We start from the raw sequence: 272,957 nt of genomic DNA, 5'->3' as shown, positions 1-272,957 counted from the left end.
TCTCAGGAGGAGGCAGGGAAGCGTGTAGCCTTCGGCTTCTACTCATGGTCAAGGCCCCATTGGCGTGAACTCCCCCGGTTTCTGGATTGCGTGTGCCTGATGCGGAGCAGTTTCCAAGGGGCCCCACGCCTCATCAGAGAAGTCCCGGGCCAGCAGGTAGGAGGTGTGGCGGGCCTTGTCAGACCCCACCGCCCAGTGTGGCGGGTCAGAGCCTCGGGACCTGGGTGTCACCGCAGTGTCTGGAGCAAGAGGTGGACCAGATGGCGTGGAGCGGGCAAAAGTCGTCCAGCGTGGCACCACCTGGTCTGATACTTAAGGACGGGACTAAGTGTGGAAGCATGAGGCTATCACTTCACATAACCCCGTGCTGCTTAATGGGTCAGTGAAGGGGCTTTAAAGATGGGATGCCTTTGCCTGTACAGAATAAATCTCAACTAGTCGGTGGGTGGGGGGGTCTAGTTCAGTTTTTTACAGAATCTGCGGTGTCAAGAGTGGCGTTTCATTCCTGACCTTCCAGCCACTGGGATAAACCCTCATGTGTGAAAACAAGTCCAGGACCAAGACGGGTGAGTGGCGATTCTTCATCGTGGGGCGGAGGGAGACATGTGCCCGCTCCTAGTAACTAGAATGGCAGGTGTGTTTTCAGGGCCTGGACCAAAAGCGCTGTCTGTCACCTCAGCCCTTGGCCGAGTCCATCGCTGGTGAGTTATTGATGACTCATAGGTGATCGCATAAGACTGGCTGACTACATACCCTCCCTTCTGTTTTTTTTAATAGAAGAAAATTAGCTTCCAATGATTAGGGAACAGACTCTCCCCCCTCCCCACCCCCATTGTCTCCTCTCACCTTTGCAGTCTACTAGTGTTCATGCACCAGTATCTACATTTCTTAAAAACAGCCGAAACCGGTTTGGCTCAGTGGATAGAGCGTCGGTCTGCGGACTGAAAGGTCCCAGGTTCGATTCCGGTCAAGGGCATGTACCTTGGTTGCGGGCACGTTCCCAGTGGGGGATGTGCAGGAGGCAGCTGGTCGATGTTTCTCTCTCATCGATGTTTCTAGCTTTCTATCCCTCCCCCTTCCTCTCTGTAAAAAATCAATAAAATATATTTAAAAAAATAAAGTAAAATAAAATAAAAACACAACCAAGGGGAGCAAAAGCACTGATTGGATATTTATTGCGCCGTCTGAGCAGCAGGAAGTGTGGCGCCGCACCTGCCTGCCTCCTGCAGGGGCGCTCCCGGGTGAGCGGAGGGACCAGGCCCTCTCCCCGGCCTCTGCTCAGAGGACGACCGCGAGGCGGCTCAGGCCCCCGGCGCCCGGGAGCAGGTGTGCCTGTCATTTTCTCTGGGGCTCTATCTGGGGCCAGGTTGTGGCCTGGCCCCCACGGGACCAAGTGACCTCCCCAGAAATCTCCTGGTTCGCAGGTGTGCGGTGGGGGGCAGGGCCTCCTCGCTGTTCTCCTCGGAGCTGGAGCCCAGGGAGGACGCCGAAAGCGCTCCCTGCCCGCCGTCCTCGCAGGGGCGCGGGGGGCCCTGGCACTCTGGGCTGCCCGACGACTTGAGGCTCTGGTTAAAGAAGGCCGACGCCATGCACTCGGCCGCCGTCTGCTCACAGGCACAGAGCAGCTTCTCGCACAGGCTCTGGCCCACACCTGCGAGGCGAGAACAGGAGCAGCCTGAGCCACGGCGCCACGGAGCAGGAGCCCCCAGTGGCCTCCGCCCCCTCTTGAGCCTCTAGCGTCCAGCACGCACTGATGCCGCCCCTGGACTTGCTCTCGCTTTCTCCTGATGGACTCCCACTTGGTCACGAGTCCCCTTGGCATCGCTGTTCCAGAAGTTCCCTGGAGCCCCTAGGGCAGCGATGGGCAACCTTTTGAGCTTGGTGTGTCAAACTTCACCAAAAAAACTGAGCATAACTCGGGTAGTGTGTCACTTTGAGGAAAAAACTAATTCCAAGACTCTAGTCGCAAATGTTTCATCCTCAGGAGCAGCAAATGTTTCATCCTCGGCATGCGGCCGCGTGTCATCAGAAATGGCTATGCGTGTCAGTGGTGACACGCATGTCATAGGTTCGCCATCACTGCCCTAGGGAAAGGCCGCATCTTCCCTGCAGTGGCTCCCACCTGTGGCTCTAGCACAACAGAACTTCTCTCTCTGCTAGTATGTTCGTTGGCCTGGCCTGGCCACCCTACCGCATAGCTTGCTGTGGGCTTGGGCGTGGGCGGACAGCACCCATGAGACTCAGGAAGACACGTTTCCGGGTGCTTAGCCACAGGCCTCCTGCACAGACTCCCCTGGTACCCGCAGCTTCAAAGATGTGTCTGGCCCGTTGCATTTGTTCATCTCATCCTGCCATGAAGGACCCACCACCAGATCCACCGGCTTTTCTCATCACACCAACCCTCCAAGTCTCAGACACTGGCCTTCCCATCAGCCCGGGCACACGTGTCATTTCGGCAGCAGGGGGAGAAGAGGAGCAGAGTGGACACATGCAAGCCTGCTTCCTGGAGCCCTCGGCCCTTCCGCCCAATCCCAGTGTCTGGGCGGCACAGGGCAGGCTCCGGGTGCCCTCCCATCGCCTGCCCCTGCACCAGGTGTGGGCACGGAGCTCAGAGCTCACAGGGTTGGGACTGGATCCCTCAAGCTCTGTGGGAGTTCGAGCTGCATAGGCAGTGCTCCTGGATTCTGAGAGCCTTCAGCTGGGCACGGGAGACCTCACGGTGTGGTTGCATATCACGACAATAGTTCTCTGATCTGTCACCCATGGGCTCTAACCCACCTCGGCCCCTGGTCCGCCTTAGGACAGAATGTCAGTGTTTCGGTCTGCGTTCCTGATCTGGTACCTGTTATCTCCCAGCCTCACCTTCCCCCTCAGCAGTCTCCTCACCCTCTCTCTGCTGGCCAGACAGAACCATATGCTGACCCTGCGCTGCCATGAGTCCCCAAAATGCCTCGGTTTTCCTTTCCCTTTTCTTGGAACATCCACACCAAGCAAGGCCTTTGGAAACCTGAGCTCTCACCTCCCTGCTCTGACTTCTCCCATCCTCACTGCAGACTCCGCAGGCCCCACCTCATGTTAGCAGTGTGACATGAGATGAGGGAGTCACTGCCTTGTCTCTCTCCCCTCCAGGCTCTGAGGGACTTGAGGCAGGGATCCTGCATGCTCACTGTGTCCCAGCTCCCGAGGAAGGGTTGCTGGTAAGTAGAAAATTGAAGGGAGGGAGGGAGCTCCCGGGAAGTGAGAGGCACGCATGATCCTACAAGGAGGTGCATGCAGAGGGAGGAGGGGGAGGGGACTGACAGCCCCCAGAGGCTTCCCCAGGAAAATGCAGACGAGAACCAGCTCTCGCCCAGCTCTGTGAAATGCAAGAGGAGCAGTTCCTTTTCAGCTGCAGAGCACCTGGGAAATGCATCCAGTCATGTGGGTGAGGAAATGGAGCCAGAGAATGCGACAGGCCAGTGCTGACGCCTCGCTCTGCTGTAAGAGTGATGCGGGGGGAGGGGGCGTGTCAGTTTCCAGCCATCCCACCTGAGGCCCTGACCGCCACAGAGGAGCCCCCAGCCTCCAGGAGAGAGGAGCTGCAGCCTACCTGGCCCTTCAGCCAGGGACACCATCCTGACGGGGCCCCTCGGAAGATGTCACCGGGAAAGGGCTCTGCTGCTTAGGGAAGAGCCCGCTGGCCTGGTGGAGACGCGGCTCGAGGTCCGAGGCAGTGGGGTCCTACGTCCCAACCAGCCCAGCCCTGATGCCTGTGTGACCTTGGACCTCGGCCCCGCCTCTGTGACCTGGGAGCCAGCCTCCTGGTGCTCTGGCCTGGACGGTTGTGAGGATGAACTCGCTCACAGCAGGAGCTTGGAGCAGACGGCACGCGGTGAGCACGCAGTGCCACGGGCTTTGTAACGTGCCAGCCCTGTGCCCTAGGCGCCGACGTCGCCTCTTAACTGGAGTCCCCTCCGTGGACTAGGGCAGTGGTCGGCAAACTCATTCGTCAACAGAGCCAAATATCAACAGTACAACGATTGAAATTTCTTTTGAGAGCCAAATTTTTTAAACTTAAACTACTTCTAACGCCACTTCTTCCAAATAGACTCGCCCAGGCCGTGGTATTTTGTGGAAGAGCCACACTCAAGGGGCCAAAGAGCCGCATGTGGCTCATGCGCCGCAGTTTGCCGACCACTGGACTAGGGGGTCTAACATGTGCCTCACAGGGAAGACGTGTTAGGTCCGTGATGGATGAAGAAATGCTGGGAGAGCGTCTGCACCCGAGTGTGGTCATGCTGCTGCGCTGGGGGAAAGGATGACCCACTGGGAGGCCCACACACTCACACTTGGGGGTACCATCCGCGCACACCACCGGCGGCCGAGGGAGCCTCCCGCGCCGGCAGCCCAGCCTCGCCACCTGCTGCAGGCAGCAGTGGTGGGACCAGCAGCACCTACGACCAAGGAGAAGCCGTCACTGCCCGGCTCCCAGCTGCCCGGGAACCCCCAGGGCCTGCTCCTCCCGCACCCCTACCCAGTGCGAGGAGCCCGGGCCTCCCTCCGTGTGCACGGCTGGTTCCTGCACGCCAAGCGCACATGTGCTGGCTCAGGCTGCGCGCTGCACAAGAAGCTAAAGTGAAAATCACTCCAGTTCCCAGAATGCAAACGTTGAGGAGCTACTTTCAGCGTGGCCTCTGGCCCAGCACATCAGTGAGACCCCCACCCTCTGTCGCTCATCACAGATGTCTTTGCAGCGTGACCCCCCTCAGGTGGCTGGTCTGGCGGGCTCTGCCCCTTCGTGGGTGGATGACCTCCGATGAGGCTGAGCCTCAGCTGCTCACCCGGAAAATGGGCCCGTGACGTAACGAGCCACCCGAGTGAGGTAAGGCAGGCAGCAAGCTCTCTGTGGACCTCGAGTGACGCCCAGGTGAGGAGGGCTCTCGCCTCCCCCTGCAGGCAGCACCGGCGCCACCGCCGGCCACCCTCGCGCACCTACCTGTCCAGCGCGTCCCTGGGTTCCCCTCGTCCTTCTTGCCCACAGTAGCAGCCGTAAGATTCAAACTCCTCGGGGCACCGGGCGGTCAGGCAGAAGAGCATCTGCCCCAGCTGCGGCATCACCCGTGTGTCCTCCCCCGCTCCCGGGTGCGGGACGGCGGGCCTGTCACAGGCTGGGGAGACGGGAGGACTCGGCGGGCAGCCGGGAGTGCCAGCGCCGCCTTCCCAGGAGGGCTCCACGTGGCCGCAGCTGTGCCAGGAGCCTGCGTCCTCCGCCCCCTCCCCACTCCGGGACACTGTCCTGTGCCCAGGCCCCGTCTGCGATGGTCGTCTTTCAGAGAGGTCTTTCTCACCGGCTCTGCTCGCCCAGGCTCCTTGCTACACCCCCCCCCCCCCCCGCCCGCACCTCGGTGCGGGGGCTCGTCAGGGCTGCACATGCTCTTTGGGCCACATTTACTACTGAGCAGGACCCAGCACCCGGGCCCCTGGCTGTCCTCTGAGGCTGTCTGGCTTCGCAGGTCAGCACACCTGTGGGGCTTGTCTTTCACACCTCGGTTTTCTGTCTCTATTTCTGCATCTCTCTCTCCCCACCCTACTCCCCCTCCTGTAACTGTGCAAAACCCCACCTTCATAGTCTGGGTGGGAAGGACTCAGAAGGCCCATCTCCCCCTCCCCCACATGCAGCTGCTTGCACAGCCCTGCATGGCGCACTGAAAGGCAGTACCAACCCCTCCTCTGGGTCCTGCTGCCTGTGGCTCACGCGGGTGCAGGGCCTTCGGAATGCACCCGAGAGAGGAGAGCCAAGGCGGAGGGCTACCAAGACCCAAGTGTTTCGTTCTTTCCAGGAAACGGTGGCATGGACGCTGCTGGTGAGCACTGGGCCAGGGCCTGCCGTTTCCGGGCCCTGCCCCCAGCCCCGGGTGCCTGCCGGCCAGCGCACCCTCTCCCAGTCTCGTCTGCACCTTCCCGTCACAGCGACGTGCCAAGGTCAGTGTGACACAGTGGCCTTGTTAACCGCCTAACCAAAGGCGCTCAAGGCTGGGAGGGGACAGGCTCCTGTCTGCCTGCTGCTCACCTTTCCCAGTCGTCTCCTCAGGACCACTTTTGACGGATGGCACGGCCAGCCCCAAAGATGTCAAGCCGCCGGGGACCACGGTCACGCCTCCGGCTGTGGCAGCCATCTCTGCGGACCCTGAAAATGCACAACTTGACAGTCGGTGTCCAAGAGGGATCCGAGGAGGGATTTGCGGACAGGCACCAGGTCAGGGCCAAAGGCAGACAGATATTGGGAACGAAGCACCAGACTAGGCTTGCAGACGTCAGAGCTGCGTCTCGGGGATCCGGAATGCTGCGTGGATCCCCAGAGTCCTGTGATAACCTTGAACCTGACAGGGTCCTGGCTAGAACCTCTGGATGACATCCGGTGGGTGAGAACCGCCACCCTCAGGCCTACCTTTGTGTCGTATCCACGCTCATGCGCCGGCCCAGTGAAGTCCCATCACAGTGTCAACAAGTGAAGGGACAAGAATGACGGGGAAATTAACCCAGCGCATGGGCCACAATCATGTAGGCAAGCAACACTGTTCACACCCTTAGCACGCTGCCACAGCTTCTGGCCACACTCGGAAGTAAGTGTGCATCTGCACCGGGCCGGCAAGGCCTGCTCCCTCACACAGGCTCCCTGGCACCGTCTGGGTCCCCTGGCTCTCAGGGTCAGTCAGCCCCACCTGCTCTCTCAGCTGGAGGCAGCCGGGTCTCCATCCCACAGGCCACGCCTCCAGCCCAGTCTGGTCCCCACCGTCTGCTGCCCAGCTCCGTGCCCGGCACCGGGTGAGGCCTGGGCATTGCTGTAGATAGGCTTGGGGAGACTGGAAGACAGTATCTTCAGATATTAAAGTGCTCCCTTTGTAATGTGAGGTTGCAGCTGATGTGAATGGAAAATGAGAGAGAGCTTTCTCTATTTTTTGCAAGGCATCTCCTTAGCAGGTAAGTTTCCCTTTCTTCCTGTGAATGGATCAGCCTCTTAGTTTCATTTGTCTACTCCTTGGGGCTCTACAGGTAAACTGGCTCCCTGACTTCTCCCACTTGGAGTTTGGTGTCCTTTCTCGGGCTCTTTGGGGCACACCTGATCTAATATGGGGGCAGCAACTGGTCAAGGGCGGGAGCAGCTGAGCGTGCTTACCTGGAGGGGTTGTGGTCCTCGCGGCTTCCGTGCCTTCCTGGTCTTGGAGTGGTTCTGCTCCCAAGAGAGAGACAGGTAAGTGTCAGCCCCAGCCTGCCCCACCTGCTCCCGGAGGCAGTTCCCCCCACACCCCACCACCGGGCACCGGAGGCCGTGTGGTCTTGGCTCTGCCCCTGGCCACCTCCCGGGACAGCTGGTGTTGGTGGGGTCACTGCTGAGCCAAAAAGAGACCCCAGCTTCACCACCCTCTCCCCCTCACACACACACACACAGGCTTGCTGGGAAACTCAACTACAGGTGAGTCTGTTGAAACTTTTTTTTAAACAGAGAAAAATGTGGCAGAAGAATTGAGTCCCTTTGCTTGCCGTGTGGCCCCAGGAAGGCTGCTGAGCCTGCTTCTCTGCGAAATGAGTTTGTTGCTTTAACAGTAGTTAAGCTCGCACTACGCTGCAGACCGAGTGATCGCGTTCCCCCGGGTTCCAGGTTGGCACCCGAGCCCCCAATGTGGTGGTGGTAACAGGTGGGGCCTTTGGGGGTGACTAGGTCATGAGGGTGGGGTCCTCGTGAATAGGATGAGAGCCCTGTGAAGGCACAGCAGGAAGATGGCCTCACCAGACACCGATCTGCTGGTGCCTCCACCTCGGACTTGCAGCCTCCAGAACTATGGAAATACACCTCTTGCTTCTAAGCCACCAGTCCATGGCATTTTGTTACAGCAGCCTGAGTAGGCTTACTGTACACCAGGTTCAGCACTAAGTGCTTTGCTCAGATTAACTTCCTAACAACCCCATGAGTTAGTACAATGCCCACCCTCCTGCAGTGATGAGAAAGGTCACTTGCTCAAGTTCACAGGGCTAGAAAGTGGCAGAATGCAAACCCAGTCACGTGCTAACGGTGACCCTGTGAACCACTTTGCTAGGCTACGGTTTCACTGCTGGCTGAACCACAAAGAACCAGAGGTGGTCGCTCCTCCCAAAACGCTCTGGAAAGGAAGGAGCTGCCTGAAACTCTGTCCGAGGTCAGGGTTATGAAGGTGTGATGAGACCATCAGGCTTGGACGTGCACTGATGGGGACTCGGAGGAGTTCTGCACTGGGGCAGGTGGTTCCCTTCGAAGGCCAGGTGCCCAGACTCACAGGGAAAGGGATCCACACTGTACCCCGGGCAGACGACTCCACCTCTTGGAGCTTTTCCTTTACCTGGAAAAATGGGGGTGAAAATGGGCCTCCCAGAACCTCAACTATGTCTCCACCCTTTAACCATTCTCAGTAACGAGTAAATAGTCATTATCAGTGATTTATACTTAGTAATAAAGTGTCCATGGTCATTAATCACAAGCCAAGTAAATGTTAGGACAGCTTCCTCCATCTTAGTATTTCTTGGCTTAGTATTTTAGGTAAGGGGCTGTTCTCCGTGAGTCACTGTCAGGGAATGGGAAGAAAACAAGTCTTAGCCTCAAGTCGGGGGTTAGAGACCAGAACAAATCACTTGCTGGGTGACTTGGAACTTTCAACCCCCAGAGCCTCCGTTTCCTGTATGATCTGCAAAGGGTTATCATTTCCTCTGGGCTCTATCCAAAAGTGGCCACCGGCCTGAGCACGAGTATTTATTTGGGTGGCATTTCTCCAGGTGATTCTATGCTGGCCTCTGAAGGCCCCTCTGCTTACTTGTCCTGGAGAGAGTGGTCAGCTGACTCGTCCTGGGGAGCGTGGTCAGCTGGTCAGCTCTGGAATCAGCAGACACTGTGAAGAGAAACCAACCAATTATCAGTCAGCTTATTGGTGCTCCATTCTGTTCCCATTCAGTGGGTGAGGGGCCAGATGGGAGTCAGTCCTGTGTTCAGGCAAAGAAAGCAGCAAATGGAGGAAGAGCCAGTCTTGGCCCTGATGGATCAAGTCCTGGAGGAAAGGCAGCCTGAGAGGGAGTTGATTCCAGAAGTTAGGAAGGACCCACCGGAGGCCTCGAATCCCAGCCCCACCACTCAGCTCTGTGTCCTGGACACCTGCCTTCTCCATCGCAACATGAAGGTTATAGCAGTGACTTCATCAAGTTGTGCGAGCACTAAGGGTATTAGACATTTCAAGCAAGCTGTCTAGTGTCCTGCATGCGATTTGATGGTGTGTGCAGATTTTTAAAGTTCCACTAGAATTTCTAGAAGAAGATGCCAGCCCAGAATCTTCCCACCCTCTCTGTCATGCAATCCTCTGCCATCCTGAAGTCAGGTATAATCATCCCTTTCCAGGGGTTGGCAAACTAGGGGCTGGCCCTTGACCTGTTTTTGTAAATAAAGTTTTATTGGCATACAGCCACAGCCGTGCAGTGATGGACTGTCTACGGCTGCTTTCCTGCTACAGTGGCAGAGTTGAGTCGCTGTAGCAGAGGTCCTGTATCGAAAACGTTTACTATCTGGCTCTTTACCCAAAGTTTGCCGAACCCTGCTCTATGCAAAGGTGCCGAGGTGCACCACGCTCCCCCCAAAGTCAGCTGAAAGCGGGAGAGGCAGGATTCGATCCCACATCTGCCCAACTCAACACATCATCGCTTCATCGCGTGATGGTGACCACACTTCCTCACCCGCTGCCCCACCTGCTCCCATTCTGAGGGGCGGACATTGCAGCAAGTAGTCCAGTACTGCAGTGGAAATGGGGGCATTGGGGCGCAGCCTGGCCCTCTGACTCACCTTCTCCTGAGAGGGCCACCAGGCTGGCGTCTGTGGGCTCCACAGGTTCCGCTGGAAAAGAGCCCCAGCGGCAGTGAGTGACGGACACAGTGTCCACACCACCTCCCAGGGTCTCGGCCCAGAACGGGCTGGGTGGGACTGCGGGGCCCAGAGAGGAGGGCCTGTGCGGGGTGCTGCCGGAGAAGGGCTGCTCCCCCGCCTGAGGGTCCCCCGCCTCCTACACTTCCCAGAACGCAGGGTGCCAGCCAGGCCCCAGCTCAGAGGGACTCCAGAGGCTCTGGGTTCTGGAGAGGATGACACTGGAGCACAGACTGTGACAATGAAAGGGCTGCCGAGCCTGAAGGCCTGGCTGTGGAGTGTGGTGTCCTGACCCGAGAAGACCGTTCTAAGTGGAGGCAGGTGCAGAGAAAAAAGACCGCTGGGCTTGGGAGACCTGGAGATGCAACACCCCCCACACACATGCCCCTGCCTGCACACATGCACACACCATATCACACGTGTACACCCAGAAATCCACCACCCACACCCACACCAGCTCCCTCTTAACCAAGCCCTGCAGGACTGTTTCTGAGAGACCCCAGCTCAGGAAACGAGGGACGCTCTGTGGGGGTGCACCCTGAACTTCCCACCCCCGGGCACCCATGCTGTTGGGGCTGGGAGAGCGTGGGAACTTTGGTGAACATGTAACAGGTGCCTCCGTCGGCTCCATCAGTCGTCTGGCCCCTCAAGTCCGAGGAGCAGCCGCCTCCCTCGGAGGCCTGACCTGGGCAGGAGGCTCGTCAGCTCCTGCCTGCGGGTGGTCTCTGCAGAGGAACCCTTCGGAGCAGCGGGTGGGGAATGTGAGGTGCTGGGCTTGGCACCTGAAGACATGGCTCCCACGCCGGCTCCTGGCCCACCGCCAGCCCACCACGGACGCAGGGCCAGGCGCTGCCTACCCGCAGGCGGCGCCAGGCAGAAGGCGGTGTCCAGCAGGTTCAGGGAGGAGTTGATGGTGGACTGGGCCAGGCACTCGATGGCCGCCTTGTCGCAGGTGCACAGCAGGTGCTCGCAAGGGTCCCTGGACTCTGCACAGACCAAGGGCGGAGCCCCTTGGAGTCCCAAGAGGCAATGCAGACGCCAAGGCTGAGCTCCCGACCTGCCCGCCCAAACCCCGCGCCCCCTGCAGGTGTCCTCCGTCTCCTCGGGGTGTGGGTCCAGTCTGGGCCCACGCGCCCTCCTTCACTCACACCCCAGCCATCGGGCCATCTGATGGGCTCTGCTTTCCATGAAACTCTTTAGAGTCGGCCCACGTCTCCCCATCTCCGCCTCACTATCCTGGGCCACCCCTCGCCTCTTCCATGGGTTACATGGGTGGCCTGCTGACCCCTCTCCCTGCCTCTGCCCGGCTGTGTGGCTATTCTCACAGGAGCCAAGACAATTCTTTGAAAACTCAGGTCACACCATCACCACGTCTGTGCTTGTGTTCAGACCCTCCCAACTCAAAGTCAAAGCCACGGATCCCGCTCCCTCTCCGACCTCCTCTCCTGCCTCACCCCAGTTCTGACTCACTGGCCTCCATTCCTCAAGCGCCAGGCCCCTCGAGCCTCAGGGTCCAGGTGCTGTTACGTCTGTCCGCACGGCTCTGTCTTTGTTCAACTGTCACCTTCTCTCCACCTTCCTGCTTCAATAGGTGACCCCACCCCAGCCTCCCATGCCTTTCCCTGACTCCGTATCCTCCACGTCTCTTGTCACTGTGTAATGGTGATATCATTTGCTTTCGGTATTTTCAGAGCCTGAAAACCATGATAAAAGTCCAGAATGTGAGGATGTCCCCAATACCTAGAGGATGTCCCCAATACCTAGACACTTGTCTTGGACTTGGGTAGGTGCTTAGCTCCTATCTCTTGAATGAATAAATGAGTGATGAATGAATGAGTGAATGATGAATGAATGAATGAGTGAGTGAATGAGTGCTTTCAGTGCTCACTGTGTGCCTCTCTCCCATCCTGGACGCTCCTTACTCCAGCTCGCCCACGCCGTCACCTGGACTGTGGAGCCAGCCTCGCCTGGACCCAAACCCTGGCTCTGCCACTTGGCACTGATGTGACTCTAACAAGTCACTCCATTTCTCTGCGCTCCCCTCCGGTCTGAGAGCTGGGGACAGCGACCCCGTGTGACAGGTTCTTTAGAAGATGGGGTTGCTGTGAACGCAGCGTGTGGCACCAGGGAGGCTCTCGGAAAGAGCGGCTCCGAGATGCACCGACAACGCGCCTGCCCCTCTGCCCTCCGTGCCTGGGCCTGCGCTGCTGCTGCTGCCCAGAGACTGAAGTAAAGTGCCGGCTGCCCCAGCGAGCAGGGGGGCAGCTGATGCAGCACCACCCCGGCCTCTCACCCGGCCGTTCCTCCCTCCATGCCCACCGCTGCGTCCTTACCGTCCAGCAGGCACCCGCTAACTGCTCTGGGAGCGTTCGTCCCCATAACTCTCCGAGGCAGAGTGTCTCCTCCCTCATCACCCCACTGATGCTCAGGCAGCAGACTGCCCTTCCCAGGTTCCCTGGGTTGCACCACGTGACAATGGTAAATCAAAGAACCTGCTGACTAGCTGTGTGTCAACTCAGAAGGCACGCACTGCACACCTACTGTGCAAGGTACAGATGCCACAGAGCCTGGCCTGGTCCAGACGGGGGCCTCCGAACGGCCCTCTCCACCCTGCCCCCGGCACCCGGAGATGCTCACCACACGTGATCTTCTTGCTGACGCAGTTGACATCTGTGCTGACCTTGGTGGCGTCTTGGATACAGTCCATCTCAGCAGCCTCCTCGTGGCACCTGCGGTGCTGGAAGCAGCAGCTGGGGGTGGGGGAGGGTCAGGAGGGAGTGAGGGGGAGGGTCAGGAGGGAGGCAGGCAGCCTGCCATCACCCCGTGCCTCCCGATGGTTCCAGCAGGGTCTGTCTCAGACACTCTGCACTCACACACACGCTCTCACACACACACACACACACACACGTACACTCACACACACACACGTACACTCACACACACGTACACTCACACACACACGTACACTCACACACGTACACTCACACACACACGTACACTCACACACACACACACAATACTGGAAGTATGTTGCCTGTGCAGCAGGTGCTGCTCTCATCAGGAGCCTTTATGTTTGTGGGGACTGAGACGTGGGCTCTGTAACTTGCCAAGGTCAAGGCTGACCACCGCCTGGCTGAGACTCAGTGTGGTCGGGTGGCACCGGCACACAACATAAGGATTTGGGGGATTCGAGAAACATCCATAGGGATCCCACCATGCGTCAGGCCCTCAGTAAGCGGTAGCAGTCATTTCTGCAACCTGCCCGACATGCAAGTTCAAGGTGGCAGTAGCCCGCCCTCCAGGAGCCCGGAACCCCGTCCCCGTCAGCTGACTGTGTAAGTAATTGGAGCTGAGCGTGACCCAGAATCCTGCCGGTCTCTCGCCCTCGTGCTCTGATCATCCTTTCTGGGCCGGAGACAGTGATGAATTACTGCTTCGCTTCTTTGACTTCTAGGTTTGCGGGGTGTTAATCATTAAAGGAAACGCCAAGGGAGGCCCCGAAAGGAACGTGTTCCCAGAAATGGCCCTGGCACCGTGCCGGGCAGAACCAGCCTCCCGCTCCTGAAAGTCGGGGGGCAGCTCCCGGGGTCGGCCCGCTCCTGGTCCCGCAACGGGAAACTGCCTTTTGGGCCAGGGTGACCTACACCCTCTCGGAGATTTGAAGATGGGACAGGTCTGTGTTTTAATTCCAAAGCCATTAGTCCTTGTCGATCAAGGACATGTCGCTTTCTAATCAGTTCATTTCTCATCTCTGAAAAGCAATGGGAAGTTGACCACCTCGTCATCGGTCGATTTACTGAGCTCCACGTGCCAGGGGCTGCGGGCACAAGTAAACGTGCCTGAGCAGACCCTCCCCCTCGCGGGCACTTCTACTCCCTCCCTATTCCCGCGAGGCCTTCACCTCACCGAGGCGGGGGGGGGGGGGGGGGGGGGGGGTCTGCTTATGTTAAGCACAGAGGTCACGTATGGGTGGTGTTCGCTACATGTCTGAAACTGCACAGAAGCCTTCATCGTCCCTCCCCCCTGTGGCCAGGACTCTCCTGAATGAAAAGGATTCTCACGTTCTATGTGGAAGAGCCCCTGGGCGGCTGGTTAAACCCAGGCTCCCGGTTCCAGCTCGGGGTGCCCCGTCGGCAGGGCGGGTGGGCCGCTGGCCTCTGCCTGTGAGCAAGCAGCCAGGTGGCTCTGGAGCAGGGGACCCACACGGTGAGAAACGAAAGGAAAGGTTTGCCTATCGGGCCGGACACAGGCTCTTGATAACGCCCTCGGACGCGAGCGGATCACAGATGAACTGCAACGTGAAGATGAGGAAGGCAGTCTCCCCGCGGTGAGTCCCAGAACCGAGACACCGCCTGACCCCCGTCCAGGGAGCTGTCTGTGTGTGCGCTCGGCCACGTCCCAGCCGGGCCGCCCGGCTCCCGCTCACCTGTCAGACTCGTCCACGGGCAGCCCTTCCATCTCGAACCGGCAGGCGCAGCCGTAGTCTTCCAGGTCCCGGGGGCAGAGGCCAGCCACGCAGCGCAGGCCGCTCACGAACTGCAGCAGCGCCGGGAAGTTGGTGAAGACGGCCTGCAGCCAGGTGAAGTGGGAGCCCAGGCAGTCTGCGGGGGGAGCAGGGCGGCGCTGGAGCGGCGTCCAGGGGGAGCCGCCCGGACCGCCGCCTGCAGCTTGCACCCACAGTGTCTCCTCAACCTACGAGCACCTGTGCGGACCCAGCACTGTGGTAGGCTTTGAAGCCAAGCAGGCGGATAAGCCAGGGCCCTGTTGGTGCCCACCTCGCAGCCACTATCCCTTCTTCCTCGCCAGCAGAACAGCCTTCTCCCCAGGTCCCTGCAAGGTCACATGATCACTCTCAGCTGGCCGTGGGCGTCCCGGGCTTCCAAGGTGGGCTAGGGCTGAGCATGGAGCCCCGATCTGGCCCAAACAACGTCAGGGAAGTCTGTTAGAGGCTTGGGTTGTGGGCTCCATCCCAAGTGGGGGGCGTGCAGGAGGCAGCTGATCAATGACTCTCTCTCATCATTGATGTGATGGATGTTTCTATCTCTCCCTCTCCCTCTCGGAAATCAATAAAAATAATTATTTTTTTAAATGCTTTTGCAAACAAAACTGGCAAGAAAACGGTGTCCAGTGTTCTGGCTCTAAACCTCATGCCCACCCCCTCTCCACTCTGGCATTCTGACCGCAGGACCGTTAAGGGCTAAGCGGGGTGATCCCACCGCACTGAAGTGCAGGAGTCGCACCAGGGAGCTGCGGGGGGAGAGGGAGTGGCGGGCATCTAGAGTTGCCCATAAGGACCAGTTCCACCCCACTGTTCCAGCTGCCTCCTACCTCACTGAGTCGCCCTCCCCGTGTTTCATTTCCACACGCCCTCATCATAGACATGAAGAAATATAACACCCTCAACAATGAAGATACATTGAAAGAAGCATGAAGAAATGATTCTATGCTGATGGAAAAGCCACTCTAAGATTGTGTGGCCCGGAGGTGTGGCTCAGTGGTTGAGCATCGACCCAGGAACCAGGACGTCCATCACAGGTTCGATTCCCAATCAGGGCACGTGCCTAGGTTTCGGGCTTGATACCCAGTAGGGGGCATGCAGGAAGCAGCCAATCAACGATTCTCTCTCATCATTGATGTTTCTCTCTCTCCCTCACCCTTTTTCTCTAAAAATAAATAAAAGCATGAAAAAAGAAAAAAGATGGGCGTGTGTTCACGTAAACTTATTTAACAGTGTACAGGGCGCCTGCGCTCAGTCACATGCACCGGCAGGCGCAGCCTCATGCCCAGCGCTAACCCAGCCGCACTCAGCATCTCCGCTCGTGTCCACCACGGTGTCATCTGAAGTTTTAGTAATTTTGGTGATCAGTGATCGGAACCACTGCGATGATTGACAGCTACTTGATAGCTGTGTTGCGGATAAATGGAATATTCTAGACGCCCTTTGCACTCCTCAGGCCTCATGTCCTTTTGGTTGGGGAGAGAAGATGAGAGGACTTGGGAGGAGGGGACTCAGCTCGGGACCGAGGAGGACGCCCAGCCGTGTGGCCTTGGACAAGTCACTGAACTTCCTTAGACTCAGTTTCCTCTCCTGTAAAACGGGCCCACCTTCGCCTCCTGGCCAGGCTGGGTCAGGACTGCCCTCTGAAGCTCCTCTGAGGCGCCCGCAGGACAGGGGCCGCCTCCCTGCTCCGCACCTGGTCCCACCGCGTGGAGCTGCTGGGGAGCCGTGGGAGCCCCAAGGGCGGAGGCCAAGGTCATTTCCTTAGATTTCCACACACACGTGTGCTCTGACACCTGGGGCGGGGCGGGGAGGGGTGAAAAGCCACTTCAGATGGGACTTACCGAAAATTTCGGTCGCACTCTCCACATTTTTGAACATCCCATCGAAGAATGTGGCATCTGAGTGGAAGGAAGAGAAAAATGAGGATGGAGCCGTGGTTTCTCCCGGTCCCTGTCCGGGCCCTGGGTGAAGAAGAGCTAAAACCCTTTCTTTCTCTCAAGATTTGACCTTGGGCTAACTTCTAGTAACACGGGTTGTCATGGAGACCTGATGAGATGAAAGGGGACCTCTGTTACTAGGCAACATGGCTCAATGATTTAACAACAACAACAAAAGGCCCCTGGATGGTAGGATGGACCTGGACTGGCGGGAAGGAGGGATGGACTGACTCCGGCACCAGGCATGTCCCTCTGGGCAGCCAGAAGTGGGAGCCAGGCAGCCGTCAGGGGAGGCACGGACTCCTGTGGAGAGTGAAGCTCCTAGGCGGAGGGTCCCGGGCTGCTCCACCTGCGCCCAGGCCCCGCCCCGAGCCGCCCCCGGGCTCCTGGACGTGCTGTCACTGCCGGGCCTGCTGGCTCACCGCTTCCCGGCCGCGACCCTCCTGAGGGCCAGTGTGGCCTGGGCGTGTGATGGTCTGCCTCACCCCTTCGGTGGGCATGGCGCTGCCCACGGGGACCATGCCGTGAGGAGGGAGGCCGTGGTCATGGGCTCTGGGTGGGACTCATCACTTCGATTGAGGGGATCGCACACACACAACCCGGGGGCTCCCCCCCCCCGCCCCCCCTGCAAGGTGGGAGTGAGCCTCCTGTTCAGCTAGCATCAGCCAGCTCTCTGCACTCCTCCCCAGCGAGGGCCACGGGAGCACCCCCTGAGAAGTCGTCACCCAGGAAACGGACACATGTGGGTCCTCCCCCGGGAACGTATGGACCCTCCGGTCCCCAGGAGATGAGGTCCCTGTGAGGATCATCTCCCGATGGTTCTGCCCCAGGGAGACCCGAGCTCAATTGGAGGCTAAAACAGTTACCCTCTAACCCTCTGGCCAGACCACGACTTCTTTCTCTGGTTTGCCCTCGGCAGACACTTGTCTTCCCATGGGAACTTGCTTCGAGCTTTGTCTCAAAGGGGAGACCGATGGTGGGTCAGACCCCAGGGCTGCTGCTGAGGGGGAGGCTTTCGCATCTCACTGACTCCCTTCGCCTGCCATCGTCCCAGCAGCAGGTGGCCTCAGGCGTGCTCATCAGGGTCATGTTCTCTGCCAAGACCCCCGGCAACTTCCTACACAGTCAGGCTCCCAGGGGCAGTTCAAGGAATACTTACTGAGGTTTTTGGAGAGTCCTGGGGGCAGCTCGTGCGGACGGTGGGGGGTGTCCAGAGGGTGGCTCCCTGGTGAGGAGGAGAGGGGGGTGGTATGATCGTGCCCCAGCCCGCTGGCTGGCGAAGGTCGGAGTGGCAGCCAGGATGCACGCAAACCCAATCCGGTGCGTATTTCCCTAGCGCCTGCCGGGGGCTGGGGGTCTGCGGTGGCGCTTGAAGGAAATAACGCAGGTTTCCCAGCAGGAGGGGCTGGGACTTCAGTTCCATGTGAGACCCTATCCCAGAGCCCCACTGCCTCAGAAACCATTAGAGAGCATGAGCCGCCAACAGCAGGAATACTCCACAGCAATTGTGAAATGCTGCCGGCTCGCCCACGTGGCTCAGTGATTGAGCCTCGACCTATGAGCCAGGAGGTCACCGGTTTGATTCCCAGTCAGGGCACATGCCCAGGTTGCCGGCTCGATCCCCAGTAGAGGGCGTGCAGGCGGCAATCAATTAATGATTCCCATCATCGAGGTGTGTTTTTTTTTCTCTTTCTCTCTCTCCCTTCCTCTCTAAAATCAATAAAAATATTTTTTAAAAAAATATTGCTGGCTCCTTGACAATTGCTTCGCTGGCATTCCTTTGTGCAGCTGGCCATGAGGACCCTGTTCCGGAGGGTGGGGGGGACCCCGTTACTGACATGTGCTAACAGGGGATGCTGGCCCCCTGCACGCATGCTCCTCCCTGCGTTCAGGATATCGGCGCCCACACATCTTCATTAGCAGCCTGGAAAGTCACCCTGGATTTCAAACTGCTTATCTCCGGGACTGGACTGGCGCACGCACTCAGTGCAGATCCGCCTGCCTCACTCTCACTACCTGAGGGAGGAAGGCCACGGGAACATGAGGAAGTTCACCAGAATGATGCTCCCTATTCAGTAAAAGGTGGCCCTGAGCGACGGTGACTCGCATTCGGACCGTTCCTGCTTCCTTCCGCACACATCACCCCAGCCGCCCTCTGCCCATGCTGTGAGGCAGGTATTATCATTAGCATTTTATAGACAACTAGAGGCCCCGTACATGAATTCTGTGCAGGGGTGGGGGTGTCTCTCAACCCGGCCTGCGCCCTCTTGAAATCCGGGACCCCTCGGGTAGGGTCCCTAGGCCTGGTCGGTGATCAGGGCCTATCAGGGCTTTCCTTCCCCCAGCTGCCGGCAGCTGGCCCCACCCCCGCCGCTGCCACTGCTTGCCATCTGTGCGGCGCTGTCCTCCCCTCCCCTCCACCGGTCACCCCCCTCTGTGAGCGACAGGCGTGGGGTGCGATCGCTTGGCTGGCCTGGGCCTCCCTCTGTGGGGAGATTGCTGGCCAGCCCCGCACACCCGCTACAGCATCGCTGGCCAGTGGCCTGGGCCTCCCTCTGTGGGGCGATCATGGGGCGATGGTCAGGCTCCCCCGACCCATCACATCACACCCGCCTTGGCTGGCCTGGCGCCAGTGCGTGTCATAGCATGCTCATCCGGAAGGTCATCCGGAAGGTCATCCGGATGGTCCTTCTGCTGGTCGGTCGTTCGGTCGACTTGCATATTACGCTTTTATTATAGATGAGACGGAGACCCGTTGACCACTGGCTGTCCTCGATCTGGCCCCTGCTTCGCTCCGCCCAACCATCTCCTACTTGAACCCGCACCTTCTCTTGGCGGTTGGTCCTCTCCGCCCGAGAAAGAAGGTCTGGGGTGGAGTCCGGGAGGGTGTGGACCTGAGGGCAGACTTTGAGGCTTATGTAGAGGTTATGCTGTAGTTCCAACTGACAAGCTGCTGGGTAGGAAGCAAACCTCTTGTACCGTCCGCTAACCTGGGTCGTGGCCAAGAGAAAGGATCAGTGATGTCTGTGGGTCCCCCTGCCTCACTCTCACTGCCTTAGAGGGGCGGGTGTGTTGGTCCCGAGTTTTCCTGAAGGTGAGCACGGCCAGAGAAGAAGGCCCAGATAAAGACCGACCTCAGTGACGGCAGTGCCCGCCCCGCCGTGGAGGGAAGAGTGGGCTGGGGTGCTGAGAGCTGCACAAACGTGCGGACGAGAAAGAACATTAGACGGCACCGAAGACGCAGAGTCAAAACCAAGACTCCAGGTGGAGCTGCTGTTACCCCAGCTGCCAAGAAGTGTACTTCGATGACCAGGTTTGGTGGCATGGGACCCAAGTTTAGAACGGGGGGGATGGGGAGTGTGCAAGTTTCCACCCTTTACACTGGCCATACCTACAAAAGTGGGGAGGACGGGGTGCAAGGCCGCTCCAAGGACGGCAGCAAAACGGGACAGCGGGCCTTGAGCACCGGGGCGAGGGGGAGGGGTGCTGCCGGTGGAGAGAAGATCGCCCACCGGCCCCCTTGCCTGTGCTGCCCGGGCTCCCACCTCATCTCCGTGCCGCAGGCAGCCAGCTCCAGATGAGCTGCATCAACCCGACAGCTTCTCATTCATGTTCGCTCGCCATCGCTCGTTAGGCGAGGGGGTGACGCGGGCAGCAGATCAGAGGCAGTTTGAGGATCCGTCCCAGTGACCAGGTGAAGTAATCACACTCTAGGCAGGAAGGCGGCATAAGACACCAACACTCACCCGCACCCGGGGCCATCAGCAAGCCGAGGAGGAGAAGCGCGGCCATCGTGGGAGCCCCGGACGGACTGAGGCAGGACAGGAGCAGCCTCCTGGGAGAGAGGGCAGCGGGGTATGAGAGTCTGCTTCCAGAAACCCCCGGAATAAGAGCCCACGGGAGCCCTGTCCCACGAGGCAGTGAGGGCAAAGGAGAAAGCCTCAAAGGCGTCTGGTCCCATGAAGCTTTGCCCCTAACACACACTCTGCCACCAAAGAGACTCAGGCTACCCATCTGTAAAATGGGTGCTCCTTGAGGAAACATCTCGTTCATTCGTTCGTTCATTCCGCGGTCGCTCGTTGTGTGTCAGGCAGGGGGCAGGGACCTGGCACGCAGGGTGAGGACAACACGCCTCACCTGTGCCGTGTTTACAGGCCGCTGGCCAGGGAGGCAGCCGAGCAGGGCTCCGCTCTGACGGGGGCCCATTGAATGGTACGTGACCCGCACGTGACGATGCGCAGCCTTCCTCTGCGGTACCTGTTCCGCAGCCTGAGCCTTCCTCCAGCGTCCCCTGACAGGCAGAAATTTGGCCGTGGCCTGACGGCGCTGCCTGCCAGCAAATTATGCCCCCTCTTGCTTCCTTGCCTTGGTTGTGAGTGATTTGAACGCTTGGTTGCTGTCCCAGGGGTCAGAGAGCTGTGCCTCAGGGCTTCCATGGGGGGCAAGGTGGGCAGGGTCCAGGACCCCCCCCCCCCATGTCGATCGCAGCTGCCCTGTGCTCAGGTCAGCAGTTAACCCCGTAGGCACTGCCTGCGCTCAAGCAGGACAGCCAGGCGTTTCCCAGGGAGGAAACCCTGACCAGGGGGGCGTTACTCCTTAAAGAATGCCAGATGGGGGGCGCGTGAGCATGGCTATTCTGCGTTAGAGCGTGCTTTTAGGACCAAGTGTGATGATAAGACAGAGTGATCATGTGATCATGCTGCCCCGTGGCACACGCGGGCTGCTGGGGACGGCCGTGCATGTGGCGCACTGGGCCCAAGTGATGCTCCGAGCCAGCAGGTAGGGGCGGAAACGCGGCCTGTGCTCCGCTCTCAGCCCGCCCCCTGCAGGGCTGCACACCCGGGCGGGGGGCACTGCCTCCTGTTTGTCCTCCCGGAGGCAAAGGCTGCCCCTGTCCCCAAGGCCCTGCATAGGTGCCCGGGGCTGAGGTGGGCCACTCTACCTGGTGGGCGGGCTTGGTACTGAGGAAGGTGTGTCAGAGGAGAAGGCATTTGTGGGCTGTGGGATCACTGCTCTGGGAGCCTCCCCCAGGGCCCAGCACGGCTGGCTGTTAAATAAATGTGGGCTGAATGAATGCAAAAGGGTAAGGTGTCCCTGGCCAGTGTGGCTCAGTGGTTGAGCGTTGACCTATGGACCAGGAGGTTGTGGTTCAATTCCCAGTCAGGGCATATGCCCGGGTTGCAGGCTCCATCTCCAGTGTGGGGCATGCAGGAGGCAGCCAATCAATGATTCTCATCATTGATGTTTCTATCTCTCTCTCCCTTCCTCTCGGAAATCAATAAATATATACATATTTTTTAAAAGGGTAAGATGTGCCAAAACCGGTTTGGCTCAGGGGATAGAGTGTCGGCCTATGGACTGAAAGGTCCCAGGTTTGATTCCGGTCAAGGGCATGTACCTTGGTTGCGGGCAGCTGATCAATGTTTCTCTCTCATTGATGTTTCTAACTCTCTATCCCTCTCCCTTCCTCTCTGTAAAAAATCAATAAAATATATTTTTTAAAAAATAAAAAAGGGTAAGATGTGAGTTCTTTGGGATCCCTGCTCAGTTCAAGCATTCTCAGCTCACGCATAATGCTCTCATAACCCGTGTAGCCACACAAATCCTTAGAGCAGGTTAACCTGGAGGTTAGGCAGGCTCTCTGCTCTGAGAGTCAGCTCTGAGTGACTCCTTCTCACAGCCCTGAGCCCAGACTGAAAATTAAGGGCGGGCCTGGGGCGTCTCCAGATGGAAAGCGACGCCCTGGAAAGCCCGTGGGCGAGCGGCTTGGTGGCATTCCACAGGACCCCACTGAAGCCACAGCCACCCGACTGGGCTGATGTCACACCCGGACCTTGCTAAGTCGGGTTTTTATCGTCCACAGTGAGAGCAGCCAGAATGTCCGAGCTGGAAAGGGCCTTGGAATCGTCTAGTCCAGTGGTCGGCAAACCGTGGCTCGCGAGCCACATGCGGCTCTTTGGCCCCTTGAGTGTGGCTCTTCCACAAAGTACCACGGCCTGGGCGAGTCTATTTTGAAGAAGTGGCATTAGAAGAAGTTTAAGTTTAAAAAATGTGGCTCTCCAAAGAAATTTCAATCGTTGTACTGTTGATATTTGGCTCCGTTGACTAATGAGTTTGCCGACCACTGGGCTAGTCCAAACCCTCATTTCACAGACGGGATCACCGGGTTCAGGGACGGGCAGTGGATGGTAGAAATGTCCCACGCCCCAGGCCCACTGCTCATTCTGATGATGGCACCTGCCTATCAGCTTGTTGTGAGGCCATTCACAACGGAGCCTGGGGGAGAGAAACGGCTGAACGCATGGCAACACACAACAACCGCTGTGTCGGCCACGGTCAAGGCCCAGTGAACAGCGGCTCTTACAGAAAGGGCCCGGTTCCCGTGTGAGTCCAAGCCCGTTCGCTGAGGGGGGGCCGTTTAGGGGGTGGATGTCGGAGCTTTTCTCACGTGAGCTCATTTCAGGGCACGTTCCCGGGGTGGTCCTGATGCCCAGGGGAGACAGGCGGGGTGATGGCCACTGGGATGGCACAAACTTGACTGGAGTTTCTGCGTTTACTTATCAGAACGCAGGTGAGCGAAGGGGCCTCGTCGCGGGCATCACCGGCCCAGCTCTAGGGCGTCCTTTCTAACGGGGCCCAGGAGGGCGAGTGGGAGCTGGAGCTCCAGCGCAGGTGAGCGCCGGAGGGTGAGGATGCTCTGGGGGCGGAGGGCCATGGGCACGCCACGGTGTGGGTGCACGAATGCCGCTGAGCTGCACCCTCAGGCGGACACGGCCCAGGTGATGTTCAGTCCACTTTCCCACAATCAGGAACAAGGTAGCTTTGGGGCCTATTTCTGTGAACAGCCCCTTTCTCTCACGGGGTTCTTCTTCCTGTGGGTGCCCCACCCAGCAGTCCCCAGGTGCCAGCTGGGGACTCTGACACGGGCCTCACTTCCTAGGCGGGGACCGAGGCTCCCCTGCGGGGCCCACGGTGCCCCAGACGCAGGATGCACACTGAGGCCAGCCCGTGCACGTGACTCCCCCAAACGGCCCCGCCGGACCCCAAATCCAAAGTAAACAGCCGGGTCCTTCGGCACTGTACAAGTCACCATTTGTGACACCTGCTTGGCAGGCCCGCAGCACAACCCCAGCTGAGCTAAGGAAAGGGGCAGCCCAGCAGTGGTGAGGGAGCCCTGATCAGGGACAGGCACACTAGGATCTGAGGGGACACAATCCAGGGCTTCCCCCTCCTGGGCACCCAGCACCCCCTGGAGGCCTGTGCCCACCTGGAGGGAAGATGCCTTTCCTATTTGCACAGGAAGCCACTGCGCTGCCCGTGGCCCTGGCGGGGGGGGGGGGGGGGGGGGGGAGGTGCGGGGGGGAGTGCTGTCCAGGGGACTGAGGGGCCCAGGCCTCAGCTTGGTCGGCACACCCCGGAGCCCCGGCTCCCACGCCGTCTCCCAGGACCGAGGCCGCAGTGTGGGGAGGCCCAGAGCGGGGCTGTCCACTGGGCACCCCCGGGTGCGGCTCAGGCTCTGCCTTCACTGGGCGCCCTGAGCCGGGGTGGAAGCTGCCCGCAGCTCATTCGATGGCGGTGAAATGCCCACCTGTCGGTTCCTCATGGGCATTGGGAGGGTTAAGGGTAAGGTGACCAGATCGTCCCGCTTTTGGCGGAACAGTCCCGATTTTTAACAATTTGTCCCGCGTCCCACGGCGTTTAATAAAAAAGTCCCTATTTTTGGAAAGAGAAAGATTCTTTCCAAAAATAGGGACTTTTTTTTAAAACGCCATGGGATGCGGGACAAATTGTTAAAAATCGGGACTGTCCTGCCAAAAGTGGGATGATCTGGTCACCTTAGGTAAGGGCTAATCCTTGTACATGCGGGCGCAGTGAGAGCGGGGGAGGCAGCACGATTACCTTCCCCCACCAGGTGCCGGGGGAGGGATTACAGGGCCCTCACTGATGGATTCCCCAGTGGATTCACCTGAATCCATCGGCCCTGTCTGAGCCTCAGTCCCCGCCTAGGAAGTGAGGCCTGTGTTAAGAGGCCCCAGCTGGCACCTGGGGCATTGCAGCTCCTCGGACAAGGGCTGGGGCACCCTGGGTTGCTGGCTACACCCTGGAGCAGTGTCGGGTCTCAGACACCCCTGGGAGCAGCCACTCCCCTTCCGCCCACCCACCTTGTCCCCGCCCCCCCCCCATCTTTATCTATTCCTCCACTTCCCTCCCTCTCTCCTTCCCTCTCACTTTTCCTCTCTCCCGACTCCCTTTTCTTCTTTCACCCAGTTCTACCTTTATTCTCCCTCCCCCACCCTCCCTGCCTCCCTCCTTGGCCCCCGCCCCATCAGGAGAAGGGGTGCCTACCCTGCAGGTCCCCTGGGATGAAGTTGGATGAACGATCCTTGCAGCTTTGAACAAGCTGGGGACGAGCCCTTTATACGCCCAGGAAAGACCTGGGTCATGTGACCCTCCCCTCTCATCAAGAGGCCAGCCTCCATGAGTGGCAGGTGGGCTGCCTCGGAGCCCCTCCGGCAGGTGCAGGCTCTGGGAGAGGCCTGTCCTGAGCCTCAGGGAGACCCAGGCTCGAATTAGAGAACAAAGGCTCCCTGTTCTGCACCCCCACACCTCAAAGGCTGGAAGGCCGGGACTGTGCCTCGGGGTCGGCAGGGGACTCTGGGGGATGAAAGATGGGTGACCTGGGGGATGAAAGATGGGTGACCTGGGGGGTGAGAGATGGCTGAAAGTCCTGGCTCTCCTGTGAGGAAGAGGCCGGCTTTGTTGGTCTAGCTAATCCTTCAGCAAGATCTCGATGATTCTTCTCATTCGTTCCTGGCCTCGGGCTGGGAATTTGATGCCTCGTTCCTTTAGGGATTTTCTCCTAAGCTATGGAGCAGGGCAGGATGGGGCTGTGTCCCCCGGCTTCCCCGGGCCGCAGCCGGGCTTGGTCTCGGATTACCTGTGGGCCATGGAGCGTCCCTGCTCAATCTCGGCTCCTGGTCCATCCTATGGGGACAGTCCCACTAGGATGGAGAGTGAGGTGAGCCAGGCACAGTGTGGGGCAGCAGTGGGCTCGTTCCCTCAGTCCCTCCTCTCCTCTCCTCTCCTCTCCTCTCCTCTCCTCTCCTCTCCTCTCCTCTCCTCTCCACAGCCCGCAGGAATGCGTCCTCCCCGGAGTTTAACGAGGAGAGCACCCATGTAGTGAGTGCATCCCATCCCACAATCAGGTGTGCTCGCCGGAGTCTGGCCCTGCACCCCCACAGCAGGGGCAGCCTTAGCTCCATCTCACAGACAGGACAACGGTGCCCTCCCGGCTGAGGCTGCGAACCTGAGCTGTTCAGTCGGTCTGCCGGCCCCCTGGGGACCCAGGGCTCCCCCAGCAGCGACACTGGGGAGGGTCGAGCCTTTTGAGCCCCCTGAATGGTTTCTTTGAAGAATTCCCTGTCCCTCACCCTCACCACTCCCCACACTTCGGGTCAAAGGGGTTTTGCTGTGGGGCTTCGGCCTTTCCCTTCTGTGTTGGTGGAACAGGTGAGAGTAAAGGTGCCACAAGGACTCAGACAGAGGGAAGGGCTGCCGCTGAGAGTTCCAATGGCAGATGGCACCAGGATAGCGCCCGCCTTCTCACGCACAGGAAGCCACAGCGCAGCGCACCTGTGCAGACACAGGCAGGCACGTGCACACACCCAGAACTCACACAGGGACTGAGGAACACACCTCCCTCCCGCCCCCCCCCCAACACCCCCATCTCCTGCTCCCTCTTCCCCACCCCTCCTCCCTCCCTCTCCTCTCTAGCTCATTTGGCTCTTCTTTGGGGCAGGAATGAAACGGACAGAAAAGCACCTGCGCCTTTGTCCCCAGGAAGAACCCCGTTTAATGATGTCACACGTGTACCTGCCAAGTCTCCTTCCACAGGGACCATGACCGCCCCGTGTCCTTTACCTCATCAGCAGCGCGCTGGTGGCCACATACACACAGCACCCCGAGACCGCATTGCTCTAGCATCCCCCAATCAGAACGCATTCAGCTCAGGGCGGGGCAGCTCCCCCTTAAACTCTGGGAGACCGGGGGCTCCAGGCTCGGAATGAATTGCTGCAAAGCATCATGGAAGGTTCCGGAGCAGAGTGACCAGGTTTCTGTGACCTGGGGCAGCAGGCGGGCTGGTGGGACTGCATTCACCTTGAGGCTCCTGACGGGCCCTCCCCCTTCCATATTTTCCGTGGAATCGCGGGAGAGAAAGCAATGCTACTTCCAAAAAGAACGGCTTCCAATGAGCTGATGATCTATCAGGGGCGGGGGACGCCCGGCCCCAGGACTCTGTAAGCCCACAGAATCATTGGGTCTGGCCCTGCCGAGGCATCAGGGGTGAGCTAATTAAATGCTTGACCAGTACAGCGGGCTAATTTTTAAGTTGATGATTTTGTATGGCCCTCCAACGATGCTATACACATCCAAGCGGCCCTGGGCAGGAAAAAGGTTCCCCACCCCTGGTCTAGCTGAGGCCGGGGTGAATCCTGCCAATGCAGCCCACTTGGGCCAGGGGCCAGGGGCCAGGGGCCAGGGGTCAGGGGTCAGGGGCCAGGGGCCAGGGCTGGGTTAGGGTTAGGTCCCATTGTTCTCTCAAGGCCTCACACAGACTTGCAGATGTTCTCCAGGCATCTTTGTTTTAAGGCTGAAAAAGAAAAGAAGAAGAGGGAACTCAAGAGCTGAGAAGGAGATGCCACAAAGACATCGGTTCTGATGGCACCGGCTCTCCCAGGGGGCAGTGTGTGCCAGGGACTGGCAGGGAGCTGCCCAGACTCCCTCCCTTCCCCTGCACAATTAGAAGGAACTGGGCAAGACCCCCGGCTCATTAGCAGCAAAGTTGAGTCAAAAGTGGCTCTCTGTTCAGTGATGTTTTTCTAATGCCCGGTTGTACCTACACATCTCCCCATTTTGCATAAAACGAATCAACTCATTCCTGTGCTGTCCCGTAAATGTAATGTTGTTTGTGTACCGCTTTTAATGTGACGAGGACAAAAGAAGAGCTATCTATATATATAAAAGGCTAAGTGTCCATCCGCCCAACCGGTAGCTATGACGCACACTGACCACCAGGGGCAGGAGCTGCCATGACACGCACTGGACATTTAAAAATAAATGGCACCACGGACCTGGCGCTGACAAACCAACACTTGTCTTCCCCCAAGTGGGACACAGGCCCCGCCACACCCCGGAGCAATAGACCACCAAATCGCAGCCAACGCTGCCAAGACCCCATGGCGCAAAATGCGGCCCACAGCCCAGCCCAGCCCGGAAACGGTGGCTATGGGCACCGGCTAATGATGTCACATAGCAACGCCTGGCTTCCTCTCCCTAGCAACTAGCCTTCTTGGAGTTTCTTCAGCCCAGAAACCTGACTTACTTTATAGCAAGATGCAAACATTTTACAGTTTCACCAAATGTTTGTGAAGCATTTTCACGTGCCTCATCTCATTTGATCCTCACAGAAGTCCTGGAGTAGGTAGATAGGAGACTCGGTAGAATCCTATTTTCTTTTCATTAGCAAGACAGGAATAGTGATATTAAAATACTTCTTCTAATTAATTTCCTTTCAGTGTGCCCGAATCCGTGCACCGGGACACTAGTTCAATTATAAGTAGTTGGCAAGATTTCCCAGTTCTACCTGCGCCAGGGAAAGGGATTTCTCCTTTGACTATTGAGCCCCCACGCGCCACTCCCAAGGCTTGGGTTTTGTCCTGCAGAAAAAAGGTGATGATGGAAAGAGAAGACCCCTGGCTGTGTTGCTCAGTGGTTAGAGTGTCAGCCCACACACTGAAGGGTTGAGGGTTCAATCCTCAGCCCTGGTCAGGGTGCATGAGGGAGGCAACCAATCGATATGTCTCTCTCACATCGATGTTTCTCTCTCTTTCCCTCCACCTCCCTCCCTCCTTTCCACTCTCTAAAAAATCAAAGGGAAAAATATCCTCAGGTGAGGATTAACAAGGGGGGAGAGAGAGAGAGAGAGAGAGAGAGAGAGAGAGAGAGAGAGAGAGAGAGAGAGAGAGAGAGGGAGGAAGTGGGGAGATGGATTTGCAGAAGAAATAAGGGGATGTGTTGAGAAGGAAGAATGTATTGAGGCAAAAGGAAATGAAAATAAACAGAGGAGGCACCGGACACAAAGGGGAGCCAGGAAGCTTGGTTGTAGGGGAGCTGCTGAGTGGTAGGTGGACAGTAAAGCTTGGATGAGGCTTTGAGATGGTAGCTGATAGGAAGTGAGAGAAAACAGCGGGGTGGTGGGGACAAACGAATAAGAACAGTGTCTAAGAAGTGTTGTCATGGTGTTCATTTGACGTTCCTTAAGAGCCACAAGGAAGGACTGGGCGGCTAAATGGTTTTTGTTTTCAATGTAAAACATGGCCAAGACGGGGCCACGTGAGCGCCTGGCTCACACTGCGTTCCATTAGGAAGGCGTTTTTCACAGAGCTCCATAGAGTTCCGTGGTTTTGGAAAACCAGAGTCCCCTGACCAGACGGTGCTGCTACAGGGCACAATGGAACGGCCAGGCACTGGCGGGAGCACCAGGCAGGCGAGATCGGCGCTTCTGTAGGCAGGAGACGAGACAAAGCTGACGCCTGGCACCCTGAGAGCAAACGGGGCTTCGTTGCCATCGGGAGGAGGGGAGAGGGACCAACACCCCACTTCCAGCCACTTGGGGTGCCTCTTTTGCTAGAATTACTTGTGTCCATTTGCTCTGGTCGGGAATGTGGGTGTTTCTGCGGGGGTGGTCTTCTGTCTGACATTTTCCTTTGCCTGTAGTTTTAGCTTCTTGGGACTCGGGAAGAATAAACTCACACACAGAAAGCAGCCGCGCTCGATCTGCCTGACTCCTGCTTTTTTGCTTTTTTAACACCTATTGCAAATACCAAACTGTTAGGTGCAGACGAATCAGTAACATCCTAGACCAAGCATGTCAGACTCGCGGCCCGCGGGCCGCATGCCTCGTTTATTTGGCCCATGTTAGCGTCTGAGTGTGACATGCTTGCCCGAGACTCTTTGTCTAGAATAGCAATGACTAGGTGAGTCCCCGGGCCCCTGCTGAGGCAGGAAACGCACTCAGAGCGCCAGACCCTGTCCCCGATGCCTTTGTCCCGTTACAGCACGGCCCAGCTGTGTACTCACTGTGCGAGTGGGACACCCTCTTCGCCTTCTGGCAGATGGGGGTTGCATTCTTCAGAAACCAGGAATAGTACTCAAGACAGTACCTGGAAGTTTAAATCAGAGCTGAGAGCAGTCACTACCTTTTGTGGCTGTTAGGAGACAACCAGGATTTTTAAAAAGTCGTAGCGGCCCAGGCCAGTGTGCTCAGTGGTTAGAGCGTTGGCCTGCACCAAAGGGTCGTGGGTTCCATTTCCAGTCAAGGGCATGTAACTGGGTTGCAGGTTCGATCCCCAGCCCTGGTCAGAGCACATGCAGGAAGCAACCAGTCAATGTCTCTCTCTCTCACATGGGTATTTCTCTCTCTCTCTCTTTCCCCCGCCCTCCCTCCCTTCTGCTCTCTCTAAAAATATCAATGGAAAAAATAGCCTTGGGTGAGGATTATAAAAAAAAAAGTCATAATGGACAATTATCCAAAGCAAGGAAGCCCCTCTCCATCTCTATAGGGTGTGGGAGGAGAGGTACAGAATGAGGAGGAGAGGTACAGAGTGAGGAGGAGAGGTACAGAGTGAGGAGGAGAGGTACAGAATGAGGAGGAGAGGTACAGAATGAGGAGGAGAGCACTTATACGTTGGCATCGGAAAGACTTATTTTCAGTCCTAGCATCACTACCTAGTAGGATGTGTGACTTCAGGCTGATTCCTTAATCCTCTGGGCCTTAGCTTTTTCATCTATAAATGAAAGGCAGTAACAGAACCTGCACTTGTGGGGATTTGCCAAGTTCCTGAATAGGGCCAGGCTGTCATAGGTGCTCAGTAAACGGTGAGCATTGATCCATTCTGTGTGTGTGATGGAGCAGTGCTGTTACAGTCAACAACACGGGAATGCCCTGCTCTTGGCTGGTGTCTGCACCATCGCTTCAGTGGGCGGAGGGGAAACAGCACTGATGGCCCTATAGGAAGAAGGGGTGCAGGAAGAAGGGGTGCAGGAAGAAGGGGTGTATGACTCGCTCACTGCAGGACTCTGGGAATCCACTTCCCTTTCAACCCTCAGCTGACGTATGAGGAGGGTGGGCTCAGCATTCCCTAATTTCTCTTCCATCTCCATCATCCTGTGACACTAGCACACACTGGGGAGCAACTACTCAAGAAAGTTAGCCATAAAGACGTCCCAGGTCCTATCACCCTCAATTTAAAACGGAGGAAACCGAGGCCCAGAGATAAATGGATTTGCCCAAGGACACACTGCTTTCAAGTGGTAGAGCTGGACTTGAACTCACAGCACCCACTCCATGCCGGAACACACTGCCTTTCTACTGGGCAAGAAGAACGGGAGAGCCAGGCCCAGCTAGGAGGACACAGAACCCAGCGGTTGCAGAGGGAATCAATGCTGGGAATCTGACAAAGGACTTAGAAGAAACCAACAGGGAAATCTTGTGTAAAGTAGAAATAAAGGGGAGAAAACTCTTGGCTTCTCCATTCTACTGTCCACCAATCTCCTGCCAGTATCTTCCATCGAATGAACTTGCAGGAGACGGCTGGAAAGGCATTCTGGGAAATGGGAAATGTACCAGCCGGCCTCCCCGGCCTGTCCTCCTGCCCCCAACACACGGCAGAGAAAGAGCAGAGAGGATCTGCGGATGGCGTGGGATGATGACCACCACCAGGGGTACTTTGCAGTGAGCGTGTGACCTCAGACTCTCAAGGTGACATCGCCAAACCTCTGTCAACAACCTTGACGTGTCAAGCTTGGTCCCCAGCTGGCATGGCCACTAGGTACTTGGTTGCCACAGCTTACAATGTATCAAGGAGGCGAGAGCTGAGGCTCCAACTTGGCATGAGAGTGGATGAGGGAACGAGGCACCGCCAACCACAAGTGTGTCTCCTCAGCCAGCAGCCACCGAGTCAGCTGCCCGGGCCTGTGCAGGAGCATTCCACGTCCTCTTCCGTTTCAGCTCCACTCGCTCTCACCACGGCCTAGCAGTACAGGCAAAAACGCTGCTGCCCTTCGCCATGGATGGAATGCCTCCACCGTGCGGGCTGACACCCGCGGGCCTGTGCTTCTTGCTTATTGCCCTCTCTGGGTGCAGGGAACAGCCACACTCATGAAGGGATCCAAGACCAGGGCCAGAAAGGGGTGATGGGAAAAGGCTGCAACCCTGACCTTGAGGCTCAGAGCCGGTGGGTCACGGAGCCTGGAAGAGCTGAAGGATAGAACGAGTAGACTTTGAAAGTCGCATTAAAGATCTGGGAGACTGACCTCAGACCGGGAGAACTAGTTATCTCCATTGTTTGGCTCCGGGTTTCCAGCCAAGAATAAATTCCAGAGGACAGAACAGTATATCAGCATCCCAGGGAAGGAAAGTGGCCACGCCTAGACCGTCTTAATAGAAAACGGAGTCTGCCTTCTAATTTTATGGTTCAACCTTCTCATTTGGCCTGCAAATGACAACTAGGGGTTTATGGAAGACCTGTAACTTAGATGGACACGTCCTCTGATTATTACCTTCTAGCAAATTTCACCAGGCGGAGGCACTTGGATTTAAGGACCACTCAAAGTCCTCTGTGACCATTCCACCGGGTAGGACACAGTTCAATTCAACTCGACTCCCCTCGATTGCACTTATTATGTCAGGCTCTGCACCTGGCTCTGAGGACCAGAAATGGATAAGGTCCCATCCTGGCTCTTGAGAAGGTGACAAACTAGCAAAGAACTCACTGGGGAGTCCATTCCTTGAGGCGCCCCTGTCGCCTGTCTGTAGTCCATGCCTGCAGAAAAGTCGTGCAGAATAGGACGCACATAAGTGCCGGACCAGCAGCCTCTGGCCCAGGTTACCTCATGGCCTCCGTCCTGGGGTCCCTCCTTGGGCTCGCGCAGAGGCACTGCTGGAAAAACCGGCACAGCTCCATCAGGCAGGGGGTGAGCTTGTGGGCGGCCCCGGGGAGGGATCCAGCTGTCACGGGCCCGTCTCTGAGGAGCTGCTGAGGACACCCTAGAAGACACAATCCCAGATCAGTCGAGTCAACAAAAATGTACGCAGGGGCTCCCTTCGTTAGATTCTGAGCTCAGTGGCTGTGGTCCTGCCCTGAGCTCCGGCGGTTCTGAGACAGACAGGGAAGCCTGGCGTCCTTCACCGTTGCCCCGTAAAGCTGCTGTGACAGGTCTGAGAGGTCGGAGGATTGGAGGAGGACAGGGGGATCCAGTTCCTGGAGGGAGCCAGACATGGTTCTACTGAGGAGTAAATGTTCCACCAGAATCTCAGACATTGGACGGGCTGGGGAATGAGCTAGATCTGGGCTCAACACAGAGTCACCCTTTACTAGGAAGGACTCACTAAAAGTGGTTAATGAAGATAACATGACCTACCCTGCAGAGTCACTGCAGAGAGAGAGAATAGGCATAATCCAGGGCCTGGCACATAGGAGGAGCTCAATAATACTTATCCAGTGGAAGAATGAGTGGATGTCAAAAAGTTGGTGGCATACTTTGTGAATTGGCAGAATCATATACTGGAACATGCCAGAACCCTGTTATTTTATACTTAGACTAGAGGCCCGGTGCACAAAATTCATGCACGGGTAGGTTCCCTAGGCCTGGCCTGCGATCAGGGCCAATCAGGTTCCCTGCCTCCCAGCCTCCCCGCCTCCTCCTTCCCTTGCTCCCTCAGCACCCCGCTGCTGCTGGTCACCCATCATGTTCCGTGCTGCCCCCTGGTGGTCAGCACATGTCATAGTGAGCGATCGAACTCCTGGTCTCCCAGTCGAACTCCCGAGGGGACAATTTACATATTACCCTTTTATTATATAGGATTTCTCATTAGATGGGTGGATGGATGGATAGATGATAGAGCTCTATAAGTAACTCTGGGTATGTAGGTATCCTATCTAATAATAGAGTAACATGTAAATTACCATCACTCCGCTACGCCCATGATTGGGCGGCGGGAGGCTGGGGGGCGGGAGGGTGGCCTATCCGGCCATTGAGAGGCTCGGATCCGTTGCCACTGAGGGGGGCTACCCTGCTGTTGAGAGGCGCAGGGGGCAGGACTCCCGCCCCCTGTGCCTCTCAACGGCCAGATCCGTGGCCGCTGAGGGGGCCTGCCGCGGACACCCAGCTGCGCCTCTCAACAGCAGGGTAGCCAGGTGTCCGTGGCAGCCCCCCCTCAGCGGCCGTTGAGAGGCGCAGGGGGCGGGACGTGTCTCTCAACAGCAGGGTAGCCCCCCTCAGCGGCCACGGACCATCAAAAGTGGGGGAGCTGGGTGCCTGTCTGCTCCGGCACCAGGCCTTTCAGAAGCCTCCACCGAGTCGGAGGCTTCTGAAAGGCCTGGTCCACCAGCGGACAGGCACCCAGCTCCACTGTGAAAAGTGAAAGCGTGTAGGGGACCCTACACGTGCATGATTCAATCATGCACTGGGCCTCCAGTAGATCAAATAAAGCAATAGCAATAGATATAGGTAGACCTAGAAGGCAGGGTTATTTGCAAAAGGTGATGGTGCTTGGAAAATCGAAGGCAGCAGGAAAAGAGGAAGACGAACTAGGAGCTGGACTGACTCCATGAGAGAGGCCACGGGCAGGAGTCTGCAGGAGCTGAGCATGCTGGGAGGACAGGACATGCAGCCGTCACTCATTCACAGGGTCTCCGGGAGTCGGAGCCGACTCCACGGCAGGTAACAGCGAGGATCCAGACACAGCCAGCTTGTTTTCTCGAAGCCGCCTGCCCACCGCCCCCACCGGCACCGCGGCCGAGTTCCTGTGGACACGGGAGGAGGGAGGGCTGCCATTTCCTGTGGCAGCACAATCCCGCCTTTGTGTGTGAAGGCCCGTCCACGGCAGGCGGAGAGCGGGGTTCAGGCAGATCGGGGTGATATGAAAGCGGAGACTGTGCAGGCGCCAGCGTTTAATAAAGCCGCGCTGACACGATGGGGACATCGGGACACCAGTCTGGGCAGGCCTCTGGGATGGGAGGGGCCCGAGGCTCAGTCCGCTCTGAGGGACTCACTTCGGATCCATTCCTCCCTCATGGAAACCGGCTCAAAAGAAAGGAGGAGGGTTCCCCCAAAGCGGGGGGCCTGCAGCACAAACCCCAGAAACCGGGGCCGAGCCTCTGACCAGACCCCGCCCGGGAGGCCGTCCTCGCCTGGAATTTCATGAGAAGGAAGTGTGCAGGGCTGGGGAGGGCAGGGTGTCCTTGAAAACAGAGAAAGGTCAAGTGCAGCCAGAACATGGGGTTGAATTTCGGAGTCATCCTGCCCTCCTTCCCCTCTAACATCACGCCCGTTAGGACAAGGCCCACTCGCCACGTGCCCGGCGCTCTCACGGGCGCTCGCTCAGTACCAGCGGCTGAGTAACCCCCCGGAGCCCCAAGTGCAGAGCCACTGCCACACACGTCATCGCGCTTCAGACAGAGCCTGTGGGGAACAGACGGCTCCGTGCCCAGAGCGATGGTTATTATTCTCGCCATGTGGCCTCGGCACGGGGTTCTGGAAGCCGAGCGCTGGGCCCGCCTCACCGGTAAACGGTGGAGCTAGGATGTGGGTCCCGGAGTCTGACTCTAAGTGGCTCACACACACCTCTTCTTATGGGGCTAAACAACCTCCCCCCACAACCAACAAGAGCGATGAGGGAGACAAGTGCTGGGACGTACGTGAGACGTGAACGCGGTGGGGTCCAGGGACCGGGGCTGGCTCCTCTCCAGGGGGGAATGGCCGCGGAAGATCATCTGCAAGGAGCAAAGAGGGCCTCAACATCCCAAACACAACGGCCTTGGGCTAACCTCACAGCCAGAGCATCACAGCGCCTGGAGGATGCAGAGATCTCGGGACCCATGGGGAAACTGGGACCAAGAAGGAGGAGGTGATTAACCCAGGCTCCCGGGCAAGGTAGCTCACAGCAAGGCTGAGCGCTCCCGCCTGTTTCTCCTGCGGGACCGATAAGTCCAACAGCCAGCTCTGCCTGCCCCCCCCCCCGCCCCCCGACACCCGGCCCATGGGCCTGCCCGAAGCTCTTCCTTCCTGTGGTTTGGGGCTCTTACCTGTGTGTGGGTACCGGGGGGCCGGGGCCTTGGTTGGACTGGCAGTCTGTGTGCCGGGGGTGGGTGTTCCTGGGAGAGATGGGAGACAGGTGAGCCTGCACTGCCCGGGATGCCTGGCTGGGAGCAGGGGCCCCGGGGCCACCCGTCCTGCCCTGGGCATCCGATGTTGGTTACCCAGCCAGGTGCCAGGCAGGGCATTGAGGACGCAGCGATGAGTAAAAAATAGCCCAGCTGGCGTGGCTCAGTGGTTGAGCGTCGACCTAGGAACCAGGAGGTTATGGTTCGATTCCCGGTCAGGGCACAGGCCCCGGTTGCCGGCTCGATCCCCAGTGCGGGGCGTGCAGGAGGCAGCCGATCCATGACTCTCTCTCATGGTTGATGTTTCTGTCTCTCTCCCTCTCCCTTCCTCTCTGAAATCTATAAAAAACATACATATTTTTTTTAAAAGCAGGGGAGCTGGGGGAGAACACCCTCTCTTACCTGAGGCCGGGCTGGTCCGGGAAGGGCTGCCGTGTGTCCGGGCAGGAGGCTCCGAAAGGCTCCCCGTGGTCCCCGTGTCCTTGGCCTCTGCGGGCGAGGTCGCTGCGGAGGAAAGCGCTTCCCAGGGCGGCCCTCCGGGTGTTTCCTCGCCGGTGGTCGGAGCCCCGGGCACGGGCCGTGTGGACGCCCAGGCCGGCCTGCCGTCTGTCACCCATGGAGTTCCGGCCGCCCTCCTGGTCGCTGCGCAAGTGACAGTCACAGGCCATTTCTATGCTTGAGCACTTCGATTTGGATATAAAATTGCTAAGACACCGACATGTCATCGCAGGGTAAATGCACAGTGCCTGCGTAATCTAGATACTCTAGGGCAGGGGTCCCCAAACTTTTTAAACAGGGGGCCAGTTCACTGTCCCTCAGACCGTTGGAGGGCCGGACTATAGTTTAAAAAAAAACTATGAACAAATTCCTATGCACACTGCACATATCTTATTTTGAAGTAAAAAAACACAACGGCAAAAACACCCACATGTGGCCCGCGGGCCGTAGTTTGAGGACGCCTGCTCTAAGGCAGTGGTCGGCAAACTCATTCGTCCACAGATCCAAATATCAACAGTACAACGATTGAAATTTCTTTGGAGAGCCAAATTTTTTAAACTTAAACTTCTTCTAACGCCACTTCTTTCAAAATAGACTCGCCCAGGCCGAAAACCGACTTCTGCGCGTGGGCCACGAAGTTTCAGTCGCACTGTATGTGCGCGCCCGCACGTGGCATTTTGTGGGAGAGCCACACTCCAGGGGCCAAAGAGCCGCATGTGGCTCGCAAGCCGCAGTTTGCCGACCACGGCTCTAGGGACTTAAACACGACCAGGAACTGGAATAAATGGACCAAACTAAATGTTAATTTCCCAAATACCCGTATAAAAACACCCCCAAGCCCTTGGGACGCCCCAGCACTCTCGACATTATTCCCAACCGTGCGTCACAGTGGAAAGGGGATGGGGCTGAGGTGAGGGCACCCAGGGCATGAGCTCTGCTCCTGCTGTAAAATTTGGGGCAAGTTACTGGATGGTCTTCAGTTTTGTCATTGAAATGGAGATCATAAAGACACCCGATAGTGTCAGAGGATGGTGATGAAGACAAACCTTCCCTGGTGGGTCTTGGGAGTAACTGCTAGCGATTCGCACTTGTTCATTCCCACGGTGGGAATTAAAATCCACCTTTTTCTCAGGTTTTACAAAACGATTCCCCTGGGAGGATTTTAAACCTCTAAGCTGAGAACAGTTGCCATCTTCAAAATACTCAGATTTCTTATCCAGAAAAGGGTATGGTGCTTCGTTGATTTAAAGTTGCTTTTTAAAAAACACGTCCATGAAAGCTGTGTAGCTTTGTGTACATGAAGCCAGCACCTCTGTGAGGAACCCGGCGAGGAATGTTATCGTTTCTCTGGCCTCTAGCAATCACGCTGTAAAGCTTCCCAGTTTTGTGTCTCATGATGCCGGCTATTGTACTAAGGACCTTTCCAGTTAATAAGTCGATTCCTTTTCCCCATCCTTGTTTTCCTGCTGCCCGACTCCCCCCCTCCCCCCCTTTGCCATTTGAGACCCTATTGGATTTGCCACCTTATTAGTCCGGCCCCTGTAGCCACCTCTCTCGACAGTAGCTGCCTCTAGCGATACCGTCTTCCTCCCAATGACGTTTTCCTCTCGCAGATTGTCTGGACTAGTGATTGCCTTCAGTTACTGTCCAACCCCATGGCTGCATGCCACGAGATTTAGGGGAATCTAAGGGAATATGGTGTTTTTTTAAACTGAATTTATTGGGGTGACATTGGTTAATAAAATGATATAGGTTTCAGGTGTACAATCCTATAAGACATCATCTGCGTATTGTATTGTGTGTTCACCACCCCAAGTCACGTCTCTTTCCATCACCCTTTATCCCCCGCTTTGCCCTCGCCTCTCTCCCTCAACCCCCTTGCCCTCTGGTAATCACCACGGCGTTGTCTGTCTATGAGGTGGTTGTTTTTCCTTAATCCCTTCACCTTTTTCACCTAACCCTCCCCCCAACCCCTCCCCGCTGACAGCTGTGAGTCTGTTTCTATTTTGTTAGTTTATTCTCTTCATTCGATTCCACATGTAAGTGATATCGCATGGCACCTGTCCCCGCTCTGACCGGCCCACTGCCGGCAGCACCAAGCTCTCCAGGTGCATCCACTTCCGCCAAAGGCAGGAGTTCCTTCCCCTCCACAGCCCAGCAGCATGCCATGTGACCAGCGAATGCACCGCTGCTCTCTATCCACCATCTGCTGCCGGGCACTGGGCTGCCTCCCATCTTAGCGAAGGTAAATAACGCTGCAACGGATATAGGGGTGCATATATTTTTTTTTAATTAGTGTTTTGGGTTTCTTAGGATACATTCCCAGAAGTGGGATCCTGGGTCGAACAGCAGTTCCATTTTTAATTTTTCGAGGAAACTCCATACTGCTTCCCACAGTGGCTGCACCAGCCTGCATGCCCACCAGCAGTGCACGAGGGCTCCTTCTCGCCACAGCCTCACCAGCACCTGTGGTTTGTAGACTGATTGATTTTAATCTGCATTTCTCTGCTGATGGGTGACATGGGGCATTTTTTCATGTATCTATTGGCCATTTGTATGTCCTCTTTAGAGAAATGTCTATTCAGGTCCCTTGGCCATTTTAAAATTGGATTCTTTGGGGGGTTTTTTGGTGTTGTGTTTTATAAGTTATTTATCAATTTTGGACATTAACCCCTTATCAGATGTTATTGGCGAATATGTTCTCCCATTCAGTGGGTTGTCTTTTCATTTTGCTGATGGCTTCCTTTGCTGTGCAAAACGTTTTCGTTTGATGTAGCCCGATTTGTTCATTTGTTCTTTTGTTTCCTTTGCCCTAGGTCCGTGGTCGGCAAACCGCGGCTCGCGAGCCACATGCGGCTCTTTGGCCCGTTGAGTGTGGCTCTTCCACAAAATACCACGGCCTGGGCGAGTCTACTTTGAAGAAGTGGCGTTAGAAGAAGTTTAAGTTTAAAAAATTCGGCTCTCAAAAGAAATTTCAGTCGTTGTACTGTTGATATTGGGCTCTGTTGACGAATGAGTTTGCCGACCACTGCCCTAGGTGATGTATCAGAAAAAAATACTGCTCTAAGGAATGTCCGAGATTTTGCTGCCCATGTGTTCTCCCCGGCCTGCTGCCCGACTTATCGATTCTTAGCGCCGTGGGGAAGCCCTCGCTGGCTCTCCGGGACAAGAACTCTGGAGTCTGGACCGCGGCTAGCAGTTCACTTGACTGTGTCTCTATCCCTGGTTTGTGAGCTCAGGAAGAAAGGAAACATCGACAGAGCTGTGCTGTTAGCAGCTAGCCTGGTATCTGGTATAAACCACATCTGTTGGATGGATGGATGGATGGATGGATGGATGGATGGATGGATGGGTAAGTGACTGGTCCATGCTGGAACTCATTGACTGAAAGAGTCATCTCAGTGTATCTTATTTCCAAATAGGATAAGCATGCCTTTTGCATCTTCAGTGCAAATGCCACGGATGGTGTCCACAGAGATGGTGGGGAAGGAGGACGCTCTTGGCCCACCATCAGCGGCAGCTTTTCACGCTGGCATCGTCATTAACATATTCTTGGCATCATTATCCAGCCAGCTGCGCGTTAACCTACCCCTGCCATACGATGCTGAGTGCTTTTCACCATTTTGTGTGAATCCCAGGAGAGATGTTGCTAAATGCTCTGCTGAAATAAAAATGCCTTTTTGCTCAATATTGTTCAAGTCTGTAAGGGATTCCCATTGCGGGATGCTGGGTGCAGGGTCCTAGGGAACTCTCTGTACTGTATTCACTGGAGGGTGGAACAGGGCAGGAGAAAGGGTGAGAAATCTTACCGGAGCCTGGGAGGGCGGGAGAGACGCTGCCCGGCGTGGCCGTGACCGTGGCCTTGGCGAGGAGCTCAGGAAGCCCGACTGTGCTCACCGCCTGCTCTCGCTCCGAAGGATCAGGCACCTCGGCCCAGGGAGAGGCTCTCAGAGCAGACACGCTGGTGCTCCGGGCTGTGCGTGGAGGGCTTGTCCTTGGCAGTGTCTGCTGGCTTGTGGGTGTGAGCTTTGACGCCGCAGCTGTCCCCCTGGCGGCTGTAATATTTGTGTCACTTTGGACGTAAAGAACTGTTGCATGACTGAAAGGTCATCATCACACAGCACATATTTAGAACACAGAGACTCAAACCTTACTCGGACCAGCACCACCTGTCACCAAAACTCGGTTTCTCTGTGAATGACAAATTAATCTAAAACATCAGCCTCTGCGAAGCAGCACCGTGAACAGAAGGCAAAGCTGTCAGAAACCCAGCGCGAGGCAGTAGGGAGCAGAGCGGACTGTGGCACACAGGAGGAAGGTGGCTCTCCGACGGGGGGATGAGGGCGGCAGCTACTCAACACCAGTTGCTTGTTGCACGAGTGAGGGGGAGGATCCAGGGTTGCCAGATCTTTTGCAAAAATTAAAATGGCAACATCCTCCTTTCCAACCCAGGATAGCTAAATGAAACCCTGCGGGCAGCGTGCCGTCTTCCGTTTGCCAGGAGGGAGCCTGGTCTGGAGACTCCGGAGCCGGCGTCCGGGCGGTTTCCACTCACCGGGAGCAGCGGCCAGGCTGCTGGTGAAGGTGTAATTGATGACTGGAGACTTCTCCGCCAACTCCCAGAAGTCAGAAAGGTTCCGTCCTGCAAAGACCCCACCGACAGGTTCCGTCTGGGCCCGCCTGCTGGGGGCGGCGTCTACGTCTCAGCTCAGAGAGCTCGTCCAAGGCCGGCGGGGGCTCACCTGCCTTCCCTGTCATCACGCAGATGAAGATGCAGTCGGAGGCATTCGTCTGACTCACTGTAAGACAACCGACAGCACCTGCCACTGAGCAGCGGCTCTGGGGCTGCCGCGCCTTCAGTCAAAACGCAACGAAGCTGGAAATGCCCGGCGCCGGGGCTGTGGGAAATGGGGCTGTGTCTTGGCTCTGAAGGCGGCCCTGCTTTTCGGGGGTGGGGGGTGGGGCTTTGGGGGTGGGCTGCAGGATAATGAAATGGCTAAGGGCACAGCCTCTGGGGTCAGCTCCCCGGTTACAACATCAGCCCTGCCACTTATTAGCTACCTGAACCAGGGGGGACTGCTTGACCTCTCCAGGACTCAGTTTACCCACCTTTAAAACGGTGAACATTCTCATCCCACAGTCCCTTATTTGGAATTTGCAAATCCCCAAATCTCTGTACGATGGGAGGTTTTGTGTCATTTTGGTACCAAACTCATTTGGTGGCCAAACCTGACTTGGCAGATGTGAGGTTCTTTGTTGTCTCTATCTCTCACACGTGGTGGGCAGGGTCACCCTCTGCTGATCGAATAGGGCGTCTTTGATGACAGGAGGCTGCCCTGATGCTGCTGGAGGTTGCGTCATGGACGATGCAGACACCCTATTAGACCCTCACACGTCCGAGAGCTTCTGGATTCCTGACATACTTGTCCCTTCAGGGACTGTGGGCATGTGGTTGCATGGCTCTCGTCAGGTGGTTTTGATGACACCATGAGAGGTGCATGAAGCTCTAAGTATGATGCCTGACAGATAGAAAAGCTCAATAAAGAGTTGTAATACTTACTAGAGGCCCGGTGCATGAAATTTGAGCACTGGGGGGTGGTGGGGGGTCCCCGAGCCTGGCCTGCACCTCTCATAGTCCAGGAACCCTTAGGGGATGTCCGACTGATGGCTTAGGCCCGCTCCCTCTGTGGGGAGCGGGCCTAAGCTGTCAGTCGGACATCCTTAGCGCTGCCAGAGGTGGGAGAGGCTCCCGTCACCACCGCTGCGTTTGCCAGCTGTGAGCCCTGCCTTGGCTGAGCGCACTGACCGCCAAGGGGCAGCTCCTGTGTTGAGCGTCTGCCCCCTGGTGGTCAGTGTGCGTCAGCGACTGGTCATTCCACTGTTTGGTCAATTTGCATATTAGCCTTTTATTATATAGGATTATTAATATGACACTATCATCATATGAATTAGCATAGTGACCAAGGGCAGGAATGCCAGACCTCAATCACCTGGGTCTAGAATTCTATCCTGCAGAATGGTCTTGGGCAGGTCCCTTAACCTCTCTGTGCCACAGTGTGCTCACTTGTAAAGTGGCGATAAATATAGTGCTATATGGGGTGCAGCCCTCATTAAATGAGGGAATACACGGTAAGCCTTTAGAAGACTCCCTGGTATATGTACCTAATGACACCTATTATTATCTCTTTCTGCCTGTCTCCTTTCTTCTAAAACAGTAGTTTCTCCAGAGTGTAGCAAACCATCCTCCCGAGGAGCCCAAGTGTTGGGCTGCTAGCTAAATCTGTGCTTTGCGAAGTGGGTCCCCAGGGGAATTGCCTGAGGTATATGACGCCACCTTATAAATGAGGCATGTCTTTCTCAGCTCTAGGTAGACATGGGCTTTGGCTCCATATAGATCTCAATCTGAATTCTGAATAACCTTGAGCAAAATATTCAACCTCTCTGAACCTCAGTTTTCTCATCTTTAAAATGGGAGCATAGCTGTCCAACAGAAGCTGTTTCCTTGAATCTGCCTAGACTTCCCCCAACTTTGAGCCTTGGATTCGTCCTCCAATGTTCTGAACCAGGAATAGCTCTGGCGGGAAGATGGAACCTTCAGGTGCTGGTGGTTGAAATGGGACACACTGGTTGCCTAAATTAAACTTACGCTAACGTGCCTGGCAGCCTGGCCTATGGCAGGGGCTGGGGCAGGGATTGGGGTGGTCCACTGGGTTTGATTACACTCCATGGCAGATGCCAAATCTCAAATTTGCCAAGCATTTTCAAGATAAACATACCTGAGAGGATAGAGGTCGACTTAAAAATCTCTGTGAGGTAGCTGGTGGAATTTCCAATGATGTCCACCAGTAGGGCTGTGAAATCTGCAAGACAGATTGAGGAGGTTTACGTTTCTGAGACTTGAAGGGGAAAGTACATTATATTTGGATATTTCAGAGTCAATTTTACAAGTTTGATTCAGTTCAGTGACTTGAGGAATACTAACAATCATACAAATGCCACTCGTTTTAAAAAGTCTTAATTTCAGGCAGGCGGAAAACTTTTTGGACCCACCATTACAAATCCTCTTTGTCCTCCATTGCCCTCTTCCCCCACATCCTTGTCTGCCAACCCCAAGAGCTGTGCAAGGCCACATTATTGAGTAGTGGTTTTTCTGATTTGTTTTCCCCGTTATCCTATAAACTTCTACATGATCTGCAACACCCTTCCTGTCTCACCCCACAATCTCCCACCTGATAGGTCATTGGTCCGATTATTTCAGCAGTAGCTAGTCCCGCCCACCTGACAGGTCATTGGTCTGATTATTTAAGCAGTAGGTAGTCCTGCCCACCTGATAGGTCATTGGTCCGATTATTTCAGCAGTAGCTAGTCCCGCCCACCTGACAGGTCATTGGTCCGATTGCTTAAGCATTAGCTAGTCCCGCCCACCTGACAGGTCATTGGTCCGATTGGTTAAGCAGTAGCTAGTCCCGCCCACCTGACAGGTCATTGGTCCGATTGCTTAAGCAGTAGCAGTACCGCGTGGGGAACTTGGCCTGGTCCACCGTCTTCAGGTTAGAAACTGTGAAGAGAAAGTCCACAGAGCGGCCCTGACACCGCCTGGCCCTGCGGGGGCCCCGCTCACCATTATCGCCCCACGAGGCACTCACTGTTGTAAACGGCCACGGAGAGCTTGTGGAAGGCGAAGGAGCTGTAGGACGTGATGCTGAGCAAGGAGAAGAACTTCCTGCTGTCTGCCAACGACATGGGAACACAGAAACAGACACACGCTGCTGACCAAAATAAACAACACCAGACATTCGCAAACCGGCAACAGAAATTAATAATGCAGCGAACACATGATAAAGTAACTTAAAAAATAAAAGCAAATTAAAAATGCAAAAATACACGTCACTTGGCTGTATTTTCGGTGCTCAGTAAAGATTTGTTGAATGAATGGTCCTGGATCTAGGACACTTCTCCCTCGAGGCAGTCATGACCGGAAACTCGGCACCTATGGCGTGTGGGACAGGCCCGCTCTGAAGTGCTGGCAACCCTCCCTCACTGGGGTGTTTCCGAGTTAGCCAGGACAGCACAGCCTCACTCAGCAAGGGGAGCTGGCACACGCGTGTGCCCCAGGTCACAGAGTCCAGCGGCGAAGCTGGTCCAAGGCCGAGGTGGGCCTGGATGGTGCTTTTAAGCAAAGCTTACCTTTGTTGTTGTTGTTGTTGTTAATTATATTTTTATTGATTTCAGAGAGGAAGGGAGAGGGAGATGGAAACATCAGTGATGAGAGAGAATCATTGATCAGCTGCCTCCTGCACGCTCCACACTGGGGATCGAGCCCACAACCCGGGCATGTGCCCTGACCGGGAATCGAACCATCACCTCCTGGTTCATAGGTCGAAGCTCAAACACCGCGCCCCGCCGGCCGGGCCAGAAAAGCTTACCTTTTAAAGCTCTGCTCAGCATGTCGTTCACCAGCTCCGTCAGGTTCAGGGCGGACAGGTCCACCGCCCTCGCAGGCAGCTCTGGAAGAGAAGCGCTTCCTCACTGCTCACCTTCAGGTGCCTCCTCCCTGGGGAAACGGGAGCCCCCAACCCAGCCCCCCGCTGCTGGAGGGGCCCGGAGGCCTGCACTTCGCCGCCCTCCTGAAGGGCTGGTGACCGTGACAATCCCTGGGGACCACGTGGAAAGGCCGATTCCCAGTCGCTGCTGGAGACCCTGGCCTCCTGGGGCCACAGGGGCCTTGCCATGCACCTTTCAAAGAACAGGCAGGCGATTCCGAAACAGATGCCGGGGACTCATCTGCCCGCCCTCTACTCAGGTAGGAGACGAGGCTCAGAGAGGGGGAGAAACTGGCCTACATTTGCACAGCTGAGCCCCGGGAAGGAAGGGGTCAGGACCTACTTCCTCGAGCGGAGAGCCCGGGGCCTTCACAATATTAGGCCACTCGCCCACACGGCAGTTTGTGGCGTCCAAGAAGAACAGGTCAAGGGAAGTTCTGAAAAGCCAAGGCGTTCAGTCACTCTTGGATCATTCAGCAAATACGCCCCGGTGTGGGGTTAAAGGGTAAGGAAAAGGAGCGGGTCTCCAGCTCCCTCTCTGTGGCTCGGGTGGGAGGAGGGAGAGTCACGTGCATGGCACGTGAGGAGCATCAAACAGGGACCGATGCGGCCGTGAGCGCCTCCATCAGAGCACCCAGCCTGGTCTAGAGCAGTGGTCGGCAAACTCATTAGGCAACAGAGCCAAATAGCAACAGTACAATGACTGAAATTTCTTTTGAGAGCCGAGTTTTTTAAACTTTAACTTTTTCTAACGCCACTTCTTCAACATAGACTCGCCCAGGCCGTGGTATTTTGTGGAAGAGCCACACTCAGGGGGCCAAAGAGCCGCATGTGGCTCGTGAGCTGCAGTTTGCCGACCACGGGTAAAGGGGGACGGAGAAGGCCCCCGAGCGTGGAAGTGAGTCAAGCCAAGATGCGAACGGCCAGCCGAAACCGGTTTGGCTCAGTGGATGGAGCGTTGGCCTGCGGACTCAAGGATCCCAGGTTTGATTCCGGTCAAGGGCATGTACCTTGGTTGCGGGCACATCCTCAGTAGGGGGTGTGCAAGAGGCAGCTGATCGATGTTTCTCTCTCATCGATGTTTCTAACTCTCTATTCCTCTCTCTATTCCTCTCTGTAAAAAATCAATAAAATATATTAAAAAAAAAAAAAGATGCGAACGGCCATGGCTTGGGCTGAGATGCCATTCACTCATTCAGCATTTGCTCCTCTTCTAGTTGCAATGCTGACTTTCCACGGGGCCTTCCGGTGGAGAAGGTGCCTGTGCCCATTCCAGAGCTGGAAAGGTCAAGGCCCGGAGAAGCTGAGGCCAGACCAATGACCTATCAGGTGGGCGGGACTAGCTACTGCTTATCAGACCAATGACCTGTCAGGTGGGAAATTGTGGGGTGAGACAGGAAAGGTGTTGCAGATCATGTAGAAGTTTATAGGATAACGGGGGGGGGGGGGGGGGGGGGGGGGAGAGAACAAATCAGTGTGTCCCCAAGTCACAGTGTCACAGCCGGGACTCCAGGCCTCCTTACCTGTCGCACCCAGGAAAGCCCCAGCTCTTTCCTTCTCGGCTCCTTCATTTCCGGCCCCTGCAATGCAAGTTTTCAGGACTCAGAGGGCCTCGCGGGAGCACAGCCTCACACAGTTTGTAACACCCCACGAGCATCTTGTCCAGCACTCCCTGGAAGGGGGAGGGCACTGAGGCTCGTGAAAAAGGGCAGCGATGTTTCCAATGCCCACGCCTGGCTGGTGGCCCTGCTTCCCCTCCCCCAGCCCCAGCCCCTGGCGATCACCTTCCTCCTCCCTGCTTCTGTGCGGTTGACTGTTTTAGACTCCTATGGAGGCGACAGCACAGTGCTTGTCCTTCTGACGCCGACTTGTGTCCCTCGGCACCAAGCCCTCCAGGCCCACCCACGCGCTGCCTCTGCCAGGATGGCCTCCCTCTTTCGGGCTGAACAATACTCCACGGTGTGCCAACCCCACGCTTTCCTGGTCCACTCCTCTGGGAGTGGGCACTCAGGTTGCCCCCTGCTTTCCAAGTGCCCTGTTGAAAGTAGGTCCAGCGATGATCAGGCTTTTGGGTTCAATAGCAGAGCTTTGGGGTGAGAGGTAGGGGTGGGGGTGGTGGCTATGGCTCCCCTTTTTTATAATATGGCTGTGTGTGGGGAGGGAAGGGCTGGTTACGTTACAACAAAAGGAAGCCTGAGACGCTCACTCACCATCCAGCAGGCCGTGCTCGGGGTGGAGAGCTCAGCTCCCCCTCTGAGCAGCAGGCCGCCCGAGAGCCCCCCTAAAGCAGCCGCTCTGCGGCCTTCGGCGGCACTGACCACTGGGCCTGTCACCGGCCAGGAAGCAGAGGCCTCCACACAGGCCAGGGGTGAGGGCCGCTGGGTTAGGATCTCCAGGCCGTAGGGATGCTGCAGGCTGCTGGGCTCGCGGGATCCCTGCACCTGAATCACGGGCCCTGAGCCATCCTCCCAACCAAGAACTTTTCCTTCTCTCTCTCTCTTTCTTTCTTTTCTCCTCTCCTCTCCTTCCTTCCTTCCTTCCTTCCTTCCTTCCTTCCTTCCTTCCTTCCTTCCTTCCTTCCTTCCATTCTTTTCATTTATTTATAAAATTTTTATTGGTTTCAGAGAGGAAGGGAGAGGGAGAGAGAGATAGAAGCATCAATGATGAGAGAGCATCACTGATCAGCTGCCTCCTGCACGCCCCACATTGGGGAATTGAGCCCACAGCCTGGGCATGTGCCCTGACGGGGAATTGAACCGGGACCTCTGGTTCATAGGTTGATACTCAACCACTGAGCCACACTGGCTGGGACCAAGAACTTGACTCAAACACCACTGCTTTCCCAGAAAAAAAATTATTTCCACCACTCCCTCTTTATATTGACAAGCCCGTGGGTGGGTTTTGATAACAATATTTGAAGTGTGACTTGAACTCCCTAAAGCAGGGGTTTCTGAATAGGATGCTACACCACAGCCTTTTCCAAATACATTTCTTAGACCATCGACAACCAGTGCTCTCTCTTTACATCAAAAGGCCGCCATTCTAGTGACTTTAAAATAGAAGGCATTGGCACTTTCCATACTTATTCACGCTTAGTATTTTTACTGCATTATATCCTTTTATTAATTGGACAGCAGAATTGTTGTTACCATTTAAAGAGGAGGAAACTGGAGGCTCAAACAGGGGACAGGTTTATTGGAAATTACTCTGCTTAGCTGTAAAAAAGAAGGATTTCTTACCCTCTGGGGCAGCATGGAGGCTACTATCATGCTAAGCGAAATAAGCCAGTCAGAGTACGACAAGTATCACATGATCTCACTTATAAGTGTCATCTAAAGAACAAAATAAACCGAGGAACAAAATCTATCCAGAGGTATGGATGCATGAAACAGTAACAAATCTCAGTGGCAGGAAGGGGGGGGGGGGGTCAGGGGGAGAGGGGACAGGAAGAGATTAACCGAAGAACATCTATAATAATAAAAGGATAATATGCTAATTAGACCAGATGTCCTTCTGGACGAAGCCGGGGCTGGAGCAAAGCTGCCAGGGTCCCAGGGGCCAGCCAGTGGCCGGAGGGAAGCCGCCCGGGTCCCGGTGCTGGAGGGAAGCCGGTGCCGGCAGCCGGGGGAAGGAAGGCCTACTCTTGCATGAATTTTTGTGCATTGGGCCTCTAGTTTATATATATACTAGAGGCCTGGTGCATGAAATTCATGCACTGGGGGAGGGGAGGTCCCTCAGTCCGGCCTGCACCCTCTAGCAGTCCGGGAGCCCCCCAGGGATGTCCGACTGATGGCTTAGGCCCACTCCCCACAGTCGGACATCCTTAGCGCTGCTGCGGAAGCGAGAGAGGCTCCCGCCACTGCCATTGTGCTAGCCAGCCGTGAGCCCAGCTTCTAGCTGAGCGGCGCTCCCCCTGTGGGAGCACACTGACCACCAGGGGGCAGCTCCTGCATTGAGCGTCTGCCCTCTGGTGGTCAGTACATGTCATACTAACCAGTTATTCCGCCATTTGGTCAATTTGCATATTAGCCTTTTATTATATAGGATGTATAACCCCTGGACACAGACAATATCACGGAGAAGGCCTGGGGTGGGGCAGGGCTGGGTGGAGGGGGGCAAAAAGGGAGAAAATGGGAGACATCTGTAATACTGTCAACAATAAACACTTTAAAAAAAAAAAGAAAAGAAAATGACTCTGCTTAGACACAAGCAATCGATATAATTGGTGTCCTCTGGTGGGCTGGGAGAGCATTTCAACTTTATATACTTTGTACCATTCACATTTTGACCCATAGGAATGTGCTAATTAAAAATAAGTGAAATTTTAAAAAGAAAGAGTAATCTCCACCTCACTCCCCGAAAGCAAAAGCATACAAAAAATTTATCCCGTGCATTTAGCAAAAGGTGAGAACCAGAAACCCAGCCGCTGACTCAGAAATGTCCTTAGTGTTGGAATGCGTTCACCATCCTGCCCAGACACCAAAAAAGAAAAAAAAAAAAAAGGCAAAGAAAGATGGATTTATTTCAAAGGCGATGACAGCGGCGTATTACAATACCTCCCATTATGAAATCTTCCTTCGCTCACAGAACATCAGGGTCTTTGTGGGTTTAATGAGATCACGAGAATCCAGGAGTTCCCTGAGCCACAAAGCAATGAGCAACTCATAGAAACTGCACCTATGACTGTTAGAGCTTGAGACATAGACACAACCCCCATTTTACAGATGGAGAAACTGAGGCCCAGAGAAGCCAAGGAATTTGCCCCAGACAGAGTGCGCTGGGAGAAGCACCTGCCGTTTACCTGTTGTTAGAGGGAAGGCTGTGACCGTTTCCTTCTTGGCTTCTCCTTTAATAGCAGCCACTAAAATAAAAAGAGTTTTCATCAGAAAAGTTATCACCCAGACATGACCTCAGAGGGAATGAGCCCAAAATACTCCTGTGAAAGACGAGAACATTCTGATCTGGAACGGGGAAGCAGCTTGCTGAAAATCCCACACGTAGTTTGTTCCTTCAGTCACTCAGTCATCAAATATTTATCCAATCGCTAGACTAGTGCTAAGGATTGATAATGTTATTCAGCACCTGGGCTGGCGTAGGCATTGTGCGTGTTCGGTGCCAAGGTAGTCTGATGATAAATGGATACAGACTCGATCCCTATGGATCTTAAATTCCAGGTGGGAAGGCAGACCTCAGACTCAGGATATTACTGTGAACAATGAGGGCTTACAATGGAGCCGGATGCAATCTCAGTGACTGAACGCATTCCCTGGGAGGCGGCATCCGGCTGAGACCTGGGCGGAAGCGTATGCCAGTAGGTTAACTGGCGGAGGGGCTGTTCAGTGTCCAGCTATCAGGTGCCCAGCGTCTGAGATGGACAGGAGTGTGACTTTAAAGAAGTGAAAGAGGCCAACAGTGATGGGACTCAGGGAATGAGGAAGGAGGTGGGGGGTTGCAGGAAGTGGCCAAGGCGCGGAGCCGGGGGGGGGGGGGGGCGCGGGAAAGGGGGGCAGAGTCATGCCCATCAGGTAAAGGACGTGAGATACCATCCAAGAAGAAGTGGGCGGTCATTGGATAACTACTTGGAGGGGACAGAAATGAAGGAGGAGCTTGGAAGGTGACACAATGAGATTTGTGAGGAGATCAGTCAGGCAGGTGAGTGCAGAATGGCTCGTGGAGAGACGCGAGGAGAAGCAGGGAGCTGGTTTCGAGGCCCAGGAAGGAGAAGTCGATGTTTGGACAGGAGCGGGAACAGTGGCGGGGAAGATAATTCTGTTGCGTAAATGGCACTCGCTTGCAAAAAGTCAGGGAACAAAACCAGAAATGGGGACGTTGTTATTGCCATTTCGGCCAAACGCATTGAGGATTCGGGCCTGAAATGCTGGCGGCTGCCAGTCTGTAAAGCACAACGAACACCCACGCTCAGCACACAGACCAGACACTTCCCGAGCCCCGACCAGACGCACCTGTGTTCCAAAGGCACAGGACGCAGGCGAGGCCCACGCGCAGCCTCCCCGCGGCGCCGCGCACCAGGAAGCCCGGCATGCTGGGGTGCTCTGGACCACCTGGGGATGAGCAAGCGGGTGGGGGAAACCAGCTGGCTTACCGTCCACGTGGGTTCCGACCGGCCTTGAGAACACTGCCTGGGAGCCACTAGAAATACATTCTGAAAAGGCTCCTTATAGTTAGGATAGGGGAGGTTATGCCGAGGTAACAAATTCACTCCACAGTCTCACTGGCTGCATTCAATAACCGAAGTTGATTTCCTATTTGTAGTCCATCGTCGCTGCATACTGGGGAGTGACTGCTCCACTCTGTCTCTCAGGGACCCTGGCTGCTGGAGGCTCCATGGTCTTGTAATTCTCCATCTGGTCCTTGCGGCCGCCGTAGCCATTGATTTATTGTGCAGAGGAAAGGAGGGAGCCGGAAGACTGTGTACCCTCTCTCTCTCTCTGCTTTTAAAAAAATATTTTTAAATTGATTTCAGAGAAGAAGGGAGAGGGAGAGAGAGATAGAAACATCAACGATGAGAGAGAATCATTGCTTGGCTGCCTCCTACATGCCCCCAACTGGGGATCGAGCCCACAACCTGGGCATGTGCCCTTGACCAGAATGGAACGCGGGACCCTTCAGTCCGCAGGTCGACGCTCTGTCCACTGAGCCCCGCCGACCGGGCCTGTGCACCAACTCATAAATGCTCTGGCGGGCAGCGACACACACTCACTTCTATTTCCAGCCCACGCCAGAGTCGCTCATGCGGCCCCGGCTAACCGAAGGAGGTCTGGGCACAGAAGGGGGAATTGGTGTCTGGCCCATGGTTTTTCTGGCTGTTTAGATGGGACTACCCTCCACATGCAGCACCATAGCTGCTTAGGAAACATTGAACGCACACGCGTATGTGAGTGCTCAGGCTTTCTTGTCTTCGCTGCAGCACCGTGTCCCCGCGGTCCTCCTGGGACTTGCTGTGCAGAATCAGCATGACAGTGAACGCTGCAGAGCTGAGCCTAATACGAGTAATGGTGACAATTTGCTGAGTGCTGTCTGGGTGCCAGACACCACACAGAATGCTGTCTGACGCACATCATCGCTTAACAACCACAGGATCTCTGCGTGTGTCAGTATTCGTGTAGTTCCCATTTAGCACCCAGCCTGCTCAGACGTGATTTGAAAAGAGCAGGCGCCTGCCATTGGTGGAGAATGAAACAGATCCGGAAGGCGAATTGGGGGGAGCGGGGAGGAGAGTGCAGAGGAAGTGGGGTTGAGGAAAGCGACTTAGGAATTGAGCATCTTCATGGCAGATTAAGAACATCTTTGAAGAAGTTCTGCTGTCCATCTGGATGGACCCACCTTGGGAATTTTGTTGGAAGATCCTAATAAACATTTAGGTTGCTTTTTAATGATTGGTAGATAAGGACTGGTGTCTCGTCTGGATGCCACGCTGGACAAGAGCTTTAAGTGGTTTTTGTGCTGTAACCCTGTCTTTTGCCAGTTGAATTTGCAGGGCCCCAGTCCCCGAACCTAAGAGTGTGGAGGAAACTCTCCAACAATATATTTCTTCTCCCCTTTATCCCCTTTCATCTCTGTCATTTTACCTTTTCAATCATCCTCTGAGAGAGACATGAGATTCCGATTACATCAGAGACCAGACGTAAAGCCCCCTGGTTACAGGGCTCCTACGTGGGACACGTGGTATTTGGACTGAGGTCCCTCAGATGCTAAAGTCTCTGTCCTTTCCCCCCACATTTCCCTCTATCCCCCGCCCATCGAAACGCCACCTTGGATGGCCAGGAATGGGTCTGATGTCGAGGAAAACATAACTATTATTGCAAAGCCTTTTGGTGGCTGGACCGAGCTGGGAATTCAGTCACACTCCCCGAAGAAGGGCTGCGAAGTGCTGTTGTGACGGAGGAGCCAGAATCGGCCCCAAATTCTGATGAAATGAATTCACAGTAGGTCCCTGTTTTTTTTGGGCAACAGCCTGGAGCTTCACATGCGTTACTTCCCGTTCACAAGGGTGGCCGTCAGCCACGGTTCCTTTAGCCGCCGAGGACCCCGCCCTCCTCCCCGCACTGTGCAGCCGAGGGAAGGTGCCCGTCAGATGGACTCCTCGCAAGGCCCAGTGGAGAGGGGACTCACACCCAAGTCCCATCTCATTTGGGCCGCCACGGGGAGAGCTACTGCTCTCAGTTCATGACCCTGGTCGGTTCATGCAGCCGCCTTTAGCCTAAGTATCAGCTCCCTCTTCCTGTGGGGGACCCAGGGGACTCGGGGTGCCAGGCCACTGGCCCAGGGTCTTTCCACAGGCGAGTGGCAGCCCAGACTGCACACTCAGGCATGGTAGACAACACTGAAGGGTGAGGTGCTGAGGCAGCATAGGAAGAAATTCCTGGCTATGTGGATCGGGGAAACTGAGGCAGGTGGCTGAACAGACTGGCCGAGCAATTTACAGCCAGACCCGGGCGGTCACCTCCCTGGAGCTAACACCGAGGCCTCAGCTGTATTTCAGCCCCAGGCCCAGAAAAGTAGCCAATCCAGAGGGCGAGGCCAGGCCCAGCTGCAATGACTAATGACCGCCCCGGCGCTGACCAACCAGCGGAGGACACGACCCTGAAAGGGCACACCTGGAATATTCTGCCGCCATCCCCGCCCTTAAAAGCCCAGGACAGAGGACCCAGCACCATCCCTCTCCCCCTCCCCTGCCCCACAGGCTGCATCTCCTAAGCTCTACGGGACCCCAGGACACTTGCAACCAGGAGAGCAATGGGCAGCGGCCGCTCGCCCAGGGCTCACCCCCTGAACCTGCCTCCAAGGCCCCCTTGTCTCTGACGGCCAGGGAGCCAGAGCAGCCGGCCTGGGCTCTCCTGTCGCTTCTTCTATCCTGGCCCTTCCCTGTCTCACCGTCCCCAGCTTTCATAAACAGACTTCCCAAACCACCTGGATTCCTGCTGTGCGGAGATCTTTCCTGCCCCAGGCAGACCCGGGCCGGGCCAGCCCCCTTTCCAGCAATAGTTCTGCCTTCTCAAAAACAGATGATGCAGAAAACGGGTGAAGAGTCTAATATTTGTTGGCCATCTGATGTGCCAGGAACTTTCCACGTGGCCTCCCACTGGTCCTCGAGGCAACCCTACTTGGTTGTGATTATCCTTATTTTATTTTTAAAAATATTTTTATTGACTTTAGAGAGAAAAGGAGAGAGAGAGAGAGAGAGAGAGAGAGAGAGAGAGAGAGAGAACATCAATGATGAGAGAGAATCATGGATCGGCTGCCTCCTGCATGCCCCACACTGGGGATCGAGCCCACAACTCGGGCAGGTGCCCTGCCTGAGAATCGAACTGTGACCTCCTGGGTCATAGGTCGACCCTCAACCACTGAGCCTCACCAGCCTGGCTGATTACCCTTATTTTCTAGTTTGAGGAAACTAAGGCTCAGACAAGTGCCACGTGGATACTGGGTGACAGAAACGCCCAGATCTCCCGCTCATCTCTCAGCGTCCAGGAGCCCAGAGTTGGGGTCGATGGCAGATGCATTCTTCTCTGGCTCCACGCTTCGGGGAGGAGAGGAAGCTGGAGGGCTTTAGAGTATCGACCGTGTACGACTTACCTGTCTCCTGAGCAGGATCAGCGGCTTCAAAGGGTTTCAGCAGCCAGAGAGATTAGCAGCTCAGGCAGAGCTGTGGGTTTATATGAGTTCTTAGTGAAAGATACAGGAGGCGGGGGTGGGGAAAGCCTTGATAACTTTGCTTTAAGTCCTGGGGGTGAGGGTAGGGGTGGGGGGATGCAATAATAGTCCTACCAAGAACTCAGGGAGGTGAAACAGGATCAACTTCATTGGAGAAAAATGCGGTGCTGGGGGCTGAATAGAATCGTGAGCAGAATGACAAAGCAGCGATTCAGCGTGGGCTGGGAACGCGCTCCTGCCGGTAATTATGCGAATTGGAGGAGCAGGCAGGGTCTCTGAGCGCTGATTTCCCCTTCCTGTCGGACAGGTCTGGGAGCCAAGCGGCCCCTGGCGTGCGGGTAAAGGTAAAAGGCGAGCCTGGCCCCCGCTGCCTGTGTTCATGGCTCAAACGGGTTTAGGTCGAAAAAATAAAAAGAACAGCCCTAACCGGTTTGGCTCAGTGGATAGAGCTTTAGCCTGCGGATTGAAGGGTCCCAGGTTCGATTCCGGTCAAGGTCATGTACCTTGGTTGCGGGCACATCCCCGGTGGGAGGTGTGCATGAGGCAACTGATCAATGTTTCTACCTCTCTATCCCTCTCCCTTCCTCTCTGTAAAAAAATCAATAAAATATATTTAAAAAAAAAGAAAAAATAAAAAGAACAGTATTTTGTGACACGTAAAAAATGATCTGAAATTCCAATTCCAATGCTTACAAATAAAGCTTTATTGGCACACTGCCGGCCCATTCTTTTGTGTTCTCCGAGGCTGTTGGTGCTACCACAGCCCAGTTGAGTAGTGGGGACAGAGACCCCATGGCCCGCAAAGCCTGAGATACTGACTCTGGCCCTTTACAGAAAACGTTTGCCAGCCCTGGGCCTAGAAGAACCTGCACAGTCAGATTCCTTCTGCTTGTACCACCCAAGTTCAAGGTTGGTCTTTCTTGTCTGGGCTTCTGAAATTCTTGCTAACTTGTCACCTGCTACCACTCTTAGTGCCTTATATCAGCCATAGAGATTTTTTTTAAAAAATATGTATAGTTTTATTGATTTCAGAGAGGAAGGAAGAGGGAGAGAGAGATAGAAACATCAATGATGAGACAGCTGCCTCCTACACGCCCCCCTCTGGGGATTGAGGCCGCAACCCGAGTATGTGCTCTGACCGGGAATCGAACCGTGACCTCCTGGTTCATAGGCCCACACTCAACCACTGAGCCACGCTGGCCGGGTGAGATCTTCTCTTAAACCACTGTGTTGAGGTTTAATTTATATCCTATTAACCTCTCTCACTGTAATTCAATGACTTTTTAAAGTTGACAAGTTGGACGACCATCACCACAGTCTAGTTTGAGAATATTTTTGCCACCCGGTGGGATCTCTGTGCCCATTTACATTTAGTCCTTCCCCACCTCCCCACCCCCCCTCGACCCCCGACTCCCAGCCCCAGGCAACCATCTGCTTTTCACCTGCATGGGTTTGTCAGTGACAACACCACTCCTGACAACCTCCCTGCTTCTGTCCTCCCCTCCTTCAGGATCTCAACACAAAAGCCAGAGAACCCTGTTAGCAAAGATCAGATCTTCTCATCCCTCTGCTCAAGGCCTTGCGGTGACTTCCTGTCTGACTCAGAGTCAAAGCAAATGTCCTTGTAATGGCCCACAAGGCCTTTCGGGACCTGTCCTGGCCCTCCTCTCATTGTGTCTCTTCCTCCTCTCCTCTCTGCTGACTCCCCTGGCCTGAGGCTGACCTGCCCAGGGCCAGGAGGTACACTGCTGGGCGCATTTCCATATCCGAGGTGGAGGCAGGGCACAAGGACAATGGGGTCGTTCCTCAGGGGAGACACCTTACACGTCTTCCGGGGAAGCCACTGGGACCCAGGTCACCTGGATGCTCAGGCTCATTGTTGGAATGGACATTACTGGGAACAATAACTGCCCCAGGGGTATCTGGGACTGAAGGCCATGAATGGGCCGCTCCATCTGTGCAGACAGGAAGGGATTTTCTCAGGGATATAACTTGTGGGCTCTTTCTCTGCCTGTCATACGGAGGAGCCTGGGGGCGGGGGCATTGGGTTGGGGGAGGAATAATGGTTGGGGAGGGGATGCTCTGCTGAGTCATTGCAAAGTCAGCCGCGGGCTTAGTGATGACAGATGTGGGCCCTGGAGCTGGATCGTGACCTTGTACCAGAAGAGCATCATCTGCTCGGGTTCCTAGAGGCTGAAGCACTGTTTTCACCATGAGCCATGCCCTCGGGCATCATGGCTCGGCTGCCCAGTGCTGGCTTTGACTTAGAGCGGGAATTGGGGCCACCGGCCGGTTTTGTTTACCTTTGTGAATGCAGGGATTTCAAGTGGGCTCAGGTGCCAGATGCTGATGATACCCGACCCCGAATGCCCTCCCCGACCTGAGTTCACCTGCAGTTGTGCTAGGTCAGTGGGCGGCAAACTGCGGCTCACGAGCCACAAACGGCTCTTTGGCCCCTTGAGTGTGGCTCTTCCACAAAATACCACGGCCTGGGCGAGTCTATTTTGAAGAAGTGGCGTTAGAAGTTTAAGTTTAAAAAATTCGGCTCTCAAAAGAAATTTCAATCGTTGTGCTGTTGATATTTGGCTCTGCTGACTAATGAGGTTGCCGACCACTGCGCTAGGAGAACTGACAGCCGCCATCGCCACTGGCCGTGCCTTCCTGCTCCTTAGAGCTGGCTTGACTGTGCACAAGGAAACCTGTCAGAGTAAGGCATTTAAAGCGCCAGGGGCCACCCTCGACCCAAGAAGAGCAGGGGTGAGCGGATGAGTGGCCCAGACTCCTGCCCCAAGGTGGAACAATTCCGAAGTGCTTTTATGTGGGTCCTTAGAGGGCTCCTGGTGGATTGAGCCCACTCTTTAATGGCCTTTCCCCCATACTCCTTACTATCTCAATTTCGTTTCCTGAGATCATTTCCCAAATAAACTCTGCACACAGCACCTCTCTCCCTTCCTGTGGAGCCCTGGCCTGAGGGCACAGGGTAAGGCCGGAAGCTGTTACTCACTGAGCACGTGCTGTGTGCTGGATCCCAAGTTCTCTACTCACATTGACCCAGATAACGACCGTTCAAGGTAGACAGTACTCTCCCCACTTTACAGGTGATAAAGTAAGGCACAACCATGCTAAGGAACTCCCTGAGGTTCCCACCCTAACTCAGCCTCTCATGAGAAAACATACCCTCCTGTTACACTGACCAAGGAGAGGCCATCTGATAGGACCTGCTAATGTCCTCCCTGTGACTCCGCCTCTGAGTCACCCTGCCTTCCTCCTCTGTGGCTTGGGGGGTGGGAGAAGGGATTCTCCAAAGGAAGTCACATGCGGCTCAGGGGCAGGAGGGCCTGGGTCTCTTTGTGACTCTTCCACTTATTAGTGTCTGGCGTTGGGCATGTGCTTTGATGTTTCTGGGCCTCGATTTCCTCATCTGTAAAGTGGGGGTAGTCACGTCTTAAAACTGTAATGATTGGATATGCGCACAGCCTGCACAGTGGCTGTTTCCAAGGAAATGAGCAATCCGCACAGCGCGCTCTCCATGGCTAGGAGCATTCAACCGTCTTCTTCCTCTGGGTCTTCACTCCATCAATGTTTCCTTCCTGTTTATTCTCTCCCTCTCAACTGCTGCTTTCCTCACGTCTTACAAATATACTCAAGTCTCCCTCATTGCCCCCATCTGCAACCAATAACAAATTGCCTTTTCTTATCACTCCTTGTCATCATCGAAGCAAATAACATTCCGCCACATAATCATTGAAATGTCTATTTATTAATAAGTGGTGCAGTATTTACTTGTTTTAAGAGAGAACATAAAAAATCAGGTAAGAATTATTTGCATAATATATGGAAATCAACCTATTAAAGTTGTTCAAATATTGGACGGAGCCAGAATATAAAGTACACGTACAGTTTAAAAATCATAGGAAATGATATTATAAAGAGCACTAAAGGCCACTTGTGGAATGTTCCCGTGTAAGCCAGAGGTGAAGAAAGCGTACTCATAGCATGGAGACAATTTCAGGGAGCAAGGCACCAGATTTCTATGCCGTAAAAGGGGGTTAAAGAAAATACAATCCCAAATCAAACGCAGTGGGTCTCTGTTTCCCTCACTGCTGCATTAGAAAGAGAAAACAGGAACAGCCATGTCACGTCGGAAGCAACAGAGAGAGCATTTTTCTCATTAGAATGGAATGGTGGACAAATCTGATGTGTTGGCCCATCTTTCCCCGGGGATTTTCAAGATGGAGCCTGCCTCTTGTCTCCAGCAGCAAAACCTCTGACACCCGATAAAATGACCCCACCAGTCTTGGAACCTGGCCTCCCACCCGGACACCAGCCTCGCGTGTGCAGGGTGGGCTGCTCTCCCCGCCCTGGAGAAGTACGCAGAGGGGAAAGAAGGCCCCACTCCCAGACCAGGCTGGCTTCTACTGGGAACCTTCATCTTTTCCCATCAAGAAAGAGAAGCGCTGTTTCTGAAGATTCACCTGTTTCTGCAGGTTTTCAAAGACCTGACATAAAGGTACAGTCTAGACACAGAAGAGCTGAGTCAGGAGGGACAGTTGACCTTGTTTGGTTAAAACAGTGACAGGAGATCCTTGGGGACGGAGAACAAGGGGTGCTCAGGGGATTACCTGCAGCCACCCCAAACTCTAAGAGCGGATGGATTCCAACGCGAACCAGAGGAATGATTTATGTGGCATTATTTTCTGCCACTGACAGCTCAAAGGAACAGGCAGGACCCGCTGAATACCCAAGTGGAGCAACCAACACAGGAACCTCTCTTTTCTCCAGGGAAGCAATGGGTCTGTGGTCATTTTACTAGAAAGCTGACCGGGCAGAGGAAGGCGAGGTGTGGAGAACCACAGGGCGAGATCTGGCTGGGGGAGAATGAGCTTTGGAGGTACATGGGTTTTGATTACGGTCCCAGATCTACTCTTATAATGAGTGACATCTGGCAAGGTATTTCCCCGTCTACTTCAGTTTCCTCATCTATAGGACGGAGACCACACACCTGCCCCATGGGCTGCAACGAGGATTGCATGAAGTCAAGAGAGAAAATTATTACATCGATGGCAACTCATAAAAAGAGCTTAGGGTCAGCTTCCCCTTCCCTGGCCTCCGTCTTGCGGGCAGAGGAGAATGGAACATTGAAAAAGAACATGCTCACTTTTCCTTACTCTTCGGCATCAAACTTTTGTTCGTTTGACAAGTCCAAGAGGAGACAAATATATTCCTAAGCACTGGGCTAAGCTTTTGACTGCTTCATGATAAGTCACACTCAGGTCATTTGTATCTAGAGCTCATTTTAACTTATTTTCCCCTGAAGCTTACGTGTTACGTGGAGGCTAAGAGGACTTGGTTCTAGATGCCTCGGAAGCATATTCATGGAAAACAAAGACCAGCCACGTGGTATCTTCTTGGGGAAACCTGGCGTGTGCTTGGCAGCACTTTCCCAAGTGCAGTCCGCTGCTCGGCGCTCTGGATAAACTTCTTCTCTTGCCCCTGAAGAATCTGATCAGCAGACCCCACAGGTAGTCCTACCTTTCTCTTGTAACGGATGCTGTGTCTTGGGCCTGTACCATATGCTTCTCTTGGTCAACACAATTAAATTAAAGTAGCTGAGTGACTTGCCAGAACTCAATCCTCGTAGGGATTGAGAGAGGAGAAACCTGTACCCCCTACAGCCCGCCAAGGTACTCTAGAACCTTCTTCATGTATGCTTATCTGGAACTGTAAAGTCCAAAGCATTGAACCCAAACTCCAAGTCCCCAATCCATTCAGCCTTCTCTGGGTTGATGGGGTCATTACTGTTTTGATGCAGAATTTTTGCTCTCAGTTTCTTCCATGTTCACTCTCCCAGTGACTCCAAGCTAGGAAACATTCCTGTCTGTATAGAGTGGTCATCAGGGACGAAGTCAGAGACTTGCCATTGGTGGTACACATACTTTGAAGGGACTTCCAATATTTGAGGCCACCAAGTTCCTAGCTTGTTGATGGCAGGAACTGTGGTTTTCGTAGTTTTGAATTTCAAGTGCATTGCCTAGAGCCCAGCAGACAGCTTAATAAATCTTGTAAATTAATAAATGTTTTTATTACAGTCATTACAGTGGCATCAAATTATGAGAATGGTCTTGGCAAATTGAGTAGATCCTGTTATGTTAGGATTTCCTACAAGTAATTATTCTTCCAATTTACAGTGTCCAGGAACTGCCTGGCACAAAATAGGCAAGGCATAATGCACCACTGTCAATTAATTAGCAAATTTTGAACTATAGTATACCTTGGGGTTTTCTAGATAGTTTTCTTTTTTTATGAAAACCAGAGTTTCATAATATCAATGTCATGTCTAATAAATCTAAGCTCAGTTCCCAGAAAAAGCAGTTAGTGAATAGAACCTTTTCAATTCGGTGTGGGTTTTGTTGTTTCTTTCTCTCACAATTAACAAAAAATATTTTTGTGTTTCCTCGTGTGCTGGTATTTGATAGTCAGAACTCACACTTGGTATCAAGTACTTTCTTCTCAGCCCAATGACATCCCCTTTCACCTGATGCTGAGAAAGTAGATTCCTCTCATTCATTTTGATCCTGCTAAAGCATTACCTCTTAACATTCTCATGTGTCATATTGTGAAACACAGAGATGGAATATGTAAATGAGGTCATAGTTTCACTTGGGAAAATCATTCCTACTTTTCATAATGGAATTAATTGGTCACTATTTCATGGGATTCTGCCCAAACTGCAATTTCCTGGGCGAGCTTCAGAACCACGGGAGTACCTGAAATAGCATAACCTTCATATTAGCAACCAATGCTGCCGATTATCCCATCATCCTGTTCTTTGACACAACGATCATTGTGGAAGCACACGCTTTCTCCCTGTAACTTATGCTCAATTCTAGACCTTGAATTTCTGCTTCATCAACGCCAGCCATGTTGGTGATATTGCCTAGGGGCAGCCAACTTGAGCAGGTTTGGTTTGCTTTTCAGAGGATAGCAAAGCAAAATATTCCAGATAATTTTTCTTTTTTTTTTTTTTTTTTTTTAGATGGGAAAGAATAGCTCTTAAGAGTCTTTCCTTTATTCATTCATGAAAAATGTATTTGGTCTTTATCTGCACTGATAATGGCAACATACCCATGTAGGAGACCCGGTGGTGAGGAGCACAAACCCAGTCCCTGCCACCCTGGCCTTAGGAGCCGGCAGGGGAGCTGGCCTGGCCGCCAGCGGTTTGGGAACTAATACAAGCTCCACCCGCTGTAAGCTATTAAAAGACCCGAAGGCCGTCCTCTAACCTTGGGCCCATGGCAATTTTTTGTTAGCTTGAGGATGAGAAGTCCCACTCTTCCAGCTGAGAACTCAGAGTTCCTGGAAAATGGATCTATTTGTAAGATACTAAGCTTAGCAGGTTCTTCAAGAATATTAATAAGTTAGGGAAAACAATTGGTGCCTAGATAGGTTGTTCGATTCATTCTCCATTTTTGTTTTGTTTGTTTCAAATAACTCATACATAAAAAAAGAACACAGTAACATGTTAGATGGTAAGTGGCTCCATCGTTTCTGGTGAGAGATCCCAGGAGGTCGGAATCAAGAACCAAGCCCTAAGGAAGGGGCTTAGGGTTTCCTGCGTCAACTCCAATGGCACTGCCAGGCATGTTGAGGGGAGCCGAGAAGAGGACCCAATGATCCATGCCCTTTGCCCTTCAGATTGCTGCAAGGTCAAAGGCAAACCATCTGGGAAGGGGTTTCATATCCGATGTGTGTGATCATTCTTGTGTATTTCCCACCTCAGACTTCAAGGTCAACACCCACCCATTCAGAGCACTCTTCATGTAAAACGCCCTTTCTACCTGTCACCATGCCTGCCCTTGGCCAGGGACTCCAGGCTTTGGTTGTAAATTCCTCAAGTCAGGCAACAGCCCTGCATTATCACAGAAACCAAACTGGGAGGAGATAGCTCCTCTCTCCCGCAGGATGTAAGACCGCTGCGTTGGGTAACGATGACAGCGTCAACCAGATGTCTGCCATGGCTCTGATGGCTCTTGACAAGACTGTGAGGGAGGACATCAGTGGCACTCACATGCAGACATTTGTTTACGCCATTTCAATCATCTTGATGGTCTCCATGGTGACCATCCTCAACCAGTGCTGAGATGTGCGAAAAGGGTGAGGCAGTAATACTGCAGAACCGTCATTTAGCTACTTCAGCCCAAACCTCACAGAAACCTTTTCCATCACAGTGTTTCAGAGAGCAGCGGCATCCCATAAGAGGCCACAGCCTCGTAAGCTTATTAGGCCTGTGATTAATGGTGAGACGCATACAGGGGAGCAGCGCTCTGCAGGCGGGGGGCTGACAACCTCCGCTGTCTCCTGGGTGGGAGTGGTTTGAAAAATCTGCAGGAGTGAAAAGGGGTGGTTCTGGAAATACTGCCCATCTGCATATTACCATTACAAGTAGCTTGCTTGTACTATTTTTTTTTTTTTTCTGGATCCCAATACAACGCATCAGGAAGCATATTTGGCAAATCAGAGCAGAGCAGACAACCCCCTCCTCCTGGTAAACTGTGTGGTAAGTGCTCTGCACACGACACAGAGTACAGGTGTCTTGGCACAATTCTGGGTCCCGCTGCATGAAGGGCAGAGGGGTACGGCCAGAGGAGCCCAGGGAACAGAGCGAGTCAGCGGACGGGGCTCTGGGTCCAGCTCTCCAGGGACAACCGAGTGGCCCCGGGCATGTCACTGGACCTGAGCCAAAGGTTTCGCAGTTTTACAAAGAGATGTGGGCCAGACAGTCCGTGTGCCCTTTGACTCCGGTTTCCACTGGAGATGAGTGTTCTCTTGGGGAGAGTGAGTGGGAACCTCATTTTGAAGGCACTGAACTTAGCTGCTGTGCAGAGGGGCACCCCACTTCTGATCAACGTCACCATCTTTGGCTACAGGAATTGGGAACTTTTCAAATGTGTGCTTTCTCCCCGCCAACTCCTAACTCATCCGAAACGCTACCCTGGGACAACCACCACATTTTACAGAGGAGATCGAGGCGTGACACCAGACAATGGCAGACCAAGCGAGGTCCCGTGGGGGGCTGTTAGAAGGCTCGGCCTTACTAAAATAATTTGGAAGCTTCTTGGCTTTGTAGATGTGGAAATATCTCGCTCCTTTCCTGACATCTGACCTCAGGAGGCAACCTCGTTGGCACGTGAGAACCCTATCGGCTGGCTCTGTAACACAGCCGAAAGCCCACGGGCGTGTTTTACAGAAAGGGGTGCTGACCAGAGAAAAGAACTTAAACGACCTCCCTGCTTACCAAACCCAAACTCAAACCCAAACCAGCCATCCAGACAGACAGATGAAGAGCAGAGCTCGTGGGCGACCTCTCCCGGCACTGGTACTGGTCCGATGGCCAGCAAAAAGGAGAAGAGCCGGTGAGCGTGCGTCCACGAGGAGGGTAGTGGGACCACTGCGCTAGTGCAAGGACATGCAGACCATGCTGAAAGGAAGCGGCTTCACGGTGGTGGCATGGAGGACAGGCCATGGCCGGCCCCTGCGGGGGGCCATCACGCACATGCAGGCATTGGATGCGGCCACTGGTGACCGCACTGGTGAGTGTCAGGCGTGAGAGCAAGTGAGCTATACAGAGTCTGTGGACGTTACAAGGAGTCAGCCAGGACCCCTTTACACGGGCTTGGTGGATGGGGTCCATATGGAATCCGAGATCCCGTCCCCCGTGGAGGACAGAGGCATGGAGCTGCTGGGCGTGAAGGGGTCCGTGTCCGTGTCTGTCTCGCCCTCGGCCAGGTACCGCTTCTCCCGCATCCAGCTCGAGCCCCCGCCCGGGCCAAACACATCGTCTCTGTCTTGGGAGATGCTGAAGCCACTGGGAGACCGTTCCAGCTCCTCGTGGTCCACCGACATCAGGGACAGGGGGGTGTCGCTGTCCCGCGTGAAACTGCGTCTCTGCCGGGGGGAGACCCGGTCCGCGCGGGGGCCGTGCGGGTCGGTGGGGGACGGGAAAAGCGTCAAGATGGGCAGGACAGTGGGCCTCTCCATATACTCCGCGGTGGAGGAGGAAAGGGTCGCGGGAACCCTGCCAGATCTGGGTCCCCCGCGGGGCAGGCTCACTGGGTCGTGGGCAAAGAACCGATAGGGGCCGACTTTGTTGATGGGCACCTGCTGGAAGCTGAAGGAGGGGTCCGGGGGCCCCATCTCGGAATAGTTGCAAAGGATGGTTTTCATTTCCGAATCCCGGGGGTCCCCTCTCTCCTCCGCCTGGGCCGGGTCATAGTCGGGGACGTGCGCCTGCAGCCGCTCCATGTGCTGCATGTGCATGTCCACCAGGAAGTCCAGTTTCCTCCCCATGTCCTGCACCTGGAACACAAGGAGCGGGGTCACTGCGTTCCCGGGCCTGTCACCTGTCAGAGAAGCTATGGCCGCACTTACTTATCGGAAAGGAAGAGGGACCCTGCCAGTCCTGACGCTGACGGCCTCCTCATTTCCAGCCCCCGCACGCAGTGGGGCAAGTCTAGACAGACCCTAGGCAGCCTGAGCAAAGGCTGGAGGCGGAGATGCGAGGACAGGCGCTCCAGGCCTTCCCTGTCCCCTGGGGGGAGAAGGGGCCGGGCTGCCGGCCGTGTGGGTTGAGGAGCGGGAGTCCTTGATTTGCAAACGTTCCCTTAGACCAGTGGTCGGCAAACTCATTAGTCAACAGAGCGGCAAACTGTGGCTCTCGAACCAAAGTTTGCCGACCACTGCCTTAGACGGAAGCATGTGGATCGTTAGTGTTTGCTGCTCCTACGAGGTGAGGTAAGCCCCACAGATGCGGGCGGTGATGAGCAAGGATTGAGCTTCATAGAACTGGAGGTCCTGCCTGGGGGCCTTGGGCCCAGTGGGAGCTACAGAGATAAGCTGGGTCTGCTCCTACCTACCGAATTGGGATTTATTTAATCTCTGTGAGTGCATATGCAGGTGTGCGTGCGGCACGTGTGCATGCCTGCCTGTGTGCACATGTGCATGTATATATGCGTGAGTGTATGTGCATGTGAGTGTGTGCATGTGAATATGTGTGTTTGCATGCATGTGAGTGTGCATATATGTGTGCACACGTGTGTGTGTGTGCATGTATGTGTGTGTGAGACCTTCTCTCCCTGACAAGTCATACTCACCAAGCAAGCACTGTGGGCAGGTATACCATCCCCTCCATCCGATGAGGATGCAAAGCACAGCACTGGGTAATGGCTGAGATGGCATCCAAGCGTCGCAGTCACTAACACTCACATGGCAGTTACTATCTGACTCTGCTTATTGCACTTTCAAGATGCGACCTCATTTAATTTTCACAGCCCTAGGAAGTAGCGCTCTTATTCTGCAGGCCAGGACACAGAGGCACTAGCAGATGAAGTAACTTGTCAAAAGTCACAGAGCTGGTAAGTGGACGGGCTGCGATTTTTTTAAAGTATAAATTAAAATTTAGAAATGAAAAATGATATTCTTTTTAGGCCAAAAAAGAAGAATCGCTGAGCTTTTCTCTCGCCTCTCCTGCACCGATCCAAGTTTGAATTATGAATAAAATAAAAGGAGGGACAGAAATCCTAATAGCAACTGACAGTGCCATTTATCCAGGGTGACCTTAAGGATCTAGGGGCTGGGGGCAGGGAAACGAACATTTCTTAAGGGAACACTGAAGCACTGGCAATGATAGCTCCCACTGGCTAAGTGCTTTCTGTACACGCACTCCGGCTCCAGGTAATTCACATGCATCAATTCATTTCGTTTTCACAGCAAGCTTAGGAAGGATTAGGATCCCCCTTTTGCGATGAGGCCACTGAGGCTCAGGACAATTCATTAATGTGCACGTGATCACCCAGCCAGCAACCGTGGAATCCGGGATTGCATTTCCACGTCCTTTTTGGAATGGTAGATACTCACGAAAGTGACATTTGAACTCAACTGTATACGCTGCATTTTTGGTTCAGAAAAGGAAAGACCTACCTGTCTTTCGACTTTCACAAACTTCCCCATCATGCTTTGGTCTTCCATTTCTGAGGTGGACGCTCGGGCCACGTAGGGTTCGTTCCTAGGAAAGAGCCAACGGGCCTGTCAGACTGTCAGCCCTGGTTTTGCTTTGCAAGTCGCTTCAGCTCGGCGGGCCATGGTCCCGGGAGCCGTGACTCCCACGCGCACCCTGTGCAGCCGGAAAAGGCCACTCAATCCCGGAGGCGCATGTGGGCCAGGGAAGGGGTTCCAGCTCCTGACTGTGCCCAGTGTTTGCTTCCCTGAAATGACCGTCCTTGGGCTTCCGTCTCAGGCTGCTGGTTGGGAGCTCCCCCGAGTGTGCATGGTGGGGCGCGGGGAGGGGGTCTAACCTCTGAAATTCTATACCGTGAGGTCAGCATTTCACCCGTTCCATCTTATTAAGAATGGAAAACATGCTAAATCTAGAAAATGGCATCAAAGATGACGCGGGTGGGGGTGGGAGTGAATGGGTGCCGCGTTCTGCTACTATGAAGCATTCTACTGGCTCCAATAAAACCTCTTATTTCATAAAAGAAACCATGCTTTTCACTTTCAACAGCCATAAAACAATGTGTCACCCACGTGGTCTGCATAGAGAGGGGAGGTCAGGGTTTCGCACAGAAACCTTTCAAATGGCCACAAATCAGTATAGCCCTCAAACTCTCCATTTTTTTCGGGGGACTGGCAACCTCACCCGACCAGAAAGCCACCACTGAGACTCGGGGGCGGGGACACCCCACGGGCAGTGGCGCCCACAGCCTGTCCGTCACTGTGCACAGACCCCACCTGGGAGACTGCTGGGACGGGTAGGTGAACGCTGCCCCTTTCTGAGACTTCTTATGCTTGGGAGTCGATGGCGGTCCGGGGGTGAAGATCAAATCTATTCTGGAAGAGAACACACCGTGAGGGGATTAAGTGACAAGGCTACATGGGCAGAGAGGAAGGCAACTCATTCTAATCCCTCCTGTCAGGTGTGGGAGTGGAATATAGAATTAAAGGGAAAAGAGAGAGGGGGAGGGAGAGAGAGAGAGAAAGGAAGGCAGAGAGAAAGAAAAAGAGAGAATGTATCATCTCAATAGATTATCTTTTTTTGGTCCATTGGTGTCGAGGGCACCTTCCCCATCCCAGGGGAGAGAGAGGCAGCCAACCCACGGAGACAAGGTGAGGGTGGCGTCTCCTGAATTCTCAGCGGAAATGCCGTGTGCCCCGCAGGCCTAGCTGGCCTTCAGCTCATCCGGGTAGGCGGCCTTTCCTGCCACAGCCCAGGCTCTGTGCTTGGCTCTCTGGGTCTCTGCTGCTGGGAGGCATCTCTGGCCATCAGAGGATAAAGTCATATGTCTAAATATAACCACATGCATATTCATACATGTGTACATGTGTAAGTGTGCATGTCTAGGTCTGAGTGCATTAGTAATCATATTATGGCTATTAGTATATTCAAAGGCCATATAATTTTTTCACCGCGTGATGTATATCCTGCAAATGCCATTTGATGGCTACATAACTCGAATGAGAGCAGGTACTCTTCTTTCCTTTTTTTTTAAGTATACATATTTTTATTAATTTCAGAGAGGAAGGGAGGTGAGAGAGAGAGAGAAACATCAATGATGGCAGAATCATTGATCCACTGCCTCCTGCAGGCCCCACACTGGGGATCAAGCCCGCAATCCAGGCATGTGCCCTGACCTGGAATCAAACTGTGACCTCCCAGTTCTTAGGTTGGTGCTCAACCACTGAGCCACGAAGGCCGGGCTACATTCTTTTCTTGGTCGTTATGTTGTGACTGAGGAGGTGCGGCTGTTAGACTAGGAGCTGGTAACCAGTCACCCCTGGACTGAGCTCTCCAGCTTTGCCACCTCCTGGCTGGGTAAGTTTGGGCAGGTCCTTTGCCCTCTGGTTTGCTCACTGGTGAAATGGCGTCTTTAATGCTCTACAGGGTGATAGGGAATTAGACACATAAAGGCAGAGCACCCAGGTGGTCAACAAAAATGGTGGCAATTAGTTGGGCATCGTTGCTGCTTCCATATTTTTGCTATTAGAATTGACATCTGATGCACATTTTTTCAACACGGTGAAAAATTTATATTTAGAATTAGCCAGCTGGACTGGGTTTCGACGATTCCAATTTGGTTGGCAACATCCAAAGCATCCCAGTCGGAGGCCAGTCGGACATATGCTTTCTTGCCATGAGGCCCCATCAGGGGGTTGACCTTGGCCTTGTCAATGTCACAGAGCTTCCTCCCAGCCTGCTTGACCTGGAGCTGGTTGGCTCTGACATCCACAATGCTTGATGGACGTATTTGTTCCTAAAGTTTCTCTCCGCACTTTGGATTCTTTCTGAAGGCCTTGCACCCTCCGCTCTGAGGTGCACCTGGCTTTGGCTCCTTAGTGGTCAGGAGAGCACCGTCCTCCCACGTGCGACTGTCTTACCTGGTCTGAAGGTACTTGATCCTGGAGAGCATGTCGAGGTGCCCTGCGGAATACTGCTCAATCACATCCTTCACGTCATAAGGCCTCAGAGTCTCCTTGAATTTCTTTTTATAGAGACGGAATTGTAAAATTCTGTAAGGAGAAGTAGAGACGTGTGTGCGTCATTGGTAGAGAAACTGTAACTCGAGACGAGCAAACTCGGGGGCAGTGGAGGAGAACAGAACCAAAGAGAAAAGGACTTGATGGGGAGACGTTCCGATTCGGGTCCCGGATCCAGCCTTTCGAGCCACACAGACTAGGCTGGTAGAACCCCGCCGCCTTGGCGCCTCCCTTCAATCATTTGCATACTAAGAACATCAGAGTGACACTGCGAGCGGACATTTCCCGAGTCTTCGTCACAGGCACTGAGCTAAGTGTTTCATGAACAATCTGCTGATGGACCACTTTCTGGAAGGTGAGACCGTGGCCGAGAGCTCGGGCACTTTCCCGGGGCCACCGCTAACAGCCTCGGAGCTTTCCTCAGACCAGCTGTGGATGCTGACAAGGCCCGTGTCACACAGCTGACACCTCTTCCTGAGTCGCCTTTTTAACCCTTTGGCTTGTAAGCTCCTCCAAAAGAGAAACTAGCTTCTGTTCCCCAAGTTTTCTCAGGCTCTTAGTAAAGGGGGACATCTAGGACTCATAGATGCCAAGCCCTCACCTCCATCTTCCCGGAAACCAGGATGACGTGCTGATGTACAATCATTAGTCATTGGGAAGCATCCCCTGTAGAGTATGGACATCATCTGCATCTGCCTCCGGGGTTACTCCGGGGCCTACCCCCCACCTCCCCAAAGCCCTGTCCTGGGATAGAGCTGGGGCCTGGGGAGGCCACGGGCAGGGAGGTGGGGCCTCACCTGACGGCTCGGATGACGGCCTTCAGGGTGGGGATCATGTCTTCGATGAGGAAGTCGTTCCCGTAGTCCCTGTCTTCGGCCATGGGATCGCCTGTACCGGCATCTGGGAGGGAGACACGTATGTCAACGGCGGCCAGCACCTGGAGAGGCTCCTTCCGCCACAGCCTTCCAAGCTCAGCCTCCAGGGTCTTTGTTCCCACTTCCGGGAACCCCGCAGGGTCCTCCAGTTGTGAGGTCACGCAGCCTTTCTGAGCATCCCCGCCTATTACCCAGAAGTCTGAGCCACGGGTGCCTGCAGTTCAGGATGTGAGTTCGAGTTCCCAGGGTGGCAGCAAAGGGCGCACAGGTGGGCATTCGTTCACATTCCTGCTCTTTCAAGTCCTCGGCCTGTGGCCTTGGGGGAGGTCCCTCTCTGAGCCCTACTTCTCCTCTTTCCTAAGTGAAAGAGAACACCGAGATGTTGTTCCTACACCCTTGAGGGGTGCTCCCTGACACCTCTTCCCACCCTGGGGGTGCTGAGGCCTCCAGGGCTGCGGATCGCTCTGCACCCGGCCCCTCTTCATCTTTCGGGTCGGCTCCATGGCAATGCACTCATCATTGCCACCCAAGGGACCATGGTGACGGGTCCCCAAGCTCCCAGCCGCGTCTGCGCCGGTGAGTGTGGTGATTATGGCCCAGGAACAGCCACCTGGGTGCCCCTGCCCTGCGAGCTGTGGGGATGAGTCATAGATGCCTCCAGCCCAGGGACGTAAAGAGGGGGCAGTGAGCAGTGGGTTGAGGGAGGCAGGGAACGGGCTACTTTGTGACTGGAGAGTCCTTCAAGGTGGGGGAGAGGTGGAGGGAGGGAAGGAGGGAGGGAGAGAGGGAGGGGGGGAGAGAGAGGGAGGGATGGAGGTAGGAAGGGAGGGAAGAAGGGAGGGAGGGAGGAAGGGTCTCGGGCAGGGTGAGGACAGGCCTTACCTTCGGAGCTCTGCCAGAAAGCGTAGGCTTTCATGCGGAAGGCGGTGCGGAAACGCTCTTTATTGTTTAAGCCAACAGGCTTTGGCTCTTTAGAAGGACTTTCTTCTATGGCATCTACATTCAGAGGGGTAAATAGCTTTCCTTTAGTATTGCTACCGCGAGGATTAGAAAGGCGAACCCGATCCAAGAGACCCAGCTTTTGGCTACAAAATAAGCAAAAGTGAACAATTTTCCTCCTTGAGTGCAGGCTTTTCGTACTTCCCGACCCTCTCCATAAAGACTCGCACATTCTCCTCCGCGCCTGAATGGGACGGGCGCGCTCAGGGCTAAAGCGGAAGGAGGTGCTGGGCCTGGGCAGGGCTGGGTGCAGATCCCAGCTCCGCAGTGGACTAGCTACACCTTGGGCATGCGCCTGAGCTCCTCCGAACTTCAGTGTCCTCCTATGCTTACATATAAATGTAAAACACTAGCCGGGTCGGTGTGGCTCAGTGGTTGAGCATCAACCTGTGAACTAAGATGTCACGGTGTGATTCCCAGTCAGGGCACATGCCCAGGTTGTGTGCTCGATCCCTGTAGGAGGTGTGCAGGAGGCAGCCGATCAATGATTCTCTCTCATCATTGATGTTTCTCTCTCTTTCTCTCCCTCTCCCTTCCTTTCTGCAATCAATAAAAATATATATTAAAAATAAAGTAAAATGCTAGCTCGCAGTCATATGCAGCAAAACTTCCTTCCCTCACCCTTTCTCCACCCCCATCTCCTGGGCATCAGGAACTTCCTTTGTACCACTCCGTGGTGGCCATTCAGCGACTTACATATGAAAAGGCTGGTCAAATGTTCATTGAGCAGAAGCAAGTAACATAAATTGCATAAAGCAGGCACCCTCCCATGTATGGAATTTAGGGGGCGCCCATGATCATGAATGGGGAAGGCACTGCTCCTTAACTGTCTATCATGTAACTGAAATGTAGCATGTCCTTCTATTACAACAGTAGGTAATGAGCCCCAGTAATATCCTGAATGCCCCAGTCACATGTGTGACTTCTCACATCAGAAATCACGATCGTTTTGTATCTGTCATCTCCAGGGACTGCTGTGCTTACCACAGCTTCAAAGTTATGGGTATGTCCAACCGGCCACCAGATCTCACCATCAGATTTGTCAGAGAGAAGCACAAACATGACCACATCTCAAATGTTTCAATATTTTGGTGATTGTGTTTCAATATAGTGTTGACCCTTGAATATCTGGGTTTCACTGCAGGTTCACTTAGAGTGGATTTTTAAGAAAAGAACTAGAGGCCCGATGCATGAAATTCATGCAAGAGTAGGCCTTCCTTCCCCTGGCTGCCAGCACCGGCTTCCCTCCGGGACCAGGGACCCAGGCTTCCCTTGTGGCCCCGGCTTCCGGACATATGGTCTAATTAGCATATTATGCTTTTATTATAGGTAACACAGCCCAGCTGGCGTGGCTCAGTGGCTGAGCTTCAACCTATGAACTAGGAGGTTATAGTTCTATTCCCGGTCAGGGCACAGGCCCGGGTTGCAGGCTCAATCCCCAGTAGCGGGTGCGCAGGAGGCAGCCAATCAATGATTCTCTCTCATCCTTGATGTTTCTCTCTCTCTCTCTCTCTCTCCCTTTCCCTTCCTCTCTAAAATCCATAAAAATGTAAAAAAAAAAAAGAAAAGAATATACAGGTTGGCCCTCTGTGTCCCCCAGTTTCACATCCTCGGAGTCACCCAACTGAGGATTAAAACAGTTTTGATCTGCATGTGGGAATCCACAGACATGATGGGCCAACTGTAGGCACTGATCTTTGCCATTTATATAAGGGACTTGGCCATGCATGGATTTTGGTAACCGTGGGAACCCTGGAACCAATCCCCGTGGATACCAGGGACAACTGTGGTTACATTTCTGAGGAGTCAAAAGGTATAGGTGGATTTTTGACTGTGGGGGTCAGCACTGATATTATTCAAGGGTTCACTGTAATCAGTTTCTTTTATAATTGCATGCATTTTACTTGTGGATTAAACACTGTTATTCTGAGAAAGGGACCCTGGGCTTCCTCCTAGGCCCAGAGTGTTGTTGGCACACACACAAAACAAAACACCAGTAAACGTAAAGCTGCCCTGGTGCACACCCAGCTGCACCTTGACTTGAAGTCCAGCTCTACCCTTCACCATCCGGATGACCTTGGGCACTTCTGTGACCTTGGGCCCATCTGTGAGCTCAGTTACCACATCTTTAAAGTAGAGAGAAGCATTCCCACTTCACCTGATTGCTATGAGATGATGTGGGTCAAGGATCTGGCATAGAGCCTGGCACATAGTAGGTGCTCTAGACATTATTTGGTTCCTTCTATTTCTTTTTTTTTTCCTTTTGTGCCTTCTATTTCTGATCCTGCAGCTCTAGCCCTAGTGGGCATGTGGAATGAAGTCCTTTCTGTGTGGTACACAGCAGAGAGAAGCCACACTGCATGTTTTCACACACCAATACACTCAGCTCAGTGCTTCCTCTCCCTCTCCCACATAGGGCTTGACACATAGTAGGTGCACTGGTGGAATAAATGCGTGAGCAAATGAATCAGCTCTGCATGGGACTGAGATAATTAGCATTTCTAAAGAGTGTGTCTGGTTATGACAGCCATGTGCTTGGTGCCAGCTGCTGACATCTTTGTGGTGGGCGTGGCAAGGAGGTCATGGGTGCTGGGGCTGCAGAGGAGGCTGGATCACCCCTATCTCCCCCAACGGAGCAGGTGCCCTATGCTCTCTGCGCACCAAGTCCTCGCGGGCTAAGGGAGTCTAACAACACCTGCTTCGCAGGCGTCTGGGGAGCATCACAGAGAATAACATCTGCCAGGTTTCTTGCCTTCCGCCTGGCCCGGAGATCACACAAATACACGAGGGAACGGATGGCGGAAGCTCTGCTACCCCACTCCCTCCGGCCCGCTCTCTCACCAGCACTGCCCCCCGATGCCCTGCCCGGGCTGGTTCAGAGAAATGCAGTTTCCCTGACCTGGAGTTCCAGCTTCCGAACCTGCTTTCCTCGCCGGAACTGGACGAATGGCCAACAGGACAGAGAATGACCTGTCAAGGCAGGAAACGGGCTGCATCCACGTGGAACACTTCCCTACTTATGAGTGTGGGAAAGGGGGGCTGTGGCCCCGTCACTTCTCAGGCCCTCTTCTTCTCGGCCCCTGCGCATGTGTCTTGAGGGTCTGTCCTTCTATGTCCGTCAAGCCCCTCGCCTGTCCCGTCTCCTCCTGCACAGCTGGCCACATTCAGGTCCACAGCTTGTCGTGCCCTTTCTTGCCTTCTCAGCTGCCCTCATCCTCATCCCCTTTAAGACTGCCTGAGCGTCCCCCCTGGAAATTACGCCCCCGCCTCTGCCGCACAGACACGCTGTTTCCCTCTGTCACAGTCTGACATACCGCGTGGAGATGGCGCGTTCCCACAGCTGCCCGCCCGCTGAACTGTGTGGTCCCAGCAAAGCAGAGACGCTGCCTTGTTATCTCCGAACCCGGCACCTGGGCCTGCTCAGCACACCCCGATGGGCAGGGCAGCAGCGAAAACCACGGGCTTTGGGGCAACAGCAGCCCGGGTGGCCCTGTCCTGGAAGGGTGTGCCCTAGGACACTGGACTCATTCTCTCGGGTCCCCGCTTCCTCTCACGCGCAGTGGCGACACTCAGCCCTCGCTGCACACGGCTGACTAAGGGTTAAGTGAGCAAGGCGTGCTGAGCGCCCAGCCACTGTCTGGGATGCCAGCGCCTTCCAGAAACGCTGGCTGTCACCGTTATCTCCGATAACAATCCTCTTCCCACATCAGCCTAGGAAGGTTAATGATGTGTGAAAAGGATGGGTACCATTTCCTGGGCCACAAAAATAGTTGTGTGCGCCCTTGTTTTTTAATGAACTGAAATGAGTTCTTGGGAGTTCTCTATCATTTTTACAGCCCTCCTTTTAATTGTTTATTTCTCTATTACAATTGGTATTCAATATTCTATTATTTTACAGTACTTCTTCACACTAGACTCAAATACTCCCCATCGTCACTGAACTTGACCTCGGCAGGAGGTAAGTCTATGCAGACTTAATTCCAATTAAACTAAGCAAAACAAAAGCATCGGCAGCCACTCTGTCCTGCCAGGAAACCCCTCGGAAGTGCTGACTATCGGAAAGCTAATGAGAGGCCTCTCTGGGCTCTATCTGCTGAGTTTAGGATTCGCTGGTTTGGCATTTACACGGTTCATTGCAACCTCTAACAGTCTGAACGGCTGCGGCTACGATCACTTAATGCCCCGTTGTTCAGAGAGGATGGCTGAGAAGATGTGATTTCATCAGCATTAGGAACCCGGAGGCTGCGGGCACAAGTCGAAACTCACGCCATTACATCTAAGAGGCTTACGGAATTCTCCCTCCAGCAAAAGTGGGCGATCAGCTTACTTCTAAATTGTGTTGCCTGAAATCTGAGATGCCCAAAGGATCGTCACGTGCAAGGCAAAGTGCACCCCTGAAACTCAAAACCCATCTCTGCCTTTCTCCACTCAGAATTCCAGTGCAGGACTCAGGCTGTGGGCTCTGAGGTGCTGCGGGTGTGGCAAGAAAAGCCCTCCCTGGTACTGACGTCACATTTCCTTGGAAAGCCCGTGCCTGACTGGGTAAGTGCAGACAGACAATTCTGAAAAGTGAACTGGGAAAACTGCAACTCAATGGACTGGGGACGGAAAGGTAAATGTTGGAAGCTACCCATTGTCTTCACTATCAGAGAAGTGTAAAGAAGGAGCCAGGAAGGCTGGTGAACCTTGAGCCCTGGCAAGGGCCAGAGCTATGCTCCGATTGTTTAGTTGAGACAATGGTGGCTCAAGCAGTTTCCTGACCAAATAGTCTCAGAGTAAATCTTTACTAATATTTACTGACCTTTAAGATAGTCTGTCTGTTACCGGAATTGCCTGCCTAAGGGCTATATGTGTATCCAAAATTGAATAAAAGGTTGGCAAGGCCTGGGCACCAGTAAAGTCCTTCCCCTTGAGTTGGACTTTCGCCTGGCCCCCAATATTTCCAAATTATTATTTCTTGTCTCGTCTCTGTCATTTGCGCGCGGCCCTTCTCCAGATCCCGAACCCTGAATCACGCGGGACATGGCTCACACAGGTAAACTCAAGATTGTTCTGCCCTGGGGGAGGCGGCCCCTGCCCTGGGCCCCTGACTCAGCTCTCAGCCCCAGGGAAGTCGGGCCCCAACCCTGGGCAGTTCCCTGACCGCACACCTCTGGGCCTGTGCACATGCTGTGACCTGTTCCCGGGAAACTTTCAACCCTTCTTTCATCTAAAAGACTTTTTATCTGAAACATGGCCAGACATAGTGGGGAGCGTTAGGAAGCTCACTGTCACCCCCATAGCCAATGGGCTTCAGCCAGCACACGTAGCCGGTACTTTGATTCTGCTCAGAAACGCCTGTCTATTTTTCAACTGGTTCATAATTCAGAGGGAATGGGGTGCTGTAAATGGGCACTCCCCCATGTTCCAAAAGGAGAAGTGAGACCGAGCCCTTAGGATGTGCAGGGAATCCCTCGGAGGTTAAAATTGGCCCAGGTCTCATCTCTGCCTCTCAGTTACTTGCAGCCTGGCCCCCATGTTGCAGGGTCTGGATGGCAGAAAATACTAACAGCGGTCGAAATTGGGTCCAAGGTTCTTATTTTGCTCCGGGTAATAATTTTCTCATCAGTAAAATGAGGGGCTTGGCTTAATTGAGATTTGGATTCCTGCACACCTTTAACAGTCATTGATTCCGGGGCACGGAAGGGGATTTATTGCCAACATCCTCCATCACCCCGGGAGATGAATTTCATGTGGCTGATGTCACAGGAAGAAAGCAAAGCCTGAATTATAGCGTCTGACCAATGCTCCTTCCCTCGGTAGTATATCCTGGCTCCGAGCCTTTCCCTGCCTCCACAGCCCCCTCTCATGGCAGGGACTCCAGCTACGTGAGCCAAGAAAAGGCGGAAGAAAACAAAACGGATTAGGTTAACTGTTCCCAACTCTCAGTGGCTGAGGCCACGAACTACAAAGATAGGCCAAGTCCTGCTCTCGCAGCTTTCTTAGCTATATAACCTTGTGCAAGTCACTTGCCTCTTTGAACCTCAGTTTTCTCATCTGTAAAATGGGGGTTAAAAATAGCTTCTGCTCAAGGGCTCACTGTGAGGGCTAGATGTGCTTAGAACTATACCTGACAAGCCGTGTGCATTCTTTATAAACAACTGTTACGATGCTTGAATTCTCTGATCCAAAGAATGATCGTCTACTAAATCTGACAGCTGTGTTGGGAAGGACATAATACAAGACAGGAGATAAAGAAGCTGCCTGGAACACACTGCTTCCCTCTCCAAAGACGAATGCAGAGAACAGCCCAAAGGCTGCTGTTCAGACTGAATTGCTCGGAAATACAAAGTGAACGACTGGGCTCCAGTAAACAGCATTGTCAACAGGTTCCTGTTTTGAACATTCGAAAATGCTAGTTTCTATCAGACAAATACCCCTGATCATCAGCGTGCTGCCTGTCTAATGAACAGTCATAACTGATGCTTCAAATGATGTCCCAGCCCTAGCTGGTGTGGCTCAGTGGACAGAGCGTTGGCCTGCGAACAGAGGGGTCCTGGGTTCCTGGCACATGGAAATTTTTGCACTGGGGTCAAGGGCACATTGCCCGAGTTGCAGGCTCGATCCCCAGTAAGGGGTGTGCAGGAGGCAGCCAATCAATGATTTTCTTTCATCATTGATGTTTCTGTCTCTCTCTCCCCCCTCCCTTCCTTTCTGAAATTAATGATAAAAACAAACACACACACACAAAAGAACACACAATGTCTCGCACACAACACACCTGTCTTTCTTGGTGCGCTCTGTGGAATAAGTGAGGCTGGGGTGGGGAGTGGGGGGGTTATTGTTGATGGTGTGTAATGCAATATTATTTTAGGGGTTTGAGAATTATGGGTAGAGCTGATGCACATCAGGGGCAACTGTGATTTTTGTCTGCTCTATGTTTCATCCCTGTTTTTTAGGGAAAAGGACCGTATTCTGTTGGGGAACTGATTGCTCCAACTTCAACCAAGTGACTCTAACGCGAGCTGCCAATCATAGCATCGTGACCTCACACCCAGTCACTCTAACAGTGGACGCTGGCCTAGGGCTGGGCTGGCAGTGGCCTCTCCCTCTCTGAGCCAGAGAGTCTGTCCAAAGTGTGCATGTGGGACACTAACTGGGCCAACCCAAGGGCTTCCCTTGGGAATTTCTGCACTGGAGCTGCGTGCAGACAAAGGAAAGTGTAGGATCCTGGGGCTGCCTGCATCCACACTTTATCAGGATGGCGAAGGTCAGCCGAAAGAGTGAGACCACAAAGAGAAGCAGAGGCGAGAGAAGGGAGAATCCCAGAAGGTCCCATTCCTTGTTTGCCACGGGTTCCCACCATGTCTGATGGGTGACCATTGAGCCATGACATTTTCCTCCCAGTCCAAGGTCATTTAAGTTGGGTTTCTGACACTCGTAGAATAAAGAGTTTGTCCATCCATCATCCATCCATCCATCACCCATCATCCATCCATCCATCATCCATCATCCATCATCCATCCATCCATCATCCATCATCCATCATCCATCATCCATCATCCATCCATCCATCATCCATCATCCATCATCCATCCATCCATCACCCATCACCCATCATCCATCTACTTTTTCTGTAAGCCTGAAAATGCACTCTCCGGCCTTCATTAACCCAGTGCACAGTGACTTTGGCATGGATGTTCCAGTTTGGCTGAATCTGTTCATGCCGGTACAGAAAAGGCTCCAAAAGTAGACTGAGTAATTGGCAGTATCAACACTTGCATGATCTAAAACCCTGTTGGTCCTGAGAGAAGGAGGGGAAAGAGCACTCCGCTGGGAGTCCTGAGACCTGGACTGTGTCACCCCTGGGCTCTGTAACTTGGGGCGAGCCTGCCCTCGTGGGGGGCTAGGCTTCTGTAAAAGTACCTGCAAGAAGACCTCTGAGGTGTGCCTCTGCAGTTCCCTAGCAGATGTCCCCTGAGCCTCCTCAGCAGTATCCCCCAGCGCCCCCTACAGCCCAAACTGGGTGCAAGAAAGAAACGCTCATCCTTTGAAAACAGGCACAAAGAAGGGGCAAGGCGGTATTGTGTTTTTGCTCAGAGCTCAGAGCGCTGTCTTAAAGGGTCTCTTTAAGGTGGGGTGACGGAGGGGAGAGGGCACCATGGACCCCATTCGGAAGGACTGGACCCAGTTTCCCACAGACCACTGTCCCTGAGTGGTTCCCCTACACGTTGATCCAGGGCCCTGCCACCCCTTCTGCCCCACTCCTGGCAGCTGCAGAAGGACGCCGTTGAGCTGACCGTCTAGGACAGGGGTCGGCAAACTCATTAGTCAACAGAGCCAAATATCAACAGTACAACGATTGAAGTTTCTTTGGAGAGCCAAATTTTTTAAACTTAAACTTCTTCTAACGCCACTTCTTCAAAATAGACTCGCCCAGGCCGTGGTATTTTGTGGAAGAGCCACACTCAAGGGGCCAAAGAGCCGCATGTGGCTCGCGAGCCGCGGTTTGCTGACCACTGGTCTAGGAGACTGCAAGGTCCCTAAGCAGTTTGTCCACATAACAGATCAAACACATATTTAAGCTGACGTTGGCAGGGGCGGTCCTGCTTCACAGCCTCGAGCAGGTCCAGGCTCCCTGCTTCGCAGCATCTTCCCGAGAGGGAGCGAGAGGGAGGGACAGAGAAGGCCCACAGCCTCACTGGGAAGCGCCCACAGCTGTGGGGCCACGAACTCCAGTCCTGACTCCCTTTTCAAAGAGCCACCCGGGGGCCCAGGGAGCAGAGGAAGCGATACGTAATGAAGTATCGTGGTCTTCACGTTCAGACCTGAGTCTGAATTTTGGTCCTGTCACTCAGCTAGCTGGGTGACCCAGAGGGAGTGACATGACACAGTCCCTCTGAGCCCCAATCTCCTCAATCAAACGTGAGGATAGGAGGATGCACTGTGGCTGGGAGGACCCACTGAGATAGCGTGTGTGGGACTCCTGGCACTGAAACCACCTCGAGGAGAAACTCAGCAAGGAGCCGTGGCTTGAAACTGCGACAAGGAAGAGTGGTCCCCAAATCCTACCCGTGACCAGCATGGCCGCCCAGGGGCCCTACACCACACAGAACTGGACCCTCTGTCCCGACACAGTGGTGGGAGAAAAGAAATTCACAATCAGAAACGTACCTGGCTGCTGCCTCCAGCTGTTCTTTCCTATAAGGCGACGAGGGAGAGAGAGAAATAAAGCATGAATTGTACGGAACCCTCGCCCCAAACAGTGCCCCCCCAGCTTCCCTTTGATGGAGGCAGAGGGAGAGAGGGGAACTCCAGGGCGAGGCGGTGAGTCTTGAGGGACCCGCTGAACGAGATGGGCGTCTCCAGCTAGACCCCAGGCCCCTGCTGCTCTGCCCGCTCAAGGCTCTTCTCAGCCATTCACTCATCCATCCATTCGCTCGTCTAGAAAATGGTTGCTGATCACCTTCTCTGCCCCAGGCCCTGTGCTGGGCTCAGGGCATTTGTCTAGCGATGGGGACAGACCAGGGAACCAGGAATATCGTCATTTAGCAGCTCCACACCCATCACTCTGTCACCACCATCACCACCATAGTCGACATCATCATGGCAAATATTATTGAGCAGTAATTAATAGGCAGAGACCATTATAAGTGCTTTTTATGGATCAATGTGTATCAACCCTATGGAGTATTATTATCATGCCCATTTTCCTGATGAGGAAACTGAGGCACAGAGAGGTTAAGGGAATTGCTCGAGGTCTCACAGTTAGGAAGCAGCAGAGTCAGGACTCAAACCCAGGCCACGTGGCTCGGTGCCCATACCACTCCCCACGAGGCCGCGTGTGCTCTGCACACATTTGTGACTCTGAGCCTTCACTCAGGCTCTGCCGGGAATTCCCTGCCTCTTTCCCCTGCCTGGATAGTCACGCTCATCCTTAGCGTTCCAGCAGAAAGGGCCCCCCTTTTTTTGGGGTGTTTCTTATCCAACTCCCCAGGGTCTACACTGAGATGATCTCACAAGTGGGATTGTACTCAGATCGCATGATGTTAGAGTTACGTGGTAGCCCATGAACTGCGTGGGGCCAGAGCCTCTGTATTTTTAGCTCCAAAATCTGAGCACCCCATACCCTGGCCCACGGTGCGTGCACAATAAACACTGAGTGAATAACTGGCCTATCGCTGGGATGGGGGAGGGGAGAAATGGGGAGAGAAGAGGCATCGTGGTAGCGGAGTACAGGGACAGCTGGAGAGTTAGGAATCTCTAGTTCATGGTCAGCTCAACATCTGGTTCCAGTCTGGCCTTGGGCTGGCCACACAGCCTCTGGCCCATTTTCCCTCCTGACACACGAGGACAGAGGGAAAGGGTGAGGGCGTAGGCTGAGGGGAGACAGAAGGAGGAGGACTGGGGAGCAGTGTTAAAGAATGAGGGGCATCCCTTCCCATCCTTTCTCCTTCTCCAAGACCATGAGCTCAGGCCTTCTCCATCATCTGCCTGGCCATTCTCCGCGTCCGGAGTGGCAGCAGGTGCAGGCCATGTGGGGTGGGGGAAGCATGCCTTGCCAGGGGGGCCCCTCGCACTGGCTCCCCACTTCCTCAGCCACTGATCCCGTTCAAACATTGATAGGACCTTCCCTTATCAGCCACTCAACATCGGCACCCTGAGTCATGTGAGGTTTCTTTAAAAATATGCCCGCCCAGCCGGCATGGCTCAGTGGTTGAGCATCATCAACCTATGAACCAGGGGATCACGATTTGATTCCCAGTCAGGGCACATGCCTGGGTTGTGGGTTCCATCCCTAGTGTGGGGTGTATAGGAGGCAGCCGATTAATGATTCTCTCTCATCACTGATGTTTCTATCTCTCTCTCCCTCTCCCTTCATCTCTGAAATCAATAAAAATATATTTAAAAAGTATTGATGTGTGAGTCCCCTCCTGGGGGAGTGTGATTAATCACCCTGGGCCCTGGGAGTTTTTAAGTTCCCTGGTGATTCTAATGTGTGCCCACGGGCACCAGTGCAGACCCACGGGAGGGGCAGTTGGCCACGCCCTGAGCGGTCCAGACGGGTCACCCACCACTTGCCTGAAGAACGGAAAAGAGACGACTGACTCATAGAACCTCCATGTGGCCACCAGGTCGATCCTGTTGGGGTTGGTAGCGTAGTACCGCCAGGCAGCCTGCGGGGAGAAGAGACCGGCCTGGTGTGACCCGACGGCTCCCACGGCCCCATAGCCTGAGAGCGCAGCTCATGCCCTTGGAGAGAGAGAGGAGTCTGGGCACCACATCCCCGTGACTCTCACATCCGTAGGAAGACACATACTGTCTTTGGTGCCACTTCTGGGTGCAAGAGACAGCGGAGATGGGGTTCGAGTCTAACGTGCTAGAATTACTGGATACTGGGTGGTTTGGGGTTGGGGTTATGGGGCGCACTCTTGGAGACTGGGGCTGGCCTGGAAACGACAGTGCGTAGGGTAGCATCTAGGACTATCCCGTACCAGCCCCACAGAGACACTCACTACCCAGGACACAAGTCATGAGTGGGTGGCCATTCAGTCCCATGCAGCCGCAGCCAGGACTCTACACTTTCCTATTCCTGTGCTCCCCACCGCCAGGAAGCAGTAAGTCCCTCTGACATGATGGGAGCACTCCTGCCTTTGCCACCACCTCTCACCATCATCCCAGCCCCCAGCCCAGGGCGGGCGTGCGGGCCATGGAGAGCCGGCAGGCAGCCAGCAGCGCTGCCGCAGGACTGCGTGACAGCGGCACACAGCGTGAGTTCCAGTTCCCCGTGTGAGGCACCTCTTCCTCTCTGGCTATGGACGCCCGAGCCCTGGCAGAGGGGAGGCCACACCTCCTTTTGGCGACTGGCTCAGCTCCTGGACACCAGGCTGACTTCCTGGTGGGTCCCCCGGTTAAGACTGAGGTGGGGAGTAGAAAGACCCAAACTCTCCACTGCAGCTTAGTTAGCAAAACAGCAGATGGCCCCGGCCGGTGTGGCTCAGTGGTTGAGTATTGACCCAGGCACCAAGAGGTCACCAGTTGGATTCCCAGTTAGAGCCATGCCCAGGTTTCAGGCTCAATACCCAGTGGGAGGCGTGCAGGAGGCAGCCGATCGATGTCTCTCTCTTGGATGTTTCTCTCTCTCTCTCCCTCTCTCTCTCTCTCCCTCTCTAAAATCCATAAAAACATATTTAAAAAAACACAGCAGATGGGTTGGTCTGAGTCCTGAGACCGACTATTCCTGATTGGCGTAGAACCCGGAAGGGAGAGGGATAGGACTGTCACTAAGTACCCACCGAGCCCGGCCTTACAGCCAACCACAGAAACACCACAGCCACCCACGTGGAAGCCGGTCCTGGGTCAGGTCCCAGACCAGGACATGCCCACTCCTGTATAAACACACACAGACACACACATGCCCACATACATGCACATGCCCCCACATGTGTACCACATACATGCACACCCACCCGCGTGTGTGCACACTTGCACCAGGCATGCACACACACAGATTTACTCCCTCCAGCTCCTCCGCAGCAGACAGACCTGAATGAGCTCAGCAGCCGGCTTCCTCCTTTTCTCAAAGTGCTTCTGCCGGTGCTGCTCCTGCACCTTGAGCGCCAGCCCGGAGCCCAGGATGCCCTGGAGGGAAGAGTCAGGCTCTGAGTCCGCCCCCCAGACGCTCCTGGGAGCCCACCCCACTCCCAGGCCCGCAGTGACTACACCGAGTGATGGGAGGAGGGGGTAGGCTGCTGGGTGAAATGGAGCCTTGAAGTCTGGGAGGCCTGCCTCTGCCAGCTCAGTGGCACTTAGCCCACCACTTCTGCCACTCCACCATCTCCTTTCAGCCCTGAGACCCTGAGCAAGTCTATTATCTGCGTGGCTCAGTGTTTTCCGCAGACATGGAGCGTGCAATCCCAGGACAGGCTCAGAGATGCCCTTCCAGGGGTATGCCCAGAGGAGGGAGCGACTGAGCAGTCTAAAGAAGGCAGCGCTGACACTGGGTCTTGGAGGAGGACTCACTCCCGGCAAAGGGACCAGCACAGCGCGTGGCAGAGCGCAGACACCACGCTGCAGGGATGGCTAGTGAGCGGACAGAGCTGGAGTTCATGGTGTGAAAGGATGGAAGACGAGGCTGCAGGCAGAGCAGGGCCGGCGGGGAGGGTCCTGTGTGTGCCCAGGAGGTACTCACGGCCGGCAGGGCAAAGAAGGAGACGCCGATGAGGGAGAAGGTGGCTGCGATCAGACGGCCTTCCCACGTCTTGGGGGTCTTGTCTCCATAGCCAATGGTGGCCAGTGTGATCTGAAGGGAGAGGGGCTCAGACGTGGGGCCCCCAGGGAGAGGGAAACCAGGGGTGTGTCCCTGAGCTCCCCCCATCACATCAGCCTCTGTACTGACCGGGGGAGGGGGGGGGCTGTGACCATTTAGAATGAGATCTCGTGGGAGAAAAGCTACCAAGTATCAAGGAACTTATATGGGGCCCTCGAGGGCACACCTGTCCGAGTTAAGGATTTCCTTCCTATAGTCAACGACTCAGCAAATGTTTCACTAATTGCAAACGTGCTTGTGCATGTACCTACGTGTATCTGTGTGATTTTGTGTATAGCCACGTTACCGAGTATGTGTGCTTGTGAGTGTATTTACATGTATTGTGTACACACGTGTGCGTGTCCAATGTCTGCTATGTGCTGTGCACTCCTGTGTGTGATCACATGTATTCATGTGAACACATGTACTTGTGAACCCAGGAGGCAGGAGAGCAAAGCCGGTAAGAGCATGGCCTCTGCAGCCCACAGCTGGAGTTCAAATCCCAGGTCAAACACTAACGGGCTCAGGGTCTGCCTTGAATCAGTAATTAACGGCTTCATGCCTCAGTTTCCCCATTTTAAAAAGGGCCCAATAATAGTTGTTTGAGTTTAACCTGTGTTAATAAAGGTGAAGTGCCTAAAGCAACGCCCTGGAGCAAAGTACGCCTTCAGCAGGTGCCACCTTGTGCCACGTGTCCCTGTGGGTGTGGGGCTGAGTCGCCAGCTGTGTCCGAAGGCCTGTGTCACCGTGTGTGTTCGCACATGCATGGCTTGGTTGGTAATAGCCTACAGATAATGAGCTAAGGGCCCTAGTGACCCTGGGACCAGACTGCTGCGAAGCCTGACTTCTTATAAACACGATGGGAAGCCTGCTTGTTCAAGGGTGCAGCCTGTGGGATCGCCCACGGGCAGGATGGGAAATGGAGGCAATCTCGCTCTCACTGTGACTGCAGAGGGCAGCTGCCCCTCTCTCTGTGGATAACAGGCCATCCCCATGGGGGGGGGTGGATCTGCCAGGGGTGACTCACCAGGCCCCACCAAAGGGCGTCTGCATAGGTCTCAAACTCCTCTTTCATCTCTTCTCCCTGCGCATCCACCTCCGGCACGTCTTTCTCCACCAGGTAGACCAGAAACGAAGACAGGATGAGGGTCAGGAACCCGATGTACCAGGCGGTGATGAGCTCCTGGGGAGAGCAGAGGACAAGGGAAGAGGTCCCTGGGGGCCGTGGGGTGGGTGTTGGAGGTGGATTGCAGCTCTGCCGGCTCTGTGACCCTGGGCAAGTTACTCACCGTCTCTGGGCCTCACCTCCCATCCCTGTAAAATGGGGCCCGTGACGTGGTCATTATTTCCAGCATTAACACAATGAGTGCTTGGGTGGCGGGGAAGAATTCCACCCCTGGGGGCGGGGACCCCGATATCACAGCTCTGAGGCTTCGGGGGCACGCGAGACTGCTGCCTCTGAGACAAGGCTTGGAACTCAGGAGACTGAAACCACGCAGGACTGGGCAGACTAAAGCTCCGTTCCACTGGAAACCGACACTGGGGGGGCTAGTGTGCACAGTGCACAGAGCTGTGGACAGGCCCCGCCTGCCACCAAGTGCCTGTGTGACCCTGGGCACAGGACCCCTCCTCCCAGCCTCAGTTCCCCGATTTTTAAAATGAAAGACTGGACCACAGAGTTCCAGGAAGTGCCATGTGCATTACTGGCGGAATGCAGAGGCAGTTTTCATGTGAGTCACCTACTGATTGAAACCGTATTAAAAATGAGCATAAATGACACCTAAAACCTATATGTCATGCATGCTACCACATGACAGACTAGGACACATGAGTAAGTAAACCAGAGAAAGCTACTGCAAAAAAAAAAAAAGTTAAGGAAGAGTAAGGCTGGTGCGGAGATATGGCAAACATGGGCGTCACTGGAGTTGAAACACCCGACCGCGACAATCCCTAAGGCTCGCTCTCCCTCATTCCATTCCAACTTCAAGGTGCAGCTCGGTAGCCTGGGTGGGGAGAAAGTCAAGGTTATGGGCGCACACGATCTGGAGGTTAGGCCTGTCATCCCCGCAGAGTCGTCAGAGAACAAAGTTCTTCGTATCGATATCCGTCCGTCACCTGTCTGCCCGCAGGCGGCCGGTCAGCAGGCCTGCGGGTCGCTGGGCTCTCACTGACAGCTCGCTTCCTGCCTCCCTCGGGCCTTTGCCGACACTGGTCTCGCTGCCTGAACGGCCCTTCTCCACGGGACCAGCCAGAGCTTCGTGGCGCCAGCTGCAGACTCACGTCACCTCCACTGTGAACTCTCCCCGGATGTCTGCTCCCCGAACTAGAGATCAGGTTTATCTCTAGTTCCTTTAGGTCTTGGCTATTTTCTTTCTTTCTTTCTTTTCTTTTTTTGTTAATCCTCACCCTGAGATATTTTTCCATTGATTTTTAGGGAGAGAGGGAAAGACAGAGAGAAACATCGATGTGAGAGAAACCCATCGATTGGTTGCCTCCAGCACGAACCCTGACCAGGGCCCGGGCCGGGGAGGAGCCTGCAACCCAGGTACGTGCCCTTGACCAGAATTGAAAATGAGACCCTTTGGTCTGCAGGCTGACACTCCATCCACTGAGCCACACCGGCTAGGGCTGCCTTTGCTATTTTCCAAGCAGACTTGTCTGAATGTCTAACTCTTCATTATGCACAGTGCACACGTGTGAGCTCACTCCACAGAGCGAGCGGTTCGTAGATGGTGCGTGGGATCCAGCCAGCCACTCCTCTCCAGGGTCTGCCCTGCAGGGGGCTCAGGTGGGGCAGCCGGAACAGGACCTCCCGCCCTGGGCTCCTGTGTGAGCACCAGCCTCCGGCCTCGCTGCGTGCGGGTCTAGCGTTCCTGTGTTTTCATTCGCTCTGCCCCCAGATGTGAGTCAGAAGTTTCATCAGATGCTTAACCAAAGACACATCCTATGCCCAGAAAAACTAGCTGTGGGTTATTAAGAGGCGGTATAATGGTCATGGGTGAGGAGCAAAAATGTCTCCCAGTCCTGTGCTTTGCGGCCATTTAAAAGGCTATTCAGGGTAATCCAGCCTGGATGCGGTTTTCACCAGCAGCTCTGAGGCAGAGCCTGTGGCTGCTCCTGGCGCCCGTGGGCTCCGGCACCTGCCCCGTGGGCTCCTGCACCTGCCCAAGCCCCTGCGGTTGGTGGCGGCTGAGGGGTGGGGTCTAGCCAATGTGGGGAGTGATGGGCGGAGGTCCATTCTGCAGGGCGCTCCAGGCTCATTTTTAAGACCGATGGGGGCCCTTCAGGCCACTTCAGAGGCTGTGCGTGCGGGACGGTGTCAACATTTTTTGCGCCAGGTCACGGACACTCGGGGCTCCTTGGTTCTGGGAGCAGAGCCTGGCCTCTCCTGGCCCTAAAAAGTCTAACTCTGGGGAACGGGGGCCTGGAGCAGTCGTCACCTGGTTCCCCTGGACAACTCCCTCCACGGGGGCCTGGCCCTGCTTTCTCCTGCCCGGGCCTCCGAAGGGCTTCCCTCCTGAGCCGAGGCACACGGTTCTCCTTCACTCTCCAGGGAGCAGCTAAGGTTTGGACTAATGGAGCCCCTCGGCTCAGGCACAGGACTCTGCCTGCCGCAGGTCCCACACCTGCTCCAGTACAGGGGACTCTGGGAGGGGATCAGACTAAGCCCCGTGGTCCTAGCTGCCGGTCTCCCTCGGAGAGGTGAGCTCCACCACGCCCAGCAGCAAACCATTGAACTTGGGCTGGAGCCAGGCTGCCCGGTGTGCGTCCCAGGGCATGACCTTGGGCAGGCTACTTCCTCCTTCCGCGTGTGCCTCCCTGTCAGTGTGATGGGAAACAATCGTGCCCAACCCCTGGCTGAGCGATGGGCTCGGCACCGACCAACAGCAGCTGAGCCACTCCACATGCTGGGCGTGTGCCGAGTGCTTCTCGCCGAGGTGACAAGCAGTGCCAATCTGCGTGACTCTGGAGCCTCCTCCTCCCGCCCCACGCCACCTTGCATTAGCTCCGGTCACCCTCTCACAGCCCAGAGGCAGAGGCCTTAGGAGCCCTGCCTGAGGAATGAGGAAACTGCGCGTCAAACAGGGTTGAATGACAGGTCATGTTTCTGGTGGAGCTGAGCCCTGAGCCCAGGTCTACCTGCTTCAGTTCCCCATAGCCCACCTCCTTCTGCCCCCCCCGCCCCCCCCCCCCCCGCGCTCCTTCTCCTTGTCATCACCAGTGGTGGCAGAATACCCCCCTCTGGGGACACCCTACTGGAGGGCATGCCCTGGAAGGCCTCGGGCGTGAGAGTCCACGTGGCCTGTCTGTGGCACCTACTTTGCTGTGGGCGCAGATGGCCGAGCCCAGGAGCTTCCAGGTGCCGCCCCTGCGGTCCATCCGCAGCATGCGCAGGATCTGCAGGAAGCGCAGGCTCCGCAGCGACGTGGCCAGGACATTGCCCTGGTTGCCCACGGCGACCACGGGCACAGAGGCAATCAGCACGAAGATGTCTGGGAGAGAGCACAGACAAAGGGCCGGTGACCAGAGCTGTCCGGGCTGCAACGGAGCCGCCACAGAGAGAGTGCCCAGCACTGCCGTGGGCAATCGTGAATCGACCACACGTGGGAAGTGGAGTCAGTCTCCTGGGACAGAACATGGGACCCGCTAGTAAGGTGTGGTTGAAGCCACATTTTCCTGACAAGGAGAATCTACTAGAATGGAGAGGGGGAACAGAATGGCTGAACTCAAAATATCTGGTCAGAGGAGTTAAGGTGAATAAACTCCTTGATAGGGAGTGAGCACCCCATGACTGGAAGTATGCAAGCAGTCTGCGTGACCAGCTGGAGGCCGCTGCGAAGGGGACTGGGACATCAGACAGGAGGGCATGTTGGACCAAAGGCTTTGGCTGGCCTTCGGCCCCGACGTTCTATATTCTGACACTTGAACCACCCCTGGGATTCCGTGTTCTATGTTCACTGTGGGCAGACTTGGTCTTGTCCCGCTATGACTTTAGCAGGATGTTCAGACGGAACTTATGGGCCTGTGCTGCACCAGCGGGGAGAGTGACAGCTCTCACCGTCTCTGCTATCAGAATGCCCGCACCCGAATGAAGGGCCCACGGACACCTCCTCAGAGCCACTCTTGGCTCAAGACAGAGCAACATGGGGGAAGGGGGGCGCACGTAGGTGCTAGGTTCATCCAGACCTGGGTGTTAGGATGGAATATGCCAGTGATGGGCAACCTTTTGAGCTTGGTGTGTCAAACTTCGCCAAAAAACTGAGCATAATTCAGGTAGTGTGTCACTTTGAGGAAAAAACATTATTTCGCAAATGTTTCATCCTCAGGAGCAGCAAATGTTTCATCCTCGGCATGCGGCCGCCTCAGCGGTCGCGTGTCATCAGAAATGGCTACGCGTGTCAGTGCTGGCACGCGTGTCATAGGTTCGCCATCACTGGAATATGCTGTGTGACTGGAACATGACTCAGCTCCGTGAGCCTCAGTCCCCACCTCTGGAAAATGGGCACAACGGGGTCCGATAGAGGCAATTCTCAGCCTGCAGTGGCGTCTCTCCTCCCACCCCACCCCATCAGTCCAGATATGCAGGAATGACTGGGTGCTACGCTCTAGGGACTGGGATGCTCAACAGCCTGCAAGGGGCTGGCTCCTTCCAAGTCCAAATGCCAAGAGTGCCCCCTCGCCCAGGAACAATCACTGCTTTGTGGAATCATGAGGAGGAGGAGGCACAGAGGGGCATTCAGCAGCCGGGGGAGCTCGTGGAGATGTGGGGGGGGGGGGGGGGGGGGGCAGGCGGGGCTGGCCTCAGCAGAGCCCAGGCGTCCCCAGGAGAAGAGTGTGGAAAGGGGACTTAGCCGGGTGGCTCAGGGGTGGGCTTACCCAACATGCACAGGGGCTTCCTGGCAAACTTCAGCCGCCCCCGCCAGCCTTTGTAGCGGCAGCAACAGCCAGCGGCCCAGATCCTCAGAGCAAACTCGGCTCCAAAGACGAAAATCGCGAACGTTTCCTGTGTTGAAGAAATAAGCGGAGACACGGATTGACCAGGGCCCAGGCCTCGGGAACCCGCAGTGGCTGCAGCGGTCGCTGCTTGCGGTGGAGGGGAGAGAACGGGTCCCTACTGGGGATTGAGCCTGCAACCCGGGCATACGCCCTGACTGGAAATCGAACCAGCGACCTCTTGGTTCATGGGTCGAAGCTCAACCTCTTGGTTCATGGGTCGAAGCTCAACCTCTTGGTTCATGGGTCGAAGCTCAACCACTGAGCCATGCTGCCGGGCCTTTTTTCTATATTTCTGCTCCAAAGGATTATTTTTAAAAACAAACAAACAAACAACCTCTAATGTATTCAGTGCCCCTAATAAGTGCAGCTGTGTAGAAAAGAGGTGTCAATGAACCCGTCTGCGAATCACACCCAGTGCCAGGTCCCTGGTTGCTAACTGTGCCAGTGTCCCTGGGCCCGGCTCCTGGGCCAGGCACCAGCCAGACAGTGTTCCGTAATATCATCTTCATTTTACGCTTTGAAAAGCCACGGCAAGGAACAGGGAGGCGAGTTTCTCAAGGCTACGCGGTGGCAAAGCAGCAGCCCAGGCTAGGAACCTGGCTCGGAGCCCACGTCGTAAGCCCCAAGCCACCTCCGGGGTCACTGGGTGGGGCCCGTTCCCCCCTGCACCTCCCTTTGATCAGATAGGACAGCTCTGCCTCCCTCTCTCTTTGGTGGTCTCTGGGGGCCCTGGGGAGCGGCTGCTCCACGGTGACCCCAGAAACCTAGTCCCTGGAAGGAGACAGTCGCTCAGGGTCCACCCGCTCAGGTCTCAGCTCAGCTCCGGTGCGTGGATCGGAAACACCTGTTCTCAGAAGGAATCTGCTGGCTTCGGAGCCAAGGATGGCAAGTGAGCACCAGGCAGAGCTTCTGCTCCTTTGTGAACCCTAATGGGGGGCTGGCACCCGCTCCCTGAAGAGGTGGGCTGAGCCCGCATCCAGCAAGGTGTGGTCACTCCAAGGAGCAGGGCCCTCTTGGGGCCTCTGCCCGGAGCAGAGGAGGCTGCTCCCAGCCCGTCGGCATGGCTGCCCACCTGCTATTTGAACATATTTCAGGCCAGGACGTGAGGAATCGGAGTCAGGGACATTAGGCAACTTGCCGAAGAACGCTAGGCCCCTCTCTCTCTCCCACACCCTGACGGGCAACCGAAAGGAAAACAGGCAGGGGCCGTGGGGGGAGGTAAGCTTATGTGGGAACGGGGTTTAGTACTTGGCCTTGAGCAGGGTTAGAGACCCTCAGGTTTAGGAAGGAAAGCAGAGGCAGGGTGGATTGTTTTATTCGGAATGGAATATGCCTCTGTGCTAACTTTCAGGGGACAGGGAGCTGTAGCTTAGAATTTAATGGTGCGTTGGTTATATCTGATCTAGAATAGCAAATGGCACTCCCCACCCCGCCCGTGCCCCTGGCAGCCCTGACCACGTGATCCAGGCACTGCTCTCTCGTGGGCCTGGGCTTGGCCAGAGACCCCAGGAAGCCCAAACCAACTGGGCACAATTGCACCCAAGGGCAGCCTCCTGGCCTTGGCCGTGAAAGTCCAACCAGAAACGCAGCGCTGTGGCGGGTCCGCGATCTCACCAGCAGCAGAAGCCAGTCCCCCGAGACCGTCTCGTACTCCTTGAACGTGGTCAGCACGGCCAGGATCAAGCACCCCAGGACGATCAGGAACCTGGGAGGGAAAGAGACGGAGTCTAAGGCAGCGCCGAGTCCCGGCTTGCTCCGAGGCTGGGCGGGGCAAGGGGACAGACAGTGGGATGACGCCACAACCTCCATTGGGCATGAGCATGTGTCGTGTTAGTCCACTTAACCTCGGAACAAACTGAAAGGCGGGTAGGGTTAATATTCCAGTTAAAGAAGGCAAGCCTGTGCAGACTTCTGCTTTACCAGCTCGTTAGTGGCATCGGTTGGTTAGTTAGTTAGCTGGAACTCACACTAGATCACCTGGTCCCAACCCCGGGGGCTGCAGACCCCCCGAAGACCAAAGGTCTTCACACGCTTTAGTAAACCACCAGGAATGTGAATACATGAATGACATGTCCTGCTCGTACAGGACTGTGGCGTTAAAATATATGAAAAAGTTCTCAGGGTAAGGAAAACGCAAACTCCTTCCAGAACGTGATCCACCCCGCGACGGCCTCCATCACCACGTCTCAGTACAGTTTCCTTTCTGTTTGTTTTGCTTTTTCAGCCAGTAGGCGCTCAAGGAAGTAACCTCTTTCCATTGGGGATCTTCAGAATGGTTTGTGGATTGCCGAGCGTTCTCCTTGCTAGTCCAGTGGTCGGCAAACTCGTTAGTCAACAGAGCCAAATATCAACAGTACAACGATCGAAATTTCTTTTGAGCGCCAAATTTTTTAAACTTAAACTTCTTCTAACGCCACTTCTTCAAAACAGACCCGCCCAGGCCGTGGTATTTTGTGGAAGAGCCACACTCAAGGGGCCAAAGAGCCGCATGTGGCTCTCGAGCCGCGGTTTGCTGACCACTGGGCTGGACGAACAGGAGCCGCCACACTGAGTGAGGCAGGACGCCATCCCAACACCTGGCACCAGAGTCCCTTGCAGGGCGGGACCCCTGTTGTCTAGTGAAACCGTGTACGGAGCCAGATGAGGTGGAAGTTGCAACCCTAACGACACGAGACTGCTAACCTCCTCAGCCACACAAACGAAGAAACCGGAGAGGGCCCTGGCCGGGTGGCTCAGTCGGTTAGTGTTGTCCCGATACGCCAAGGTTGCAGGTTCGATACCTGGTCAGGGCACGTACAAGGAGCAACCAATGAATGTATTAGTAAGTGGAACATCAAATCAATGTTTCTCTCTCTCTCAAATCAATAAAATTTGCTTAAAAAAAAAAAAGAAATTGGAGTGGGAGTTGGTCTTCAGGGCTGGGAATGATGAGAGAGGCCATGCCTCACTACGTGTTGGAGGGTTTTTAAGAACAAGAACAGCTAAAATGTTAGGTTTGTGGTCCTGCAACGCAGCCCGTCAACCACAGCCTGCGGGAGTGGCTTTGTCTTGAGTCGGCATTGAACACGGAGCTGAAGCCCGTGGCTGGGGAGAGAGAAGCACTCCGAGTCCCACAGCTGACCTCATTCAGGGAGATTCTACCTCCGCTCCGCATCCAGAGTGTATGTAACCCTCGGGGAGATCCCACGAGGCGCGTGCGGTGGGCCTGCCCCAAGGCTGCTCCCAGTGAGTCATGCCCTGGCACACTCCCCCTCCGTGGGTGCAGGCGGCACTTCTGACTTGCTTCTAACAGAACAGTGCAAAAAGGATTGGCGGTCACTCCCTCAATTAGGCTTCGTTATGCAGCAAAGGCAATGAGACAGACGCGCCTGTGTCGATGTTCCTTTAGGTAAGACTCCATCTGAGCAGGATGGAGCGAGCGCGTTTCCTGCTGGCCTTGGAGTGAGCTGCTATGCTGCGAAGGGGCTGGAGAGCGGCAAGGCAAGAAACGGTGGTGGCTTCTAGGACCCGAGAGAAGCCCCCAGCTGACAGCCAGCATGTAAGTGAGACCCACGACCGACCGACCGGGTGAGCTTGGAGGAGAACGCCCAAGCTGTAGAAAGGAACCTCACCCAGCCCCAAGCTGAGCACTCGGTGAAGCTGTGCCCAGACTCCCAACCTATGGAAACCGCGAGACAGTAAACAAACGTGTGTTGCTGATAAGCCACTAACTGTTGCGCAGCCATGGAAAACTAACAGCGTGGAACGGGACTCCGTGCCAAGTGCATCCAGTGTTTGCAGAGCACGGTAACCCCCACCCAGTCATCAGATCGTGTCTGGGCTGCACTTGTGTGTTCGGTCTCTGAGACTCCACTCCCTGAGGGCGGACACTGTCTGGTTTCTCTCTGAACCCCAGCGACTGTCTCAAAGTCTGGCACTTACTAAGAACCATGTTTAGAGAATGGAGAGAAATGACTTCTGAGATGAGCCATTGCCCTGCTGTTGGAATCACAGGCAAAGGATGTAAGGTGGTTCTGGAGAGACAAGGCAGAGGGGATGGGAAGGGCTCTGTAGGCCGAGGGAAGGGTTTGGGCTTTATTCAGTAGAAGATCTTTAAATATACATAGCTCCCTGTCCATGCCCATATCATCTGCCTCTGTACCTTTCCCTTACATCGCTGTCGGTATCATCGGGAACGTCGGACCTGCGGGCCGTGTAAGGCCCGAGAAATCATTTGGTCTGGGAAGGCATCAGGGGTGAGCTCATTAAATGTTTGACCAAATACAGCAGGCTAATTTTTTAAAAACATATTTTTATTCATTTCAGAGAGGAAGGGAGAGGGCGAGGGAGATAGAAATATCAATGATGAGAGAGAACCATTGATTGGCTGCCTCCTGCACGCCCCACACTGGGGATTGAGCCCGCAACCCGGGCATGTGCCCTGACCGGGAATCAAACCGTTCATAGGTGGACGCTCAACCACTGAGCCACGCGGGCTGGGCCAGCAGGCTAATTTTTAAGTTGGTAATTTTGTATGGCCGGGAAATGATGTTGTAAATATCCAAATGGCCTTGGGCAGAAAAAAGATTCCCCACTCCTGATCTATATCCACAAGGTCTGCCCCATGCCAGGACAGCTTCGGGAAGCTGTTGACACGGGTGGATGAGAGGGTGAGGGCTGACTGGCGAGATGACAAGGGTCCCATGAGAGTGAACGAGGGTCCAGGAGGTCTTGGCAGGATCTGTGACGAATGGCGCGCAGAGGCTGAGCAAGAGGAGCAGCTGTAAGGTCTTGGGGGGTGGGTGACAGGGTGGACACGTGCTGGTCCCGACATCAGGAGCATGTGCACAGAGCCAGCAGGACTGAAAGATGTACCACACCACGGACCTGCGAGTTTGAGGCCAAGTGGAAAGAGCCAGTAGGCTGACCGAAGTTCAAGTCTAAAGCTTAGGGCAGTGGTCGGGCCTGGGGACCTCAATCCCTTTCCGAGCTAATAGTCTGGGACCAGAGAGCCAGCAGAGGCAACAATTGAGCCTTATTAACCAATCGCCAAAGCGCAGGTTCAGCCGGTTCCCATCGGAGGGAGGGAGCAGAGCCGGGCTTTGGCCAGCGGGGGGCAGCAAACGCCAGGCCCCTGGCCGAGCTTCGCATTTCCTTGCCCATCAAGAAGGCAAAGCACCAGCCACCTCAGGGAGCCGCTTTCTGAGATTTGAGAACCATCATTTATTTATAAAGCCAAACGCATCCAGGAAGTTCCTGCACCTGAGAAGAGGAAACGCTTTGGGGCCTCTTGCATATTTCAATTTACTCTTTAACTTGAACTTGATGCCAGGGGGGGAAGCCAGGTTTGTGTGGCTGGGCAGTCCTCCCTTCGCCTGTCCTGACTCTCCAGCTCTCCATGTCTCCCTCATGCTTTTCTTCCTCTGACATGGCGGTTTCCTTCTCAGTGGTTCACCCCACTTTTCTGTCACTGTGCCCTCCCCTAACTTCTTTTCTGCTCCTCTGCCCCCTTCTTCTCTCTTCTCTCCCCCTTCCTCTGCTCCTTGCCCAGCCCTCTCCACCCGCCACCCCTCTTCCCCCCCAGGACCTGCAGGAGTAAGCCAGGGCTTATGGGTGGAGTCCTGGGCTGAGCCAACAGCTGCGTTCTGTCTGCAGGGATCTCTGTCTGGCAAATGAGCCAGTCAGGGTCAGGGGTCTCAGACATGCCCTTACAGCAGACACCTTCAGTCTCCTACATGCTTCCAGCCTCCCTTCCTCTGCCCTCTTCCGCCCAGGCCGAGGGCAGAGGGCGGGAGGAAATGGACACAGGAAGCCCCTCTGTCGCTGCTCTTGGTGTCTCAAGTGGAAGGTCCAGGGGCCGGGACAAGAAGCAGAGCTGTCAAACCTCTGTTTGAACGTGGATGTGTGCAATCTCTCCCTAGCCAGGCGAAGGCAGACGGAAGCCCCTAACAGAGCAGGTGTTGCTGACGTCATCCTTAGCCCACTGTCCTGATCCTCAGGCACCACCGCTGGTCTCTGGTCTCAAGCAGGAGACGAAGGCTACGGCTCCCCATCCAAAATGCCCCAGGGGTAAAGCACCCACTGTGTGCCGGCGATCTCCTTATTCCCCGAGTCAGCCCGAGGGCTTCTGGGAATCACAGCGCACAGCCCAAGGGACTGGCTGAAGAAGCTCACAGCTCACATCTACCTCTTCCCAGGCCTCAGTGTCTGTCTGTGACAGGAGGGGACTGAGTCACATGACCCAAAGGCCATCGGGGCAGTTCCTGTGGCTTCCAGGGCTGGTGAGAAGGCCCGGAAGAGCTTTCTAAGACAAACAGGCTGGAGTTCCCTTCTCGGCTGTCACTCACCACCCGGGGCCTGTTTCCTCATCTGTAAAGGGAAATGACAGTGGCTCCCAATTCAGGGCTGTTGTGAGAAGTTAAAGAGACAGACAATGCTCACAGACTCTGTACCACGGGCCTGGTGCCGCTCACAGGCCAGTATCTGCTAGCGATGACCTGCTAGCCACCGCAGGAGTGAACTTCAGCTCCAGTGGGTCAGGCCGATGACTGAGTCCCACGTGGTTGAAGGAACGTGTTGCCATTCCATCAGACATGGGTTCCTTATTCAGAATGGGCAGATCAACTAAAAATGGGATGAGGCCCTAGCTGGATGCTGAGTCCCATGATGCACTGCACCAGCTATACCAGTCTGAGTCCCATGTGGCTGCTTCTGCAGGGCTGCTTCTCACTGTCCTCGGACCCATGCAGCCTCCAGAAGGCCACCGTTACGTTTGGGTGGCGTGGGAAAGGTGAAGGCCTCTGCCAGGGTTACCAGCCTCTCCGGACCCACTCCTCTGTTCCGTGCCTCTGACCGCCTCCACACTAGCAAGAGCCTCAGCTGAAATACACAACAGTCCCATTAACACTGCAGCCACCCCCACCCCGTCCCTGAGCCCCAGCACCCGTCTTCATCAGACACTTCCAGATAGAGGTGAGGCTATTGCAGCTCTGGCAGGTCACATTCTCTTCTCCCTGAGGGCTAGAGACAGACGCCAGTAGGTCCATCTTCCTACTCCAGCAGGACACCAGGGCCAGGCTGAGTGGCAGACACACTGGGATCTGGGCCAAACACATGGAGAGAAATAGGCCATCTCTGGATGTTTCGTTTTTCCTCTGGAACAAGCCATATCTCTGACACATCCTGAGATGTTGAGGTCAGTCTGGTCCCCAACCCCCTCTCCCTGAGAATGGCATCCAACTCATCCTGGGCAGCGTGCTTCCATCCTGGGGACCGCCCTTTCTGCAAAGCTGGTTACCAACATAGCATTTTTGTTCAACATGTAAAAACTGCTTCCTAAGAGAGCAGGTGCTATAAAGTGATGGGAGGTTGTGTTTTGAGCATCTTCTTCGTGTTGCAAGCATCTGCCGTGTTCTTCTCATAACAGTACCACAAAGAAAAAGAGGAAAGGTTTGGGGATCTAATTGTAGCAAGGCTTTAAGATGGTCTCCAGGGACCCCTCCCACAATTCACACGTGTAGTTAATTACCCCTGAGGAAAGGTGGCTGGGACCTGTGATGAGTTTCTAACCAATAGAAAGAAGTAAAATAGGGATATTACTTCTGCGATTAGGTAACAAAAGACTGACTGCCATCTTGCTGGTGGACTCTCTCTTGCTGGCTTTGATGAAGCAAGCTGCCACGTTAGAGAGGCCCACATGGTATGGGACTTTCAGCCAACAGCCAGCAAGGAATGAAGACTCTCAGTCCCACAGCCCTAAGGAACCAAATTCTCCCCGCAACCATAAAAGGGGGTTTGGAAGAGAATCCTTCCCCAGTCGGGCCTTCAGATGAGCCCCCAGCCCTGGCTGACACCTTCATAGTAGCCTCTGTGAGCTACCTGAGCATGAGGCCCAGATAAGCCATGCCGGGATTCCTGATGCCCAGAAACTGAGATAACGAATGTGTGCTGTGTTAAGCCACTAAGTTTTGTGGTAGTTTGTGTGCAGTAACAGATAACTAACACTAGTTAGCCAGGATCCGAATCGGGGCTCACCACCCAGAAACCAGATGGCCTCGGGCAGGTTTATTTTTCTGAACCCCCGTTTCTCATTGATAACACAGGAGTGACAAATCAAAGGACTTTCGTTCTCTTAGTCGTTACCCCCGTCTTTGTTGCTAAGAGATTGCACAGCACAGCACAAGTCCTTATAACCAGAAATCACTCCTCTGAAGAGGTCTCCGTGCAAACATCCTTGACGATTTCACAGCAGCCTCTGTCCTCCCTGTGCCTGGTTTTGCAGGCCAGTCTCTGCCTTCCCCATCGGGTACAGCACCTAACAGTACAATGTGAACCATTTCCAAAGTTGAAAGGCAGAGTTACAATAGATTCAGGGTTTCATAAAGTTGATGGGTATGAGGATGGAGAGCTGTGCTAAACACACCAAAGCCATTAACAAGGGACAATACTCCTGGAACAACTAAAGACAAATCGATTGATGCTCCAAAGGATTAAAAGTATCAGACAATCCTCCTCCTGAATGTTGAGAAAATGAAATGTGAGGTCCTGTTGCGTTATCATGTAATTTCGGCATAGAAAATATATCCCCAAATTAGCCCTTGATTCAGTCTTTGTTCCTGCTAACAAGCAGAGCATTGTTGCAATTAAAACCTACATTTTGCTGCCTATGAGATACAATAAACATTTGAATAACATTTTTTTTTTGGTGTGTGTGTGATAAAGTACTCATACTTTTCTCCACTGTTGGTATGAAGTTTTGGTTCCCATTTTCAGCAGATTCTCTTTAAGTAGATAGTCACTGATTCCCCCTACCTGTGGAATAAAGGGATCCTCTAAATCTACCTCATGGGACTCTTATCTGCGTAGTTGGGGGATTCCCCGTCCCCACTGAGTGCTGGGGGGTAAGTCCTTATAATATCTCGAGAAAAGGAATTTTCTGAGACTCTCACGGGAAGGTGAGTGATTTTTATTTGCATGGAATTACATCCCTTGGATTCCACAGTCCCATTTCCCTTAGTCCAGTCATTGAAGAAGTATAACTGGGGCTTCAGTAGAGCTGGAGCAAAGCCAGGGTCCAGCGTTTCCACTCCATGTTGTAGCCAGGTCCAGTTCAGCGTTGGGCTAATTGCAGTCCCTGAGTCCACTGTGTGTGTGGGGTCCACATGGCCATGAACCATGTGGGCGAATGCAGGAGAGCAGGAGCGTGGGAGCGCCACAAGCCAGGCGTCAACCAAGAGCATAAGAGAGAGAGTGGACTCCTTTGTTTACGAGACAAAATATCCCAAATTTCATGCCCTTGCAGTGGCCACACCCATTCTGGACAATGACCTGCTCCCAGGTATGAATGACAGACAAATACCTTCCAGGAGTCACCCCAACTTTACTGTGAGTGAGTCTATTCTCCTCCCTCTCTGGTACCTTCCCCGAGTGATCGGGGAATGGACCAGTGGCTCCCTGGGGAGTGTAAAGCTGTAGCTTCCAGGCAAAGCTGCCCCATGACATGCCTATAATATCTGGCCTTCCCTTTGCTCCTTTCCTGCTATTAATAACCAGTTAATTACAACTGTACCAGGATGACCATGTGGATTCAAAGAGAACCAAGTGTGTGAACTGCCTAGGGTTCTGGAGAAAAGCAGGTGTTCATCAGATGTGAGTTTCTTACCCCTTTCCTTCCCATCTTATGCTCACTGAGGAGTGTAAAAAAATTTGCCTTTAATAGTATAGTTTCCCTCTGGATCTCGGGTTCCCCATCCACAAATCCAACCAACCAAGAACTGAAAATATCGGAGGAGAAAAAAAAGTTAGGTTGCTGCTGACGGGCCCTGTGTAGTTAGGCCTACAATGGCTGTGTCTGTAATGAACATGTACACACTTTTTCTTGGCTTTATTCCCTAAACAATATACTACTACAACTATCTATATATATAAAAGCCTAATATGCAAATTGGCCCCATGGGAGTGTGACCGGTAGACCGATCGCTCGTTATAACATGCGCTGACCACCAGGGGGTGGTGCAGAATGAAGGAAGGCCCCAGCCGGCAGCTGGCAGCCGGGGAAGGGAGGCCCCGGTCAGCAGCCAGAAGGCCCCTATCAGCTTTCATCGCTGTGCATGGTGAATTTTGTGCACCGGGCTTCTAGTTTACATAATATTTACACTGTATTAGGTATAGTAAGTACTCTAGAGATGGTTTAAAGTACACAGGAGGTTGTGTGTAGGTTATATGCAGATACCACACCATGTTAAATAAGGGATCCTGGGTTTTGGGATCCACAGGGTCCCTAAGACAACCTCCCACAGATACTGACAGACAACTATGTAGAGCAGGGTGGGGAATAGCCAGCCCTCGGGCCCCATAAGGCCCTTGAAATCATGTGGTCTGGGGTGAGTTAAATGTTTGACCAAATATAGCAGGCTAATTTTTAAGTTGATAACTTTGTATGGCCCAGGAATGATGTTATAAATATCCAAGTGACCCTAAGCAAAAAAAAAAAAAAAAAAAAAAAAAGGTACCCCACCCCTGGTATAGAGCAAAAATCAAATTTCTTTAAAAAAATCCACGTTCTTGCCAAAACCGGTTTGGCTCTGTGGATAGAGCATCGGTCTGTGGACTGAAGGGTCCCGGGTTCGATTCCGGTCAAGGGCATATACATTGGTTGCGGGCACATCCCCTGTAGGGGGCGTGCAGGAGGCAGCTGGTTGATGTTTCTCTCTCATCGATGTTTCTAGCTTTCTATCCCTCTCCCTTCCTCTCTGTAAAAAAAAAAAAAAATCCACGTTCTTGAAATGAGGTAAGAGAACGGTACTCATCAATAAGCACACGGAAACCTCTACCTGTATCTTGATCTCTACCCATCGCTCTCGGATCCACACACCAACCTACAGAGCCACAGGTGTGCAATAGAGGTGCAGGTTTGACTATTTAAACTAGAGATTTTTAACCCTTTTCATCTCACGGCACTCATAAAGGAATGGCTAAATCCTGCGGCAATCGTTATTATGATTAATATGACTGTTGTTTTGTATTAGTCCATCAAACCCAGTGCCTGGGAATTTGTACATTCTCAATAACTGGAAGCAGCTGTCATTATTCCAATACATTCGGAATCCATCAAACATAAATCATCTTTGGGTAACTCTACCAAGAAATCCTATAACATTTCATTATCTCTCTGACACAATTAATTGTAAGACTCATCACTGTATAAACTACTAAGGAAGTGAAACTGCCAATTAAATTATTACAGTCACTGATTGTACGTCACATCCTCATTTCAGAGATGTTACAATGGGGCCACATAAGCATTTAGCGCGGATGAAACAGGTAGATAAAACTGCCTTACAGCCGAGTCCTTTAGGACAAAGCCTTTAACAGACAAGGTGTGAGGACATGACTCCGCGTGTGTTGGAGGGGCGGGGCGGAGCCTATGTCCCCAGCACCAGCAGGGCCCCAGCACTGAACTATGGGTCCATGCTTCCTTTTTAGCCTAAGCCCTTCCATTCCTACTGAAGCTGTTAGAGCCCCGAGTTTGTCTGAATCTCTACACCTGCATGCCTCATTTATTTGGCCCGTGTTAGCCTTTGAGTTTGACAGGCTTGCTCTACACATTTCCCATCTTTCATTTCCCAGGAACAAAAGTCCTGTGTTTTCATGGATCTGAGCTTCCGGGGCTCCCCTGGGCGAGCCGCGTGATGAGAGCCAGGCGCTGGGATTCGGGAACCCGCTCCCCTTTGTGCCTGACTCACCCAGACAGGCGCCCCTATTTACGACGACCTGGCTTGGAATCCCGATTCTCTTTCTTGTGAGCTGGATGGCTTCCCGCAAGATACTCCATCTGTTTCTAAAATATATTTTATTGATTCAGAGAGGAAAGGAAAGGGAGAGAGAGAAACGTCAGTGGTGAGAGAGAATCATTGAGTGGCTGCCTCATGCAAGCACCACACTAGGGGTCGAGTCCGAAACCGGGGCATGTGCCCCTGACCAGATTTGAACCCAGGACCCTTTAGTGCACAGGCCGACACTCTATCCACTGAGCCAAACCAGCTAGGACAAGATACTCCATCTTTTAACAGGAAATACAGCCATGTACCAAAGGGCTAAGGTCCTGCTTTCTGGACCGCTGGTTGGGGACAGAGGCTCTGGGAGAAAGAGGAGCAAGTCTGAAACCATCCCAAGTAGACACTCACCTCCCTCACCCACATAGTGCCCCGTCGTTTTAGTGAGTTCAGGCTGCAGATCGTGGGAAAAATGCCAGCGTGTAACTGGCGGGTTACTTACTTTTCTTCCCATGCCCTGGAGACATTTCACATTCAGACAGAAAAAGTGGTCCTCTCAGACCCAAACCCTAAGGTGTAACACCTTCTATTTTCTGATCCCATGAGCACTTTCCTACCAGTGGCTCCAGGGTTTCTTTGGAGAGCCAAAGGCAGACCAGACGCAACATAATATCTGGGTCTCACACTGTTCTCCTCCCCCATCCCCCCCCCCGCCCCCCAGATTTTTTTCTCTCTCCTTTTGGAAATCTCACTAGAATGGAAACATTTAGTGGCTTCACGTTTCCAAAATGAGAGTGATTAAAGAGAAAGAGTGAGCTCTCATCAAGGCTGGCACCAGCTGCAGTGAACACACAATGGCCATCATGGCTGATTGTTCTTAGCAATTTCCTGGTCTCCCTGAGATCCATGCTCATATCTCAAGGCTCCTGGATGTTCCATGCACGCACTCCATCCTTCACTCAATTCATGTTCCCTGAGCAGTTCCTCTGGACCGAGCCCGGTGCCAGGTACAGAGTGGACTCCAGATTCAGTTCTGCCCTCGTGGTGGCCCAGGATGGTTAAGAGCATTTTACTTCATTAACGCTCAGGCTAGCACCTCTCAGCTACAATCCCTAAAATGCACAGCTCCCTGGGCATCGAGACCCCTCCCTGTCACCTATTTCTTTCTTTTTTTTAAATTACATAGATTTTTATTGATTTCGGAGAGGAAGGGAGAGGAAGAGAGAGAGATGGAAACATCAATGATGAGAGAGAATCATTGATTGGCTACCTCCTGCATGCCTCCTACTGGGGCTCGAGCCCTTAACCTGGGCCTGTGCCCTGACCAGGAATCGAACTGTGACCTCCTGTTTCACAGGTTGACGCTCAAGCACTGAGCCACGCCGGCTGGGTGGAACATGTCATTCTCGATGATTGCAGCACCTGGAGACAGTGGCTGGGCCCGGCCAGCGCTCTGGGAACAGTCGTTTTATGAATGGCAGGGGACTTGCTGACCCTCCTCATCAGTCCCTGAATGGGCTGGGGCTCCAAGTCCTTTCGACCTCTGCGTTTTGGGAACATACGATCGGTTCCAAATACGACCTTGCAAATCTGGGTGGCCGGTTGAGGATGGCTGGCTATCCTCTACCTCCCACACACAACGGCAACACAATATCCAGGGGCTGTGATATCATTCCCAGCAGAGGGAAATAAATCACCCTCTTTGTCAAGATGATTAAGGAAAAAGAGAGAAAGGTTTTCAAAAGCCTTGGGCAGTTCTGTTTTGCTCTGAAAAAACTGTAGCAGACGCTGCCCATGCTCTAGCCAAGGCTCTTTAACAGTTCCCCGGGCTGCTGCCTCCAGTGAGCTTGACCTGCTATTCTCTGGAGGAAGCAGCCCAGGAGAAAGGCTTTATCTGTGGGGGCGGGGCTTAGCCAATGACTGATGGGTGGGGTGAGGAGGGTGAAGGCCAGCTTCCCAGGCTCACATTCCAGAGCTCCCTGTGGGATCGGCTTGAAGCTACCCACCGTGGGTCTTTACTAAAATTGTCCCTTGTATTATATGCTGTACCTTAGTTGGATTTGGGGGACCCTGATGTAAGACAAAGGGGAGACTTGGGAATGAGGGTCCGTAGTTATCAGTAAACAGGATGATTCTGAGAATATGCCAAAAAGCGCAAAGAGGGACATGTCTCTGTATGACAAACTCATGATCTAGGGAGAGGAGCCGCATTTCGTGGGAGAGTTGCAGGCTTGGAGGACGAAGAAAGGGAAGATGGGAAGCTTTATACAGAAACGAGGGCTGAACCACATGGGAATATAAAACAATGACAACGAAGACAGCAATAACAATAGCCCTGAGGCTCAGGAAGGTCTGCTCCATTCCCAACTGTCGTGTGTGTGTGTGTGTGTGTGTGTGTGTGTGTGTGTGTGTGTGTGACATTCTAAAGGACGTGAGGGGAGAAAGGGCTGCGTTCCAGGTCTGGGATGTCACGGGCATCAGTGGGGAAGCACTGACCCTTTCACAGGATGAAGTCTGAGCCGGACTTCTCAGCCAGAGGACCCCAGGCAAACTTGACCACACTCCAGCTGACAGGCAGAAGTAGAATATTGGGGTCCAGCTATAATTGTAGGAAATACTAATCATGCTCTGCTAACTGTGATTGTTTTATTCTGATTAAAGAAGGCACATTCTAACCTGGCTGGGAGTGGCAGTGGGACCTGGGAGCTCACCTGGAAATGTAGCCCACCCTCCCCATCAGGGAGCTGCCTATTACCATGGACAGATTAACAGCCACCAGCCCTTTGCATACCGCCAGCCCTTTGAAGACCCCCAGCCTTTGCAAATCTGCAGACCTGTTAACTGCCCACTTGGCATACACTTTTGCCTGCTTCCCATGTAATCTTCTTCCTTCTACCCAATATAAGTAGCTGGCTTACGGGGCTGCAGAGCGGAATTTTGTGGATGACCTGCTGCTCTCATGCTGCCGGCAGGACTGGAATAAACACTCATATATGATTCCACCCTGTCTCTGCTCAATTGGCTGAAGTAGTGACAGGCAGCTCGGACCCACCGATTGTCCCTGAAAAGGGAGCCGGCTCCCAGCAGCGGTGCCACAGGGCCACAGCCAGTTCCACTTGGATCTCCCAGGACAGGGAACGTCAGCTGACATCTGGGTTTCAGAATTTTGTTTGCAAAGACCCCAGCGAAAGGGACAAATACACAAACCGCTCTTAATACACATCCAAGAAAGTGAAAATTCCACTCACGGGGTGCGAGCAGAGTGATCGCGGAGCCTCTGGCAGGGAGAGAGCACAGCCCGTCATGCGGTTATTTGCATCGTAGGAAGCCCTTATTCGCCACTGTCCTTCCCCGCAGCACAGAGAGGGCAGCACAGAGTGTGAGGCTGGTGTTAAACAGCGGTGAGCCGGGGCCAAGCACAGGACTCCTGGCAGCCACTGCTAAACCCTCAGGCATTTTCAGGCCGCAGTTACACACAGCTGGCGTCAAAGCTAAAGTATACTAACTTACAATACAATAAACTGCATTAAAAACAAAGGTGACAAAGGCTCAGAACTCATCACTATCTAATTATTTTACATCTCACTCTTCTCTATGCCCTTGAGGTTACTTATGGCTTTGGCTGTCAGAGTGTAGAAATACAATGGTGCGTATTTCTTCCCTGTGTTCAGTGATGTCATGCTGGTAGTTTGAAATCGGCTATGGTGGGATCATTTATATGATAGAAATCAGGAAAGGCGGCAAACTGGGGCTCTGCCCTGACCCCGCTCAGAATCGGCTGTTAGACATTTACCAGCGCACCGCGGGAGAAGAGTCCCAGGAGAGTGGCCAGACAGTGTGCAGAGGAAATAAGTAAAACGGCTTCACTCATTCATCCACTGCTGATAACCTACATGCGGTCCAAGTCTGGTCTGTTTCACTTCAAAGTCCATGTCCTCCCCATGTACCATGGAATGGTGAAATCTTCCTGGAAATACTCAATTTAAAAATAAAATGCTTCCTTGCCCCCCAGAAAATAGGAAGCATCCCTCACTGGAGAAGACAGAATATTAAAAACCCGTGCCAGAAGCGCAATGGGGGCCCAGCAGCCTCTGCTCACTTCCTTTCCTCTTTCCTTGACCACAGAGGAATGGTGTGTGTGTGTGTGTGTGTGTGTGTGTGTGTGTGTGTGTGTGTGTGTGTGATATTGTTGAGCTTTCTTTTCTTGACATTGGCCTTTACTTGAGAGTAACCTTGGTGCTGACCTGTGTGTGTGTGTGTGTGTGTGTGTGTGTGTGTGATATTGTTGAGCTTTCTTTTCTTGACATTGGCCTTTACTTGAGAGTAACCTTGGTGCTGACCTGTGTGTGTGTGTGTGTGTGTGTGATTGTTGAGCTTTCTTTTCTTGAACATTGGCCTTTGCTTAACCTTGGTGCTGACCTGTGTGTGTGTGTGTGATTGTTGAGCTTTCTTTTCTTGAACATTGGCCTTTGCTTGAGAGTAACCTTGGTGCTGACCTCTACCTGAGGCACCTCCACCCCATACAACTCTCTGTGAGGTATTGTGGCCTCCACCCGTGGGTGAGAAAATCCAGAGGAGGAATGTGATTTGGCCAAGGTCAAGGCCAGCAAATGGGACAACTGGGAATGGAACGCAGACTCATCTTTCTGGAAGCGTGTTTCCTTTCTGGAGTTTTCTGGAACTCCACCGTGCACAGCAGTCACGGGACCTTACAAAGTACAGACTCCATTCAGTGGGTCTGGGGGGAGGCCTGGCACGCTGCCAGAGGCTGCCAAGGTCTCGGGTCACGTTGGGTGAGCAGCTCTGTGCACGCTCTGCCCTGTGCATGCCCAGGGCAACAGTGAGTGCATTTCCCAGAGCTCATCCCACGGTGAGGGTCAGTTCTCAGTTCATCCTCTTGTCTTGGGGACCTAACTGGACCAGGTGGGCAGCTGTCTGTCCGCACTGGGGTCTGGCTGGCTGCCTCCCACCTCCTCTCTGTGTCTAGGCCATAGCGCTGTTTTCCCTGGAGCCTCACAACTTCCCTGCTCTCCTCTCAGCCCACGCACAGCAACTGCCTCTGAATAAATGGTCTCCGAGCCTGCAGTCCAGGCCTCACATCCAGTTTTCATAAACAGCCACTGTGAGCTGTTTATGTGCAAGTCTGATGATGTCACCCTGGTTCAAGAAACAGGAAGGCAGTGAGCCCCTTGCCCCACATCCTCATTAACCAGAGCGCGGAGTTTTTATTTGCTGTGGATATTGTGGCTCAACCCAAGATTTAATTAAAAAGAAAATAAAAGCCCAGCCAGCGTGGCCCAGTGGTTGAGCCTGGACCTATGAACCAGGAGGTCACGGTTTCGATTCCCGGTCAAGGGCACACACCCAGGTTGCAGGCTTGATCCCCAGTGTGGGACGTGCAAGAGGCAGCAGATCAAAGATTCTCTCTCATCATTGATGTTTCTATCTCTCTCCCCCTTCCGCTCTGAAATAAATAAAAATATATTTAAAAAAAGAAAAAAAAAGATTTTGTTGCAAAAAAGAAAAAAAGTAAGAACACCTCTAACCAGTCCAATCTGTTTCCTCGGTTTTACAGGTGAGGAGAGGACGCCCAGTGATGGTTATTGGTTGTCTTGTCCAAGGACATACTGTGTGTGAAAGTGCTTTGCTAATTCTGTCTGTCCGTTCACAATGTGGGGACTCACACATCCAACAAAACAGGTTACTGAGAAACTGTAGACAATAATGACTGACGGACTTCTCACAGAAGGAAGGAAGGAGGGAGGGAACGGGGAAGGGAGGGGCGGGAGGGAAGAAAGGAAGGATTTTTAAGAACCTACTAAGCACCAATTTGGAGCCTGTGGATTCAGAGCGCAATGAGTCACACCGTTTTGCTAGAGTAACATTTGAGTTTAGACATATTGAGCTTAGTACTTCTTGTCAGACAGGACTATCATGTGTATTAATTGCAACAATGGTGTTTAAGGAATTATAGTGCAGGATTCCCAAAGTACTGTGATCCCTGAGAAAGCCGAAATGCCGCCTAGCACAATCGTGTTTTCTGCGCTGAATGACATCAGCCTTCAGTGCTCATGAGAATGCCCCGGAGGAGAACTTATTCTAAACGCACATTTTGAGACTCTCCCTTGTAGACACTGGCACTGTATGCCTGGGGTGTGGCTGGGTTCATCTGAACTGTTGATAAGCCTGAGGGATTCCGGCAAAGTGCGGCAGATTCACACTTTGAGAGACTAAGCTCCTGGGGGCAGGGACCTTACTTCGACACCTTGGTGTGGAGCCAGCCCAACAGGCTGGCATAAGGCAGGTGTGGAATAAATGTTGGTAAACACCAAAAAGGAATAAATTATTAAAATCTGATAACAAATCTCAGCTCCAGAATATTTTGTTTCCAAATGGATTTAACGTATTGATTTAAAATTTACTCTAGCATTCTTCCAGAAAGTGATAGATAGCTCATAATTAAAATTCACACACACACAAAGATAAATAGGATGAGTTTTTTTTTTTAAAGTTAACTTTATGGATTGACTAGCCCAGGCCCAAGCTGATGGCAGTGGAGACTCTAAGCATCTACGTGCCCTTGAACTTGAGGCAATGCTCTTCTGAAGAACATTCCTCCTCGCTCCCCCGAGTCTGAACTGGCTCCCTACGTTTGGTCTCAGTTACGTGGAGTTTGACACACCAACCCGTCAGTCACAGGAACATGCTGCTCCCTGGAGAACCAAACCCAAGGCGTGCTCTCTCATCCTGCCCCCCCCCCCCTCTCTCTCTCTGAAAAGTGTAAGAATTAGATTTAGGGTGGCTACTTGCCTCAAAGGGAATAGGACACTCCTTCTTGCAAGTGGCTGGAAAAGGAACTCATCTCCATTCCGTGCTCAACTCAAATACCTGGATCCGGATCCTTTCTGAGCTTTCAACAACACTCTGCCCGTTAGAATCTGCTTTGCCCAGCATCTGCCACATAATAGTAATTCAATTAACTGGAATGACGAAGGAAGGAAGGAAGGAAGGAAGGAAGGAAGGAAGGAAGGGAAGGCTAGTTCTCATTACCGAGTGTCTACTGTCTCAAGCATCATGCTGGCATTAATAAAAGGACAGAGCAGACACAGTCCCTGCCCTCTCTGGGCTTACAACTTACAGGAGGAGGCTGCATTAGTCAAGTATTTACGGTAAAGATAGAAACAGAATGGACCCACCAGTTTGTCCCATTTGCCAATCAGGAAGTGACTGGGTGGGATTCCCAGCAGCACTTGCTCCATGTGAGCCTGAGAGGAAAAGCTGCACTGTGTAGGCAGAAGCAATAGTGAAGAATATTGTGCCTAAATGAAAAGAACTTTAAAAACACCTTCAGCATTCTCAGAAGGATGGGCCGAGTCAAATACAAAAGTAGCCAGAGCGGAGTATGGTGGTGGGAGTATTTACACCACAGAAAGTGGCCAATGCTACACATCAGGGCTTTGCTTTGAGAGAAGTTATTCAATACTGACCAGCACACCGCTGGTCACAGAGCACAGGCTAACGGCCTGAGGACCTGCGTGGAGCCAGGATCTAGCACCAGAGCTGCAGGGTCTCTCAATCACTGGGCTTTTTCTTTCAGTGAGCCCCAAATATTCAGGCCTCAACGTTACAAATGAATAACTTTATTGAGAACGGGAACATAGGGATACCCTACTACACTGAATAATTCGCTTATCCATCCAACTGGTCATTCATTTATTAAGACAAAATATTTATTGAGCACCTATTATGCATCTGGCACAGAGTTAGCCACAGGAGATACATCATTGCATAAAAAAACAATCCTTTTTTTTCAAGGAGCTCACAATCTAGTCTTAGGGAGTCGTTGTGAGTTTTAAAGGAATTCCTTCATGGAAACACTTAGAAAACTGTTTAAAATACTGTGAACACTAAAAAAATATAGCTTTTTATTTTGATTGTTTTATGACAGAAAGTGAGACAAGAACCATTTTCAGTTCACTGTGGTCACAGTTAGGATCAGGGTAATCTTGGGGTAGAGCTGGAGAGAGGTATCTATCCCAGCTCGGGGGTGTCTGGAAGGCCAGGGTATCCCCTCAGGTGCAAGAACAGAAGCAGAGGCCGACAAAGAAGAAAGAAAAAGGTGATTTGTGAGAGGAAGCCAGGAGATGAAGGCCAAGTCCTGAGGAGCTTGGTATGTGCTGTTCAGGAGCTGAGCATTTACCTTGCAGATAGCAGGAAGCTATTGAAGGGGAAGGCGTCCAGAATATATATCACTGTGACACCAGAAATCACTTGGAACTAAAGATATGTGAGACTCAAAAGATGCAGGAAAAGGCTTTCTCTTTCCTAAACCACCTCCTAAACCGCATCAGCCTATAGGCAGGGCCTTCCGAAAGAATTCAACTGCTGTAAGTCCCCCTCTGAGACTGGCTTCTGCTCTGGGGGAAAGATTCATTCCCATCACCAGAGACTAAAGTTGGCATTGAGCTGAGAAAGCACATAAACAAACCTTGTCACAAAGCGACCTGATCTAGTGCCCTCAGGGGCCCATTTGTCTTCCCCAGGTCATTCCTCTCTCCGTAGGTGCCCCTTCTCCCCTCCCCTTTCTCCTATGAAGATGGTATATAAGCCCCATTTTCTCTGAGCTCCCGTTTCTGCAACCTTCTCCTAGTCATCTGCCTCTTGCCAGTTTAATTTGCAGAGCCCCATTACAGGACCTACGAGTGTAGAAGGACGTGTTCCCTCCCTGACAAAGGATTTGAAACAGGGCGAGGGGGTGCGATCATGTGTGTGTGTTTCCTGAGGCTCTTTCTGGATGTGGTTCTGAGGAAGCATGACACAGAAGTTGCTGCTAGTGACAGCTTTTCCCAGGTGACTGCTGATGAGGGACTCAAGCAAGACAGTGGCCCCGGACAGCACAGGAGCAGGCCGAGTCGGAATACATCGAGAATGTGACGTTCACGTGGCCTCACGACTGCAGTGAGATGGATGGAGAGGCGACCACTATAGGGACTGGAGGGTGGCATGGCTGGCACTTGCCCATCACTGAGCTTCGGTTTGGAAGAAAATGGATGGGTTTAAATTTGACAGTTGTGTTTAAGGTGCCTGTGGGCAGTTTCTAGGCAGTGATGGCTAGTCAGCAAAGACAGGCTGAAACTCCTAAGAGAATCCAATCTGGAGCTAGAAATTGAGGAGTCCTAAGCTCAGAGGTGGTCAGTTAACCATGGGCATGGATAGGACCAAGCAGGGCATTGCAGAAGAGCAGAGGGTGATGGTGAGACCCTTCTAGACCTTTCCTGAGGCATGCTTTTGTCACTAAAAATGCTGAGAAAGGGAGCAAATACACCACTGCCTCTGGGCGAAGCATGACAGGGTAGAGAGGAGCCCCAGGCAGAATGCATGAAGACTAGAAATATGCCACCTTCTCAGGCGACGGGGGCGGGGGGGGGGGGAGGGGGGGGACAGAAGGGGAGGTAGTAGATACACCAACTCACATAATTGGCATCTCTCCCAGAAGACATGCTGCTGCTCTGGGAGGGCAGGATGCCGTCTGATCACTCACTCCAGCCTGGGAAGCCAGCTCTGTCACTGATGTTTGTTTCTCTGCCTCAGGGTCATGTTGGAACTAACTCACCTGTTTACAGGTGACAGTGCCAAACACCCCTCCCAGCTTCTCCCCAAGGCTGCCTCCCCAGGGGGAGACCCAATCCACATTCCTACTGGTCCCCAGCCAGGGCTCAAAGCCCTCATTTGCACACTGACAGTTCCCCAGGCCAGGATGCAAACAGCTCCCTACCTTCCCAGATGAAGCCTCCAGCAAGAGCGAGAAATCACACCCACGCCCAATGGCCCAGCCGAAATGCATCTCCCATCGCCCCAGCCTGTCACTGCGGAGAAAGAGGCAGCTGCCAGTGCCACCACCGGCAGAAAGAGAAGGAAAAACCCTCCCACCTCTCACCACATTCAGTCACGGGAATTTTCTTTTAGGGAGTCTTCCTGCTACTCACTCAGGAGTGTTTTGCATTTTGAACATATCTACAGAGAGGGGGAAATGATGATTTATCCCAATCCACGGGCAACCGAGCAATGCAAAGACAGAATTCTTAAAAGTCATGTCCATGCTAATTTTGGGGAAGAAAGCACTATATTTCACTGGTTGTTTCTCTCTCTCTCTCAACATTTTGCTATGGCCCTATATGCAATTTTATTTTCCCCAATAGCTTCAGCCACCTCCATTCCTTCAAGAATTGATCCTTTTGTTGTTGTTAATCCCACTGAAGGATATTTTCCTGTTGATTTTTAGAGAGAGTGGAAGGGAGGATAGAGAGACTGAAAGAGAGAAATATGTATGTGAGAGAGACACATCGATCGGTTGCCTCCTGCACCTGCCCCAACCAGGGCCAGAATTGAGCCTGTAACCAAGGTATGTGCCCTTGACTGGAATCAAACCCGGGACCCAGTCCACAGGCTGACGCTCTATCCACTGAGCCAAACCGGCTAGGGCAAGAATGGCATCCATTTTTCACCGAGAACACTTGCTTAGCATTATGGATATAATTTTTCCCCCCTCCCCTTTCTCCAAGATATGCTGAAGTGCTAAACATGTGACCTTTTTGGAAATAGGGTCTTCATAGAGTTGATCAAGTTAAAACGAGGTCAATAATCTAACATGACTGGTGTCCTTACAAAAAGGGAGGATTTGGACACAGAGACAGGCATGCTAGAAGGAAGATGATGTGAAGACGCACAGGGAGCCGATGGCCATGCGATTGGAGGGATGCAACTATGAGCCAAGGGGTACCAGGGGGTGCCAATGGGTGCCAATAGGTGCCAAGGGGTGCCGTAAACCCCTGGAGTTGGAAGAGGTGAGTAAGGCTTCTTCCCTGGAGCCTTCAGAGAAAGCACAGCCCTGCCTACACCTCGATTCTGGACTTCGGGCCTCCAGAACTCTGCAGGAATAAATGTCTGTTGTTTTACAGCCCGTTTATGGTAGGTTGTTATGGAAACCCTAGGAAACTAACACACTCAGCTAGGTGGGCCTCCTTGAAGATGCCTCTAAGGCTTTCCTTGGCCTTGTGATGTCCAGCCCAGGCCTCTGCCATGGCCCAGGCCATGTTCATGCTTTGCATGATGGATGGCCCCACGTCATCCTCTTCTTCAGCTCTTTCCCCTGCCCTTAGAGAATGTGCTCCTCATGGCTGCACACTGGTCCTAATTTTGAATATTCTTAGGAAGGGGATTTGCAGTATTGAGCTCCCACAACATACCAGGCAAGGCCTGCCCTCCTCGTGAGGAACAGCCGTAACCATCTCGATAGATTCCAGTGGGCATCGGAGACCAGGTATTAACGAAGGTCACCCAGATAGGAAACGGAGAGACCTAGATTGACATAACAGACAAGTGGCTTCTTAGTACATGTTCCTTCCCGTGTACCCTGGGAAAATCTATGTTTTCCTGCTCCAGGTCTTTATTCCTGTTGCTGCAAATGTGATCAAGCCACTTCAAGCATTGCTGTAAGCCCAAAGCTGCTCTGCAGTCAATGTGCATGAAGTCACTGGGGGAATTTGTTAGCAGCGGGTTCTGGTGCAGGAGGTCTGGGGTGGGGCTCCCGGGTGATGCTGGCCTATGGACCACACTTTGACGAGGCTCCATCTGCACCACACGTCTCAACAGCCAATGGCCCCGGGCTTTCTCTTCTCACTGTCATGGGGACAAATTCTTCACCCCACACCTTCGGGGTTTACTATGCTTCTAGAACCGTGTTAGGTAACATAGGCACAAAATGAATTAAGAACTTAATGTTAAATGCCCTTAGGGCATTCTGACTTATTTTCCTTTGAGCAACCAACACAGTGGGCACAGAGGCAGCGCTTGGTTAACACATGTTCACACACCCACGTTCTAAGTCGCCAAATCATTACCGAAGTTTATTGCTGTGGCAGATGCTCTTCATCAACAACTAGCATTCAAGCTACCTTCTCTTCACTACGAACGGTACCCAGTATCATGAAAAACAGCCCAAACACTAACGCCCACGCCCTCCCTTGTAGATTGGCTGGTCCTGTGATGTTGTTTCTTATAAAATCTTCCTGTATCTTCCTTCTTCTGTCTTGTACTTGGGTTTAATGAATGTAGCCACAGTGTTTATCACAATGAGGCAACTAACATGAGGGAGAAGCCAACATAATCATTTTGACACTGGCTCTGGTGTAGCTGAGCTGCTGAGCAAATTTCCGCAGCTGCCTGCCTCATCTCTCTTGTTATGTGAGAGAAAAGAAAATCCTCTCCTTTAAGCCAATCTTTCTGGTGACCTGAACTGCAGCCCAGAGTGTCCTTAATGAACAAGACAGGACACGCCAGTCGACACCAGCTGAGGGAAGACTGGTCTATTTAATAGTTAGAAGCAAAACTGCGTCCAACGTTAAAAACTCATGTTTTCTAAATCGGTTCCAGCCATATGCCAACGAGAAGAATATTCCGTGACTTGCAGTTGGAGTCTCTCAGAAGCAAATCTTCTGTCCTGTTTTCCTGTCCCCTTGCTTTCTCATCCAGATGCTGTCTGTCCATTTCACAAACCGCTTCCGACTCAACTGCTAGACAGAAAACGTGAAATCCGGAGTCCGCCGAGAGCTGCCACTCCACCTCGATGTTCTGCCCCTGCGCGTGGGAAGCCCTGTGCTTTCAGGCTGTATTCCGGGTTATCTGTGAGCTGCAGGCTAACATTAGCATCGGCTCAGAGCTAATAAATCACATGGACAGCTGACTCTAAAAGCATCAATGGAAGTTTGGTTTCACCCTTAGACTTCTGATACCGATGGGAGGAAAAAGCAACAGACCTACATCCTGCTTCCCTCCATTCATTCACTCACACACAGATACATCACCCTTCTTCCCTGCTTAGGAGAGACCCCGATGTACACGGGCCCCCCTCATTTCCCTCTGTTTCAGCCTGAGGACATAGAAAACGTGTTTGCCTTTATTAATATTTTACAGAATCCAAATAGATAAGATAAATGAGCATATACAATGGAATCACATCTTGTTATGATTAGTGTGACTTAGAACATGCTAAGAGGTCTATTCACATCATCATCTACAGGTCCAGGATGGCAGGTAGAGTTCTAAGACCCCCAAGACCCGCTCAGCCCTGCATAATTCCAGGGACTGTGAATATGGTGGCTTTCCCCCTGCGCTTGGGTTATCTGACATGGCATAGTTGACTTTGAGGAGGTTGTCTGGCCTGACCTGATTGTATGAGCCCTGGGAACAAGCAGTCAGAAGAAGGTGAAGCTTTGAGGAACGAGAAGGATTCAGCCCCAGTGAGATGGATTCTCCACTGCTGGCTTTGAAGATGAAGGGGCCATGTGGCAGGGAATAGGGGTGGCCCTTGAGAGCCGAGAATGGCCCCTGGATAACAGCCCTCGAAAGAGACAGAGGCCTCTGTCCTACAACCACAGGACCTGAATCCTGCCAACAACATGAATGGGCTTCGAAGAAGACCCTGAGGTCCAGGTGAGGGTGCCACTCTTGAAAAGCGTGATTTCGGCCTTGTGAGCTCACCAATGGGTCGGTCTCATTGAAGCCACTGAGTATGTGGTCATTAGTTACACAGCAATGGAAAACGAATACACGCACAATAACCTGACAAGGAGCATTCAGTTAGATTACAATGGGGAGTGGATAATAGTGATGACGATGATGATGATGATGATGATGATGATGATGATGATGGTGATGATGATGATAGGAGGATGAGGTGGAGGATAAGGAGGAGGAGGAGGAAGAGGAGGAGGAGGAACATCTGCTCAGTACTTTGTTATGTGTTCAGTGCTGAGCACACATTTCAGTTGATCCTCACACCAAACTTTAAAAGATTTTGAAAATGCTAGAAAAATTAAGGCTGCCACATACCCTACTCCAGCCCACCCTTCTACTTAATTCGAATCCATGGTCTAATTGCTCCTGCAAACACACCCTGCTTTTGGAAAATGGCTAAACACAAGAAGATATAATCAGCCCCATTGTAGCACATGAATAAATAAAGGCCATGTGAAAGACGGAGGGAATTTAATACCTCTCTAAGTACCTCTCAGGTTATGGCTTGCAGAATTAAAGCACATTTCATGAAAGCCGCTGATTTAGAAAGCCCATGATGTAGGGGGTGACAAAATGAGACTCGAAGTAATTTGAGACAGGAGGAGGCTGCAGGGAGATTGCCAGTCCTCCAGGAAGCGTGGATATTACCCTAGAAAATGACAGATTGCAAAAACAAGGGCCATGCCCAGTGCTGCGATGTGCCGATACCATGAGTGATCCACACAATGACTTCCGGTGAAATGTGACATTGAAGATGGGCTCACATGATTGAACTAGACTCTACAGAAGGCCGATGATACACTGATTGTAGAAAAGTTCTCAGTGAAATATAACACAGCAATTCCTGAACTTGAACTTTAGCTATACACCATAACAGATGAGCAACCTTAGCCAAGGCATTTAAACATCCTGAGCCTGTTTCTACATGGAGAAAATAGTACCTGAGTTGTGAATATTTAAAGTCCTGATGTCATAACACCAAGAACAATTTTTGGCACAAAGGAGGTAGCACATACATGCCAGCGTTCCCATCTCCCATTTCCTTTCATGGCCCTTGGACTAGTATTTAAATCCTGGCTCTATCGCTAACTTTACTGTCTTGGGAATGATCTAGGTCTAAGGAAAATGCTGAGCTTGAGCCCAATGCCCCATTCACTACAACTCCTCCTGCTACTAAATGTCGACACGGATTGACAGAAGGGAACCGGCAGACACACCCAATGAGATTCGAGTCCACTCAGCTCCATCCTGAACCATGTTTGCCTCCTCTGTGTACCAATCCCAAAACACAGAGCCGATACTTGCTGGATGCCAGAACCATCGCAGGAAGCCCAAAGACCCTGCACCAGTAATAGTGTCCTGGCCCCACCTCCCCATGAGCACGGGGACTTTTGTGGGTTTTCTTCACCGATGTATCCTCAGCACCTAGCCTTGTGCCTGGCACATAGTAGGCTCTCAATAAATATTTGGGGAATAAATGAATTCGTTGATGAGAGTCTATTATGTGCCAGATGCTATATTAGGGATTTTACATATATCAACCTTTTGCACTCGGATGTCGAGTGTGACTCGACACGGTTAGCATCGGTAGCCCATCCCTTCCCTCCCTCCATCCCTCCTCCTTTATTTGGGCTTTTCTTACATTAAATAAATAAGTTTGTATGAAAAGAAACTCCAGTTTTTTATTCTACTGCTGCGCTTTGTAAAATCTGGGGTATTTAAAAAATTAAATCCCAAGTAGAATAAAGGAATCGAGAAAAAAACCAAGCAAGTGCAAAGGGTTAATTCCTTTAGCTCCCACAACAACCCTATGAAATAGCTATAATTCTTATAACCATTCAACAAATGAGGACATAGACTTAGTGGTTAAGCAAGATGCACAGCTGGAAAACTGCCACAGAAGTGCAAACAGAAGAGAGAACTGAAATGACTTTCTCAAGACTGTGCCAAGCATTATATGGTCAAGGGCACCTGGACAGAGCAGGATGTTTTAATATGCTTAAGCACGCAATCTCCTCTGCACAACCTCTTAACAACAACACCAAATTTCTTCTGGGGCAGGAAGTGAACTCAACTCATTACTTTCTGATGCATTAGTGGGAAAGAAATATCCATGTGAGCCGTGTAGAATGGCAAACGCCTCGCATGCAGGTGAGTCAGAAATGCTGACCTGAGAGGTAGCTAATGCATTTGCTTGCTTCTGTCCAGTAATTTTGTTTTTACTAGTAATCAACAGGCATTTATCGAACACCTACTGTGTGTAGTATGCTGTGTAAGGAATTATGGGGTGGGTGGTGGAAGGCACTCCCACCCTGTGTATAAGTGCTTTGTCTCATCTGACCACCAAAACAAGCTCATTATAATGGCCCTGTTTATGTTCAGAGATGCCAAAAGACCTACCCAAGGCCACACAGCAGTTAAGTGGAAGAGTAGGGATTTGAAGCTGGATCTCTGTGATTCCAGAGCTGCAAGTCTGACTTCTGTACTACACCATCGTCAACAGCATAGGTGCTAGTTTTATAATGACAGTTTTCCTTGCATGATACTTTAACTAGATAATCGGTAGAAAACTTGAGTTGCTAGGTATGCTAAAAATGTAAATTCCATGTCTATTTCATTCATGGCTGGCTCTCTAGCACCTTGGACAGCACCACACACATCACAGATACAAAAGGAACATTTACTGCATAAATGAATGAATATTTGACTTATTTTTACTATTAGCATTCCCAGGGCTTCTTATACCACCTGAAATTGTATTTAGGGGCAATGTTTATGTTTATTTATAGGCACTTTGTTTACCCAAATCCTGTGGAGCGCACCTCACTGTCCTAGTTTTATAGAGGGTAATGTGAATCTCAGAGAGAACAGGACCTGCTCTGCACAAGGACTTTTCAGCAGAGGCTGGAACGCCACCTTCATCCTCCCAGGATGGCTTACACAAGGGAACCAGTGGTCTTTGCATGCTTTTGAGGAGGAATAAGGTCATCTAATCCCTCTTATAGAAGGAACTCTGCATTCGTGGATAAAAAGTATCAGGATGGGGAGATACTAGACAGGAGAATGAGAAGAGCCATCAATTAATATGCCAGTTCAGTTCAGATATGTGCCAGGAGGTTTGACTGTTGTGATATTGAGCCCATTGTACAGATGAGCAACCCGAGGCTTGGAAAGGTAAAGTGACTTGTCTAAATGTACGAAGCCAGAATGTGGAAGAGCCAGGATCTGACTGCCCACGTATCAGATGTGACACAACCTCACAAGCCTCTAGTCTCACACTGGCACTCTCAGAAGGGGAAAGAATGGGGTCTGGAATGGCGCCTAATGGCTCCGGGGGAGGTGACAGGTGGGTCTGGTTCGGAGAGCAGCACAGGTCAGAAGGGAGTAGAGAGGGCATTCTAGGCAGAGGAACTGCAAAGGTTTGGGGGCCAGAAAGGGAAGACATGAAGGGTTCTGAGGGGTGTCAGCCTGATGGGAGCACAGTACACACAGTCAGTAGAAAGCGAATCTTTTTCTTTCAGATGAAGGGTGTATCGAATCCTCATCCAGTGAGACAAGCGCTGTCTCATGGGAAGAGCAATAGCTTTGGAGCCAGAGATCTGGTGTCACATCCTGGTTCCCAGCTTAACAGCTGTGTGTCCCTGGCTGAATTACTTAGTAACCTTCCTGAGCCTCAAAGCAGGGTGAAGTTACTAATGGGTCAATGTACACAGCAAGCGCCCAATACATGATCATTTGCCTTCCCTTCGCTGATGAACCAGTAAGGGTAACAATGCCCAGCGATTATCCTTGCATCCAGATTCTAAGCTCTTAGCATAACGCATTGATTTCCCAATCTAGGTATTATCATTGCACACTGCCTGTGTGCCCAACCTTTACCGAGCATCTGAGGCAGATCAATGGCACAGCATTCACTGAGCCTGCAGGTGCCAGCGGCTGAGAGGAGAGCACAGCCTAGTGCAGAAGCAGGTGTCCGGGATGTCTCTGTGCAGATTCAGACACTGATGAGGGACCGAGGTTCCTGATCTTCCTACACACCCGAGACTCTCAGGACTGGGCAGGACCAGAGACAGGGCAGGGCTCCAGCTTCAGGGATGCCTTCTCCATGAATACTCACCACCGGGACCATCAACTGTGCCTTTTGATTGAGCTTCAATTTTTAACATAAAAGATCTTTTCCTATTTATTTTTTAAAAGGAAAGGTCATATTATTATCTGCCATCATAGAAGGAAATTGTAAAAATAAGTACAATTTTAAACAAGACTATGATTAAGTTACGGCCAGATACTGTTGCATGGCTACAGTTCTGAGTCCAGGGCATTCTCATATTCTTTCTTTCTTTCTTTCTTTCTTTCTTTCTTTCTTTCTTTCTTTCTTTCTTTCTTTCTTTCTCTTTCTCTCTCTCTCTCTCTCTCTCTCTCTCTCTCTCTCTCTCTCTCTCAAGAAAAGAGAAGGAAATGCCCAGCTGCCGTGGCTCAGTGGTTGAGCATCAACCTATGAATCAGGAGGTTATGGCTCGATTCCTGATCAGGGCACATGCCCACGTTGCAGGCTCAATCCCCAGTGTGGGGGGTGCAGGAGGCAGCAAATCAGTGATTCTCTCTCATCATTGATATTTCTATCTCTCTCTCCTCTCTGAAATAAAAAAAATACATTAAAAAAAAAAAAGAGGGAAAGAGAGGAAGAAAGGGAGAAAAGGTAACTAGCGAGTGATAGAGAAGTGATATAAATAAACTACAGAAGCCCCCCGCCCTTAGCGGTGGTTTTGCTTTCCATGGTTTCAGTTATATGTGGTCAACCGTGGTCCGAAAATATTAAGTGGAAAATTCCAGAAACAATTCATAAGTTTCAAAGTGTGGCCATTCTGAGCAGTGTGATGAAACTCACAGCATGTCACTCCGTCCTGGCTGGATGTGACTCATCCCTTTGCCCAGTGGATCCACGCTCCCACCTGCTAGTGGCTGAATAACAATCCTGGTGACCAGATCCATACTCCCTCGCGGTAATGCAGTGCTTGCATGTCCGAGTCGGTCTTATTTTACATAACGCTATCCCCAAAGTGCCGGAAGAGTGATTCTGGCAATTCGAATATACCAAATGAAAGCATAAAACGCTCCTTTAAGTGAAAAATATATGCGTATATATTTTAAAAAAGATAGTATACGTAGGGTTTGGTACTATCCACAGTTTCAGGCATCCACTGGGGGTTCTTAGAACGTATCCCCCCGTGGATAAGGGGGGCTACTGTGTCACTCAGATGAGACTTTCTCCTTTTAACCTGAAAGATGGAAAGAATAAAAAAGTAAAAACCTCTTATACTCCATGATACAAAGTTATCTTGTGTCCTTCTTATCCATTTACTGTTTTAAGACATCTCATGGACAAAATCCATGTCCAGGAAAACATGGAGCAGCCCCTTGATGTGCCCATGGAGACGGAGGTCCGGTCTGCGGGCCCTGAATTCCAGTCCCACAGCACCGACAAGAGCCTGGGTCCTCCGCTCCGCCCTCCAGTCCGCACAGGCGCCCGGACACACACGGAGCTCCTCCATTCCTGCCTGTGTCAGCGTAACCACTGGACGCAAACTCCGGAGCCTGGAGCTAGAAGTCGTTTCATTATTTATAGAAACGTGGTTTTGTTTATAAAAGTACCATCACCACAGCCCCGAACATAACCAATGAAAAGGAGCGATAAAAAGGTTACCCACAATCCCACTACCCTATCACTTGGGTATCTTTTCGGTTAGCATTTCTTTTATGCATTTATTGACATAACTTCAATCACATCATGCATACATTTATATTCTTGCACCACGAATGGTCCTGCCATGTCTGCTCAGGGATGTAAGGTGTCACCTCACCCTATAGAACTTGTGCCTGTCCATATCCAAGGCCTTGGGGGAGAGCTGCGTTTCCTTGGTGATTATTTTCAAGTGTCTGTCCCTCAGTGTCCTCGTTTGTAACACTGGTGTAATCCCAGCGCACTTCCTCGAGGGGCAGTGTGAGATTTCAACGAGATGATGGATGGAAACTCAGAGCCTGGATTTGCATGTAGGAAGAGCTGCATGTGTCTCCTGTATTTGCTTGCTCAGGTACCTTCCTCAGCCCAGAGCTAGATCCGGCAGGCCTCTGCAGGGACCTAGGTTGGCTTCCAAAGCTGAGATGAATTCAGCTCGGCTCCAAGCCCTTTAGCACTCCCTTCTGCTGTGCTCCTCATGCTGGCCCCCTGTCCCCAGGATCTAATTCGTGCCAACCATTCTCAGGCCATCTCCTGCAGTTTGTTTACTTTCAACACTCTGGAAAACTCCTATCTACTCGTCAAAGCCCTCTTTGGATGAGCTCTCCTGCAGAAAACATCCCTTCTCCCTGAAGCTCTCTCTTTTTGTAGTATGTCTGCAGCCTCTACACGCATCTAATGTTGCATTGAGCAGTTGAACTCCAAATAGACAAATGTTTTATAAAAACATTTACTGGTTTAAAATATTATAGATAAGGTTACAATTTTAACCACCCGTCTTTCCATGCCCACCAAGAAAATAACTCAGTTGCTTGTTTCCGACACTCGTCTGCCAAGTCAATCATCAAGGGACGTGACTCATCCCTTTGCCCAGTGTATCCACGCTGACACCAAACAGCACGCTAAGAAACGGCAGAGGTTTGTACGTGTCTCTTATGTAAGCATCACACTTGATGTATTATCTTCCTGCATAGCATGTCTCAAAATGTAAGCATATTAGAACATATAGAAGACCCCATACTTTGTAACTACAGCACAGTACTTCCGGGGATAACCATGTCTCAATTTCTTTAGCTCTTCCCCAGCATGCATGTTGCTACATCCTTATACGTATTTTCCTGGGCAGGTGCCATTGATTCTCTTGTCTATTCTGTTAGTCCGTGAGCTCCTTGGGCATGGAGTCTAAATTTTATGGATCTCAGCAGTCCTTTAACTCAGCAGAGTCTGTTACAAAATACTCAGTGAGTCGTCGGTGAATGAATGAAGGGATAAACAGATGAATGAAGAGAAAATCTAAGGGTCCCTCCGGACTCCAATCCGTGGACCTTGAGAATGCACAGCATGGGCAGTTTTCCATGTGGGACATGGCCAGGGGCCCCCAATTATTTCAGGGGAGGTCAGCAGCTTACAGTAAACAAACTGCCTTTCCCATTTTTTTATTCTTGTGCAAATGCCCAGAGCGTTTGGGCACGGGCAGAGAGGATTTAAATAAACCTAGGAAATAAATAAGTCATTGCTCAAAATAGCCAAATGGGACATTTCCAATAAACCCGTTCTCTATAGGAGAGAAGAAACGTGGGTGGGGAAAAATACCCAAAGCAGCAAATTTATGAAGAAGCTAAAAAGTTAACGGAAATGGGAGGTTTGCAGAGAAATGTGCTGCTTTAGCATCGCATCCTCAGGGTGTGGCTGGGGTGCTGGTTTCTTTTAGGAAGCAGTCATGGAGTTGGAAATATAAACAATACTTATTTACTTTTTGAGGGCTTTTAAAATTTCTCTTGAATTTATTGGGGTGACATTGGTTAATAACTCATATAGGTTTCATGTGTACAATTCAATACTACATCATCTGGAATACTGTTGTGTGTTCACTGCCCCAAGTCAAGTTAGTTAGCCAGAGGAGAGCCATTTCTTTGCTCAGGCAGCCCGATCGCCGCCTCGATTATGCCCCCGGCTCATTCGTTCTCTCTCCCTGAGACGCTGGGAGGCTGGGAGAGATGGTTCCAGTGTGCACTTCCCCATTACATCAGATTATTTAATGGCGTGTTCCGTTTCAGAGTCAAGGCAGCACGCTCTCTCCCTTCCCTGCCTTTACTCACACTGGCCCTTCCATCCCGAAGGTCTTCCCTCACCTCCGTCTTCCCTAACCACCTCCACTCACCCCTCAGACCTCAGTCCAAGCCTTACCTCCCCCAGAAAGGCCCAGCACCTTGGAGGGGTATACTGCAGGGGTGCTGGGCACGAGGCTCTAAGCACTTGCTTTAATCCCTCTGCGTCTCACTTCTGTATCTCAGAGAAGATGTAGATTGTGGGTACCCACCTCATCAACTTCGTGTTGGCAATGAGATGTTTATAAATTACGTGTCCATAGCCACTGTCTAAGAAATGACGGTCACTGTAATGATAACTGGTATTAGACTTGTTGCCACCTGGTGTTCCATCTTTCAAGGATGAGTAGGGGTCCCTCCTATCTATTCCCTCAGCATCTTGTCCCCTCCCAATGGTGCTGGTTTAAAATACTATAGATAAGGTTACAATTTTAACCACCCGTCTTTCCATGCCCACCAAGAAAATAACTCAGTGGCTTGTTTTCGACACTCGTCTGCCAAGTCAATCATCAAGGGAAGTGACTCATCCCTTTGCCCAGTGTATCCACGCTGACACCAAACAGCACGCTAAGAAACGGCAGAGGTTTGTACGTGTCTCTTACGTAAGCATCACACTCGATGTAATATCTTCCTGCATAGCATGGCTCTAAATGTAAGCATATTAGAACATATAGAAGACCCCATACTTTGTAACTACAGCACAGTACTTCCGGGGATAAACGTGTCCCAATTTCTTTAGCTCTTCCCCAGCATGCATGTTGCTACATCCCTATCTATTCCCTCAGCATCTTGTCTCTCCTCCCGGCCCCCGACCCCCTGCAACACTGCCCTGCGATCACCTTCCTTTCCCCCAGCCGTGGTCTCCTGGAGAGCTCAGGGTCCCCACGAACTCGAACAGAATTTGAACCTGAAGCAACGTGAATGCATTTCCTCTCCTCCATCTTACTGTATCTGTACAACATCCCTAGCGATGACACCGGGTACCTTTTATATTTTCTTGGGACAGAAGAGCAAGTGAGGCTCAAAGCGGCTGAATGTGTTCGCCAAGGTCCCCCAAGGAGGATAAACTCCAAGTTCACAGTTGTCTCTAACTCCCCTTAGCCATCTCACTCCGCTTGCTAAAAGGCAAAGGCCATGCCCATTCAAAGCTAAGAATATTCCAGTCGACATGATTGTTGGAACAAGGAGGGAGAAAGGCAAGGAAGAGTGGCAAACACTCGTATACCACTTCCCACGTGCCAGATACTGGTCCAAGCACTTCGCAAACATGAACTCCTTTGATCCTAACCCAAACCCTGGGGTAGGTGCCATGTCCCTAGGATACAGAAGTGGAGACTGAGAGAGTATACAATCCACCAAAGGCTCCCCAGCTGGTAAATGTCAGCATTTCTTACTCTTCTGACACCAAATTCCACCACAGTAGCTCCTAAGAGCTGACCCACAGACCTTTTCCAGTCTGTACATGTCCAGATATAGCTAGAATATAGGATTGACCCAATTACAAACAGAAGTGTCTCGAGCACTGATTCCTTCATCTTGGCCTCTAGGGGGAGCTCAAGACCCACTCTGCCCCATTCAGAACTCACCTATTCAGCACAGTGGGCAAAGCAGCAGACAGCTCAGATTCCAACAAGAGATCTGTTGGGCCATTTCTTTTAAGTGTGGCGCCCCAATATTCTTTGCTTGTCCTTGCACTCCCATATATTTGGCCCGTGGGAGTCATGTGGAGCTGCCCCTCCCCCACCAGGCAATCAGCAGCGTGACTGCAGGTTAGTTCAATTAGAGGCCTGCCGGAGGGTGTTCGCTGGGACAGAGAGCTCTCTCTTCGCTGGGATGGCTCATTGCTAGGACACCACCGGGGCTGGCGGTGGTCTTGCTTCCAGGAGGAGAGAGTCTAAGAACGAATGGAGCTACACAGAGCAGAGCCAAGAGGCAGAGAAAGTGAGATTCCTGGCAGCATGGGGGCCCCGGGCTCGGCGCGGCTGGCTCTTCAGCAATCTGTTAATGAAGAGAAAGGCCGACCCCATGGAATGTCTTCTCTGAACGTGACCTGTGTTTCGGCTGACAGCAACTGCCTGGTGAACCCCATGGAATGCCGCCTCTGAACGTGACCTGTGTCTTGGCTGACAGCAACTACACGGTGAACAGTCTGTGGTGATCACTTATATGGGGGAGGAGGAACATATACTGTCAAACATTTCATAAAGTCTCGAATTTTGGGGGTGGGTTTAAATAGGGTTACACCTATGTTAAAATATGAGGTGGACATTTGAGGACTTTAATGGCCTAGTCATATATGAACATGAACAGGGTTTGAGGAGACTTTGGGCCCATCCCTGGGCCATTTCGCCATCTCCAAGAGGAGTGGGTGGACCTTGAGGTCCACTTTACACGTTTTCTCTTCCCTCCTCGTCTCCTCAGTGGACTTGCAGAGAAGGCATAGAAGAGACACCTGCCATGTTTTATAACCGCCCGGTTTCTCCTGGCTTCCCTTTCAGTACCCATAATGCCCAGCACTCAGAGAACCCAACCTTGACTGATCTCAGTGACCCGGAAATCCCCTCCAGCTTACTCCTGGCCTTCGAGCTGAACCTCACAAAAAAATCACTGTAGAGCATGAACTTCTTCTCCACTCAAAAGGCCACGAAGAACCTCCTGCAGGCTCCCTCTGGGACCCACATTCTAAAGTTCAAGTTCATAAATAGCCAGGTGGAGAAAGCAGACGGGAGCCACTTCCCATCAAGGAGATGTGGGGGGCAGGTTTTGGAAACACCAAAGCTGCTAACCCTTCAGGACCTTGCTACTCAAAATGTAGTCCACGGACCAGCACTACCCAGGAACTTTTTCAAATGAAGACTCTTAAGAGTGATTGCAGACCCGCTGAATCAGAGTCTGCATTTTCATCAGGTTGGTGTGCCCACTGACACAAGAGGAGTGCTGGGTTAGGGAGGGGGAGAGGGATGCATGGAAGGAGCAGCAAAATAGATGTCCTCTCCACTGCCTGGTGGTGGGAGAAGATGCCCTTTGTGTGAAGCAAATGAGTGGTTGGTAAGCAAGAAATTCAGAAATGGCAAGGGTCTTTAAGAAACAAATTAACAATTAAAAAAAAAACAAAAAAAACTTGCACCCGGCCAGTGTGTCTCAGTGGTTGAGCATTGATCTATGACCAGGAGGTCATGGTTCCATTCCAGGTCAGGGCACATGCCTGGGTTGTGGGCTTGATCCCCAGTGGGGTGTGTGCAGGAGGCAGCCTATCAATGATTCTCTCTCATCATTGATGTTTCGTTTCTATCCCCCTTCTCCTTCTCCCTTCCTCTCTGAATCAACAAAAATATATTTTTAAAACTTACACATATAAATTATGATTATAGACAATGCAAAAAGCGAGATACAGTGGCCCATCTCCTGAGGATACTAGCATGATAACAGAACCGAGGGCTATATCTTAACTGGCTATATCCATTAATGTCTTTGTCGTGTCTTGTTATCATTACATGCGTCTTATCTCCTCTAGACTGTGAGCTTTTTGAGGATAAGGAGTGCATATTACTTCTCATTGCATTCCCAAAGACTGAGGGAGAAGGTTTTAAGAATGAATGCATGGAAAAGACTGTTCAGGAATGACAAAATAAGCACCCTCTAACGTCCTCTCTTCAACAAGGGCAATGGAAACTAAAGTCAAGTTTTTCAGAGCTCTGGAAATGAACTGAAGTCTTGGAATAATCCAGGCGTATTTATTCAAGGAAAACAGCTGAATCTCAGTAGGAAGAGCCATCTTTGTTGCATTTCAACTTGCCATCATCTCATTTCCTGTCCCTTGGCCCCACGGCAGCCTTAAAAACTAATGGTCCTACAAATCAGAGTGGAAACCAGCAGGACAGTGGCCTCTGGAGGGGACAGAATGGGTTGCCGCGCCTTTGGAGCCCAACCCCCAGTAGCTGTCATTACTTGATCTGTTTGGCAGCTCCCTGGAAAATCCCATCTTCAAGGGCTTGTCTTTATTTGACCTAACTCGAAGCCTGGCCAGGCACAGCAGCTTTTCTCTGAGAGGATTCTGTGGAACACACTCAGTGGTTATTGTTAAATGTTGCAGCTGACCAAGGTGGCAATCACAATTGGGGAAAACAATAAGCTAACCAAAAACCTTAAAGAAAAAAATCTGGCCATAGGGGCTCCTGGGAGTCTAGAACCAAACACATACACATGCTGTGCACATGCCCGGGAAAGAGCGGAGAAGACCTGAGCTGTCACTCCTGACTCATCTTGAAGTTCTGAAGAAGCAGGAAGTGAGGACTAAGGAAGAGTTTAAACTGCCTGCCTACGCACTGAAGGCACACCCTACCACACAGAGAGTCCCTTAGCAAAGACAGAGAGACTTACTGGTCCCAGGAATTTAAGGAAATCCCTGCTCATTCATTGGTTGACCAATAAGCTACCTGAAGACATAGGTAGCCACTCATGAAAAAAAATACAGATTTTACAAAATTAACTCAGCAAACTCACTACACAAACAAATACCAGCAACAATAATAAACAGCCCAACAACAAACCCTGGTGGTATCTGATTTTTAGAGTTGCCACATTTTATTATTTAAAATGTCCAGTGTCCAATAAAAAAAAATATGAGCCATGCAAAGAAACAAAGTGTTGATCACACACAGGAAAAACAAAAAACAAAAAACAAAAACAGCCAATAGGAAGCCCAGGTATTAGACTTACTAAACAAAGATGTTAAGTCAGCCGAAACCAGTTTGGCTCAGTGGATAAAGCGTCGGCCTGCAGATTCAAGGGTCCCAGGTTCGATTCCGGTCAAGGGCATGTACCTTGGTTGCGGGCACATCCCCAGTAGGGGGTGTGCAAGAGGCAGCTGATCGATGTTTCTCACTCTCTATCCCTCTCTCTTCCTCTCTGTAAAAAATCAATAAAAAATATATATATTTTTAAAAAGATGTTAAGTCAGCTATTTTAAACATGGTCTAAGGACTAACAGAAACTATGCATAAAGACATAAAGGAAAGTATGAGAACAATGTCTCACCAAATAGAGAATATAAAAAAAGGAGAATATATGTACCCCAACCAGGACAAGACATCAAAATTATAGATCAATATCCATTATGAATATAGATGCAAAATACCTCAACAAAATAGCAGCAGACTGAACCCAGTAACAAATGAGTAACAAATGACCTAGTGGGATTTATCTCAGGAATGCAAAGTTGGTTCAACATATGTAACCTGTCAATGAAATACATAATATTGATAAAATGAAGGACAAAAAACACCACATGATCATCTCAGACACAGAAAAGACTTTTGACAAAATCTAACAACTTTCAGAAAAGAAAAAAGAAATACTCAGCAGACTAGAAATAGAAGGGAACTTCCTTAATCTGATAAAAGGTATCTACAAAAAAAAACAACCCTACAGTTAACAATATACTTAAATGAAAAGTAAAAAATGAATTCCTTCCCACCCAGCAAAATCAGGAACAGCACACCACGTCTACCACATCCTGAAGATTCAACCCAGGATTGTTAGGCAAGAAAAAGAAAAGACATTGGAGTTAGAAAGGAAGAATTAAACTCTTTGCAAATGACATGATCTTATATATATAGAAACTCCCAAACAACCCAGTAAAAAAATGATTAAAACTAATAAATGAATCCAGCCAAGTTATAGAATACAAGATCAATATCTAAAAATCAATTGTATTTCTATATGCAAAATCAATAAACAATCTGAAAATTAAATTAAGAACAGAATTCCATTTACAGTAGCATCCGAAAGAATAAACAGGAATAAGTTTAATAAAACAGGTGGAATACTTGTACACTGAAAACTGCAAAACATCACTGAAATTATTTTTTAAAAAATGTAAATAAATGTTCCCACATCTGTGCCCATGGACTAGGAGACAACATTATTAAGGTTAAAAATATTCCCCAAACCGATTTACAGATTCAGTGCAATCCCTATCAAATTTCTAATTGTCTTATTTTGCAGAAACTCACAAGTTGAGACCATCTGGCTCCAAGTTGACCTACATTCCCAGTTTTCTTCTCCAATTACTCAGGTGGGTTCCAAATATAATGAGGCTGCACAAAATGCATGCCAATATGACCTATGCATTTTCTCCTGTGTGGATTGTGGGGATAGAAGAACTGTGTCTCCTTTCCCACAAAAATAAGAATATTCATTCACTGAACAATGATTTACTGAACACATCCTATGTGTCAAGCAGTGTCCTGTAAGCTATACAGCCATGAACAGAACAGGAAAAAGTTCCTTCCTCTCAAGGAGATTTCATTCCAGTGGGAATAGATGCAATTAAAAAATGAGCAATAAATGCATATTATGTCAGACGGGGAGAAGTGCTTTGGAGAATAATTAGGCTAGATCCAAGGGGAAGGAGGGGAACATCTGGTGGGGGGCATGAGGAATGCTGGAGAGTGGGTAGCTGGGGTAATAAGCACTATCTGGAAAGTTGTTCCCAATAATGAGGAAGATTTTAATCCATGATATTTTCTTGTTTCTCACCATGGAATGCTCCCCAACCTACTTCCACAGCAGCTAAAATGAAATGTATCTGCTTGGAGCCTTCACAGTTCTTCACGTGTCTATGTCTGCCTCCATCTATCAAACCCCCACCCATTAACTCACCATCCAACCCTCAATCCATCCATCAATTATCCATTCATCCAACTCTCAGTCCATCCATCCATCCATCCATCCATCCATCCATCCATCCATCCATCCAATTATATATTCATCCTATTTCATTCTTTTGTTATTAAGACATAATTCACATACCATAAAAGTCATTTTTTTAAATGCATACATATTTCATTGGTTTTTAATATAGTCTCAAAGTTGGGCAGCTATTACCACTATCTATTTCCAGAACATTTCATCATCCCCCCAAAAACCCCTTATGAACTCACCATTCCCAACTGCCCTAAAATTGAAATCTCTATCTACTAAGGAGGTCAGAGGCAGCAAAGGGCCTGGGAATATACATGCAATTCAGCTCTGTATCCGGGTTGCCATAACTACGAGTGGGGTGGGGTGTTCTTAAACCATTGGTCCATGTGGATGTATTGGTTTTCTCCCTGAAGACTCCTCTGTATTGCCATGCCCCCCAGTGCAGCCACCTTCACACACGCCTGCCTCTCTGCCCCAATCAAGGCTGCCCTACCTCGCCCAGCAGGGCTCCGTGTTGCTAAATGGACCCGCACAGTCCGCCTGACCCAGCTGTCCCACTCTCACCGTGCCCTGCAGGCATTCCTTTGCTCCCAGGCTGGCCCACAGCCCCACCCTCATCTCTGCAGCGGGCTTCCCAAGTGGTGGAGGATGCTCTGAAGCTTGGAGAGAAAGGCAATAAGCAGCTCCCTCTGCTTTCTGCAGAGAAGAGGCGACTGGCAGGATGTGTGGGTGGCAGCACAGCAGGGACCCAGCTGGCAGGAGCTGATGCGACTGGGAGCACAGGCAAGAGTCAGCGGTGACAGTCTCGGGGGATGGGGGTCAGAGCCGACCTTGCTGCCCCCACTGGGCAGCTTCCTGTGTCCAGCCTTCGCCTGCAGCCCTGGAGGCCAATGTCAACACTCTGCCTGGGGAACTAGGCTGCTCTGCTTGGTTGCATTTCACCCCGAGTCAAATTCTTCAACTGTAGTAACAGGGCTGGGGTGACCCTCTATGCCGGGCCCTGGGCAAAGGGCTGGGCTCACCGAGGAGCTGGTATGGCTCCCACATCAAGGAGCTCTTTGTCCCACCTGACATGTGAGACAACGGACAGGCTGACAGGTCAATACCGTGGGGCTTGGCCCAGCTTCCGTGGCTCCACGGTTGAGTATCGACTTATGAACCATGAGCCGAGAGGTCACGGTTTGATTCCAGGTCAGGGTACATGCCCGTGTTGCGGGCTTGATCCCCAGTGTGGGGCATGTACGTGGCAGCTGACCAATGATCCTCTCATTGATGTTTCTCTCTCTCTCTCTCTCTCTCTCTCTCTCTCTCCCTCGCCCTTCTTCTCTGAAATCAAGAAGAAATAATTTTAAAAAATAGTGTGTTTTGCAGCATGGCAGGGCTAAGTCCTCAGTGGGGATGTCAGCAAAGGCTTCTGTTGGGAAGTCACCTCTGAACGGAGAGGTTCAGGATGACCAGGTGGGGGAAGGGCTGCCAGGGAATGGACGCACTGCAGGGAAAGAGGCGGGGACCAGCAGGCTGTGTCCAGCGATAGATGGGGCATCTCACAGCCATCGTACACCATGACCTGCCCTTGAGATAGACAGGTAGTAGGCAGGGTGCAGGGAAACGTGGAAGGCACGGCGGGTCCCCTCTGACCCCCGGGGGCTGCCAGAGCAGCCGTGGAGAGGCTATATCCAGACTTCATGTCCACGAGGCAAAAAGAAACATCCGTTTTGTCACTTGGTTCTCTGTTTTATACATCAGAGCCTCACCCTAACCGGAACACCAGAGCTCAGCACTGGCTGAGTTCTTCCTATGGATGCCCGGCCAAGCCCCTTGGATGAACTCACGCATTGAATTCAGCCAGTGACCCTGGAGTGGGCACAATCACTGTCCCCATTTCGTCAAGGGACCTGAAGTGCCAATGGCTGAGCAATGGGCCCAAGATGCCACAATTACGAGGTGGAGCTGGCATTCATCTTCTCTGTGACCCCAAAGCCAGTGCCCGCTGTTCTCCTGTCCCCCTGAGCTGGAATCGCGCCCATGTCCTGCTGATCTGGTGCTGACCTCACTGTTGGTTTCGATGGTGACCAGGACCCTCTGCCTGGCCGCCCAGCTCTTACAGCTCAGTCCTGGGTCAGGCACCTGCCTGGTAACCCTTCTCCTGCAGGCAGTGATTGCAGACCTCCATGCTCTCTCCCTGGGCTCTCCCCAGGGCTGGCCTCCAGCTGGAACCCCGCCTCCCGGTCCTGGGCTCTGATTCCCATAGAAGGGCTGACCAGATACTGACTGAGGTGTACCCTGCGGCCCCACAGACATCCAGTTCCCTGAGGAGGTGCTGCCCCGAGGACACTGACCCAGAGGTTGGTGCTAACAATGCCTCTCAGGGCGGGGGCTGGTCGAGCCAATTACCCTAAATGACCAGAGGTGGATGGAGCCTAAGGAGATTGTAAATCCACCATCGGGACCAAAGGAAACCTTGTGATGAAACCAAAAGAGGCCACGAACATAGAGAGACATGACGCCAGGAAGGAGGAAGGGGCCCGGGAATTCTGCAGGGAGCAGGGCCTGGAGCTCTCTTTGATTGGATGCTGGGGATGTGGTGGCCCGTGAGTGGCTCAGGTTAGAGGACCGAGTGCTCAGCTGGCCTGCAGGGACATCTCTGACTTCACCTTAGCGTTCTAGTGCCTGTGCTCAGAGACTATCTCATCCCTTGGACACATTGGGTCTAGAATCAAGTCTCTCTCCTACTCTGCTGCTTAGATCACTGTTCCCACCGCTACAGGCAACCAATGCCTCTCGGTTCTTTCTCAGACAGTCTACCAGACATGTTCTGTAGAACATGTTATTTCTCCCCAAATTGTTCCCCACACAAACGGTACCAGACCACACACTTCCCTACATTTCACTTTCATCTGGAGGTGGATCCAGAGCGCTCATGTTCATACGGGAGTTGGATCCTGAGAGATTCCGATGGACCTCAGGGTTGAGACCCACGGGGTAAACTGGTTATTCCATCTGTCCCCTGGGCCAGCAGCGTTCCTGGCAAATTCTGATTGGATGGACCGACAGAATGAATGAATAAATAAATGAGGTGGGAGGCGGGAAAATGCATTTTTAAATGTGATAAGGATGAAAAAGAGGAAGGAAGGAGCCTATTAACGTTTAATCCCTGGGAGGCACCTTGCTCCGAGATCTGAGAAAAGTACTGTCCTCGTTTTGGAAAATGGAATGTAATTAGGGAGGTGCTGTGGCCTTAGCCTCAGGTCCCATCGCCTCCTCCGGAGTCAGGCACACAGGTTTTAAGTCTCAACCAAACAATACTCTCCTGCCTCTCTGAAAAATGAAGCAATTTACATCCTGTTTATAAGGTCAGAGAATTGAGCCCCAGGCCAGGCCACGATGGCCACGCTTCCCCTGTCCGCAGAGGGGACGCTGGCTTATAAAGAGGGCGGGTGCCTTCTTTCTCTGTCCTCTCAGAACGCCTGTCCCAGCTCCTGTGAGCCCCATTTGTCCATCGATGTGTCTGTTTCCCGACGAGTGGGAAGCCCTTTGCAGGCGGGGACTGCATCTCATCCATCATCTCCTATATGTGCCTGGGCATATTAGCACCCGATTGCCCGAGTCCTGCTACGAGGGGGCAAGGTGAGATGTGTCTAATAAGGGAAGGAAAGAAAAGGGAAGGAAAAGCAAAGGCAAGACAAGAGTAGACTGTGGCTTGTTCCAGCATGGAAAGTGAGTTTTTTGCATCTTTCCTTCCCAACCGGGAAAGCCCTTTGGTACCATTTCACGGGGCGGAATGTGGGCAGCGATGGCTGCCCGTGTGACAGCAGAGCCCTGCCGAGAGGGAAGAATACATGGATTTGCACCACGATTTCCATTTTTGTTCCCAGTGGGAAGGGCTATTTCGGTCTGGACGCTGAAGGGTTGCGGAAGGCAGGTACAGTGCAGGCTCTCGGGCTGTCAGAAAGTGGCAGGTTTTAAAGTGGGTACCTGCTGAGAGGTGACCCAAAAGGCCTTTCAGGGGCTTGATGTGGCCGTGGGGAGTCGGAGCTCTGGGACACAGCGGGGCCTGGCATCGTGAGCCCACAACTGTAACATAACTGGTCGCCTGCCCAGGCCGGGCAGGGGCGCTGTGGTTTCAGGACCTGCCTGGGCAGGTTAGTCTATGCACCAGAAGGAATCCCGTAGGGACTCCACCCCAGCAGTGGTTTTTTTTGTGTGTGTGTGTGTGTGTGTTTTGTTTTAGAGAGAGGAGGAGAGAATGAGAGAGAGAGAGAAACATCATTCAGTGAGAAACACTGACCAGGTGCCTCCGGCATGCCCCCTACTGGGGATGGAGCCTACAACCCTGGCATGTGCCCTGACTGGGAATCAAACCGGCAACCTCTTGGTGCATGGGACTCTTCTCAACCCACTGAGCCACAGTGGCTGGGCTCCAGAAACTATGTTTTAAGCTGAAACTCAAGTAAAAATGGAATCCCCACTTGCTGACCTCTGGCACATTAATTCTCCACCAGGTCCTAGTGGCCTCCTCGGTGAGGGGCAGGCCTGGCAGCCCCGATGACCTAGAGTGGGAATCAGAGAAGACGGGACCAAGCGCTCTGTCACCAGGAAAGCATGAACAAGGGCCACTGGCATCAGGGTAGTGGTCATTACTCCTAGTAACCATTCCTAGGGGTTAAGCCAGCCCAAGGAGAACGAGACATGCTGCCAGCGTAGCCATTTCTTCTTCCAACTCTGCCAGAGAGAAGGCGCATAGTCCACCCAGTGCTTAGCAAGTCATACTACAAGGTGATGGGCTTCCCTGGTCTCTTCCTTTTTCTACACCTGTCATGCTCCTCTGATATCCCAACTCCCCCTCCCAACACTGCCCCGCCCAGACACACCCTGCTGTCCAGCTACCCTGTGGCTGACCCAGTGGTCAGTGAGCCCCGTGCCCATAGCCCATGCTTTGAACCTCCCTCTCCATCACCCTTTCCTTGTCTTATGCCTGTTGCTTCCTCCCTGGGGCAGGTAAACTCAGATCCCTGCTCCAAAACCAGCAAAGGATCCCTATTTATAGTTCCTGATACATAAGCTCTAAATATCTTCTCCAGGCTCCCACGCCCTCCACATTGACCCTTTGACTCACCCATCCCACTCATTGCTCTCTGTTTACCCCATGACACTCCATTCCAGTCCACCCCGCACCCTCTTCTTGCTATAAAATGGTCCCTGCTCACTCCAGCCACTATTCTACCATCCCTACCTGTCACACCTTCTTGGTCCCTTTAGCTGGCCCCCCGCTACCCAGCCAGCAAGGTCCCGTTCAATCCCATTTTCGTTGGGGAGTCTTCCTGATTGCTGCAGTGCTCACTGTGCGATTGACTTCGAACTCTTATTTGACAACAAGCCCACAACTAAACAATTCATTAAGGAAGCATTTACTGGCCACCTATTAAGTGACAATAAAGGCCAACTGACACAGATGGTGATTTAATGGGAATACTGAAAGGAGTCTTTCTTGGTAACCCGCAGGGATTAGGAAGGTAAGGAAAATGAAGGAATCTAAGAAGACTGATACCTGGGTGAAGGTGCCATTCGGTGAGATGGCGGCATATGAATGGAATTGGGCTGGTGGGATGGGGATGCGAATCAGTCCCAATGGGGACACTTTGGGTCTGATGTCGCCGTGAAACACTCAAGCAGTAGTGTCCAGCAGAACGTTGGCTATGTGAATTGTCTAGTCCCAGAGCTCAAGAGCTCTCTGATTAAGGAAATCCACAAATGAGTCCACAGATTAGAATGGGAAATAGTGAATGCAATAGACACGGTGGAAACAGAGAGCCCAGAGGAAGAGCAAATGCCTGGGGTTATTGGGAGACTTGTAGAGGAAAACTAGCTGGTTCTCGAAGCACTAGTACAGGCTTAACAGATGAATGGAGGGAAGAAGGATCCTGGGATGAAGGAACAGCATGTGCGAATGTACCAAGGTGTGAATGAGGATGGAGTGTCCAGAAGTGGCAAGCCCGATGGATGGAGGAAGAGTAAGGTCTGGGAAGGAATCAAGGGAGGTGGAGCTGGGCAGGTAAAAAGGCTGCGAAATAGCCTGGGGACCAAATCTGACCCAGAGATATGTTCAACTTAGTCTACAAAGTAAGAAACTAGCTGTTTTACACCAAATTCCAGATCTCCCTCTTCTACTGAAAGAAAACGGAGGTCCTGCCTCTCATCCGCACGTGTCCATGGTCAGTGGAGCAGGGTTCCCTATGAACAGCCCGAGCTTTCCAGTTTACCAAATCCCCCAAACTGCGATCTACTCCTGCTATCGTCCACCTGGCCTTAGTTGGCATTTCAGACTTGACCTACTTGCCGTGGCTGGAAAACAATGCTAAGGAGTTTGCACTTATTTCTGAAGGCGATGCAATGCTGCTGAAGGCAAGCATGGTCACAGTGGACAAAATAATGAAGACACAGAGACAAGGTCATTTCCTTCGAGTCCCTTCTCCTGAAAGGGTTGACCACAAACTAGTCCTGAATGGACACCATTAGAACATTCTCTGGTCTTTAGAGTTGGTTTCCCAGGACACAGCTTTTATCTCTCTTCTGCCCGCTCAAATCCCTTTGTAACAATGCCATGTCCCTGGTATTGAGTCAGAATGCCTCTATTTAATTGGGCCCTGGAAATCACCCACCCCCAAGCCCCTCAGCACAGTGGTCCTTTGACCCACGGCTGCCTGGGCACCCAGAGATGTATGTGTCTGTCCAGGAGTCAGTAGGCCATGCTGCTGGGGAGAGCCTGTTGAATTATATATCACAAGCTTCAGGCACCCTGCTGGGAAGACATGCTGGGAAATGTGTGATGGCTGGAAGAAGAAAAGACTCGTGTCCAAAGGACAGCAGGCTTAAAATACTCTGAGCTGGAGATATCCATCACCCAAAAACAGCAGTGCAGAAGGAGCCCCAGAGGGAGGCAGGCAGGCCTCAATTTTCTCTCAGCAGAGATCTTGTTGATCTACAGGATTCAAACCTATTAAGGAAATAGAGGAGATCAGGACCAACAAGCCCATGTGATAGTACACCTTCGGTGCTTATGGCATCCATGGAGCCAACGAAGATGATAAGGCACTCACTGACTCAACGTTTTCTTTGTTCCTACTATGTGTCACCTGTAAGTGATTCCATTCGTACCCTCAAAGACCTCACACTCTATCCAGACACTAAACAGTAAGTGCACTACAATGTGAAAGTATGCTGATTGAGATATTTACTAAGCATAATGGTGACATGCATTTAAATCTTTGTTGGAGGATTATGGAGACTTCCTGGAGGAAGAGATGAATAGGAGTTGGCCAAGAGGCTGAGAAGAAGGGTATCCAGGCCGAGGGAGCAGTTGTGTTACAAAGCTGGGTGTCTTTGGAGCCACTGAGAATTGGGTTCCTGTCCGGGATCCATCATTTGCCAGGTAGGTGATCATGGGTACGTTATTTAACCTCTCTAGGACTCAGTTTTGTGATGTCTAAAATGTAGACAATAAGAGTGGCACTGTCTAATACAGTGGCCCTAGCCTCTTATGTCTAGTTAAAGGTTAATGAACTAAAATAGAATCAAATTAAAAATCCAGCTTGGTTTTCACAATAGTCACAGTATAAATGCTCAATAGTCACTTATGGCAAATGGCTATCATATTAGACAATTCAGATTATAAAACATTTCTGGAAAGTTCTGTTGGACACTGCTGATTTAGAAGATAAGACTTCTGGATATAAAAGACACCTTGCATAGGGATGGCTCACAAAAATGTTCAATAACGTAACATATAATACTATTATGTTATTACAATACATATACAGTACATTTCTAGTTTGCAAAGGCTAAGAGCACTATTTCTGAAAGTATGAAATAAACCAAGGAAAGAGTGGTAGGTTATACTGACACAGATCAGAAAGGGTGAACATCAGTTGAGAGATGGAGCAATGGGGGAGGGAGCGAAGAACGGGGGCAGACAGGCAGGTAAGGGTGCTGGCTTTCTGCCTTCATTCCCCAGACCCATTTCTCCTTTCCTGTCCTGCTCAGTGCCTGGAGGCCGATCTCTCAGACCAGACGTTTGCATCCAGGCTCCCTCGCTGGCTGCCTTCTGGTAGGGTTTGGCTAATGAGAGTGAGACAAAACAGAAACCAATTTGCACAATGAACGATGACCAGCCGTGACATGCAACCCAGATTAAGCTCTAAAAAGACGCCAGCTCCTTCAGTCCCATATGTTCCTAGATAAGACCACAAACTGATTAACAATAGCTCCTATGAACTCATCGGTTCCCGAGATAAGACCGCTGACCTCGTTCACAAATTCTGGCCAATCTCTGTCCGGACCAGGCTTACTAACTTCTGCCCTAAAACCCTCCTAGGACTGGCCCCAGCCCACAACCTGACAAGTACCTACCCTAAGGCCTCTCTTGAGATAATTCTGAAATTCTGTTTCAGGCTGCTCATCACATTGAAAAAACCCAGCGTGGTTTAGTAACCAGTTTCCTCTGCTGGTGGGGGCTTCAACTAGAGGCAATGGCAGGAGCCAGAAAGGTGGGTCATGACTTCCCCACTCCCCACCCAGTTTCAGCCCTGACTTTGGCAGTAGCTGCACCCCAACCCAACTATAGCTTCTGCTTGGTGGCCCCCACTCTATGAGCTCCAGCAACACACTTTCCGCCTCTGGTCCCTTCAACCTTGGGGTGATAATGGTTTTTGAAGTTACTAGTCACTATCCCTTATTTGTCCCCTTAACCCTGCCTGTGACCTACCCTCTACCCTTTCATTAAACAGTCTTTATTTTCAGGCTAATTGAGTTTCCTGGTAACAGATAGAGATGGCACTATGTATTGTCAAACAATGTGCTAAGCTCCCTTCCCTGGGTTGTTTCTTTAACTGTGCACAACAGGCACCCAACCCCACTTTACAGATGAGGAAACTGACACAAAGTTGAGTGACTCTCCCAAGGCCACGCCAATCAAAGTGCAGTGCAGGAAGACGCCCCTTTCGAATTCCAGCGTCTGTGTTCGTTCCACTACTCTGCATCGAACCCAAGTGTGGATGATTGAAAAATGGCTCTTTCTTCCCCTCAAATGAATGTTTTGTTGGCTCCTGGAGTTGTTCTCAGCGTGCTGGTTTTCAGGTTTTTTCTCTCTCTCTCCCAATCCTGGTATTACTTCCCATTAAGCTTTCACTGCTTCCCCCCAGGAACTGACATATTTCTCTTGCTTCCCCTAAGAAGCAGCCAGGCAAAGGGACCATTTATTCTCCTTGCAGATCCCTGACCATCCATCTCAAAGTCGGCCGGGCCTGGGCAGACGCCAGTGCTCTGAAATCCAGAGCCACAGAGGCCACATGATGACTTCAAGGAGGTGGGTCTGTCTATCCAATACACAAATCTGTTTCCAGCTGAGTGCACATAGGTCTAGCACAGCTAAATCAAGACGACGCAAGCACGCCGGCCTTTATGCCCAAGAGAAATTACTATAGGGATCAGACAAGCAAGAAATAGAGTGGATTAGAAGTCAGCATAAAGGGTAACAAAATCCTCCTAGATAGATGCAACACGTGACCTTAGGGAGGCCGAGGGGGCGTCTCATGGGTGATGTCCCTTAGGTACACACACATACAATGCAATATTACCAGGCTCAATGAACGCAGACCTTTGATACCATTCCTTTATATCTCGAGCTGGGAGGTGGTGGAAAATCTGGAAAAAGAGTCAATGTAATCCGAGATGGAAATAAACCAAGACAGGACACAAAGTGGCTTAGAGGCTGTGAAAACCTTGGTCAGTGACACTGGTTAACACGTGGGTCACAGAATTCGTGGCGGAAGGTTGGTTCCTGTCTCATATGTAGCTAAAGCTGATCCAGACACCTTGCCATGGAATTATTCCTTGGCCAATCGATGGCTAAGCTTACAAACATGGAATTAAAGAGGTGAAATCTTGGAACCCAAGTTTGTGGCTCCTTGGAAGCAAGTGTGGGATTTGGGCCAGGAATAGCTCCTCAGCAGGGCAAACAGGCAGCCTGTGGACTCCCAACTGCGCAGGACCTGTGTTCAACAGTGACACCGTGTGGCCATGAGCAGTGGCAGCAGGAGTGAACTGAGTAGACTCCAAATATTTTTCACAGGGAACAATAAGAGAGGACTGTTCCACACAGCTGGTGTGGCTCAGTGGTTGAGCACTGACCTATGAACCAGGAGGTCATGGTTTGATTCCTAGTCAGGGCACATGCCTGGGTTGTGGACTCCATCCCTTGTGGGGCGTGTAGGAGGCAGCCAATCAATGATTCTCCCTCATCATTGATGTTTCTATTTCTCTCTCCCTCTCCCTTCCTCTCTGAAATCAATATATATATGTATATTGTATATATATGTATGTGTACATATATACACACACACACACACACATATACATACATATATGAGAGAGAGAGAGGGGGGGGCGGGGAAACTGGTTCCTTTTTAAACCGCATAAGCAACTTGCGATTGTGGCGAATTCAAGAGGGAGCGATTGGTCTTCCTGCTAATAGTTAATAAACTGGGAAGGTAGGAGTGAAGTAGGTTACAGCAATCACTTCGGAAAACCTAGGACTTCTTTCTAGGCTTATCACTTGCTGTGTGTGACTTGGACCAAATCACTTCACTTCTCTGGGTTTAAGCAGCTCGTGTTTAAAACATCCTTTCCAGACCCAGCACGCCTCAGAGGACCGTGAGCTCCCTAACAGCAGGGCCAATGTTCTGTTCAGGGTTGAATCCCCAGAGTCCAGTGGAAGGCACAGAGCACTCACTTATAAGTCCTTGTTTAACTGAATTGAATTAATGACCTCAAGCATGATCTAATCCTCAATAAGCTCAGCCTAGAGGTAAATGCAAAACCAACGAAAATCAGAGCAGTGCAGAGTCTAAGGAAGGTGCCTGATAAATGCCCATCCCTCTCCTTCTCCTTACTGACTTCGTAACCTTTAGTGGCATTTTTAGTGTCAGACATTGTTGAGCATGGAAAGAGACAAATAAATAATCTCATTCAGAAGCATTTTAAACTATTTAAAAGCCAAATACTAGTAATTCTATCATCTAAAAGAACAGCACAGAGGAAATCTCAATATGCAAAACACTTTTAGTCAGCGCTATCCTGACGGGCAGTGTAAGAAGGGAGAAGTCTGTGCTTGGTGGCGTGAGAAGGGGAGGGGCCTCTGTGATTGGCAGGGTAAGAAGGGGAGGAGCCTCTTTTTTTCTCTAATCCTCAGCGGAGGATATGTTTATTGATTTTTAGAGAGACAGGAAGGGGGAAAAAAGAGAAACATGGATGTGAGAAACATTGATTGGTTGCCTCCCGTACATGCCTCCACCGAGAATCAAACCCACACCTTTCGGTGTAGGGACCATGCTCTGGCCAGGGCAGGGCAGGGCCTCTTGATTAGTAGAGTATGAAAGGGGGGGCCCCTTCCTTCCTCCCAGTCCTGGCTGCTGAATCAGCCTGGAGAATGCTCTAGATCTCTGTTCTCCTAAAGCAAGCCTTAGGTCTTACAGCGGAGGAAGCAGAAGATCACAGACTCGATTATGTGGCTCCTGGGGCATCACAAAGCTCCCACAGGGTTCTCTGCATGCCCCCTGATGACAGAAAGGCATCGCCAGCTTCTTCTCTCCCTGGGCCACCTGGTTCTGCCCATGAGAGCCCGTGCCCTCCCCTGTCCCCCTGAGGATGGCAGCATTTGCCTCCCGTCCCAGAAGCAAGCACAGAGGCTTCCCGAGGGTCCTTGAGCCCACGGGGAGCCACAGGCAGGGAGGCGAAAGAATGAGGAAAGACAAGACATTCCCAGGGACTCACAACAGAAGCCGGTCCAGGTTTTTGGTGGAATAAAAATACAGCTGGGCTCTGTACTGAACTTGGCTTTGAGCCCAGCCCCTCCCTTCCTCTATGGTCTCCTGGGTCCCTGGGCTTTCTGTTTTATCAGTAGCTCCAACTGCAATCAGATGCTGGACAAACCACTCCCAGAGGAAGAGAGCGGATAAAGAGGTGACTCAGCGTCCACAGTGACAAGCACGGCTGGAGAGAGGGGGCATGACTGCTATGGAAGAACAGAGGAGGGGATGAGGCACCCAGGCTGGGAAAGGACAGGGCGAGGAACCCGGCTCTGGAGGGAGAGTGAACATGGATGGGGGCGGGGGTATAGGGGGGAAGGCATTTCCGTGGAGAATTCAAGAACAGGGAACAAAGCAGTTCTCAAAGCCATTCACTAAGGAGTCGTGTGGGGGGCACACATGAGGCAGGTGTGCAACTCAGGCCCCGTAACTCAGGGACTGCCTGTGTATGTTTTTATGACCATTATTATCATCAATGAGAGTGTAATAACCACAAGAGGTAGCATTTATTGAGTGCTCGCAATGGGGGCAGGCATGGTGATTGACATGGTTTCCTTGCTTGTATGAGTCATAAAAGTCTCACAATAACCCCATTACATAAGAGTGTCATCATCCCCACTTTAGAGACAGAGAAACAGCGGCCCAGAGAGGGTAAGTCAGCTGCTTCAGATCCCACAGCTGGCAAGCGTCACAGCCGGGTGCTAGACCAGATCTATCTGACTTGTTAGCTGTGATCATCTCCTGCTGCTCACTCATTCATTCCACAAACCTCCATCAAGCACCTACTCTATGCGAGGCACTATATTTTCTTATGTTGATTCCTGGTCTTTGATTTAGAGGCAGATTTCCAGGGCTCAGCCACTGGATGGAGCAACGTGCACACTGACAGAGCTGGGTGAGCTAATGAGCCCTTCCACTCCCCTCCGGACTGGCACCCTAAACCTGCCTACCTCAGAGGTGTGCCCCAGAAAGCAAAGCCAGGACTCAGCATCACTGCTAGGCAAACCGCAACACCAAACAGCAAGAACCACTCAGAAGAAATCCGACTCTCACCATGTTCCAGCTACAGGAATGAATTGGTAACTGCATGACAAGGATTTTGCAAACAAGGAAGTGAATAGAAGGAGTACAAGACAGCAGGACAAATCCACATTATTTTTGACCGCCAAGTCTTGAAGCAGGTCCCTCTGTCTCACAGAACACTCTGAACTGTGAAATACTGAGCTTGGAAGGGCCCCAGGAACCTTCCAGACCTTTCCAAATGCCAGTTGATCAGACACCCCATCACATCGTTGCCTTATCCAGGTACTACTGTGCGAGTAATGACTTTCTATTTTTTAAATCAACTTTCTTTTCCACTTAAATCTCATTAGAGCTTAAGCGAAGGAAACTTGATAGCATGACCTTTACTAGGAAAGCCAGATCCCCTCCCATAAATGAGTTACTGTAAAAAGTGCGCCGGCCCCAGAATGTTATGTTCAAAGCAATTTGAAAACTAAAGTCATCAGTCTGTGTGGCCCCCGAATGTGGAGGGAGGATTCTGAGTGGCTGAGACTGGCCGAGGGACCTCGTGTCCTCACTGAGGTTCCTTCTCCTGCCGGCCCGCTGATGGGCGGCTGGTCTTTCTCATGCATCAGCTGTTTGCTTGTCTGCATTGCTGTGCACCCTCAGGCTCGTCTCCACTGAACCTAAGAGCCCCCAGCACCCATTTCCGCTGTGGGCTTCTCCCTCTCCAAGCATGAATCTGCTGCCCGGGCCCCTTAAGGCTGCTTTCCTGCTGGTCTCCATGGCAGTTCAGGGTTGAGGGGCAAAGTGCTCCACCCGTCACCACGTAAGGGTCGGGGAACAGTCCTTTTCATGGGGAGCAGGAGTGATGGGAGCTGGGAGGTGAACCCACTGCCTGGCCTGGATGTGTGTTCCTGTAACTGACTGATATGAGGCTGGTCACGTCCCTCCATGCCCACCCCACACAGGGAGGGTCTGACTGCACAGGTGCTTTCTCAGGTGGGGTCCGGCGTCACAGGCCTCCCAGCCGAGAATCCTGATTAGGCAGTGAGGACGCTTCCCCATTTTTGGATTATGGGCTTGGGGTGACCCAGGCAGGGGAGCCAGGATGGTGAGTCCAGAAAGCCCGCTCAAAGGTAAGACTCGGAATGTTTGGAAAAGCAGTCATAAAGGAGGCTTGCCCTGAAGAAAAAAAATAGCTATCAGGTACCTATAATAATCAAAACAGTGCAGTCCAAGCATCGTAACTGGTATAACAGGAACTGTTGGAAAAAAGCAACAGAAAAAATACATGGAAAGGGGTCCCGGTCTCGTGAAATTTACTTTATGGGAAGTTAGTATCAGAAACGAGTGGGAGAAAGAATAACCCAATAAGTATCTTCCAAAGTAATGAGCAAAATTAGTTATTTCCTCTAATGCCAACACCAACACGGGACCGGAGTCCTAACAGAGGGTGCGATGTTTGCGAGAAGTCCTACAAGGTGAGCAGGATTAGGAACAACTCAGGTCACAGCATTCTTATCAGGCAAGGAAGATACCTGTGAGTTCCAGCTGAGGGAGAGACACCTGCTCAGACATCTGCAAGAAACTGTTGAGACGGAGGAATGGACTCCAGGGGATGGAAGGGAAGAACCCAGAAAGGGAAATTGGAGTGAGTTAGGGATTTTCGACGCCATCCTACAAGCGATGGAGAACCAACTGTGGAATGATTTTAAGCAGATGGAGACCTGGTCAGGTTAATAATTTAAGGAGCTCTGTTAGGTGACAAGGTGGAGGAGACACTGGGGAAATGAAGAAGTGTATGTAGTTACTTGGAATATGACGAAAGCATGGGCTAGGGCAATGTGAGAGGGGAAGAAGGTAGTCAGATACAGGATTGAAGAGCAGCTGAAGTACGGGACCAGCTAGCCTCATGCTTACATGGGAGGAGGTAGGGGTGAGAAAGAAGGTGAGAATGACACTTAGGTTTGCTGAGTCGTTCCAGTGGGCCATGGTGATGTGGGGAAATCAGGCCCTGCTTATTAACTAGACATGGTATTCTTCAGTGTCCATTTACATGTTTGCTTTACAAAAACAATGCTTCATCAGAAAATCACCATCCTGTAACTCTGATTATTTTGTCATGTTTTTACAAACTGCTCTGGTTGGTGGCAGTGGAGGGACACTGATGGGGATGAGGGACTCAGGAGGCAGAGAGGATAATGGTTAGGAAACGTGTATGTGAAGGTGGTGGAGCTGAGCTGTGACTGTATAGTGGGGGGGGGGGGGAGGCAGCAGCACGTGACCCCAGGCTGCACGATGCTGTGTGCACATGTGCGATATTGCACTCTGCCTCCGGCCTGGATGCCCTGCTCGTCTTCCTCCAGGATCACTCACTGAACCTCACAGTGGCCCTGTCCAAGGCATCTTTGATTTCCCCACTTTGCAAATGAGGGATCAATGTCTTGGGGACATCAGGAGCCGGCCCCAAATCACAGAGCTCAGGATTACTCCCATGGCTCGACTTATCCAATATCTACCTTAAAAGGAAAGTTGTTCCTTTTTTTAATATTTTTAAAAATTGATTTCAGAGATGAAGGGAGACAGAGACAGAGAGAGAGATAGAAACATCAATGATGAGAGAGAATCATTGACTGGCTGCCTCCCGCACGCCCCCTCACCAAGGATCAAGCCCGAAACCCAGGCATGTGCCCTGACCGGGAATCAAACCATGACCTCCTGGTTCATAGGTCAACGCTCAACCATTGAGCCCCGCTGGCATCAGCGGGGCGAAAGTTGTTGCTTTTCTGGCTCATTTTCCTTTGGGGTCTTTGGGTTGCAAGACAGGTTCTCTTCTGCAAGCAGTGCCTTCCCGTCGGAAGATAACGGATTACTCATGGCATCTCAGTTCCTGTTTGTTTCCCCTTTTACAAGGGCAGTCCACGTCCTTCATTTTTCTTACATGTGAAATGTTCCTATCCAATTAGCTAATTTCTCCCTGAAGTCATATCCTTCACTTTAATAAGAGGAACATGAGGCCGCTCTACGGATTAGCCAACTTCGTTTCAGGCTGAAATTGAATTAGAACTAACAGAAGTTCCTCTCATGTATCACAGGGTATTGGGCTATGATTCATGCTTCTGAATGGTCTTCAATCTTTTGGAGGCAGTGGGGGGACCGTCTTAAAATAGCCTAGCTGTGGCGCAATGGATATCTTTGAGAAGTCTATCATTTGGGAAACTTTTATAGACACGTGTTTTACTAACAATGACCCTAGAGCAGAGACTCGGCTGCAGGCTCTGAACATGTGAGCTACCGTGTATTTCTTTGCTTATTTCCTTTTCCTGAATGTTCGGGGTATTTTTAAAAGCTCACATTTATCCCCGGGTGAGGCACAGTGATTAATGGACCCTTTTTACCCAAACTCTAGGACTTCGGCAAGTCACCCTGAAATAAACTCTCCCAGCCTCTCCTGCCCGAAGGAGGGTATCTAAAGGCTCAGCTCACTTCTCTTCTCATCACTCTGACTGTTCAACTACTCCCCACCTCAAAGAGCTGGGTGCTAGGCAAGAGCTGAGAAATAGGGGTTAAGAATAAAGCTCTGCCCATTCCCGAGCTCTGTGATTTGGGGGCCGGTTCCTGATGTCCCCAAGACTCTGATCCCTCATTTGCAAAGTGGGGAAATCAAAGGTGCCTTGGACAGGGCCACTGTGAGGTTCAGTGAGTGATCCTGGAGGAAGACGAGCAGGGCATCCAGGCCGGAGGCAGAGTTCAATATCGCACATGTGCACACAGCCTGGGGTCACGTGCTGCTGCAGACCAGCTGTGTGACCTTGGGTTAGTCACCCAGCCTCTCTGGATCTCAGTTACCACCATATCCAAGTGGCAAAATGAAGGAAATGGATGTGATGCATTCAGTCACTGAGCCCATCTGCTGAGCGTCTCTGCTGGGTGGGACACTGTGCCTGGTGCTGCAGAAGCATCCGCTGACCCTGCATGGTGGCCCCCAGGAATCCTGGGCCCTCGTCTTGAAGGATATCTAGACCCCATGACCTTGGAGAAGGGCCTTGGATGGGCAGGAGACACTTTAGGGTGTGAGCGTGAGCAGCTGCCAAGGGTTGGAGATACAAACCGAGATGAATGCTAAAGACTGAGGAAGGTTTCAGGAACAACATGGAAGTGGGAGCCCCGACGTGCCCCGAGAAGTAATAGTCTGGGGTTGACCATGGCAGTCCAGAGCCGGGATTTAAGACAGGGCATGTTGAGGGCACGGCACTGTTTCTCCATTAAACTCAGTATTAGGAACCGTGACAGGAGCCCAAGTCTCCCCTGCACCTCAGACTGCGCAGATTACAGACTGTTAGGTAAACTGAGGCTCAGAGAGGTCGGTCGCTTGTTCAAGCTCAAGATCACACAGCTGACGTGATGGAAATTCGACCCTAGGTCTGTCTAATTTTTCCTATTAGACATTTTTCTCCCAGACCCTGAGAAATGAAAAGCACGAAATCATAATAGAGTGTGGCTCCCTCACCAGGGAGAGTGTTGGACGCTGAATTCAGCCAGGAGGCTTCCTTCTAATGATCATCCCATGAAGCCCCGGGTGCATGGTGATGCCTGTCTGCTGGCCTTGCTTTTATCCTGCATGGCGGACTCCCGAGGGCAGGGACCTTCTCATTCATCTTGCCTCCCAGCACCCAGCAGGCTCAGTACTTATTGGCTGAGTGAGTTGAAAGGATAAATCAACACGCAGGCGCCTCAAAAAGATGCCTGCGATCAGAACGGAGAACAGGCCGATTTCTCACTGGTCTGAGACAGGCTGCCGGGACTGCGAGGCCCCGTGGCTGGTCTGACCCTGGTCTGATGGCCTGCTGGGCACCCACCATAGAGCAGTGGCACTGCCCGGAGGTGACGGATGACGGTGACAAGTCCCTCCGGACTCCCGCGTCCTCTCAGGCCCATCGATAATCCTTGGATCACTGGCGCGGCATGATGTAATGGGCTTTCCATCGCGCTAATGGTCCGGCCTGTCAGAGTGGATTTATCACAGGGAACACAGGGACATGGGCCTGTTCGTGACTCTGCGGTGGGAGACCTTCAGCCAATGAAGAGTTTATTTAGGCCAACCTCCACCTGACCTTCTAGGCTCCCCAGAAATGGCCACCCCCTTACTCCCACCACACCTGTGAGGGCCAGACTTAGACACCTTCTTGAACTGCATGCTGAATGAATGAAAAAAATAAAGAAATGAGTAAATGCCTGCTGTGATTTCTAATCAACCCACAAGGTTTTACTTCCAACAAATAGTCACGTTATCCACTTTGTTATTGTTTTTTTAATGAGGGAGAAGGAACATCAATGATGAGAAAGAATCATTGATTGGCTGCCTCCTACATGCCCCACACTGGGGACTGAGCCCGCAACCAGGCATGTGCCCCGACTGGGAATTGAACCATGACCTCCTGGTTCATAGGTTGATGCTCAACCACTGAGCCACACCAGCTGGGCAAGTTGTCTCCTTTGAAAGTACAATCCTTAAAAACATTCACTTACGGGGTAGAGCAAACGTAGGTTTATAGTTGTGAATATGCAAAACAGTTTATTTTTGTATTATTCATTCATTATTGTATCATTTTTCATATGAACCATTGGAAACCTATGTTTGCCCCACCCTATATGGTTGGATTTGTAGTTCTCATGTTCGATCATGAGACTAGGCTCTGAAGTCTGATCACTAAGGTTAAATTCCTGGCTCTACGTATCACTGACCGGATATGTGACCTTGGACAAGTGACTGAATGCTCAGTTTATCCATCTGTTAGAATGGGATGATACTGCCTATATGCAGAGCTAATGCCAGGAATAACTGAGATAAACTTAGCTCAAGGGCAGCATCCTCACATCTCATCTGAATGCCGACCTTGACTATGGCAATGGCATTACCTGCCTGTCCTACAGATGCAGCAACTGACGTTCAGGATGATTACATGATTTTCCCAAGGTCACAGTGTCACCCACACCCAGGACATCTAGCTCACCTATGTCACCCACCCCTGGGACATCTAGCTCACCACTGTACACCAAGTGCTAATGTTGTGCCAAATCCTTTACATATATATTACCTCAAATCATTACGTCGGCAGGATAAGAATGATGGGTATCGGCTCCATTTTTATAGGATGAGAAAACTGAGGCTAGAGAGTGACCTTCCCAAGGTGTCCCAGCTGCCAGGGACAGCAGAGTGTGGGGCCAGCCCTCCTGGCTCCAGCGCCCAGCGGCTGTCACTTCAATGTGCACCCTCCCCTGCTTCCCTGTGATCGAGCTCCTTTGCTGTTCATTGTTTCGCGAAGCAAGTTAGAGGTTTCCCTGCCTGAACAAGCCCAGAATAAAGTTGTATTCACTGTCCTAGTTAAACGTTTTAAAAGAAAAACATAAATCAGGCCAGCGTGTTCCCTGGCCACGATCCCACCGTTTCTAGGATCGCCATACACCACAGCTCAGTAGGAGCCCGGGGTGGGCAGAGCCGACGCCCACACAGCAACAGGCCGGCTTTCTCCAGCCTCTTCCGGAGCCCTGGAGGGATGGAGGGGGACAGGGTACTCTGGCAGTAAAGCGAGGAGAAACCTGATCATTGTAGAGTGGCGGTGGGTTTCAGGAAACGTCTGCCACGTGGAAGGAGAGGGGAAAACAGGGGTGAGAGAAATGGGTCCCTTTCAGGCTCTGACACAGACCTGGGGCCTTGGTCAAGACCCTTCCCTACTCAGGGCCTCAGTTTCCCCATCTGAGAAAGGAGATGGTTGGCTGGTTTTATGGGCTGAATTACGCCCTTGCCCCAATTCAAGTGTTGAAGTCCTACCCCCCACCCCCCCCCACCCCTGCCATCACCTTGGTCTTAAATCCCCAGCCTCCAGAACTGTGAGAAAATACATTTGATGCTGATGCCCCGCAGCCCGTGGTAACTGTTGTTATGCAGCCTCAGCTGACTAACACAGCTGCACACGACAGACCTCCAGGTTCTCCTCCGGCTGTGACCCTTGGGTGGCGAGGTCCAACAATGTGGTCCCAACAGAAGAGGGCAGGATTACGAGAGGCCCAGACAAACCTGAGAAAGATGAGAAAGACTCAGGGAGAGCAGGGCCCAGAGGCCGCCCGCCGAATGACCAGGGCAGCGCGGCTCAGGGATTGGTGCAGCTCGCACCTCATGAACGAGGCAGGTACCCACAGGCCCTGCGCTGGTCAGTAGTTTGGGGCTCAGAGCACGTTTCTGCAGACTCAGAATTCACAGCGGGGTCAAGAGCTCAGCACCGTCCCGCAGCTGCTGACTCTGCAGCTCAGGAACCGCCCTGCATCGTCAAGGCCGGGGGTCAGTGGCCCGGGCTCCATGAGGACGGAATCCAAGTGCCTGGGCCCGGGCCTGGCCTATCACAAACACTCGGCCGCACTCCCCCTGCCCGGTGGGGGTTGATCCTGTGCCATAAAGCTGAGCTTAGAAACCCGAGTTCAGCTTAGAAATGAGCTTTGCAAACCTCTCACCAAGGAAGAGAACTCCTAAAATGGCACGCTGTGCTCTTAGCATCGCACTACTTTTCTAAATCAACCTAATAGAGGGAGGATGGGAACCGGGCCAGGGCCTGCAGGGAGGAGCCGGGCAAGGGGACAGGCTCAGGGGCAAACTTCAGATGAGCCGAATAATTGGAGCAGCAAAGGGCTTCCGTCAGTCCCTTCCTCTTCCAATGCACGGAGAACCTTCGCGGTGCTGGGCAGAATGTGGGAGAAGCGCTTTGCACATTCTCGCAATGACCCTGTGAGGGTGCGGCCGACCATGCCTAGGAGACCCTGATGGGGTGGGTCAGGCATTTCCTAACTCTGGTTTGGACGAGCCCATGCCCTCTCTGAGAACAGTACAACAGAGAGCACCGTGGCAGCTGCCTCAGAGGGAGGGGATGGGGCTTCCTCTCTGACGGCACTCAGAAGGGGGCCTGATACTCTGCACTGTCCATCTCACCGGCATGGCTGGGATCGGTATCAGGCTCTTGGGGAGTCAGTGGTTGGACAGCGGCGTGCAGAGCGAAGCCCGGGGTGAGGGAAGGCGTGCGAGCATCCGCCCGATGGCACCCACCCGTCCAGAAGTCCCATCTGTGCGCCCAGAACATGCCGGCTATTTGTCAGCCAGTGCCCTTTCCTGTGGAGGGGATGTTGACACAGAGAAAAACCAGCTGTTTCTGGCAGAAAACAGCCAGGCAGAAACCGGCTCTGGGGCGAGTGATGGCCGGAGCGGGGTGACTGATTGGTGAGACCTCACAGAGGTATGGACTCCAAGGCCTTCATCCCGTCCCCTGGAGCTTTCTCCTAGCGGGGCTTATGCATGCTGCGGGGAGGCCAGCTTAGCAACCCTGGGCAGATGCCAGTGCGGAGCCCTGGGAGGGGCCGCAGGGCAGCCCATTAACGGAGGTGCACACTGAAAACTCCCATTTCCCACAGGACAAGAGCGCCTGGCACAGGTTGGAGAGGCATCAGAATCCGAGTTGAAGAAGGTTCTAGATTCCAACTCCCCTCCTACCACTATGCAGGCAGCTGTGTGGCCTCGGGCCAGGCTCTTCCCTCCTCTGGGCTTCAGGAACCTCCTCCGAACAATTATGGGCTGGACCAGAGCCCGGACCAGGAGACACTGCCAAAGCCACGTCCACCCATGGAAGCTACCTGGCAGGTGTCACTGGAGGAAAAGGCTGTGCCCCCTCCCTCTCTGTACGCCACAAGCATCTCCTCCATCAGCAGGCTCTGGCGCCCAGAATTTTTAACCAGAGATTCTCTTCTGAAAAGCCTTTCTAAAGAGAGAAATTGATGAGTCCATTTTTTTATAGGCTCGTGAGAACATACGGAGGGAAAAACAGGCCTCCTAAATGAGTTAATGAATTCATTATTGAAGAGGATGGAAAAGGCCTGGGTGCTGGAAGGAGACAGATCCGGATTGGAATACAGATAATTATAACTCTCTCCTGGAGCTGCCACGTGGACTAAAACGAGATTGTGTGTGCGGAGCGCTTGTCTTATTTTTAGAGCTGGAAGAGGCAGCCATTTACTGAGTTTGTTGTCGGTGCCAAGCACTGTCCTGGACACTCAACACATGTTGACTCACTGACCTCCCGGGAGAAGCGGTGTCATTATGATCCTCATGATGCATATGATAATGATGACAATGATGGTGACGATGATGGTGGTGGTGACTATGATGGGGATGGCAGCAGTGATGATGATGATGATAATGATGATGGTGATGATGGTGATGACACTGACAGGATGATAATGTTTATGGTGAAGATGGTGGTGACATTGATAATGGAGTAATGATGATGATGATACCGATGAGGGTGACGATGATGATGATGATGAGGGTGACATTAAGATGATAAGGGTGATGATGATGAGGGTGACAATGATGACAAAGGTGACGATGATGATGAGGATGATGATGCCAATGATGATGATAAGGGTGATGACGAGGGTGATTATGATGATAATGAGGGTGATGATATGATGAGGGTGACAATGATGATGATAGTGATGGTGAGCATGGTGGTGGTGGTGATACTTACATCAGAGCATGATCTTACCTGGTCCCACTCTCCTCGCCCTAGAGGACCCATGGGGACTACTCTATACGTGAGTCTGGGACTTGAAGCCATGCGGGTGCCCTGGCTGTCAGGTACCAACAAGAGCAGACTGGGATTTCCACACTGGTTTCCTCCAGCTACATTTCTGCTCCTGGCCTCTGCATATGTGTCACTCACTGAGAAAATGCCAGCCTCTGCGAGGTGAGCTGGAGTCTCGGGAGGCAGGCAGGAGCCTCTCCAAAGGTCAGGATGACTCATGTCCTCTGAGAAGCTCTGTGAGAGGGGCCGGCGATGCTGCCAGCACAAGGAGACTGGAGCTCTCTGGCACTCTCTCCACCACGGTAATAAGCTCAACCCACCCTTTCCTTCCCCTCTCCTACAAGTCTAATGAGGGGATGTAGATGATTTCCATCGTTGAGCTGTACCTGATGGTTCAACTCCAAAGCCACGGAACAAAATTCCTGGTTGTTTGTTGGAAATATCTCCCAGGAGGCTCAGGCTGAAAGGTAAACAGGTGCCCAGGAAGCTGCAGAGTCTCGCACCAGTTAGCCTTACTCAACATACAGACCAGAGCCTGGGAGAGGAGATCAGGAAGCCGCTCCCTCCCACTCTCCGAGGAGATGGCTATGTGTAGAGCTGCCCTCAATGCAAAACAGCTACTGTTTGAGAAGGGAAGCTGGTTACATTTGTGAAGATGCCATGGAGGGGAAATCTAGTGCAGACAGGCCTGGCTAACGGGAGGTCAGCAGTCCAGGTCAATGGGTCAGCCTGGTTTTTTACAGTTGAATCGAATGCCCTTCTAGGTGAGATGCTGGCAGGTTTTCGTCATCCTCTACTGTCCTATGCTGGCTGATTCACACATGGACAGTATCTGCCTGGCCCTTGTACACATCAGAGTCTGTAGCCCCTATGGGAGGCTGATTTTAGGGATCCCTTCTGTCGCTAGAGTCTGTGGTTCTCAGAAACAATGTGTGGTGGAAAAAGCACCTGCAAATCAATAGGTTTAGATTCTAACCATGACTTGGCCACCAACAAGCAGTGTGATCCCACCAAGTCCCTGACCCACTGTTTATTCATAAAATATTTCAAAAGTCTGACAAGTCCCATGACGCTCACTCAACATATTGGTCAAGGGTGACAAGTGCTGTGAGGTGAAAGGACAGGGCCCTTAGCATTATCATTACCATCATAGTCACTACCATCACCACCACTATCATTGTCACCAGTATCGTTATCACCACCATCATCTTCATCATTGTCACTATTACCATCATCGTCCTCACCACCATTGTCACCATTATCATTATCATAACCATCATCACCACCACCATCACCATCATCATCTTCACTGATGTTAAAGATGGTCACATCAAAGAAGATCTTTTTTTTAAAAAAAAAAAATGAGACAGGAAAAATCGGGTAAGAGTTATCCACATAAAAACAGAGGGAAAATATTCCAGCTAGGGGGAATAGCACATGAGGATGTTCAGAGGCAGGGAAGAGCTTGTGGCTTCTTGAGCCTCTACTTCATTTCCTACATTGTAATTCTCTGTAACATACTACATCCTACACACTGTGATCTGTTCCTACAAGTTAACTCACTCACACCCTAGGAGAAGTGAATTGCTATTTGCAGCTTCTCATCAGGAACCAAGGCTTTGGGTACAATAAGCCCAGGTGTGAGCTGCTCTAATTCAAAATCAACACCTGGAGAGGTGGCTTCTAGCACCTAAAATATCTGTGCCGTATTATCATGACAAAGTAGACTGTTCTGTTCTGCCATCCAGGTTGTCACAGGACTTGCTTCTGATAATATGAGACATGATGCACACAGAGGCTTGGACTGTGCATGCAAGTTTGGACATGCTCTCTGATGCCTCAGCTATGCCCTGAAAAGAACATGCCCTGACAAGTCCACCAGTTGGAGGGGAACCCCAGTCAACCTGCAACCCGCAGTTTGAAGTGGAGCCACCAGCCAAGCCCAGTCTTTATTAGTCAACCCTACTGCACTTTCGGACACATGAGCAAGCCCAGTTGAGGTCAGCAGAACCCCTTTAGACACCTGCAATTTCATGAGCAGAAAGGTTCTTGAACCACCAAAGATTGGGGGCCTGCTTGTTATGCATCCTTTGTGTGACAATAGCTAACTGACGTACTCAGAGGTGAAGTGACTTGCCCAAGGCCACGCCACTAGCCAATGTGTAGCTGGAATGCTAACCTGCCTGAAATGAGATCATACTTCACGAATGGGTTGACCATACAACTAACCCTCTAAGTGGAGCCTCTTTGGAGAGTAAAAGGAGATACTGAGCATAACATTGGAACTCTGAAATGATTCTGATTCCACTAGATATGGATTTAAATCCCAGACCTGTCAGCTGGCAATGAGCTGGGGTGTGACTTAGCTCTGGAAGTGAGAGCTCTAACCACATGATGGCACTAGTAAGTAACAGTTACATCATGTGGATGCGCTCATCTTTTCTCTGATTTTATGTTTCCTTTTGATGGAGATGATGCTATTTTAACCTGTTAGGGCAAAAATACTCAGTGACTCATGTGTCATGATTTGCATAGCTGAGTTTATGAGTTTTTGACAGCTCCATCATGGTTCCTAGAGTTAGAACTGCTTTCTCTCTTCAGGGACTTGCGTTGGTTCTCCACGGCCCTGACCCCCGTTGCACACATGGCATGATGTCTGAAAAATGCTGGTTTGAATTCGTGGAAGGCATGGCACAAGAGCCGAGTACAAAAAGTAGGATTTTGAGCAGACCTAGGGGACGCAGAGGGCAGGAAGAAGGTCTGGAAAGAGAGTGGAGGAGGAAGGAGAGGATTTTCAGGCAGAGGACAATGGAAAAAAATTGTTTAATGGACAACTAGGGGCAGCTATTAGCACATGGAAAAGGTCAAAACTGGGGTGGTTCAACTTTTAGCTTTTTCAGTGACAAGGGACCTTGGGCAGAGCTGGTCATGCCTTCAGTTTCATTTCCTCATTTGATTTGCCTCAACAAACTGGAATTTAGAGCAAAAAGATGAGATCAGTGCTGAGAGAGAACACTGTGAGCTCTCCAATGGCTCCAGGCTGAGGTTATCACAGCCTGTGGTCATGAAGAGATGGTCTCTATCTGACCACCAGTGCTTGGGGGTGACCATGTTCTCCTTTCTCCCCATTCCCTGCAGCACCTGGCTCGGGGCTTCAAACAAGAGAGGGCTTGAGGTTCTGAGAGATGCAGGAGCTTGTCTGACTTTCCTCCTAATGCCTTGCCTGTGCTGAGCACTCACTGAACTCCCACTACAACTTGGAAGGAAAGCTAAGGCAGCTCTCTACAGGGGAGGCAGCTGGCTGCCATGTGCCCTCCCAGGATGGAATTCAGAATTCATGCATTTGCTATTTTCATGGCCTCTCTTCCCATAGGTAGACTCACGTCAACTACACTCAAAGACCCTGAGGTATAAACCAGCATGCCCAATGATGACTATACAGCAAGAACAACTGCCAAGGATAGCAGGCAATAGGTCCTTAGGTCAGGACAATCTATCCCTACAATCAGTTGGCTTAGTGAGGCAGGAGTCAAAACAAGAGGCATTCGTTACATTATGTGAGTGTTTCCTGGCACCGAGCTTCTAGCCAGCCTGACATTTCCATCACTCCTGCTTTTCTGCGTCTGCAGCATGGGTGGGGTACCCCCACTACTCCCTGGTAGCCTCCAACCTGCCATTCCTCAGCAGGTAGCCTTCTGACCTGGGGATGTGTTGGGGTGCAGGGGTTCAGTACTCCTGCAGCATGCCTGCAGTAGCATCCTGATGCTGTCACTGCTCTAGTCTCAGGGTTCAACCCCTAAGGGCAAGCAGCAACAGTGGCAGTTCTAAAATGGTCCGGGGTAGCGAAAAGCTCTAGATGAAGGTAGAATCGACCTTGTTCTTTTAAAAATATATATATTTATTGATTTCAGAGAGAAAGAGAGGAATAGAAACATCAATGATGAGAGACTCATTGATTGCCTACCTCCTGCACACCCCACAATGGGGCTCAAACTTGCAACCCAAGCATGTGCCCTGACCGGGAACTGAACCTTGACCTCCTGGTTCATAGGTCGACACTCAACCACTGAGCCGGGCCCTTGCTCTTTATGTTACTTAAGAACTGATCTCTATTGCCCTGGCCGGTTTGGCTCAGTGGATAGAGCGTCGGCCTGCGGACTGAAAGATCCCCGGTTCGATTCCGGTCAAGGGCATGTACCTTGGTTACGGGCACATCCCCAGTTGGGGGGTGTGCAGGAGGCAGCTGATCGATGCTTCTCTCTCATCGATGTTTCTAACTCTCTATCCCTCTCCCTTCCTCTCTGTAAAAAATCAATAAAATATATTAAAAAAAAAAAAAAGAACTGATCTATTTGTAGAAACGACACAAAACACCCCTAGAAACCAGAAGGAGGCCAGGGTTTAGATGCTTCCCTTTCCCTTGCTGCAGAGCTGTGGGCTGGGTGAGCATAAATTACTGCTATAAAAAGACCTCAAGGCTCTTTGTTACCCAAGGTGCAAGGATCACACATCTAGTAAGAGCTCTCTCCCTGTTTCTACTAGGGTCTAGGGTCTGGGATGTCAGCTGGGCCCTCAGTGCCTCCCCACCACCCGCACCACCCGCACCATCACAGACTGGTTTAAAGAGCTGCTGCTACACTGATGGAGCTGCTCACACCCCTCCAGAGTCCTCTGTCTAAGGCAGGCCCCATGAACAGACTGGGCCAATCATAATGCTCTGCTTCTCCACCACAGCGATTGGGCCAGGGATTGGCATGTGACCAATCAGAATCCTTCCCTGGGAATTTTCAAATGAGCGCTGAAAAGGAAGCAGCCAAAGCAATTAGAAGGTGAAGTTCCAGCTGGAGCTGGTAGCAGTAGTGTTCTCACATTGGTGGGAAAGCTGGTCTGAAAGAATGAAGCGGGCATGCAGGGGGAAGTGGGGATGAGAGAGGAATGCCGACGGGTTCTGAGTGTGTCTCTGGTTTCAACTGAACCTACCCATCACGTGGTCTGCTGACATGAGCTAACCCAGTCCCTTTTGTGCTTAAGCTAGTTCAAGTGGAATTTCTGTCACTTGCAACCCAGGAGTCTAGGCTCATAGGACCTCTGAGGCACATCCCTGGAAAGGTTAGAGTCCGAGTCCTCTAATGACCCTGGTCCTGAATTTGCCTTCAGAAAACAAAGACTTCGTGGATTCAGATGGTCCTCTTGGTTCAGAGGGAAAAGGAATAGCAAAAGGCAGACATCACCGGAGCACAGGAAGGCAGGAGCACAGGCTTCTGAGGACAGGTGCCTTTGAATGGCACTGTATCCCCTTAGGAAGGGGATGACTCAGAGCATCACACTTCCTCTCTGAACCTCAGTTTCTTCATCTATAAAATGGGACATCACAGGGTCACTTCCCTACAAAGCAGGAATGATACACACACACACACACACATACACATACACACACACACACACACATCTTCCTTCTTGGGGGGTCAGGTCCTCCTTACATGAGAGCAATCAGGGGAGCCCCAATCCTCCATAGATATGGCCAGATATGGGTCTGAACTGCACACCACCATCTCCCCGCAGGCATGTCCCATGGTCTGTATTTGACAAGAGAAATATTAGGAAGCTCTTTGGGCTCAGGACAAAGCCCCATGTCCTAATGAATGCTATTGGGAACAAAGCTGAGACAGGCCCCCTCTGACCTCCGTGAGATTTCTCAAAAGGCTTACAACCTGAAGAAAAGAGGACAGTGATGAAGGCTCCTCTCAAACCCCCAGCCCCCAGCACTCGGCGGATGTGAAATAGATACTCGCTGAGTTGATTTGTCTGTTGAGTAACGGCCCAGGAACAGGATGGTCTACCTGGAAGGTAGTGAGTTCCCCGTCGCAAGAGGAAAAAACAACAGAGAGTAATGGCCACCTAACAAAAATGATATAGAGAGGCCATTTAAATATGAGTTTTAGGTTGGACTAGATATCTTTTTTATCTTTCAGAAAATGTTTTAGATTTGAGGTTCTATAATCCTGTAGCTTGGGAGAAAATGAAGTAAATCCAAAACAATGTTATTAATCATAACAGTAACAAAAGGCCCTGGGATTCTGGGAGTTGAGTCACTTACCCAGGGAACACCAAGAACATTTGAAAACCATCCCTTTTTAAACCAGCCAGAGAATACTGTGTTTGTTACTCACCCAGTCAGACCATCTGGCATTGGATTCACTTGACTTAAAACAAAAACAACACCCACTGTTTCAATGGCCCTGTCTTAGTGTGGGTTTCCCCAAAGGGGAGCCTGAAGAAAGGGCCTGGAGTGGGTGGTTCACCTGAGAGGTAACTCCAGGCAGCGAGAGTGAGGGAGGGAGGGGCAGAGGGGGCGAGCAGGGAGGGAAGAAAGCCCGTGGGAGCCTGTGCTGTGGACACAGGGGCTCCATCCCGCCACGACCACCCCAGAGACTTACAGGATCTCCCAGTTATCTGCAGGAGGCACAGGAAGCGGGGCATTTACCCACATCTCTTCCCGCTGCTGGCTGCTTGGGTGGGCCCAGGGTCATTCACAGCCTCAGGGAGGCTCATTAACGGATGCTCTGCACTACTCCTCTCAGGCTTGTTATCTCCTTGACCTTGACCTTGTACGTGACCTCTTTAAGCCCCCATTTCCTGATCTGTCAATTGGGAATGGCACCGAATAAAGGTGTGAGTCACACAGGATGATAAAGCGTCACATACCACGCAGTTTAATAGGTGTGGAGACTCAACAAAATTACCCACCACCCAAAAACAAGAGAATGCTCACTCTTTGGTTGCTGTCCACTCAGGCCCTTCTGCCTGGGTCAAGCCATCAGCGACACCTTCACCACTCGGCTTTAACATGACCCTGGGAAGTATTTTGCAACCTGTAAAGCCCTCCTCAATGTGAGGGATTACTCCTGGGCCATCAAAGGCAGGTGAGGTCATTTGCGAGGGACCCTGAACTATAAGATTGCTCAGGAAGTAGAACAGTCAGCTCTGAAACCAAGTCAGGAAACAACCAGTGTCAGTTCATGTTTAGAGACTGCCTGCTGCATTCTGGACGCTTTCAGTGTAACTGGTTTCAACCTTGGCACCAGCCCATTTCACAGAAAAGGAAGCTGAGGGGCAGAGCAAGTAGTCACTGCTCTATGAAACACAGCTGATTAGCTTGGATGCTGGACTCTAAAGTCCAGGCCCCTGGCCACTCTCCACTGGCGTCTCTCAAGCCAAGTGGTTTGGTGACAAATGGAATTGCTCAGAGAACACCCCCTCCAAGCAGCTGGCCTCACCTGGTATTTGTATTGAATAAACCTCTCTCCCAGATTCTCTTAGCAAAATTCCCCCAACAGCCATGGCTGGTAGCTCCAAAGCAGAGGTCTTTTAGGTCTAATATGTTTTTCTTATGTTTGTATCTTTTTAAAATCAATAGAATATGTTTTATCTCTAACTTTCTTGGGGTGCTGACTTCCCGATCGTTGTTTTAATTGTGTCTCAGAATAGCAACTGTTTATCAGACTGCAACATTTCTGTTGGTGAGGAATCTCTCTGACACATACATTAGTAAAGAGACCTGGACAGAAAACAGAATGTCTGTCATAGGCAACATTAATAGTAATCAAATAATTTTTTTTAAAACCTTCCTTTTTCACCCATAAAATTAGACAAGCCATGAGGGCAGGAAACCAGGATTCTCGATGATTGATTAAGGAAGTACACACTGGTAATTATCTTTTGTAAATTACTTCAGGCAAAATATACTTAGACCTTTAAATTGTCCATTTATGTGTCTAAAACTGAGACAGAATTATAGGCCCTGTAAAGCGCTTCAGTATTATTTATAATATTGTAATTGTGGAAAACAGTACCCCCCTGCTACTAAATGAGAAGGAATATTATGCAGGCATTAAAATCCCATTAACAAAATTATGTTAGCAAATATTAAGTAGTAACATTGCAAAATACTGATGTTTTATGGAAATGAAATGATCAGGATTTTAAATTATATGATGAGCAAAGAAAAAATGCAAAAAAAGCCTTCTAAAATGTTAACTGTTTTCTCTTTCGGGTGTGGCTTCAGTGTGGCTTTTTAGTTAATTAATTTTTTTAATTGATTTCAGAGAGGAAGGAAGGGGGAGAGAGATAGAAACATCAATGATGAGAGATAATCACTGATTGGCTGCCTCCAGCACGCCCCCCTCTGGCATGTGCCTTTGACCATACTAGAACCTGGGACCCTCAGTCCGCTAGACAACACTCTATCCACTGAGTCAAACTGGCTAGGGCTTGGGTGATTTTCTTTAACAATCTTTTTTTGATGATATATTTTCTAATATTTCAAAAGAGACCAGTATTACTTTCATACTGGAAAAATAAGCATAATTTAATAAACCCTAAAAATGTGCTGTAAGCCACACAAGGTCCTTTAACATCTAAGTGCAGCTCCACCAGAGGATTCTAAACATAGGGTCTGGCATTTTCTGAGAATGCTGCATTTTTACCCCGGAAAACCTTTAGTTCTTACCGCTTCTCCAAATTCAAATCACGCTTTAAGGACCTGCCAAGTCATTTGTAAACATCTACTGAGCACCTCTCACTTCTTGTGGAAACAGAAAGGAATAAGCAAACACCATGCCCCTAAGAAGCTCCGGGCAGCTGGGGAAGATGGGTACTTCAACAAACAAACAAGAAAAGATGGCACTCTGGGCAAGTGGTCTAGCAGGCATTTGCACCAGTGAGTCTCAGAAATACTGGGGGACGGAACACTCACCAAAGCACCCCGATACCAGAAGGCAGAACATGTGAGGCAGGTTATGCAGGGGACATGTGCTCAGCCAGGCAAAGAAGGAACAGCATGACAAAGGAGACCCCAAGCAAGTGCCAACGCAAGCGGGCCTGAAGGGCATAGCGGCTGCGGGAGAGCAGATGTATTGAGAAGGGAACGGACAAGAGGAGCTGCGGGCTCATGACCATGGCAGTGAGGCCCGCAGGAGGAGTTGGTAAGCAAGGTGGGCACGCGGTGTCGCGTTGGGGTTAGAGGCTAAAGTGGAGGGTAGGGAATCCCAGCAGGCAAAGATCTGAGTGGTGAAGCGGAGGCTGCACACACAGGAACCAAGGCAACCTCGCAGAGGAGCCCTGGCAGCTGGTAGACTCAGTAGGTGCTGACCAAGTCAAGCGAAGCAGTGCACAGGTGAGCAGCCAGATTCCGAAGCAAGCCCAGATTTCAAAAGCTGGCCACCTGTAGGAGCGCCAACAGGATGTGCTGAGCATCTAATTCAAACCTCCCAAATGGTACCAAGTGGAACACTAATGTTAAAGGGTATTCGTACATAAACCCCCCAAACATAAAAAGGTTCCACGTGGCACATGAGTTTGGGAAAGGCTAGGTGGAAGGCTAGAAGTCGCTGAACTTCTTAGAGCCTTTAATAAACCACTGTGTGGTATGCCTCTCCAAATGACGGGCCAGTGAAAGTTTCCCCCAAGTACGTCCCTGGGCTGTTTTACTTTATCCCTCGTTGACCTTGTATTTAAAACTGGAATCTCCCAAAGAATCCAAACTCAGATGCAATTCACTCCCTTCTTTAAAAAGTCCCCATGTGTCATTGAAGTCTGCTCTTGGCTGCGACCTAACGTACCTCTTGATTGGTGACTCTGGTATTTGCGGAAAAATATTGTCCCCAAATGCCATTAGTTCCAACTCCTCAATCCATCTTCCCTGACACTTAGTCAATGATTCCCTGGCTCTAATTCATCATATTGAACATAATGCAAAAATTGAATTAAAACATTTCAGGGCAGGTGGAATACAGATGATGACACAGGATGTGGCTAACACTGTGAAAGGCAATACCAAGCCAGTATAATTTGAAAACATTTAAGAAAGAAATTACTTTAGGAAGAAAAGGGGGGGGGGACACCCCCTAGTGTGGGTCTCTAAGTGTTGGCAACACATCTGTATAACAGATAACTTCTCATTACGTAGCTACAATGCATCCCCTAAGGCTTCTCCATCGAATCTTCCTTTTCACTATGAAAAAGGTCTTGATCATCGCAGTGGCGAGCCAGCTGTGTTTATGGCCTCAGGAGGGCTCTGGGCCCCGGGCTGGTGGACTGTCACTGCTACTTGACTGTCCATTCCATAGGGAAGATATAGGTGTGTTTGACTTACCATTGTGTGTCCGGGACCTAGCACATGCCTGGTACATAGTAGGTACTTCATGCATATTTTATTAATGGATCCAATAAATGGATGGGTAGGTGGGTGGATGGATGGATGAATACTATGCAGGGTCAGCATGAGCGCATGACAATACAACAACAACAACAACAGGTAATAATCAAACAGGAGTGAACACTGATAAACAGCCTAGCTACTTTTTTGGGTATAGATTATTCCATTGTGTAGTACATACTATTCTCCTCCTCCTCACTTTACAAAGAAACTAAGCTGGGAGTAGGGACTTGGTAAAGATCACAGAGCTTGGAAGTGATTGCCTCCTATTCTCCACCTTTATCTGGTGATAAAGAATATCAATTGATCACAATGTCAATATCAGTATGGCGACAGCAAAGGTCAACCGGAAGGTGATAAAGGCTATTCCAGCAGCCCTGCTACTGAGTTTGTCTTATTTTTTGCTTTTTTTTTCTTGTTTCTTTTCTGCACTAATTCATTTAATATTTATTCCTTTTTATTATTCACATCCAAACACAAACACTGCAAAGAGTAAGAGCGTAATAAATCATACTGAGCACCTTCAGGGGTGAATGTTAAATCTACTCTGTTGGCTCCGTCGGTGCAAAGGGGCTAACATTCACTGGGCAGCTGCTCTGTCCTAGGCACTGACCTAAACTCATTATGTGTGTGAAATCACTTTATTTCTTACAATAACCCACGAGGCAGGCATTTCCCCCCACATTTATCCATAAAAAAGACAGTGAGTTGGGTCCCTATGCATGTCTTTCTATCACAATATCTGTTTCCTAATACTTCCCAGTGTAGCACCATGGCTGGGGGGAGGGGAAGCCTAGAGGTGAACGCCATGGGTTTTCAGGTTTGCTCTGCCATTACCCAGCTGTGTGTGACCTTGAGCAAGTTACACAACCTCTACGTGCCTCGGTCCCCTCAGCTATAGAATAGACAAGATGATATAATGGCGCATGACTCATGGTTTGTGGATGGATTAAGTAAGGGAATGCTGGTAAAGAATGTAAACACAATCTGGAACAAATCAAGCATTCGATGTCTGAACTCACTTGTCTAATTAAACAACTACCAGCCTGCTTACCTTGGGATTAATTTTATAGACAAATATAGACAGAATCAATATTTTTATGTAAAGGCTTTATAATTTAAGAGCACGCTAAACCCTCCCATTTGCTTTGGGTTTTTGTTAACTACCTTCAGAGTAGTTTCAAGTTCTTTTCATATAACTCTTGCACATTTCTTGTTAAAGCTATCCTTGGGTTGATCTTTTTGTTACTATGATCAATTGGGTACTTGGTTTCATTTTAATGTGTATTTGATTTCTGTGTATACATTTTTTGCCTTGCCACCTTATTAAATCTCTTAGTATATTTGACTTGGTTCTTTCAAATGCTCCAGGCATTAGTCATATTATCTGAAAATAGCAATACTTTTACTTCCTCTTTTCTAATTTTCATACTTTCAATTCTTTTCTCTTATATAATCACATTGGCTAGTATCTCTAGTACAATGTTAAATAACAGCACTGAGAGATTTTTACTCAGACTGCTTCCAGTGTTTTCTCAGTAGGCATGTTGCTGGTTTTTGAATTAAGTCTATTTTACTAAGTAAAAAGTATACATCAATTCTAATGTTACTAAAAAATCTTTCAAATAATATATGTTGAATTTTTTCAAATGTCTCTTCAGCAGCTACCAAGATGATTGTGTGCTTGTTCTCCTTAGAGCAATTTACTAAGATGAAAAATGTTATATCCCAGAACAAATCCCATTTGATTGTGGAATATTCTTTTAACATACTGCTGAACTGCGCTAATATTTTATTTAGGATGTTTGCCTTGATATTCACAAGTGAGCTTGCACTGTAGTTTGCTATTTCTATACAGTCTTCCTTGAGTTTATGACATCAATATATGTTATGATTGCATTATAAAATGAATTTGGAAGTTTTCCTTCCTTTTCTTTCCGAGCTGTGTATCTTAGAGGATGAGTAGAAGTCAGCAAGGGAAGGATGTTGTGGGGATATAAGGAAGAGATTGCATGGAGGGCACATTCATAAGAAACAAAGATGGGTATGTAAGAGCACTCTTAGCCTGAGGCCACTTCACACAAAGCCCGCTGCCTTCTCCCAACCAACTACTAATGCCTGTTCAGAAGCAGCTGAACACAACTGCACGCTGGTCACAATTACTTCCTGTGTTAGTATTTTTTCCTTCTTCAGCAAGAGTATGAGACTATTTGTTTACCTCAGAGAAGTTCTTTTTAAAAAATATATTTTTATTCATTTCAGAGAGAGGAAAAGAGAGGGAGACAGAAACATCCACGATGAGAACGAATCTTTAATCGGCTGCCTCCTGCATGTCCCTCCACTGGGGATTGAGACCTCAATTGGAGCACATGCCCTGACCGAGAATCAAACCCCTGGTTCGTGGGTCGATGCTTAACCACCGAGCCACACTGGCCAGGCACCCTCCAGAGAAGTTCTTAAACTTGCAACACACCAGTGTATAAAGAGCTGGCCTAAGGTATGCCACTAATTGAGTCATTCACGTGTTCATTCAGTCACTTGTTTGCCCAACATTTATTAAGCCTGGTGGCAAGACCTGGAGAAATAAGATATAACCCCTGTGCTCAAGATCTCAGAATCTGCGTGACAAATTAAGCTACTAGATGGATATTTTTTCCAACCGAAAAACAATTTCCCCACAGGTTTTTCTTAAACCTGTAGTGCCCCTCAGGCCAAACTCAAAGATACAATCGAACAAAGAAGATGCGCCGCTGACATTAGGTGGAGGCGGGAGCACTCTGGTTTCACAGCTACTTCTGGTAGACCTCGAGCTGTGGGTCATCTTAGACCTGCTAATACCTTCCCCTCAGATAACCTATGTCCCCGTGTTCCATGAGAACGGCATGGCCCCCAGGAGCCCGGCCCCTCCCAGGAGCTCCCGGACATACCTGAGAGTCAGCATGTTCAACTCCCAGAGAAACAGCACACTGGGCAGAGCCATGTTTAAGCTCAGTGCATGCTTGCTGGATGGATGGACGGGTGGATGGTAGGACAGGTGGATGGATGCATGCATCTTCTTGCAGACACCTGACCCATAGAAGGAACAGGCACAATAAAGCTGTCCTATAAAGCCCTCGGATGCCTACCTGGAGCAGTGAACCCCCAGGGCCCTGGTGGGCCGGCCGCCAGGAGGGGCGTCTCTCTGCTAACCACTGTCCTGCCCACTCCGGCAGGCTCTCTGTGCCATTAGAGCCCCATGTGTTCTCTCCAGATTCAGAGAAACCCAGTGAATCAGAGGAGAGGAGAGGTGCCTGGCTGAGTTAGCAGCAGAGCAGTGGGGGATCCAGTTACACAGTTGGCAGGATCGAGAACCACCCACCCCAAACCAGGGCAGACGCCGAGGAACAGAGCCCTGCCGGGAACGCCCTTCCTACTGACACTGCTGCAAAGAACCGTGTTAATAATGAGAGAGAGTGCTGTGCGGAGTCATGCCCAGTCCCACGGACTCCTCACCACTGTCCAGCGAGGTCAGAGTCACCGGCTCCATGTTACAGATCAGGAAACTGAGGCACAAAGAGATCGTGTACATTTTCCAAGATTCCAGAGCCAGCGATTCGCTTAGCTGGACATGAGCTCCTGAGTCCAAGCCCTTAAACCGTTTATAGTTCCAGGGCTCTGTGCCCTTCCCATTCCCCACATTCTCAGTGTGGCCCCCTTGGTTCCCAGCTCATGTCACCAACTTCCGGCCACACACAGAGATGGTGCCCACAGTCACCTCACAGCCAGGCCTTGTCTCCCCGCTCCCCCACCTTCAGGGCGGGCACTGAGGTCTCCCGTCTCGCTCAGCAGGCGCCTCAGCACATCTGCTGACTGGCCATTTCCTGGGCCTCCGTGTGCCTCTGGAGTCTCTAGCCGCTGTGTGGACTGCAATGTGATCTACCGGAAATGACACTGACTCCCACGGCAGGCACTTCATGTGGATAAGTGACTTATTCTCTCAGAGACGTTCTCCTCGCTCTAAATGGGATGAATACCCTCCCTCCTGGGATTGTCGAATTTGGGCCCGCAGCCCAGTGCAGGAGGCAGACGTATGAGCCAAAGGCTTCAATAAAGTATGGTGAAGGCAAGAATCCAGGCATGCAGGGGGCAATGAGATGCAGGAGGGAGCCTCCAAGCTAGCCTGGGCAATCAGAGAAGACTTCCTGGAGTAGGAGGCGCCTGAGAGGAGACCTAAAGGATGAGATGGCAATGGCTGGTGGGAAATCAGTGCATTTGTGGCTATCTTCAACACACTGGCCCCCTTGAAGAGCAGGTTTTGTTACAGATTAGACCCTTTCTGGAAGATTGCATACTTAAAGCCGGAAGAAGTATTTCCAGAGACACGGAGGGAGGCACTTGTCTTTGGGAAAAACCAAGCCCCCCCGCCCAAGCACCCAATGAAGAAAATAAAGCCTTATCCCTTTAAAACAAGAGAGGCACAGGCTGGATCCTCCCCGAGCAGGGCTCCGATGTGAAGGGCCAATAATTCCAGAGTAAATATCAGCAGAGGGGCCTGCTGGTGCTTCAATCTCCCTCTGCACTCAGCAAACTCATTATGCCAACGCCCTTTGGTGACATGTGGTCCCGTCCTGAGACGGGGGTGGGAGGGATGACTGACATTTAAGGCATCTTTCTGCACATGGTGGGTACAAAGCCGAGGTCAAACCCTAGAGGAAAGAGTAGCCCGTCTTCCAGGGGGTATCTATCTAACCCCAGGCCTGCCCGCGGCTGCTAGTTCCTGCCCAGCCCCCTCTGCCCCCAGCACAGGGAAGTCCTACAGGGAGGGGGTACCTGTGGGGAGCCTTCAGGGGGAAGGAGTGGGCCAGAGGAGGCTGGACCCAGGCAAAGGCAGACAGGCGGCAGGTGTGGCTGCCCTTCTCAGGGAGGGTCCCGGAGAGGGCGGCAGTGCCCCGCCCATGAGAGGGCAGATGATGCCCGACAGGGGAGCCAGGGCCTTGCCCTGAGAGCACTTGGCACTGCAGAGAACAGACCAGCAGGGCAGCCCATCCCTGTGGCAGCAGTGTGCCAGCATGGGCCTAAAGTGCTCTCTCACAGGGGGCCTGGGGACCCCTAGAACCCTCAGGTCTTGGATGGCGGGTAGAAAGACTCAACACGTCACTCCTAACATGTTATTACACGATGAACAGGGGATTATAGTGACCTCTTTATTTATTTTCTATTTTATTTTTTTCAGAGAGGAAGGGAGAGGGAGAGAGAGACAGAAACATCAATAAAGAGAGCGAATCATCTATCAGCTGCCTCCTGCACGCCCCACACTGGGGATCAAGCTTGCAACCTGGGCATGTGCCCTGACCGGGAATCAAACCATGAGCTCCTGGTTCATAAGGTTGATGTTGATGCTCAACCACTGAGCCACGCCAGCTGGGCTTGGATTCTGGCTTTCCAATGACAGGGCTGGTCCTGGGACACAGTCATCAAGCATGTCATACAGATGAGAAGGAAACCTCAGCTGAGAAGGGACAATTACAACCAAACAGAGGGCCGGGAGGTGAGCCCAGGGCAGCCTGTCCGCCTTTCTTCCCCATGGCTGCAGCCCCCATTTTGCACCCCGTCATTTGCAATGGCTGAGAGACACCCTGCTTTCTGTATGTCACAGCTGTCCCCAGCCACGGCCCAGGCCCAGCAGGGCGGGCCTCTCTGCCAGCCCCGCCCCGCACCCTCTGCAGGCGGCCCTGGGTGTTTGTCATCTACTAATTACCCTGATTCCGAAATATGCGAAACACTACCATTCCCACATCGCTTCCTCCTATAATTTCATGTAACTGGTCCCCTCGAATAGAAAGTCCCTAATTTTAATTGCATATTATGCTCCCTCTCGGAGGGCAGACAGCTATTTTTTCATCCAGCTAATTGTTCGGCAGACAAACACGGGGAACACATCGCACCAAATTAAGTATTTGCTTGTCGCTATTACTACTGGGGCTGGGTTACATCCCCTTGATTCCCTTACAGGACCTTCTGAGGAAATCTTGGCATCTTTAAAAAAAAATTATTATTTTCTGGCTCAGCCTACCTACGGTTACATAAAGGCCAACCAGTCCTAGAGTTGTACTATTACCGCGATGATGGCAGTCATTAAGACAATGCAAAGATGTGCGGCTGTGTGTTTTACCTGATGAAAGAGGAAAAAGTACACAAATAGTGCTTACTGAACGCCTACTGTGTGCCAAGCATTGGCCTGGGCATAAGAAAAAAACTCACCATTTCCTCTGTCTCGTTCGGGAACTACTTAAGGGATGCTGCTCCCCACTCTTAGTTCAATGAGAACTGAAGGTCAGAGAAGGAAAACCGCTGTGGGCACCGGGCACACAGCTGGGCATCAGCAGAGGGGTCTGGAGCCCAGGGCAGTGGACGCCCAAAGCCGCCCCTCCCACCTCATAACTGACTCCACGGAAAGAGACGAGCATCTAAGTCCCACTTTGTACCTATGGTCACCTTCACGGACAGGAGGTGATCTTCCCCTCTGGTGGGTCAAGCTGTGCATCACAAGCCAGGTGAGGAAGGTGCCAGGACTCCCCCAAACAGCCCTTGAGACTAAGAAGTCTGCTGCCTCTGCCTGGCGCTCCTCCCACGCTGCCCACGCCAGAGTCTTACACTGTGCCTGCCTCCTGCACGCCCGCACCCTGGGTCTCCCCCCACACACAGCTGGGCTCCACACACACACACTCACACACATATACACTCAGACACATACACACACACACACTCACACACATATACACTCAGACACATACACTCACTCACACACACTCTCACAGTCACACACACTCATACATAAACACACACACATTCACACTCATACACATTCACACATGCTCACACTCACACATACATTCATTCACACACTAACATACGCACACTCACTAACATATAAACGCACACACACTCATATACATATACACTCAGACACACATATTCACTCATACACAAACACACACACATATACACATTCACACATACATACACACACACTCACTCACACACATACACACACACACTCACACATACATTCATTCACACACTAACACACTAACTCAAACACATACGCACACTCACTAACATATAAATGCACACACATACACACATTCACACACACACACCTGGGCTACACACACACACTCACATACATATACACTCAGATGCACATATTCACTCATACACAAACACACACACACACATATACACATTCACACATACATACACACGCACATACACACACACACTCACACACATACACACACTCACAGACACAGCTGCAGGATCTGAGCCACATTCACCAGACTTAAGACTGGTTTTCTTCCTGGGGAGTTCTCTCTCCAGCTGAGTGAGAAACATGTGCAGAGGGGAACTGAACATACACCCAGCCCAGGCAGGCGGCCCTGGGCACACAGATGCACCGTCAGCTCCCTCCCGGGTCTCCCAGCCCTGGGTGGCTTGGGGGTCATGACGTATGCAAAGCCTGGCTGTGAGGACAGATGGGCAGGGCCTGATGCCTTCCTGAAGAAAGAACAGAAGCAGGGAGACGGGGAAGGGGAAAGGGGGCCGTGCACCTGGATCGAGGCTTCATACAGATTCCCACCGAGAAGGGACAGCCCTTCCGATCATGTCTGATCACATCTGGTGTCACGTCCTATCCAGGGTCTCCGGGCTCCCAGACCACAGGCCCCCAAAAGGAGAGCGAGCCAGGACCATGATGCTGCTGGAGAAGAGGGCTTTCCTGCACCTGGAAACCGCCCCCCCCCGGGGGGCAACTCCTACTCAGCACTGTCGCCTCCAACTGAGGCCTCCTTCAACTACCACTCACTGAGCGCTGCCATGCGCTCGGCATTACTCCAGCTGCTTGGGATTTGTCAGCGACAGTCAGGCTGGCTGTGCGCACTGACATGCTAGTGGCAGATGCAGAGGGCAGATCCCGCCAGTGTCTGGGAGGCCCCCGCCCCGACCACCTGACAAGCACGGGGACACAATGTGGGCTCAGGGAGGCTGGGGGGCCTTCTCTGCCGTCAAGCTGAGCTAGTGCCAGAACTGGGGTGGGAATATCCCAGACATTTGAGTGGAAGCCTGCTGGGCAGCCACTCGTATTTCACTACAAGCCCGGCGGCCCATGCTGGGTGAGCTCCCCCGTCACCGCCTCCCCTGCATTCTCCAGGCAAAGGTTCAATCACATTCAGTAACAACCAATGCAGGGATGCATCTCAAGGAACAAGGACGGGGGCGGCTGGCAGTAATGCATTGCTTTCCGTCTGTGCAGGCTTTGAAGAAACGGCGTCTTTCCTGAGCTATCACTCACATACCAGCATATTTACGGGATACTGAACCCATCTCATTGTGAAGGTCAGGCTTTTGGAAGTCAGGTAGGGAGACAGGAGGCAAGGCCCCAGGGGAAAGCCATGCCTTTAGCCCCAAGAAAGTAAGTGCAGACTCAAGCCCTGAGATGCTGAGGAACTGGGGACAGGATGGGAGTTGGCAGGGGCGTGCCATCCTCTGTAGGCCGCTACTGTGGAACGCTAGGGCCTGGGGTCAGGTGGACTACACCCAGATCCTGACTCTGCCACTTCACTTGAGTAAGCTACTGACCCTCTCTGAACCTCAGTGTTCCCATCTGTAGAATGGAGCTAAGGCAAGTGTCTGCCTCAGAGGGCCACTGGGGGGATTAAAGAGGCAGGATTTCTACAGAGTCTCGCCTCACTCCAGGCCCAGAGCACCCTCATTCTTCGGAAAACTCTCCCATTCTGTGTCTGATTTCCCAGCCCTGCAAAGAGGGTGGATGGGGTCAGGGGTAGGGTGGAGAAGGAAGGGCTTCCTGGGGGAAGAAGAACCTACGGGAGGCTCTCCCCTGTTCCCCAGCATGGGTCAGGCCAACCACTCAGCCTTTGGCTCCGCTTTTCCCTCTGGAAACCAAATTGTGCCTCTGCCACTTCCTGGCTGTGTGACTTTGGGCAAGCCACATAACCTCTCTGGGCCTCAGCTTCTCCTCTGAGAAATAAGGATGGAGTAGTGAGCAGAAGAAAAGCATCTAGAGAGTTTCTGAGTTAAGCACTAGCTGTGATCAGCCATGATGAATTCTGCCAGGCCTCCGTGACTGAGAGAAAAGCCACCTGGGGAGACCAGGAGTCACTGTAAGAGTTTCAGTCTGTCACCTGAAAAACTCCTATGCATACTTCAAATCCCAAATCAGAGCTCACCTTCTACAAGAAGGCTTCTGTCCCGAAGGCCTGGTCCCCAGACTCAAGGAATCTTTGCTAGGTGGGTCTCCCAGCACACACCCAGCCCAAGGCACGTGTTTTATTTTCTTGTCCATCTCCTCGTCCCTGCCGGTCGCTGTGCCTGGCTTATCTCTGCGTACCCATCACCCTCCACTGTGTCTGGCAGGGACTGAATGCCAACACATTTTTTAAAAATGAAACAATGAATGAGTGATCTCTCCAAGTGGAGAGAAAATAGAAAATGAACATCTTGGAGTCACAGGATGGCCTTTTTGAGATTCCAAGATGGAGTCAGACCCCCTACAAGCGTATGAGCAGAAACAAAGAGTCGTGTCCAATGGGAGATAAAAGACGGGGGCCCTAGGACTGGTTGGCCCAGCGCATTAAACCTCAGAAGGCGGCAGAACATTCATGCAGAAGCTTAATGGGAAAAGGTTGCTACCCCAAAGCTCTATACCTGTCAGCAGGTCATTCATGTGTAAACAGCACTAGGGAGGCATAAGCAGAGAATCACTGGGGAAGTCCAAGTTCAAGGACTTATTTTAATACTTAAAAGTAACTGCTAGGAACATTCAGAGCAGGGATTATACCTTATAAATCAATAGAGGCAGACTATTACTCTTAGACTGGGTGAGTGCCAATTCTGCTGCTCAGTGAACAGGGGCAAGTTCTCTAATCTCTTGATGCCTCACTTACCCGTCCATAAAATGGGAACACGAACAGTGCCCACCTCACAGGTCATTTGTGAGAGTTCAGCAGGACAATCAATATACAGTGTTGTGTCAGGTGACTGGCACTGGTTGGCTGTGGTGGGCACTGGATGTACCTCCCGGATTCTCCCTCCGCCCCTCCAGGCCCTGGAATGCTGCCCTCACCCAGCCACCAGCCCTAGAGGACTGTCCTGGCAGAAGAAACTCCTCACACAAGGTCATACTTCTTTGCAGAGGTGGTGGTTCTCAGCTGACAACTGACCGGCCCAGGGGGTCAAAGGCCCAGTCCTCTTGTCCCAACTTGGGACAATCTGGAAGCTCGTCCCCGCTTCTTGGATCCGGGGGCGTTGGCTAAGGCCTTTGTAGGGACTGCATGGCAGCTCTAGTCTCCCTCTGCTCAGTTCTGCTCCCTCGTCTTCCTTCCCACAGGTGCTAATTTAAAGGGCACTCCCTCACAGACGTCCTGCAGGCTAATGTCCCTCACAGAGTGTGCCCTCTGCAGAACCCAACCCACCAGCAAAGAGACCTACGCAGACAGCCCGATGACCACCATCACTTGAGAAGACCAGCCAGCCACTGCGAGGCAAGGTGGGTACACTGTAGCCCGCTCACCCAGAATGGGCAGCCATTCCACTTGACACACAGTCTGAGCATGCGGACCCCTCTCCTGCCTCCCAGACGTCAGCCAGCACCATCATTAAGAACGTGCAGTGTGTTTGGCTGATCAGCATCAGGTTCCTACATAACATCATGAGAGATCAAGAATTTCCACCCTAGAGCAAAAGAGATATAGCAGCAGGCCCACAGCAAAAAAGAAACACACACACACACAAAAAAAGGATAGCAAAGAAACATGGAAATATAATGTACAAAAGCATAAGATAAAACAAGATGGTTCTGATGACAGATGACAAAATATATAACAAATGCAAATAGATTAAAATCTCCTTAAAACACTATGAGAGGGGGAAAAAACACCTAACAATTTACTACCTATTAGAACCACACCTAAAACAAAGTAAGAAAGACAAAAATGTAAAGAAAGGGCTCAGGGATGGGGTGGGGGTGGGGTGGGGACTACATCAGACTTTCAGGGATCTTTACATGGTTTGAAAAAATTCTTTAGGTGATTTTGATCTATATCTTCCTAGAGGAGCATATTCTCCTGACTGAAATGCAAATAATAATGAGCACATCTCATATCAGAATTTAGGGGTATTATTCAAAGCTGTTCTCAGAGGAAAATGTATAGCCTTAATGCTGTCAATATTGAAGGAGGTTATATTAAAATAAATGAAGTGAGCTTTAAATTGAATATAATTTTTAAAAATATAAGGAACAGCTTAATGGGATTAAAAAAGCACAAAAGCATGAATTAAGAATAAGCTTTTAAAAATTCTAGAGCTGGTTAAATATAAACAAAGAAAATTTTAATAGGAAGCTTTTATAAGCACAGATATAGATACATTTTTAGCCACAAAAATATGTTTTATAATTAGTTCTATGCTGACTTTTTAAAAGTTGATAGATGATTTTAAAGGAAAATATAAATTACCAAAATTAGTTCAAAAAATAAACCCTCAACACAGCAGAGAGATACAATAAAAAATTAAAAGTTCTCTTAAATCGTCAGAAACGGATCATGAATCATTCCCTCTGGCTCTCAGGGGAAATGACAGTTCTCCCAATCCATTTTGGAAAGAATAGCATCATGGTGAAAAGCTAACAAAAATAAGATCTTTTTTTTAAAAAAAAGAAGAAGAAAAAGCATTCTATCAAATACATACACTATCAAAATTCTGAAATAACATCCTAGGAGGAAAATTCAGCCGCATATTAAAAGAACAAAACTTATTATGTCCAAATAGGACATTATGTCCAGTAAGGCAAAAAATAGTAAGGCGTCTATGCCAAGAACATGAGAGACAGTCTACCATTAGAAAAGTTATTTATGGGAGTCATCACATTAATAAGTCAAAGGGAAAGAATCCATATCATTATCTTAATAGATGCCCAATGGTAACTGATCAAGTTTGATACCTGTTCCTGATATTTTTACTAAATTAGTAGCATTGAAAGAATACCTTAATATGGTGAAATTATTTGAAACCAACAGGAAACATCTTATACCTAATATTGAAAACCCAGAGATGTCCCCACTAAGGCAATATAGAGAAGGCTTTGGAAAGCAGAAACTCAAAGATAATATAATAAGACAAGAGTTTGATAGGGTAAATTTTGAATATAATGATGTGAAACTTTCAAAGAAGAAAAACACAAACAATAAACTTTAAAGACAAGTGACAATTTGGGGAACATATTTGAGATATAGATGATAATCATGCAAGAATGTATTCTTTATTTCTTTCAAAAATATAGATTAAGTATCTATTAAGTACGAGGCTGGATTCTAAGCATTGTCAAATAAAACAGACAAGAGACCTGTCTTCAGGAAATAAACAAATGTGGCTCTTTCTGTGAGGTGGGATTTATAGTGGTTTTCATGTTTTTCTTTGAGATTTTATACTTTTCTCCAAATGCCCTCCATGAAACATGATTTAAAGCTTAGTGCCATTCTCAGTCTAAGCTATAATTTGGGCTTTGCTGGGAAGCTTAAACAAATACTAAGACATAAACTGATAACACACATTTTTCAAAAAATGTTCCCGAGAAAGTTTCATAGCAATAGGAAAGAAACACTGACCTCAACCTCATACTATACACACAAAACAAATCCCGGTTGATGGTGGACCCCCACATCAAAGCGAAGACAAGGACACTTGTAGGAGAATGTGATGGAGTTGATCTGCGTGGCTTTTTCATAAGGGAAATAATTTATCAATTTCACTGCATTAAAATTCAGAACCTTCGTTCCTAAAACAAAACAGTAGCAACAAAACTATTAAGAGAGAGCAACGTGAAGCTGCTGCGTGAGGAAAGATATCTGCTTGCTACACACACGTCTACTCAAAGGCTTTTATCCAGAATACGTAGGGGAAACGCAGGCAACCTAACGGCAAAGCACTACAGAGGCTGGGGGACTCACTTCACAAAATGGCTTTTCACCAAATAAAAAGTGCGCAACCTCTTAAGCCATCAGGGAAATGCAAATGTAAGTAAGCCACAGTGACAAAGGTCCACACACCCATCCGAATGGCTAGAATTAAACGGTTGACAGTATGAAGGTTTGCTAAGACGTGGTGTGGGGACATCCTCCCACATTATGGCCAGGACTATAAAGTGGTGCCACCACGTGGGAAACAGACATATCCTGTATTTCAAGGTGAACATATCCTATACCTAACCATTGTGCTCCTAGGTATAGACCTTGAAAAACATGTACATATATGCGCCAAAAAGCACATACAAGAAAGTTTCCAGTGACATTATTTGTAATAATCCAATACAGGGGCCGACTCAGATGTCCATTAATGGTGACTGATGGTCTGGTCACATAATGGAATCCCATACAGTGATGAAAACAAATGAGCTACAGCGACGCTCAGTAACAAGGATATACCTCACCAACGTAAGTCTGAATGAAAGGAATTACACACAAAATAATACCTTGTATCTGGTTCCATTACATCAAGTCCAAAGACAGGCGACGGTTAACTAGAGTGGTTGGCCATGACTACTTACGGGAAAAGCAAGAAATGACGACTGTGGAAGTGAGGAGAGTGGTTACTTTCTGGGGAGCGTCTGGGCAGTAAATGGGAAGGGACAGGGCAGGAGCTGCCAGTCCTGGCACTGTTCTTCCCTAATGGTGGTGACATAGCTGAACATCAGTCCACTAAGTGGTACACTTGTGTCATGCATTTTTCTTCCTACGTGTCATAACCACAGTAACAAAGATATTAAAGCGACGACGGCAAAAATACTGATGCCTGGATCCCATCCCGGACCAATGAAACAGAATCGGAGTGGGAGGCGTGGCACCTGTGATTTCAAACACTCCCGAGGCCGAGGCCGAGGCGGCCCGATGCAGCCCGAGGGCAGAGAAGCAGGCCTGGGTGCAACAGGTAAGACCAGCACACCCTCTCCAGTCTGCGTGCCTAAGCTGAAATGCCATCTCCTTTTCCCTTATCTCTGGGACTCTAAGTGCTTCTCCGTGCCTCAGTTTCCTCTCTGTAAAATGGGTGCAAAAGCATTATTTCTAAGTATAAGGATTACAAATGTTAATACCCATGAAGGTTAATGTGCTGTCTGGCATGTGTTAAGACCACAATAAGCATTAGGCTGGTATTTTTTTCTTCAGAATCTTTTTATTTTTTAATATATTTTAATTATTGATTTCAGAGAGGAAGGAAGAGGGAGAGAGATAAAAACATCTATGATGAGAGAGAATCACTGATCGGCTGCCTCCTGCACACCCCACCCTGGGGATCAAGCCCCAACCCAGGCATGTGCCCTGACCAGGAATTGAATTGTGACCTCCTGGTTCATAGGTTGATGCTCAACCACTGACCCACGCCATAGGCTAGTATCTTTATAATAATAAAGTAGCAACACCTATTTTTAAATTAGGTAATGTGAATGAAGGAATCAACATAACTCCAAACACTAAGTATTTGGTTTCCACAATCTCAGGACAAATCAAGATCATCCTCAGTAGCAGAAAGCCTTTATCCTTTGGGGCGGAGGAGCAGGGAGAGGTGGGGTTTAATTTCAGAAAATACCAAATGTCATTCAGAATCCAAAGATGAGATAGTTGTGTAAATTCCCCAGAAACAAAGCCTAGACCCTTTCCTTGATTCTGCGGACAGTGGCTGCAGCGCCCCCTGTGAGTGGTGGTGGGCACTGCACTGAGGCTCATTAGCTCTGTCACTCAGAAACAGGCCAGATCTTTCCCTCCACCTTTCCCAGCCTGGCTGACTCTCTGAAAGCTTCAGTGTCCCGTCTATGAAATGGAGAAGGTGACAAAGGCAGCTCTGTCACCTGTCCTCGATGTTTTGGCGAGTGTGCGCTGACATCAGGGATACAACATGTGCTCAGCTGAGCAATGCTCTGTGTACCCCATGCCCAGCAGGTGGCTGGGGAATGACTCTGATCAAACCAAGTCTGTAGACAGATCAGGATTTTAGGAGCCTTCGGAGCTAAAACAAACACTACCCACTGCTCGGCAAGGTTGCACTGGTGGACACAGTGCTCGCTGAGAAACCCCCTTCCCCACTGGTGCAACCTATCTGGCATGGCTCAGTGGTTGAGCATCTACCTATGAACCAGGAGGTCACGGTTTGATTCCGGTCAAGGGCACATGCCTGGGTTGCAGTCTTGATCCCCAGTATGTGTCATGCAAGAGGCAGCTGATCAATTATTCTCTCTCATCATTGATGTTTCTATATATCTCTCTCTCTCCCTTCCCCTCTGAAGTCAATAAAAATATATTTTTTAAAAACAACAGAACGCAGAAACCAAGATGGCGGCATAGGTTAAACACCTAACCTGCAGCCGGGCACAACAATTTCAAAAATACAACTAGAGGTCAGAACGGACATCGTCCAGAACCACAGGAGAGCTGGCGGACTGAAATGCCCACAGCTGGGGGGAAGGAGAAGGCCACGGGGACAGTCGGGGAAGCCGTAAAAGCCTAAGGTATGGAGAAACGGGCGGAGACACGAGCACACGCGTCTGCGGGGAGGATGGAACCGGAGAGGAAGGGGCGGCTGATGACCTGGCCGGAGTTCACTGGCAGGAAGGAGATAAAGGCTCCGGAGTGCGCTGAGCACCGGCTCCGTTTGCACTGAACCCCATTCCGGGCGAAACCCTGGGAAACTCACTCACTTTCGCAACTCCGCCGCCCCCGCAGGCTGCCCGGCCCGGGACGCTGGGGACGCCGCCGCAGCGGCGGCGCCCGGAGCCCGGCGGCCTCCCAGCACCCGTCCCCGCCGCGCAGCCCCCCGCGCGCCTGGTGCCGCGGGCCGCGCGCCCCGCACACCGGACGGAGGCCCGGGCGCCCTCTCTGTGCACCTCCCGGCGGCGCTAGACTTCAGTAGAGTTGACTGAATTCAAGGGATTAAGAAGTATAAATTGGGGGGACGCCGCGGCGGCGACGTCCGGAACACGGCGATGGCGGTGCCTGGAGCTCGGCGGCCGCCCAGCGCCCGTCCCAGCCGCGCGGCCCTCGCGCGCCTGGTTCCGCGGGACGCGCGCACCGCGCACCGGACGGAGGCCCGGGCGCCCTTTCCGTGCACCTCCCGGCGGCGCTAGACTTCAGTAAAGTTGTCTGAAATGAAGGGATTAAGAAGTACAAATTGAGAAGTTTGAAAAAGATGGCGGCGGAGGTTAAAGGCTGTTCTGTTGCCTCGCACCCAGCGAAATCGGAGGGGATGAGGTGTGGAGGTGCGTGGGTCTGGCTGGTGGCGGGGGAAAGGGGCTTTTGTTCCAAACCTAAGGGAGATTAGCTCTCCATCATCCTGAAACCCATCTTCTGGCGAACCCCGGGAGACCCAGATGCCTGCGGGGAGAGGCGGGACTCTTGCAGAGGTGCGCCCAGCAATCAGTGTTTGCTGCGCTGGAGTGCGGAACGAGGGGACTTAGATACATGGAAGGCAGAAGGACCAGACTCACAGCCATCGAGGCTCGCCGCACCATGGCCTATTGGCGCCCTGAGACCCCGCCCCGCCCTGGGACCCGCCCCGCACGTCTTGAAGACCTGCCCCGCAAGTCTTGCAGGCACACCTGCGCCCCAAGCAACGGCTTATGCATGTGGGTGGACTGCCCTCTGGCAGCGGACCAGATGATCTGCTGTTCTAGTCGGACTGCTCCAGGGCCACTCAGACAGGAGGAAGAAACTACAGTTTTTGCTGTAATCCTTGCTGAGTGCCTAAGGCAGTAGCTGATCTACACCCCATTGGAGACCCAGAAACGAGGGCATCTAGTGGTCTGTGGGAGATGACACCAGATTTCAACCACATGCATAAGGGACACATTCAACGGGAATATTCAGTGAGCGCCAAAGCTTTGCTGCACCAAGACCCGGCCCATAAACGTGTCTCCTGCACAGCAACTCTTCCTTTATAGACAAAGAGAGCCCCCCCAGTGACACCAACAACAATCAAGACTTAACTATACAAAGGAGGACCAAGATGGAGGCATAGGGCGGAAGCCTGATTGTTGCCTACCACAACAACTTTGAGACTACGACAAGAGAGCAGAGCAGACACCATCCAAGACCACCATAGGGCTGGCTGAGTAGATGCTCTACAACTAGAATAAAAGAGGGGGATGTGGGATGATGCTGATGCCGGTGACCCAAAGACCACACTTTAAGAACTACAGCTCAGGCGACACAAAAGAACTATGGCTCAGGCGATACAACAGCGGCCTGGAACGTGCTCGGCGCAGTTCCCCCGGCGGTCTCCGGCTGAGGGGACGGCTCCACTGGCAGCCAAGCACGGACAGACGAGCCCCTATGAGACATGGGGTGGGAGACTCCGCGCTTGCTGACTTCTGAGTCCGTCAAGAATCTCAACGCCCCGGAAGCGGCCAGGTGCGCATGCTCGGCGACCGGCCACCGATGCAGACCCAAGGGCCAACACAGCGACGCCAGACTGGCCCACCGCCATGCACCGGGTGCACCGGAGCTTCGCCGAGCCGCCGCCCAACGAGTTCTACAGCAGCCATACTGGAGCTCCGGAAGGATGGCCAGGGGAATTGCTGAGGGAGGATTGACCGGCAGGAATTGGGATCGGGAAGACGGGGCCCCGCTGAGACCCGGGTGCGGGCGGGGTTGCGCGCCTCTGGGCTCGGGTGTGGTCACACGCCTCTGGGTATAAGTGAGGCCTCACGTCCCTGGGTCTAGGTGAGGCCACATGCCCCTGGGTCCAGGTGAGGCCGGACTCCGGGTCCGGGTGAGGCCAAGTGCCCCTGGACCCGGATGATGCTGGATCCCGTGCCCGGGCGAGGCCAAGCGCTCCTGGGTCTGGGAGAGCCCACACACCCCTGGGTCCAGGCGAGACCATGTGTCCCTGGATCCGGGTGAGGCCGCGTACACCTAGGCCCGGGTGAGCCCAAGTGGCCCTGGGTCTGGGAGAGGCCAAGCGTCCCTGGGTCCGGGCGAGACCATGCGTCCCTGGATCCGGATGAGGCCTCGTGCACCTAGGCCCGGGTGAGCCCAAGTGGCCCTGGGTCTGGGAGAGGCCAAGCGTCCCTGGGTCCGGGTGAGACCATGTGTCCCTGGATCCGGGTGAGGCCTCGTGCACCTAGGCCCGGGTGAGCCCAAGTGGCCCTGGGTCTGGGAGAGGCCAAGCGTCCCTGGGTCCGGGTGAGACCATGTGTCCCTGGATCCGGGTGAGGCCTCGTGCACCTAGGCCCGGGTGAGCCCAAGTGGCCCTGGGTCTGGGAGAGGCCAAGCGTCCCTGGGTCCGGGTGAGACCATGCGTCCCTGGATCCGGGTGAGGCCTCGTGCACCTAGGCCCGGGTGAGCCCAAGTGGCCCTGGGTCTGGGAGAGGCCAAGCGTCCCTGGGTCCGGGTGAGACCATGCGTCCCTGGATCCGGGTGAGGCCTCGTGCACCTAGGCCCGGGTGAGCCCAAGTGGCCCTGGGTCTGGGAGAGGCCAAGCGTCCCTGGGTCCGGGTGAGACCATGTGTCCCTGGATCCGGGTGAGGCCTCGTGCACCTAGGCCCGGGTGAGCCCAAGTGGCCCTGGGTCTGGGAGAGGCCAAGCGTCCCTGGGTCCGGGTGAGACCATGAGTCCCTGGATCCGGGTGAGGCCTCGTGCACCTAGGCCCGGGTGAGCCCAAGTGGCCCTGGGTCTGGGAGAGGCCAAGCGTCCCTGGGTCCGGGTGAGACCATGTGTCCCTGGATCCGGGTGAGGCCTCGTGCACCTAGGCCCGGGTGAGCCCAAGTGGCCCTAGGTCTGGGAGAGGCCAAGCATCCCTGGGTCCGGGTGAGACCATGCGTCCCAGGATCCGGGTGAGGCCTCGTGCACCTAGGCCCGGGTGAGCCCAAGTGGCCCTGGGTCTGGGAGAGGCCAAGCGTCCCTGGGTCCGGGTGAGACCATGCGTCCCTGGATCCGGATGAGGCCTCGTGCACCTAGGCCCGGGTGAGCCCAAGTGGCCCTGGGTCTGGGAGAGGCCAAGCGTCCCTGGGTCCGGGTGAGACCATGTGTCCCAGGATCTGGGTGAAGCCTCGTGCACCTAGGCCCGGGTGAGCCCAAGTGGCCCTGGGTCAGGGAGAGGCCAAGCGTCCCTGGGTCCGGGTGAGACCATGTGTCCCTGGATCCGGGTGAGGCCTCGTGCACCTAGGCCCGGGTGAGCCCAAGTGGCCCTGGGTCTGGGAGAGGCCAAGCATCCCTGGGTCCGGGTGAGACCATGTGTCCCAGGATCCAGGTGAGGCCTCGTGCACCTAGGCCCGGGTGAGCCCAAGTGGCCCTGGGTCTGGGAGAGGCCAAGCATCCCTGGGTCCGGGTGAGACCATGTGTCCCTGGACCCGGGTGAGGCCTCGTGCACCTAGGCCCGGGTGAGCCCAAGTGGCCCTGGGTCGGGGAGAGGCCAAGCGTCCCTGGGTCCGGGTGAGACCATGTGTCCCTGGATCCAGGTGAGGCCTCGTGCACCTAGGCCCGGGTGAGCCCAAGTGGCCCTGGGTCTGGGAGAGGCCAAGCGTCCCTGGGTCCGGGTGAGACCATGTGTCCCTGGATCCGGGTGAGGCCTCGTGCACCTAGGCCCGGGTGAGCCCAAGTGGCCCTGGGTCTGGGAGAGGCCAAGCGTCCCTGGGTCCGGGTGAGACCATGCGTCCCTGGATCCGGGTGAGGCCTCGTGCACCTAGGCCCGGGTGAGCCCAAGTGGCCCTGGGTCTGGGAGAGGCCAAGCGTCCCTGGGTCCGGGTGAGACCATGTGTCCCTGGATCCGGGTGAGGCCTCGTGCACCTAGGCCCGGGTGAGCCCAAGTGGCCCTGGGTCTGGGAGAGGCCAAGCGTCCCTGGGTCCGGGTGAGACCATGTGTCCCTGGATCCGGGTGAGGCCTCGTGCACCTAGGCCCGGGTGAGCCCAAGTGGCCCTGGGTCTGGGAGTGGCCAAACGTTCCTGGGTCTGGGTGAGACCATGTGTCCCTGGATCCAGGTGAGGCCTTGTGCAACTAAGCCCGGGTGAGGCCACGTGCCCCTGGGTCTGGGAGAGGCCAAGCGTCCCTGGGTACGGGTGAAGCCAGATCCTGGGTCCGGGTGAGGCCGTGCGCCCCTGGATCCATCCGGGTGAGGCTGTGTCCCAGGCCCGGGTGAGACCACGCGCCCCTTGGGTATGGGTGAGGCCACGTGCCCCTTAGTCCGGGTGACGCCGTGCCCCTGGGTTCGGCCGAGACCAAACCAGAGGGAGTCGGACCTCCATTACCACCATTTGTCCACCATCCAGAGCTGAGGGGTCAGTGCTGACATGTACACATAAGGAACTACTGGACATCGAAATTGGGTCTCAAAAGAACTGTTGGTCCAGGGGGAAGCTCGCTACAGATTGATTCATTTGCCTGTCAGCATAAATATTATTGCTCGTCTCACATTCAGTTCTTATTAGTATATATCTAGTGACATTTGATCTCATTCATCTAGAGGAAATGATGAACAACATAGACTGAGGAACAAGAACAGAACCAGAATCAAGGAGGCATCGATCGGACTATCGGGCCTCAGAGGGAGGATAGGGGAGGGTAGGGGGAGGGTGGGGGGAGGGGGAGAGTTCAACCAAAGGACCTGTATGCATGCATATAAGCCTGTCCAACGGTTAAGTTCAACAGGGGATTGGGGCATGCGTGGGGAGAGGGGTGGGATGGGAATGGGGGGATGAGGACAAATATGTGACACCTTAATCAATAAAGAAATTTAAAAAAAAAATAAATAAAAAAAAATAAAAATAAAAAAAAAAAATAAAAAAAAAAAAAAATAAAAACAACAGAACGGCTGCCTCACTCCTCTGCATTCTCCCCCCCCTGCAGACTGATGCTCTCCCCCCCTGCAGACTGATGCTCTCCCCCCCCCTGCAGACTGATGCTCAGCCCCATGCCAGCCAGCCTCTGGCCCACACTCCACACGGGAGCAGCATTCTACAGCCAGCCTCGCAGGTGCTTCTAACTGCTTCCTGTACAGATGCTCTCAGCGCTGTCTTGGAAACCGCCTCCTGTGCTTGGAGAAGGAGGGTGTGCACACGGTGTGTTTTCTTGATCCAGAAAAAGGAAAAAATAATCCATCCTAAAGCCCCCACCAAACGCATACTCTGACAGTGACATATGAACAAGGCGCATGTGTTCACATACCTCACCTGTGGGGTGTGTATGTGCTCTTGTGTGCACGCAGGACGCTGTCCTAGACCACGGTGCACTTTAATTACCCGGCTGTTCCAGGCCAGATCCTTTAATGCCATCAGCATCGGCTTTCCCCTAGAGAACTGTATCCGGTTACAGCATAATTCCTCAGACCTAATCGAGACACTTTTCCCTCCATGGAGAACAGTGGCTCCACAGCATTTGGGTCAATTTTATTGACTTGCCTCCATTGGAACCTCTCTGGCACTCATCTTTGTTCCTGAGGTGGGTTAAGACTTTCCAGAGGAGAATTTGCCGATGTGCTGGGATCTTCCAAATAGAGCCACTCTGCTGGCCCCCAAGCCCTGCCCGTAACCCGTTACCTGTCTGATCTCAACTACCACCACTCGTCATCTTCCTAACTCGGCCCCGGGCACGCTAGCCTCCTTGCTGTTCCTCAAAAAATGCCAGGTACATTTCTACCCCAGGGCCTTTGCACTAGCTGTTTCCTTGGCCCAGAGTTCTTATTTCACATGGCTCATCCCTTCATCTCCCTTGACTCCTTATTCAAGTGTCACATTCCCAGTGATGCCTACACTTCTCCCCTTTTAAAACTCAATGCCCCCCTCCACCCCACTTTGACCATCCCTTTACCCTGCTCCATGGCACTTCTCATATTATAATTAACTTAAGATGTAGTTTTTAAAATTTGTTTCCTGTAGTTCTCTATTGTCTGTGTGTCCCACATGCTCTAGAATGTAAATTCCATGACACTAGGAATTTTCCAGTTTTATTCACTTCTAGGTCCCCAATATGAGGCACATAGGAGGTACTTAATAAATACTTTGGCATTTTTATGACCAGCCCATATGGTTTCATAGGTGGATCTCTCTCCAAATGTCACATCGAGAGAGGGCGCCCTATTTAAACAGTGCTCCGCTCTGCTTCCCCAGCCCACCATCGCTTTATTCTCATCCTAGAACGCAGTGCCCTTTGACACTACGCAGCTCAGAGGCACCGTTCTATCTTTCTTGTTTGTGTCTCTATCCCAATCACGTAGAACAGAGCTCAGCAAATTTCCCCTTTACAGAAAACAAAACAGAACGTAAATATTTCAGGCTTTGCAGCTATAATATCCTTGTCTCGATTACTCAACTCTGCCTTATAACACGGCGTACGAACAATAAGCACCCTGTGTCCAAAGTAAACCTTCATCTACAAAAAGCAGTCACGGGCTGGATTGGGGCTGCAGGCCACAGTTTGCTGACCCCTGACCTAGAACAACGCAGAGCACATAGTAGGTGTTCAATAAGCACTTGCTGAGTAGATGAAGGAGCTGCATAATTCATCAAGTGCCCACTTTGTGGCAGGCACCACACGTGGGTGTTCTGGTCCGTCAAACATTTCATTCTAGCCACAGAACAACCTATTAAATGAAGGACTCTTAGCCCCGAGTTAGAGGTCAAAGGGCAGAGGCTAAGAGTGGTCCTGTGATTTTTCCTAAGGCCATTGTAAGTGACAATGTGGAAACTAATTGCAGTCATTCAGGCCCCTGCTCATCCCACCGCTGGGCGTGCATCTCCCCTTCTTGTTGCAGCTCCGTGAAAATGCTGAGTCATGATGAAGATGAGGGCTGTCACTCTCTGTCACTCCCTGAGCATGCATTCTTCCACTCTCTGTGCAGCCAGGGTACTGGGGACGAAAGGGGCCACAAGCTGACCTGACAAACTCAGGGAAGGCCTGCGTGGCGGTCTTGCAAACTCAGAGACCTAAAGTAGCCACAAAGGATGGTCTGAAATTAAACTTTAACTAAAAGCAGTTATGGTGGGTAGTCACATCCTAGGCTAGTATCTTCACTGACAAGGTTAACCTTTACCTTAACTGAGCCTATCTGTCTTTTTGCATCTATGATAACATACCCTTGGAAGTGTCTGGGTAACTTGTAACTTCCCTTTTTCTGGACCCCTTGGGGTACAACCTAATGTGCTGGGCGCCAGGACAGAGACCACAAATTCCTTCATTGTTATCATGTTAATTGTTCCTGCACCCACCTAAGCATGTGTCTATCATTTTACTTTTTATCCAATCCCAGGGGTTTCCCGCTTTGCTTTCTCCCACCTCTCTAGTCTATCACCAATGAGTTTCATGTAACCCACCTACGTCCCTTTCCTTTGATGGCAATGTATAAATACAGATGTAGCCCGCCATTCTCCGGAGCATGATCTCCATTCATTGAGGTTCTGCTTCCCAGTATATGTCAATAGTTTGGCTCAAATAAACTCACAAAAATTCTTTACAGGTTTCAGTGGTTTTTTATGTTAACAGTACCTAACATACATCAAGTATGTTATATAATCCACATATATAATGGATATATTATGTACCAAGTATCCCCAAGCCCCTTGATCTGCTCAGTGGGAAACAGACGCCACAGTCAAGCAGAGACGCTGCCAGCATGTGGCAAATATGGACCCTGGGCCAGGGACCAGGCCGTGGGCATAAAACCCGATTCTGACTCAGGGTCTGCCTCGGGGAAAGGCAAGAAGGGCAAGCACTTTGGGGGGCCTTCTCTGTGCCAGGCTGTGTGACATCCTTCCTGCCACACTCGGAAGGTGATGGGCACCATCAGGAAATCCAGACAAAGGGGAGCCCTGGGGACAGAGGTAGACTTTGCCCTTGAAGCTCAGGAAAGTCTTTAGCAGAAGGTCACAGTTGAGCCATAAGTTTTGGGGAGTCAGAATTTGGGGACCAAATTTCATCCTTGGCACTTCCTGAGACCTTGGGTACATGACTCTATTTCCCCATGTCTCCAAATTGTGATTAGAAACAGTACAAACCCCCATCACCAAAACCTGTTTTTAGAAAATGAAATGGGCTAATAGGTAAAGGGACGGCCTGATCCAGAGCAGGTACTTAAAAGGTGGCCACCACTATCACCCCGTCATCATGATTTGATGGGTCCTTAGAGGATGGAGGATGGAGGGGGCTCAGCACAGTGTGGTGAGTGTGGGGTAGAGGGCGAAGTTCCAAGTCTACCCACATCATGTTAATTATGATGACAGAAAAGTCCCCAAATCGGATCATTTGCTTATTTAACCAGCGCCGAGCCCCACGGAGAAACGCCATCTGTGGCTAAGAGGTGGTGACGGGCACCTTGGCCAGGGCTGTCTGGACGTCTTAGGAAGACAAACCGTGCTTCTGCCCAGAGATACAACTTGCATCACCCAAGGACCAGCTCCAACTGCAGAGGATGTGGAACCTGGGCTGGGGTCTGCTGGTGACGGCCCGCCTCCCTGGCAGCCAACCCTAACTCGGTTCGTCAGCCCAAGCGTCACTCGTTCGGAGCACACAGATGAGAGTGCAGTGCTAATGGGCATTTCCTTAATATTCCCTTCCAGTTGCTGCTGTTTTTCCTGCAACTCTCCATCCACACCAGGCCCTAAGACAGGGGTGGGGAAGTCCGGCCCGTGGGCCGTATGAGGCCTGCGAAATCATTTGGGCTGGCCCTGCCAAGGCATTGGGGTGAGTTAATTAAATGTTTGACCAAATACAGCAGGCTAGTTTTTAAGTTGATAATTTTGTATGGCCTGTGAATGATTTTACGAATATCCAAATGGCCTTTGGCAGGAAAAGGTTACGCACCCCTGCCCGAACAGAAGCCGCAGAGTCTAACTCAGTAGCCAAGAGATGGCTTAGAGTCTGATTTCACGTAACGCAGCTTAAATCAAAGTGGTCCCCTACTCCACTCAGTACATCTTGACAACCAGTTTTTAACTTGCCCAAGGCAGTTCGGAAACATGAAAACAAACCCAGCAAAGTGGAGAGGCATTTAATCAAAGAGTAATAACACCCGAGGTTAGCTAGCATCCTGTCCTAAGGAGGTTTCTGAGTCAGCAAGCACTGAGCTTCTCCGATGCGTCGGGGCCGGGACAGGTGCTCTCCTATTGATTCCTCTCAACAACCCCCACGGAGGCACTGGGCCATCCTTATAGGGACTGGAGCTCAGGGAGCTTAAGGGACTTATTCGAGCACACGGAGGAATCAATGGCACCTCCCAGGGGAAGACACATCTCACCAGAGACCAGGAACATTCATGGGGACTAGAATCGGCATTGAGCGATCCCCGTAGCTAGCCTGCTTGTCTCCCAGATGCTAGTCCCAGGCCATGTCACAGGCCCACGTTCAGCCCCAGCTCTGCCACTACGGTCTGTCTGAGCTCCAGCACGTTGCCGAATGCCAGTAATTTCCATTTCCTCATCTGCCTCTGGAGCGCACTCTAGTACCTATTCCTAGGACTGTTGTGAGGATTGAAGGAGAGCGTCCCTGAGGAGCCCTTGGCACAGTCTCATCTGAGTGAGCCGGTCCGCACCCATTCACAGCGGCACCCAGCCCGCTCCTCCGAGAGCTGGGCGCACACCCGCCCACCCGCCTGGCCTCTCCACCTGGATGGTTCAATGGCATCTTTGATATCAATAATATATATAAAATTACATACTCGATTTCCCTTCCAAAACTTTTGATCCCTAGACCTCCGTCTAAAGAAAGACCACCGGTTCCCTCCTCGTGGCTACAACTGGACACTAGGAAATCATCCTCAATTCCTCCCTCCACGTGCGGTCACAGTTAATCCATCGGAGTCCTCCCGCACCGTCACTTGCACATCTTTGCAGCCGCTGACTTCTATCCACCTGCTGGTCTAAAACCAGGATCTCCTGTCCGGCCCCCGTCTTGGGATCACAGCAGTGAACCAAACAGCACCATCCCTTGGTTTCTCCTCTGTAAACCAAGGCAGCGCAATGATTACATGAGAGAACACCTAGAAGCCCTGGGCGTAAGTATTCAACATGTGTCGTCACCTGCAAGGGAAGAAGAACCTAGACCAAGGCAGTGGGTCCGCAGAAAGGAGAAGTGGGAAGAAAAGATCAGAGGAATCGTTGTCACTGGGAGTAAGAAAATAAACAAAGTAAGAGTGAATTAGAAAACGAAGTTCTTTCAGGATGCTAGATTTTCAAGTTTATTTCTGAGTTCCTTAATGACCAAGTCAAAGGGAAAAACAAGAGCAGCTACCAGCATCCAAGCGTCCAAATGACAAAAACTAGGTGATACCATCGCCCCCTACTGAGCACCTGTAGCATGACGGCACTCCTCTGGGCCCTGGTGGGTATGAGGATGGATGAGAGGGTTTATGGAAGGATCTCCATCTCACATGGTGCCAACCCTCCTTTAATGCTAGTTCATCCTGGCCAGCGTGGCTCAGTGGTTGAGCATGGACCTATGACCCAGGAGGTCACAGTTCGATTCCTGGTCAGGGTACGTGCCTGGGTAGCAGGCTCGATCACCACTGGGGGGTGTGCAGGAGGCAGCTGATCAATAATTCTCTCTGATCATTGATGTTCCTATCTCTCTCTCCTTCTCCCTCCCTCTCTGAAGTCAATAAAAATATATTTTAAAAAATAGTAGCTCATATTCTTAATAATGGTTATTTGAGTTTACTTTATTCCAAGAATAATTATAGTTCTTGTTATTACTACTCATTAGTATACTATTTATTAATATACTCCGAGATGACTATAGCTTGGTTATGTCACCTTCTGACAGTTGAGCCCATTCATTTCCCAAGTGGTGTATTATTATTACTGCACTTTTCATAAAAAGCTCCACTGCCAAAGACACACATCAGATTCAGCTGATCTAGTTTGATGGTGGCTTAATGGGCTGAAATCTCATTTTACCAAATCACTACTTGAAACCACACTATGCAGTCTGGCTGAGTGGGGCTCCCGTGTCCCACGTGACTGTCCTGCATGTGGTTGACCATCAGCCCTCCACCCCGCCTGACTTCAGTGGCCTTTGCAATGCACAGTGAGCGGGAGGGGGCCAGGCTGGGGAGCAAAGGTCTAAGGAGTGACCACGGGTGAGGCAGAAACCTCCTTGGCTCATAGAGTATTGGGCGTACATCGGCCCTTCCTTCCCACTTAGTAAGTATAATTGTAAATTTAACTTAAATATACTTTTATTACTAATTTAATTAAAATTTTAGTTATTTTATAAATATTGTATAAATTACATAAATTTATAATAATTATTTTGAAAGGTTAAAAAGACAGTGCCCAAAGAAGGTAACTTGTTCAAGGGCACACACAAGATGCAGGAACCAAAGTCATTATCCCCAACTCCAAGTTCAGGAATCTATTTTCCTAAATTTAGCTAAATGGCGACGATCTACCCATCTGTCTGTCTGTCTGTCTGTCTATCTATCTATCGCCTAGGGTTGGCTTTTAAGGAAAAGTATGTCTACTATTTAAACAATCAAATGAAACATTAAGTCCTTGTGCAGTAGCCTCGCAAGGTCATTGCTGTGTGGGGGTGTTTGAGTGGTTACTCGGGGAGAGCAGGGGGAGACAGATGGTGTCAAAGGCAAAGACTGAGAATCAAACTCCAGAGTTTCACCCAGTTCCCCATCAGTTAATAAAATCATCAGGTTTCTAGGGAAACCTTTTGTCTTCAAGGGCAAGCCCAAGTCCCAGAATCCAGGCATGACCCTGCAATGAGCCTGCGCTGAACCAAGACACAAGTGCAATGGGGTCTCTGCCGTTCTTTGCCTCTCTGACTCACTGGTTCTTTTTTCTTTTCATTTTTTTGTGCAATGAACACTCTCTCTGAGCCCCCCCCCCCCCCCAATTCTGGAGATTCTTGGTTTTGCTTTTGCATTTTATGCATTTTTTAAAAATGTGTCAGAATAGAATAGAATGGGGAAAAACCAAAGTATAGTGGCTTTCATTTTTTAAATGGCATTCTCTAAAATGATTTACTCATTATTCACATTTTCTAAATTCTCTGTGTACTTTTCCTCTGCCAAAAAAAGTTTCAAATGTCAGAATCTTATCTGGGGAGCCCCAAGAACTCAACATTGTATTAAAGGTTACTTGCATAACCTTTCATCTATTAAAATGTTACCTTAATTTTGCTAGAGATGTATCAATTGTACAAATAGTACAGGTTAGGTGGCTGGATACAGGGAGACAGGAAGAGATTGGATGATGCTAAGAATGCAGGGGGCGGGAGAGAGAGGCGGGAAGATGAGCTGGAAGCAAATAAACTACAGTGTCTGAAGGATCCAATGGGCTGTCTACCAACCCCATGTGATCTGGCTCTTCCCCAGAGGGGGGGGGGGACATCAGACCCCATCCCCCAGGCAGCACTAGCCCCGGCTCGCACCACCTGTAACCACAGGGTGAAGCCACCGTGCCTACAACACCTGGAGACACATTCAGTGCCCCCAGATGTCAGGTGCCCTTTGAGTTGGACCATCCTAGAAACCCACCAACACAATGCGATGGCTTCTCCAGGTTCCTGGGCAAACCCTGGAGGTGCCCACAAGACGCTGGCGCACACACTCCTGGCATCATATGACGTGTGATATCTATGTTTATTCACCAGCTGCATCTCTTACAGGCAGCAGAATCAACCTGCTTCACAGGTTTTTATTAACAACGATGCAATAAAAACTCCTTCATCGAGTCACAGAAATAGCTCTCACCTCTCTACACCCACAGAGCAGCCTGAGCTCAGCGTTTTCTTGGCACTTTTTCTTCCCGTTTGAACGGTCTGAGTCTCCTAAGAAGCTGTTAGATCAGCAACAAGCTGCCTGCCCCTTGGAAGACATCTCTCCCGAGGCGCCCATTTCCACTTTCTCTCATCCCTCCCCGGCCATCCTGCCTTCAGACGCCACTTTCTACCTGGGGCCCACGGAGCTAGAGAAAGGAGAGAAAAGGGGGCAACCCCCCTAAGAGTTCAATAACCCCTGACGTTGTCCAAAACACCACTTTATGGACAGACCTCCATCAAGGTCATCGTCACAATGCACCAGCGCTTAGGTGTGTGCGTCCACATAGATACCTGAGGACAGGATGCTCCTGCCCATCTCTAGGTCCCCAGTACCCCGCCCAGGGCCTGCTCCTTTACTACCCATTTGACTTCAGAGGAACACGCTCTCTGGGCCTGTTTTCTCTTCTGGAAAATGGAACCACTCTCACCTATGGCCTATTTTCAACACAGGAAACAGAGAGAAGCTATTAAACCCAGGTAACTCCTCAAATCTCCTCCCGGAGCGTCTTCAATCCCCCAGAGGGAAGGTCTAGGCCTCACAGAGTCCTCCTGGGCTCTGGTGCCCTCCCCACTCTAGCCGTCAGCTCCATCAGCGCCGAACATTCTCCATCTTGTCCGGTGATGAATTTCCAGCCCAGCATCTCACAGATGCTCAATAAATATTTGCTAGAGAACCAATAAATAAAAGTCCCAATTTCAGAGCTAGTCAAGGGAGAGACTATCGTACAATTTAGGGCTTTGAATCTATTTTGTTTTGTTGTGTTCCAAATTCTTTCCCTCAGTAAGTCATCATGGATGTACAGCAAAATCTTGTCTTCCACCTCTCTTAGGTCCACCGGAAAAATGATCCCAGCTTCCAGAGATTGAGTTGCTTGGCCCAGTTTGGCTTCAACCAACCAATCACTCATTCATTTGTTCATTCACTCCCTTGGCAAATAGTTTCCTGTCCACTCTGAGCCAGGCAATGGAGACAGAGTAAATAAGACATGGCCCTGCCCTGCAGGCACTTACAGTCGAGTGGAGGAGACAAACAGGGAAGAAGGCAAAGTCAATACGCAAAGGTCCATGCTAAGGAGGGAACGTGCCTAAGAACCCAACCTGGCAGTCTAGAAAGGCTTCGGGAGCAGCGACAGCTGGCTGACCCCTGGATGGTGAGGGGGAATCAGTCAACTGAAGGGTCGGAGGGCATGTACAGGGCTCAAGACAAACACATATGTGCTACTCAACCGTGAACGTATTACTACATCCAACACACATTTACTTGGCTTCCAGCTGAGTGCTCTTCTCTGGAACCAGGGAACTGAGCTAAAAACCAGCTCAAAGCCCATCCACCTTCAAGGTCACAGGGCTCCGTTGCTGGCTCATGTGATCATGGTCTGAGTTCTAGGTACAGAGCCGAACCCCAGCTCTGCCTCTCCATGCAGCCTGTGCTCAAGCACCGTCTTGCATAACAGCCCACATGGAAGTGACATATGATCAACTTGGAACAACTGGCTCTCAACAGGATGGCCACAAGGGACCCAGGCTGTCCGGGCGATGAGCCAGCTCGCTGGCCCTGCCGATGCCACCACAGGTTCCTGCACAGCCATCCCCGGCGGCTCTGGCTCTGGCAGCCGCGAAAGCCTGGGAGGGACACAGGACCTGTGCTCTGTGAAAGGGTCTCTTGCCCCATGTTACCTCCATCAGGACAGAGTCACAGAGCCGCGTCCATGTGGGGAGAGACAGACTGTGAGAAACAGTTGGAGGCACAGAGCAGCGGCCTCTCCCAGGGTCAGAGGTGTGCATTTCCACCCAGGCCCCCTTGTCTGCACACGAGGGCGTGAACCTCAGCCCTTTCCCTCCCTCCTCTTATGTATCTCTCTTGCTCTTTCCCAGGAAATGGAAAGGCCGGTGGTGGATGTGTTTCCTGTCTGCGGAACTGAGGTCCAGAGGGCGCCTTGCCCAGGCCTCTGTCACCAATCCCAGAGCTCTGGTCACACCCAGACACTGCGGAGGCCACACCACCGCTCAGGCCAGCTGAGCTGGGAAGCCCGCAACTCGGCCTCACAACACGAGCACAGGAGGGTCGGAGATGGCTGGGCTGAGCAGGGCTTCGGAGGCGCAGGGCAGTCCTGCCCAGGGGAGTCGACACGGAAATGGGGCTCAGAGTGACAGGGGCCTTTGGCTCGACCGAACTGGACTAAGCTGCTTCCGGAGCTTCTGGTCCACCAGGACCTCCTACCTGTTGCTGTGAGACGAAAGAAGCAAAGGCGCCCCCAGGGAGAGACACCTGTCCTTGGGGCTGGGCTACGAGAAGCTCATGGGAAAATCCTGTGCGAAAACGCGATACAGGCAGGGCACCGCCCCAGTGCCCAGCAGAGCCAGTGCCCAGCAGCTGCCGTCAGCTGCCGCAGACACCCTCCTGGTGGGACCTTGGAGAGGCACCTGGACACGTCACACCAACTGCACCTCTGCAGACATTCAGACCCCATGTTTCCCACCAGCTAAGTGGGATGCCCTGGGCCTCAGGGATGCCAAGGCCGGGTCACTGCCTGGGCCCTTGCAGAGATATTTTGGAGGCGGCTGCGCTAGTTTATAGCTGGCGTGACAGATGGCAAAGTGGGACCCGTCTGCCGCGGTTTAAGCAGGGCCCCCGTGACACAGCCACACCTGCCCCGCTTCTCGGAGTGAGATACAGACCTGGCATCTGCGACCCGCTGTGCGTGCAAAGCACCTGGCATCGGGCTCCAGCAGCTTCGGGCTCGTAGGTCGGGGGGGGGGGGAGGGCCCCCCCCCCACCCCCAGGAGCCTCCTGGCTCTAAAGCTGCGGGGCCATGCTGATGCCCTGCGGGGACTCGGGGAGCAAAGGGAGGACAGAGGGCCACCTTGCCTGGCCCCGGGCAGCACTCAGAGGACCACCAGTGGCTGCCCAGCACCACAGCCGGGCGACATGCAAGGTCCCAACTGCCAACAGGACCCTGATGCAGGTTCCGACGGGACCGAGAGCTTCGTTCCGTCATTTAAAGCAAAATGATGCCGATCTGACCCAACAGGCAGCCTTGGCTCCCCATCCCTCACCTTCCAGCTCATCAGCTATGTGGCCACTGCATAGCCCTCTGGACCTCAGTTCCCCACTGACACCTCAAAGGGTAGCCCTTCAAAAAATATTTGCTGTATAAATAAAAGAATGAGTGAGCGAATGCACACACATTCCCTCCCAATCTCCAGATGTCCTGTGCTAAACCCACTCTGCACAAGGCAGCCCGAGGACCCTTGCCATCATACAAATAACACACGTGCCGCTGCCACCCAACACCTGCCAGTGGCTCCCACCAGATCCTATGTAAAGCCATCCCGGTGTGCCAGGGCATCCACAGCATGGTTCATGCCTATCCTTCTGACATTCATCTACTTAAGAGTTTCCTGAAAACACCATTCTTTCTCACGGGAGCCTCAAAATCCTCCATCTAGAAACTCCAGGTCACCCTCTAAATGCCCACTGAATTGTCACTTCCTCCAGGGAGCCTTCCCTGACTGCTACAACTGAAATAAGTAGCTTTCAGTGAGTGGTTATTCATTCAGAGTAGGGTGGTTACATATCTATGCTATGTCGGCAACCCCTTTCTTCAGGTTTCCGTGACATTCTGTGGGTCTCCATTCATCTCTGTTCTCCCAACACAGGGCCCGAAGGCCGGTAGGAATGAAAGGCCTGATTGTGGAATGAGTTAAATAAACAGACCCTGTGATCCCCAGAAGGTGCCTCAATGGTTAACAAGCTCTGTCAGATGTTGCCAAGGATTCGGCAGGAGGGAAAACACCCCCTTTCCTCCAGAACAGAACAAAGCTCTCGCCACATATGGCAGCAGATTCTCCGCATCCATTTTCAGAAGCTGAGGTTCCTGCTCGTCTCCTCCGAGAAGCAGGGCTTCCTCCGCGTGTGGGTCGCGCTGTCTGTAGGCGCACGTGACTGGGGAATCCCATCTGCTCCTGCCCACGCCCACCCATGACAAGCAAATTCGTCTGCAGTGCTTGCCAGGAGCTGCTGCTTCAGAGCAAAGGAGACTGGCGATGAATTATTCATTCCAAGGAGATGCTGGGCCCAGCCTCCCGGAGCGGGGTGGGGGGTGTGCAGCCAGGAGAAGCACCCCCTGTGACTCCTGGGCTCAGGCCCCATCACAGGAAATAATAATCATTAATAACAACAGCAGCATCTACCTTGTACTGAGTTCCTACAACGTGCCCCGCTGGGAGCTTCGCCTATATTATTTCATTACATTTCCCCAACAGCCCACAGGTATGACAGCGCATCATCCCCATTAGATTAGGGGTCGGCCCTGCAAAGGGGACAGGACCAGCCCCAGGTCCTGCAGGGCCCCTGGTTGCTAGGAAGTCCTTGTTCCCCTGCAAGAGGGAGGAGCCTCCAGGAGGGAGGAGGAAACCTCCCCCCACCCAAAGCCCAGGGAGGGATCCCCACAGGCCAGCTGGGAAATGCCTGGCCTCCCCTCCCCTCCCCCCTCTGGATTTAACATTCAGAGCAGCACCTGCAGGCAGGATGACTGAGCCACCACCAGCCCAGCTGGGTCAAACGCAGCTGCTATTTCCCGCAGCTTCTCTCCCAGAGAAGCCCTGCCGCGTTTTCTGTGGCCGAATGGATGATTCTGGAGGACCAACAGTTAGATACGCAGAGCTGGGGAGGGAGTTAAGGGAGGGGGCTCCTTAGCAGGTCAACAGTTACTAAAGCCCAACCCCCGGGACCGATCTCGGGAAAGGAGCCGGGACAACTGGCCTGATCCATTTAGGACAAGAATGAAAATGGAAGTGGGCATGAAGCAAAAGAATGCGTCAAGAGAACAAACAGGCATTTTCCTTGTTATAAATTTATGACCCTCCTTGTTTCACAAGGGGTTTGGGGGTCACTCACAAGATTCCATCCACCCTGGCAAAACAGAAACACACAGATAAGAAAGGAGAGGAGTCCTAATGGGTTTGGCTCAGTGGTTGGAGCGTCGGCCTGTGGACTGAAAGGTCCCGGATTCGATTCTGGTCAAGGGCATGTACCTTGGTTGCGGGCTCATCCCCAAGTAGGAGGTGTGCAGGGGGCAGCTGATCGATGTTTCTAAATCTCTATCCCTCTCCCTTCCTATCTGTAAAAAACCAATAAAATGTATTTTTAAAAAAAGAAAAGAAAGGAGAGGAATGCTAAGTCATACACGATACACTGCGAGTCTGGAGGAAGGAGGGATGGGGAGTGGGCCAACCTAGGGCTCCAAGCCCCAAACCACAGCCTGGGAGACTCTGCGTCCAATCTGTGAGACTCCTGGCAGGACCCCAGTGTCACCCTGGTGCCCTCTGGCTGGGCTGTGCCACCTCACCCAGCAAAGGAGATTCAAGGTCCCCAAAGCCAGGGCGGGTGCAGAAGTCCCTGGGTGGGGGGCCTCGTGGGAGGACTGTGAGCCCCCCGAGCCACATGCTGCCTAGACGTGGACTCCAGGCTGCAACCCCCTTGTTCTTCCTCTCCAGCCGCTGCCATCTGAGTGTCCCAGCAGACCTCAGCCCGACTGGCCCCGCTGCAGCCGGAGCAAGGACAGCGCCCGCTTCTCTGGTGGCAGCGTCGGGCCCCTGCAAGCCCAGCACAGAAGGCCCCTGGGTGTCTCCAGGGCAAGTATCCCACCCCATGTCCCTCTGTAACTCCAGCCCTGCAACCAGCACATGGTAGGTGCCCTCCCCCCAAAATGCTGCTTGGGTTCACATGGAATAAATCTGCCTTTTAATCCAAATGTGATGTTTGAAAAGTAAACTAGAAGAGAAGTTTGAACAGAAGGAAACAAGAGTGAATGTTTCGAAGGTTTATACCAGGAGTCCTCAAACTTTTTAAACAGGGGGCCAGTTCACTGTCCCTCAGACCGTTGGAGGGCCGGACTATAGTTTTAAAAAAACTATGAACAAATTCCTATGCACACTGTACATATCTTATTTTGAAGTAAAAAAACAAAACGGCAAAAACACCCGCATGTGGCCCGCGGGCCGTAGTTTGAGGACGCCTGGTTTATACAGTAACGTGTATACTGAGGAGGGTCTCACCGTATTTTCTAATGAGATATATGCGTATGCATGGATATAACATACAATACTGTACTCACTGTATCCACAGATATGAATAAAATATGTTAAGATATTTGATCACTAAATGCATTCATGCCTGTGATTGGCACATAGACAGTTCAGTAAAATGGTAGTTTTGCTCTGGTCCAAAAAAAGCTCTAAGAAAATGGGATTCCAACAATCTAGTCACGGATGTTTCGATAAGAAGTCTCAGGAAACCAGTGCTGGGAACTGGGAAATGCTCTCTAAAAACCACCGGTTACAAAAGGGCGAGTGAGTGAGCGGAGCAGGAGATGAGCCGCAGGAGGCATATTCAAAAGTGTCTAGCCCAGTGGTCGGCAAACTCATTAGTCAACAGAGCGGCAAAACGTGGCTCGCGAGCCGCAGTTTGCCGACCACTGGTCTCACCCAACCGGCGTGGTTGAGCAGCTACCTATAAACCAGGAGGTTCGATTCCCAGTCAGGGCACAGGCCCGGATTGCAGGCTCGTTCCCCAGTATGGGACATGCAGGAGGCAGCCGATCGAAGATTCTCTCTCATCATTGATGTTTCTATCTCCCTCTCTCTTCCTCTCTGAAGTCGACAAAAATGTATATTTTTTAAAAAGTGTCTCCGAGCAACAGGGAGGGGGAGGAAAGCGCAGACCCAGAGGAGCAGCGAGGACCAAAACTGCACCATATGATCGCGTGCCGGGGTGGAAACCATGGGATTAGCTGGGGCAGATGGCCGGCCCACCACCTAGGATGGGCGAGAGGGGGTCCTTTTCACCTCAACTGGTGCTCTGTCCTCAGCCAAAGAATGTTTTCCAAGCTAGACACTGAGGAGTCGGAGAAAACTGCAACAGGGAGAGGTGACAGCATGATGTGCGACGCTGGCCCAGGCAGCGCTCCGCCTAGACCTGCCGGCGGAATCGCCAATGAAATTTCCTTTTCAAACCGGGGACACGGGCGAGGCCTGGGTCCTAATGAGGGGCCAATGCCGGCCCGTCTCCCCCTCCCGCCTCTCCTGATGGGATTCGGCCGTGAGACCACCGTTTGGCGAAGAAGCTAAGCCTTGGCCGCTCTGGGAGAGGCTGCTGGGACGTGGACCCGATTCAGTGGAACTGGGGTAAGCCCTGGAATGTCAGGGGCTGCCGAGTGGGCAGCTTCGCCGTCCTGTCCCGGAAATGGAGTGGTGACCCGTCCTGGCAGCTCTATGTCCCCAGGGGCATGCAATCCGTCCTCTCCTCCACACAGGCAGTGGGGTGACGGGACGTGGCAGCGCCCCATTTTGTCAGACCACATCCGACAAAGAATCTGGCTTCTCCCTGCTCTGGAGAAGGGGCTGGTGTCTTTTTAAAAAATATATTTTTATTGATTTTTAGAGAGAGAGGAAGGGAGAGGGAGAGGACAGAAACATCAATGGTGAGAGAGAATCTTTGATCAGCTGCCTCCTGCACGCTCCCTACTGGGGTTCGAGCCTGCAACCCGGGCCTGTGCCCTGACAGGAAATCGAAGCAGCGACCTCTTGGATCCAGGGTCAATGCTTAACCACTGAGTGACACCGGCCAGGCGGGGCTGACGTATTAATGGACGAGTAGCTAGTGGATTCGAGCGTGGACTTGAGTCAGACTCACGGCTTCGCCACTCTGCGGCCATGAGATACAACATGGGACAGCTAGCTAACCGCTCCTGGTGCCGTGCCTCCTTCCGCAACGGGAGGTCAATAGCTCCGCCGCCAGGGTGCTGTGAGGAATAAACACGAAGGCCTCCGAGGGAGGCATAGTGACACCCATTTTGCAGCTGAGTAAACTGGCTCAGAGAGGTTAGTCACTTACCCACAGTCACACAGCAGCATGTGGCAGAGCCCATGTCGCCGCCTGGGAGCCACAATGACCTGCTGGGGGGTTCAGGCGGCGCCTACCCCTGACCCACCCTGTCCATCCACCACTGGGACCCGAGCAGACTGACAGGCAGTTCTGGAGGTGACTTGGGGACACTGAACAACCAACCGTATGGCACTTCAGCTCGGTTAACTATAACCACATCTTGAGCACAACTAAAACTAGGGCAAAAGAATTATTTCTGGGATTTCTAAAAACCCCCACAAAAAAAAACCTGCAGGAATATCCTAAATGTGTTTCATCCTTTGCAGCCAAATGATCTCAAAGATCGCAAATGGAAGGCTTGCTATTATCCATTTTCTTTCCCACCAAGTCATATCCCTGTTCCTGATTGGAATGAGCCGGTTCCAATTAGCAACTCACCCCCGCCCCCCAGCTGTCTCCAGGCCCAGCCGAGATATGGCATTGGTTTGTAAAAAATAATCAGATGCTGCCCAGCTGGCGTGACTCAGTGGTTGAGCGTCGACCTGTGAACCAGCAGGTCACGGAAGGGGCAGGGCTAGCTGCGGACTCACATGGCTGCAGACTCTGGCTCCGCCCGGTGGCACATTCTAAAGGGCAGCCTTGCCCGTGGCCTCTGCCCTTCCTCCCGAATCTGCTGTGCTCTAGCCTCTGCCCTTCTGAATGCTGCAGCCGCTTGAAGACCCAGCCACTGTCAATACCTCCAGGGATGCCAACCACGACCTCAGGTCACCCTGCTCCACTGCGTCATGACCACTTCCCCCACCCCTCATTCTACAGGTGAGCAGACTGAGGCACGGATTGTCCCCAGGCCCACCGCCCATTCGTGGCAGACCAGGGCAAGAGCCCAAGGCCCCTGGCGCCCGGGCTGCTCATCTTCCTGCCCCATCAGTAGAAGAGGGACTTGAGACCCCACGGGTGTACGGGAGCCCCCCCTTATCTGCGGGGACATGCTCCAAGACACCCAGGAGATGCTGAAAACCAAGAATGGTACTGAACCCTACAGATACTATGGGTTTTCTTATACATACACACCTATGCTAAAGTTTAACTTATAAATTAGGCACAGTGAGAGATTAACTAACAATAAAACCGAACAATTATAACAATATACTGTAATAAGAGTTATGTGAATGTGGTCTCTCTCTCTCTCTCAAAATATCTGGAATTTTCCAATTAATATTTTGTTTCTGAGCTTGACTGCAAGTAACTGAAACCACAGAAAGCAAAACCTCGAATAATGGGGGGTGAGTGCACTAGTTTCCTGAGGCCACCATAGCCACGTACCACAAACATGGGGATCAAAGCAACAGAAAGGTAGTGTCCCACAGTTCTGGAGGCTGGAAGTCTAAAATCGAGGTGTCAGAGAGCCTCGCTCCCGGGCATGTGCCCCGACCAGGAACCGAACGGTGACCTCCTGGTTCATAGGTCAACGCTCAACCACTGAGCCATGCCAGCTGGGCAGCATCTGATTAATTTTTACAAACCAATGCCGTATCTCCTTTCCTATCAGCTGTGACCCCAAAGTCTCCACAGTGCATACACAGCACGTAGGTACTTGGAGTACTAAATGCACCAGGAAGTTTGCTGTTTAAGAGAACCCCAGGGGGACCCCATCTGTAAAGGCTTAGCATCCCCAGGCATATGAATATTCATGGAAGGGTACCCGTTCTAGCATATGTGTGCGTGCTCACGCTGGAACTATCTCAGTGGGGCACAGCCTGTCCACTGCGTGCATCCATCTGTGGTGTCCACTCTCAGGGTGTTCAGCCCCGCTGGCTGCTCTCCTCCTGCTCTGATCCTCAGATAATGCCTGAGCGCACTGAGAATGTTTGGTTCCCCGGCCACCGCCGTGTGACCAACTCAAAGAGACACTGAGAAGGAAGTGAATGTTAGCGCCACGCAATGCCCAGGTGTGAAGAAACACCAACACAGAAGCAGCACTCGGAGTGACCGGCAGGACCAGGCGACGGAAGTGACCGGCAGGACCAGGTCATTCCTATGACCCTAGGTCTGGGCTCCCTCCTTCACCAATGGGGTGTTTAAAACCCAGAAGGAAATTTTCCCCACGGACCATTCACTCAACAGCTGCTTCCACAGCGCAGGCCCGTGGCGGGTGGACAAGACCACCGGCTCCGGAGCCACCAGCCGGGGTTCCAATCCCAGCTCTGCCTGACCCTGCTGAGGTGAACAGCCTAAAATATGGGTCCAATCTTACGCCCTGACACTTGGTGAAATCGGAGGGCCTTGAACAGCCTCACCTCACGTTCCCCTCTCTACTCTGTGCATGCACATAAGGGCACATGAGGGCCCCTAGGCAAACAACCCTCCTTGTCTACTTGTCAGGGGGACCAGGCACAGTCCCCACTCATCCCTGAAGAGCGAGTTTTAGTTTCCCAGCAGCCCACAGAGTTATTCAAATGAGCCAATGACATCCTCCCGCGGGAACCCGCCTTCCTGTCACTACAGAGCCTGCCTCCCCCTGTCCCTGCTTATTCATGGATGCAGCCCCCACAGGGCTGCAGGTGGTGGGCGGTGTCCCCCTCCCTAGGCCATGAGCACGTGTGAGTAAACTACTGCAATCCACCTGTCCAGGGCTGGGTGCTGGGCTCAGTCATTCCTATGACCCTAGGTCTGGGCACCCTCCTTCACCAACGGGGTGATTAAAAACCCAGCTGCGTGAGCTTGGTCACGCTCTCTGACCAATGGATTTCTCATCTTCCAGGAGAGAAAATCTTCCTTGCAAAGCACCAAAGTACCAATTCCTATAGTGTAACTCTAGGGGCTCCCTTGCCCCCCAAATAAACAGGAAGCAAGGGGATAAATAACTGCTGAGACTGCACCATCCATACGTTCCCTCTCGCTCCCCACTTTCACACACAAACCACACCTGGACTCTCGAGAAGGGATTGGTTGGAGTTCTTCTAGCTCTAACATTATGTGTGCTCTTATTAATCAGTGGGGAGTGGGCCACAGATTAAAACTAGAAAACCATCTACACAGAAAGACAGATACGCCAGCAAGAGAGCTCTGTGCAGTGCAGGGAGGTTGGGGAGGACCTGCCCACATGAGGAATCCACATGGTTGCTGGCGCTCCCCAAGCACTGCTTGCAAAGGCTCTGGGAGCCAAGGATCATGATTGATCAGTGATGCCTGTGATTGACTAGTGATGTCTGCCATGGAAAGTGGTTGGGGACAGGCAGCAGGGTAAGGGCAAGGCAGTAGGGTGAGGGCTTGGGTGCCCTCCCTCCATCAATAGGAGACAGAACCTGGGCTTCTAGTCAATCCCCCGCTCAGGGCCTCAGCCTCTCTACCTGTGAAATGAAAGGACTGAACGATGACCTGCGAGGTCCCACCTCTTCCTCCTTCTGTCTCCTCCAAACGAAAGAATCACATCAGTGCCTATCTCAGTGCCTATCATGGTGAGGGGCCAGGCTGGGGTCTCAGATCTCAGGAAGGGGTAGGAGGACACCACTCTGACTTCCTTTAGGATAACTGCACTATTTCCTGATTAGCCCTTGAACTCCTACCAGGTCTGATTCCAAGGGAGCTTCTTTGGAAGCAAAGGAATTTCTGCAAACGGTGTTTGCTCTCAGCAACGGCAACTGAAAACGCAAAAATAACAGCCTGTTCCAGCAAGGCTTGGGTCTGAGCAGCAACGCCGAAGAAACCAAAGCCACTGCTGGGCCCTGTGCACACTGCCTCCCGGATCACCAGGGGAGGGTGGCCCCAGCCTGGCCCAGGCAGGAGGGGAGAGGGCAGCAAACCCACGGCCCCCACCCAGCCTCAGCTGAGCAGAAAATGGCCCAGGCTGGTCTCTCTTCACCAGAGGGGCCCAGCTCTCTTTTCAATAAAATGGCCTTTAATCGCTTTAAAGATTTTATTAAAAATTCCCCACGGACCAATTACAGGCAGTGCTTCCTGGCCACGCTCAGTCTCGCAGTCATGCCCACGTCTAGTATGCCGCAGCTTGCGAAGGCTCCCCGGCCTGCTCTCTCCTTCAGTCTCTCCCAGAGTGCCTGCCTCTGGTCCCTGTCCCCCGGGGTGTGTCTCCACACCTTTGCCTGTCCCTCTACACCTGTCCCCAGCTCTGCATCTCGGCTCTTTCAAGGTCTATCTCCCATTCCATACTCCCCTTTGCTTTTTCTTAATCAAGTATTTGCACTGAAGCGTGTTGGTTGGGTCCTTCCAGGTGGCCCCATAGTCTCCAGACTGGGAAGAGAGGGGTATAAGTGATGCTTGGAGGGTGCATCTAGGGGTGCCTCATTTTGTGATGCCTGTGATTGACTAGTGATGTCTGACAATTGAAATACACTGTCATCTCTCCTGCTGGGGCCCAGGAGGCAACAGCCTGGACAGTGTCCCCTCACACAGAGACCCAAGAGGGAGGAACAGGTGAGGCCAGCCCTGTGTTCCCCAACCGGGTACCTGCTGAGTCCTCTCCACCATGGTCTTTAACTAGATCGAGGGGCCTGGATTCAGGGCTCACCTATTTCTCCCTCACTAAGTGTGCACCGCTGAGCACGTGACTTTGCATCAGTCTCGCCATCTCTAGAGGGATTCTAATAGAATCTACTTCATGGGGTTGTTGTACAAATCATTCAGAACCATAGGTAAGACACCTATCGATTCCAGTTAACCTGATTCCTGCCCGAAGTTTTCCTGTTAATTCTCTATTGACCCAGAACAGAAGTCCCCCCCAAGGGACCCCACTCTTTATCACAACATCTGCAGCACCGGGAGGGGACGGGGCACGCGGCAGGTCCTCGGTGCATGTTGGTGGCGGGAACTGGAATTGAATTAATCGGGGTTAGGGTAAGAATCCATGGCAACCCTGCTCGCCCGTGTAAGAGATGTGACCAGATAAGACATCTAGAGCCTGAGGCAGAAATTGAAGAAACATGGCAAAAACCCAAGACGTAATGAAACTGCCATCTGTCAAAATATTGGGGGTTGTTTTCAAGTCCAGAGTTTAAATCAATCAGCGATTTATCTGAATACATTCAAGTCGAACACTCGGACCGGGGTGGACAGCATGCTCAGTTTCCACATTCTCACGTGCTTCCAACAAAGCCGCGACCAGCCTCCTGCCTGGTCTCCATCCGAGACCAGACACTATCATGAACTCGCACCCACAACCCGGGCATGTGCCTTCACCAGGAATGGAACCATAATCTCCTGGTTCATAGGTCAATGCTCAACCACTGAGTCATGCTGGCCAGGCTATAAGCAACATGAATTGTGTCCTGTTCACCTGATGGTTCTGTTCTGATTAGAGAAAGCACATTCTGACCTGGCTGAGGGTTGTAGGACCCGGACACGGGAGTTAACCTCAGAATGCGGTCCATTCTCCTTTTCTGAGAACTACCCATCATCTTGGGAAGATTAACAACCTTGTTGCCGAAACAATGGAGTCTCAGAGGTACCCGCCCTTTGCAAACCCCCAGCCGGCAAGCCTGTAACCCATAACCATCATACCTTGCCTGCACTTCCTACTTCCCCCACGTAATCTTCGTCCTTCTACTCAATGTAAGCAGCTGGCTTACGGGCAGGGGCAGAGCAGACTTTTGTGGGTGACCTGCTGCTCTCCCGTGTTGCCGGCGTTATTGGAATGAATGCTCACACACGATTCAAACCCGTCTCTGCTTAATTGGCTCAAATAGTGACAGGCAGCCCGGACCCGTCCGTTGTCCGGTTTCAGTTTCAGTTCACTGCTGGCTTTGCCGGTGCCTATCTCAGAGCCTGCACATAGTAGGTCTAACTATATCTGCAGAATGAACAAGAAGACCAGGCTCTGTAACCTCTAACATCAAACTCCTTGAACGCCGGCTTCAATCATGATGGGCTAGATTTTCTGTCCATTCATCCCACAACAAACCACCGGGAAAGCCTGCTCCGTCCCTTGGCCTGGGGAGCCACGCATGCTCCCAACAGGGCCAGTGAGTCACCAAGTGGCCCTGTGAAGCCAGAGCATCCTCCTTCCCCAAGTAACTGCCCAGGACAGGAAGGCCTTGCTGAACCCCTTTAAACATAGCTGTCCTGCTTCCTGTTCTGTTCAGAATCAGGAGCCTGGAGTTTTAAGGGCCCATGCTCTTCTTTCCTCTGGATTTAGAGGAAAAACACATTTGAGGTATTTTTAACTGAGAGCGCCCAGCCCCCACCCCGCCCCCACCTTCTCCGGAATCTGTGCTCCAATGTGGCATCTCTGCCCCAGACAGGTTCTGCCTTGGGAGGCAGAAGACGCTGAGGCCCTGAATCTCATCCTGGGCTCAAACCATAAACCCTCCTCTCTGGAGCTAATCCTCCCGGAGAGGAGTGACAAATGCGCGATTTAGCCCTATTTCCAAGGAAATTAGAATTACAAATAGGAGCCATCACTGAGGCCTTTGGAGAATAAGCAATGCTTTGGAGATAAAGGTGGGGAGGGGGCGGGAGCAGGCTGGGTAGGTTTTGTAGAAATCCTCCCCACAGTGAAAACTGCCCGCCCCCAGCCCACCAATCAGAGCCAGTGGCCCCAGCTATTCACCCAGCTGTGTTCACTGCTAAAGGCACCACGAACCAGGTAGGTAAGCAGTCACTTCCAGGGAAAGTACAGAAAATTGCTTCTTTCATTGGGCAGATTCTAGAGCTAAAGACATTTAATTGAAACACAGCATTAATGAGAATCAAAGGGACTTGGAAAGGGGCCGGGACAGAGATGTTTCCATGTCAGAGATGGGGGAGAGCCTGGGCTGTGGAGAAAACACGTGGTCCAAACGCCATCACCTTTGCCCCCATGACCTCCCCCACTCCTTCCCCAGGGCCCTGCACCCAGGCTCCCAGGCACAGGGACCCGCCCCATGGGGTACCCATCTCAAACCACAGACAGCCCCTGGGGAACATGGTTTCGTTTCATTTTATAGTGTTTTCTCCATTTTGCAGACGGGTGTGAGATACAAGGGAAGCAGGAGAATTTATACGGGTTGTTGCAGGAGTGCCGGGTCTGTTCCCATTAGGACCCCCGTTGCAGCCTTCCGGCCCCTGTGAGACTCTTTTCCCCACTTATTTGTTTTATTTCCTTAACATCTACATTGAAAGCTACGTTAGCCAGGCACTAGTCCCAGCTCTTTATACACACTAAGTAATTTAATCCTCATAGCAAGGGGATTTGTGTCCCTTTTCTTCTGATCAGAAATCAGAGAGGCACAGAGAGATTAAGTAAACTGCCCCAAGTGGCACAGCTGGTAAGTTCCGGGGCTGGGATTCGAACCCAGGTGTTCTGGCTCTAGAACCCACCCTCTGATGAAAACACGGAGATGATACTATGGCTCCATCAATCCCAGCTTCCAGGGATCAGGGTGTGAGAGCTGAGAAAGCGAGGGCAAAGCACTGAGCCAGTGTTTCTCAGTGGGGTTAGCCCAGGCCCCTACTGGTGCTTTCTGTTCATCTCCTGTGTATTCCATCCTGCCCTCACGAGCCACCACAACCCACTCCTAGCATCGAGCTGTTTCCACACCAGGAATTCTAAGTATGTCTTTTTTTTTTTTTTTTAAGAGAGGGAGAGAGAGATAGAAACATCAATGATGAGAGAGAAGCATAGATTGGCTGCCTACTGCATGCCCCCCACTGGAGATCGAGCCCACAACTCGGGCATGTGCCTTGACCTCCTGGTTCATAGGTGGATGCTCAATCACTGAGCCACACCGGCCGGGCTGTGTCTTTGTGCTATGATGAGGGCACGTGCCCTCTCCCGGGTGGAGAGTGTCTCCACACAGAACACAACAGTATCATGAATATCATTCCAGATCGTTAGGAATAGATTCGTAATGAAAAGACTGCACTGTGCATAGGCTAAGAGCAAGAACTCTGCAGACCAAGGGCCTGGGATTGAACTTGGACAAGTCATGTCACGTTTCTGTGCCTCGGGGTCCTTACTCGTAAAATAAAGAAATAAAATAATAAGACCTGCATTGTAGAGCTGTATTAATGGAGAGAGTTAAAAATCAGTAAGGCTCTAAAGAAAGCTACAGGCAACAAGGTATTGGATAAATGTGAGATATTATTGTTAGTACAACTATTGTGGGTGAAACACAGCTGACGACAGGGCATCCCTCTGTCAACCTTCATGCCCGGTCAAGCAAAGCTTTAACTGTAGCCAATGAGATTAGTGCCCAATTAATGCCCAATTTTGGAAGGGCTGTGCGAAAGAGCTTGGCACACTGCATCAGGCCATACATTAGCGTGACCTCAGAGCACCCTGACTGGAAAGGGACAGAGCTAGAGATCCAGGTCTCCTCTGTCGGTAGTAAGCTGTGTGTCCTTAGGCAAACCCCTGCCCTCTCTGGGCTTAGGTTCTTCATTCCAGAGCCCTTTTCCAGCTCCACAATTCTACGGTTCTGGGGCACCATGAAAGCCACGCCTCCACATGTCAGCAGAAATTCCCAGGGAACCTGTAATTACTGGCACATCACCAACCTGTAGTTAACGCCAGGTGATTCCCGAGGATTTACTGCAACTGTGGAAGCTATTTCGTAAGGGAAGCGATGTATATTCGATATTGACAGTGCAAGAGGCCAGTTCTCTCTCTCTCAGACCATAAATTACCCCGGGCGTCGGGAGGACAAAAACTACCAATGGCTTGTTACAAGTGGGCTCCCTCCTAAACAGAAATCAGGATTTATAGAAAGCTATAAAAAAAAAAAATGTAGAGGATGAATTGAGAGCTAGAGTCATATGTGTGCTGTGGAGGCGAGTGTGTGTATATGTGTGTATGTGTCTGTGCACACGCATGGCCTCAGGAAATCAGATATAATAGAGAGAAATGTCCAGTGCATCTAATTACATTGACTGTGACTTTCTGTCCAATCCCATTCAAACATGTCCGGAGCCACCCTAGGATCAGGTACCTGCTGGGGTTAACCAGGGGAGTGCCATGGGCCCTGGCCCTGACCACGCTTATGCACGTGACCCTCCCTCTCTCCTGTGTGACACTGAGTCCCTGGTGGAATCCTTCTGATGCTCTGTTCTCTCCTCCACAAAACGAGAACCCCAAAAGTCCATGCCGTGGGATGTTCTAAAAGCTTCATGAGGTGATGTATGCAAGAAAAAAGAGTTTTAAAAACTAGTGACCACATGGCTATAAATAACTCTAATACAAGGCAGAATGAGCAGGAAAGGTCCATAATAACGATACCCAAAGCCCTGGCTGGGTAGCTCAGTTGGTTAGAGCATCATCCCAATGCACCAAGGTTGTGGGTTCAATCCCCAGTCAGGGCACATACAAGAATCAACCAATGAATGCATCAATAAGTAGAACAACAAATCTCCCCCTCTTTCTCTGTTTCCCCATCTCTAAAATCAATCAATAAAGAAAATACCCAAGGGGGGGTGCGGTTGCTAAAAGTTTCTGGGAAAGAGATGTGGACAAGAAATGGTAGGACAACAGAAAAGAATGGAGAGAAAATCGGGGAGGAGGTGCCTCTGAATGAGGCAGGGCGGACCACAGGGCGATCGAAGGTGTGATGGGGAAGAAAGGAGAGAGGCTGTCGGAGAACCACGGAATCACTGAGGCTGGAGGTACAGCGGAAGCAGGGTGGTGGAGAAGAGAGAAGATGTTAAAGGAACATAAACCATAAGGAGCAGAAACAGAACAGGAAATCAATAAAAATGCCTGGCGTTGATGCATCTGGAGATTCGGTGGCAGGGAGAGGACCTGCAGGAGGCCTGGGGACAGACAGAAAGACACGCAGTGCCTGGCGGGGGGAGGGAAAGAGGGGGAGCTCGAGATGGCAAGACTGGCAGGGCGTGGGATGCCACAGACGGGCAGGGCTGCGGCTTCTCCTTTTAAACCTGCGGGCACAATGTGGGGCTCGAATCATATGCATATCTCTCTGGCAGAAACAAAAATAACTGAAAAGCTTTTGAAGGGATGGAAGCTAACCCGGAGGACGTGCGACTCGCTGGACACGCTCTCAGCCACTTACAAGTAAATGCTCTCTGTCATCCCCACAACCCCGAAGGGTAATCGGATCCTCTGCGTTCCCACGTACCTGCCCCACTCGGCGCCGAAGTCCTGATGACTAGAGGAGTTAACCCAGGTGCAGCCCGTGGGAAAGTGCCTGGTGACACGTAAATGCTCAATACATGTCAGTTGCTATTGTCAAAGATTTTCAAAAGCACTCCTCCCATTTTGGGGGAAATGACTCTGTTCCCTATTTGCAGCAGCTGACTCTCTCTCTCTCTCTCTCTCTCTCTCTCTCGATCCTCACCCCTAGGGACACAGGTTGGGATGGGGCACCCAGCTGTGGGCACCTGAGCCCCTAACTTGAGAACCAAAGAAGCAAAGTCAGTCCCTCTCCGGGGACAGAGGACATAAGCCAAAGGGAACAGAGATACACGGGAAATCAGAGGAGTTTCCCGGGCTCAGACGCTGTGGGTGACCATAGTCCTCACCACATGGGGAGAGTCTGCAGAGAGAAGAGAGAAAGATGACAGCTCAAGTCCAGGCGGTCCTCCAGGGGTTTTTGGCCCCAAGGAAAGCCCACTCCTCCATCAGGCCTGCTCTCGATCTCCCTCGGGGCCCAGAACCAAGCTCCCTGGCATCCTCAGCTGGTCCAGTGCGGCTGCCTCCACTGGCCTCCAAGGGCGTCAAGAGGCTTCAAAGCCAACAGCATGTAGGTCTTTCTAGGAGCTTCCAAGAGCAGGTTGCTGAGCCCTGGGCCTCCTGATGTGAAAGGAGAAATATTTTTAAAGAGAGAGGAAGAGTGTGCATCCAGGGGATTCTGCCTGTGCAATGCTATTTTATAGCTAAAAAGAAACTCAGCAAAGCCACCTCTGGTCACAGCTAGCTCACGAATCTTCGCATTTCCATCTTTCCAACCCACGGTCTGTGCCATTTGGATTTCGTGGTCTAAAAATATCTCCCAAACTTCCAAGCGTGCTGGCATACGCTGGGGGACTCAAATTTTTAATCCATCTGCAAATGTTTCTACACAGCTCCTTTCCCCCTCAGATTCTATGTTGTGCTGAGTCACTTTCAACATTCGGTTTGACATTTATTGGGAGCAGGAAGGAAGTCCTCCCGAACACACATGTCAAGCCTGGCCCTGAGGCTCCTGGCGGCTGCAGAGAGGGTGTGGGAGAAAAAGGGCCTCGCTGGTGGGAGAGGGACGTGTGTTGCCGCTGGTACAAGGGAGAAACCCAGGGCTTTGGGGCTGGCTAGTGCTGGCTGCATCGGCTATGTGACCTTGAACAAGACAATGGCCCTCTCTGAGCATGATCCTTCAACTACAACATGGGGATAACGCGATGCAGCTGAGCAGAGCTGAGCAGAGATTTGATGAGTTAGAGAACTATGTGAGCCTCGTGGCCCAAGGCTGGAGCTCAACAAGTCGCCCCATTCTGAACTGCAGCCAACAGCTCACCATCACACGTACCCCTGCACCCCATCCCTTCTCCACCCAGCGGCAAAGCCATCCTTACAAAACACGCATCTGATCGTGCCACTCCCTTCTGGGAAACCACACCACCCCCAGGAGAAGACACCTCTCCTGGCTCCCTCCCCAGTCCTTAGAGAGAAATGGGGGTTTGATGTGGGAAGCAGAAGATCAATGGTCAACACCAGTTCCCACCGGTCAGGCAAGGGTGGGGCTGGAATCACAGAAGGTCAAAGCCTGCAGGCCTTCAGGTTCTTCAAGTAGGAAAATTAAGGACCCACATGGGCGGGGGATTCACCCAAGTTCACACCTGGGCCACTGTCCAGGGTCCAGACACCCACCCCGATGCTCTTCCAGGAAAATGTCTTCATGAATCAATCCATGTCATGTTCAGAAGGTCTGGCCACAGGCTTCAGGACAGGAGATGTGAATTCTAAAGACCACCAGGCTCAGAGGGGCCGACTCTGCACCGTCTCCCTCGAGCAAAGACCCAAGGAGCAGGTGACAGGCTGTGAGTTGGAGAGGAAGAAGGAGCTGGCGGGATCTTTCTCCTTCAAGAGCAGCTACCCCCATCCCCACCCAAACTATCCTCCACACCTAGTCACCTTTCTCTTCTCTCTGCCCCTTCATGGGTGAGGGACAGGGAAGGGGTGAGAAGAAAGAGGAAAAGCAGAGTCGCAAAGGGGTGTAAAGGATGGAAGGAAGGGTTGACTTAGAGAGTTCTTGCCAGAGAGGGAAGGAATTCAGCCTTCTGGAAACAGCCTGTGTAATGCCCTTTGAGGGGGGGCCTTTCTGAAGAACTTCTCATCCGTCAAGATCAGGCTCAAGACTCGATCTTTGGGGAGACTTCTTTGATTCCCACCACTCCCCACCTCATAAAAGTGGAATCCCACAATATTTTCCCTTCTGTGCCTGGCTTATTTCACTTGGCATAATGCACCCAAGGTTGATGCATGTTGTAGCGTGTGTCAGATGCCCTTCCTTTTGAGGGCTGTATACTATTCCATCCCCGTGCAGTTTCTCGCCACCACTGACACCTCCCAGCAAAGATGAGTCAACTGCCTTCCTTCCAAGACAGAAATCCCCTTGCAGTCAAGCCCGACTAGCGCCAAATTCTCATCAGCAGGTGCTCCTGCTGTTCTCCTACCCCTTGCTCCTTGCATGCCCCCCCGAAATCACAGAAAGGCAGTCCCCACCCACACATCCATAGCATGGGACTTGGTCTATCCGGAAGTGAGGCTCACGGGCCTCCTCACTTCCTCCTTCCAACTCCATCTATCGAACAAGACAGCAGTTTCGGGTTGTCCTCTGGGGGTCCTGCTCACCCTCCTCTAGACAGTCTGGGCCCCTCGGCCAGTCAACAAACACACACTGTGGGCAGACCCCAAGCTGGGAGTGGGGACCCGTGCACCTGACATGGCCCTTGCCCACCCGGGGCTCACAATTTAGTGCAGAGAAACACACAAATAAGCAAGCACGGCACTTAGAGCTCAGGTCACGACAGCTCTGACAGGGTGCTGTGAAGGATATACGAACGGTGAAGACTAACTTGAAAGTGGTTGATCACCGAGGCCCCAAGAGAAACTAAAAAAGCCATTTTATACACGTTAGGGGCAGTCTGCCAGCAGAGAAAATGGTAAGAGTCAAGGCCCTTCCCGAGGGGAGGTGGGGCCCGGTGTGCCCTGAGCAGGCTGCGGTGAGCTGGGACTGGGACTGCCTGGTGGAGGTGTCGGGGGCCAGGGTCAATCCCACTGGGCCTGAGTCTCGGCAAGGAGAGAGGGGTTTGTGCCGAAGTTAACAGGCAGCCACTGAGGGCTTAGAGCTGTGTACGTGATCAAATTCACCCCAAAAAAGGACAACCCTGCCTTCCGGGTGGAGAATGGATGGAGGTGAGCAAGAGTGGAAGCTGGAGGAGATATTGCAGGGGACGAGGGCAGAGATGCTGGGCTGCCCAGAACCAGTAGATGGGGCTCCTTGAGGCCAGAGACCACGAAATATTGATCTTTGTATCCCCAGCTCTTCTCGCAACACAGCCTGGGGCTCAACCTGAGAGGCCCCTCGGAGGCTGACGGAGCCCCCCGGACCCCTGGCTGAGGCCGACCAGCTCCTTCCTGGTCCCCTTTCAACCCAAACTCCCTACCTTCCAGAAAGCTGCACTGCAACAAATCAATTCCCATCCAACTGTCTATCGTCATCTCCGAGTGCAGATAACCACCGGCTTAAAACCTGGACCCGAGTCCACACATCAGGCTGGCTCAGTTCTGCTACCGGGCCGGGGTGGTTGTGAGAAAACGGCAGCGGCTCTGCCCGGGCCACCAGGGCACAGACCCCCACACGGCCGCCAAGTCCCCGCGGAAGTCAGCGCGCTCAGCGCTCCAGCAGCAGCTTTCGGTGCCCGAGTTCGGATCTGGGTTTTGTTCGGAACTGGGCTTGGATGCTGCAAGGCCAAGGGGATTAGTCAGTGTGTGTTGAACACGGACTCCGTGCCCAGCATCATGCCTGGCACTGTCGATGAAAAGAAAACATATCACGCACGGCTCCTGCCTGTGACGCAGCCACGATCTGGTCGGGATACTCATGGGGAGCCTGCCAAGGCAGAGCCTCCTGCAGGATGAATCGGGGCGCCAGGCCGGCTGGAGCGCAGGGAGAAGGGCCCAGGAACAGACTGGGAGGGGAAGCATGGCTTGGACTCAGGCCCATCCAGGTCTCCATGCAGCTCTGTGCCCCTGGGCAAGTCACCCAACCTCTCTGAGCCTCCATGGCCTCATGTCTACACTTGAGGTGGATGCTATGAATATCCCCGTTTTAGAGATGGGAAAACAGAGATCCAGAGTCGTGTAGCTGGCTTTAGGTCACACAACTGGGATTCAGACACCTGCAGGCTATCTAAGAGTCCCTGCTCCAACACGCCTTTCTCATCCGAAACAAGCCATCTTTTCATCCACAAAGCACCCCCATCCAGCCGAAGGGCGCGGGCTCCTGGGACAGCGGGCTCCGCACCCAGAGGGTCTGTGTGTTGGTGAGATCCCAGGAACGCGTGCCCTGCTCTGCCGCTTCCGGCGTCAGCATTTTGCAGCGCTATTTTTTTCCAGATGGAGCACCAAGGTCTCCAGCTTAATTTGTCTCATGCAGTGACACTAATTAATGCTCCAAACACTGGGGCTTAGGGATGGAGGGTGTGTCTGTGTGTGTGCTGCATGAGGTTTGTGTTTAGGTAAGGCCCGCCTTTTGAAAGGATGCCTGTGGGTATTTGACCTGAGCCCAACGTTCAGCTCAAGAGCCAGTTAGGCTAACCCTGCCAGTTTCCCCCCGTCCCCAGCCCCCACACCTGTGTCTGTACTTCACGCATCGCCGCCGCTGGGAACCTGAGGCAGACACATCAGGTGGCTCTCAGGCCAGGCTACGGCCATCCCCTCGGAGCCTTTGGAAAGGCCTGGGAGTCATCTGGTTTACCACACCTCACTGGCTCTTGTGGCATCCTGTAGGCGGGCCCCAGGATGCCGAAAATCCTGCAAAATGTGTACCGTTCCTGCCCAATGAGGAACGGTCACATCCCCAATGCAAATAGCTTCTTCACGGAGAAACCCTATGAAGTATCCAACTTCCTGATTTTTTGGGGAAGAAGGAAAGGACAGAGACATGGGGGTTTCTTGTTCAAGGCTGCACAGCAATTTTGTAGTTTAAAAAGGTCTGACCCCTCCAACTACATTTCCTATTTCATCTTCTCACCACCCAGCTACCCCCACCCCCACCCAAAGAGCCTCTAGCTTCAGCCACTGGAAGCGATGCACCTGACTCACCTGCTGCATTTCTCACTTCCAAGGCCTTGCCAAAGCTACTCCTTCTGCCTTTAGCCCTAACCCAGACCCTGACACCACTATAGCCTTCTGTGTCCAAGTCAAAGTCTGCCTCCTACAGGAAGCCTGCCATGATCCGATCTCAGAACAACAGTCGGTTGGTTCAGAGGTAGGTCTGTCTGTACTTGGGCCTAGGTCTATGTGCCAATCTGCCTTGGCATGAGAGTCATTGGTTACCATTGTCATCAATAGTATGGGGCCGCTGCTGTACAGCCATTATGCCACCCTGCAGTCACAGTGGTCGGAGGGGCAGGTCATATTACCCCATCTTACCGATGAAGAATTTGAGGCTCAGGAAGGTTAAGCAACTTACCGGAGGTCACACAGGTCAGGAAACAGGGATTTGCTGCCATGTCTGATGGCAGAGCCCACATCATGACTGTGAGGCCACCTGCCTCCCTGTGTGGTCACGGCATGTCTGCCGCCTGTCTGGACGGCGGGGTCTTTGAAGACAGGAGCCCTGTCTAACCCATCCTTCCGCACTTACTTCATGGTGAACCCCCCATACGTGACGTCAAGGAGCCCAAGACAAGAGCCCCGCTACCCTGCCTCCTGGTCCAGCGCCCGTGTTCCATCAGGACTCCTCCAGTCCGATGATCTTGCTCCAGGTGCCCAGTGAGTGAGGAGCGGGCCACAGGGTGGGAAGTCTCCCAAGGTCACCTGTATCCACCCCACCTCCAACCACCCACTACCCTTCACTGCAGTAGCGTCCCTCACGTAGGAGAGAGCACCCAGACATTTCTTTCCGGCTCAGCAGGCTGCCAGGACATCGCAAAGGGCAAGGCCCATCAGGGAGCCCAGGGCTTCCCGACCGGGTCTCATACCCGCCACCACTTTGGGCGGGAAAGGCAGCGAGCACACGGCTCAGCCCTCTGTGCGAGGGCCAGGCCTGGCAGCCGTTCCTTCTCCTTTACTAGAACAGCAGACGCGATGCGTATCTACCCAGAAACCACTGCTCCATCTTTCTCCTTTACTAGAACTCCGTTCTGGCTGGCTGGTGTGCCCAGTGACCACAAGGCTCTGGACTACAGAGAGTGAAGACTTGCACTCATGGCAGGGACAGCCTGAAGCAAGTCTCCAGCCTCGTTAAATAGCTCAGGGTTCACCCAGCTCTGGGTTTTACGATCCCGCGTTCCCTTCCATGGAGTCCAGCCCTGTTCCGTTAGAGCAGGAATAAAGCAGACCTTCGAGTTCTCGGTGACACAGCCATGGTCACGGTGGTAAATTACAAAATGAAGGAAGAATGAATGGTCCTTGACCCTGAAATCTACTTCTTCCGATGGGCATCTTCCCTGGCTCACTTCAACGGTGCTGGCAACTCTACCTGAGCCCCGAGTAGACTCGTAGACACAGTAAGTCCTCACTCAACGTCATCAACAGGCTGTCGGTGAAACAGCATATAATGAAACCAGTTTTACCACAGGCTAATGGATACGACAAGAGCTAAGTGCCAAGGGCATCTCCCCAACATTATAAGGAAAGGATGCCATCCGAGCATCTGCGGTAGGTGTGTTAGAGGGAGCATCACCCACTATGCAATTACCCACTTACCCACTCGACCGGGAGCCCCTCAAGGGCAGGCACTGACTTAGCCACCACTGGACCCCCTATTCCTAGCCCAAGGCCCAGCATCAGCTAGGCCTGGAATCCATGTCTGCCGAATGATCACACCTGAGTTTGAGCCACAGATATTTGGAGGCATATATAGTAAACCTAAAAAAAAAAATTTAAAAATAAGATATTCCTGTGAGATTTCTTTCCAGCCAAATAAGGTGTTAAAATCATGGCACAGCCCAGCCAGCATAGCTCAGTGGTTGAATGTCGACCTATGAACCAGGAGATCACGGTTCGACTCCCGGTCAGGGCACATGCCCCGGTTGCGGACTCGATTCCCAGTGTGGGGCGTGAAGGAGGCAGCCAATCAATGATTCCCTCCCATCATTGATGTTTCTAGCTCTCTCTCCTCTCCCTTCTTCTCTGAAATCAATAAAAATATATTTTTAAAAATTTATGACACAACAGAGGAATTTGAGAAGAAATCTCAACATTCCCCTTTTATGTTCCAGAATCCTGAAGGTGAATGTGAATTACTTCTCCAGGAAACCGGAAGCCAGGCAAAGGGCGAAGGCAGGGCCCCACACCTCACAACCGAGATCCTGCCATCTTCTCAACCAAATCTGTGAGAGCAGCTGGGACGTCTATTGGAGTGTTGTCTTGAAAATGCTAATGTATCTCACGTTATAAATTAGTACGAAGCTTCATTCTTTGAAAAGCATCACAAAGCCAGTCCGGATGAGTGTCGGCAGAGCGGAAGTCCTCCATGCTCACTTCAAAGAACTCTCCTGTGCTATTTGGTGAGCATGACTAATACGTGAACACACCGCAACCTCCGTAAGAACACAGCGCCTCACCCCACAGGATAACGCAGGCAGTGGCCAAGTTTCAGGGTTGCTTTTAAGAACGCTCCAATCCTGGCACCCAGAAGAGCTCAAAAGGACGAGCTATCATAAGATGCCAGGCAGCAAACCGACCTATTTACAAAGACTTTTAATTTGGATTTTTTTTTCCTTAATGACAATCCTAAAGGAAAAAAATTAGTGAGGGGAGAAAATAGCACCGAATTACCATGAGCCTGGGGCCAGGAGACTCCCTTTACTTAAGAACCACAAGAAAGCACAGAAACACTGGTGAACCTCAAGTCACCACACCCCCTCGGGAGAACCTTCTAGAGCCCAACGTGGCCCAGGGAAATGACTCCATACACGTCAGTGACTATTGATAATGGAAATAAATCAGGTTTCCAGAAATGGAACCGATGGTGGTGCTGCCCCACAGGTGACATTATAAACAATCCAAATGGCTGCACACTCTTGTTATCACTATTGTGAAGGTTGTGAATGTCTCGACTCAGCGTTGAGCTCGACAGAGATCAGAGATTAGTTTACAGGACTCTTGGTGGAGGAGTGGATGTGGGTAGGGGATGGAGAAAAGGGGATCTGGCCCTAGCTGGTTTGGCTCAGTGGATAGAGCATCGGCCTGTGGACTGAAGGGTCCCGGGTTTGATTCTGGTCAAGGGCACAATTTCGGGTTGTGGGCTTGATTCCCAGTAGGGGGCGTGCAGGAGGCAGCCTATTCTCTCTCATCATTGATGTTTCTCTTTCTCTCTCCCTCTCCCTTCCTCTCTGAAATCAGTAAAAATATATTTTTCAAAAAGAGAGAGAGAGAATGGGATCTGGGCACTGGGAACTTCAGCAGGAGAAACCCTCCTTGGCAAGAGGCTGACTGGAGCTTGTGTACGGATGCCCGGTGAGCCCACACCTGGCTTCAGTCCTTTTTTTCTGGTCATTGGACCCAGATCCTAAGTGGGGCACCCCTGCGTTCACTTGCTGCAGGTGAGGGCGCCCCATGGGCACAGAGCCGCTGGAGGACCACAGGGGAGGCTGGCCTGGCCGAATGGACCAGCCTGGGATGAAGAGCAGGTGCATTTGCATCTTCCCTTTGACCCTACGGCCCTGGGCCTCGGTTTCCTCCCCTCCGGCGTTCTTTCCGGCTCCAATGGCCTCTGGGTTTTGTAATCCACCCAGTGACTCCCAGTGCTGGATCCATCCAAACCCCATCAAATGCCGTTAAGTAACTATCTGCTGATAAGTCTGATTCGACTTGCTGATTCCTGAGGCCTGAGCTTTCATTGTTGGACTGACATTGCTCGGTGTAGAAGCCGCTGTAACCAGTGTATGTGGGAGAGATAAAGCCACGCTGGGATTTTACGAGGGGCAGGGCGGGGAGATGAACTGAGCGATAGTGTGAGAGATTTTCCACAGGCACAGAGGCCGCGGCTGGATGAACACACTCCCCATTCCCCCGCTCTGTATTTTCAAGTCGTGGGGTATAATATGTCATCCTGTCCCCCTCAAAAGACGGCCACAAGGTAGAGCTGGACTTAAGCTGCTACAACAAGGTGACAGAGAATCGAGGGGTCAAGGCCAAAGGAGCTCCGTGCACAGCTGCCTGCCCGCAGATACAACACTCGGCTCAGGAGAGCCAGACTTGGTGTGATTTGTAAGAAGGCACCCGCTGTGACAGCCATTGTTGCTAATACATACAGAGCAGGCACCCTGGTGATGTTGCCCGAAGGGGGGATATAATAAACTATGAGACCATGTAAAAACCTTGGTTATTATTGTGACGTTGGTATTCTTTATATGCCCCAACTCCACTCTGACACTCTGACAGGGTCCAGAGGACCTTGTGTCTCCTGAAGGATGGAAAGGAGGGGAGGAAACAGATCTGAGCCCTGATGGCTGCAGCAAGGACAGCAGCCCAGGGGAGGGAGCCACGCAGAGCCTGCGATGTCACACTCCCTGGGCCAAGTGCCTGGGCCTTGACTCTCCTTCATTCGTAAACCACACGCCAAAGCCACCTTGGTCCTGAGTTCTAACCCCATTTGTTTTCTCGGGAACACATTCCAAGCAACCTCCTCTAGCTCCTCCGTGGCAACAGTGTAGATGGGATCTGATTCGCATCGTGACACCTGCGAACCCAGAGGTGGCCTGAACCTTGGTGCCGACATCGGTCTTGCCATCTCCAAATCCTTCTCCTGACGCGATGCAGGAGGCTTCCCAGTGCCCTCCCCTGTCTGCTCGCCTCAGCTCCTGGTCGCATTCTGTCTTGCATTTGCTGAACTATGTCAACTCCGTTGTTTCAAGTCTCTCTCCACAGGGGAAGCGTTGTGGCTCAGGGCCTGGCACAAGGCTTGCCCTTGACTCGGCATGTGTGGCCTTGAAATGAATGCACGTTCCTCCTGTGTGTTTGTCTTACCTGGACAAAGCCCACGGTACCTGAGACAGGGACTATATAGAATCCATGAATCTAAGCAAGTATGTTCATTGTGCATATATACCACATCTCCTGTACCCGATCGTTTATCGGGCAGCAAACAACACTGCAATGAACATAGAGGTGCGTATATCTTTTTGAATTAGTGCTTTGGATTTCTTCAGGTAACCACTCAGAAGTGAGTAGCTGGGTCATATGGTAGATCTCTTTTCATTTTTTTGAGGAACCTCCATACTGCTCTCCACAGGGCCGCACCAATTCACATTCCCATCAATAGCATATGGATCAACAGGTTCCCTTTTCTCCACACCCTCGCCAACACTTGTCATTTGTTGACTTACTGATGATAGCCCTTCTGACAGGGCAAGTTACATAAATGTCTAACCACTATGTTGCATACCTGAAACTAATACAATACGGTACGCCAGCGGTAATTTAAGAATTTTTTAAAGTATATAACAAGAGGAAGTGCGTTCAGCTCAACCAATCCTGCCTTCCATAGTGGCTGCACCGATTTACAACCGCACCACTGGGTTCCCTTCTCTCTCCATCTTTGCCAACACTTAACTTTTGTCTCTTCGACAGCCATTCTAACAGGTGTGAGGTGGGACCTCGCTGTGATTTTAACTTGCATTGCCCTGATGACTAGTGAGTGGGAGTACCTTTTCAGGTACCTGTTGACCATTTGTATATCTTCGTGGAAAAATGTCTATTTGGGTCCTTTGCCCTTTGGTTTCAACAGATTATTTGCTTTCTTGCTACTGAGCTGTCTGAATTCTCTATGTATTTTGGATGGTAACCCCTTGTCAAACCTATGGTTGTAGCAAAATGAAAAGGCAGCCAGTGGGTAGTCTTTGTGATTGCTTCCCCCTTGGTCTGTGGAGAGGTGAGTGACTGGACACACCCAGCAGGCCATGGAGAGGTGGGCAGGGCAGGGGTGCCTGTGCAATGCCAATCCAGCAGCAATTGACAGGGCAGGGGTGCCTGTGCAATGCCAATCCAACAGGCCAGGAAGGGGAGTCCCGAGGCAATGCCGGGCAGCACAGTGGCCAGTGCGCATGGCTAAGGAGACAGAGACCCCTATTGGAAATCAGCTAATGAACCCTGAGTGGCTGATGCCGGGCCAATTCCATTCATACACACCGTTGTCTTTAGGTCTAAAAACCACCCTGTGTTAGGGCAGCATTATCCTCCCCAACAACAGGTCATCCCCAACCTAGCTCCTGCAAAGCACAGACTGAAGGCCAAGGCCAGATGGGAACTCCAAGCCCAGCACCTGTCCACAGCACCAGAACCCCTTTCAGCCGTAAGACTAACAAAGCAGAGAAGAGACCAGCCTTACTGGGCTCGGGCATGGTCTCCCTCCTTTTTCCCTCCCCAGAGTCCATTGTAAGACCTCCGAGAACCATTCTTATCAGTAAAATCCTACATGCTGACCTTGGCTACCTAGTGTTGTTGTTGTTGTTGTTGTTGTTGTTGTTGTTATAATAGGAACGCTGTGCAGAATGGAGCCTTAGCAACCCTGAGAGGGGTCTTGCACTCATCCATCCAGGAAAGGCTTGCTGGGTAACCACCAGGGGCCCGCAGCCTGCTGGGACTCAGGATGCTAAGGAACCCACAGCCTCTGCTCCCAAGCAGCTCTCAGCTCAATGGGGAGACGAGCAGGCAGATGGATCCAATGCACCAAGCAAAATCCTAGGACTGGGGATGCTGCCGAAAGGGGGCCACTCCAGCTCAGTCTGGAGGGTGGGGAAAAGCTGCTCCCAGAGGAGGTGCCCCCAGAGCTGGGCCAAGTGAGCAGCCAGGAGCAAGGGGGGAGGGACATTTAAGGCAAAGGGGTGGGGTCTTGGGCGCCCACATTTGCTGTATTCTACCTTCAGAATAGAGGGGAGAAAAATCGCATCGCAGGGGTCTGGTTCATTTAAAAACAAACAAACCAAACAAACCATGCACTAGACTGTGAGCCCAGGATCAGCCCAATTTCCTGGCCCCCTCACACCATTAGCCACAGCTCAGAGCAGGATAATGGATGGTTCGAAGCATCCAGGGATGGTTTCAGTGTCTTGCAAAATCCTGAATCATCAAGGAAAGGTTCAATTTTGTTCAACTGACTGGACTTCCTCCTAAGCTGGAGGAGGATGTACAAGTCACCCACTCACTACTTAACCTGCAACATCCGCTCAGCCCAGCCCCACACGGCTTTCCTGCACCATCCGAACTAAGCTGAATCCACATTCCCACCCCCCAGCCCATCCCACATTCCCTAATTCTGAGCAGCCCGTGTTTTCATTTCAAAGTCCATGTCCAGCCATTTGCCGACTGGGAGCTGGGAAGGGGAGGCATAAGCATTACAGGGAGGTAGGAGCCCTGTGTTACCAATGGGGCACCCAGTGAAAATACTAAGCGTTCTGTCATTGTTGGCAGAGGGTCCGAACAGGGGTCCGGGCTCAGAAACAGACCTGACCCACTGCATTCAGACGTGAGCTCAGGAGCCATTAGCTGTGGGATCTTGGACACGTGGTTTTCTCCCTGGAAGGTTTCATCTTCTCATCTACAAAATGTAGGTAATTCCCACCTCACAGGTCCACGGTGATCGTTTAAAAGTACCTGGCCGCATCGCTAGGTATCCAACACCTCCCTCTCCCACAGTCTTATGTTTTCCTGGAACCTTCTGGGAAACTGAGGCTACAGGTGTTGGCATTCTCATACCTGCTTCTGGGTGATGGATAATTCTAGAGAAGGCTTATTGAGACTCTGGCAATCACAGGCCTCAGCTACCCCTTCCCCAGACTGGGCAAGGCAGGCCTGGGGTGTGGCTGGAAAAGGTGGAAGAAAAAAGACTAAGCCCACAAGCTCCAGGGGGACGACCCCTCCCCCCACCCCAACCCCCCACCCCGGTTTGTAAGTCATCCAATAAGTACTGAACCCCATTTATGTGCAAAAGAACATGTGAGTCTGTGTATGTTTGTGTGCACTCGAATAACTGTGCCTTTTTATTATCACATATTCCAGTATTAACTGCAGTTCAATTTCACTAAATCCAGTGTTAGAGACAGCAAGATGAATGCATTTTTAATCCCTTTGTACCACCTGAAGAAAGCAAATGGAAAAGCAATTAACTGCTAACCCTTCTCTCCACCACTTACACCTGCAAATATATGAGGACGCCAAAGGCTAGGCCACCCTAAACCCATGCCCCTGGCTGGATGCCCCCTCCCTCCTGCTGGTACCTCAGTTTCCAGGGAGGTCGCCTCTCTAAAGAAACCTGTTGCCAACTCAGAGGTTCTGTGCCAACAACCCCACCTGGTGGCCAAATCTGGGAAAGCATTCCAACCCAGGAAGATTGGCAGGTAGTGTAACTCCAAGGCTTTCTGAACTCCCTTGGGGCCCCATCAATCATGGAGGAGGGCAGAGAGGAATATCCAAAGCTAAACGCTTATAAGGGGTCAAGGTCATGGCCAGTTCTCCACCCAGTAAGGTACGGCCTTGTAAGAAGCAGCCATCAGGATGACTAAGCCAGACAGGAGGCAAGGGGAGGCAAGGGGTGATGTGCCCTGCCAGCCCGCAGGTGTGAGCCTACAGCCCTGATCTCCCCTCCTGGGGAGGAGCCACCTCTCCATCCCCCCTCCTCCCCAAACACAGGAAGATGTTCTATCCAGAGTGTGGGGTGCACACACATTTACCTCCTGACTGCAGGGAGACTTTTCCTGGGGGAAGGGCGCCCAGGGGCACACCTCCAGCCCAGGCCCCTCCACACCCACCTCCACCTTGTTCCTGCCCCGCCATAGCAGGAGAACGGGCAGCAGTGGAGGCAGAGGGGAGCTCAGGACCAAGTCACGGAGATGTTCCAGCCAAAATAAGCCTCAGGGCACTCCCCCTCTGGCACTGGTAAGCCCCAGCCTCTCAGTCTAGCCTGAGACACACACTCTCTCTCATTAACCTCCCTAAAAAGAACTCAAAGACATGCGCTTTGACCAGCCCAAGTCCCCAATTACAGCAACGCCAGGACCTGTTCTAGACCAGGATGCAGCCCTAAGAAAGGGAGCACAAGCAAGCAACCCACACACACACCACTGTGGGCAACTCCCATCCCAACTCCAGGATGCATCCTCCAAACTCAGTAGCGATCCCCAGAGAAGGGACCCGCCCCAAGCAACACAGCGGACAAGGGAGGAGCCGCTTTATCCTGCTCAACCTCCACATTCACTGGAAAAATCACATCCTTCTTTCCAGCTTGACTACCAGCCTCCGGAGAAGGTGTCCTCAATGCGCAAACACGCCGATCCAACCTCCAAATGGTCGGAGGGACCACGCTTGGACCTTTTTTAAGCCTTGGGGTCCGACACCCAGAGTGGCTAATGGACACAGACCAAACCGGCAGAGACGCTCGCACTGGGGACAGGCTGGTCTCCAATGCCAGGCAAAGCCCCGGAGTCCTCATCTCAGGCCTCCACCCCGAACCCCAACCTGCGCCGCCGCCCAGAGGCGCCCCGAACGCCAGGTACTCACACGAGCGCGTGGTAGAGCAGCGCCCAGCCCCGCGGTCTCTCCAGGGCGTCGTAGATCAAAGTTTGGATGCGCCGGTACTTGGCGTTGTTCCTCTTCACAGGGCGGCTCAGGGGGGTCTTGGCCAGGAGCCCGATGCCCTGCGGGGTCCTCCGAGGCCCCTCGTCACGGCCGCCGCCCTCCAGCAGCAGGGTCCCATCTTTGTCCGTTCCGGCCCCGAGCGCCAAGGTGACTTGCTCCACCTCGCTGGGCGCCACTTTCCGCTCCTCCTCGCCGGCTGCCGCTGCGTCCCCTCCCGCCGGGTTAGCGGCCCCGCCGCCTCCGCCGCCCCCGCCGCCGCCTCCGCCGGCCGCCCCAGCCGCCCTGCGCGCCTTGAGCCCCATCTGCCTCGCCCCCGCCGGCCGCTTCGCCTCCTCCGCTGCTGCTACGGGAAGAAGGGGCGCTCGGGGTGCGTGGACGAGGCGGCGGCGGCGGCTGCAAGCCCGGGAACTCCAATGCCATGATCCGCGCGCCCCTCCCCACCCACCGCCCCAAAAGCAGGCAAAGGCGGGCCCCCCGGAGGTCAGGGGAGGCCGGACAGGGTGAAAGGGGGTCACATCCCGCGCGGGTCAGCCGCGGGACCCCGGGGGGCGCAGGCGGGAGGGCTGCGGGGAGAGGGCGAGGGCGTGCGAGGCTGCCGCGGAGGCGCTAGGGCGCGCGGCGGCGGGAGCCTGGCACCCGCGCTCCCGGGCGGCGGCGGCGGCACCCAGGCCGGCGAGCCCGAGACAGCATCGCAGTTTATTTACAAGCCGGTGCCAACCGCCCTCCCGCCCGCCCGCCACACGCGCCGCCGCCTCCTCCCTCCTCCGCGCTCCCACCGCCCCCTTCCTGCTGCTCCAGCCTCAGCCCGCACCAGCTGCCGGAGAGCGAGGAGCGCCGCGGGCCGAGCGCAACCCGCCTCCAGCACGCCTCGCGGGGTGGGGCCGCATCGTCCCGCCCCGTCGGCGCCCCTCCCTCCCCGCAGCCCCCACCCCTGCGCGCCCCACGGCCCGGAGCGCCTGGGCAGCCGCTCAGGCCACCGCGCCGCGGGACTCTCCGCGCTCCCGTGGGCGCTGGGCTTTCCCCGGGCAGAGCGGAGGTGGGGGGCAAAGGGGAGGAAGCCGGGAGTGGGGTCTCCCTCTGCTTCTCCTGGCCACCGCAGCTTTACGTTTTCTGTCACCTCCCGACTCTGTGTCTGCGCTTCGTTAAGTAAAATACAAGTTGCTGTGTTGGACCAGGCCGAGAGCACCGCGAAGCCCCCCCCCCCCCCCCCCCCACGACTCCGTGGTAGTGATTTGCTCCCAGTTCCCTTGGGTTCGTGGTTCACGGTTCGGTGGACGGCGGGCGCTCGCTTCCCTAGGCCCTGGGCCAGCCCGGCCTCCGCCAGCCTGGGCGAACCAAGGGCTGGGGACTTGGGCAGAGCACGGAATCCGAATCCTGGCTTCTCGCTTAGCTCCTAACTCGTGCTCCTGGCCCTCCTTCCCTGTCTTGCCTGAGTTTCTGTTCTCATTCATAGAATCAATGACTAAACCCTCAGGAGCGAGCTTCTACCCAGCGGGCAATGTTCCCTGACCAGGTCCTGGGAGGTTCCTGCGCTCACACCGCGTGTATCCAGTGAAAGGTGGAAGCAGAATCAGAAAAACAAACAGAAGCCCTATGATTGCCACTGTGGGCAAATGCTGTGAGGGGACAAAATAGGGTGTCATGCTAGATTGTTGGAGCTTCTTTATATGGACCTGTCATCTTCAGAAGGCCTCATGCGGAGGTGACATTTTAAGGGACGGCCTAAATGACAAGCTGGATCAAGGGTGTGAATGTCCAGAAGAGCCCTCCTGGAGGCCAGAGGACAAGTGCACCGGTGAGCCAGGGGTCCCTTGAGCTTATGGAACAGCAAAGAGCAAAGGAAGGAGGGGCCACAGGGCATTGGGGCTGGATCTTGTAAACCACAAGCAGGGGACTTGAGGGCCCTGCAGTTGGGGCCTAATCCTCCCTCCCTCCCACCATGGCACTGCGGTGGTTAGAGAAACCCTCCCTTCCTGCGGCACAGGGATGCCTTTACTTCCCACCCTCTCCCCTCTGTCTGAAGCTTGGGCGGAGGAGAGGGCCGTGAGCAGGGCCAAGCCAAGAATCTGTCCTAGCACATAAGAAAGGAGTGGGCAGAGGGCCTGGATTTGCCTGGAGAAGTTAGCCAAGGAGGGTAAAAGAGAGAAGGGAACGAGGGGAGGGAGGAGGGAAGAGGGGATGGGGAGGGAAGGGGAAAGTGTAAGTTGGGGTGGGGAGAAGTGTCAGAAGGGAGAAACTCAGCAAGTTCAGAACCAAGCTAGCCCAGCTGGTGTGGCTCAGTGGTTGAGCATCAAACTATGAACCAGGAGGTCATGGTTGGATTCCTGGTCAGGGCACATGCCCGGGTTGCAGGCTCAATCCCCAGTGTGGGGCATGCAGGAGGCAGCCGATCAATGATTCTCTCTCATCACTGATATTTCCCTCTCTCTCTCTCTCTCTCTCCCTTCCTCCCTCTGAAGTCAATAAAAAATAAAATTTTAAAAAAGGAAGTTAAACTATACTACAAGACTAAAATAATTAAAACGGAATCATATTGGCCCCAAAATAAATTGCTTGATGCAACAGAAGAGCTTGCCCAGAAAGTGTCTGAGAACTTAATAAAATAAGGAGAATCAAAACAACCTGATGGAGAAAGGTTATCCATTGGTCAGCGAGCTGCTGCGTGGATTTTGTGAGGATTACAGGCAATAAACAGCACAATGCTCTACATGCAGTAGGACCCTGTAAATGTTTATGAATAGACTAGTGGCCTGGTGCACGAATTTGTGCACATTGAAAGGAAAATAATTAGAAGAAATATTTTAATATCACCATTCACCCTTTCTTTATAATAGAAGTGTCAACCAAATTCATGATCGACAATGACAGATTGAAACACACAGGTATGACTGGCGCCAGCAAGAGCTTTATATGCATCACGCATGCGTGAGTCAACTTAGCCTTTTATATATATAGAGAGAATAAACTTGCTTAATTAGACCTGCTTTCTGATTTAGCTAAACTTTTTCCAGCCCAGTGAAGTACCCCAACTTCTCTTTCAGGTAACTGTCAGCAACACAGCAGTAAATATCAACACGAAGCAGATTATTATTGTAGATCATGCAGGGAGAACAAAAGGTAAAATATTTAACTGCAGCAGTGTTTGACTATATTCTGCACAGTGAGAAAACCTGAAGTCATTTTCAAGGTCCACCATTTCTTACTTCTTTTCAGTCGAGTCAAGTTTCTAAACTTTCTAAATCTCCACTGTCTTGCTAATGAAAAGAAAATAGGATTCTACCGAGTCTCCTATCTACCTACTCCAGGACTTCTGTGAAGATCAAATGAGATGAGACACGGGAAAACGCTTCACAGACATTTGGTTAAAGTGTGAAATGTTTCCACCTGGCTATAAAGCAAGTCGTGTTCCTGGGCTGAAGAAACTGCAAGGAGGCTAGTTGTCGCTAGGGAGAGGAAGCCGGGCGTTGCTACGTAATGTCATTACCCAGCACTCACAGCCACCATTTTCAAGCTGGGCTGGGCTGGGCTGGGCTGGGCTGTGGGCCGCATTTTGCAGCATGGGGTCTCAGCAGCATTGGCTGCAATTTGGTGGGCTGCCACTCTGGGGTGGTGGCGGGGCCTGTGTCCCACTTGGGGGAAGCGAGTGTTGCTTTGTGGGTGCCAGGTCCACGGTGCCCTTTCTCAGTAAATGGCCAGTGTGCATCACGGAAGCTTCTGGTAGTCAGTGTGTGTCACAGCGACTGGTCAGAAGGTTGGACACTTAGCATATTAGCCTTTTATATATATATAAACTAGAGTGTAGTCACTCAGTGCAAACTCCAGAAGGGAGCAAAAGCCCAAATCACATGGGTTTGAAAAGCTCCCAATGGAAGCTGGGCACCCCAAAGCATGCCCCTGAACTTTAGTTAGCCCTCCACCCTCAACACACCAACACATACATGTGCTTCCTGTCCCAGCCCAATCCCATTTCCCTAGGAAGCAAGTCTGCCCTTCGTATGTGAGCTCCTTTTCCAAAGTCGCCCTTTCCCCTCCACCCACTCCTGGTTTACTTATTCGGTAGATTTATCACTCTGTTCACTTGTTCCTATTTCCACTAAACCAGAGCAGGGACTCGGCAGCCTCTCCCTGCAGCCTAGAAGGATGCCTGGTACATAGTAGGCTTTCCGGACCCATCACAGCATGAATAAAGAAGAAGAAATGAATGCAGGATGTAAAACCCCCAGAACATTGCCTGGTGCACAAGGAAACATTCACTTTGTGTATGAGATTTTTGTTGTGGTAAGTCTTTATTCTTAAGGAGTTTTAGTAATTCTTGCAACTTCAGGAACATGGTGACAAAAACATTCCAACAGAACTTAAAAAGCTTCACTAAGTAAGCATCAGAGACTGGTAGTCAAGGACCATGTAGAAAGAAGACGGGCGAATTCATTACTGTGCAATTAATCAAAAGTTCAGATTTCCAGAATGGCAGTGTGGCCTCTTGGGCACATGAAGAGGCTTCTATTTTGACAAGAGCCACCAACAGTCAAATATGAATGTTTTAAGATAAACTGCAGGGCTGTGATCATGCCTCCCATAAAGTGTGAGGAAAAGTCAATATCAAATTCATAGCCCTGACTCAGTAAAATCCAGTGATGGGGGAACTGCCAGGGTTGTTTGCAAGCTGATTTGCTTCAGTGGTTTTATAAACCAGTAGAGAGAGTTGTTCAGATGGGGGGTTGGAGATGTCATGAAAAGCCGGGTACACTCTGAGTGCCGTCTGGTGGACGCTGATATCACAGCACTCTAGAGTAAGATTCCAGCTAAAGGAAATCAAGGGCCCTGTGTCCCATGGGAAGGAGCCTTTCATGAGGTCTGAAGTCCCTGAGAGCCTCAGGTACCAGCTGGGCATGGTACCAAGACAGAGTTCAGTGACCGGGTATTTACAAAGGCCAGGCAGGGGGCATGGCACAGCTCCTGCAGCACACCTCACTGCAAATGGGGGAGACCAGAGGTGAGCCCCCAATGTCACACCTGCCCAGGGGGCCCAGCTAGTCACCTGGTGGCAGGTTGATTACATTGGACCTTCGATCCTGGTTGAGGGGCAGGGAGCTGTCCTCACAGGAATGGACACATCACCTAGATCCAAGACGCCTTCCCTGCCCATGGTGCTTCCGCCAACATCACTACCTGTGGACTTAAAATGCCTTCTTCACCATCACAGAATTCCAAAGAAATCCACTTCGGACCAAACAGGGGATGTGCCCCTGGTTAGACACCCACCTCTGGGAGGAGCCAGGGAGGCAGGTCTTGGCCGCTAAGGAGATGCCCTTGGTTCTTCGGGAGACGGGGCAGGCTCCCATTTGGGTCTTGCAGTAATCTAGGCCAAAAGGAAATATGTTTAGAAAGGACCCTTCCCCTATGTGTATTTTTTACTCTAAAAATCCTCAGGTTTGCTGCCCTCTTCTCTCTCTCTCCATGCCTCTGCTTTGTGGCCTTTTCCCAGACCTCATCTCATTCCACGTTAGGGCAGGTGAACTCTTGCTCCCCTGCAGGCGAGGCGGCTTCCTGGGAATGAGCCAGAAGAGGGAAGCCAAAGGAAGCCCTTGCCCATGTCACCCAGAGGATGAGGTCAGGAAGTTAGACCCCCACCCGAATTCTAGTCCTGGCTCTGTGACCTTGAGCAATTGGCTAGAGTTATATCTAGCCTCAGTTACCCGTCTATAAAATGGGTTCGTGTTTCCTACCCTCCCCGCCTCAGACTTGGTCTGAGCACCATTCGGAGACCCATGCTGAGGTAGAGCTTTGCAGCCTGGGTAAGTGACCACATTACTTGCAGGCGTCTAGACATGACTGTGGAAGGAGCTCAAGTCGAACATGATGGGGGTGAATGAGCTCCGAGCCCGTGGCGCTCACCTCCACTCCAGATGGCAAGAAATAAAGGACTTTGCTCAGACGGCTCTCAGTTGGAAAGAGTGTTTCCTCTTCCCTTCCCCGCATTTGTAAGTCTTACATTCACCTTTTCATTTATTTTGCTTGCTTCTTAATTCCATTTTCATCTTTTTCTTTTAAGTGATTATATTAGGTAAAATATTCAATTCATCCATTTAAAGAATTCATTCATTCAGCTTTTCAGGAGCAGTCCTGATAGCCTGGTTCATGCATTTGCGTTCTCTCTCTCTCTCTCTCTCTCTCTCTCTCTCTCTCTCTCTCTCTCTCTCTCTCTCTCTCTCGGAAATGGGAGGGGAAAAGGAAAGGAAAATTGAGTAATTGATTCCATGTTTACTTGAACAGATGAGATCAACAACGCAAACCGATTTGCTAGTCTCTATTGTCACCACATGCCAGTGATCCGGCTCATTCATCATAGATGCTCGCTCACCATCATCACTTAAATTGAGTGCTTACTATATGCCTGGCACTGGGCTAAATGCTTCATATTTATAGATTTAATCCTAGCAACAAAGCTCGGAGATAGGCATGATGGTTATTGCCCTCTGTGTCAACCATGATGAAACGGCCATTAGAGAGGTTAAGGACTCTGCTCAAGGTTACATGGCTAAGAAATGATGACCTCAGGAGTCCAACTCAGATGCTCTAACTGGGCAGTCTATGATTTTTTAATTGCTGCGCCATATTACTTTCTGAGAATGCTGTTCTGGGTGGAAGGTCCCACACATGCAAAGGCTCAGTCAGAGTCAGGGCAGAGCCTGGAGTTTCCAGGGCAAGAGGTTCAGAAGGTGGAGGCCAGCGTGAATGGAGCAGGGGTCACATGGGCAGGCCTGCCTGTGTACCAGGCTTACAAACGGACTGACCGTGGGGTGCTCCAAGCACAGACCGATGTGTCCCCGGGTGGTTTCGGAAAGGGCTTTCTGATGAGTGTGGAGGAGAGGCTGGGAGTGGGACTCATCAATGAGAGCAGTTACAAGACTGTTTCGGGAGCCCAGCTGAGAAATGTTGAGGTCCAGAGGAAAGTGGTGGCAGGTCCTGGAGAAGAAGGGGGTGCTGGCTACAAAAGGTATTCAGGAAGGCGAGTCCCCAAGAATTGGTATCTGGAAGGAGGCGGGCTGGGTCACCGGTCATGTGGCATGTGGCATTTTGGAGGCATAAACAGACCCACCCAATGTCCCAGCCCCCCTCCAGCCTGACTGTGGTCCCCTGCTAAGCTGAGCATTCCTCCTATGGCTGCAGTAATTGGCTCCCTGGGCAGTCTGTTCCTTTCTCTCCTTCAAATTAAGCTCCTTCTCTTTAGGGCTCTATTGTTAAAACACCCTGTTTGCCAGTGCCATTTACATATTCCAATTACCCACACCGTTTCCTGCTAATGAGCCCTTGTACCTTCAAGAGCGCCTGGCCAGGAGCCTTCTTGTGCTAGAGAGGGCTGAATGTGGAGTGCAGACATGATTCACCAGGTCTCCAGACATGGAGCGCGGGCCATTTCCTCACCTCCTCCTAGTCCTGATGGACCAGACCTTTGTTCCTCATTACCCGTCCCCACAGGCAGCCCGATGCTCTGATGCTCCCTTTACCCTGGAGAGGAGAAGAAAAGCTCCTTGGCCACTGGCAAAGCGCTCTTACTGAGATCATAAAGCACCCATTGTACCCATAGAGCCTATCAAGTCCAAGGTCTCCCTCATTTCCATCAATGATTCTTTGCAGAGGGGAAGCGGATGCCTGGGTGCTAAGTAACCGGACAGAGGATTATGGGTAGCTGCACAAGGATGCTGAGGAGGAAGTCAGGCTTCTGAGACAGTCTGCTCTGGGCAGGAATCCTGTCCCTGAAAAATGCTCCGTGTTTGACCCTGGACAGGTCACATAACCAGGCTCACCTCACCTGGAAGACAGGAATAACAATGACCTTGAGAGGCTGTTTCAGGAGGAAGAGAGTTAACATTTGTAAACCTTTGGCACTTAATATGTGCAACTGATAGGCCATGCCTACTAACATATTCATTATAATACATGTTATTAATATGATATCCAAATTAGAAGAGAGCTTTGGGGTGGCAAGTCCAGTGTTGGGCCACCTTTGGTGACAGTGACCCCCATTTTAAATCACAACCCAGTTCTCATAATACACACATCACTAACTGAAACAGGGCCATCCTGACTATGATGACAACTTCTGCTGTTTGCTGTTCCATCGTTTATAAAGTGCTGACTTCAGCCTGCTTGTTTGCTAGTGCTGCCAAAAGAAAAAAAAATCCACTACAGACTGGGTGGCTTGAAGCACAGAAATTGATTTTCTCACAGTCCCAGAAGCCAGCAGTTCAAGATCAAGTTGTCAGCCGGGCCGGTTTGTTCCGAAGCCCCTCTCCTTGGCTTGCAGGTGAGCTGCCTCCTTGTCGGGTCTCTTTGTGAGTCCAAATGTCCTCTTTTAAAAATATACATATATTTATTGATTTCAGAGAGGAAGGGAGAGGGAGAGAGAGAGAGAGACATCAATGATGAGAAAGAACCATTAATCGGCTGCCTCCTGCACACCCCACACTGAAGACCGAGCCCGCTACCCGGGCATGTGCCCTGCCCAGAATCGAACCATAGGTTCTAGGGTTCAAGGACCGAGGCTTCAATCCCAACCTTGACCAATGTTCTGGCCAGGTGGCCTTGGGAAACTCTGTCAGTTTTCTCACACTCAGCTTCCTCTTCAGGAAAACGGAGACGTTAATACATCTACCTCATATGGTTGTGGTGAAGTTCAAGCTAACTAGAAAGACCCAAAGGACTTACTGTTGCATTGTAGAATTTTTTTGGGAGTCTACATCCGGTTGCACATCCCTCTGTCACTAAGGACCCAGCAGGTGACATAAAGTCAAGGATCTTATGTAAAGTGTAGTTTACAGCACATAACACAAGAGGGAGCAATTTATAAATAGGTGGCAGGCATGATTGTGATGATGGTGATATAAAGAACCAAGAGGAAGAACAAAAAGAACTAAGGGAAGGAGGGGGAGACTCTTGGTCCCCAATTCTGGGGAATCAATGCTGTTCCATATCAGCTAGGCATAATAAAAGACCACACTGGGACTAAACCCTATTCTACATGGTTTCCCTGTTCCATGATGTACTTCCCTCTGGTCTCAGCTTTCTCCTTGGGCGATGCCCCGAGGGGTTGTCAAACTTGAAACCCTTCTTCTTCCTCTTTGGTTATTTACCATGAAGTGTTTTTCTATTTATTATTTGTGGCAAAAATAAGAATAAAACAACACATTAAAATAATCCATTAGCCGAAACCAGTTTGGCTCAGTGGATAGAGCGTCGGCCTGCGGACTCAAGGGTCCCAGGTTCGATTCTGGTCAAGGGCATGTACCTTGGTTGCGGGCACATCCCCAGCAGGGGGTGTGCAAGAGGCAGCTGATCGATGTTTCTAACTCTCTATCCCTCTCTCTTCCTCTCTGTAAAAAATCAATAAAAAATATTAAAAAAATAATCCATTAAATAGTATATACCATTTATCATTTGCATGTGCCATACTACAGCTATCGTCTTTTAACTTGAAATATTTCTCAAAAGTCCTCAAGTAAAAGGATCCCTCACGTTGATCTGCCATGAGTATTCTGTTATTCTGTACTTCCCGCTTCCCCTGCATAGTCCTGCAAACCCAGCCCTATTCAAGAAACATGTTCCTCAGCCCACTTTCAGGGGGGGGCGGGCATCCATTTAACACCCCAGGTGACAGTCAAGTTCCCCCTACTATTGGAAGATGATGTCACAAAACCAAGTATCTGAATGAGGTGACCTTTGGCTGGCCAACCATATTTTCTTCCACTTCTGGAAAGAGGGGGGCAGATGGCCACAACAGGGCTCACATCAACAGGGACCAAGGACTATAGACTTAAGGAGCTCAATTATCAGCTGAAAGAACTCCTACTTAATCAAGAAATTGCACAAATCCTAATTTTGCAAAATGTTCATGGCAAGTATTGTGTATTTCCACACTCTGAAAGACTGATGCCAGGCTTAATGGCTGGAGATGTCCTTCAGATTTTCCATCTGCCTGAGAAGAGGTCTAATGTGATAACAAACAGGAAATCGACCGACGGAGGCACATGCAGTTCTGTTCGGAACCATAAACTAGACAAGGCTGCTGACACTGCATATTAATTAGCTGATCCTTTCCTTTCCAAATTAAGAGCTCAGTTTTGCATTACTTCCACGGATATGAAACTTGGCTCCATGGTTGCGGATGCAAGGGGATCTCATTCACTCGATATTTTTGGAGCACCTAAGAGTTTCTAGGATCTTCCAGGCTTGGCAAGGGACAAGGTAAGAGGCAACCTAAACCATGGAAAATCTCTCACTATCTAGGAAGATGGTGGAGTAGGATAAGGCAAGAACAAAAATGATTGCAATAGATTGTTCCAGAAATAGCTTGGCTTTTCCAAAGCTTTTGGTATGATTTTATATTGCAGTCATTGGGAGTCTTGAGAAGCTTATGTTTCCCTCTTTGGTCGTAAGAAGGCTATGACCTGACTTTTTCTGTTCCCTCAGTTCTGTGTCTATGTTTAAAAGCTCATTCATTCATTCGTGGGGTTTTTTTTGTGTGTGTTTTTTAATATATTTTATTGATTTTTCCACAGAGAGGAAGAGAGAGAGAGCTAGAAACATCGATGAGAGAGAAACATCGATCAGCTGCCTCCTGCACACCCCCCACCGGGGATGTGCCCGCAACCAAGGCACATGCCCCCAACCGGAATTGAACCCGGGACCCTTCAGTCCGCAGGCCGATGCTCCATCCACTGAGCCAAACCGGCTTCGGCCATTCGTTTTTTTGTTGTTGTGGTTTTGTTTTTTTAATATATATATTTTATTGATTTTTTACAGAGAGGAAGGGGGGGAGAGAGAGAGAGAGAGAGTTAGAAACATCGATGAGAGAGAAACCTCGATCAGCTGCCTCCTGCACACCCCCCACTGGGAATGTGCCCGCAACCAAGGTACGTGCCCTTGACCGGAATCGAACCTGGGACCTTTCAGTCCGCAGGCCGACGCTCTATCCACTGAGCCAAACCGGTTTCGGCCGGCCATTCGTTTTTTAATGAGCAATTACTATACACCATGTACCCTACTACGTGCTGGAAGTACAGCTATGAACGAAACAGGCAAAGATTCCTGCACTCAAAAAGCCAATATCAGGTAAGGGAGATCAATGGTAAACACAACAAATAAGTTAAAAATAAGAATAAGATTTTACTCCAATCTTTTGAACCTCCTGCCCCGGAAACTCCAGGCTCTGCCTTGACTCTGAGCCTTTACTGAAACATTACCTGATCAACAATCATAGTTGTATCCTATAACCCCTGCCTCCCCCATCCCTTATTCTGTTCTATCTTTCTTTCCCCCAATGTACTTACCACCATAACAGACTCTTTTAAGTTTGACATTTATTATGCTTATTGTCTTGTCCATTAGACAGGGATCTTTGGGGGATTTTTTGTCACTGATACATTGCAAGTGGGTAACCCTATCCCTTTCATGTAATGGAATAAATGAATGCATTGAGAGGGGGTAGAAGGAGATGTGGTCAGAGGGTGGGCGGGGTCTTTGTGAGTCAGGTTAAAGAGTTTGGATATTTTTTCTTAATTCTCTATGATAAACATTGTAGAGTTGTGTGAGGAAGAATGACACGAACTGATTTACATTTTTATATTATCCTGGTTGCCCTATAGAGAAAGGAATATGAGGTCAGATTGGATGGAAGGAGATGAGCCAGGAGCTATCTCAGGTGTTAGGAGAGATGTTGGGGCCTTGGGCCAAGGTCTTGAGACTGGAGATGATATGCTGTAGACATAGGGAGGTAGACTGGCAGGACATGCTATGGGACAATGAGAGGGTGACTAGGAGAAGGATATGAAGGGTATATACCAAAACTCGGCTAGTTTTGGTATAAGCCAGTGGTCGGCAAACTCATTAGTCAACAGAGCCAAATATCAACAGTACAATGATTGAAATTTCTTTTGAGAGCCAAATTTTTAAAACTTAAACTTCTTATAACGCCACTTCTTCAAAATAGACTCTCCCAGGCCGTGGTATTCTGTGGAAGAGCCACACTCAAGGGGCCAAAGAGCCGCAGTTTGCCGACCACGGGTATAAGCAATTGGGTACAATGTGGTGTCATTTACAAATGAGTAAGTCTAAGAAAAATCAGATGGTGTGTGTTTGTGTGTGTACATGCACGAACATGGTGTTGAGGAGGCACTGAATCAAGATTATACGTTTGGCCCTAGCCAGTTTGGCTAGAGCATTTGCCTTTGGACTGAAGGGTCCCAGGTTCTATTCCGGTCAAGGGCACAGGCCCGGGTTGCACTCAGTCCTCAGTGGGGGCGCGTGCAGGAGGCAGTGATTCTCTCTTATCATTGATGTTTCTATCTCTCTCTCCCTCTCCCTTCCTCTCTGAAATCAATAAAAATATATTTTAAAAAAAGATTATACGTTGGCCTTGGTAATTGTGAAATGGCTATTAGGCAGAACATGGTAGAGAATTTTCTATCTAGAACCTGTCCTAAGGAAATAATCAGAGATGCCCATCAAGATTCAGAGAGTTTCTTCATCACATTATTAGTAAGTCAAAAACTTGAAGTTACCATGATGGCCAGCATCATGAGCCTGGAGGACTGGGTGTCCTTCGAAGTGCGGCTGCTGAAGGTGATAATAAGACCGGAAAATTCTCATTAAATTATAAACCAGTGAATGAATGGGAGAATGGATGTTGAGTGAAAAGCGTTAGCAGAGAAATATCCACAAAGTACTCCCATGGTAAACCCTATACATCATGGAAATTTAACCTTTTGCACTCGGATGTCGAGTGTGACGGTTATTGAATGTATCAATAATTTGAAATATAAAAAAATCCAAATAAATAAGTTTGTATGAAAAGAAACTCCAGTTTTTTTTATTCTACTGCCGCGCTTTGTAAAATCTGGGGTATTTAAAAAATTAAATCCCAAGTAGAATAAAGGAATTGAGAAAAAAGCAAGCGAGTGCAAAGGGTTAAAACTGGAAGAAACCTTAGTGGGGGGCATTCTTTCAGCATACCTGCTCCGGTTGAGAAAGAAAAGGTCAGTGAAGACTAGAGGAGCAAGAGGGGTCCTTGGTGAGGCTGTGACATTTGACCTATTAGTGGGAAAAGACTTGAACTAGGAAGGACCCAAGCCCTGGCCCCTGGTTTTGTTCTGCTACTTGGCTGGGTGACCTTGAGCACACCACTGAACTCCTCCGAGCTCAGTTCCTTCACTGTTAAATAAGACATTTGCTAATCCCTTAGATTCCTTACTTCTCATCGTTTCCATGGTTTGGATGACACAGACTCTTCCTACAGTGAAGAGGAAGAAGCCTTGGGGTTCATCCCTTCCAGCCCACTCATCAATCAGGTAAGGTGCAGAAGGCACCTGAAAGAGACCTTCCCAAAGGTACCCCCCTCTTCTCTAAATATGTTTATAGACTCAGAGGAAGGGAAAATGTGGCCTCTAGAAGAAAAACTGATGACAAAATAATCAATTCATCTTGGTCTCAAAATAGTCAACTGCAACTTTAATTGATTTCAAATAAAATATGTCTGGCTTTATTTATGAGGGATATTAGACTGTTGAAAGTGATATTTGCCTCACACATGAGGATTTACTAAGAAATGCTAGGCTTCTGCACAAATTTTGCTTCCCACTGCTCATCGTGTGCCCCAGGCTAGTTCATCCTCCACAGAGTATGCCCAAAGCAATCTTCCAAAAATGCAAATGTAATTACGTCCATACAGCCCCGCCACCTGAAACATCTGTGCTCAAAACTGTTCAATGGGCCATTTCCAGTGGGAAACAGACTAGGGTCCCTGGATCTGGCCCCCACCCTCTTCCTCCAGTTTCTCCTGCCATTCCCCTCTGACCCCACCTGCCCACGCCTGCCCTACTCTGAATATATCAGGCTGCTTCTAAGCCTTCCTGTCTTTGCTCTTCGTTCGTCCTTGAACAGCTTTCCTCACCTGGTGCACCAGGCAAACATCTACTCATCTTTCCAGACTCGGCTACGCATTACCTTCCCTAGGAAGTCTTGTCTGACCTCTCTTGTCCCAGTTGGATTTGTTGACTTTCTCCTTGGTGACTGCTGAAACTATGCCCTCCACAGGCTGCCATTCTACCCAACATAGCAATTCATTGCATCTATTTATTGTTTTTTCAAATATATTTTTATTAATTTCAGAGAGGAAGGGAGATGGGGAGAAAGAGATAGAAACACCAATAATGAGAATCATTGATCGGCTGCCTCCTGCATGCCCCCTACTAGGGATTGAGCCCACAACCCAGGCATGTGCCCTTGACTGGAATTGAACTTGGGACCCTTCAGTCCTCAGGCTGACGCTCTATCCACTGAGCCACACCAGCTAGGGCCACTGCATCCATTTCTTTACTTGTCTAACCCCCGGCTCTAGACTAAAAAAAAAGCTCATTCAAAGCAGAAAGTGCTATATTATTTCATCTTGGAGTCCCCAATAACTAGCATGATATTTTCATTAAGTCATAATACAAATGTATTGAGTCCCTTCTCAATTCCCTGCAGTTCGTTAGGCACAGCGGATATAGCAGAGCAGTAGAGAATGTAATTGTTGGCCAACCTCCCCTTCTTCCTATGTTTTCTTTCCAATCTGGGTGCATAGACGCCCAACTAAAGAGTACATTTGCAGCCTCCCTTAAAGGTATGTGGTCATGTGAACAAGTTGTAGCTAATGGGATATGAATGGAAGCAATGTGTTGATCTTCAGGGTCATGATCTTAAAAGGAAAGGGAGCCCTCCCTTTCTCCCCCTCTTCCTGTCTGTTTGAATGTAGACACAACAGCAGGAGCTAGAGCAGCCACTGTGGGTTATGTGATGGCAGAACAGCTTAGAAGTAGGCAAATCTCCCTTCACCCTCAGGCCCTCCCACCACCTCTGAACTTACACAAGAAAGAGAAAGTAATGTGTGGCTTGTTCAAACTAATGTAATTGAAGGCCTGTCCATTCAGGCTGCTGTAAGAAAATAACAGACGGGGTGACTTAGAAACAGCAGGAATGTATTTCTCACAGTCGTGGAGGCTGGGGAGCCCAAAATCAAGGCTCTGGCCAAGTCAGTCTCTGGTGAAAGCCCTCTTCCTGGTTCATAGGCAGTCCTTTCTCACTGTGTCCTCACGTGGTGGAAGGGCTGAGGGAGCTCTCTGGGGTCTCTTTGATAAGGGCACTAATCCCATTCATGAGGGGTCCATCCTCATGAGCTAATCCACTTCCCAAGACCCCACCTCCTAATCCCTGCATACTGGGGACTAGGTTTCAACATATGAATTTGAGCAGGGATAGGGGGACACAAATATCCGGCCTATAGCAGGGCCCCTTTGTTACAGCAGCTGACCCTATACCTTGCTAATAAATACAAATGGATTCTCTATAGCAGACATGACCTCTTTACTGATTGAACTTGTTTAACATAGACTCTGAGCACATGGCTTAACAAAGTGAGTGAGTGAATAGTTCAAAGTATAACCAAAACCAATTGGAAAAAAGATAAACGGAAATAATTCAGAAATGTGTCACCACAGGCAGACAGCATCAGGCTATGAGGCTTGAGTGATCACAGCCTGTGCTTCAGACAGTGGGCCCATGCACTGCAGCTTCACTCTTCTGTCTCCCTTTCCCTCAATGCACAAAACACTGGGATCCTTTCATTCTCCCCTACACGCTGCCCTTATTCAGTTCCCTCGTAGCCTCTCCCAAAGCCATAGCTATAATTTGGATCCTTACCTAAACCACGGCTCTAGTTACTGAGCTGGCCTCTCCACCCACCAGTCTTACCCCAGAGCTGTTGCCATGGCAATCTTCCCCTGGCACAGAGCTGATCAAAACCTTGGAGGACTCCCCATTGCCTTCAGGTAAAAGGCTAACCTCCTTAAATTAGCTCCCTGCTTTGGTGCACCCCGCCTTTCCTGCCTCATCTCCCACTCGTTTGCCTCACCTCCACTGTTTCTCGATCCCCTGATAACACTTGCCATTTTCTTTCCTGATGCCTTTTTCTAAGAAGATCCCTCTCCCTGGAATGCCATCCAACCTCACTCCCATCTCTGCCTGTTAAAATCCTATCCTTCTCACCAAATCCAGCAAGTTCTTTTTTTCTATGAGGCTTTTTTATGTTTTAGAATCCAAAGGATAGTCTACCCTCTCTGTGGACCTTCCCAGCCTCCTGTAGGCCTAATGTAGCATTTATCACGCTTGGATTAGGATTGGATGCAGAGTGTAAAGATAATATTAGTACTAATACTAACAGCAATAACAACAATAATAACGTCTAACTATTTGCTGGGGGTTTACTATGAGCCAGGTCCTCTCCCAAGAGCATTAAGTGCACAGGAGCATCCACAGCCTGTAGCAATCCTGTGGGATAGGTACCATTTCTCCACTTTAGAAATTGAGGAAGACATATAGCACAGAGAAGTTAAGCAACCTCCCCCAGGTCACATTGCTGGGATTTTGAATCTTGGCCTGACCTCTTACTATACACATGAACTTAGACAAGTATTTCACTCTTTGAGCCTTAGTGTTTTCATCTCTCAACTGCTGTGTTGAGGCCATTGTATGACCTGCTGATGGGAAGTATCCAGACCAGTTCCAGGTACTAAGTAGGGACTAAACTCCTGCTATCCTCTTGTCTGTAGGGTTATAGCTTATTAGAGGCCCAGTGCATGGATTTGTGCACTGGTGGGGTCCCTCTCAATGGTGCACGATCAATACCAGGGAGAGACCGCGAGAGGGCTCCAGGGCGTGCCCAGCCCATCTTGCCCAGTCCCGATCAGCAGGACCCCAGCAGCAAGCTAACCTACGGGTCGGAGCATCTGTCCCCTGATGGTCAGTGCACATCATAGTGACTGGTTGAACAGTTGAATAAACGGTCAGACACTTAGCATATTAGGCTTTTATTCTATAGGATAAGTCTTCTCCATGGCCTCTCACACATTTCCCTCTACACAGCAGGTGCTGCCAAATGTTTATGTTGCAGCTTAAGATTCTGTCTTACATGTCAAAGTCCCAGTCATGCCCTGTCCAATACCTCTCAGTGAGAGAGACAGTACAGAGTGGCTGCCCACTACTACTCCCTTGTTACTACTGCATTAGTGACAACAATAAATTTTAACTTAAAACAGGGTAAGGTGTTGTCCCTTACCCCCTTCCTGCCACCTGCCACCTGCCACCTGGGAGAAGATGTGATCGTCAGTCCATGCTGATGGGGCAACACCCTAGGGACGGCTGAGTGACAGGAGTGAAGAAGCCTAGCCGCTGACAGCTTACACTAAGACGTACGCATGAGGAAACTGACTTCTGACTTGTTTAAGCCACTGTATTTGAACCTCTGTTACAGCTACCAAACCTATGTATCCTAACTGGTGGAGGCCGTGAGCCCAGGTAAGCACAGTGCACTGCCCCCCAGCTGAATGACCTTGGGGATGGTCCTTCCACCCTCAGCACCCCAATTCCCTCATCTTCAGGATGAGATGCCGATGGCAGCTATGTGACAAGACTGCGGGGAGGATAAATGAGATCACGTAAGTCACTTGGCACAATGGTTGGCACATACGAAGTGCTCAGTGCATTTCAGTGATTATCATGATCTCAGCCAGCTTCCCAGGTACCTAGGTTGCCTCTATCTGGTGTCCCGCTTCAGCCCCTGAAACTGACGCCGCAGTGATTTCACACTTCCATGTTTACAGAATCACTGCACACACTTGGTTCCCTCGGGTCTCCCACTGACGTCATCATTGCCCTCCCTCCCTTTGCCTTGCGCAGAGCATGGAATGGCTCATCTGGAGCCCAGCAGGGGAGCAGAGAGGAAGGTCACACCACTGTCCCCATAACACGGCTCTGACGTGGCTGGTGGACCTTCGGGGCATACACTTTGCTCAGTAAGGGGGTCAGGGGAGAGAACGCATTATCACTGAGCATCTCCTGTGCCCTGGAACTCTCACGGGCACTGTGAATCTCGCAGCATCTTCATTCCCCCTCTTGATAAAATTGCACAGATGTGAAAACTGGTCTGGTGGGGGTGGGGGAGAAAGAAGACCCCTTCCATCCTGGGATCGCTGCTGAAAAGGAGTGTCTCCCTGGCCCAAGCCTCCTGGGGAGCTGTGGCCCACAACCCACTTATTCACTCTAACGACTTCATTAAAGTGGCCAAGGGCAGGAATTACCCCAGGTTCAGACAGCTGGGAGGTGATAGAAGCTACTCATTTTAAAGCTCAGCGAAATGCATTTTAAGGAAGCCCCAAAGAAATTTACAAGGAAACTGTCAAAACTTATGGCAAGCACCCATCTCTGAAACGGCCGTATCAGCAGCATCTTTTATACAAAATCCAATCAAGACAGAACCTGGGCTTAGAAAGAAAATTTCAGCAGAGTACTAAGTATGCTTCTCATTTGCAGCTGGAATATCTGTCCCAAGGGATTGTCCAGCCTTACCTACGGGCACGGGAGCTCCTAGCCTAGCCGCTCAGTATTTATAACTAGAACTTACCAAGGACTGAGCTTCCTTTCAGTTAATCCTCAGAACAACCCAGAGAAGCAGGTGCTGGTGTTACCGCCGGTTCACAGATGGGGAAGTAGGGTTGGAGAGATTCACTAAAGTGGGCAAACCCCACAGCTGGTGAGGGGCGGAGCCAGGGCTCCCAGCCAGCCCTGCCCACCAAGGGCCAGACCACATGGCCCTCAGCTAGGTCCCCTGCCAAGACCAGCGGATTCCACCCCTGGACACTTGTGGTTCTAGAAACATGACAAGGAAGACATCAGATTTAATACCTACACAGCCTCCACTGAGTTCTGCCTCCACTCCACACAGACCACCCACTTTCCCCTTACACCTGAGAACCCTTAGGTATTTGCAATAGCCCCATTTCCCCTCAGCCTTCTCCTCCACAGTGAACTGGACAGCCTGATGACCACCTACCACCCAGATATTCCGGGGACTGAGGGGATTCCCGGATGCTGAACTTTCCACACCCCAGGACCATAAAGGGACTGCATACCACGAGTGAGGCATACCCCATTTAGACAGGACGAATTCTATAGGACTCAAGGCTTGGAGTAGCAGAGGGAGTCTGCATTTGAAAACAAGTTTCCTATTTCACCAAGGATTTGAAAATGGGACTCAGCAAGAACCCATGGGAAAGGCAAAGTCAGAGGCAGTGAGGCCAGTGAGGCTAGGATGCAGTGTGATTGACCTGAGACAACTTCTTCCCCCTCTCTGGACCTCAGCACCTCTAATTTACCCACCAATCTCAGTTCTTTCTGCTCCAACCGTCTGGGACCACAGAAAGGAAGTCGGTTCTGGTCATAGGGGACCAGTCGGTGCAAAGGGAAATTTTTGTGTGTCCTTCTTGGAGGATTTGGTTATTCAACCGGACTGATAGCTAGCCTGCAATGCCTACGGATGTGGGGAGACCCTCTGGCTGATGTTTCCACATTGAGCAGCGCTTGGATTTCACAGAGATCTCTACCTGATGGTCAGAGCCCGCCCCTTGCAGACCAGCTCGGCTCGCTTAGCAATGGATACTTTTTAAAGAAATTTTGTGGCCCAGTGGTTGAGTGTCAACCTATGAACCAGGAGGTCATGGCTTGATTCCCAGGGCACATGTCCGGGTTGTGGGCTCCATCCCATGTGGGGGGCATGCAGGAGGTAGCCGATGAATGATTCTCTTTCATCACTGATGTTTCTCTCTCTCCCCCTCTCCCTTCCTCTCTGAAATCAATTAAAAATGTATTTAAAAAAAAAAAAAGAAACGACATGCCTTTAGATAGGGCGTGGCCCCCTTTGTCCTGGCTCTGGATGGCATTTGAGTTTGCACCTACAAATTAGACACCTGCTTTGCATTCCAGAATGCTGGCCCGAGCCCCATTTCTCTCCTCCCTCCCTGCCATGGCCAGCTGAGAAGCAGGCTGGAATTTGTGGGATGCCCTTTCACTGAAGCAGGAGCCAAACAAAGGCTTTAATCCCCCCATGCCCAGTGGGCCTCTGCCCAGAGCCAGGCCCCGAGGACCTGGAGGCCTGCGTGGGCGCGAGCGGGATTCTCTCCTATGCATTATTCACAGCAGTGCTTCCCTTTCTATTTTTAATGCTCAGTGTGGAGCGGTGCCCTCCGCCTGCTATTTTTAGCAACGCTGCTGGCAGCTGACGGAAGAGACAAAGGCACGGAGGCACCTTGAGAATGACAAATGGCGGTTTCGGTGATGAAAATAGAAAGGCTATTTTTCTTCCTGGAAGTAAAAGGGGGGGAAACGTCTATAGTTGCAAAGTTTCTGGGGCTTGAATTGAATTTATAATTTGGAACACATCGCCTGCCAAGCACATAAAGGGTTTTCTCTTCCTCTCTCCCGCTCTGTCCCAGATCAAATGCATGCTCCTTTGTGGGGGTTTCCCTGCCGCTCCCCTCTGCTGCTGGAGAGCTCTCCTCTCTGTGGATACACCTCTATGACTACAGCAATAATAATTATAATTATAATGACAATGGCATTATTCTCACAGAGTATGGTAAATGTTTGCTGCCCTCCATGCTGTGAGTTTTCTGAGGGCAGGGACTTACAGTCTGGTCTCCAGCCTCTGGGACTAAGAAAGAAGAACCAGCAGCCCCTACCCTCCGGGAGCCGGCTGGGCACTCCCAGCTGATCCATGTCCACTCTCCTGTTGGACATGGACAAGCTCACACAATGCCAACGCCGGACAAGGTTACTCCGAGGCTGTGGGGAAATGAGACAACACAAGGCCACCTCACAATTTTGTCTGAGCTCAGACGAAAACGAAATATCCATCCACAAAATGGCCAGCACCCTCTCTCTGCTAAAATGAGTGACTGCGGCTTATCTTTCAGTCTTATCCGCCCTCTCCTGTGCCCTCAGTGTAGGTGAGATTTACTAGATACCGAACAATCTACTTGTCCCTGCTTTCTGACATCACCGAAATGATCCCTGTTTCTTTTCCCCCCCAAATATATTTTTATTGATTTCAGAGAAAAAGGGAGAGAGAGAAACATCAATGATGAGAGAGAATCATTGATTGGCTGCCTCCTACACGCCCCACACTGGGCCTGTGCCCTTGACCGGAATGGAACCCGGGATCCTTCATTCCACATGCTCTAGTTACTGAGCCAAACCAGCTAGAGCCCTGTTTCTTTAGATACCCCTCAAACCCCCAAACAAAGCCCGAACCCTAGGATAGGTCTTTCCAGCACCCTTTTACTGAGATGACCCCCCACCTCCCTCCTTGCTGCAATGGTCAACGACAGGTGTGTTCCTAGTGGCCTTTGGCTGAAGGGTGTCGGCCGCACAGTCTCATCTAAATCGAAGGTCAATACATGTTTGACAATAATGGGAATATTCGGGGGTAGGACAAGAGTGGCCCAAGCCTGTCACCCAAGCAGGGACCTGAGGCCCCCGCCCTTAGCTCACCCTGGCCCCGGGCGGTGGCTGACATGCTGAGCAATTACTTTGTGCTGTACTAGTAGATGTACTGATGAGCTAGGTCCCTCTCACAACAATCCTAGAGGTAGGTACTATTATTTCCACCCACTTGGGGATCAGGAGACAGAACTTCAAGGGGCTAATGTATCTCCCGGCTACCTAGGTCTTGGGGGTAGAGAAAGGGCTGTGCCGGGTCTGGCTGCCTTCCTGCCCAGGGCATACACCACCTGCGTGAGCATGAAGAACGGGTGGATACACTTACAGTCAGGCGTGATCCTATCAGGAACTGTAATTTGAGAACTACCCCTAGATCAGGTGCTGAGCTTAAGTGTCTGACACACAAAATGAAGGAATCATGTGAAAAAGGCAGTGGTGCCGTCGTGAGAAGTCCGAGAGGACTGTGTGACTGCACGCTCTCTGCCATGACTGGTTCAGGAACAAACACTTGGCCTGATTCTAGGAACTGAGTCCTGAGAAGGGAGCCCGAGGGGCTTCTGGGAAACGGCTCCCATTCCCATCAAAACAAACCCCAGGTTTGGCTCAGTGGATAGAGCGTTGGCCTTCGGACTCAAGGGTCCCAGGTTCGATTCCGGTCAGGGGCATGTGCCTTGGTTGCGGGCACATCCCCAGTGGGGGGTGTGCAGGGGGCAGCTGATCGGTGATTCTCTCTCATCGATGTTTCTAGCTCTCTCTCCCTCTCCCTTCCTCTCCGTAAAAAATCAATAAAATATATTTTTAAAAAAGCAAAACAAAACAGCAAGAGCTGGTCTTCCTCCTCTCCAGGCCGCCGCTGTGGGTGTGACACTCGGTGCTAATGCAGCCTCGGGGCTCCCCACGCGGGAGGAGGCCAGCCCCGAGTGCCCACCGGAGCCCTCCTGGTCTGAGGCCCGTTTCCTCGTGGACTCGGCCTGTTTCCATGGAGTTTCTGTTACCTTCTCACTCAGGCTCCTCGGCGGCGCGTCCAGATTGCTGGCGTCACTGCCCTCGCGCTTTGGGGCCGTAATGAACTAAAATCGGGGTGACTTGCACACAAGCACCCAGACACCTGACATTCGTTGCGACGACCAAGACGCTCCTAACACGGACGTCCGCAGCGTGAAGACGTCAAACGCAGGGGAGACTCACGTCCACGTTGGACGGAGCGGGACTCGCGAGATTTCCTCACACTGCCCAGAACGGTGCCTGGGAGACTCACGTCCACGTGGGAGGGAGCGGGACTCGCGAGATTTCCTCACGCTACTCAGACGATGCATGGGAGATTCATGTCCACGTGGGACGGAGCGGGACTCTGCGATTTTCTCAGGCTGCTCAGAACGGTGAGCAAGGCAAAACTTAAGGGTTGTTTATTTCTGGAATTTTCCATTTAATATGTTCGGATCCTGGGAATAGTGAAACCGAGGATACGTCAGATGGGAGAAGTGCCATGAGAGGCATGCACTTCCCTTCCAGGCCAGTCCTCAGGTCCCAAGCATTCACCTTGAACCTTATTCCACGAAGGACGAGAAGTAAACAAGCGGTTAGCAACAGTGAGATGTCTTATGTGTGTGGTTTATTTTGTAAGGAAGAAAGGAAGGGAGAAAGAGAAAGGAAGGAAAAAAGGAAGGAGGGAAGAGTGGGAAGGAAGGAAAGGGAGAGACTGGAAGGGGTTTTACTGTCTTGTCAGCCTCGCAGCAGCTCACTGGGGAGAGCAGGGTTTGCCAGGTAGGATCGCCCCGGGGATGCTCTGGGGTCACTCAGGAGGTAGAGAGACAACCGTGGGCAGGCTCCTTTACTGTGGTTTCCTAGGAAACCAGGGAGGCAGGCTGCGCCCCCCAGGTTTGGCTGTTGGAACAATTTCAGTGCATTCTGGGGCGTCGGGACTGCCCCTGATTGTCCCGTTCCTGGCCCTGGGGCGATTAGGTTGAGTGCAACAGCCCAGAGTGTGAGATGCCAGCAAGAAAGAGGGATCAGGTGTGGATTTAACCAGCTGCTTGGGCGGTGAACTATCTACCTTCTAGCCAGGGCCTCAAAACTAGGACAAGACAGCACTTATAAAAACTCTATTACACGGCCCGGCTGGCGTGGCTCAGGGGTTGAGCGTCCACCTATGAACCAGGAGGTCAGGACACAAGCCCAGGTTGCGTGCTGATCCCCAGTGTGGGTCATGCAGGAGGCAGCCAATCAATGATTCTCGCTCATCATGGATGTTTCTCTCTCTACCTCTCCCTTCCTTTCTGAAATCAATAAAAATATGTTAAACAACAACTCTATTACACAGCCCTTGACCAAATCACCTCCTTTTCTTGGGCCTTAGTTTATGCATCTTTAATGTGGAAGGTGGATTGAAAGGTCTTTCCGTTCCCTTCCCTGGGAGTGTCATTCACGTTGTGAGAAGTCCTTCTGAGATAGAGCTAGATGCTTTGCAACATCTCCCAGCTTCCCAGCGCTTTCCACCTCAAACACGCTGGGATTGTGAATTAACATGCACCATCGTTTTAAAAATACTGCCAGCATGGTCTGGAATGCAGAACGAACAACAGAAGAAATAAGGCATTCAGATTTTATTTTTATTTGTTATTGATTTCAGAGAGAGAGAGAGAAACATCAATGATGAGAGAGAGTCATTGATCGGCTGCCTCCTGCACACCCCACACTGGGATTGAGCCTGCAACCCGGGCATGTGCCCTTGACAGGAATCAAACCTGGGACCCTTTAGTCCGCAGGCCAATGCTCTGTCCACTGAGCCAAACCGGCTAGGGCCAGATTTGATTTTTAACATCGTATTTGAAGCCCTGGCAGCCTACCCGTCCATCTCAGCCTTGTTCCCACACTAAGGACAGTTTGCAGTTCTGAGAGCTGTGCACTGGATTTCCCGGACCTTCTAACTCTCTCTCCCTGGGTGCTCTCTCCTGTGTACAATGCATTGTAATCTTGCAGATAATAGATGTCATTGTCTATTGATCCATTCATTCAGTCATTCAACAGACATATTGACTAATAAATTCTATTTACTTGGCACAGTCGAAGCACCAAGAAGACAAGAATAAGTCAGTCAATGCCCACCTCCTCGATGATTCCAACATCTAGGTCAGGCAGACATTTCAACAGACATGTTAGGGAACATGAGAGAGAAAGAGCGGGGCTCACGAAATTGTCACAAGAAAATTATCACAATGCTTAATTTGTCCTAAAAGGGTGATCACACAAAATTCTGTGCCTCTAGATAGGGGCAGAGGGGAGTGGGGGTGGGGGTGGGCAAGGGGCGGAAGATGTCTTGGCCTTCTAAAATGAAAGAAGTGATGGGTGCCTTCCTCTGCCTGGGTCTACTCCCTCTCGTCAGCATCTCTACACAACTCCACAGGCTAATTCTACTGAAACTTGCCTTCCACAGTGGTGGTCTATCTTCCCATCTCCCCATGGCTTCCTCCAGCCGCCCAATACTTTTCCAATCCCATATTTCCTTAGCAAAGTCACATGGGGTAAACAACAATTAAATTTTCAGACTTGAATCATCAGCCTCGTTTTCATAATCCTTGTTTTTTGCTCTCAAAGTTCCTTATTTGTCTAATTCATTGGTCGGCAAACTCATTAGTCAACAGAGCCAAATATCAACAGTACGATTGAAATTTATTTTGAGAGCCAAATTTTTTTAACTTAAACTATATAGGTAGGTACATTGTTATTAACTTAATTAGGTTACTCCTAAGCTGGCCTTTGCTAAATACTCAAGGGGCCAAAGAGCCGCATGTGGCTCTCGAGCCAAGGTTTGCCGACCACTGGTCTAATTAATAAAAGCATATAGCCCTGACCAGTTTGGCTCAATGGATAGAGTGTCGGCCTGCGGACTCAAGGGTCCCAGGTTCGATTCTGATCAAGGGCATGTACCTTGGTTGCGGGCACATCCTCAGTAGGGGGTGTGCAGGAGGCAGCTGATCGATGTTTCTCTCTCATCAATGTTTCTAACTCTCTATCCCTCTCCCTTCCTCTCTGTAAAAAAATCAATAAAATATATTTAAAAAATAAATAAAATAAAAGCATATGTATAAGTCAGCACATGACCGGAAGCTCTCAAATGGACAGGGGAGTGAACTAGCAACATTTTCTGGACATGTATGTATTGTGCACACAGAACTATGATGGCTCCATATCCAGGGCTTGGGACATTGGGTAGATGGTGGGTTTTGGAGATTGGGTAGATGGGGATCTTGGGAAGCAAGGAGCTGGTGTGGAAGGTTCCCTGCCCACAGCTCACCCTCTCCCCTGGCAGACTAGATGTCCATGTCCCCTGAGCACTGGGAAGCTGTAGGCACAGAGGCTGTGTGTGAGCTCGGGGTGCTAAGGATATGCATCTGGGCTACGAAACTGTGAAAGCAGGAAGTATGAAAACCCGAGGGAGAGAAACACACAGGAGCAACAGACATAAACCAAACAGAACCCTGAACCCTACAGACAAAACATCCTTCCCAAGGACTTCTCATTGACTCTGCTCCACCCATTGATCCCAAATGTCTCTCCCCTAGTGGAACTGATGCTCTTTGACGTTAACATTATTTTAATTGCTGCATCTGCCCATTCATAAATTCTCTTGTTTGCCTCTTGGAGCCTCATTATGTTATGTCGCACCTCTTAAATGAGAGTGCCTACCATATGGGGTCACAATGAGGATCAATGAGGTGCTTCTTGTGAACTGAAAAAAGAACACTTTCTAAAAGTATCGACATTTTTGCTTCTTAAAGCACCACTAGGGCTTGACTTATTGTGTGGAGAGTTGGCTACAATGTACCTCCTGAGGCCCAGTGCTCAGGGGACATGGACATCTAGTCTGCCAGGAGAGAGGGTGAGCTGTGGGCAGGGAAGTGGTTAGAAGGCTCATTTTCAGAAAGGAGGGAGGCCTCGGCCTCAGAGGTAGGCCACTGACTGCAGAGGAAACTTACACAGAACACATTCTGCTTCCATAAGTTGGGCCAAATCAACCTTGAATGTGGCCTGTGCTCCCATGAGACAGAGAACTGATAGAAGAAAATAAACCACCTGCCAGTCCTCCCTCTTGCCCTCCAGCCACCCCACCTTTGAGAAAAACTCATTGACTACCCTTTGCTGCTCTTAAGACTCAACTTCTGACCATGGCCAACACAGGCCCCATTTCCTCTGTAGCATCATTTCACGCCGATCCTTCCAGATGAACATCCTACCCCAAGCAACTGAACTTCTGCCATTGCCCCAGACCCAGTGCTGAGCCCTCACACGTGGTTCCCTCTGCCCATATGTTCCATCCCCGCCTTCAACTTGTTATTCCACTTACCTTCACAGGTCAGCCTGGCTGCTAGCTGCTGGGAGGCAATGCAGCCCAGTGGTTACGAGCATACGCTCTAGAAACAGACAGGGCTAAATCCCAACTCTGCACGTCCCCCATGTGAACTCACTACCAAATGCTCTTTCTAAAAGAGGCCTCTGTCCGTATGGCCTCCACGCAGATCTGAGACCCAGTCTCCTCCCAGATGAAGACCTGTGCTCAGATTCCTGCTCTCAGAGTTCTTAGCCAGGTGACCTTGAGCCAAAGGAAGTCTCCCTGTGATGGAAAGTCTCATCTGTAAAGCAGGGACTACTATCTATATCTCATCAGGTCTTGGGAAGGTTTAAACACAAAACAGGGATAAAAGAGAGAACTCACAAGCGCCTATCCATGTGTTTTCCATGTGAACTGGGGGCAGGTGCTGCCTGAGAATCCAAGGTAATTTTAAGGTCACGAACATGCACAGACTTGGTATTCAGTCTCATCATTGAAACTAGCTGTTAAGTGTAAAAGAAGCCAGGTAGGCTCGTACTCTCATGAAGACTTCTATCCAGGGCTCAAACGACCATACCTGGGCACAAACCTCCAACACAGGACCCAGACTGCCATCCCAGGACACAGACCTCCATCCAGGGCTCAGAAAACACATCCGGATCCCAGACCTTCATGGTGGGACGCAGGAGACCATTCCATGGGCCAGACCTAGAACCCAAAGTGTAGTCCTTTATTGGGGTGCAGACATCCAAGGTAGTACAGACCACCAATTGATGAACCACAGGTCCTGTCTCAGACGCAAACCTCCGCCATGGGCCCAGACAGCCCTCCAGGGCCCAAACCTCCCACCCAGGACCCAGACATCCATCTGAGGAATCAGACCTACATCCGGGTCCCAGACCTTCATGACGGGGCCCCAAAACGCCATCCTGAGGCCGAGGCCTTCAACTCAGTGTATAGTAATTTATCACTGTACAGACATCCTCAGTAATTCAGACCATCAATAAATGATCCAGAGGTCCTGCCCCTACCCCAAAACTCCGCCTTGGGCCCATACAGTCCCTCCAGGGCCGATCAGCCCTCCCAGGACACAGACCTCCTGATGCTTAGACCTACACCCGAGTAACAGACCTTTATGGAAAGGACCAGAAGGCCATTCTGGGGGCCCACACTAGAAGCAAGTTCCTATTCCTTTATTGAAGTCCAAATATCCGGGCTAGTACAGACCACCATTTGGTGACCCAGAGGTCATGGCACTGACCCAAACCTCTCTCTAGGGCCCAAAGAGCCCCCTAGTGACCACACCTCACTCCCAGGACCCAGACATATCCGGGGCTCAGACCTACATCCAGGTCCAGGCCTCAAACACAGAATCCAGTCTTATATGAGGGGACTGGATCACCATCCGTAACTTAGACCACCATTCCATAACACAGATGTCAAGGTGAGATACCAGACTTCCCCAGGGGCTCAGAAATCCGTCCCTAGCAGGAACAACCCTCCCAGAATCCAGACCTATATCCGGGGCTTAGACGTACTTTCGGTTCCCAGGCTACAAACACCGAAAACAGTGTTGTATCGGGAACAGACCACTATTCCATAATCCAGATGTCCAAGAGAGGTACCAGAACTGCCCCTGGGCCCCAGACATTCATCCCTTCCCAAATGACCTTCCCAGAATCTAGACCTCTATCAAGGGTGCGGACCTACATCCGGGTCCAAGGCCACAAACACTGAATTCAGTGTTGTAACAGGGGACCAGACCACTATTCTATAACCCAGATGTCCAGGTGAGGTACCAGTCCGCCCCCGGGGCTCAGATGTCCCGCCACGGCCCGAAATGCCCTCCCAAGACCCAGACTTCCATTCGGGGCTCACACCTACATCCGGTTCACAGACCATCATGTCGGAGCCGAGAAGATTAACCCGGGACCTGGGATTGAAAAACAGATCCCGTCCTATACCAGCACTGTAGTTCTCCATCTGTAACCCAGAACACCATTCCATAATCCAGATGGCCAGGTGAGGTGCCACACGACCCCCCAAGGCCCAGACCTGCCTCCACGGCCCAAAATGCCCTCCCAGGACACAGACCTCCATTCGGGGCTCAAACCTCCATCGGGGTCCCAGACCTTTATGGCGAGGTCCAGATGGCCATTTTGAGGACCCAGACTAGAACTCTGGCTATTCCTCTATTGGCTTCTAAATGTCCAGGCTAGTCCGGAACACGATTTCATCATCCCGAGGTCCTGCCCTTGACCCAAACCGCACACCTGGGCCCATAGCGCCCCCTAGGGAACTCACCTCTCTCCCAGCCCTCAGACCTACATCCGGGGCTCAGACCTACATCCGGGGACCCAGACTAGTCTAAATGTCCAGGCTAGTCCCGTACACGATTTCATCACCCCGAGGTCCTGCCCTTGACCCAAACCGCACACCTGGGCCCATAGCGCCCCCTAGTGAACTCACCTCTGCCAGCCCCCAGACCTACATCCGGGGCTTCCACCTCACCTCTGCCCCCCCCCAGACCTTCACGGTGGGGCCGGCCCGAAATGCCCTCCCAGGACACAGATCTCCATTCGGGGCTCACACCTACATCCGGTTCACAGACGATCATGTCGGGGCCAGGAAGATAACCCGGGACCTGGGATTCAAAAACAGAATCCAGTTTTATATCAGCAGTGTAGTTCTCCATCCGTAACCCAGAACACCATTCCATAATCCAGACGGCCAGGTGAGGTGGCAGACCACCCCCAAGGCCCAGATCTCCCTCCACGGCCCGAACTGCCCTCCCAGGACTCAGACCTCCATTCGGGGCTCAGACGTCAATGCGGGTCCCAGACCTTTACGGCGAGGACCAGAAGTCCCTTCCGGGGCCCCAGTCTAGAACCCAGTGCCTATTCCTTTCTTGGAGTCTAAATATCCAGGCTAGTCCTGACCACCATTGCATCATCCCAAGGCCCTGCCCTTGACCCAAACCTCCCACCTGGGCGCAGACCTCCCCTCGGGGCCCAGACCTCCCTCCCTGGCCCGAACGATCTTCCCAGAATCCAGACCTCTATCGGGGGCTCGGAAGTACCTTCGGGTGCCAGGCCACAAACACCGAATCCAGTGTTGTATCGCGGGACCAGACCACTATTCCATAACCCAGATGTCCAAGTGAGGTACCAGACCGCCCCTCGGGGCTCAGACCTCCCTCCCCAGCCCGAACTGCCCTCCCAAGACCCAGACTTCCATTCGGGGCTCAGACCTACATCCGGGTCCCAGACCATCAAGGCGGGGCTGAGACGATCAACCCGGGCACCAGGACACCCAAACAGAATCCAGTCCGGTATCAGGGGTGCAGTTCTCCATCTGTAACCCTGACCACCATTCCATTACCCACATGTCCAGGTGAGGTACCAGACCGGTCCCCGGGGCCCAGACCTCCCTCCCTGGCCCAAATTGCCACCCCATAAACCAGACCTCCATTCGGGGCTCAGACGTCAATGCGGGTCCCAGACCTTTACGGCGAGGACCAGAAGGCCCTTCCGGGGACCCAGACTAGAACCCAGTGCCTATTCCTTTCTTGGAGTCTAAATATCCAGGCTAGTGCTGACCACCATTGCCTAGTCCTGAGGCCCTGCCCTGGACCCAAGCCTCCCACCTGGGCGCAGAGCGCCCCCTAGTGACCACACACCCTCCCAGCACCCAGACCTATATCCGGGGCTCAGACCTACATCCGGGTCTCAGACATTCATGTTGGGGCCGAGAAGGCCAACCCGGGACCCAGGCCTCAAACCCAGAATCCAGTCTTGTATCAGGGGACGGGATCACCATCCGTAACTTAGACCACCATTGTATAACCCAGATGTCCAGGTGATGTCGCAGACTCCCCTCGGGGCCCAGACATCCCTCCGTGGCCCGAACGACCCTCCCAGAATCCAGACCTCTATCCGGGGCTCGGACCGACATTCGGGTCCCAGGCCACAAACATCGAATCCGGTATTGTATCGGGGGACGAGACCACTATTCCCTAGCCCAGATGTCCAGGTGAGGTACCAGACAGCCCCCCGGGGCTCAGACGTCCCGCCCCGGCCCGAAATGCCCTCCCAGGACACAGACCTCCATTCGGGGCTCACACCTACATCCGGTTCACAGACCATCATGTCGGGGCCGAGAAGATAACCCGGGACCTGGGATTCAAAAACAGAATCCCGATTTGTATCAGCAGTGTAGTTCTCCATCCGTAACCCAGAACACCATTCCATAATCCAGATGGCCAGGTGAGGTGCCAGACCACCCCCAAGGCCCAGACCTCCCTCCACGGCCCGAACTGCCCTCCCAGGACTCAGACCTCCATTCGGGGATCAATCCTCCATCGGGGTCCCAGACCTTTATGGCGAGGTCCAGATAGCCATTCCGAGGACCCAGACTAGAGCCCAGTGCCTATACCTTTCTTGGAGTCTAAATATCCAGGCTAGTCCTGACCACCATTGCATCATCCCGAGGCCCTGCCCTTGACCCGAACCTCCCACCTGGGCGCAGTGCGCCCTCTAGTGACCACATACCCTCCCAGCACCCAGACCTATATCCGGGGCTCAGACCCACATCCGGGTCTCAGACGTTCATGTTGGGGCCGAGATGGCCAACCCGGGACCCAGGCCTCAAACCCAGAATCCAGTCTTGTATCAGGGGACGGGATCACCATCCCTAACTTAGACCACCATTGTATAACCCAGATGTCCAGGTAAGGTCAAAGACCTCCCCTCGGGGCCCAGACCTCCCTCCCTGGCCCGAACGATCGTCCCAGAATCCAGACCTCTATCAGAGGCTCGGAACTACGTTCCGATCCCAGGCTACAAACACCGAATCCGGTGTTGTATCGGGGGACCAGACCACTATTCCGTAACCCAGATGTCCAGGTGAGATACCAGACCGCCCCCCGGTGCTCACACGTCCGGCCCCGGCCCGAAATGCCCTCCCAGGACACAGACCTCCATTCGGGGCTCAAACCTCCATCAGGGTCCCAGACCTTTATGGCGAGGTCCAGATGGCCATTCTGGGCACCCAGACTAGAACTCAATGGCTATTCCTCTATTGGCGTCTAAATGTCCAGGCTAGTCCGGAACACGATTTCATCATCCCGAGGTCCTGCCCTTGACCCAACCGCACACCTGGGCCCATAGCGCCCCCTAGTGAACTCACCTCTCTCCCAGCCCCCAGACCTACATCCGGGGCTCAGACCTACATCCGGGTCTCAGTCCTTCATGGTGGGGCCGAGAAGGCCAACACCGGGCCCAGTCCTCAAACCCAGAATCCAGTCTTGTATCAGGGGACGGGATGACCATCCGTAACTTAGACGACCATTGTGTAACCCAGATGTCCAGGTGAGGTCAAAGACCTCCCCTCGGGGCCCAGACCTCCCTCCCGAGCCCAAACTGCCCTCCCAAGACCCGGACTTCCATTCGGGGCTCAGACCTACATCCGGGTCCCAGACCATCAAGGCGGGGCTGAGACGATTAACCCGGGCACCAGGACTCCCAAACAGAATCCGGTCGGGAATCAGGGGTGCAGTTCTCCATCTGTAACCCTGACCACCATTCCATTACCCACATGTCCAGGTGAGGTACCAGACCGGTCCCCGGGGCCCAGACCTCCCTCCGTGGCCCAAATTGCCACCCCATAAACCAGACCTCCATTCGGGGCTCAGACGTCAATGCGGGTCCCAGACCTTTACGGAGAGGACCAGAAGGCCATTCCAGGGACCCAGACTAGAACCCAGTGCCTATTCCTTTCTTGGAGTCTAAATATCCAGGCTAGTCCTGACCACCATTGCATCATCCCGAGGCCCTGCCCTTGACCCGAACCTCCCACCTGGGCGCAGTGCGCCCCCTAGTGACCACATACCCTCCCAGCACCCAGACCTATATCCGGGGCTCAGACCCACATCTGGGTCTCAGACCTTCATGTTGGGGCCGTGAAGGCCAACCCGGGACCCAGGCCTCAAACCCAGAATCCAGTCTTGTATCAGGGGACGGGATCACCATCCCTAACGTAGACCACCATTGTATAACCCAGATGTCCAGGTAAGGTCAAAGACCTCCCCTCGGGGCCCAGACCTCCCTCCCTGTCCCGAACGATCGTCCCAGAATCCAGACCTCTATCAGAGGCTCAGAACTACGTTCCGATCCCAGGCTACAAACACCGAATCCGGTGTTGTATCGGGGGACCAGACCACTATTCCGTAACCCAGATGTCCAGGTGAGATACCAGACCGCCCCCCGGTGCTCAGACGTCCGGCCCCGGCCCGAAATGCCCTCCCAGGACACAGACCTCCATTCGGGGCTCAAACCTCCATCGGGGTCCCAGACCTTTATGGCGAGGTCCAGATGGCCATTCTGGGGACCCAGACTAGAACTCAATGGCTATTCCTCTATTGGCGTCTAAATGTCCAGGCTAGTCCGGAACACGATTTCATCATCCCGAGGTCCTGCCCTTGACCCAACCGCACACCTGGGCCCATAGCGCCCCCTAGTGAACTCACCTCTCTCCCAGCCCCCAGACCTACATCCGGGGCTCAGACCTACATCCGGGTCTCAGACCTTCATGGTGGGGCCGAGAAGGCCAACACCGGGCCCAGTCCTCAAACCCAGAATCCAGTCTTGTATCAGGGGACGGGATCACCATCCGTAACTTAGACGACCATTGTGTAACCCAGATGTCCAGGTGAGGTCAAAGACCTCCCCTCGGGGCCCAGACCTCCCTCCCGAGCCCAAACTGCCCTCCCAAGACCCAGACTTCCATTCGGGGCTCAGAACTACATCCGGGTCCCAGACCATCAAGGCGGGGCTGAGACGATTAACCCGGGCACCAGGACTCCCAAACAGAATCCGGTCGGGTATCAGGGGTGCAGTTCTCCATCTGTAACCCTGACCACCATTCCATTACCCACATGTCCAGGTGAGGTACCAGACCGGTCCCCGGGGCCCAGACCTCCCTCCCTGGCCCAAATTGCCACCCCATAAACCAGACCTCCATTCGGGGCTCAGACGTCAATGCGGGTCCCAGACCTTTACGGCGAGGACCAGAAGGCCATTCCAGGGACCCAGACTAGAACCCAGTGCCTATTCCTTTCTTGGAGTCTAAATATCCAGGCTAGTCCTGACGACCATTGCATCGTCCCAAGGCCCTGCCCTTGACCCGAACCTCCCACCTGGGCACAGTGCGCCCCCTAGTGACCACACACCCTCCCAGCACCCAGACCTATATCCGGGGCTCAGACCTACATCCGGGTCTCAGACCTTCATGTTGGGGGCGAGAAGGCCAACCCGGGACCCAGGCCTGAAACCCAGAATCCAGTCTTGTATCAGGGGACTGGATCACCATCCGTAACTTAGACCACCATTGTATAACCCAGATGTCCAGGTGTGGTCGCAGACCTCCCCTCGGGGCCCAGACATCCCTCCGTGGCCCGAACGACCCTCCCAGAATCCAGACCTCTATCCGGGGCTCGGACCGACATTCGGGTCCCAGGCCACAAACATCGAATCCGGTATTGTATCGGGGGACGAGACCACTATTCCCTAGCCCAGATGTCCAGGTGAGGTACCAGACAGCCCCCCGGGGCTCAGACGTCCCGCCCCGGCCCGAAATGCCCTCCCAGGACACAGACCTCCATTCGGGGCTCACACCTACATCCGGTTCACAGACCATCATGTCGGGGCCGAGAAGATAACCCGGGACCTGGGATTCAAAAACAGAATCCCGATTTGTATCAGCAGTGTAGTTCTCCATCCGTAACCCAGAACACCATTCCATAATCCAGATGGCCAGGTGAGGTGCCAGACCACCCCCAAGGCCCAGACCTCCCTCCACGGCCCGCACTGCCCTCCCAGGACTCAGACCTCCATTCGGGGCTCAATCCTCCATCGGGGTCCCAGAACTTTATGGCGAGGTCCAGATAGCCATTCCGAGGACCCAGACTAGAACCCAGTGCCTATACCTTTCTTGGAGTCTAAATATCCAGGCTAGTGCTGACCACCATTGCATCATCCCGAGGCCCTACCCTTGACCCGAACCTCCCACCTGGGCGCAGTGCGCCCCCTAGTGACCACATACCCTCCCAGCACCCAGACCTATATCCGGGGCTCAGACCCACATCCGGGTCTCAGACGTTCATGTTGGGGCCGAGATGGCCAACCCGGGACCCAGGCCTCAAACCCAGAATCCAGTCTTGTATCAGGGGACGGGATCACCATCCCTAACTTAGACCACCATTGTATAACCCAGATGTCCAGGTGAGGTCAAAGACCTCCCCTCGGGGCCCAGACCTCCCTCCCTGTCCCGAACGATCGTCCCAGAATCCAGACCTCTATCGGGGGCTCGGAACTACGTTCGGTCCCAGGCCACAAACACCGAATCCGGTGTTGTATCGGGGGACCAGACCACTATTCCGTAACCCAGATGTCCAGGTGAGATACCAGACCGCCCCCCGGTGCTCACACGTAACGCCCCGGCCCGAAATGCCCTCCCAGGACACAGACCTCCATTCGGGGCTCAAACCTCCATCGGGGTCCCAGACCTTTATGGCGAGGTCCAGATGGCCATTCTGGGGACCCAGACTAGAACTCAATGGCTATTCCTCTATTGGCGTCTAAATGTCCAGGCTAGTCCGGAACACGATTTCATCATCCCGAGGTCCTGCCCTTGACCCAACAGCACACCTGGGCGCAGAGCGCCCCCTAGTGACCACACACCCTCCCAGCACCCAGACCTATATCCGGGGCTCAGACCTACATCCGGGTCTCAGACCTTCATGTTGGGGCCGAGAAGGCCAACCCGGGACCCAGGCCTGAAACCCAGAATCCAGTCTTGTATCAGGGGACTGGATCACCATCCGTAACTTAGACCACCATTGTATAACCCAGATGTCCAGGTCAGGTCGCAGACCTCCCCTCGGGGCCCAGACATCCCACCGAGGCCCGAACGACCCTCCCAGAATCCAGACCTCTATCCGGGGCTCAGACAGACATTCGGGTCCCAGGGCACAAACATCGAATTCGGTATTGTATCGGGGGACGAGACCACTATTCCATAGCCCAGATGTCCAGGTGAGGTACCAGACAGCCCCCCGGGGCTCAGACGTACCTCCCCGCCCGAAATGCCCTCCCAGGACACAGACCTCCATTCGGGGCTCAATCCTCCATCGGGGTCCCAGACCTTTATGGCGAGGTCCAGATAGCCATTCCGAGGACACAGACTAGAACCCAGTGCCTATACCTTTCTTGGAGTCTAAATATCCAGGCTAGTGCTGACCACCATTGCATCATCCCGAGGCCCTGCCCTTGACCCGAACCTCCCACCTGGGCGCAGTGCGCCCTCTAGTGACGACATACCCTCCCAGCACCCAGACCTATATCCGGGGCTCAGACCCACATCCGGGTCTCAGACGTTCATGTTGGGGCCGAGATGGCCAACCCGGGACCCAGGCCTCAAACCCAGAATCCAGTCTTGTATCAGGGGACGGGATCACCATCCGTAACTTAGACCACCATTGTATAACCCAGATGTCCAGGTGAGGTCAAAGACCTCCCCTCGGGGCCCAGACCTCCCTCCCTGGCCCGAACGATCGTCCCAGAATCCAGACCTCTATCAGAGGCTCGGAACTACGTTCGGGTCCCAGGCCACAAACACCGAATCCGGTGTTGTATCGGGGGACCAGACCACTATTCCGTAACCCAGATGTCCAGGTGAGATACCAGACCGCCCCCCGGTGCTCACACGTCCCGCCCCGGCCCGAAATGCCCTCCCAGGACACAGACCTCCATTCGGGGCTCAAACCTCCATCGGGGTCCCAGACCTTTATGGCGAGGTCCAGATGGCCATTCTGGGCACCCAGACTAGAACTCAATGGCTATTCCTCTATTGGCGTCTAAATGTCCAGGCTAGTCCGGAACACGATTTCATCATCCCGAGGTCCTGCCCTTGACCCAACCGCACACCTGGGCCCATAGCGCCCCCTAGTGAACTCACCTCTCTCCCAGCCCCCAGACCTACATCCGGGGCTCAGACCTACATCCGGGTCTCAGACCTTCATGGTGGGGCCGAGAAGGCCAACACCGGGCCCAGTCCTCAAACCCAGAATCCAGTCTTGTATCAGGGGACGGGATGACCATCCGTAACTTAGACGACCATTGTGTAACCCAGATGTCCAGGTGAGGTCAAAGACCTCCCCTCGGGGCCCAGACCTCCCTCCCGAGCCCAAACTGCCCTCCCAAGACCCAGACTTCCATTCGGGGCTCAGACCTACATCCGGGTCCCAGACCATCAAGGCGGGGCTGAGACGATTAACCCGGGCACCAGGACTCCCAAACAGAATCCGGTCGGGAATCAGGGGTGCAGTTCTCCATCTGTAACCCTGACCACCATTCCATTACCCACATGTCCAGGTGAGGTACCAGACCGGTCCCCGGGGCCCAGACCTCCCTCCGTGGCCCAAATTGCCACCCCATAAACCAGACCTCCATTCGGGGCTCAGACGTCAATGCGGGTCCCAGACCTTTACGGAGAGGACCAGAAGGCCATTCCAGGGACCCAGACTAGAACCCAGTGCCTATTCCTTTCTTGGAGTCTAAATATCCAGGCTAGTCCTGACCACCATTGCATCATCCCGAGGCCCTGCCCTTGACCCGAACCTCCCACCTGGGCGCAGTGCGCCCCCTAGTGACCACATACCCTCCCAGCACCCAGACCTATATCCGGGGCTCAGACTCACATCCGGGTCTCAGACCTTCATGTTGGGGCCGAGATGGCCAACCCGGGACCCAGGCCTCAAACCCAGAATCCAGTCTTGTATCAGGGGACGGGATAACCATCCGTAACTTAGACCACCATTGTATAACCCAGATGTCCAGGTGAGGTCAAAGACCTCCCCTCGGGGCCCAGACCTCCCTCCCTGGCCCGAACGATCGTCCCAGAATCCAGACCTCTATGGGGGCTCGGCACTACGTTCGGGTCCCAGGCCACAAACACCGAATCCGGTGTTGTATCGGGGGACCAGACCACTATTCCGTAACCCAGATGTCCAGGTGAGATACCAGACCGCCCCCCGGTGCTCAGACGTCCGGCCCCGGCCCGAAATGCCCTCCCAGGACACAGACCTCCATTCGGGGCTCAAACCTCCATCGGGGTCCCAGACCTTTATGGCGAGGTCCAGATGGCCATTCTGGGGACTCAGACTAGAACTCAATGGCTATTCCTCTATTGGCGTCTAAATGTCCAGGCTAGTCCTGAACACGATTTCATCATCCCGAGGTCCTGCCCTTGACCCAACCGCACACCTGGGCCCATAGCGCCCCCTAGTGAACTCACCTCTCTCCCAGCCCCCAGACCTACATCCGGGTCTCAGACCTTCATGGTGGGGCCGAGAAGGCCAACACCGGGCCCAGTCCTCAAACCCAGAATCCCGTCTTGTATCAGGGGACGGGATCACCATCCGTAACTTAGACGACCATTGTGTAACCCAGATGTCCAGGTGAGGTCAAAGACCTCCCCTCGGGGCCCAGACCTCCCTCCCGAGCCCAAACTGCCCTCCCAAGACCCAGACTTCCATTCGGGGCTCAGACCTACATCCGGGTCCCAGACCATCAAGGCGGGGCTGAGACGATTAACCCGGGCACCAGGACTCCCAAACAGAATCCGGTCGGGTATCAGGGGTGCAGTTCTCCATCTGTAACCCTGACCACCATTCCATTACCCACATGTCCAGGTGAGGTACCAGACCGGTCCCCGGGGCCCAGACCTCCCTCCCTGGCCCAAATTGCCACCCCATAAACCAGACCTCCATTCGGGGCTCAGACGTCAATGCGGGTCCCAGACCTTTACGGCGAGGACCAGAAGGCCATTCCAGGGACCCAGACTAGAACCCAGTGCCTATTCCTTTCTTGGAGTCTAAATATCCAGGCTAGTGCTAACCACCATTGCATCATTCCGAGGCCCTGCCGGTGACCCGAACCTCCCACCTGGGCGGAGAGCGCCCCCTAGTGACCACATACCCTCCCAGCACCCAGACCTATATCCGGGGCTCAGACCCACATCTGGGTCTCAGTCCTTCATGTTGGGGCCGAGAAGGCCAACCCGGGACCCAGGCCTCAAACCCAGAATCCAGTCTTGTATCAGGGGACGGGATCACCATCCGTAACTTAGACCACCATTGTATAACCCAGATGTCCAGGTAAGGTCAAAGACCTCCCCTCGGGGCCCAGACCTCCCTCCCTGGCCCGAACGATCGTCCCAGAATCCAGACCTCTATCGGGGGCTCGGAACTACGTTCGGGTCCCAGGCCACAAACACCGAATCCGGTGTTGTATCGGGGGACCAGACCACTATTCCGTAACCCAGATGTCCAGGTGAGATACCAGACCGTCCCACGGTGCTCAGACGTCCGGCCCCGGCCCGAAATGCCCTCCCAGGACACAGACCTCCATTCGGGGCTCAAACCTCCATCAGGGTCCCAGACCTTTATGGCGAGGTCCAGATGGCCATTCTGGGCACCCAGACTAGAACTCAATGGCTATTCCTCTATTGGCGTCTAAATATCCAGGCTAGTGCTGACCACCATTGCATCATCCCGAGGCCCTGCCCTTGACCCGAACCTCCCACCTGGGCGCAGTGCGCCCCCTAGTGACCACATACCCTCCCAGCACCCAGACCTATATCCGGGGCTCAGACCCACATCCGGGTCTCAGACCTTCATGTTGGGGCCGTGAAGGCCAACCCGGGACCCAGGCCTCAAACCCAGAATCCAGTCTTGTATCAGGGGACGGGATCACCATCCCTAACTTAGACCACCATTGTATAACCCAGATGTCCAGGTAAGGTCAAAGACCTCCCCTCGGGGCCCAGACCTCCCTCCCTGGCCCGAACGATCGTCCCAGAATCCAGACCTCTATCGGGGGCTCGGAACTACGTTCCGGTCCCAGGCCACAAACATCGAATCCGGTATTGTATCGGGGGACGAGACCACTATTCCCTAGCCCAGATGTCCAGGTGAGGTACCAGACAGCCCCCCGGGGCTCAGACGTCCCGCCCCGGCCCGAAATGCCCTCCCAGGACACAGACCTCCATTCGGGGCTCAATCCTCCATCGGGGTCCCAGACCTTTATGGCGAGGTCCAGATAGCCATTCCGAGGACCCAGACTAGAACCCAGTGCCTATACCTTTCTTGGAGTCTAAATATCCAGGCTGGTCCTGACCACCATTGCATCATCCCGAGGCCCTGCCCTTGACCCGAACCTCCCACCTGGGCGCAGTGCGCCCCCTAGTGACCACATACCCTCCCAGCACCCAGACCTATATCCGGGGCTCAGACCTACATCCGGGTCACAGACCATCATGTCGGAGCAAAGAAGGCCAACCCGGGACCCAGGCCTCAAACCCAGAATCGAGTCTTGTATCAGGGGACGGGATCACCATCCGTAACTTAGACGACCATTGTGTAACCCAGATGTCCAGGTGAGGTCAAAGACCTCCCCTCGGGGCCCAGACCTCCCTCCCCAGCCCAAACTGCCCTCCCAAGACCCAGACTTCCATTCGGGGCTCAGACCTACATCCGGGTCCCAGACCATCAAGGCGGGGCTGAGATGATTAACCCGGGCACCAGGACTCCCAAACAGAATCCGGTCCGGTATCAGGGGTGCAGTTCTCCATCTGTAACCCTGACCACCATTCCATTACCCACATGTCCAGGTGCGGTACCAGACCGGTCCCCGGGGCCCAGACCTCCCTCCCTGGCCCAAATTGCCACCCCATAAACCAGACCTCCATTCGGGGCTCAGACGTCAATGCGGGTCCCAGACCTTTACGGCGAGGACCAGAAGGCCATTCCAGGGACCCAGACTAGAGCCCAGTGCCTATTCCTTTCTTGGAGTCTAAATATCCAGGCTAGTGCTGACCACCATTGCCTCGTCCCGAGGCCCTGCCCTGGACCCAAGCCTACCACCTGGGTGCAGAGCGCCCCCTAGTGACCACACACCCTCCCAGCACCCAGACCTATATCCGGGGCTCAGACCTACATCCGGGTCTCAGACCTTCATGTTGGGGCCGAGAAGGCCAACCCGGGACGCAGGCCTCAAACCCAGAATCCAGTCTTGTATCAGGGGACGGGATCACCATCCCTAACTTAGACCACCATTGTATAACCCAGATGTCCAGGTGAGGTCAAAGACCTCCCCTCGGGGCCCAGACATCCCTCCGTGGCCCGAACGACCCTCCCAGAATCCAGACCTCTATCCGGGGCTCAGACCGACATTCGGGTCCCAGGCCACAAACATCGAATCCGGTATTGTATCGGGGGAGGAGACCACTATTCCCTAGCCCAGATGTCCAGGTGAGGTACCAGACAGCCCCCCGGGGCTCAGACGTCCCGCCCCGGCCCGAAATGCCCTCCCAGGACACAGACCTCCATTCGGGGCTCACACCTACATCCGGTTCACAGACCATCATGTCGGGGCCGAGAAGATAACCCGGGACCTGGGATTCAAAAACAGAATCCCGATTTGTATCAGCAGTGTAGTTCTCCATCCGTAACCCAGAACACCATTCCATAATCCAGATGGCCAGGTGAGGTGCCAGACCACCCCCAAGGCCCAGACCTCCCTCCACGGCCCGAACTGCCCTCCCAGGACTCAGACCTCCATTCGGGGATCAATCCTCCATCGGGGTCCCAGACCTTTATGGCGAGGTCCAGATAGCCATTCCGAGGACCCAGACTAGAGCCCAGTGCCTATACCTTTCTTGGAGTCTAAATATCCAGGCTAGTCCTGACCACCATTGCATCATCCCGAGGCCCTGCCCTTGACCCGAACCTCCCACCTGGGCGCAGTGCGCCCCCTAGTGACCACATACCTTCCCAGCACCCAGACCTATATCCGGGGCTCAGACCCACATCCGGGTCTCAGACCTTCATGTTGGGGCCGAGATGGCCAACCCGGGACCCAGGCCTCAAACCCAGAATCCAGTCTTGTATCAGGGGACTGGATCACCATCCGTAACTTAGACCACCATTGTATAAGCCAGATGTCCAGGTGAGGTCGCAGACCTCCCCTCGGGGCACAGACCTCCCTCCCTGGCCCGAACTATCGTCCCAGAATCCAGACCTCTATCGGGGGCTCGGAACTACGTTCGGGTCCCAGGCCACAAACACCGAATCCGGTGTTGTATCGGGGGACCAGAACACTATTCCGTAACCCAGATGTCCAAGTGAGGTACCAGGCCGCCCCCCGGGGCTCAGACCTCCCTCCCCAGCCCAAACTGCCCTCCCAAGACCCAGACTTCCATTCGGGGCTCAGACCTACATCCGGGTCCCAGACCATCAAGGCGGGGCTGAGACGATTAACCCGGGCACCAGGACTCCCACACAGAATCCGGTCCGGTATCAGGGGTGCAGTTCTCCATCTGTAACCCTGACCACCATTCCATTACCCACATGTCCAGGTGAGGTACCAGACCGGTCCCCGGGGCCCAGACCTCCCTCCCTGGCCCAAATTGCCACCCCATAAACCAGACCTCCATTCGGGGCTCAGACGTCAATGCGGGTCCCAGACCTTTACGGCGAGGACCAGAAGGCCATTCCAGGGACCCAGACTAGAACCCAGTGCCTATTCCTTTCTTGGAGTCTAAATATCCAGGCTAGTGCTGACCACCATTGCATCATCCCGAGGCCCTGCCCTTGACCCGAACCTCCCACCTGGGCGGAGAGCGCCCCCTAGTGACCACATACCCTCCCAGCACCCAGACCTATATCCGGGGCTCAGACCCACATCCGGGTCTCAGACCTTCATGTTGGGGCCGTGAAGGCCAACCCGGGACCCAGGCCTCAAACCCAGAATCAAGTCTTGTATCAGGAGACTGGATCACCATCCCTAACTTAGACCACCATTGTATAACCGAGATGTCCACGTGAGGTCAAAGACCTTCCCTCGGGGCCGAGACCTCCCTCCCTGGCCAAAACGATCCTCCCAGAATCCAGACCTCTATCGGGGGCTCGGTACTACGTTCGGGTCCCAGGCCACAAACACCGAATCCGGTGTTGTATCGGGGGACCAGACCACTATTCCGTAACCCAGATGTCCAGGTGAGATACCAGACCGCCCCCCGGTGCTCAGACGTCCGGCCCCGGCCCGAAATGCCCTCCCAGGACACAGACCTCCATTCGGGGCTCAAACCTCCATCAGGGTCCCAGACCTTTATGGCGAGGTCCAGATGGCCATTCTGGGCACCCAGACTAGAACTCAATGGCTATTCCTCTATTGGCGTCTAAATGTCCAGGCTAGTCCGGAACACGATTTCATCATCCCGAGGTCCTGCCCTTGACCCAACCGCACACCTGGGCCCATAGCGCCCCCTAGTGAACTCACCTCTCTCCCAGCCCCCAGACCTACATCCGGGTCTCAGACCTTCATGGTGGGGCCGAGAAGGCCAACACCGGGCCCAGTCCTCAAACCCAGAATCCAGTCTTGTATCAGGGGACGGGATGACCATCCGTAACTTAGACGACCATTGTGTAACCCAGATGTCCAGGTGAGGTCGCAGACCTACATCCGGGTCTCAGACCTTCATGTTGGGGCCGAGAAGGCCAACCCGGGACCCAGGCTTCAAACCCCGAATCCAATCTGTATCAGGGGACTGGATCACCACCCGTAACTGAGACCACCACTGTATAACCCAGATGTCCAGGTGAGGTCAAAGACCTCCCCTCGGGGCCCAGACATCCCTCCGTGGCCCGAACGACCCTCCCAGAGTCCAGACCTCTATCCGGGGCTCGGACTGACATTTGGGTCCCAGGCCACAAACACCGAATCCAGTGTTGTATCGAGGGACGAGACCACTATTCCGTAGCCCAGATGTCCAGGTGACGTACCAGACAGCCCATTGGGGCTCAGACGTCCCGCCCCGGCCCGAAATGCCCTCCCAGGACACAGACCTCCATTTGGGGCTCACACCCACATCCGGTTCACAGACCATCATGTCGGGGCCGAGAAGATTAACCCCGGACCTGGGATTCAAAAACAGAATCCCGTTTTATATCAGCAGTGTAGTTCTCCATCCGTAACCCAGAACACCATTCCATAATCCAGATGGCCAGGTGAGGTGCCAGACCACCCCCAAGGCCCAGACCTCCCTCCACGGCCCGAACTGCCCTCCCAGGACTCAGACCTCCATTCGGTGCTCAAACCTCCATTGGGGTCCCAGACCTTTATGCCGAGGTCCAGATAGCCATTCCGGGGACCCAGACTAGAACCCAGTGCCTATTCCTTTCTTGGAGTCTAAATATCCAGGCTAGTCCTGACCACCATTGCATCGTCCCGAGGCCCTGCCCTTGACCTAAACCTCCCACCTGGGCGCAGAGCGCCCCCTAGTGACCACACACCCTCCCAGCACCCAGACCTATATCCGGGGCTCAGACCTACATCCGGGTCTCAGACCTTCATGTTGGGGCCGAGAAGGCCAACCCGGGACCCAGGCCTCAAACCCAGAATCCAGTCTTGTATCGGGGGACGAGACCACTATTCCGTAGCCCAGATGTCCAGATGACGTACCAGACAGCCCTCCGGGGCTCAGACGTCCCTCCCCGGCCCGAAATGCCCTCCCAGGACACAGATCTCCATTCGGGGCTCACACCTACATCTGTGTCCCAGACCATCAAGGCGGGGCTGAGACGATTAACCCGGGCACCAGGACTCCCAAATGGAATCCGATCCGGTATCAGGGGTGCATTTCTCCATCTGTAACCCTGACCACCATTCCATTACCCACATGTCCAGGTGAGGTACCAGACCGGTCCCCGGGGCCCAGACCTCCCTCCCTGGTCCAAATCGCCACCCCATAAACCAGACCTCCATTCGGGGCTCAGACGTCAATGCGGGTCCCAAACCTTTACGGCGAGGACCAGAAGGCCATTCCAGGGACCCAGACTAGAACCCAGTGCCTATTCCTTTTTTGAAGTCTAAATATGCAGGCTAGTCCTGATCACCATTCCATTACCCAGATGTCCAGGTGAGGTACCAGACCTCACCTCGGGGCCCAGACATCCCTCCCAGGCCCAAACGACCATCCTGTAATCCCGACCTCTATCCGGGGCTTGGACCTACATTCGGGTCTCAGGCCACAAACACCGAATCCATTCGGGGAGTGGGTACCAGACCACTATTCCAAAACCCAGATGTCCAAGTGAGGTACCAGACCGCCCCCCCCGGGGCTCAGACCTCCCTGCCTGTCGCAAACTGCCCTCCTAGGACCCAAACCTCCATCTGCAGCTCAGATCTACATCCGGGTTCCAGACAATCATAGCGGGTTCGAGAAAATTATCCTGGGTCCCTGGCCTCAAAAACAGAATCCAGTCTTGTATCAGGGGTGTAGTTCTCCATCCTTACAAGACCCCCAATTCTATAACCCAAATGTCCTGCTCAGGCACGAGACCTCTCCCGGTGTCCCAACCTCCCTCCCTGGCCCGAATTGCCCTCTCAGGACCCAGACCTCCATCGGGGCTCAGACATACTTCCGAGTCTCAGACCCTCATGGCGGGGCCAGGCCTCAAACACAGTGTCTGTCCCTATAACTGGGTCTAGTTATCCACAGTAGTGCAGACCACATTTTCATAATCCAGAGGTTCTGCCCCTGCCACAAACCTCCTCCTTTTCCCAAACAGCCCTCAGAGGCCTGATCAGCCCTCCCAGGACCCAGACATTTTCCTGTGGCTGAGACCTACATCCAGGTCCCAGATGTTTATGGCGAGGACCAGAGGCCATTCCAGCGGCCCAGAGTAGAACCTAGTGCCTAATACTTTATTGGCGTCTAAATATCCAGGACAGACCACCATTTCATCATCCCAAGGTCCTGCCCTTGACCCAAACCTCCCACCTGGGCCCATAGCGCCCCCTAGTGACCACACCACTCTCCCATCTCCCAGACCTATATCCAGGACACAGACCTTCTCGATGGGGCCCAGAAGGCCTCCCCGGGGCCCAGGCCTCAAACACAGAATACAGTCTTAAATCAGGGACCAGATCTCTATCCGTATCCAGAACAACATTCCATAACCCAGATGTCCAGCTCAGGCACCAGACCTCCCCCTGGGGCCCAGACCTCCATCCCTGGCCCGAACTGCCCTCCCAGGACCCTGACCTCCATCCGGGGCTCAGACCTACATCCGGGTACCAGACCTTTATGGCGAGGACCAGAAGGCCATTCCAGGGACCCAGACTAGAACTCAGTGCCTATTCCTTTATTTGAGTCTAAATATCCAGGCTAGTCCAGACCATCATTTCATCATCCCGAGGTCCTGCCCTTGACCAAAACCTCCCACCTGGGTCCATAGCACCCCCTAGTGACCACACCTCTCTCCCAGGACCCAAACCTCCATCCGGGGCTCAGACCTACATCTGGGTTCCAGACCTTCATGGTGCGGCCGAAAAGATTTTCCAGGGGCCCAGGCCTCAAACACAGAATCCAGTCTTGTATCAGGGGAGTAGTTCTCCATCTGTAACCCATACCACCATTCCGTAACCCAGAAGTCCTGCTCAGGCACAAGGCACGCCCCCCTCGACCCCCTGCCGGGGCCCAGACCTCCCTTCCTGGCCCGAACTCCCCTCCCAGGACCCAGACCACCATCCAGGGATCATACCTACATCCGGGTTCCAGACCTTCATGGTGGGGCCAAAAAGGCCATCCCGGGGCTCAGGCCTCAATCCCAGAATCCAGTCTTGAATCGGGGACCAGATCTCCATCCGTATCCAGACCACCATTCCATAACCCAGATGTTCACCTTAGGCACCAGACCTCCTTGTGGGGCCTTGACCTTCCTCCCTGGCCCGAGCCGCCCTGTCAGGATCCAGACGTCCTTCTGGGGCTCAGACTTATATCCGGGTCCCAGACCCTCATGGTGGGGCCCAGAAGGCCATTCAGGGCCCCAGTCCTGGAACACAGTGTCTAGTCCTATAATGGGGTTCAGACATCCACAGTAATTGGGACCACCATTTCATGATCCGGTGGTCCTGTCCCTGACCCAAAACTTTCTCCTGGGCCCAGAGTGCCCCCTAGTGACCACACCTCCCTCCCAGGACCCAGACCTCCATCTGGGGCTCAGACCTATATCTGGGTCCCAGATCTTCATGCCATCCTAAGTTCAGACTTCCAACTCAGTGTATAGTCATTTATCACGGTCCAGACATCCACAGGAGTGCAGACCACCACTACATGATCCAGAGGTCCTGCCCCTGCCCCAAAACTCCACTCGGGGCCCATACAGTCCTCCCAGGACCCAGACCTCCTCCTGGGGCTCAGACCTACATCCGGGTCTCAGACCTTTATTGTAAGCATCAGAAGGCCATTCGGGGGCCCTAGTCTAGAACCCAGTGCCTAGTCCTTTATTCGGGTCCAGACCTCCACAGTATTTCAGACCAGCATTCCCTGACCCAGAAGTCTATCCCCTGAGCCACCCCTCCACCCTGGTCCCAGACTGACCTCTCATGCCCACACCTGAGTATTATGATCCAGACCTGAAATCGGGGCTCAGACCTACATCTGTGCCCCTGACCTTCATGTTGGGGCCCAGACCTCAAACCCAGTATCCAGCCCTTTATTGGAGTGTAGACCTCCACAATAGTGCAAACCACCATTCCAAGTACCAGAGTTCCAACCCCTGACCCAGACCTCCATCCGGGTCCAGACTGCCCTCCAGTGCCCAGACCTCAGTCCTAGGGCCCAGACCTTCCCTCGGGGCCTGAACCTCCCTTCAAGGGCTCAGACCTCCATATGGAACTCAAACCTACATCTGGGTCCAGACCTTCATGCCAATGCCCTGAAATATATCCTGGGGCCCAGACCTCAAACTAAGAATACAGTCTGATAATGGGGGTACAGACCTATATCCGTAGTTCGGACCATCATTCCATGACTCAGAGGTTTAGTCTACCAATCAGATCTCCCCCCCCCCCCCCCCCCCCGAGGGCTTAGACCTCCATCTGTGTCTCAGAAGTACATCTGGATCCCAAACCTTCATGCTAGGGCCCAGATGACCATCCCCGGGCCCAGACTTCGAACCCAGAATCTAGTCCTGTATCAGGGTCCCAGAACTCCTCTGTGGTCCAAACCAACATTCCATGATACAGAGGGCCAGCCTGTTACCCACACCTCCACCCGGGGCCCAGACCACCATCCGGGGCCCAGACCTCCACCCCAGGACCAACACCTCTTTCTGGGGTCACCATCTGGGGTCCCATGCCACCATGCCATGGCCCTGACCTCCAATCCAGTATTCAGTCCTCTACTCATAGCCCAGATCACCATCCTGGGCCCAGACCTCCTTATTGGGCCCAGACCTCTTTCTAAAGTGACCCCAGAGAAATACAGAAAAGGTTTATGATATGTCAGAAAAGGGGGGGGATGTCCTCCATGTTGGGACATCCCATTGCACTTAATCTTTGGAGGAAATTTCCCTCCCTTTGCCAGCCCTGTGCTGAGTACCAGTGGGACAACAAGGAGAAAAGCAGAGGCTGGTAACAAATGGGAAGGTCCCAAGCTTCCCTCCCTGTCCTGGCCATTCTGCCAGGTCCTCTTCAGATCCCTCCCAACTCCCTGCTCGCCACATCCCAGAGCCTTTTCCAGGTCTCATCTGTGTGGTCAATTTGACACCACTGGCCATCTTCTCCATGAAACGGGTCTTTCCTCAGTTTCTCCTGGTTCAGTCCCACCCTCTGGGTTCTTTACTGGGATCATGTCTGCAAGTAGGTGCCCCTTGGACCTTCTTTGCCTCTCAAGATAGAGAAATTTCAAACATCACGCAAAATTCTGCCTCATCCATGGGATCATTTATTTCATTAGCAGCACTAATTTTACTAGTATCTGTAGCACAATAAATCTAATACAAGACTAAGGGCAGTGAAGGTGGCACAGATGGTTCCCTCATGAGGAGAAGACACGATGTAAACGGAGCCATCATTTTTCACCCAAAGCCAGAGAGTATCGGGGGGAGTAGATTCTAAGGTACTTAGTCAAGGAAGGAGGATGTCAAATTGGATGGAGTTTATTGACTCAAGTGCACTTGCCTTAGTTATAGAATTCAACATCATGCCCAGGACCCATCGACATGGTATGAATTCACGATCCCGGGGACATCGACGAGGCAGTGTCTTAAACTTGAGGAAAGTTGAAAATCTAATGGCCTGAGTGGTGGTGAGGGGAGGGATTGAGGGATCAGGGAAGTGGGCACCTGGAATCGATTCACCCGTTTACAGAATGATTCG

At 52.2% G+C, this 272,957-nt stretch overlaps 3 protein-coding genes and 1 long non-coding RNA gene across 4 annotated transcripts; 1 reads left to right on the top strand and 3 right to left on the bottom strand.

Annotated features, from left to right (window-relative positions):
- Nucleotides 1-1,186: 1,186 nt before the first annotated feature.
- OC90 (otoconin 90) lies at nucleotides 1,187-20,143 on the bottom strand. Its single transcript, XM_028136318.2, has 13 exons — nucleotides 20,098-20,143; nucleotides 17,511-17,576; nucleotides 16,256-16,312; nucleotides 14,340-14,514; nucleotides 12,551-12,663; nucleotides 10,771-10,899; nucleotides 9,836-9,886; nucleotides 8,823-8,897; nucleotides 7,157-7,210; nucleotides 6,050-6,166; nucleotides 4,976-5,147; nucleotides 4,327-4,433; nucleotides 1,187-1,651 (listed from the first exon to the last, which is right to left on the bottom strand). The coding sequence occupies exons 1-13, from the start codon at nucleotides 20,141-20,143 to the stop codon at nucleotides 1,353-1,355; spliced, it is 1,461 nt and encodes a 486-aa protein (XP_027992119.2). The 3' UTR covers nucleotides 1,187-1,352.
- A 6,782-nt stretch (nucleotides 20,144-26,925) lies between these two features.
- Nucleotides 26,926-50,660, bottom strand: HHLA1 (HERV-H LTR-associating 1). The gene is made up of 17 exons (XM_054708737.1): nucleotides 50,582-50,660; nucleotides 49,420-49,479; nucleotides 44,502-44,582; nucleotides 43,722-43,805; nucleotides 43,550-43,633; nucleotides 42,852-42,935; nucleotides 40,818-40,874; nucleotides 40,631-40,717; nucleotides 39,885-40,163; nucleotides 35,980-36,081; nucleotides 35,514-35,568; nucleotides 35,247-35,301; nucleotides 35,113-35,187; nucleotides 32,580-32,673; nucleotides 32,303-32,459; nucleotides 29,492-29,574; nucleotides 26,926-27,002 (listed from the first exon to the last, which is right to left on the bottom strand). The coding sequence occupies exons 1-17, from the start codon at nucleotides 50,658-50,660 to the stop codon at nucleotides 26,959-26,961; spliced, it is 1,560 nt and encodes a 519-aa protein (XP_054564712.1). The 3' UTR covers nucleotides 26,926-26,958.
- A 13,296-nt stretch (nucleotides 50,661-63,956) lies between these two features.
- KCNQ3 (potassium voltage-gated channel subfamily Q member 3) lies at nucleotides 63,957-224,296 on the bottom strand. The gene is made up of 15 exons (XM_028136320.2): nucleotides 223,902-224,296; nucleotides 91,596-91,686; nucleotides 89,862-89,988; nucleotides 88,305-88,477; nucleotides 85,012-85,167; nucleotides 83,868-83,978; nucleotides 83,222-83,317; nucleotides 81,758-81,852; nucleotides 79,850-79,876; nucleotides 70,580-70,782; nucleotides 69,620-69,722; nucleotides 68,724-68,855; nucleotides 67,080-67,178; nucleotides 66,270-66,354; nucleotides 63,957-64,649 (listed from the first exon to the last, which is right to left on the bottom strand). The coding sequence occupies exons 1-15, from the start codon at nucleotides 224,279-224,281 to the stop codon at nucleotides 63,957-63,959; spliced, it is 2,571 nt and encodes an 856-aa protein (XP_027992121.2). The 5' UTR covers nucleotides 224,282-224,296.
- Nucleotides 224,297-225,371: 1,075 nt separating this feature from the next.
- Nucleotides 225,372-227,224, top strand: LOC129147257 (uncharacterized). The gene is made up of 3 exons (XR_008554632.1): nucleotides 225,372-225,774; nucleotides 227,021-227,096; nucleotides 227,193-227,224. It is a non-coding gene; the product is annotated as an uncharacterized LOC129147257 (long non-coding RNA).
- The last annotated feature ends 45,733 nt before the right edge of the window (nucleotides 227,225-272,957 follow it).

This window comes from Eptesicus fuscus, chromosome 19, assembly GCF_027574615.1.
Source record: "Eptesicus fuscus isolate TK198812 chromosome 19, DD_ASM_mEF_20220401, whole genome shotgun sequence".
Taxonomy (NCBI): domain Eukaryota; kingdom Metazoa; phylum Chordata; class Mammalia; order Chiroptera; family Vespertilionidae; genus Eptesicus; species Eptesicus fuscus.
Note: the sequence above shows the minus strand (reverse complement) of the source record. Positions and strands in the feature narration are given on the sequence as shown.

Coding starts and splice junctions, on each gene's coding strand:
- OC90 (XM_028136318.2), bottom strand. CDS start 20,143: ATGGCCGCGCTTCTCCTCCTCGGCTTGCTGATGGCCCCGGGTGCGG. Junction 9,887..10,770: donor CTGCCTGGCGCCGCCTGCGG/GTAGGCAGCGCC, acceptor GCTCTTTTCCAG/CGGAACCTGTGGAGCCCACA. Junction 6,167..7,156: donor GAGGACCACAACCCCTCCAG/GTAAGCACGCTC, acceptor GTGCATTTTCAG/GGTCCGCAGAGATGGCTGCC.
- HHLA1 (XM_054708737.1), bottom strand. CDS start 50,660: ATGCCGGGCTTCCTGGTGCGCGGCGCCGCGGGGAGGCTGCGCGTGGGC. Junction 40,875..42,851: donor GTCGACCTCTATCCTCTCAG/GTATGTTTATCT, acceptor GTTGTCTTACAG/TGAGTCAGACGAATGCCTCC. Junction 35,569..35,979: donor CCGGACCAGCCCGGCCTCAG/GTAAGAGAGGGT, acceptor CATCTCTCCCAG/GAACACCCACCCCCGGCACA.
- KCNQ3 (XM_028136320.2), bottom strand. CDS start 224,281: ATGGGGCTCAAGGCGCGCAGGGCGGCTGGGGCGGCCGGCGGAGGCGGC. Junction 88,478..89,861: donor GAAGCCCCTGTGCATGTTGG/GTAAGCCCACCC, acceptor GCTCTCTCCCAG/ACATCTTCGTGCTGATTGCC. Junction 79,877..81,757: donor GTCTCTTTTCCGTTCTTCAG/GCAAGTGGTGGG, acceptor GTCGCCTTATAG/GAAAGAACAGCTGGAGGCAG.